The sequence below is a fragment of the Heterodontus francisci genome, chromosome 17 (assembly GCF_036365525.1).
Source record: "Heterodontus francisci isolate sHetFra1 chromosome 17, sHetFra1.hap1, whole genome shotgun sequence".
NCBI lineage: Eukaryota > Metazoa > Chordata > Chondrichthyes > Heterodontiformes > Heterodontidae > Heterodontus > Heterodontus francisci.
The window spans coordinates 14,157,436-14,445,793 of record NC_090387.1 but is presented as its reverse complement, the minus strand read 5'-3'; the positions used below and the strand labels follow the sequence as shown (position 1 = coordinate 14,445,793).

General features: G+C 43.6%; 1 protein-coding gene across 1 annotated transcript; it reads right to left on the bottom strand.

Moving 5' to 3' along the window:
* Nucleotides 1-71,272: 71,272 nt before the first annotated feature.
* On the bottom strand, nucleotides 71,273-252,927 carry vat1l (vesicle amine transport 1-like). Its single transcript, XM_068049865.1, has 9 exons — nucleotides 252,719-252,927; nucleotides 238,175-238,304; nucleotides 215,020-215,235; nucleotides 196,420-196,562; nucleotides 185,877-185,980; nucleotides 185,666-185,721; nucleotides 170,515-170,709; nucleotides 76,714-76,797; nucleotides 71,273-71,962 (listed from the first exon to the last, which is right to left on the bottom strand). Exons 1-9 carry the CDS (start codon nucleotides 252,925-252,927, stop codon nucleotides 71,864-71,866), a joined length of 1,236 nt encoding a protein of 411 aa, XP_067905966.1. The 3' UTR covers nucleotides 71,273-71,863.
* Nucleotides 252,928-288,358: the final 35,431 nt, after the last annotated feature.

The window sequence follows — 288,358 nt, the reverse complement described above, 5'->3', positions numbered from 1 at the left end:
TTGGACTCTGCCACAAGTGGAAACATTGACTCTATGTCTACCCCATCAAAGCTCTTCTAATCATGAAGAACTGAGTCAGTAATTGGTAGAATGTGGGTATGAATCCTTGAGTTCCCAATTTCCACCGTGCCACTATACACATAAGACTGAGAGTGCACAAGGAGGAATGCTGTGCATCTCATAGAATCCCAAGAAAGAAGATATCTAATCCCAAAAATATCTAGTACAACAACAACTTGTCTTTATATAGCACCTTTAACATAGTAAAATGTCACAAGGTGCTTCACAGAAATGCTATCAAACAATTATTAGGATGGTGACTTAAGGCTTGGTTTTAAGGAGCATCTTAAAGGAGGAAAGAGAGGTTTAGAGACGGAATGTTAGTTTCAGGCCCAGGCAGCTGAAGGCAAAGCTAAAATTGTGGAGTGATTAAAAATGGAGATGCACAAGAAATCATGTAAAAAGGCCAAATGATACAGCCTTCAAGTAGGCTCTCTGGTCACCCACTCAATTGTACCATCATCTACTCTAATTTATTTATAGAATCATAGAATTTTACAGCACAGGAGGAGGCCATTCGACCAGTCATGTCTGTGCTATCTTCTTTGAAAGAGCTACTCAATTTGCACTGCCCCACCCCCATCCCACTATAGTCCCGTTATCTTTTTTCCAGTACATTCCCGATCATAACAACTCGCTGCATTAAAAAGAAATTCTCACCTTTTTTTTGGTGTCTGGAACCATCCTACTTAAACCAGGACTTCAAAACACTCACATTTCTCACCTCTAATGATCCTTTCTTCTTCCTGCACTCTGCAGAGATGTTCAAATCCTAACTTGAAATGACCTCAATCACTATTTTCACATTTACCTCACCTTCTTTCCTACTTCTTCCAACTTTGGTGATATTCTGCACCCTGGCTTTCAGCCTTTTGCTGACATCCTTCCGTAAAGGACAAACGCACACCTCCAGATCCTGTTCCTTGTCACTGGGAGTCACTCCTCTATATGTTTATGACAGGTGCAGCTACACAGCACTGAATACAATTTTCCAACAGCAGTAGAAGTGTTGATTGCTCCACAAATATGGGAAAGTTCATTATTATGATAGGCAAAAAGCTTTATATGGATAAACAGAGTTTGACGGACACATGCTTGTTTTATCCCGGGAACGTGAGCTGCGTTCATGCATGAGACACCGCGATTCGTTGCCTCAACACAGATTTATGTAAAATTTCAGAAAAGCCTCCGAGGCTCGCAACAAACTACAGGAACGCCTCAGCAGGGAGAGAAACACTAATTGTCTTCCAACAGATGGAAAGTTCTTGAAAACTGCAAAGGGTCTGTGCTATTAATCACCTTAGTTACTCGTGTACATTATGAACTGCTAAAGATTTTGTTTATTATTCTGCTCACTGCCCGGGATTAATATATATCGGAGTGGTTGCCACACAGCAGTGGGAAGCTCAGAACTGTGAAGGAGCAGAGAATTTACAGAAATAACTAAATGCTACTGGACAGGTACAAAACTTTCTGAGGCATCAGGAAATTCTATTTCCCGCAACGAGTGGTTAGGATATGGAATAGACTGCCCGATAAGGTGGTGGATACAGATTCACTAGTAGCCTACAAAAGAGAACTGGATAAATAATTGAAGGAGAAAACATTGCAGAGACATGGGGAAAAAACAGGGGAGTGGGACGAACTGGATTACTGTTTGAAAGAATTGGCACAGACTCGATGTGTCAAATGGTGTCCATCTGTGCTGTACTATTCTAAGATTCTGTGATACTATAAAAGGCTAATGGAATGTTGGCCTTTATCTCAAGGGAGCTGGACTACAAAGAGGTGGAAGTTATGTTACAGTTATATAAAGTTCTTGTTAGACCCCAATGCATTAAGTTCTGAGCACCAGAATGATACCGGGGCTAACACTCAAGAAGCTCGACACCATCCAGGACAAAAGCAGCCCGCTTGATTGGCACCCCACCCACAAACATTCACTCCCTTCACCACCGACGCACAGTGGCAGCAGTGTGTACCATCTACAAGATGCACTGCAGCAATGCACCAAGGCTCCTTAGACAGCACCTTCCAAACTCGTGACCTCTACCACCTAGAAGGACAAGGGCAGCAAATGCATGGGAACACCACCACCTGCAAGTTCCCCTCCAAGTCACACACCATCCTGACTTGGAACTATATCACCATTCCTTCACTGTCACTGGGTCAAAATCCTGGAACTTCCTTCCTAACAGCACTGTGGGTATACCTACCCCACATGGACTGCAGTGGTTCAAGAAGGCAGCTCACCACCACCTTCTCAAGGGCAATTAGGGACGGGCAATAAAAGCTGGCCTAGCCAGCAATGCCCACGTCCCAGGAATGAATAAAAGAAGGGTTAAATTATAAGGATTGGTCACAGAGTAAGCTGTATTCCCTTGAGTATGGAAGATTAAGGGGCAATCTAATTGAGGTGTTTAAGATGATTATAGAATTGATAGCATAGATAGAGAGAAAGTGTTTTCTGTGGTGGGGGAATCCATAATCAGGGGCATAACCTTAAAATTAGAGCTCAGCCACTGAGGGTTAATGTCAGGAAGCACTTCTTCACACAAGGGATAGAGAAAATCTGGAATTCTCTTCCCCAAAAAGCTGTTGAGGCTGGGGGTCAATTAAAAATTTCAAAAGTGAGCTTGATAGTTTTTTGTTTGGTCGTGGTCTTAAGATAAATGTAACCAAGGCAGGTAAATGGAGTTCAGATGCAAATCAGCCATGATCTAAATGGCGGAACATGCTTGAGTGGCTGAATGGCCTCCTATCATTCCTATGTGCCACACTTCGAGAGATCATCTACTTCTAAATGAGGTGGTCAGAATGCTTTGTTTCAAGCACTTAGACAGAATTGACCTTCCTATTGTTTGAGATGAAGATCGAGAGTGAGTTTAAGGACTCTATTTTATACAAAATAATTCATTAATATTAAGTTTCCCTTTATATTAAGATCGCTAATTAAAAGCATAAAACTTATAGGCAATATCTCTGCATGTCAACAAATCTGAAAGGTAGTAACTATTGTCATAAAATAGACATAGATAGTTGTACATACTACGAACATACGAATTAGGAGCAGGAGTAGGGCCACTCAGCCCCTCGAGCCTGCTTCGCCATTCAACAAGATCATGGCTGATCTGATTATAACCTCAACTCCACATTCCCACCTACCCCTGATAACCTTCCACCCCCTTGCTTATCTACCTCTGCCTTAAAGGTATTCAAAGACTCTGCTTCAACTGCCTTTTGAGGAAGCGAGTTCCAAAGACTCATGACCCTCTGAGAGAAAAATTTCTCCTCGTCTCTGTCTTAAATGGGAGACCCCTTATTTTTAAACAGTGACCCCCACCCCCCCCCCACCCCCAGTTGTAATCTTCTCATGGATAAATATTTATTCATTTCTGTAGATGTAAAGAGATAGGGTAGTTTTGGTTATGTCAGTAAGTGTCAGCTGTGGCTCAGTGGGTAGCACTCTCACCTGAAACAGAAGGTTGTGGGTTCATGTCCCACACTAGAGACTTGAACATATAAATCTACACTGATGCTCCGGTGCAGTACTGAGTGAGTGCTACGTTTTTGGAGGTGCCATCTTTTGGATGACATGTTAAACCAAGATTCTCTAAGGTGGATGTATAAGATCTCATGACACTATTTCAAAGAAGAGCAGGGGAGTTATCTCTGGTCTCCTGATCAATATTTAATCCCTCAATCAATATCACAAAAAGCAGATTATGTGTTCATTGCTGTTTGTGGGAGCTTGCTGTGTGCATAAATTGGCTACATTTCCTCCGACATTTCAACAGTGATGACACTTCATAGCATTTCATTGTCTGTAAGCTGCTTTAAGATGCCGTGAGGCCATAGAAGGTGCTGTACAAATGCAAGTGTTTCTTTCTTTTCATGTTCTGAGTGAGCTGTGGAGCCTTTTTGCATCATTAGTATTTTGAGCTAATGATACCTAATGTAAAACAAAGAATGAAGCTCATGGAGGAAGTGATGAAATGGCCTATTAGCTGTGTGAAAATATTGTAAGAAAATTAGAAATTGAAGCAGAAGGAAAATTGGGCTCAACTGATTAATATTTCCCAAATTACCTCACAGCACTTCCGACATACTTCATTGACTGCTTGAGGTTGTGAAAGGCATTGAATTAATTTCTTTCTTCATTAATGCATGTTGGCCATGTGTATGCAATATCTAGTCCTTAATAACCTGCAAGTGTTAGACACCCAAGACTCAAATGTTGACCTCTGATACATTGACATAGGACAGCAGCCACAGGCTATATTACTGAAAAAATACATTTCTGATACTATTACCTGTGCACTTGTGGGCTTTTTTCAGGCACTCCGTGTTTTCTATGCTTTTTTAAATTTAGTTCTTTCAGAAGATTCTTTTGCTTCTTTGTTCGATCATTTTCTCTCCATTATTTGGTCTACACCTGGGCAGTTAAGAGGGTTAGTACATTCTCTGAGGCCGCCGTCGATGCCCACTGCAGTCAGCTACTACAAGGTACCAAGGACTGCCCAAGTGTGACTCATTCTCCAACTTCTTCTTCTTCCTATCAGGAACTGTCTTCATCCCCACTCCATGACACCGAGCATTAGGAGAACCATTTGTTCTGTACTTTTCAAGATTTAGTAAAGAAAATCTTGCATTTATATAGCAACTTTCATGTCCTCAGAAGGCCCATAATGCTCCATGCCAATGAATTATGGTCAAGTTGTAGTTGCTGTAGTGTTGTAGGAAAACATGATATCCAATCTGCAAGACAGCACGATCACACAAACCCCATTGAGTTGAATGATCAGTTAATATGTTTCGATGGTGTTGGCTGAAGCCTGAATGCTGGCCAAGCCACGAGAAGAATTGCTGCTTGACTTGGCTGCATTAAAAAAAAAGTGCCATGGGATCTTTGACATTCACCCAAACAGGCAGACAGAGTTTTATTTTATCAGCTCATCGGAAAGATGGAACGTCTGGTAATGTTGCACTCCCTCAGTCCTGGAGTCTCCAGAAATTAAAAGTTAATGCTGCAAGCAACTCAGGAGAAAAATAGTGAAGGTGGGAAATAGAGCTGTTTGATTGACAATAAATAGTCATCCAATCAGGTAATGAAGAGTCTGCACATTTTTCAATTGCTGTAGGAGGACAAGCCACAATGAGGATTTATGTGTTAGGCAACCGATGGTGGAAGTGTTGAGAGCCCGAGCAGTTGGATGCGTTGGTCATGTGATAAAACCTTCTCGAAGCATTCAACCAGTGTTGGCAACTCTACATTCTGACAATTAGTCAATTATTACTACAGCAACAAACGCTGCAATCTGTGACCATCAAAAAAAATGTTAACAGCAATAAGACTGCAAAAGATGGATCGGTTCAGGAGGGTGATGTAGCTGCTCGAACATCTTCTATAATGAGTCAGAAAGTAAAGCTGGAGAAAGATGCGAAAACAGCAGTGACTTCAATAAACTTTGCTGAGCTCTTGTTCAAATTTTTATGACTAAATGCAAGAGTTCATTAGTAATGGTAGCTCTGCCAAAGCTCCTGTGCTCCCCCTGGACTGAGCACAAACAAACAGGCAGCAGACTTTGTTTGCATTCATTGAGAGTTACTGGTGCTCATAAGACAACAAGCATCTTCAGTGAATCACTGCTGGAAATCAGAGTCTACCAAGATAGGCAAAGGAGGTCATTGACCTCCACAAGCTTATGAATTTAAGCCTTTGTATTAGCCAATTTAATTGATTGTTTGCAATACAAAGTCACATGTCTTTTATCTTGCAGGGAGGATGTAAATCAGGAATTCTTTCAATCAGATATTTACCAACAGGCAGTCCAGGCCAAATCAAAACCACACAGCAAATTCTCAGGACAGGTCTTTTCATTGTTTTGAACAGATCTGAATGGTTTCTAATAGATTTTCTTCAAATTTTCTACCATCTTCTCTCCTCTTCTGAAGACGCTAACTCATGTCAGTGTCCTATAGATTCCTCACACAAAGTGGTCATTCTTCACCCATGAACTTAAACAGTCAGCACCAATAAATTTAACCAGCCAACAGGAAAGCTCGAGGGCCTCAGAGAATGAGAAGAGTCCCCACAGGTCTTGAAGCAACCAAGATAAGGCAGGCAAGACTACACAGAGCAGCACCTTCAGGCATTTGGGCCCCACATCTTGGAGCTATTTCTCAGAACATCCCACTGCACTTCCTCTCACTTCACCTTCAAAAGTCTCTTCTTTGACCTTCAGATGCCTTCCCAACCCCTCTCTGCTCGATGGCTGTTTCTCATCTCAGTTTTCCTATTTTAAAGGCACTATATAAATGCAGGTTGGTGTTCCAGCGCCAATACACACCCCGTAGTTGGAAGAGATCTCAAGCATGAAAATAATTGAATAAACCCATCAGTTTGATCTGACAACCATAGAAGTTAAAGGTTGGACACAAAGTCTGGCGAATGGACAGGGCCAAAAATACTTCTATCTCTTCGGTGACATTTTTCATAGTGTCTTCTTCACTGATCACATTGTGATACTTATACCCTGTTGCCATTACTTATTCTGAATTCACCGTCGTTAATCCATTTCACAGCAACTTGTTGGCCACTAGTACCCTGTTTTCATTACATTTCTCAATGGAATGTTCAGTTGTACTAACAGATATAGCCTCAAGGGTCCATTCTCCAAAACCACTGATGACGGCAGGCGTTTTTCAAATACTGGGAAAGGTCTTAACTTTGTGCCGTAATGTAAATCAGGTGATAGTGAGTTGGCAGCCCACTTTATTACTCTCCTGATTTTCATTTCCAGTGAAGTCAGTGTGAGCAATGTAAAACGAGCTGCCTACTCGCTATCACCCTTTTTTCACCATCGCACAAAAGGTCACATCTGTCCCATTGAGCCTACCAACCTGAACAGACAAATAGTCTCTTTTGAAAAGTCCCATTGTCATGCTTGCTATTGCAATGTATGGGAGCAGTCAGTGCAACCACTGGAACTCAGTGACTTCCCTCTCCAGCCATTCTTGGCTGGGAAGGCTTTCCGGCCTGACCTTGAATCACCCACCTTTGGATATTACTGGGCACATCTCCACTCTCCTAGAGGACAGGACAGTCTGTGTAAAGCATAGTAGTTAACTACACTCAGACCAGAGATTCAACTAAACACTTCAACGGAATGAAGCATTTCTCATAGCAACAGTGACAGCAATGTTCACTATGTGTTTATAAATCACAGGGGGAGGCCTCAGTTAGAGTATTGTATTCAATTCTGGGCAAAGAGTTCTGCGGAAGAATGTCCGAGGCCTTGGAAAAGGATTAGAGGAGATTTACCAGAATGATACCAAGGATAAGGGACCTCAGTTACGTGGAGAGACTAGAGAAGCTGGGATTGTTCTTCTTTGAGTAGAGAAGGCTAATGGGAGATTTAATAGTTCAAAATTATGAAGGGCATTGATAGAATAAATAGGGAGAAACTGTTTCCACTGGCAGGTGGGTCAGTAACCAGAGGACACAGGTTTAACACAATTGGCAAAAGAACTAGATGAGGAGAAATCTTTGAACACAGTGAGTTCTGATAATCTGGAATGTGCTTCCTGAAAAGGTGGTGAAAGCAAATGCAATAGTAACTTTCAAAAGGGAATTGGATGTATAATTGAAAAGGAAAGCTTTGCAGGACTGTGAGGAAAGGGCAGGGGGCAGTGGCACAAATGGATAGCTCTTTCAAAGAGCTGTCATGTACGATGGGCCAAATGGCCTCCTTCTGTGCTGTAAGATTCTATGTACATCTACTTCTCCCCATTGTCATTGACAACAGTCACAGTTATAGCGCTGGTTCTGTCATAAAAACAAATGATTCCTCCGGTTTTTACATTGCAACTTTGGGGAATATTTAATGGAACGTCTAACATGGCTCGAACAGACAAAATACTAGGGATTAACATCCACAGTTTGGTTTTAGAATCAATTCAGCTCAGGCAAGTGAAATTTTAATCCACTGACTGCATTGTACCAGCCCTTTGGGGATGGGCTGGGAGACAGGAAGGCCAGCAACATGACACTGGGTAGGTGCTGATCGGGGTTCTTGACATCCTCCTGCTGCCATGCCATTTTGCTAGTGATTGGAAAAGTGGCAGATCAGTGCTCACCAGGAGCCCAACTGAGCAACTAAAGTGGCCAATGAAAGGCCTGCTGCCACAGAGGGAGACCCCCATCATCAGAACTGGCCAGACCTGAAACGTTAACTTTATGCTTCTGTCTCCACAGACTCTGCCAGATCTGCTGAGTATTTCCAGTACTTTTTGTTTTGTTTCATGCTATGATTGATGGCGGAAGTCTAAGTGTAATGCTCAATTTACATTAAACTTACAGCACAGAAACAAGCTATTTGGTCCAACAGGTCTATGTCAGTGTTTATGCCCCATATGAGCCTCTTCCCACTCCACTTCATCTTTGTCTGCATATCCTTCTATTCCTTTCTCCCTTGTGTACTGATCTAGCTTCCCCTTAAATGCTGTTCACCTCAACTACTCTTTGTGCTAGCGAGTTTCACATCAGCACTCGCTAGGTAAAGACGTTTCTCCTAGGTTCCATATTGGATTTACTAGTTACTATCTTATATTTATGACCCATACTTTTGGACTCCTCCACAAGTGGAAACATCTTCTCTCCAACTAATTTGCGTTCAATTGCTCTCAGTTATTTTGTTGATGTTTAGAAGGTGCTTTGATGGCTACGCATGTTGTGAAGGCAGCTTTGGAACATGAGTCGTGAGTTCATGAGTCGTGTGCATGAGCAGTTGGAACAAAAAACCAAATCAACTGTTATCAGTCTAGCCACAAACCTTCTCCAATGATGAAGAAGGTTCTTATAGAATGGCTACAGAGGCAGCTGCTCAGTCCTCTTGTGGTCAGAACCAGGATAGCGGGTCCTATGCTGTTGCTGGAAGCAGTGGCCATTAACTTTTACCAAGACTAGTACTCAGTCCTTGGAGGCATTTCCCCCTCCCTCCCCCCAACCCACCAGCTAAGGGTTTTGCAGCCCCTTTTCACACTGGCACAGAGTGATCTACAGATTCTCTCCCATCAATGTTCTTGCTGGTGGAGGCAAGAAAGTAGAAAAAAAGGCTTGCATTTCTATAGTGTCCTTCATGACCTCAGGACGTCCTCAAAACACTTTACAGCCAATCAAATGCTTTTGAAGTATAGTCACGGTTGTAATGTAGGAAACGCGGCAAGAATTTTTCCACAAACAGCAATGTGGTAAATGACCAGATACTTTGTTTTTAGAGATATTGGTTGAAGGCTAGATATTGGGAGAACTCCTCTGTTCTTCTTCAATATAGTGGCCGTGGGACCTTATACCTCCACCTGAGAGGGGCTGACGAGGCCCAGTTTAATGGACTGAAAGACGGTATCTCCGACAGTGCAGCACTCCTTCAGTACTCCACTGGGAGTGTTGGCCTGGATTACTTGATTAAGCCTCCACAGGCTTCCTCCCAGTGACATCACCATTGGAGGCAGCCTGGCAAAATAACTGGAACAGCAGTATCTCTGTTCATGTGGAAGTAATTGGGATGGGTGCGGGCACGGAGGGGAAGTTAACATCTGTTTGTCTGACAAACTCTCTCTCAAGACTACTGGGATCAAAACCATTTGGCAGGTAGTATTGGTTGAGTACAGTAATCAGCTCCAGATGAATGGATGCTTCATCCAGACAGTCCCTCAGCACTCCGTGTTTACTGTAACCTGTCCAAGTAACGCTCTGTACCTAGATTGCCTGATCCAAGCATAACAGTTTGACACTGAAGCTCCTCATTAAAGCGCAACAAATTTGTTCAATTATCATTACTTGTTTGTGTGTGTCCTGCTAAAGACAATGGGCATGTTGTCCAATGAGTCCGGTGGAAACAGCAGCACATTCAAATAAAAACAAATTGTTGCTTCGGTCGACTATTTTCCTTGGAGTTTCGTCAGCCTTCTGCTCAATTTGCGGAATTATTAAGCGTGCCACTGTGCACCAAAGAGTTGAGAGTTAGCTATTTTCACTTCTTTGCAGATTCCCGTTCCAATAACAACAGCCCTTAACAAACTAGGTCTCTGTTCCTCAGGATTTAACTGTCCCTTCCTGTCTCACAGGTGTTTTTATTTCAAATGGCCTGTTTATTAAAGCAATGGGGCGCAATAAGTTCCTTTTAAGTTCAAGACCAAACTGTCTACACTCAACAGGTTTTGCCATAGTGCTGATTCTGTGTAGCAACACAAATTCATGCTGGAATTCTTTTTCTTCCCCCTCCTGCAAGAATTGATCCTTGATGCTGAGACAACATTCAAGCTTGGGCTGATAAGTGGCAAGTAACATTCATACCACACAAGTGCCAGGCAATGACCATCTCCAACAAGAGAGAATCTAACCATCTCCTCTTGACGTTCAGTGGCATTACCATCACTGAATCCCCCACCATCAACACCCTGGGGGTTACCATTGACCAGAAACTGAACTGAACCAGCCACATAAATACGGTAACTAGAAGAGCAGGTCAGAGGCTGGGAATTCAGTGGTGAGTAACTCACCTCCTGACTCCCCAAAGCCTGTCCACCATCCACAAGGCACATTTCAGGAGTATGATGGAATACTCCCCATTTTCCTGGAAACTGTAGGCCAGTTAGACTAACATTTGTAGCGCACAAAATGCTAGAATCTATTATTAGGGACATGGTAATAGGGCACTTAGAAAATCATAATATGATTAAGCAGAGTCAACATGGATTTATGTAAAGGAAATCATGTTTGACAAATCTGTCAGAGATTTTTGAGGATGTAACTATTAGGATGGATAAGAGGGAACCAGTGGATGTAATACATTTGGATTTTTCAAAAAGCATTCAATAAGGTGCTACACAAGAGATTATTCCACAAAATTACGACTCTTCGGAATGGGGATAATATATTAGCATGGATTGAGGATAGGTTAATAGATAGAAAACAGAGTAGAAATAAACAGGACATTTTCCAGTTGGCAGGCAAGATTAGTACTGGGGCCTCAGCTATTTACAATCTATATTAATGACTTAGATGAGGAGACTGAGTGTAAGCTATCCAATTTTGCTGACGATACTAAATTAAGTGGGAAAGTAAGCGGCGAGGAGGGCACGAGGGATATAGAAAGGTTGGGTGAGTGGGCAAGAACATGGCAGATGGTATACAATGTGATGAAGTGTGAAGTTGGTGAGAGACTGGAAAATGTTTGCATTTAGAGGGACCTGGGTGTCCTTGTACATGAATCACAGGATGTTAACATGTAGGTGCAGAAAGCAAATAGGAAGGCAAATGGTATGTTAGCTTTTTTTTAAGAAAGGATTGGAATATAAGAGTAAAGCAAACTTACTAATATAGGGAATTGGAGAAGCCACATCTGGAGTACTGTGTACAATTTTGTTCTCCTTTCCAAAGGAAGGACATTCTTGCCCTCAAGGGAATGGAACAAAGGTTCCCTAGACTGGTTTCTGGGCTGAAGGGATTGTCCTATGGGAAAAGGTTGAGTATACTCAACCTATATTTCCTGGAGATAAGAAGAATGAGAGGTGATTTAATTGAAACAATTAAATTTCTTAGGGGGCTTGACAGGGTTGTTGCAGAGAAAACTTTTCCCCTGGCTGCAGAATCTATAACACAGGGTCACAGACTCTGAACAAGGGGTTGGCCATTTAGGACTGAGATGAGGAGACATTTCTTAAAGGGTTTTGAATCTTTGGAATTCTCTGCCCCAGCGAGCTGTGGATGCTTAGTTGTTGAATGTATTCAATAGCTTTTTGGGCACTAAGGGAATTAAGGGATATGGGGATAGTGCGGGACGGTGGAATTCAAATATAAGATCAGCCATGATCTTATTGAATAGCGGAGCAGGTTCAAAGGGCCAAATGGCCTACTCCAGCTCCAATTTCTTATGTCCTTATGTTATGCTCTTTGGGTAAAGAAGTTTCTTCTTAATTCCCTATTGGATTTCTTGATGACTATCTTACATTGATGAGCTCTAGTTATGCTGTTCCCCACAAGAGGAAGCATTCTCTCTGAATCCACTCCATCAAAACCTTTCATAATTTTAAAGACCACTATTAGGTCACCCCTCAGCCTTCTTTTTTCAAGAGAAAAGTGACCCAACTTATTCATCCTTTCCTCTTATGTATACCCACGCATTTCTGATAGCATCCTTGTTAATCCCATTCTACAGCTCAGATTGGGAACTATGTCTATGTCCATGAGTGCTGTGGGGTACTGAACATTGGCACACAATTACCCAGTGTCTCCATGCCACTCAGTTTCAGAAAAGGCACATCACAAAATAATCACGGATGACATGAACCATTTTGTTTAACAGTTCAGCCTGAACCAACTCCCTCTCACCTTCAATAGGACCAGCATCACCAAGTCCCCCACCATCAACATCCTGGGGGGAAAGGGACCATTGACCAGAAGATTAAATGGGCCTCTCAACACTGTGGATACAGGAGCAAGGCAGGGGCTGAATGTCCCGCAACAAGTGGCTCATCTCATGACCCTCCCAAAAGCCTCTCCATTCTCTACAAGGCTCAAGTCAGGAGTGTGATCGGCTGGGTGAAGCAACAAGTTTTCAGAAACTGCAGGCAGAGCAGTCAGATTGATCAGTGCTCCCCTGCCACTGGACTCCACCACCAGTGCAGTACGTCTGATTTAGAGCATACTCCAAGTTTATCTCAACATCTTTGGCAGTCAACCATGGTTCAGTGGATAGCATTCACATCTCTGAGTCAGACAACATGTTGTGGCTTTAAACCCCACTCCAGAGACTTGAGCTAGATTGACTCTGCATTGTAGTACTGAGGATGTGCTGCAATGCTGGAGATGGCATCTTCTGGGGTGAGACGTGAAACAGAGGCCCCATCTGCCCTCTCAAGTGGAAGTAAAAGAACCCAAGGCAGTAGTTAGAAGGATAGGGAATTCTCCCCAATGTCCTGGCCAATATTTAACTCTCAACTAACATCACTAAAACAGATTATCCGGTCATTATCACATTGCTGTATGTGGGGCCTTGCCGTGTTCAGATTAGCTGTTACATTATAACAGCGACTGCACTTCAAAAAAAAAATACTTGGTTGGCTGTAAATCACTTTGGGATGTCCTAAGGTTGTGAAAGGTGCTATATAAATGCAAGTTATTTCTTTCTCATTTCTATCTGTGATCCCAGAAATTTCTATTGTCAAGATGAAGGGTATGGCCATTTAAGAGGTACACCATCACCTCCAAGCACCCTTCAAGTCACATATCAGCCTGACCTGGATATTATTTCCCCATTCCTTCATCATCATTGGGCCAGAATTCTGAAACTCCCTACCTAACACCAGTTCTGGGAGCACCATCCTCACAAGGACTACAGCGGTTCGAGGAGAAAGCCCAGCATCAATCTATCAAGATAAGTAAGGATGGGCAATAAATGCCAGCCTTGCCATTGCTGCCCACCCCGAGAACAAATAACACAAACATTACAACTGGTCCCAGTTCCCCAGGGTTCTGAAGGGAACAAAAAAGTCAGCCAGGCTTCCCATCTCTGCTCGTGATCTAGTTATCCCAGCTGGAAAGTATCTTTGTGTGGATGTCATAGGAACAGAAGTAGGCCAGTTCTCCTGGCGAGCCTGCTCTTCCATTTTTGTTATCCGTAGCAGTCCTTGGCAACATCTAGGTCCCCTGTGATGCCTCCTATTGTCAAACTGCCCATTAATGCTCACTATAGGTTCACATCTGAGGAATGGTCACTGGAATGAAGATCCTGGCAGTTTGGTTCCATCCATGGAACTGTACCCCTGCAAATAAATTCAGCACATGCAGGAGAGGAGAAAAGGAGATCAAATGGAGAGGGAAAAGTATATCATGCTGCACATTTTTAACACAAGCTTAAAGTGTGCAAACATCACTGTGGAACAGTGCTCCTGCCAGTCTGAGAAACCAGCAACCAAAACTTCAAGCACCACTGGCGCTCTACCATATCCCACCACAAGTCTGCTTCTTAGATTTCAGATGGTTTCGAATGGTTTTCTTCATGTGATTAAGGGCCAGATTTTGCTATAAAAATCAAGGTGAGTCTATCAGCGCTTACTGTTACCAACATGGAAATTGGACAGGCGCTGTTAAATGCAGAAATCCACAAGATGTGATGCTGCTTCGTAAGCATCACAAACATCCAAATAAACTTTTTTTTTAATTCGTTCATGGGATATGGGCATCGCTGGCTAGGCCAGTATTTATTGCCCATCCCTAATTGCTCTTGCTAAGATGGTGGTGAGCTGCCTTCTTGAACCGCTGCAAACTCGACATCCAAGTAATGGCATGAGGTTCCTGTACTTATCTCATTGAAAGCAACAATATCACATAGGTCCTATATGGCCTGGAGATGGTGCTGTGCTGTTTAGATGGCTGCCTGACACCAACATGCAAAATCGCATAGAACATCTTGTGCATTTCTGCTCCTCAAAAGCAAACATTAGAGATTTTTGCAAAAAGGTCACTTAAATATGTTGAGGCTGTGAATGTGCTTCCAATGAAGGATTCCCCACTTCCAGAGGCACATAGAAAGGGCAATCCTTTTGGGCCTCCTTATCTCGAGAGACAATGGATACGCGTCTGGAGGTGGTCAGTGGTTTGTGAAGCAGCGCCTGGAGTGGCTATAAAGGCCAATTCTGGAGTGACAGGCTCTTCCACAGGTGCTGCAGAGAAATTTGTTTGTCAGGGCTGTTGCACAGTTGGCTCTCCCCTTGCGCCTCTGTCTTTTTTCCTGCCAACTACTAAAAAAAAAGAAAGGGCAATATTTTACATAAATTACAATAAGATGAGAAGCATTAGGAGTACAGTCATTAAGGCCATAATGCTCTGACTAAGGAAATGGTTGTAGCAGTCATTGCCAATATGAGGAAGTGAGGGAGGTCCCAGAGCATGCACAATATGAAGGCTCAACATTCACAGCACAACTCAGAGAGATACCTGTGTGTGGAAGAGGAGACTCAGGGAGATGCTGACTCGGGTGAGCCCCCTGCTCTGTGATAGCCAGAAAATACAGTTGTCATAAATTGTTGGCAATATCTCCCACTCCCATTACTTTCACTGCTTAGAAGAACGAGGGCAGTAGACACATGGGGGCACCACTACTTCCAGGATCCCGTTCAAGACACACATCATTTTGACTGGGAAGTATATCACCAATCCTTAATTATTGTTGGGTGAAACTCCTGGAACTTCCTACCTAACAGCACTGTGGTGTACCTACACCACACGGACTGCAGCAGTTAAGCAGCAACTCAAGAAGCAGGCTACCACCACCTTCTCAAGGACAAGTAAGAACGGGCAATAAATGACGGCCTTGGTAGCGACACACACATCCCGGGAATGAAGTATTCAAAATATTCTGCAGGACTAGTGCAGGTGAATTTTTAACCCACAGGGACCTTTCACAGGGGACAGCCTCCACAAAGAGGCTATAGAACAAAGATGGGTAGATGGAGTACGATACAGATCAGCTATGATCTATCTGAATAGTGTAACAGGTTCGAAGGGCTGAATGGCCTACATGTGTTCCAATGTTCCTAAAAACAAGTTCAGTTCACTAATCTCTGCCACATTTGAACGCCAGATTTCTTGAGATCACTTGTGTAGGAGATTCCACTAAAACAGTAACTTCAATTGTGGATCTGTGAAATGTTTAATAAAAACAAGCTTCACCAGGGGTTTTGAAAACTTCAACATGTTAGCCCCTAGGTGGCATGAGTTCCCTATTCACAGGAATAAGGGAGCTTTTCAAATTTAAATTAATCCCTTTAAAGTTCAAATTCCGTGGTATATTTGCTATATTTGGCCTGAATTTTGTTTTTTTTTGGTACCTTGTTCTATTCTCAATGTTTTCCCTCCTTTTAGAATGTTTGGTCTTGCACTGTAACATCTATACGGAGAGATAACCACAGCCTCTTGTTAAACAGGCCACAATTTCAAAAAGAGACTTTGCACTTTATCCTGTTAATGACAGAAGTTGACATTGTTCAGGGGAACCTATCTGTTTGGGAATATCTTACAATGTTTACTCTTCATACACCTTGCTGAAAGATGTTAATTACAGCAAACACAACCAGTAAAAAGAAAAGTCCATTTGAAATCCTTTTAAGGAGCAGAAACTCTGATGTGTTTCAAACATGTCATATCCACTTGGTATAAACATGGCACTATCTGATTTATATGGTCTGTTATTACCCTCAATGTTACTGCAGTGTTGGTTACATGATGCAGCATCGCTGCAGTGAGTCACATGATGCAATGCTGCAATCTGAATCACATGATCCATCGCTGCAGTGATGGTCACATGATGCATTACTGCAGTGAATCACATGCTCAATCACTGCAGTGTGAGTCACATGGTACAGCATCGCTGCAGCATTGGTCACATGGTGCAACATCGCAACAATGAGGTCACATGATGCATCACTGCAGTTTGAGTCACATAGCAAGATAGGATCCTCAAGATAGGATTCAGCCCCTCTAGCCTGTTCTGCCATTCAATTTGATCTTGGCTGATTTGTATCTTAATTTCATTTACCCACCTTCATTACTGTTAATATCCTTGCCTAACAAAAATTATCCATCACAGTTTTGACATTTTCAATTGACACCCAGCCTCAACAGTTTTTTTTGTGGGGGAAGCGTTCCAGATTTCCACTTCACAGATTTCACAGGTGTGAACAAGTGCCTCTAAACATCACCCCTGAGTGGCTTAGCTCTAACTTAAAGGTCGTGCCCCTTGTTCTGAATTCCCCCAGGAGAAGAAATGGTTCCTCGCTTACCTACCCTATCAAATCCTTTAACCATCTAAAACATCTCGATGAGATCACCCTTCATTCTGATACACTCAAGGGAATACAAGCCAATCTATGCAACCTGTCCTCATAATTTAACCCTTTCAGTCCTGGGATCATTCAAGTTAATCTGCGCTGCAGCCTCTCCAGAAGTTAACCACAGCTTTACATAAGTCATAGAGTCAGAATCATAGTCATCTATGGCATAGAAGGAGGCCATTTGGCTTATCAAGTCCATGCAGGATATTCTCGGAGCAATCTAGTCAGTCCCACTGCCTTGCTCAATCCGCGTATCCCCGCAAGTTTATTTCCTTCAAGTGCCCATCCAATTATTTTTTGAAAGCACTGATTGTTTCTGCTTCCACCACCCTCATAGGCAGCGATGATCCAGGTCATTACCACTCACGGTGTAAGAAAGTTCTGCCTCACATTCCCCCTGCATCACTTGCCCAAAACCTCCTATCTGTGTCACCTAGTCACTGTACCATTAGTTAATGGAAATAATTTTCCCTTGTTTACCTTATCTAAGCTTGTCATAATCTTGTTACACCTCTACTAAATCTCCCCTCAATCTCCTTTGCTCCAGGGAGAACAACCCCAGCTTTTCCAACCTAACCTTGTAAGTAAAATCCCCCATCCCTGGAACCATTCTGGTAAATCTCCTCTGTACCCTCTCAAGGACCCTCACATCCTTCCATAGTGTGGTGCCCAGAACTGGACTCTAACGTAACTTCCACTCTTTTGTATTGCAGCCCCCTTGAGATAAAGGCCAGCATCAATGCAATGCGAGTTTAACTCAGCACTCGATAAGGATTGAACCTGAGACACTCTTACTCTGTGCAGCTTAGTTGCTCAATGGATAAGTTTAATGATTCATTTGAAGGACTGACAGCATACAATTGGATTGGATCTGAGAATTCAGTATTCCAATGTTCCTTTATTAAAAGAGCATTCTGCAAACCACAAAATCAAATGAATATGTCTGGATATTGAGTACTGACAACACCTGAGCCCAGCCATCTAGACTCCCCTGGGAATGTACAATTTCCTGAGGGGTTGTTGTGCGGAGGAGAGGGGGTGTTTAAAGGACACTGCAGCTGTGGTCTTTCCCACATCATTTGGAGTGGGGAGCTGCGCAATTTCAAATCGTCGAGCCCCAACATGCAAGATGCAATGAACACAACTCCGAAATCTAAAACGATTCAATTTTATGTGAGTTCTGATGTGGAATTCACAAGCTGAAAGAGTAGTGGAAGCAGTTTCATTGGTAACTTTCAAAAGGAAATTGGATAAATACACAAAGGAAAATAAATCGCAGGGCGCTCAGGGGAAAGAGCGGAGAGCTGTGGTATTCAGCTACGCCTTTCAAAGAGCCAGCACAGGCATGATGGGCCAAATGGCCTTCTTCTGTGCTATAAGAGTCTATGATTCTAAGATGATGACTTAACGAGGGTGATGAAGGACAAGCCAAATCCAATTCCAAAGTCTCCCACTGACCAGCCTCCAGAGTTTCTGTCTGTTAATGACGAACTGAGGTTGTTGCCTCCAGTCAGATTTGTTTTTGCTCTGCAGGTAGTCACAATTTACGCATAATTCTCAAGAGTGCTGCCAGTCTATTTATCATGGGTGGTGTTGGGGGGTATAGGGGAATGAAAAATCATGGCCTGCTCCTGCCGTTACACAACACCCATGTGTTCATAGGAGTCACCAATAAGCAACGAGAAGTAGTAACCCAGGCTAAATTTTCCCCTCTGTATCACACATGACACACTGGCTGATTCAAATCTCTCTAACCCATGATCCCCACCATCTAGAAGGACAAGGAAGCAGGAACATGGGAACACCATCACTTCCCCTCTAAGTATTACACCACATCACCTTGGAAATGTATCACTGTTCTTTCATGTTCACTGGGTGAAAATCCTAGAACTCCCGACCAAACAGCACTGTGGGAGCACCATTACCATATGGCTTGCAGCAGTTTAAGAAGAAGGTTCACCTTCTCAAGGACATTTAGAGATGGGCAATAAATGTCATACCATATCCCAAGATCGAATGTATAAATAAAGCATCACTATTGCCATCCCCAGTGAGTTTCAGGTCTGAATAAGTGCACAAATCCTCCAAGTCATATCACAGACCTCAAATTTACATTTTGAAAAGTTTTTCTGTGGGTTAATTCTCAGTTGCTATCCTGAGACGTCCACTGAAAGCGTATGGACTTATATCAGGTACAAACAGAACTGGGCTCCATTTATGATGTCCCCATGATTGAATAGCACAGCACACAATTCACTGTCCAAATGAGCTCAGGAAGAACAATCAATTGGGCAATGTGCGGAGGACAACTGAAGCCCATGGAATTGAACTCCAGGGAATGTTGGCACTTTCACCAAGGATGGGGAGAAAAACTGGGGGAGGGGAAACTTGTATTTTTGTAGTACCTTTAACATAGTAATTGCATCCCAAGTTACTTCATAGGGGTATTAGCAAACCAAATATGACGCCAAACCACATGTTAGGACATTTGACCAAAAGCTTGGTGAAAGAGGAAGGTTTTAAGGATAAGGAGCGTCTTAACGGAGGAGAAAGAAGTAGAGAGGTAGAAAAGTTTAGAGAGGGTATTCCAGAGATTAGGGCCCAGGCAGCTGAAGACATGGCTGTTAATTGTGGACAAAATCAAGAATGTGCATGAGGTTCAGCATTGGAGAAACAGAGAGGTCTTGGAGATTGTAGCACAGGAGGTGTCACAAAGTGATAGCGAGGGATGAGACCATGAGGGAATTTGAACACAAGGATGAGAATTTTAAATTTGAGATGATGTTGGACTGGATCCAATGTAGGCCAGCGAGCACAGGGGGAGACGAGGGACAATGACTTGGTATGAGTTAGGGTACAGACAGCAGAGTGTTCGACGAGTTCAAGTTTACAAAGGGCGGATGACGGAAGGGTGGTCAGGAGAGTGTTTGAAGAGAACTGAAATTTTTATTTAGCGTGCGTGCACCCATGCTGTTTTTTTTGCCATGTTAGTTTGTCCAAAAAAGTTTTGCAAGCCCAGCTGTTAATCTAAAAAGAGTTAAACCAACAGCTTATTGTCTTTTGTTTAAATTAATGAAAAATAAAATATGACTAACCTGTGGGGAACCTACTAACTGTAAATTGTAATCCGCAGCTTACTTCAGAAAGCTGTTTCCGTGGTAACTGTTACCACTAGATATCTGTGAGACATGTGTTAAAGCTCATCCACAAAGGTCAATGACAACATTTCAACAAGTCCAAAAATTATCACCTGTGGATTTTTGAATAGGATTCAAAGCAGCGGAATTCGTGCATTTATTGCTTTATACATATTTTACTTACAGGATCGAAGTATTAAGCAAGCTTTATTCTTTTAATTAACAGATTTAGTTGCATAAAATACTAATGCTGCCACGTCACCCATGGTTCAGTGGGTGGCACTCTTGCCTCTGAGTCAGAAGGTTTTGGGTTCCAGTCCAGGCTGGCAATTCCAGTGCATTACTAAGGGGGTGCTGCACTGTCAGAGGTGCCCTCTTTCAGATGAGACATCAAATTAAGGCCTGCCTTCCCTCTCAGGTGGATGTGAATAATCCCATGGAACTATTTCGAAGAAAAGCAGGGGAATTATCTGTGGTGTCCTGGTCAATATCTATTGTTCAAACAATATCAAGAAAAACAGATAATCACATTGCTGTTTGTGGGAGCTTGCTGTACGCAAATTGCCAATCACGTTTCCAACTTTTCCAGGCTGGGGCCTCAACTATGTACAATCTACACCAATGACTCGGATGAAGGGACTAAATGTATGGTAGCTAAATTTGCAGATGACACAAAGATGGGTAGAAGAGTAAGTTGTCAAGAGGACATAACGGAGGAAATTTTATGCTCTCCCCCGCAGTGGGTTTGGAGGCAGGGAGAGCATGTAATAAGGAGGTATGGTGGCGGGGGTGGGGGGGGACCCCACCAACTTCCCGCCCTGACGAAATTAAGTCCAGGGCAGGAAAGCCTGTGAATGGCCTTCATTAAAAGGCATTCAGTGCCTGAGTGAGGAACCTGGCATTGGGAAGGGGTGGGGGGGAGGGGCAGCCACTGAGAGCCACCCCTCTGCCCTTGTTACAGACACCCCCCTTACATCCTCCTCCTCTGCAACCACCACCCCATGCAACCCCTCCCACCCTGACTGACCTGTGGGCTGGGTCCAGTGCCACTCCTCGGCCTCAGGTTGGGTGCTCCACCAACAGCAGCCACCGCCTCCACAGTGGCGCTGCTCAATTAAAGAGCAGCCAGCCTCTGATTGGCTGGCAGCTCTCAGAGGGCAGGACTTTCGTCGCCGGGGTCATTGATCCAGTGTAAGACCTGCTGCTGACCAGTTCAGTGCCTAATTGGCACTAAATTTGCCGAGCCTTCCACAGAAGGGGCAACTGGCGTTTTTGACGGAGGTCATGACCCCATCGCCCAAATAAAATCCAGGCCAAAGCATCTACAAAGTGGTATCGATAAGGTATGTGAGTGGGCAAAAATTTGTCAGATGAAGTGTAATGTGGGAAAATGTGAACTTGTCCACTTTGGCAGGAAAAATAGAAAAGCAGCATATTATTTAAATGGAGAGAGATTGCAGAACACTGCAGCACCGAAGGACCTGGGTGTCCTGGTACATGAATCACAAAAGGTTAGTATACAGGCACAGCAAGTGATTAGGAAGGCAAATGGAATGTTGTGATTTATTGCAAGAGGAATCAAGTATAAAAGTAGGGAAGTTTTGCTACATCTGTACAGAGCTTTAGTGAGACCACATCTGGAGTACTGTGTATGATTTTGGTCTCCTTATTTAAGAAAGGATAAAATTGTATTAGAAGCAGTTCAGAGAAGGTTCACTCAACTGATTCCTGGATGAAGGGGTTATCTTATGAGGGAAGGTTGACCAGATTGGGCCTATACCCATAGAGAGGTGATCTTAGTGAAACATGTAAGATCCTGAGGGGACTTGACAGGGTAAATGCTAATGGGTGAGACTAGAACTAGGGGACACAGTTTAAAAATAAGGATCTCCCATTTAAGATAGAGATGAGGAGAAATGTTTTTCTCTCAGAGGGTCGTTAGTCTGTGGAATTCTCTTCCCCAGACAGCAGTAGAGACTGGGTCATTGAACATATTCAAGGCTGAGTTAGATAGATTCTTGATAGACAAGGGAGTCAAGTGTTATGGGGGGGGAAGACAGGAAAGTGGAGTTGAGACCACATTCAAATCAGCCATGATCTTATTAAATGGTGGAGCGGGCTCGAGGGGCCGAGTGGCCTACTCCTGCTCCTAATTCGTATGTTCGAATTACAGTAGTGACTACACTTCAAAAGTTCTTCATTGGCTGGAATATTTATTGTAGCATTAGTTTTAGTATTTTGACAGTTTTTCAATAATGGTCAGTCAGTCTGACCGGGCACTAACTAAACAAACTTTTTCTCTCCCTCTCCTGAAAGATCCAGTTGGATCTTCCTGGGTCATTAACCTTAGCAAGTCCTGGCAGCTTTATATTAGGCTTGAATCCAACTATACAAGAGCTATGCCCTGAGGAGCCTTGCAGCAATATAGAAGCACCTATTAGGGTTTGAAAGCTGCTAAAGAAAGAAAGACTTGCATTTATATAGCGCCTCTTGCAATGTTAGGACTCCCGAAAGCTTTACAACCAGTGAAGTACTTTTGAGGGGTAGTCAGTGTTTTAATGTAGGGAACATGGCAGCCAATTTAGGCACAGCAAGCTCCCACTAACAGCCATGTGATAATGACCAGGTAGTCTGTTTTTTACACTGTTGAGGGATAGATAATGACCAACTCTTCACTGCTCTTCTTCCAATAGTGCAGTGGGATCATTTTCTTTGAAGTGAGAGAGCAGACGGGGCCTCAATTTAGCATCTCATCCAAAAGACGGAACCTCCAACAGTGCAGTACTCTCTCAGTACTGCATGGAGTCTCCAGCTAGAATTTGTGGCCTTGTCTTTGGAGTAGGGCTTGAACAAACAACGCACCTACTCGAGGCGACAGTGCTATTTATGAGAGCAGCTGACACAGGTTTGAGGGGGTTGGAAGTCTTAAGTCTCTTTCTATGGTGTCAGTGTGAGCACCAGTGGAAGACTGGGTTACCGCACTGTGGTTCCTATTCCGTTCCCTGTGCTTCCCTGACAATTTCTGCCCCATGCTGTACAGGATAGACTTCATTACTGCTGACTGTAACAACCTCTTTGCCTAGTGTTAGCATTTCCATCTGCAACTCACAAGGTGCAGGATTCAAATCATGTTTCAGACAGCCCTGTGAGATCGGAGTTCCGGCACTGATATTTGGGTTGACATACTTGGATTTGGTGGCTGTCAGAGACCGACCCTCATTGCATGAGCTTTAGGGACATAGAAACATAGAAAATAGGAGCAGGAGTAGGCCATTCGGCCTTTCGGGCCTGCTCCACCATTCAAAAAAAGATCATGGCAGATCGTCTAATTCAGTACCCTGTTCCCACTTTCTCCCCATATCCCTTGATCCCTTTAGCATTAAGAAATATATCTATCTCCTTCTTGAATTTATTTAATGACTTGGTCTCCACTGCCTTCTGTGGTAGAGAATTCCACAGGTTCACCACCCTCTGAGTGAAGAAATTTGTCCACATCTCGGTTCTAAATGGCCTACCCCGTATCCTGAGACTGTGACCCCTGCTTCTGGGCTCCCCAGCCATCGGGAACATCCTCCCTGCATCTAGCCTGTCTAATCCGAGGGACATAAGAAACCCTCCCACTGTAAAGAAGTAACTACCCTACCAGCTTTTTTTTAATTCATTCGTAGGATGTGGGCATCGCAGCCTAGGCCAGCATTTATTGCCCATCCTTAATTGCCCTGGAGAAGGTGGTGGTGAGCTGCCTTCTTGAACCGCTGCAGTCTTTGGGGTGTATGTACACCCACAGTGCTGTTAGGAAGGAAGTTCCAGGATTTTGACCCAGCGACAATATAGTTCCAAGTCAGGATGATGTGTGACTTGGAGAGAAACTTGTAGGTAGTGGTGTTCCCATGCATCTGCTGCCCCTGTCCTTCTAGATGGTAGATGTTGGGGGTTTGGAAGGTACTGTCGAAGGAGCCTTGGTGAGTTGCTGCAGTGCATCCTGTATGTGCTACACACTGCTGCCACTGTGTGTCGATAGTGGAGGTAGTGAATGTTTACATTGGTGGATGGGGTACCAAACAAGCAGGCTGCTTTGTTCTGGCTGGTGTCGAGCTTCTTGAGTGTTGTTGGAGCTGCACCCATCAGGGAAGTGAAGAGTATTCCAGCACACTCCTTACTTGTGCCTTGTAGATGGTGGATAGGCTTTGGGGAGACAGGAGGAGAGTTACTCACCACAGAATTCCCAGTCCCTGACCTACTCTCATAGCCACAGCATTTATGTGGCTGGTCCAATTCCGTTTCTGGTCGATGGTAACCGCCAGGATGTTGATAGTGGGGTTTCATGGATGGTAATGCCATTGAAGGGGAGATGGTTAGACTCTCTCTTGTTTGAGATGGTAGTTTCTTAGCACTTGTGTGGCACAAATGTTACTTGCCACTTATCAGCCCAAGTCTGGATGTTGTCCAGACTTTACTGCATTCGGACACGAGCTGCTACAGTATCTAAGGAGTCGCAAATGGTGCTGAACATTGTGCAATCATCAGTGAACATCCCCACTTCTGACCTTATGATGGATGAAGGTCATTGATGAAGCAGCTGGAGATGGTTGGGCCTAGGACACTACTCTGAGGAACTCCTGCAGTGATGTCCTAGGACTAAGATGATTGACCTCCGATAACCACAACCATTTTCCTTTATCCTGAGTAAGACTCCAACCAGTGGAGAGTTAACCCAATTCCCATTGACTCCAGTTATGCTCGGGCTTTTTGATGCCATACTCGGTCTACTGCTACCTTGATGTCAAGGGCAGTCACTCTCACCTCACCTCTGGAGTTCAGCTTTTTTGTCCCTGTTTGGAACAATCTGTAATGAGGTCAGGAGCTGAGTGGCCCTGGTGGAACCCAAACTGAGCATCACTGAGCAGGTTATTGCTGACCAAATGCCGCTTGATGGCACTGTCAATGACCCCTTCCATCACTTTGCTGATGTTCGAGAGTAGACAGATAGGGCGGTAATTGGCTGGAGAGGATATGTCCTGTTTTTTGTGCACAGGACATACCTGGGCAATTTTCCACATTGCCAGGTAAGTGCCAGTGTTGTAGCTGTACTGGAACAGCTTGGCTTGGGGCGCAACTAGTTCTGGAGCACAGGTCTTCAGGACTATTGCCGGAATGCTAGTTACATCCATGGAAGGAGCATTCACATCACAACCATTCAGCCTGCAAATCAAGCTGTCAATCCCTCCAGGTCTTAAGGGGAGGGATCATAGAGGTTTTCAAAATTATGAAGGGTTGTGATAGAGTACACCGGCAGGAGGGTTGATAACCAGATGATACAGATTTAAGATAATTGGTGAAAAAGCCAGGGGAGAGGCAAGGAATTGTTTTGTTAACTCAGCGAGTTGTTATGATCTGTAATGCACTGCGGGAAGGGTGGAAGCAGATTCAATAACAACCTGCAAAAGGTAATTGGATAACTAATTAAAAAGGTAAATTTTACAGGGCTATAAGGGAAAAGGCACGACAGTGAGACTAATTGGATAGGTCTTTCAGAGAGCGGGCTCAGGCATGATGGGCAGAATGGCCTCCTTCTGTGCTGTATCGTTCTACTCTTCAAGGGAAGAGTGCGAAAACAGAAACAACTACTACTTGTCCTTAGGATTGTCTGGGGATGAAGAATTGTAAACAGTCTCTCGGTATTTTGTACACTGAGGCCATGTTCCAGAGTCAAACTAAATGATCTGCAGCAAATAGACAAACATGCCGTTTCCCAATCACTCCAGGAACCTGTTCTGATGTTACGCTGGAGCCATACTTCAGGGGCTGTCAGTAACAAGTGGATCAGTTCCTGAACAAACACGAATCTTCACAAAAACTAAAACAAAATGTCAGAATTATTTACAATGAGAGATAATCGCAAGACCCCCACCCCAGGCTTTAATTCCTAGGTATTCCAGGAACGGCCATTCAAAGCAAAATTACTCTTTTATCTAACCTTGGGTGAAAAACATACTTTGGTTACAAGACTTTAACCTCAGGGTAACGTGAAATTTCTAACCACCAAACAAATATTTTAATGCGCTAATAATCCTTGTTGACCAATGAGAAAACTCAAAATGTGGCAAGTGGCCGATAATGGGGAAAATAGTCAGAGAGTTTCAACCTGCTATTTCCACCATATGTGTCATGTCCCTCAGTGTTGTATTCCCGATGGGCTGTGTAAGAATATAGAATTTACAGCATAGAAACAGGTCATTTAGCCTAACTGACCTGTGCCAGTGTTTATGCTCCACATGAGCCTCCTCCCACCTTACTTCATTTAACCCTACGAACATATCCTTCTACTCATTTCTCCTTCATGTGCTTACCTAGCTTCCCCTTAAATGCGTGTATGCTATTCAACTATTTCTTGCGATAGTGAATTCTATATTCTAACCACTCTCTGGGTAAAGACGTTTCTTTTGAATTCACTAGTGGATTTATTAGTAACTACCTTATATTCATGGCCCCTAGTATTTGACTTCCCCACAAGTGGAAACATCTTCTCTACATCTACCCTATCAAGACCTTCATAATTTTAAAGATTCTATTCAGTCATACCTCAGCCTTCTTTTTTTTTAAAGAGAAAAGAGCTCCAGCCTGTTCAATCTTTCCTCCTAATAATAATGCCTCAGTTCTGGTATCATCCTTGTAAATCTTTTTGCACCTTCTCAGTGCTTCTACATCCTTTTTAATTAGCAGGTTGGTCACGTACTCCGAAAGTGCAATTTGCAATTGGTTTTTGAATAAAGAGATTGAAGAACGCAGTTAGAAGGTGGTCAGATGCAGGTGATGTATCAAAAGGGATACGATGGTTGACTTTAATCAAAGGAGTCTAAACTACAATCTGTGGGCCCATGCATCCCTTTGGGCCCTCGGCCATCCAGTTCATCAGTTCAAATTCATGAGGGTCTGGACAGAGTAGATAAGGAGAAACTGTTCCCATTGGCGGATGGGTTGTGAACCAGAATATACAGGCTTAAGGCAAATGGCAAAAGAACTAAAGACGACATGAGAAAAATCTTTTTTATGCAGAATCTGGAATGCACTGCCTGTGAGTGTGATGGAGGCAGATTTAGTCGTGGCTTTCAAAAGGGAATTGGATAATTATCTGAAGGATGCATGTAAAAATCAGTCGAGTGGAACTAGCTGAGTTGCTCTTGCAGAGAGCTGGCACAGACACGATAGGTCAAATGGCCTCCTTCTGCGCTGTAACCATTCTATGATTCTATGAAGCCCAGGTAACATAAACATATTTTCACTTACATTTCTAAGTCATTGGGTCTGTCCTATTTGAATTTTGTTAGGCAATGAGGACTTTTCTGCAGTTTCCTCATTGATGGCCATATCTCAAATCACAATGCTGAGGCCGAGAATGTTCTCAAAGTAAATACCATCAATATTGAACCTTTAAAAAAGAATTGCACTTGCTGATGGCCTGCAGTGAGACTTACCCATCAGCCCCTGTGCTGGCCAACCTACATTGGCTCCCAGTGCAACATTGTTCAAATCCCTCATGGCCTCACTCCTCTCATCTCTGTAATCTCCTCCAGCCCTACAACTTGCCGAGAACTCTGCGCTCTTCCAATTCTGACATCTTGTGCACTCCGATTTTAGTTGCCTCAGACTTCGAGGCCAAGCCTTTAGCTGCTTAGGTCCTAAGCTCTGGAATTCCTTCCCCAAACCTGTCCTCCTTTCCCTCCTCCTTTAAAATACTCCTTAAAGCCTACTTCACCCATCCTAATACCTCCATATGTGACTTGGTGTCAATTTTTGTCTGATAATGCTTCTGTGAAAACACCTTGGGACAGTTTACTATGTTGAAGCCGCTATATAAATACAACTTGTTGAAGATGTAAGCTTTGCAGAACTTCTCAGTTGTGTTCCTGTTGGTGTTATCCTTAACATTAAACTTGTGCAAAATGGGTACGAGCAGCTGAAATACCAAGTCTCTTTGCTAAGGGGAAGATGATAGAGTGAGAAAGAGAGATATTCAGAATAAAAGCAGGGCAGAGAGAAAGTTCAGAAACCAGGCTGTATGAGAGATGGAAAGCATATGTAAGCTTGAAGAGAAAAGAGTAATTGGAAAGGGTTGTAGAAAGAGAGAGAGTTGGAGACAGAGGACATGACAGATAATGTATGAAAGTCAGCCAAAGTCAAATGGAAAGGCAGAGAAAAGGATTAGAATGAAGCAGATAAGCAGAGAGCTATTTACAAGACTCATTCTCTCTTAAGAGCTCAAAACTATAGGTGTTCTTACTTCCTTCAGCATTGACTTTCTCCTACAATCTACCACATAGATGTTCGAACGGTGTTTTCCAGACACCAAAGGACCCAAGAGGCAATTCTCCATGGTCAAATTTGATGACCTCAGTGACCAATGTTTACTCACAAGCACATTATTGTGTCCCTCTCATCTGCCCAGGAGAACAAATTAAGATTAAAACTGGTGGAAAGACAGTGTAAATCAGGCAGGGTGGGTGCGAGAAGTTAAAACAGCCTATTCCCTTTACCCACACTGATCCCACTGCCTTCCCTCAGGTTGTGATCTCAAGTTGCTCTCCTGTGCAGGAGAGAGGGACAGTGTCTGGCTGTCCAAGGCCCTTCTTTAAATATGCAGATCAGGCTACGATTACTACGTAAGGACCCGACTACAATTTTAATCAGACACCTGTACGGCAAGAGGAAGCAGGGCTGGAAGAGGCCCAGATAGGGTTGTCGATTTTATTTATTTTTACATTTTCCTAGGAGGGCACCAGGAGAAGCAGAAGAGGGCCCCCAAAAGGAAGTCTTGGTCCTTCCCTACTCCTTCCCTGACCATGAGGGCCTCCTGAACTCTGTTCCCAAAGACAAACCCATTAACCAGGGATTCAGTTCTCTGAGCCCCCTGTGCCAGCCTCCTGAAACCCAACAACCTGCTGCTGCCCACTGGCCAGCTGCTGATTCTCACCAGGGCCGGGCAGGAGCTAGATGGGGCTACATGGATGAGACCTGGGTGCCAGAATCACTCTGCGTAGGTCCGGGTAAATTTCCCTCCACCTCGTACCCATTCCCAGCTTGCCCATATGACTCCCATCCTCAGTTAAAATCAGCGCTACAATTTCCTTCAGCCTTTCAGTCTGGTCTGTATTTAAATACTGCATTTTCTGATGATATATATGGATTTCGTTCAGCTCGATACTGAGATCAACATTTAAACAATTCCAAGTGATAGACCCAAGACTTCCCCAACTCATGAAGCTATTTACATTCATAAAGGACATTCTGAATCTGCCACATAAATGACTTTTAATTTCTGGCCTTTCAGTTTGATGTTAATTTTCTATCTATATTTACTAGAAGGGGATCAATAAACATGTAATGTTGTGTTACAAAAGTAAGAATAATGTTTGTTACCATCAATAGTAAAGGAAGTTATGATGTTACAATTACCTGGAAAGATGTGGCAATAGTGGTGGGTAATAATTAAACATATTGCACAGACAGTGGCGTAGTGGTAATGTTGCTGGACTAGTAATCCAGAGCCCAGGCTAATGCTCTGGGGATTGTGGGTTCAAATCCCACTCATGGCAGATGGCGAAATTTGAATTCAATTAATAAATCTGGAATTTAAGACTAGTCCAATGGTAACCATGAAACCATTGTCAATTGTTGTAAAAACTCATCTGGTTCACTAATGTCCTTTAGGGAAGGAAATCTGCCATCCTTACCTGGTCTGGCCTACATGTGACTCCAAACCCACAGCAATTTGGGATGGGCAATAACTGCTGGCCTAGTCAGTGACACCCATATCCCACAAATGAATTTTAAAAAATTCCAGACACCATTGATTAATGTGGATCTGTGAAGGAGGAGCAGTCTTAAATCATTCAGTGCTGCTGCCTATTAGTGCCCCCATGTCCTATATGAGAGAAAGAATTTGCATTTATGTAACATTTTTCTGAACTGTAGGATGAACCAAGTGCCAATAAAGTACTTTTGAAGTGTAGGCCCTGATAGTTACTGGGCTGTGCTTTTCGAGCTGGGGGAAGGCGTTATGGACTGGAAAGTCCTGCAGTTTTAAAAATACTTCCTCAGATTTCCCACCCAACGGGCAGGCTGATTGGCAGGCCGGCTGCCAGTAAGGTGGGATAGTCTGAAGTGAAAGGATGTGCCAGAGCAGCAGGTATGGAAGCAGGGAGAGATGGCAGATGGATGTGGCGATGACAATGATGGTCAGGGGAGCCAGATGGTGGTCGGGGAGAGCAACTGGAGGGGGGGGGAGGTGGGTGGGGAGCGCGGGCAGTGGTGTGAAGATGATGCTTGTGGGGGTGGGGTCCAATTGCAGACAGATGACATGTTGCGGGGTGGGTTTACAAGTAAGCATGTTGGGTCTGGAGGGAACACTTCTGCTCCTCCTGGCCCACAAGCAGTGCTGTAAAGGCACTTGCCTGATGATCCAGCCCTTCTTGCCTCCTGTTACCTGCCAGACATCCCGAGGCCATGGAAATCCGACTGACTGTGGTTAAATATAAAAACACTGTTAAAATGGAGGCACTTTGGAGATGGGTGGGTCATTGAAAATTTTTCAGGAGGCTGACAGCAGATTGGCTGCCTGCCACTTGTCCTGATTCCATTCAAACCAAAGGTGGGCAGGTTCAAGGAGGGGTGGATAAGGGTAGCTGTAACTATTATATTCCCCAAGCAAAATTCATCACTACTGTACTGTTCTCATTCAATGCATGGTTGACATGTACTTTCTGTACAGTTCACATGCCTGATGGAGCCAATTTTCTAACCTCGAGTATAAAATATTTGCATTTACTACACAATGTAAATAAAAGATAGGCCTAATTATCAGAGAAGAGACAAATTATTGACTGCGGCTGGTTGAGCAGTAATGTTGCCTCAAGCATTCATTTCCTTTCCATGGCACAGAGGGATGTGTGATATGGTAATTTCTCTTGTGCAGTCTGAGTGTCACCATCCATTTGCCTCCTGATAACAGATGTCGTATTTCCAGTCTCTGTCTTCATTTGAATCAATCTTCTTGCTATTTAAGAAAGAACTTGCATTTAAATAAAGCCTTCCACAATCTCAGCACATTGAAAGCACTTTACAACCAATGTAGTATTTTGAAGTGTTGTCACCATTATAATGCAGGGAAATTCTTCTTTTTTCTTCTTTTGGGCCTCCTTATCTCGAGAGACAATGGATACGTGCCTGGAGGTGGTCAGTGGTTTGTGGAGCAGCGCCTGGAGTGGCTATAAAGGCCAATTCTAGAGTGACTGGCTCTTCCACAGGTGCCGCAGAGAAATTTGTTTGTCGGGGCTGTTGCACAGTTGGCTCTCCCCTTGCGCCTCTGTCTTTTTTCCTGCCAACTACTAAGTCTCTTCGACTCGCCACATTTTAGCCCTGTCTTTATGGCTGCCCGCCAGCTCTGGTGAACGCTGGCAACTGACTCCCACGACTTGTGATCAATGTCACAGGATTTCATGTCGCGTTTGCAGACGTCTTTAAAGCGGAGACGTGGACGGCTGGTGGGTCTGATACCAGTGGCGAGCTCGCTGTACAATGTGTCTTTGGGGATCCTGCCATCTTCCATGCGGCTCACATGGCCAAGCCATCTCAAGTGCCGCTGACTCACTCAGGGAATACAGGGAAATACAGCAGCCAATTTGTGCTCAGCAAGCTCCCACAAATATCAACAAGACAATGACCAGATTATCTATTCTTTTGGATGACGACATGCATTGCACTATACAGTTTGATGGCACCACTTCCAACAGTTTCGGAGTGAAGAATGGAGTGAAACAGGATTTTGTCCTAGCCCCCACTCTGTTTGGCATGTTCTTCTCCATGCTCCTGACCTTCGACCTCCCTGCATTTATGGAAGGTGTCTACTTGCACACTAGATCAGACGGCAAGTTCTACAATCTATCAAGGCTGAAAGCAAAGACAAAAACACATTACGTCCCGATCAGAGAACTCGCCTACACTGATGACGCTGCACTAGTTGATCACACAGAAACTCATCTACAAAGACTCATGGATTCGTTGGGCAGGTTTTGACTTTGTGCAATAATGTAAAACAGGTGATAATGGATCACATCTTTCAGTATAAATGGAAAGCCCTTTCACATCTCAGTATAAATGGAAAGTGAGCCTATATTCCAACTCTTGATCGCTGCACATGTGTTGGAAACTACACGTGTAGCTTTCGAGTGAGGTGAAGATGTCCCACACTTTGGAGCAGGCTGCCAATATTCAACAACTAGGCTCCCACATGAAGAATGCCACTTGGGTGCCAAATGCATAAGGAAACATATGCTGGCAGAAACCAAGGCTTCAGGAGACCAGGAGTCTTAAAACAGGAGAGAAAATTGGCACAGTAAAGCAACCGCACACACACAAACACACACACACACACACACACACACACACACACAAAATTGAAGTCCAGTCAACTGTTATAATGTAGGAATCAGTGACATAATGAGAAGAAAAGCTAATTTTTTTATTATTCGTTTGGGAGATGTGGGCATCACTGGCTAGGCTAGCATTTATTGCCCATCCCTAATTGTCCTTGACAAGATGGTGGTGAGCCACCCCCTTGAACTGCTGCTCTCCTTGGTGTGTAGGTACACGAACAGTGCTATTAGAAAGGGAGTTCCAGGATTTTGACCCAGTGATAGTGAAGGAATGGCAATATTGTTCCAAGTCAGAATGTTGGGCAGCTTGGAGGGAAACTTGCACATGGAGGTGTTATCATGCATCTGCTGCCCTTGTCCTTCGAGGTGGTAGAGGTCACAAGTTTGGAAGGTGCTGTCGAAGGAGCATGGTGTCATAGAGTCATAGAATTGTATAGCACAGAAACAGGCCCTTCGGCCCATCGTGTCTGTGCCAGCCGCAAAGCACCTAACTATTCTAAACCCATTTTCCAGCACTTGGCCCATAGCCTTGTATGCAATGGCGTTTCAAGTGCTCATCTAAATACTTCTTAAATGTTGTGAGGGTTCCTGCCTCTACTACCTCTTCAGGCAGTGCGTTCCAGATTACAACCACCCTCTGGGTGAAAAAATTTTCCTCAAATCCCCTCTAAACTTCCTGCCCCTTACCTTAAATCTATGCCCCCTGGTTATTGACCCTTCTGCTAAGGGAAAAAGCTTCTTCCTATCTAACCTAGCAATGCCCCTCATAATTTTGTATACCTCAATCATGTCCCCCCTCAGCCTTGTCTGCTCTAAGGAAAACAACCCTAGCCTTTTCAATCTCTCTTCATAGCTGAAATGCTCCAGCCCAGGCAACATCCTGGTGAATCTCCTCTGTACCCTCTGCAGTGCAATCACATCCTTCCTATAGTGTGGTGCCCAGAACTGTACACAGTACTCCAGCTGTGGCCTAACTAGCATTTTATACAGTTCCATCATAACCTCCCTGCTCTTATATTCTATTCTATGCCTCAGCTAATAAAGGCAAGTATCCCATAAGCCTTCCTAACCACCTTATCTACCTGTGCTGCTACCTTCAGTGATCTATGGACAAGTACACCAAGGTCCCGCTGACCCTCTGTACTTCCTAGGGTCCTACCATCTATTGTATATTCCCTTTCCTTGTTAGTCCTCCCAAAATGCATCACCTCACACATCTCAGGATTAAATTCCATTTGCTACAGCTCTGCCCATCTTACCAGCCCATCTATATCGTCCTGTAATCTAAGGCTTTCCTCTTCACTATTTACGATACCATCAATTTTCATGTCATCTGCGAACTTACTGATCATACCTCCAATATTCACGTCTAAATCATTAATGTACACTACAAACAGCAAGGGTCTCAGCACCGATCCCTGTGGTACACCACTGGTAACAGGCTTCCACTCGCAAAAACAACCCTCGACCATTACCCTCTGCCTCTTGCCACTAAGCCAATTTTGGATCCAATTTGCCAAATTGCCCTGGATCTCATGGGCTCTTACCTTCTTAACCAATCTCCCATGTGGGACCTTAGCAAAAGCCGTACTGAAGTCCATGTAGACTACATCAACTGCTTTACCCTCATCTACACATCTAGTCACCGCCTCGAAAAATTCAATCAAGTTAGTTAGACACGATCTCCCCCGACAAAGCCATGCTGACTATCCCTAATTAATCCCTGCCTCTCCAAGTGGAGGTTAATCCTATCCCTCAGAATGTTTTCCAATAGTTTCCCAACCACTGATGTTAGACTCACTGGCCTGTAATTACCTGGTTTATCCCTGCTACCCTTCTTGAATAATGGTACCACATTCGCTGTCCTCCAATCCTCTGGTACCTCTCCTGTGGCCAGAGAGCATTTGAAAATTTGTGTGAGAGCCCCTTCTATCTCTTCCCTTGCCTCACATAACAGCCTGGGATACATCTCATCTGGGCCTGGGGATTTATCCAATTTTAAGCCTGCTTAAACAGCTAATACCTCCTCCCTTTCAATGCTAATATGTTCAAGTATATCACAATCCCCCTCCCTGATCTCTACAACTACATCGTCCTTCTCCATAGTGAACACAGATGAAAAGTAATCATTTAAAACCTCACTTACGTCCTTCGACTCCACACTCAGATTGCCACTTAGGTCCCTAATGAGCCCTACTCTTTCCCTGGTTTTCCTCTTGCCCTTAATATACTTATAAAACGCCTTGGGATTTACCTTTATCTTGCCTGCCAGTGTTTTTCCATGTCCCTTCTTCGCTCTCCTAATTACTTTTTTAAGTACCTCCCTACACTTTCTATAGTCCTCCAGGGCCTCCGCTGTTTTCAGCCCTCTGAATCTGCCATAATCCTCCATTTCTTCCTGGTCCAATCCTCCACATCCCTTGACATCCAGGGTTCCCTGGATATGTTGGTCCTGCCCTTCACCTTAACAGATACATGTTGGTTCTGAACTCTCACTATTATCTCTTTGAATGACTTCCACTGGTCTGATGTAGACTTTCCTACAAGTAGCTGCTCCCAGTCCACTTTGGCCAAATCCTGTTTTATCATATTGAAATCGGCCTTCCCCCAATCCAGTACCTTTATTTCCGGTCCGTCTTTGTCCTTTTCCATAACTACCTTAAATCTTAGAGTTATGGTCACTATCTCGGAAATGCTCCTCCACTGGCACTTCTACCACTTGCCTGGCTTCATTCCCTAGGATTAGGTCCAGTACTGCCCCTTCTCTTGTAGGACTTTCTGCATACTGGCTCAAAAAGCTCTCCTGTATGCATTTTACGAATTCCGCCCCCTTTAAGCATTTTGCACTAAGACTATCCCAGTTGATATTGCGGAAGTTGAGATCCCCTACTATTATTAACCTATTATTTTTACACCTCTCTGAGATTTGCCTACATATCTGCTCCTCTATTTCTCCCTGACGTTTGAAGCCTGTAGTACTCTCCCAGCCAAGTGATTGCCCCCTTTTTGTTTTTAAGTTCTACCCATATGGCCTCATTAGAGGAACCTTCTAAGATATCATCCCTCCTTACTGCAGTAATTGACTCCTTGATCAATAGTGCAATGCCACCTCCTCTTTTACCCCCTCCCCTGTCATGCCTGAAGATTCTATACCCTGGAATATTGAGCTGCCAGTCCTGCCCCTCTCTCAACCATATCTCTGTGATAGCAATAATATCATAATTCCATGTGCTAATCAATGCCCTCAATTCATCTGCCTTACTATTAAAACACCTTGCATTAAAATAGATGCAATCCAACCTTGCATTTTTCACTTGTGCCTTAACAGGTCTATATTTGCTCTGCCTTCCAGACTGACTCAGTTTCTCTTCTATATTTAGCTGTGCCTCACCCCTTACTGTATCTCCACTCTGTATCCCATCCCACTGCTAAATTAGTTTAAACCCCGCCTCCCCACCCCCAACAGCACTAGCAAACCTCCCAGCAACGATGTTGGCCCCATTCTGGTTCAGGTGCAACCCGTCCAACTTGTACAGGTCCCAACTTTGCCAGAAATAGACCCAGTGATCCAGGAAACTAAAGCCCTCCCTCCTGCACCATCTCCTCAGCCACACATTCATCTGCTCTAGCCTCCTATTCCTATACTCACTAGCACGTGGCACCGGGAGTAATCCAGTGATTACAACCTTTGAGGTCCTGCTTATTAATATGCTACCTAGCTCCCTAAATTCTTGTTGCAGGACCTCATCCCTCTTTCTACCTATGTCATTGGTATCAATGTGTACCACGACCTCTGACTGTTCACCCTCCCCCTTCAGAATGTCCTGCAGCTGCTCCGTGACATCCTTGACCCTAGCACCAGGGAGGCAACATACCATCCTGGAGTCACGTTTGCAGCCACAGATATGCCTACCTATACCCCTTACAATAGAAACCTCTATCACTATAGCTCTTCCACACCATTTCCTCCCCTCCTGTGCAGCTGAGCCACCAGTGGTGCCACAGACTTGGCTCTTGCTGCATTCCCCTGAGAAGATATCTCCCCCAACAGTATCCAAAGTGGAAAATCTGTTAGATCGGGAGATGGGCCCAGGGAACTCCTGCACTATCTGCCTAGTTCTTCTACTCTGCCTGGCAGTTACCCATTCCCTTTCTGCCTGAGCAGTCTTTACCTGCAGTGTGACCACCTCCCTGCACGTGCTATCCACGATGATCTCAGCCTCGCGGATTTTTAGATTTAGAGATACAGCACTGAAACAGGCCCTTCGGCCCACCGAGTCTGTGCCGACCAGCAACCACCCATTTATACTAATCCTACACTAATCCCATATTCCTACCACATCCCCACCTGTCCCTATATTTCCCTACCACCTACCACTCGGGGCAATTTATAATGGCCAATTTACCTACCAACCTGCAAGTCTTTTGGCTTGTGGGAGGAAACCGGAGCACCCGGAGAAAACCCACGCAGACACAGGGAGAACTTGCAAACTCCACACAGGCAGTACCCAGAATTGAACCCGGGTTGCTGGAGCTGTGAGGCTGCGGTGCTAACCACTGCGCCACTGTGCCGCCCCGGTGGATGCTCCACAGTGTCTCCAGCAGCTGCTCCAGATCCAAAACGCGGTGTGTTGCTGCAGTGCATCTTGTAGATGGTACACATTGCTGCCACTGTGCGCCGGTGGTGAAAGGAGTGAATGCTTGTGGATGGGGTGCCAATCAAGCGGGCTGCTTTATCCTGGTTGGTGTCATGCACCAAGTGTTGTTGGAGCTGCACCCATCCAGGCAAGTGGAGAGTATTCCATCACAGTCCTGACTTGTGCCTTGTAGATGGTGGACAGGCTTTGGGGAGTCAGAAGGTGAGTTACTCACTGCAGGATTCCTAGCCTCTGACCTGCTCTTGTAGCTAAGGCATTTATGTGGCTGGTCAAGTTCATTTTCTGAACAATGGTAACCCCTAGTATATTGATAGTGGGGGATTCAGCAATGGTAATGCCATGAAAGTCAAAGGGATGGTTAGATTCTCTCTTGTTGGAGATGGTCATTGCCTGGCACTTGTGTGGTGCAAATGTTACTTGCTACTTACCAGCCCAAGCCTCCATGTCTTGCTGCAGCTGGACACAGACTGCTTCATTATCTGAGGAGTCACGAATGGTGCTGAACATTGTGCAATCATCAGCGAACATCCCACTTCTGACCATATGATTGAAGGAAGAACATTGATGAAGCAGCTGAAGATGGTTGGGCCTAGGACACTACCCTGAGGAACTCCTGCAGTGATGTCCTGGAGCTGGGATGATTGACCTCCAACAACCACAACCATCTTCCTTTGCGCTAGGTATGACTCCAACCAGTGTCAAGTTTTCCCCCTGATTCACATTAACTCCAGTTTTTCTAGGGCTCCTTAATGCTGTACTCGGTCAAATGCTATCTTGATGTCAAGGGCAGTCACTCTCATCTCACCTCTGGAGTTCAGCTCTTTTGTCTATGTATGGACCAAAGCTGTAAGATCAGGAGCTGAGTGACCCTGGCAGAACCATAACTGAGCTTCAGTGAGCAGGTAGTTGCTGAGCAACTGCTGTGATAGCACTGTCAACGACCCCTTCCATCACTTTGCTGATGATCGGGAGTAGACTAATAGGATGGCAATTGGTCTGGTTGGGTTTGTCCTGCTTTCTGTGCACAGGACATACCTGGTCAATTTTCCACATTGCCGGGTAGATACCAGTGTTGTAGCTATACTGGAACAGCTTGGCTCGGGACGCGACAAGTTCTGGAGCACTAGTCTTCAGTATTATAGCCAGAATGTTGTCAGGGCACGTAGCCTTTGCAGTATCCAGTGCCTTCAGCCATTTCTTGATATCACCTGGAGTGAATTGATTGGCTGAAGACTAGCATCTGTGATGGTGGAACCTCAGGAGGAGGCCGACATGGATCATCCACTCGGCACTGCTGGCTGATGATGGATGCAAATGCTTCAACCTTATCTTTTGCACTGATGTGCTGAACTCCTCCATCATTGAGGATGGGGATGTGGCAGGACTGCAGAGCTTAGATCTGATCCGTTGGTTGTAGTATCGCTTAGCCCTGTCTATTGCATGCTGCTTCCGCTGTTTGGCATGCAAGTAGTTCTGAGTTGCAGCTTCAGCAGGCTCACACCTCATTTTTAGGTACACCTGATGCTGCTCCTGGCATGCCCCCCCCTGCACTCTTTATTGGGCCAGGGTTGGTCCCCCGGCTTGATGGTAATGGTAGAGTCAGGGATATGCCGGGCCATTAGGTTACAGATTGTGGTTGAATATAATTTTGCTGCTGCTGATGGCCCACAGTGTCTCATGGATGCCCAGTTTTGACTGCTAGATCTGTTTGAAATCTATCCCATTTCGCACGGTGGTAGTGCCACACACTACAATGGAGGGTACCCTCAGTGTGCAGACAAGGTCACTCCTCCAATACTGTCATGTGTTATCTCCAGAAAGCTTGTTCTAGAAGGATAATGCTGGAGCCTTTATTTACTCAGTTTCACATTTATTGTGCAGAATAAAAGGATTACAAACACATAGCTCCTCACTCAAACTCCACAGTTCCAGTGAGTGTCGCCTTTTAAGTGCTCAACTAAAATCCCAATTAACTCCCTTCACCTGCATGTAATCACATAATTAACAGATTCCCTTCTTTCTTTTACAATACAACTTCGATTAACATGCTTAAACAACATTTCAAAATAAATTCCATATTATGCGCAAAGTATTAACATGCTCAAAGAATATTCAAAATAACTCAAAATTAAATTCCATATTGGGTACAGGGTTTTTACATTGTGAGAAGTCCCTCATCCAGCACCTTCAAAAATTTCTTTGCACTCGCATTTCTCTTTGTGAAAGAATCGGATAGCTGATGACTTGCATCTACCCATTTAAGTTTGGAGATTTATTTTCTGTCCAGCATTTGTTTCAATCCAGCGAGGTCAATACGTAGTCTTTTCTCACTCACACCTTTTATAGAGTGTACATTGTCCTACAAAGAACGATTATCCACATAACATTCAATGGGTATCATATCTTCAGGATGTCCCTGGTTCAGAATTTCACCCAAAATATTTGACAAATAGAACCCCATGTCCACTGCCTCCACAAGACCCAGTGTTTCTGCCGCTAACATGCATTTAACAATGCATTTTATTTTCTTAGCCTCCTAAGCTAAATGACAACATTTCCCATTTTCACCCATCAGAAATATTATGAAGCTAGCTGCACTTGAATACCTATCAGCAAGATTAGCATGTGAAGCATCACTAAAAAATATTAGCTTCATGTTCTTTGGGTCACCTAAAGATTTAGTTTTTTTAATGTTTTATTTGCACTTAAAACATTCTCGACTTTTATATGTTTCATCATCGTGCTTAACTCCAGCACGTCAAAACTAACATCAGGCCTAGTCTGAGAACCCAATCAGTTTAATGGACACACCAGGCTTCGCAATTGCTTAATCTCTGCTTTAGATAGGTCATCACAGAAAGATGATCTAACACGATGAACGGGATGGGAGTAACACTCTTGAAATAGGATTGTTGATTCAAACTTATTCCATACTTATTCTGCTTAATATCTAAACCAATATATTTAAAAGCCCCACAAGCCTGACTCCCAATCTTAAATTCTGCCTTAATCTTATTAATAACATATTTCTCAAAATCCGCAATACCATCCCATTAGAAATCATCAACATGCATCACGAAGATGCCTGAACGTTTCTCTTTAGGATACCAATAAAGAAAACATTGCAGGATCTGCTTTTAGTTGAACACAACCAATTTTCAACAAAACAGATCTCACTGAGAAATACCACACCCTGGAAGCATCATTAAATCCATAGAAGCATTTGTTCAGGTTCCATAATTTTCCTTTTGTATCTGTTGCCTCTTTGTGTGGTTTCAGATACACTTCTCTCTGAAAAGTATCACCTTGAAGAAATGCAGCTTTTATGTCAATGGGTCTACACTCCCAGGAATGTGTGGCCAAAAGAGCCAAAAAGATTTTCAAGATTACTTTTCCAGCTGTGAAAGAGTCCACTCTAACATCAGTATCCCCCAGTTGCTCTTCAAAACCCCTCGCAACTAACCTCACTTTAGCCTTATAAGTTCCATCGAGAAGGACTTTTTCAGTACAAATCCATCTATGTGACAAGGCCAGCTGTCCCCTATCTGGTACCTCAGAATAGACTCCAAACTCTCTCTCTTCCTTATGTTTTGCTTGTCTTATTAGTTTATCCTCAAGCTTATTAGCAGCCACGAAATCTTCACAATCATGAGGATTTTTGCTTCTAGTTCTATTCCAAGACTGCCCTCCAGGCTTCATTTCATTGTGGAATCTGTTCATACTCAGCCTCTATGAGCACTTTGATGTCTGTCGGAACTACTACTAGAAGATCTCCCTCGCACTTTATCAGAGGCTCTTTCTCCAGTACGTAATTGGTTTCTTATGCAAGAATCACTTGCTGACCCGCTATCAAAACTTGCACTGCGCTTTCTTACCCTCCACTCTTTCATCCCATTCTGCCAGTCCATGGCTCGGGAATCTTGGCCATCATCTTGAACATCTAACCAATATTTAAACTTGCCTGTAGATTTTCCTGCATTCCCCACAATTGTCGCATCCATCCATTTACCAGACCCCTCTGGAATATATGTCACCTGAATACCTACTCAGGGCAATTGGCTTTTGGATGCGATAGCTCTATCCTGAGCATCATGATCAGTTACATTACTATCCAACTCTTGATCTACATGTGCCTCAGGACCTTCATCACAAAGCACATTTGAGGTACAAGGTGCCTCTCCTCCCTCTATCAGCTGCTCTGATTCTGTAATCAATCCCGATCAATCGTGAGGAATGAACCTGAACAGCTTGATTTCCATGCTTGATAACTATTGTTTTACCATCCCGACCGATTACCTTACCAGGGCCCTTGCATTCCCTATGTCCCTGTCTTTTAAAATAGACCAAATCTCCTGAATTAAATTCCACCTCAGATGGCCTTATACGATGCCTCAGAGCTCTATGAATTTTCTCAGAGACATTAGCCTTGATGAAAGCCCGTCTCCCTGCATGTAAAGCATTCAAATTTGTAGAAAAAAATGGAACTAATTGTTGTACCTTATAGAGCAGGAGGACTGTTGCACAGTACAGAAGGCAATTTGGGATTCTGCCCATAGACCAACTGATAGGGACTATATCTTCCAATCATCTGAAGTGAATTCATCGCATGAACCACCCATGCCAGGGCAGTTGTCAACTTTCAGTTTGGCTGGTCAGCTAAGATTTTATGTAACATTTCATCAACCACTATGTGATTCCTTTCACAGAGCCCATTGCTGAAAGGACTTTCAGCTGCAGTATTCATGACCATAATGTTTACATTTTTACACATATCCGTGAACTCATCATTGGCTAATTCCCCTCCATTATCAGTCAGAAACTTAGCTGGTGCCCCAAGCCCAGTCCCTATCCATTTCTCCATAATTTTGTCTACAATCACCCATTTGTCCTTACTATTTATTATTGTAGAAAGACTAAATCTAGTTGCTAGGTCTCTAAAATGTAGAATGAAAATATTCTTGTCTTTGTCCCATACCTTTAAATCCATGGCAACTATCTTGATAAAGTCACTTGCCACTGGAAGGCTGACAATAAGACGTGATGGTGTCCTCTGATACATTTTACAAATCTCACACTTTTCACTAATCTCTTCTATTATCCTTGTATATTCTCCATCAATCACACCTGCATCTTTTAGTGGGGGTTTTAATCTCTGACAAGAAGGGTGAGCAAATTGTCTTTGTAACTTTAAGACAATTTGCCTTTTATCTCTCTGATTCATAACACCTGATGCCATCAACACTTCTCTAACACTGAATAGAAATATCAGGTTTTGTTAAGTGGATACAATAATGCCCTGCCTGGGTAAATTGCAAATTCACTGGCTTCCCAAAAACAATTGCCTTATCATGCTCCATATCAAGTTTCATTTGTGCCTTTTTCATTGAAGGCTTACTCAAGAGGTATCTCACTGAAGTCGACATCAGCACTGATAAAGTGGTTTGCCCCAGCTATTTTACATGGGATTAGTACTCTCTTCAGTGACTTCAATGTGTTGTCATCACCAAACCAAAAGCTGGTTGTACTTTTATACTCCTTAAACTTGCGTTGATCCTCACTGCTGAGTGAATCCAGATAACACTGTCAACGTACAAGCACTATCCAGTACAGCATGGTTGAACGAATCAACAACCAACACATTCATCACAGGACTGAAACTCCTTGTGACTAGTACAATTCGTTCAGATCCATCAGTATCTTCCTCTTCAGCCTCAGAATTCTTTGTGTCATGTGTTATTTCAAAGATTCTGCCCCTCTGCATAGGGCAGTTAATTGCATAATGATACTTTGAGTCATATGTGAAGCACCTATTAACTGTTCCTTGGGCATTCCTGGGATTCATTCGCCTTTGCTTGCTATTCCAACCCTGTCTTCCACTGTAATATTCAGACCTACTAAAGGTGCTTTCATCCTCATTCCTCCTGTCTTTAACTCTGCCATTGTACTTAGGCCTGCTTCCAGTACCTGGAACATTTCTAAATCTTGTAAACTTTAAGTCCTCCATTCTTTGTGTCACCGCAGAGTGTCCCACTTGTTCTGCCAGGACTGCGGGAAATGATTGTTTCCCCAGGAATTTTTTTTTAAGGCCGCGGACATTTGGTGCAACAGGGAGTCCTGTCCAAGAACCAAACCCCAGTTAGAACCAGGAGCCTGTCCATATGCGACACCCCAGCACAATCCAGCAATTTAAAAGCTAGAATAACAGATCTCCAAATTGAATTTCCTCAATCCTTTATACAGTCTGTTAAAGTCCATGATACATTCCTCCATTGAATAACCATCTGTTTTCTGAAATCTATCAAAGTCTGACCATGCCTCATGCACATTCAGTAAGTCACCTTTCTTGTAAATTTCATCCACGAATTCGAACAGAATCATAGAAAGTTTAAGGCACAGAAAGAGGCCACTTGGCCCATCATGTCTCTGCCAGCCGAAAAACAATTGACCCATTCTAATCCCACCTTCCAGCATTTGATCCGTAGCCCTGCAACTTATGACACTTGAGGTGCATATCCCGAATCCTTTTGAATGAGTTGAGGATCTCTGCCTCAACTATCCTTTCAGACAGTGAGTTCCAGACCATCAACACCCTCTGGGTGAAAAAGGTTTTCCTAATCTTCCCTCTAATTCTTCTACCAATCACTTTAAATCTATGTCCCTTCGTCACTGACCTCTCTGCTAAAGTGAATAGACCCTTCACCTCCACTCTATCCAGGCCCCTCAAAATTTTGTACATTTCAATCAGATCTCCCCTCAGCCTTCTCTGTTCCAAGGAGAACAACACCAGCCAATCCAATCTTTCCTCATTTTTCCAGTCCTCGCAACATCCTCGTAAATCTCCTCTGACCCTCTCTAGTGCAATTACCATCCTTTCTGTAATAAGGTGACCATAGAAACATAGAAAATAGGAGCAGGAGTAGGCATTCGGCATTTCTAGCCTGCTCTGCCATTCATTATGATCATGGCTGATCATCCAACTCAGTAGACTGTTCCCACTTTCACCCCATATCCTTTGATCCCTTTAGATCCAAGAGCTATATCTAACTCCTTCTTGAAAACATACAATGATTTGGCCTCAACTGCTTTCTGTGGCAGCAAGTTCCACAGGCTCACCACTCTCTGGGTGAAGAAATTTCTCCTCATCTCAGTTCTGAAAGGTTTACCCCTGATCTTTAGACTATGACCCCTGGTTCTGGACTCCCCCACCATCGGGAACATCCTTCCTGCATTTTTTTTAATTCATTCATGGGATGTAGGCGTCACTGGCCAGGCCAGCATTTATTGCACATCCCTAATTGCCCTTGAGAAGGTGGTGGTGAGCTGCCTTCTTGAACCGCTACAGTCCATGTGGGGTAGGTGCACCCACAGTGCTGTTAGGAAGGGAGTTCCAGGATTTTGACCCAGCGACAGTGAAGGAATGGCGATATAGTTCCAAGTCAGGGTGGTGTGTGACTTGGAGGGGAACTTGCAGGTGGTGGTGTTCCCATGTAGTTGCTGCTCTTGTCCTTCTAGTTGGTAGAGGTCGCGGGTTTGGAAGGTGCTGTCTAAGGAGCCTGGGTGCATTGCTGCAGTGCATCTTATAGATGGTATACTCTGCTGCGACTGTGCGTCGGTGGTGGAGGGAGTGAATGTTTGTAGATCGGGTGCCAATCAAGTGGGCTGCTTTGTCCTGGATGGCGTCGAACTTCTTGAGTGTTGTTGGAGCTGCACCCAAACAGGCAAGTGGAGAGTATTCCATCACACTCCTGACTTGTGCCATGTAGATGGTGGACAGGCTTTGGGGAGTCAGGAGGTGAGTTACTCGCCTCAGGATTCCTAGCCTCTGACATGCTCTTGTAACCATGGTATTTATATGGCTACTCCAGTTCAGTTTCTGGTCAATGGTAGCCCCTAGGATGTTGATAGTGGGGGATTCAGTGATGGTAATGCCGTTGAATGTCAAGGGGAGATGGTTAGATTCTCTCTTGTTGGAGATGGTCATTGCCTGGCACTTGTGTGGCGCGAATGTTACTTGCCACTTATCAGCCGAAGCCTGGATATTGTCCAGGTCTTGCTGCATTTCTACACGGACTGCTTCAGTATCTGAGGAGTCACGAATGGTGCTGAACATTGTGCAATCAGCGACCATCCCCACTTCTGACCTTATGACTGAAGGAAGGTCATTGATGAAGCAGCTGAAGATGGTTGGACCTAGGACACTACCCTGAGGAACTCCTGCAGCGATGTCCTGGAACTCAGATGATTGACCTCCAACAACCACAGCCATCTTCCTTTGTACTAGGTATTACTCCAACCAGAAGAGAGTTTTCCCTCTGACTCCCATTGACTTCAGTTTTGCGAGGGCTCCTTGATGCCCTACTCGGTCAAATGCTGCCGTGATGTCAAGGGCAGTCACTCTCACCTCACCTCTGGAGTTCAGCTCTTTTGTCCATGTTTGAACCAAGGCTGTAATGAGGTCAGGAGCTGAGTGACCCTGGCGGAAACCAAACTGAGCGTCACTGAGCAGGTTATTGCTGAGCAAGTGCCGCCTGATGGCACTGTTGATGACACCTTCCATCACTTTACTGATGATTGAGAATAGACTGATGGGGCGGTAATTGGCCGGGTTGGACTTGTCCCGCTTTTTGTGTACAGGACATACCTGGGCAATTGTCCACATTGCCGGGTAGATGCCAGTGTTGTAGCTGTACTGGAATAGCTTGGCTAGGGGCGCGGCAGGTTCTGGAGCACAGGTCTTCAATACTATTGCCGGAATATTGTCAGGGCCCATAGCTTTTGCAGTATCCAGTGACTTCAGTCGTTTCTTGATATCACGCGGAGTGAATCGAATTGGCTGAGGTCTGGCATCTGTGATGCTGGGGATTTCAGGAGGAGGCCAAGATGGATCATCAACTCGGCACTTCTGGCTGAAGATTGTTGCAAATGCTTCAGCCTTATCTTTCGCACTGATGTGCTGGGCTCCCCCATCATTGAGGATGGGGATATTTGTGGAGCCACCTCCTCCAGTTAGTTGTTTAATTGTCCACCACCATTCATGGCTGGATGTGGCAGGACTGCAGAGCTTAGATCTGATCCGTTGGTTATGGGATCGCTTAGCTCTGTCTATTGCATGCTGCTTAAGCAGTTTGGCATGCAAGTAGTCTTGGGTTGTAGCTTCACCAGGTTGACATCTCATTTTGAGGTATGCCTGGTGCTGCTCCTGGCATGCCCTCCTGCACTCTTCATTGAACCAGGGTTGGTCTCCTGGCTTGATGGTAATGGTGGAGTGGGGGATATGCCAGGCAATGAGGTTACAGATTGGGGTTGAGTACAATTCTGCTGCTGCTGATGGCCCACAGCGCCTCATGGATGCCCAGTTTTGCATTGCTAGATCTGTTCGAAATCTATCCCATTTAGCACGGTGATAGTGCCACACAACACGATGGATGGTATCCTCAAGGATAGTGCGGTGGTCACTCCAACCAATACTGTCATGGACAGAAGCACCTGCGGCAGGCAGATTGGTGAGGACGAGATCAAGTATGTTTTTCCCTCGTTTGCTTCCCCCGTCACCTGCCATAGACCCAGTCTATCAGCTATGTCCTTTAGGACTCGGTCAGCTCGGTCAGTAGTGGTGCTGCCAAGCCACTCTTGGTGATAGACATTGAAGTCCCCCACCCAGAGTACATTTGGTGCCCTTGCCACCCTCAGTGCTTCCCCAAAGTGGTGTTCAACATGGAGGAGTACTGAGTCATCAGCTGAGGGAGGGCGGTAAGTGGTAATCAGTAGGAGGTTACCTTGCCCATGTTTGACCTGCTGCCGTGAGACCTCATGGGGTCCGGAGTCGATGTTGAGGACTCCTTCCCTACTGTATACCACTGTGCCACCACCTCTGGTGGGTCTGTCCTGCCTGTGGGACAGGACATACCCGGGGATGATGATGGCAGTGACTGGGACATTGTCTGTAAGGTATGATTCCGTGAGTATGACTATGTCAGGCTGTTGCTTGACTAGTCTGTGGGACAGCTCTCCCAACTTTGGCACAAGCCCCCAGATGTTAGTAAGGAGGACTTTGCAGGGGCGACAGGGCTGGGTTTGCCGTTGTCGTTTCCATTGCCTCGGTCGATGCCGGATGGTCCGTCCGGTTTCATTCCTTTTTATTGACTTCATAGCGGTTAGGTACAACTGAATGGCTTGCTCGGCCATTTCAGAGGGCATGTAAGAGTTAACCAAATTGCTGTGGGTCTGGAGCCACACGTAGGCCAGACCAGGTAAGGACAGCAGATTTCCTTCCCGAAAGGTCATTAGTGAACCAGATGGGTTTTTACAACAAAAAACAATGGTTTCATGGCCATCATTAGACTAGCTTTTAATTCCAGATTTATTAATTAAATTCAAATTTCACCTTCTGCTGTGGTGGGATTCAAACCCATGTCCCCAGAGAAATACCCTGGGTCTCTGGGTTAGTAGTCCAGTGATAATACCACTACGCCACTGCATCTACCCTGTCAAATCCTGTTAGAATTTTATAAGTTTCTATGAGATCCCCCCTCACTCTTCTGAACTCCAGTGAATATAATCCTAACCGACATAATCTCTCCTCATAAGTCAGTCCCACCATCTGAGGAATCAGTCTGGTAAACCTTCGCTGCATTCCCTCTATAGCAAGAACATCCTTCCTCAGATAAGGAGACCAAAACGGCACACAATATTCCAGGTGTGGCCTCACCAAGGCCCTGTATAATTGCAGCAAGACATCCCTGCTCCTGTACTCGAATCTTCTCGCTATGAAGGCCAACATACCATTTGCCTTTTTTACCACTTGTTGCACCTGCATGCTTACCTTCAGCGACTGGTGTATGAGAACACCCAGGTCTCGCTGCATATTCCCCTCTCAGTTTATAGCCGTTCAGATAATAATCTGCCTTCCTGTTTTTGCTACCAAAGTGGATAACCTCACATTTATCCACATTATACTGCATCTGCCATGCATCAGCCCACTCACTCAACTTGTCCAAATCACCCTGAAGCCTCTCTGCATCCTCCTCACAACTCACCCTCCTACCCAGTTTTGTGTCATCTGCAAATTTGAAGATATTACATTTAGTTCCCCCATCTAAATCATTAATATATATTGTGAATAGCTGGGGCCCCAGCACCAATCCCTGCAGCTCCCCACTCGTCACTGCCTGCCATTCGGAAAAAGACCCATTTATCCCTACTCTTTGTTTCCTGTCCACCAACCAATTTTCTATCCATCGCAATACACTACCCCCAATCCCATGCGCTTTAATTTTACATGCTAATCTCTTATGTGGGACTTTGTCGAAAGCCTTCTAAAAGTCCAAATAAACTACATCCACTGGCTCCCCCTCATCAACTCTACGAGTTACATCCTCGAAGAATTCTAGTAGATTTGTCAAGCATGATTTCCCTTTTGTAAATCCGCGCTGACTCTGCCTGATTCTACCACTGTTCTCTAAGTGCTCTGCTATAAAATCTTTGATAATGGACTCTAGAATTTTCCCCACTACCCACATCAGGCTGACTGGTCTATAATTCCCTGCTTTCTCTCTATCTCCGTTTTTAAATAGTGGGGTTACATTAGCAACCCTCCAATCTGTAGGAATTGGTCCAGTGTCTATAGAATCTTGGAAGATGACCACCAATGCATCTACTATTTCTAGGGCCACTTCCTTAAGTACTCTGGGATGCATACCATCAGGCCCTGGGGATTTATCCCATCAATTTCCCCAACACCATTTCTCTCTCTCTCACTAAGCCCTGTGTTCCCCAACATTTCTGGTATGATATTTGTGTCCTCCTTTGTGAAGACAGAACCAAAGTATGCATTTAGTTGGTCAGCCATTTCTTTATTCCCCATAATAAATTCCCCTGTTTCTGACTGTAAGGGACCTACATTTGTCTTCACCAATCCTTTTCTCTTCACATACCTATAGAAACTTTTACAGTCAGCTTTTCCGTTCCCCGCAAGCTTGCTCTTGTACTCTATTTTCCCATGCTTAATCAATCCCTTGGTCCTTCTTTGCTGAATTCTAAACTGCTCCCAATCCTCAGGTCTGCTGTTTTTCCTGGCGAATTTGTATGCCTCTTCCTTGGATCTAATGCTATCTCTAATTCCCCTATAGGGACAGGTGGGGATGTTTGGTAGGAATATGGGATTAGTGTAGGATTAGTATAAATGGGTGGTTGATGTTCGGCACAGACTCGGTGGGCCGAAGGGCCTGTTTCAGTGCTGTATCTCTAATACTAAAAAATACTAAAATGCTCTCCCACTGCCACTCTTCATTTCCTAAAACTAAGTCTAAAACTGTGCCCTCGCTTGTTGGACTTGCTGCATACTGGGCAAAAAAGTTCTCCTGAATGCACCTCAAGAATTCTGCTCCCTCAATTCCTTTCACACTAAGACTATCCCCGTTAATATTGTGGTAATTAAAATCCCCAACTATCACTGCCCTATTGCTCTTGCACTTCTCAGAGATTTTCTCAGAAATTTCAGAGATCAGAAGATCCAACCCGTCTGTATTCAACTGACGAGCATCCAGTTCAAAAAACACTTTACTTCTGATTTTACTTTTGGTAGGAAATGACAACACCAAGGCAATACCTTGTTTCCTTTTTGGTAGACATATAACCCATGTCCACATATCCACTTCATTCGTCCACTGGTCATATGGTTCAGACTCCAAAAACACCAGAGGGTAATCATACCCTGACAATTTGCACTTGTTTACTGCCATATTTTTCACAATGGCCCTTGAGACTTTATTTTTCTATCCAAAAAGAAATTCCTATTTTCCAACCTTCAGCTTTAGGCAGCCATTCTCTGCTACCATGGACAAAAGAGCTGAACGCAAGAGGTGAGGTGAGAGTGACTGCCCATGACATCAAGGCATCATTTGACCGAGTATGGCATCAAGGAACCCTAGCAAAACAGCAGTCAATGGGAATTAGGGTGATAACTCTGCGCTGGTTGGAGTCATACCTAGCGCAAAGGAAGATGGTTGTGTTTGTTGGAGGTCAATTATCTCAGCTCCCGGATATCGCTGCAGGAGTTCCTCAGGGTAGTGTCCTCGGCCCAATCATCTTCAGCTGCTTCATCAATGACCTTCCTTCAATAATAAGGTCAGAGGTGGGGATGTTCGCTGATGATTGCACAATGTTCAGCACCATTCGTGACTCCTCAGATACTGAAGCAGTCCATGTAGAAATGCAGCAAGACATGGAATATCCAGGCTTGGGCTGATGAGTGGCAAGTAACATTCGCACCACACAAGTACCAGGCAATGACCATCTCCAACAAGAGAAAATCTAACCATCCCTCCTTGACATTCAATGGCATTACGATCGCTGAATCCCCCACTATCAACATCCTAGGGGTTACCATTGACCAGAAACTGAACTGGAGTAAATACCATGGCTACAAGAACAGGTCAGAGGCTAGGAATCTTGTGGCGAGTAACTCACCTCCTGACTCCCCAAAGCCTGTACACTATCTACAAGGTACAAGTCAGGAGTGTGATGGAATACTCTCCACTTGCCTGGATGGGTGCAGCTCCAACAACACTCAAGAAGCTCAACACCATTCAGAACAAAGCAGCCTGCTTGATTGCCACCTCAACTACAAACATTCACTCCCTACACCACAGACGCACAGTCGCAGCAAACCCGCGATCTCTACCAACTAGAAGGACAAGGGCAGCAAATGCATGGGAACAGCGCCACCTGCAAGTTCCCGTCCAAGTCACAGACCATCCTGACTTGGAACTATATCGCCGTTCCTTCACTGCCGCTGGGTCAAAATCCTGGAACTCCCTTCCTAACAGCACTGTGGGTATACCTGCTTCACACGGACTTCAGCGGTTCAAGAAAGCAACTCATCACCACCTTCTCAAGGGCAATTAGGGATGGGCAATAAATGGCCAGGGACGCCCACATCCCATGAATGAATAAAAAAAATCTCCAGAAAGCTTGTAGCTTGTTATGGAAGGATAAAACTGGAGCCTATATTTACTCAGTTTCACATTTATTGTGCAGAGTAAAAGGATTAAAAACATGTAACTCCTCACTCAAAAATCCTTCCCCAGTCCCAGTGAGTGTCTCCTTTTAAGTGCTCAACCAAAACCCCAATTAACTCCCTTCACCTGCATATAATCACACAATTAACATCATGGACTGATGCATCTGCAGCACGTAGATTGGTGAGGACGACTTCAAGTAGGTTTTTCCCTCTTGTTGGTTCCCTCACCACCTTCCGCAGACCCAGTCTAGCAGCTATGTCCTTCAGGGCTCGGCCAGCCTGGTTAGTAGTGGTGCTACCGAGCCACTCTTGGTGATGGACATTGAAGTCCCCCATCCAGAGTACATTTTGTGCCCTCGCTGCCCTCAGTGCTTCTTCCAATTGATGTTTAAACTGATGAAGCATTGATTCATCAGCTAGAAGAAGGTGGGGGGGGGGGGGGGGGGGTAGCAGGTGGTAATCAGCAGGAGGGTTCCTTGCCTACTTTTGACCTGATGCCATGAGTCTTCATGGGGTCTGGAGTAGATGTTGAGGACTCCCAGGGCAACTCCCTCCCCACTGTATAGCCACTTCTGCTGGGTCTAGCCTGCCGGTGGGACAAGACATACCCAGAGATGGTGATGGTGGTGTCTGGGACATTGTCTGCAAGGTAAGATTCCGTGAGTATGACTATGTCAAGTTGCTGCCTAACGAGTCTGTGGGACAGCTCTCCCAATTTTGGCAGAAGCCCCCAGATGTTAGTCAGGAGAACTTTGCAGGGTCGATAGGGCTGGGTTTGCCATTGTCGTTTCCAGTGTCTAGTTTGATGCCAGGTGGTCCGTCTAGTTTCATTCCTTTTCTTAGGCTTTATAGCAGTTTGATACAACTGAGTGGTTTGCTAGGCCATTTCAGAGAGCGTTTAATAGTCAACCATATTGCTGTGCGTCCAGAGTCACATGTAGGCCAGACCAGGTTCGGACAGCAGGTTTCCTTCCCTGAAGGACATGAGTGAACCAGATGGGTTTTTACAACAATTGACAATGGATTCATCATCACCACTAGCTTTTTAATTCCAGATTTATTAATTGAATACAAATTACAGCATCTGCCGTGATGGGATTCAAACCCATGTCTCCAGAGCATTAGCTTAATCTAGTCTAGTGACTAGTCTAGTGACATTACCACTACAGTATCACTACGCCACCACCTCCCCTGTTGGTTATGATAGTGTAGTGGCGATGGCAATGGACTCGCAACTCAGAGAGACTGCGTGAGTTTGTAATCCCATCATGGCAAGTTCTGATGCTCGCCCATAAATCTGCTATTAATGAGGTAGAACCATGGCAAATGATCAGAAATCATTAAAAAAATGAAACTGGTTCACTAATATACCTCAAGGAAGGGAAACCGCCACCAGACCTGGTCTGCACGATGAGTGATTCCAGGCACATAACATTTGGCTGGCTCAATGCTGTCTGAAGAGACCCAGGAAACCACTCAGCTGTTGTAGAATAAAAATCTCAACAGAACAGAGGACTACGACAATTCAAGAAGATGGCCCAGTTCCACCGGCTCAGCACAATTAGGGGTAGACAATAGGTTCAGCCTTGGCAGCAGCCCAATGTCTCGAGATTAATTCCAAAAGAAATGTTGGGTCAGCTTGAAAGAATCCGACTGCATGGACTGATTGTGTTCATGTCACCATGCAACAGAAAGTTTGCTTGGCAATTTTGAATAATTTATTTTCCACATCAGATTATATTTGAAATCTGAGAGGTTGAAAATCTCTTCCTCTTTTTCTCTTTCGTGGTTCTCCTCATGCATTTTCCCTTTCCTTTCTCTTTCTCCCCCTCATTCTCCCTCTCCCTCCCTCTGTCTTCTTTTCTTCCTCCTTCCTTTGTCCATGGGAAGAAGGAATAGCAAATAACAAACTCAAGGTTGGTTGACAGCATTTTCCATTAAACACCTCACAAACCAATAAAATGCCCACAGGACAGTAAGCCTAAGCTTCATGCTTTTACCCAAGACTCAATTTTTTGGTGCACATGGGTTTATGAAGGTAGGCAGTCCACTAGAGGAAAGGAGAAATTGATCACTACTGAGTCTAATGACAACCTTGGGCAATCCAATGCCAACAATGTTATAGAGATCAAAACCAGGTATAACTTGCTTATCCTGTCCTAAATACAGCTTAAAATCAATCACATGCACACACACAGGTGCATCAATGCAACATTTTCATTTGGCAGGCTGTTAATACTGGGGAAAGGGGAATTTCCATTTATGCTGTGAACTTGTCCTTAGTGGATGAGAGCCCTCCAGACTCATTTCACTTCAGAGCTTTAACGGCTTAGAGAGAGAGAGAGAGAGAGAAAAGGTCAGGGGAGAGAAAGTGAGGGAGAGGGATAAAAATTTAAAGAGGGAGGCAGAGAATGAGAGTAGGGGAAGTGGAGAAAGTGAAGAGAGGTAGAGGGAGGAGGTGGAAAAGAGGACAGAAACAGAGGGACGAGGGGCTGAATGAGGGGGTGAAAGGGAAAGGAAAGGGAAAATGCATGAATAGAACTATGAAAGAAAGAGGAAGAGATTTTCCACTTCTCCGATTTCAAATATAATCTGATATGGAAAGGAAATTATTCAAAATTGCCAAGCAAACCTTCTGTTATTTTCTTGTTTTTAAAATTTGGACTTCCTAAACTGGTAATACTGAGCAACAGACTGATGGAATCTGTCAGGTTTTCAGAATGAACCATCAATGTCTGTAACACAATGCATTTAGCATCTTTAAGGGAAACCGCTCAAAGTACTTCCAGCTTCAATATCTATTTACAAATAAGATATTTATCAATTTTTTTTAATCAGTCGTGAGCTCAAGACAGAACTAGAAGTACGTAGCAGGAGATCAGAAGGATATTTTCAGGCAAAGTGTATGGAATACTTTATCACAAGTGAATTCTGAAGCTGAGTATCATGACATTTTAGTGAGATTAGATAAATATTTGAAGGTAAAAGGTAGTAGAGAACAAGGGGAGAGAGCAAGGAAATGGATTGGAGCAGGTAACTTGCTGGGTAAGCTAGTGTTGGAGTGTGTCCAATGTGCTATTTAGTCTCAACCTGTGTCCAAGTTTCTATGACCACGGTGAAGGCCCATTATGTCACGTTTCCTTGCCTCCAGACCACTTTAGCGCTGACAGTAATGGAGGAGGACTTGCCCTATAGCCAATCCTGTACCATGGTCAAACATACTATTCTCTGGTTGTTACTGTACATTGTCTCCTGGATTTAGAAACCAGGGAACCCCTCCCTCCCACCCCCCCCCCTCCCCCCCACCCCCCACCCTCCAGCCCCCACTAAATTCATCTGGTCTTTGAGGATGTACAAATTATTTCTTCTTAATTTCTTCTTTTCCTGACTTGGTATCTTTATGCTATATTTGCATCTCTGTGAAGTTCCTAAGTGACAGTCTTCTACATTTAAAGATGCTAAATAAATAACCTATTAACCAAACAGAATATTGCCAGATCCATAACTAAAAGCTGCGGAGTCATGCTTCTGTCTTTGAAGTTTGTCATTTTTTCATATCTGATGTACACAGAAGTTAATGCATAAAAAGTAGCACCTTAAAATTATCCAATTATATACAGGCTGGCATTTTTTTGGCGATGGAAATCCTGCAGACCTCAGTTATACTGCAAGTTCAGCATCCTACTCTCTCAGTTAAACAGAGCTCTGTGGAGCAATGGTTGCTGCACTCAGTGGCTTCCAAATAGTGCTTAAGTTTTAAAACATCTAATGAGAGAGTGGACTAAGGGAGAACTACATCTATATTGGCGTAAATTTGTATCCATTGTCGAGTACAGGAAGTGAGTGTTCCCTCTGACCTGGAAGCATTTGTATGATTGATAGTTGTATGTTTTTTAACTGATACGACTGAGCCATAAAGAGCATGCTTGTAAACTTGAAGTCTTTTCTCACTTGTGACCTGCTGACTGTAATAACATTCACTTCAATTACTTCTTAACACAGCTTTCATACCCAATGCGTGGGCCTCACATAGTTGCCTGCAAACCAAAAATTAACTTGATGGTTGTCTGCTAGTGCCTAGATTTTCCCAGCCGTTGGCCTCAGGAAGTCGGACCAGCCTGTCTGAGCACCATGTGTCAGATGCTAACGCTTCTCTTTGGCCTCCCCTGTCTCGAGAGACAGTGGGTAAGCGCCTGGAGGTGGTCAGTAGTTTGTGGAGCAGCGCCTGGAGTGGCTATAAAGGCCAATTCTGGAGTGACAGATTCTTCCACAGGTGCTGCAGAAAAATTTGTTTGTCGGGGCTGTTACACAGTTGGCTCTCCTCTTGCGCTTCTGTCTTTTTCCCTGCCAACTGCTAAGTCTCTTCGACTCGCCACACTTTAGCCCCGCCTTTATGGCAACTGACTCCCACGACTTGTGATCAATGTCACAGGACTTCATGTTGCGTTTGCAGACGTCTTTAAAGCGGAGACATGGACGGCCGGTGGGTCTGATACCAGTGGCGAGCTCGCTGTACAATGTGTCTTTGGGGATCCTGCCATCTTCCATGCGGCTCACATGGCCAACTACAGCTGATACAAAGCTACAGTGGTGTAAGACAACCTCTGAGATCGCCGCAGCCCTTTGGCCTCAATCTGATTCAGGCAGTCTGATGCACTGCAGCAACTCGACAAGGCTTTTTCGACAGCACCTCCCAAACCCGTGACCTCTACCACCTACAAGGACAAGAGCAGCAGAAGCAAGGGAACACCACCAACATACCCTCTTTTTTTTTTGCAGTGCACAGAAGATTTGTTTAAGTGCGCTGCCCTTTTAAATTTCTTTGCGCGGTTGTGCACATGCGGTAACTTAAAGGGGCCAATTTTTGCGAGACCTGCGGATTTGCTCCGTGGCCACACAGCTTAGTGGGAACATTGATCACCAGCACCTAAAAGTCACACAGAATCCTGAATTGGACATATATCACCATTCCATGACTGATCATGGGTCAGCATTCTGGAACTCCCTATCTAACAGCACTGTGGGAATACCTGCATCACACGGACTGCAGCAGTTCAAGAAGGCAGCTCACCACCACCTTCTCAAGGAAAATTAGGGCTGGCCTTGCCAGCAATGCCCACATCCCATGAATTAATAAAAATTTCTCACACAAATTGACGCTACACCAGATTGTGTGGAATATGAAGCCAAAAGTGTTTTGCCAACCCAACATGTGGCATAGTTTGCTTGTAGAGGAGGTGCACCCCGATTGCTTCAAGTGTTGCCTTCTCTGAGATAAAGAAAGCACAATTCAAATAAAGTAACATTCTTGTCATTTCAATGATTCTGTTCAATGTTCTATCACCTTTTTAAGCTTGGGCTGTCCAAATGATCTCAAATAGTCAGCACAGTAGATGAACACAGAAGAGTGCTGACAACTATTGTAAATCTGACCATTTATGCCATCTTTGCCAATTAGACGTTAATTCTAGATCTAAAAATCAAGAATTAAACAATAAGAGATTCATTGTCGTTGAAAAACTGGCATTCACCAGCTCACTGCCAGCTTACAAACTCCATAGAGTCACAGAAATGTCAGTACAGGAGGGGGGCATTCAACCCATTGCACTTGTACTGACTGTTCAACTGTCTAATCTCATTCCACTTTCCTACTCCTTTCTCGTATTTTTTCACATTCTTCCTTTTCAAATATGTATCTGATTTCCTTTCAAATTGCATTAGTCTAATCTCAAGCTGAACTGTCATTCGTGGCAAGGCATTCCACATGTCCTAATAAATTTGTCAACCAAATTAATCAGCCTTAACTTTGCAGACTGCATCGAAATGAATGCCTTCATGTCCATGACCTTAATTGGCAGCTCCCATATCCTAGATCCCCTTGAGTATCTCTACTCATTACTAACTAATAATCTCCTCAGCTTGGCATATAAATAAATCTAGTTTGGAGGCACTGAAGACAGGACTACCAAGGATGATTGATTATTTCATAGCTGAATTTAAATTACTTTTTTTAATGCTTGTTTACAATAAAACAGAATCAAAAATTGCTGCTTCAGAATTTATAGATGCTAGACAAATCATTTTCTTATATGTGCTAAGGCGAAGATGACTTTTCATGGATGTTGTAATTTCCACAGAACCAGGGTGGCAGGAGCAATGGGCTCAAGGGCCTCATTCCACTGTTATGTCTATGATGCTTTGGAATCAGTGGCAACACTTACATTTTGTTTACTTGGGAAGCTTCCCAAAGCTTTATCTATAGTGTGAGGCTGACAGATATATAGGTCTTTTGTTATTACTGTATATTCAAGACTGAGAAACGAACAACAAATTAAACAATCAAACTCCAGTGTGCTGCAGGCTAAATCCATCAAACCTGCACTCCCAGTAGGGAGTCGCACTGGAAGTGAACACATTAACCCACGTAGCCTTTAGACCCAGCTTCCTGCTGAAACCATTTGATTGGTGACTTTACCCTTGCTGATTCTATCACTTTGATACAAGGTCCCTAAAATCACGATTAACAACTAGGTGAAGGAAATTTTTTGCCCAAGAATGAGACAGACAGACAAAGCCTGACAACATGCTTGTTTACAATAAAACAGAATCAAAAATCGCTGAAAGTATTTAAAGAGGAGGTAGCTAGATTCTTGAAATCTTGGGGAGTTGAGGGCTGTGAGGAGCTGGCACAGAAGAGGAGTTGCGGTCTGGGGCAGATCAGCCATGATCTTATTGGATGACGGGGCAGGCTTGAGGGGCTGAATGGCCTACTCCTGCTCCTATTTCTTGTGTTCTTATGTTAACATGCTGGCATAGCTGTCCTTAATCTAAAGAATAAAGTCCCTTTCTTTATCCCATGCTTTATCCCATGCTTATCTATTGGGGTTTGCCCTTTCTCTGTTTACTAAGAAAGTAAGAATGAGTCAAAACAGTGGAGTTATCAGAGTCAAAAACAACAAACAATTCTTTAGTGTTTAATGTTCATCTGGAGATTCCCAATCTTGTGTGAGAGAGAAAAAAGAAAGGCTTGCATTTATATAGTACCTTTCACAACCTCAGGATGCCCCATGTGCCTGACGGCCAAAGCAGTAGTTTTGAAGTGTAGCCACTGTTGTAGGAAAACACAGCATCCAATTTCTGCACAGCAAGCTCCCACAAACAGTAATGTGATAGTGATTAGATATTTTTTTTTAAGATTGATGGTAGGGAGGCCTAAGGTGACCTTTCTGCAGCCAGGAGGAGCACTCCCTCCCTAAGGAATTTCTAACGACTAAACTTACCCAAGCCTCCTGTGACCAACAGTCTAGTTGCCATCAGATGTTGTTGACAGTTGAAGACCCTATGGCCCTTAGTCAGGCCCGCAGTTAAAATGGCACGTGTGTCCTAATGCCATTGTCTAGATTTAGATTAAAATTAATCCTCTGCTCCTGTAAGGTGGTCAGTCATCCTATGGCTGATTTTAAAAATTGGGGAGAAGAAATGTTGTGGGAATGTCACAGGAACCCCTCACTATTTTAACCACCACCCCCCCCCCCTTCCTTCTGGGTGCTAGTAATGAGGTGGTGGTGGGGGGGGGGGGGGGGGGTTAAAATGCTAACTAATACCTGTAAATGAAGCAAGTAAGAGAGATGAGATGCTTTCATTAAGAATGAACAAAGCTAGACATAAGAGCGCAACTGAATGTCATATCTGACAGATAACATATGAGATTGCAGCCGTAATCTGAACTGCAAAAGATAAAGGTGAAAGAGATGGGATGCTCAGAATCAACAATAGCCAGAGAAAGGCAGGTGTGTAGCTGCTATGGTCAATTATGAGGACATCAAATACAACCTGTAATCTGCGGTAGTGCCAGAAGGCATTCGGTCATTGTCAGGCTGAGAGATATTCAATCTAGCGATCAATAGAAAGCTCAAAGTGGGTTATGGAACATTTACCCAGGAACAACAGGATCATGTTGAAGGATTGGACCTCCTGCCGGGAGAAAAAGCAACCTGAGCTCTTCCAGTAATCCACCCTAGCAGGAAAGAAAAATGAAAAATGGAACTTGATATGGATGATCCGCCATGATCTAATTGAATGGCAGAGCAGGCTCGATGGGCTGAATGGCCTACTTCTGCTCCTATGTTCCGATGTTCCTAGGATGTATATGAAAGAGGGAAGAAATTTACAGAGCTATGGAGAAGGGGCAGGGGGAGTGGTATTAATCGGATAGCTCGACCAAAGAGCTAGCATGAGCACAATGGGTCGAATGGTTTCTCTTTGTGCTATTATTCTATGATTCAATGGATGGAGATGAGAACGTAAGGTTGGGGCAATCAGGAAGTCAAATTCCTGGAGTAGGATAATCCACTCGTGAGATTAAACATCCCGAAAGTCTTAAAGGCACATTGATCGCTTAAATGTCTCAATGTGTCGATCGTTAATAGTTTCAGGAAGTAAACAGATTCCGGATAACAATATTAAGTCTATTTTCACCCAGACAGTTGTTGGGCTACGGAAGGCTTAACCTGAAAAGGTGGTGGAAGTTGATTACAGAAATAATTTTAATAGGGAGTTGAACAGGTAATTGAAGATGAGGAAATTGCAAGGTTACCATCAAAACTACAGATGTAGAACTAAGCATGTCTCCTATTTCAGAGCTAGCACAGGCATAACGGACTAAATGGCTTCTTTCTATGCTGTACACTTCTATGAATCTATGTATCAGAGCATCGTGGAAAATGGAAAGTACTAAGGGAATCACTTGGTGAGAAATAAATGATTTTTAAAAAAATTATTTCGCATACAATACCTGACAAATATATCAATTGGGTCACTGATTTGATTCATGCTGTTTTAACAGGGGTGTGAAGATGAAGGATTGTTAGAAAGGGTGCATTGTTCATTGCTGTTGTAGGTAGTATTTAAATAATGAGGCCCCTATTTCATTAACTATTGGAGCACAATGAACTCTAAAACAATTTCAAATATGAATTTAGAAACTGTATTAACACTTTGAGACCTGCATGAGTCAATTTTTCAGAAATTTGGAAAAGCTTGTCTTTAACATCACAAACTCTGTTTAACTGCTGAAAGGGTCCCATTGTTAAGCAATTATGTTAATCTGGAGTTGCTTCTGGAAAGCATCTGTTTGTAAGAAAATAGGAATCAATGAACTTTGTCTTTGAATGAGTATTTGGACAATCAGACAGTTTGCTTATCTGCTCATCAAATCAGTCTTGGCAGTGTTCAACCAGCCCTGTTTATATATTGCTACAGACTGACAGAACTATGGACAAAAGCAAGTTTTTGCTCTGTGGATAATTGTTCTGTAAGGACTATACTGCCTCCGAAGCCACCCCAACACACACTTCAATGAGTCCTTTCAAAAGTGTTTCCTTCCATCTGCGTTTTGATGGAGGTTTCTAATGGGGCTAGACAATAATGTAACACAGTGCCCTGCATAGTCCCTGAGGACAATTAAGGCCTTGCACAGATGTACAACTATATTACTGAAATGCCGAAAAATAATAGTTTACCCTCAAGGTTCAACCTGTGAGCCATTTGCTATTGAAAGATAGTCAGATGAAATAATAGAGGCTCGATATTGAGTAGGTTTTCTGAGGGAAGGACCCACACAGATCTATAGGAGAAATAGAGTAAAACTCCTGCTGTTTCAGATTGGAGAAAATGCAGCAGCTGTTCTTTATGTAAGTGCTTCTCATTAATCATCTACCTTGTCGAATGTCCTGTCTCTTCAGTGAAAAATGGTTGGAATACGCCATTATGCCTGAATGCACAATGACAAGCAGTTTTCTGTAAATGCTTTTGTTGAGATAATACATATGGAAGGAATGGGGTCCCTGTGTACAGGTGAGGTGAGCTAATTATTTGAATCCAACACTTCTCAAGAGCAAGACTTTTGGCTGTCAGAGATCATACGGTTGGGTTTCCTCTTACCTTCGTCAGCACTTTCCTGTCTTTTGGTAATGAGTGGCAAGTGATTGATTGGCCCTGCAGGTTTTATTAGACCAGATGACATGTTTCCCACCTAAACTGAGCTTCCTCCTCCTTCGCACATGGCTCATCACCCATGCCCAATTAGCTGTCTTTGTTCCTGTGGACAACAACAATAACAACAAAAACGAAATACTGCAGATGCTGGAAATCTGAAATATATGCCAAAATTAGAAGAGAGTAGCGACCTCAGTGGGTTGCAGGGCTGGAAGAGGTTACAGAAACAGTGGGGGGAGATGTTGTGATGCTGGAGGCCATGGAGGGATTTGTAAACAAAGATGAGACTTTTAAAATTGAGCCCTTGCTGAGGGGAAAGCCAGTGTAGGTCAGCGAGCACAGGGGAGTTAGCTGAACGGAAATTGATGCGAGTTAGGATATGGAAGCAGAGTTTTGAATGAATGCCACTGAGTTAGTACCTGCTGTCGTCACATGCTTCCTGTTTAGCCGACATTCCTGGTCTGCTTTATGGTGCTACACCTGGCAATGGCTGCTAAACCAGTTCGAGTCATAGGGCTGGATTTTGTGGAGGAGGCGGGGCTCACAACACCAGGCTGAAATGGCAGGGGGAGCCCCACCTCGGCATTTTCGTGCCCACGCCCTCCACCTCCCAAACCCGGAGCGATCCTCCGTTGTCTTTCTGGCTAAGTTTCCTGCACCAGGATCCCCATCCCTTTAAAGACAGGGATCCCGCCTCCAAGAGCTGCCGGCCAATCACAGGGCTTTTGGTGGCCACTGCCGGTACTGCAGAGGCCTTGGACCCAGGCCCAGCGCTGGAATTCCAGACCTCAGGTAAGTCAGATGGGGTCACCGGGGCCAGTCTGGTAGGCCCCAGCAAGTGGGGGGGGTTGGAGGGGTGGTTCAAAAGCCCAGGGGGAGGGGGTTCCTGGGAGGTGCATTGTTTCCTAGTGTGGCCTTCCGTGGGCCACAGTTTGCCCACGGAGGGACCCACCCTCCGCCCCTCCCCCAAGCCCACAGGGAGGGCGTTTTGTTTTACAAGGCACCCTCCCCATGTGGCAGAGGCACCCGCCGCCACTGGTTCGATCCCAGCGGCAGTGGGAAGAGTCCCTTAAATGGTCATTAATAGGACATTTAAGGGCCTCAATTAGCCTCTGGGCAGGAAGGCCACCGCTGGTCTATCCCGCCCCTGGCAAGATTGCTTGGTGACGGACCAGCGTCGGGCCCTCCGCCCCACCCCCACCCCCTCCCCACCCCCGGCCACACATCACAATTCTATAGGCCACCCTGCCTCTGATCTCTCCTCAGGGGTCCCATAAAAGCCATCCCATAGAGTCATACACTCATTTACAGCATAGAATGAGGCCATTCAGCCAATCGAGTACATGCTGGCTCTTCATAGAACAATCCAGTCAGTCCTACACCCCCGCTCAATTCCTGTAGCTCTACAAGTTTATTTCCTTCAAGTGTCCATCCAATTTCCTTTTGAGATCATTTATTGTCTCCACTTCCACCAACCTCATGGGAAGCAAGGTCCAGGTCATTACCACTTGCTGTGTAAAAAAGTTCTTCCTCAAATTCCCCCTGCATCTCTTTCCCAAAACCTTCAATCTGTGTCTCCTGGTCCTTGTATCATCAGATAATGGGAACAATTTTTCCATGTCTAAATTATCTAAGTCTCTCATAATCTTGTACACCTCAATCAAATCTCCCCTCAATCTCCTTTGCTCCAGGGAGAACAACCACAGTTTTTCCAACCTAACTTTGTAACTAAACTCCCCCATCCCTGGAACCATTCTGGTAAATCTTCTCTGCACCCTCTCAAGAACACACACATCTTTCCTAAAGTGTGGTGACGAGAACTGGACCAGAGCTTTATAAGGGTTTAGCATAACTTACCTGCTTTTGTACTGTATGTCTCTATTTATAAAGCCCAAGATCCCATATGTTTTGCTAACCTCTCCTTCAATATCCTGTCACTTTTCAAAGATCAATACGTATGCACTCCCAAGTCCTTATGTCCCTGCACACTCTTTAGAACTGTGCTATTAAGTCTATATTGCCTCTCCCTATCCCTTCTGCCAAAATGCAGCACGTCGCACTTGTATGTATTAAATTCCATCTGCTACTTGTTTGCCCATTCTGTTAGCCTATCTATATCCTGTTTCAGGTGTTCGCACATTTAACTCTCAAAACTTCCACTTCCTGTTATGGCTCAGTGTTAACATAACTCTGTCAGATGCTCTTTTGAGTTAGAAGATTGCTGGTTCAAGCCCCACCATGGACTTGTCATGCAAATCTAGGTTGACATATCAGTGCAGTGCTAAGGGAGAGTAGCATTGTCAGAGGCGTTGTGTTTCTGATCAGATTTTTTTTATTCATTCTTGGTATGTGAGCATTGCTGGGAAGGCCAACATTGATTGCCCATCACTAATTGCCCTTGAGAATGTTGTGGTGAGCCACCTTCTTAAACCACTGTACTCCATCTGGTATAGGTACACACACAGTGCCGTTAAAGAGGGAGTTCCAGGATTTTGACCCAGTGACGGTGAAGGACCAGCGATGTAGTTCCAAGTCAGCATGTATCAGTGACTTGGATGGAACTTGCAGGTGGTGGTGTTCCCATGCACCTGCTGCCGTTGTTCTACTAGGTGAAAGAGGTTGTGGGTTTGGAAGGTGCTGTTGAAGGAGCCTTGGCAAGTTGCTGCAGTGCATCTTGCAGATGTAGATGGTACACACTGCTGCCATTGTGCGCCGGTGGAAGAGGAAATGAAGGTTTCAGGTGGTGGATGATGTTCCAACCAAGAAGACTGCTTTTTCTTGATGGTGTCGAGCTTCTTGAGGTTTGATGAGTGTTCAACACACTGGGACAGAAGTAAAATATCCCATGGCTATGTTCAGAGAAGAGCAAGGATCTCCTCCAGTGTCCTGACCTACAGTTTTCTCTCTGCCAACAGCATCAAAGGAACTTTTCTTTTGATGGTAGGCACTAACTTAATAACTTTTTCCAGTTCTAATGAGTGGTCATTGTCCTGAAAGTTTAAATCTGTTTCTCTCTCCACAGATGCTGTCTGACCTGCTGAGAGTTTCCAGCATCTGCAGTATTTTGGTTTTGATCTTTTCATTCATTCATGTGCTGTATGTGGGATTTTGCTGCTCAATAATTAGCTGCTGTATTTGCTTACATCATAACACTTTTAAAAGTAACTTGTTGAAGGTGACGCACTTTAGGATGTCCTGAGGACAAAGATACAGAGCACTGCACAGGTTTCTTACTAAAATCTTTAATATGTCCAAAAGGAACTTTAGCCCTCATTTCTTATGAACTGCTTTACTTGGCAGCTTTTGCTCAGTTGGTCACATTCTCACCTCTCGTGTTCGAAGGTAATGGATTCAAGTCTCAATCCAGAGACTTGAACACAAAAACCTAATCTGACAGAGGCAACGCTACACTGTCAGAGGTGCTGTTTTTCGGCTGAGACATTAAACCAAAGCCCTGTCTGTCCTCTCAAGTGGTCGTAAAAGAGTCCATGGCACAATTTAAAGAGGTACAGTCTCCTGGTGGCCTGGCCAATATTTATCTCATAACCAACAGGTAACAGATTATCTGGTCATTATTATTCCTGTTTGTGGGACCTAGCTATAAAGCTACCACATTTCCGACATTACAACAGTGACTATTCTTCACTGGCTGCAAAGCGATTTGGAAGTTGAAAGACGCTATATAAATGCAAGGTCTTTCTCTCTGCCTTTTTCTCAAAGGCTGGGCAACAGTTAGCACTGTGTTAACTTTCACACAACTTCCACATTTCTTTTGCTTTCTCAGAACACATTTCAGATTTTTTGTCATTTGATTGTTTCTTAATCTTTTTCCTAGTGCTGCCTGAATGGTTCCATTTAACTTGATCTCTTATGGTTGACTACGCTCCTAATCTGTGCTGCTACCTTCAGACTCTCCTGTGGCAGCCTTTCTTTCAGAGATTATCTGATTTTTGCACAAATCATTCAATTCCTTGTTAGTTTACCAATTTCACATGTTACTGCAAGTACTTATTTCAGTAACATACTGATCAATGCTTTCTGCTCTTTTCTGCTCAATAGAGAAACAGAATTCACCCATTTCATTTAAAGGGGCAAAACTGCTGCCCATATCCTAACTCACACCAAGTTCTATTCACCATCACCCCTGTGCTTGCTGACCTACATTGGCTCTCAGTCCGGCAACACCTCAATTTTAAAGTTTTCATCCTTGTAAAGTTTTCATCCTTGTTTTCAAAATCCCCCTGTGGCCTTGCCCCCCCCTCCCTATTTCTGAAATCTCCTCCATCCCCACAACCCACTGAGATATCGGTGCTCATTCAATTTTAGCCTCTTCTGCAGCCCCAATTTTGGAATTCTGACAAACAGAGAAAGATAAAAGACAGAAAGAACATATCTCCAACACCAATTAAACTCTGAAGGAATGAGACTCCAAACTTGTAAAATTAAAGTTACATTTTCAGACTTGGAAAGGTTCTTTGGCAATAATTATGACTCATCACGCCAGTAAAAATTCACTAACGCCTGAATACAAACACCCTAACATTTTCTGCCATGTTTAGTGGATAACTAGCAGATGAGTACAGCAACTTCAAGCCCTTAGATGAATTTGAATGGCGAATCTGAAATTTTGCATTAAACTGTGCATGCGCAAATTCCAGAAGCTGACTGATTTGCAACATAACAGAGAGTGCTGACAGTCTCACCATTATACTCAATGCAAAACCCTGGTTGTATGCAAAAATTCTACGTAAGATGTGTTGCATAATTACAATTGTCATTATACATGTATGTTACAGTTAAATACACGGTACTGTAAGTTTTTTGTAATATTAGTGCTTCATTTGTTTGATTAATCTCAGAGGATACAGTTGAAGCTAAGTCAGCAGTGTACATGCCTGTAGTAATCATATGAGCAAATAACACAGATAAGGCTCCTGAACCAGGATCTTCACAGCTTATTCTCTTGGTTTCATTCTGCATAAAATGAAATGTCGCCACTTGATCCGTTTTGTTTGAATGAGTATAGATTTAAACTGTCTCAATAGTTCGGTGACCTGAGACCTATCATCCCCCTGGTAGTATTGCACTGAACCTTTCACATTGCCTTTATATCATTTCATAGTACAGTGATCAAAACTGCACTTGATACTCCAAACATGGCCTGAACATTACTTTGTATTGTGTCACAGTCAAGGCCTTGAACATTATTCTACAGTTCTACCCATGCGCCCAATGTACTATTACCTTTTCAATCTCCAATGTAACATGTGACAATGCCAGGATTGATGTAATTTTAACCCAGATCCTAGTGGACAACAATCCATGGTACAAAACTGCAAAGTGGTCATGCAAGCAGCAAGCAGTATTTGATTTCCCTGATCCCCAATATAAAGAGGTATACATAAAGAGAAGTGAATACAATAACAACCATTTACATTTATATAGCACCTTTAACATAATAAAAACGTCCCAAGGTGCTTTACAGGAGCAATTATCACACAGTATTTGCCATCGAGCCACTTAAGTAGACCTTAAGACAGGTGACCAAAAGCTTGCTCAAAGAGTTAGGTATCAAGGAACATCTTAAAAAAGAAGAGAGAGGTAGAGGTACCCATTCCCATCAGTTTCCTGACCGGTGGGTCCCATTTGGAAAAACTCATGGGAGACTAGACTGTGGTGCAGGAAGCAGCTTTTTCCAAGTATGATAGCAAGGAAATGCCCTTCCTCCTGTGTGTCAGTCCTATAATAGAACTCTCTGGTCTTGTTTATCCAGTTCCGATGTAGGGTTTTCATCCCAACATTAACCGAGTCCTCTTTTCCCTTTTCAGATGCTGGTGAACTTTTTGTGTGTTTTCAAAAGCCTACTGCTTTCAATAACAGCCCTCATCTTGGGAGAAGCAAATGTCACTGAAAAGAATGAAGCAGTCTTAATGATTTTGATGCTTAGCCAAGTATTGAGCCAACGCATGTTTCCTTCTGCACTTTATTAACTATACATCACTCACTTTGATTTCTGTTAAATACTGGCATTATGAGGTAAATGTTATTATTCCCAAGCATGGATTTCCAATAAAAATAGACAAAACTAGTTGACTAAATCTATAAATCTATTTTAGTAAAATACATCAAGCACAATTTTGCCTGGGAGGGCGAGCAACAAAATGATATTTCAACAATTAGTTTTGTGCAGAATTTTATTTCATTACTACATTATAAGTTTAATATATTTTCTACCTACAATATGTAAGCATGCACAATATTAAACCAATTTACTTCAACGATTGCCATCTTGAGTATAATAATTGCTTCCAAAAGTACTCCTTAAGACCTACCTTGTCACCTGTCCTTATGCGGCTCGGTGCCAAACTTTGTTTGAGAACGCTCCTGTGAAATGCCTTGGGATGTTTCACGATGTTGAAAGCACGATATAAATGCAGGCTGTTGTTGATATACAGCTCGTCTCCCTCCCCAAATAAACTTTCGACAAATATGTTTTGATGAATAAATGTCCCTTTAATGCATTACGATGGGGCAATGGTGGTGTACTGGCAATGTCCCTAGCCTGGTAATCTGTAGGTGCAGGCTAAGGCCCTGGAGACATGGGTTCAAATCCCACCACAGCAGCTGGTGGAATTTAAATTCAATTCCTTAATAAAATTCAATTAATTAAAAAAACATGGAATTGAAAGCCAGTGTAATGGTGCCATGAAACTATCATTATTAGAAAAACCCATCTGGTTCACTAATGTCCTTTAGGAAAGGAAATCTGCCATCCTTACCTGGTCTGGCCTACATGTAACTCTAAACTATAGCAATGTGGTTGACTCTTAACTGCCCTCTGAAATGGCCGAGCAAGCCACTCAGTTCAAGGGCACTTAGGGATGGATAACAAATGCTGGCCTTGCCAGCAATGCCCATATCCCATGAAAGAATTAAAAAAATGATTTATTTTAGATTTTTGCATCTTACCATTGCTCAAGTGCTTGGATTCCTCCACTGCCTTCAACCCTTGTCACAAAATCTGTACCCTCGCCACAGATTTCATCATCCTATCCAACCACCATTTTAGATTGAACCAGATTGCTTGCATCCTCAATGTCCTATTTGAACCCAACCCGAGCTTTCAAACTCAACTTTCCCATTACCTCTAACATAATCACCTCCAACCCTGCCTCACCCATCAGCTTCTGAAATTATTTGTCTGTGCATTTTGCCAGCTCCAGACATGACCATTTCAATGCTCTCCTGGCTGGCCTCCCACCTTTCATACTCTCTGCACTTCAGCTCATCCAAATCCCTGCTCCCTGTAATCCCAACTTAACCATCACTCATGTCCTTTCTGACCTATATTTCCCCCAATTTAAATTCCCATCTTTGTATTTAATTCCCTTTTGATCTCACCCCTCATTATTTCTGTGGGGAGGCACAGTGGCGCAGTGGTTAGCACCGCAGCCTCACAGCTCCAGCGACTCGGGTTCAATTCTGGGTACTGCCTATGTGGAGTTTGCAAGTTCTCCCTGTGTCTGCGTGGGTTTCCTCCGGGTGCTCCGGTTTCCTCCCACATGCCAAAAGACTTGCAGGTTGATAGGTTAATTGGCCGTTATGAATTGCCCCTAGTATAGGTAGGTGGTAGGGAAATATAGGGACAGGTGGGGATGTGGTAGGAATATGGAATTAGTGTAGGATTAGTATAAATGGGTGGTTGCTGGTCGGCACAGACTTGGTGGGCCGAAGGGCCTGTTTCAGTGCTGTATCTCTAAACTAAACTAAACTAACCTCCTCCAGCCTGTTCTTCTGACTCTGCTCTCATGTGCATCCTCACCACAACCATTGCTCCCCCCTCCCCCACCCCTCAACCTTTGGTGGCAGTACCCTCTGCCATCTAGGTCCCATGCTCTGGAATATTTCCCTCCCTAAACTCCACCCCCACCTCACTCTCCGCCTTTACGACCCTCCTCAAAACCACTCTCTTAGATCGAGCTTTTGGTCATCCCTCTTAAGATCTTTTTATTTGGCTCAAATAAAAACAGAAAATGCTGGAATTGCTCAGCAGGTCGGGCAGCATCTGTGGACAGAGAAACAGAGTTGGCGAGCTGGATTTTTAACCCTCACCAGGGCTGGGAAACAGAGGTGGGTGGGTGCTAAAAATAGCGCTGCCGGCCGGTGTGCTGGTTCCCTGCTCTATCCCGGCCCTGGACTCTTTCCCGGAGGTGGGACGGGGAGAATGCCACTTAAGGAGGCTGACTGGGATATTCCAGTCAGCCTCCAGGTTCCCAGAGGTGGCAGGGTACAGTTTAGCTGCCTGGAGGCGGCTTCCCGGAGGCAGACCAGGAGGGTCAGCACTCCAGGCAAGCTTATAGGCCCTCACTGGCTGCCTGGGTGCGGCAGCAGCCATAGGCTGCCCTGTAGAAGGGCTTCCTCCCCACGCAGTGGTGGCCTGGCTGCAAAGGCATATTCTATTTAAATTTTGAAAAGGTTGGAGAGCAGACACCTTCATTTTGAAGGGCCCTCTCCCTCACTTACCTGCCATTGCATCCTGCTGTTGCTTTCAAACTGGGAGGCCTCTGACTGGCCCTCCAGCTTCGAAAGTCCACCCGTCATCTTTAATTAGACGGCGAGCCCACCCTCTGTCCATTAATTGGTCACTCTGGGGAAAATCACATTGAGTGAGCGCTTCCCACACAGTGCAGGCTTCTGACCCCCATTTGAACCTGGGGCAGGGTGGTTCAGAAGTCGGCAGGGAAAATCCTGCCCAATGTTTCAGGTCAATAAAACTTTTTATCAGGACTGGAAAAAGTTAGAAATGCAACAGGTTTTAAGCAAGTGAAAGGGTGAAGGGTGGAAAAAGAACAAAGGGAAGGTTTTTGATAGGGTGGAAGACAGGAGAGACTAAATGACAAAAGGGATGGTGGTGCAAGGCCAAAGGGAGTGGTAATGGGCCAAGTAAAGAAACAAAAGATGAGTCTAGAGGAGGTGTGAGGTCTGAGAGACTGTAATCTCTGCCCCCACTTTGGTTCCTTTCTCTTTGCAGGTTTTGGTTTCAGTCTCGTTTATCCCATGTTTATGCTTTTGGACAGCAGCAATTCATCATTCTACCATTCACATCTCCTAGCAAGTATCCAATTTCCTTTTGAAAGCCATGATTGAATCTCCCTGCACCACACTGTCAGGCAATGCATTCCAGATCCCAAACAATTGCTGTGTGAAGAATATTTTCCTCATGTTGCCCTTGGTTCTTTTGCCAATCACCCTAAATCAGTGTCCTATGGTTCACAATCCCTCTGCCAATGGGAACAGTTTCTTCCTATCTACTCCGTCCAGATCCCTCATGATTTTGAGCACCTCTATCAAATCTCCTCTCGCCTTCTCTTTTCTAAGGAGAACAGCCTCAGCTTCTCCAATCTATCTAAGTAACTGAAGTCTCTCATCCCCGGAACCATTCTGGTAAATCTTTTCTGCATCTTCTCCAGTGCCTTCACATCCTTCCTAAAGTGTGTGCCTAGAATTGGACAAAATACTCCAGTTGAGGCTGAACCAGGGTGTTATAAAGGTTCACCATTTTCCTTGCTTTTGTACTCATGCCTCTATTTATAAAGCCCAGGATCAAATTTGCCTTATTAACCACTTTCTCACCCTGGCCTGCCACCTTCAATGATTGTGTACATATACCCCAGGTCTCGCTGCTTCTGCACCCACTGTATTTGCCTCTCCTCATCCTTCCTACCAAAATGCATCACTTCATACTCTGCATTAAATTTCATCTGCCACTTGCCCGCCCACCTGTCTACATCCTCTTGAGGGTTATCACTAACCTCCTCACAGTTCACAGTACTTCCAGGTTTTGTGGTATCATGGTATAAGGCAGGCTTAATGGACCAGCTACTCTGTTCCTACCCTTCAATTCTTGTGTGATTGTATTCTCCTTCTGAAAAATTAAACAAACGCTTGACGTGTAATCAATTGCTAATTATTTTTTTATTTTTTTAAATTGTTATGTAAACATTATTTGATAGGCACAAAATAACAAAAGCACTAATGCAACCAATGCAACAAGTAAACAAATTGAGATCTCCATTCACATTATTTAGGCTTTTGAGCTGATAAATAGGTCTACGCAATTTTCTTTTCCTCAGTAAGGCAAGTTCAGAAACAGTTCCTGTCACTTGTACTGGTAAAAGATGCATATCTTGAATATTTAATGTTGACTTATTGAATGGTCGCTGGTCAGTGATGTATATTGGAATAAATACAGGTACTAACAGGTTAACAGAACCATGCACAAGAAATCAATAGAGAGAAAAAAAATACTTGAATGGTGCATGGGGACGTACTGAAGATTGCAATAAATTCACTGAAGGACTGTGCCCACTTTAAAAAAAACAAGAAGCATAATACTATGAATCTCTTGTTCAAATGATATTAACACAGAGTGTTGGTCATAATACTGCACTGAAAAGGATATGGCACTTTAGTAGTTCCGATCACTAAGATTCAAACAGCTTGTAGCTTGGCTGACTGCAGACAGACACAAATACGCACAGTACGACAACATTTGTTCACTTGCGCACCAGGGAGATCTCCTCAAATCGTTCTTTGCTCCAGCGACTAAGAAAAAGAAAATTAAACATGTAGGTTTTTTTCTTTTCTCTCCCCTTGTTCTGGCAGCTATTGGATAAAGGGCATGCGCTCCTTGTTGCCATTATCTCCCTCGTGATCTTCCTCTTCCTCGCCTGCTTCACTGGTCTCTGTGCTATCATTCGCCATCTGAAAGCAATGAAAAGATTGATGACTCCAGGTGCAGTATAGTTTTGATGGGTTATAACTGAGAGCAATTACCATAATTATGGGTGTGTACATACATATTTACATATCTATCAAGGTGAGAGGTGACACTGCGAAGAAACGATGTGTGTCCCACTTTACTAATGTTACCCAGTGTAAAAGAGAGGTCAAATAGCCTGCAGTTTGAGGGCTGCCCATTGGAATTCCAACATTCCCGTTCACCAGCATGGATTCTCATTAACTATTGTGATTGGGACCCGCCCCGACCTCTGACCCTAGTTAGTAACCAAATATGGAGCTCCCCAGAATCTCTGTGTCACCACTGAGATACCAATAACCGAAGAATGTTCAATACTGAACTCAGCAAGTCAGACAGCATCTGACTGAGAGAAAGAGTTACCATTTCGGGTTGATGATCTTTCATCACATCACATACCTGGAAGAAGTTAGAGATTTAACAGTTTATAAGCAAAGTAGAGAGCGATGGAAAAGGGTAGAGAGAGAGGAGGAAAGAACAAAGGGTAAGGTCTGTGAAAGGGTGGGGGTTAGCAGTGAATAAATGACGAAAGGGATGATGGTCAAGACAAAGAGTGTGGTAAATGGAGAAGTAAAGAAACAAAAGATGGATCTAGAGGAGGTGTAAATGGTAACAGAAAATCTGGATATTGGTGAATTAGAACACTGCCTTTCATTGTTGGGAAACTGGGTCTGATTCCATGCCAGACTGATGGGATTCAAAAGGCTAATCTTCCACAGGGAAAACTCAACACGGAACAGCACTAAACTCACAATGCCTGATTTAACGTGCATTAATTTAATTGGATTTCAAAATCAGGCACCATGGGCCCATCATAGAATCGTGAAATCATACAGCACAGAAGGAGGCCATTTGGCCCATCATGCTTGTGCCAGCTTTTTATCCAATTAATCCCATTGCCCTGCCTTTTTACCAGAGCCTTGTAACTGTTTTTTCTTCTTCTGGAGAGGGAGGTCCAGTGTGTACATGTGGCAACACATGGCACCGAGTGTGGATCTCAGGATGCAGTGAGAGCAGCAGTCCGAGGAACATTGTATTTGTCGAAGATACCTGTAATTCTGGGTGAATTCAAAACATGAAGGATGAAACTTCAGTTTGAATCCAAGTGCAATAAGTCGGAGCCGGAGACAGGCACTGAGGAAGGAGATGTGGCTGTGAAAACGAGTTTTGATAGATGCCTTATCAAACACCAGGAGGGAAATAGAAAGCAATGAAGGTGAACGAGGTAAAAGAGACAAACGGAAATCCCGGAGAGAAGAGCAGAACTTCTTCAGGGGGGACATTTTATCCCTCTGCACATCTGTGCCTTCTTAAATGAAAATAAAGGAAAAACTCATTTTCATTGGCGCTGAGCACAGCTAGGCAAGTCCGCCTTTATACATATTAATATATTAATATGCCAACTGTGTAACAGACCCGTCAACCAATTTTATCTGCAGCACCTGTGGAAGAGCCTGTCACTCCAGAATTGGCCTTTATAGCCACTCCAGGCGCTGCTTCACAAACCACTGACCACCTCCAGGCGCTTACCCATTGTCTCTCGAGACAAGGAGGCCAAAGAAGATATTAATATAAAATATAAAATAGCCTCAGCACTGGTCATTTCAGGTTCGGCTGGAGTGCAAATATTATTACAAAAATAATATTTAAAAAATCTAAAATTAAGACAGCTAGGAAAGGAAATGAAAGTCTAATAAGCTGGTGCCTCCAGATAGGATTGCATGAAATGAGCCTCATGAGTGATAGGAGAAAGCGTTCGACAAAGATAGTCTCCATGCAGGATTAAGACGGAAAGGATTCATAATGAAACTTCTTCGTGTAGTGAGTGGTTAAGGTCTGGAATGCACTGCCTGAGAAGGTGGTGGAAGCAGGGTCAATTGAAGCATTCAGAAGGGAATTAGAGAGTTATATGAAAAGGAGGAATGTGCAGGGTTATGGGGAGAAGGCAAGGGAATGGAACTGAGAGAGCTGCTCTTTCAGAGAGCTGGTGCAGACACGATGGGCTGAATGGCCTCCTTCTGCACTGAATTAATTCTGTGATTCTGTTGTGAGCTAAGGATCTCACACTCTCACATCAGTTGAGAGTGTGTTCTGGAATTAAAAAGGCAAGTGCTGGAAACCTGAAATAAAACCAGGAAACGTTGGAAATACACAGCAGGTCAGTCAGCATCTGAAGAGAATAAGGATATGTTAAGATTTCAGATAGGGATCCCTCATCACTTCGCAAGAGAAGTGTTAATCTGTCTTTTCTCCACACCAAGCACACTAGATTGAATCATCAACTTTCACTGAAGATTATAGTTGAAAAAAAAATTACATTTTGGGTAATAAAAAAATGAGCCAAAGATATGCTTTGTCCATTTTTACTTAAACCTTTGCCATTGAGCAAGAGCACAAAGAGTATTTCATTGTTGTGAGCAATCTTATTGCTGCTGGAAAGCCATCCTTTTCCTTTTTGGACAAGTAACAGGTACTTCCTAGTAAGTATGTGACACAGTCAGAAAGAGAGTAAAGCTCCCTCTACTGTACATCAACAATGTACCTTGTCATCAGCCTCAAAAGGGCAGTCCGTACTGCGATGTAACGTTTTCCATTTCCCAAATCACACAATCTTAGGGCTTTTCTGCATAGGACCATCAAGTTGAATTGGTACCTTAAATGGTTGGGTGTCAAATTTTGTTTGATAATCCCTCCTGTGCCTTAGGACGCTTTACTATGATAAAGGTGCTTTATAAATGCAAGTGTTGTTGCATTAGAGTGTAGTAAGCTTGTGCCTATCAGGAGCTCTAACTCAGTATCAACAACTTGCGCCTTTAATGTAAGAAAACAGCCAAGGCTCTTCATAGGAGTGTGATCAGAGAGAAATTGACACTTAACCAAAACAGATATCAGGGCGAGTTGGTCAAAATGATAGGTGTTTTAAGGAGTGTCTTAAAGAGAGAGTTGGAGGTTTAAGTTAAAGAGAGAGGTGGAGGTTTAAGTTAAAGAGAGAGGTGGAGGTTTAAGAAGAGAATTCCTTTAACCTGAAATGGCTAAAATCATAACTGCCAATGCTCATTTCATTTTGAACCCTTAGAGGAGAGAGAGCAAAAGAGCAAGAAAAGAGAGAAAATTAGAAAAAAGATAAAGATAGAATAACAGCAAGATAGAGAGAGAGAAAGAAAGTGGGAAGAAAAGGGGATAGTCAATACTGAGCAGGATCGCAACAAATTACAAGAATACATTAACAAACTTGCAGAATGGGTATATGATTGGAAAATGAATTTTAACACAGATAAATTTGAGGTATTACATTTTGGTAAGAAAAATAAGGTCACTTATTATTTGGAAAATCAGAACTGAAGGATCTGGAAGCACAAATCACTAAAATTAGTGGCACAGGTTAAAAAGGCCATTAAGAAGCAAAACAAGCACGAGGGTTTATTTCTAGAGGGATAAAATTGAAAAGTCGAGAAGTAATGCCAAACTTGTATCGAACCTTGGTTAGATCATGCTTGGAGTACTGTGTACAATTCTGGTCACCATATTATAAAAGTAATAGAGAGACACGGAACACAAAAGTCCGAGTGTATCAAGCCTGTGTCCTCAGTACCTTGCTCTATGGCAGCGAGGCCTGGACAACGTATGTCAGCCAAGAGAGACGTCTCAATTCAATCCATCTTCACTGCCTCCGGAGAATACTTGGCATCAGGTGGCAGGACCGTATCTCCAACACAGAAGTCCTCGAAGCGGCCAACATCCCCAGCTTATACACACTACTGAGTCAGCGGCGCTTGAGATGGCTTGGCCATGTGAGCCGCATGGAAGATGGCAGGATCCCCAAAGACACATTGTACAGCAAGCTCGCCACTGGTATCAGACCCACCGGCCGTCCATGTCTCCGCTTTAAAGATGTCTGTAAACGCGACATGAAGTCCTGTGACATTGATCACAAGTCGTGGGAGTCAGTTGCCAGCGTTCGCCAGAGCTGGCGGGCAGCCATAAAGGCGGGGCTAAAGTGTGGCGAGTCGAAGAGACTTAGCAGTTGGCAGGAAAAAAGACAGAGGCGCAAGGGGAGAGCCAACTGTGTAACAGCCCCGACAAACAAATTTTTCTGCAGCACCTGTGGAAGAGCCTGTCACTCTAGAATTGGACATTATAGCCACTCGAGGCGCTGCCCCACACACCACTGACCACCTCCAGGCGCTTACCCATTGTCTCTCGAGATAAGGAGGCCAAAGAAGAGAGACACTAGAGAGTATGCAAAAGAGATTTACAAGAATGATATCAGAAATGCAAGGATATACCTATCAGGTAAGGATGAACAGACTGGGTCTCTTTTCTCTAACAGCAGTGTCCCAGAGATTAATCTTCAATTCCTGGAGACTCCAGAACAATCCTGGAGAGTTTAGCTGGATTCCAACTAAGATCCCAGAGGTGAACAGACTAATCCACAACACCATTCAAACTCCTGAATAGTCAGGGATCTTCATATTACTCTAAATATTACTGGCACACTTACATTTTTCCATAGACCTCATTACCTAATGAGTTTTCAAACTGAGACTCAATATTTTTTTTTCAAGAGTGGTGCTAATCATTTCTGTCCACAACTAGCGACTAACAAGATCCTGGAACATGCTTATTGATTTTCCTCCTGGGTATGATAACTTTTGTCATTTTTCCTTCAAAATTTCAAGGGCCAAGGATCACTTACCAGGGGAGTTGGGGATTTTTCAACATCCAGTATAAGCTTTCCTATGTTTCCTCTGTCATGGATTCTCTGCATGGCTTCCTTCACCTGCAAACAATAGACAGAGTCATGAGTTCCTTTAGGAGGAGAGCCTATATGCATCCTTTGGAACAACAGACCTACAGTGATTCTTTGATATACATTCCAGGTCAGCAACAGGCAAATCCTACTACCTGCTCAGTATTATAAATCGTCGGTGGGCATCTCCAGGCCATTAACATTTCACAATAACAGAGGTATTCTTGGTTTCCATGGAGGTCACATTGCTGCATTATCAGTTCAGAAAAATAAATCCTTGAAAGAAAGTACTTGCATTTATATAGCACCTTTCACTTCAGTGCAATACTGAGGGAGTCCAGCACTGTCAGAAGACGCAGCGTTTTATATGAGATGTTAAACCGAGGCCCCATTTGCTCTCTCAGGTGGATATAAAAGATCCCATGCCACTATTTTGAAGAAGAGTAGGGGAGTTCTCCCGAACGTCCTGGCCAATATTTGTCCCTCAATCAACATCACTTAAAAAAAAGATTATCTGGTTCTCATAATATTGCTGTTTGTGGGAGCTTGCTGTGTGGAAATTGGCTGCCAGGTTTCCTACATTACAACAGTGACCACGCTTCGAAAGTACTTCATTGGCTGTGAAGCACTTCAGGGCATCCTGAGGTTGTGAAAGGCTTGACATGAATGCAAGTCTTTCTTCTTTCACGACCTCAGGACATCCCAAATTTCTTTACCCCCAATAAAGTACTTTTGAAGTGTAACCACTGTTGTAATAGAGGAAACATAGCACGCAATTTGTGAACAGTAAATTTCCTCAAACAGCAATGTGATAGTGACCAGATGATCTGTTTTTGATGTTGGTAGAGGGATAAATATTGTCCAGAACACTGGGGAGAACTCCCCGACTCTTCTTCAAACCAATGTCATGGGATCTTTTACATCCAACTGAGAGGGTAGATGGGATGCTGTTCAACATCTCATCTGAAAGACAGCATCTCTGACAGTACAGCACTCCCTCAGTACCACACTGGAGTGTCAGCCTAGATTTTGTGTTTATGCCACTGGATTGGGAGTTGAAGCCATGACCTTTAACCTCAGCAGCCTGACAGCTACCACTGAGCCACAGTTGACACCAGATCCTGTTGGGATTTTATGGCAACCTGGCTTTTACTAGTACCCGGTCTTTTATTTCAGATTGTTTTAAAATACTGAATTCAAATTCTCAAATGGCCACGGCGGCATTTTGGGGGTGGGGGGGGGGGGAATTGCAGGGAGGGTGGTGTGGAATGACTACATCAGCTTTTCAAAGCTGTTGGTCAGATTTTGCTAGGTTGGTATGTACAGTACAGATTCCCATTGATCTGGTTCACTGACTAGATTTTGAAGCTGCATTGGTCAGTTTGTTGCCCGTTGTAAAAGCTGCCAATTCTCAGTTCCATTTTAGGTGGTTTCTATATGGAGAGGTCTGATCGACTACTCAGTTTCACAACTGAGGAACAAGGTCAAAACCTACCCCTTTATTTTTACCCCTTTGTATCAGCGCAGTCTGAGCTGTTATAACCATTCTCTTACTCCAGTCAATGTTTATCAGTTTGAGTAGGTAATTCAAAGACATTAACATTCAGTGTCTGACAAAGTATCAGTTTGGCAGCTGGTTAGATCAAGACTGAACCAGCCGACTGAACCAGCCTGGTCTGTACAAGATAGAGTTGGCACAGTATCAAGAGCTGCTTAATGGGGAGATGTTTTTAAAAGGTTATAAATCCAGTTGGGATTCATTTTTTATTCATGGTTGGGTTCAGAAGAAGAATGTGCTGCCATCCTCCCTTTTATTATCATTCACAAAGAGATCTTGCTTTCTCACACAATTCAGCTGGCATAACAGCAAGCAAGCAGTAAGGTTATGAATAACTTCTTTGTGTCAGGGACCCTGTATTGGCATACCCCAAGGGTACCCTGCAGCTACTGGCACACTCCCACAAACCCCTTCTGCTAACTTCTGAAGGACAGTGTTGTCTACCCAAAGGATAACAGTACTATCATTGCTTCTTCTCATAGAATATTATAGCACAGAAAGAGGCCATTCGGCCTATCATACCTGGATCGGCTCTCGGAAATTGCTAACCAATTAGTCCCATTGCCCTGCTCTTTCCAAATAGCTAGTCATGTATTTATCCAATTCCTATTCAATTACATGAAAGCAAAATACTGCAGGTGCTGGAAATCTGAAATAAAAACAGAAAGTGCAGGAAATACTCAGCAGGTCTGGCAGCATCTGTGGAGAGAGAAATGGAGTAAACATTTCGAGTCGGATATGACTCTTCAGAGTTCTGAGTATTTCCAGCACTTTCTGTTTTATTCCTATTCAATTACTATTGCATCTGCTTCCACCATCCTTTCAGGCAGTGTATTCCAGATCAAAACAATACCCTGTGTAAAATAAAATTCTCCTCATATTGTTCCTGGTACTTATGCCTTAAATTTTACTTTAAATCTGTGTCCTCTGGTTACCGAAGATTCTGCCAATGGAAACAGTTTCTCTGCTCCATCAAAACCCATCATGATTTTGAACACTTCGATCAAATCTCCTCTTAACCTTCTCTGCTCTAAGAAGAACATTCCCAGCTTCTTCATTTGTTCCACAAAACTGAAGTCCCTTCTTAGTATGCAGGAATAGAAGTAATGTGCTAGCAGGTCAACAAATAAAAGTACAGCAATCTGATGGCAGATGCACAAGGAATCTGGTGACCTCGGGAGTCCTAGCATCCCTTTGTAGAGACTTTAGGTTCCAGGGCTCCAGTTTGCAAAACTATGCTACATAATATGACGCTATAACTGCAAGGAATTGCCAAGAGATGTGCTTGCCACAAGGCGAGATGATGAGCGTACAGTTCACCCCAACAAACAGGACCACTCGTGAACACAACCTCTTTGTTTCCCCAACCTATTTGAAGTCTAGAGATCAATACACTTGAAAAGAAAGAAAAATTGCAGGGCTATAGTGAAAAGGGACTAAATGGACAGCTCTTTCAAAGCTGGTACAGCCACAATGGACCAAATGGCCTCCTTCTGTGCTGTATAATTTGATTCTATATTTGTCAGCTTTTATTGTGCAAATGACTTCTTGTCCCCCTCACCACAAGTCCACATAGTGAAGCTGGAAACTGAGGAAGCAGGAACAATGTGGATTTGGGTCAGTTTGAAACCCGATAAAAAGGAGCAATGGGGGCCGACGACAAGTGTTCTTCAAGAACCCAAGATCTTAAACTAGCAAATTCCCTTCAGAAGTCAGGCTTCATTATTCTGATCTTGACAACTAGATAATGGGCACATGTAATATAAGAATTACTGCATTTGCATACCAACGCCCTTTCTAAATATGTTTAGTTGTGCGCATCCTGATCATTTAAATGCGAGGTATCTTTAAATTGTTCTGCACGGCCGTGCATGCATGGTATCTTAAAGGGGACAACTTGTGAGCAGCCTGCACGGTACCTTCTGGGTTGCTGTGTGGTCGTGTGCGCAGCTTACAGGGAACTTGCTGTGGACTTGCTGCTTCATGGGGGGTAATTTTAACTAAACTCACTGGGTGGGATAGAGTGAATCTTCAGCTTTACACCTTGTCTGATATTACTCTCCACCGGGTGTAAAACCAGCGATGCACCTTGAAGGGGGAGAAAAAAGACTAGGACAAAGGAGAAAGCCTGATGAACCACAAGTTGTCAGAGTGACTGGAACCAGACAAGGGTCAAATATATTTCATGTGTACACCCCTTGGGGTGAACAAAGGAGAAGCCCTGATGAACCACAAGCTGTCATGAGTGACAAAAAACAGACAAGGGTCAAAGTGTATATTTTTGTGGGACCCTTGAGTCGTGTTTTGGTTGTGAACTATTTGAACTTGTGTGTGTTCCTTGGCATCGAGACAGGAGCACATTAGCATTGACACAGATTTTGATACTTTGAATTCATAACCCATTACAGGAATCAATTTTCTCAGTTGTTTGGAATTGACTGAGTGTGAAAAGTGATTGTTGAGTGTGTTCATTTCAATTTAAGATTGTGCACCCAGGAATGGGATAGAAAATTGAATTATATTTTAAGTTAAAGTTTTACTTTTATTTTAAAAGTCAGTTTTGCAACTGTAAAAAGGCAATGAACAATTTTCTAAGAGATAACCTTCAGCCTTGAAAGTCTGAAGATGTCTGGCAGAAATCCAATTTGAAGTTTAAAACACTGCTTTAATTGGACCAATGTTTAAAATCTGCTATTGCTTCATTTTGCAGTTTAAGCTTGAAGACATGTTTTACTGATTGTTTTTAAGTAGTAAATGTCAAAAATTGGATATTTTTTTAAGGGAGAGAAGGATCAGCAAAGAAGATATGGGAAAGATTAAAGTTTGTGTAAGAAGTTTGTGTTAAATCTTTTGTTATAAGAATGTTAAATAACTTTTTCTTTAGTTTTTGGTTTTATTACAGTCATTTGAAAAGATGCCTGAAGAAAGAACAAGAAAAAAGATGTAATTTACCTATCTTTTAAAAAAAGCACGTGCTATTCTGTTCTGTGTAGTTAATAAGTATTGTAAGTTAATAAGTCTGAATTAAGTTTATACTATTAAGGTTAACTAACCTGTTAAGTTGAGAAAAACTTTTAAATGTTTATTGCCGTGAACTGGAATTTGGAATCAGCTTGGTCGTATAAAAAAAATCCTTGGATTAGAAACCTCTTACAAAAGATGCTAAAAGTTTGGAAACAATGGGAGTTTAATCTAAACAACTGTCTTCTCTAATGGAGATGGTTTCCTTTGAAATTGATAATGTTACTAATGAATTTGTTGTTTTAAAATCCTAAGGATATCAAAAAAAAAAGTTTAAAATGGAGCTTAATTCTTTTCGATCAGGGAAAATAAAAAGGTTACGCAAAGTGACGCAGCTGAGAATGTTTTACTCCACCCCCTTGGAGACAAGCAACAAAATTAACCTTGCTGCAGCTATTGTTTTCCCATTTAATTTTTGCAATGCTGAAAGTAAAAGTAACCCATTGGGCTTTGGGACAGAGCTACAATGGATTCTGATGCCACAGCAAGAGAACCAGCAGCTTTAAAAATTTAAGAACATAACTGTAGACAACAAATGTCACTTTATCTTTATCAATGAAACAAAGTGCTTGAGAAGGAGAGACAGTTGCAAGCACTTCTGTCTTGAATGTAAAATGAAATGCAATACCGCCAAGTCTGGGCGTAAGAAATTGGAATCGATAAACAAAATTAAATTGATATGAGTGGTTATTTAAAGCACTCAAAGGGACCTTTATCTGCCATTTAACAGGACAATCAAAGTTTTAGAAAACAGAAAACATAAACAGTCTAGGTGGTTCCTAAGTATAAAAAACAAAGTTTCTTTTGGGGAGATATTAAATGGAACATTAATAAAACCTGTCACTCCAGCAACATTTGTTATTTGAATTTGGGATAATCTGAGATGTCGAAAATCCGGTGTAATTTAGCAAGCTACTTTTAAGAAATTAAAATGTCATCTAGGATAGAGAAAAAAAAACAAACAAAATATGGTAATGCCTGGAATCAAATGGGAATATTTGATTTCTGTTTTAAAGTATTATGACTGTACAGTTTCTCCAGAGCTCATGAATGAAATAGAATTATAATTAATGGGAATTGGCAATTAGAGCGGGTTGATGCAAGAGCTAATAAAGGAATTCTGGGGATAAAACAAGAATGAATAGGACTTTAAAGACCTCTATAGCTAAAGCAATACAAGAAACAGGGAATAGCTGGGCAACAGTTATACCCAGCATTCTGATATGCCTGCGGGCCACACCAAATAAGAATACTGGATTTACTCTATTTGAGCTAATGACAGGACGGGCAATGCAGTTACCGGAAGGAATAATGGTCGGATGGGCGGACGCAGGCCCACTCAAAGGCAGAATCCGAGAGTATGTCAGAGAATTGAGTAAACAGCTACACAAGCTCAGACAAGAGGTTAAGGACAGAAAGGCAGCTAAGGACATAGAATTGGATCAGCAGTTTGAAAAACAGAAGGTTCCGCAGGTAGGCGATAAGGTAATGGCCAGAATGGGTCAAGAACGCGGTGGACTTCAACCCCGATGGCATGGAACACATGAGGTAATTATGACAGGTGATACATGTGTGCGCATATATGAAAATGCCAAGTAAATGGAAACATGAAAATGAAACTGGATATAGAAACCGAGAAAACTAACGGCGACCCAGGCAATGGGAGCCAAATGTTAATATCGTTGTAGGTATCTCCTTATCCTGAGCAGATCAGTAGCGACGTGGGAGGCACCGACAGTACATGTGCACGACAACACCTCCCTGCATCCTGGACAATACACTCAGGTCCCCAGAGGGGGGATTGGGGAATGGGTAAAGAAGCTGAATACCTGGATTACGGATCAGGTCACCACCCAGACACACCAGACGTGAGTCTGAGAACCAAACCGTAAGTGTATCCGAAATAATGTGATTGGCTTGGGTAAATTGTATCATGGGTGTCGAACAAATAACGCAGACAGCACCATCCTTCATGAAGTAAACATCTGGATGGGCTGATCTGCACCCCCCCACCCCCCCCCCCCCCCGCCACTTCATTTGGGAACTCGGCCTTGATGGCCAGTATTGTCAGGAAGTGTGTAAATATGTAATAGATAGGCATGATTGTTATAATATACAACGTTATAATTTGAGTACTTGTGGCTATCAAAGGCCGACACGCTGTCCTAGGATGACAAACCCGCCCTCCAGATGGGATAGTTAGGGTAGGGGAGGCTAAACCCCTGTTGCATGACGTTACTATAGTATCCCTGGAAGTGACTTACAAAATCACGAACCTGGTGGCTATATTACAGGGACCATGTAGGGATCATCAGAGTTCATTCAGATGGGCTAGATATCAGTTAGGATAGCTCATTGGGGATTACAAAGCTCAAATTACCCCAGGAATCAGGAAGCAGGAAAGATGGACAAGGAGCTTGGTGGGAGACGGAGGGGGACTCCTTGGGAGCACGAATTCAGTAACAAACTCTGCTCAGATCTATGAAGTAAACAATTATGCGTCACGAGTAGCTGCCGAAACAGCCAAAGGACTACGGTATAATGCATACGGGACAGAGTACGCCCTGACTGTTATTGAGATACAAGGCGAAGGACTGGTGAGCCCTAAATATTACCAATCAAGGGCTAGTTGATACTGTCAACTCACAAAGCAGGGGAACGGCGTGCGAAATGTTAGCCCGAGATTTGATTGAGGGAATAAGCTCAGATATAGAAGACATCAGGTTTGGAACCGTCCCCGGACACATATTTGAACTGATATACCAATTGAATCTCATAAACCTACACCAGGAACGATGGGAGCTAATGGTCACTCGACCCCAGAGTGGAGGAGCAGACGGAGTTATTAAATTCCTAGTGACAATACCCCGAGAGTATCACCCGGGAAGCTCCTTTAAAAAGTTATCGCTTTGAGTCATTGGGAGTAGAAAGGGATGGTTGGGTATATCGAGCAGGATCGCATGGGTACCTCTCTTATGTTAACTCCACGATTTGAATGAGTACCAAGGAATGTTGTGCTGAATCAAAGCATTATATTGTATGTACTTGTCGTACCCTGGAGCCCCTGACCAACCACAGCAAAATCACGCTCGAAATGTCCCCCATCCAGGACGCATTCAAGGCAGTTCAGATGTCCCCAATGCAATGGTGTTTTATGACAAGTGAGGCTGAAATGATCTTTGGAGGATTAAGATGCTTAATTAACATCAGTTTTTGTGTGCAAGTGAATGACTCCCTTATATTAGTGGACTTCCACCTACCCAGGCAAACAACGGGATACGTATTTAGCTTCTGGTGGGAAGATACGGAGTTTACGGATGAAACCCCAGGCAGGGTAGTGTGATTGGCCATGCAGCAGGTCACAAAGATAGCAGATCAGTATACCCGGGCATCGAGAGAACAAATCACACGGGGGCGCATCCAAGTAGACCTGGCCACTAGATCAGCAACACAATTGGCCAGGTCAGCCTCAGCTTACTCTACCGTAGGGCGACTGACAAATTGGTGGAAAATCCTTCGCGTGGTAATGACCATTTTTAGCTTGACAGTATTGGTATGGACTAGTTGTCTTGGTCACTACCAGTGGCGAGCCCTAAAAGAATATAAAATGGCATGACTTTTTAATAAAATGTAAACCAGGTAGGAAAATACAGGGATAAATTTTCAACTTCAATTGTGCGGGTTCTATGACAGACAAACATTCCACTCTGCTAGGTTACTGCCTATGCCTCAAAGATGAGAATGTACCCCTCCATTTTTTGAGCAAGATTTCCTACGCCGTACCCCATTGCAGAGACTGGCCAGGCTTCACTTTACCTTCACCATGGGAACTCAAGTTTCTCTAAGCTCATTAGTTTGAAGTCTCACACTTGCATGCCACTTGATTTGTAGCAGGCATGGCCTCCTGCCTGATTTTACGATTAGTCACAGCCAGCTGAAATAATCTATAAAAGAGCTAGAACTTCACTTTGTAACACGACAGTATCCCCTCAAGCAATTAGGTCATTGCAACAGTTTCATTATCAAATGGAACAGGCACAATGGATCGGATGGCCTTCTTCAGTACTGAATCATTCACATGATAATTCATTGGGGTTAAGTCCATCAGCAACGATTTTAGATTTACTAATACAATGTGTGTTCTTCAAAGAGCTGCCCGACCATCCAGTTCTGTCAAGTAATAATATATATGAATGATCCCTCTGTTCCTGCACCCCCTTTAAAATTGTACCATTTAGATTATACTGCATCTCACCACTTTTCCTTCCAAAAGGAAGGGGCGGCACAGTGGCGCAGTGGTTAGCACCGCAGCCTCACAGCTCCAGCGACCCGGGTTCAATTCTGGGTACTGCCTGTGTGGAGTTTGCAAGTTCGCCCTGTGTCTGCGTGGGTTTCCTCCGGGTGCTCCGATTTCCTCCCACATGCCAAAGACTTGCTAGTTGATAGGTTAATTGGCCATTATAAATTGCCCCTAGTATAGGTAGGTGGTAGGGAAATATAGGGGGGACAGGTGGGGATGTGGTAGGAATATGGGATTAGTGTAGGATTAGTATAAATGGGTGGTTGATGGTCGGCACAGACTCGGTGGGCCGAAGGGCCTGTTTCAGTGCTGTATCTCTAAACTAAACTAAACCAAAATGCATTTCATACTTCTCTATGGTGAATTTAATCTTCCTTGGGTCTGTCCATGTCCTCAGTCTGTCTACATCCTCTTGACATCTGCTACTATTCTCCTCATTGTTTTCTACACTCCCAATCTCTCCGTCATCTGCAAATTTTGAACTTATGCCCCGATATTCAAGTCCTGGTAATTAGTATATATCAAAAAGAGCAGTGGTCCTAATACTGACTCCTGGGGACACCCAGAAGGACTACGAGGAATGCAAAGACAGAATTACAATGTATCTATGTAAACACACAAAGTGTGGCAAATATGGTTGGTGAGCTACAAGCACAAATAGCAGTATGGGAATGTATTGTGACAATAACAGAAACGTGGCTTTAAAATGGCGAGGACTGGGCGTTTAATACATAAGGATATAAAAGTGTTCAGAAAAGACAGAGAATGGAAAAAAGGAGGTGGGGTGGCAGTACTGATTAGGGCACACATTGCCGTGTTGGAAATGGAGGATGTCCTTGAAGGGGCAAGGACAGAAGCCATTGGTTAGAGTTGAGGAGTAAAAAGGGTATGATCATGCGACTAGGGTTAGCATGATCGCTCCCTTCCCCGGCCCGCTCACTCCCCTCCCCGGCCCACTTGCTCCCCTCCCCGGCCCACTCGCTGCCTCCCCGCCGACCATTGTGTGCTGCCATGTGTTTAGGTTGCCATCGTGTGATTATTTGAGCAGCGGCATCTTTAATCCTGGGAGCTGCCTAACGTCACAGACTGTGACATTTTAGTGGCACAGGCTGCATTTGCGCATGTGCCATTGCAGCGCCACCTAGTGGTGGTTTTGTCAGCAAACGCAGCCTGTAATTAATGAGTGCTTTGTATCAGTGTTCACTAAGGAAATGGAGGCTGACAAAATAAAGCAGAGTAGAGCCAATAGATAGGATAGAAATCGAGAGGGATGAAGTACTAAAAAGGCTGGCTATGGTTAGGGTAGATAAGTCACCTGGTCCGATGGTTTGCATCCCAGGTTGCTAAAGGAAGTGGGGAATGAGATAGCGGAAGGGCTTGCTATAATCTTACAATCTTCCCTGGATATGGGGGAGGTGCCAGAGGATTGGAAATGGCAAATGTGACATCCTTATTCAAAAAGGGGTGTAATGACAGACCTAGCATCTACATGCCAGTTAGTTTAACATCGGTGGTGGGTAAGGTTTCAGAAACAATAATCAGGGAAAATATCAATGACACTTAGAGAGGTTCAAGTTAATTAAGGATACCCAGCACGGATTTGTAAAAGGCAGATAATCCTTGACTAATTGTAGTTTTTGATGAAATAACTGAGAAGGTTGATGAAGGGAATGAAGTGAAAGTTGTTTATATGGATTTTAAGAAAGCCTTTGATAAGGTACCACATAAAAGACTGGTTAATAAAATTGAGGCTCATGGAACAGGAGGATCAGTGTCCAATTAGATTAAAAAATTGGCTTAAGGATAGAAAACTGTGAATCGTGGTAAATGTTTGCTTTTCAGACTGGACTCTATTGGTCTCTTTAGTTAAGGAAGGTAAATGCATTGGAAGCAGTTCAGAGAAGGTTTACTAGGCTTATACCTAAAATGGGTGGGATGTCTTATGAGGAATGGTTGGACAGACCATGCTTGTATCCTTTGGAGTTCAGGACAGTAAGAGGCGATTTGATTGAAATATACAAGATCCAGAGGGGTCTTGACAGGGTGGATGTGAAAGAATATTTCCCCTTAGGCGGAATCTAGAACTAGGGGTCACTACTTAAAAATAAGGGGTCGCCCATTTAAGACAGAGATGAGGAGAATTTTTTTCTCTCAGAGGATCGTGAGTCTTTGGAATTCTCTTCTACAAATGGCAGTGGAAGCAGAGTCTTTAAATATTATTAAGGCAGAGGTAGATAGATTCTTGATAAGAAAGGGGGTGAAAGGTTATCAAAGGTAGGCAGGAATGTGGAGTCGAGGTTACAATCAGATCAGCCATGGCCTTATTGAATGGCGAAGCAGTCTTGAGGGGCTAGTGGCCTACTCCTGCTCCTAATTCATATGTTCGTAGGATGGTAGACAGTGGTGTTCTCCAAGGGTCAGTGCCGGGACCACTGCTTTTTTTTGCTATAAATAAATGTCTTGGATCTTGGAATACAGAGTAGAATTTCAAAATCTGCTAAAGACACCAGACTTGGAACTGCAGCAAACAGTGAGGATTCTATGACCCGCCTGCAACAGGACATACAGGCTAGCAGAATGGACAGAGAGGTGACAGATGGAATTGAATACTTACAAGTGTGAGGTGATGCATTTTTGCAGAAGGAATTGGGAGAGGCAATATATGGTTAATGACGCAGTGTGCAGGAACAGAGGGACATAGAGGTGCATTTGCATCGATCATTGAAGGTGGCAGGACGTATTGAGAGAGTAATTAGTAAAGGGATCTTGGGCTGCATAAATAGAGGCATTGAGTACAAAAGCAGGAAAGTTATGCTGAACGTTTATAAAGCTGGAGTATTACATCCAGTTCTGGTCGCCACACTTCAGGAAGGATGTGAGGGTCCTTAACAGGGTACAGAGGAGATTTACCAGAATGGTTCCAGGGATGGAGGATTTTAGTTATAAGGTTAGGTTGGAAAAGCTGTGTTAGTTCTCTTTAGAACAAAGCAGATTGAGGGGAGATTTAATAGAAGTGTACAAGATTATGACAGGCTTAGATAAGTTAGACAAGGAACAATTATTCCCATTAACTAATGGTACAAGGACGAGGGGATACAGATTACTAGTTTTGGGCAAGAGACGGAGGGGAATATGAGGAAGACCTTTTTTTATGCAACGGGTGGTAATGACCTGGAACTCGCTGCCTACAAGGGTGGTGGAAGCAGAAATGATCAATGACTTCAAGAGGAAGTTGGATGGCCACCTGAGAGAAACAGACTTGCAGGGCTACAGGGATCGAGTCGGGGAGTGGGACTGACTGCATAGCTACATGGAGAGTCGGCATGGACACGATGGGCCAAATGGCCTCCTTCTGTGCCATAAATTACTCTATGACCTCTGTATACTTTTCCTCCAGTCTAAAAAACACAAAATTCACAACTAATAAGCAATTGTGCTATAACTGCAGTTGGATGTGAGGTTTCTAGTTTTTGTGATGATGAGTGCAGAAAACCTCAAGAGAAAATTCGAGGATCCCACTACTTGGAAACCATTAATATTGCAAAAAATTCATTATTTTGTTATTGGTATCTGTGTGCGCGCGCTTGCCAATAATGACCTACTTAATATTCAAGCAAACAGTTTAATTAGCGAGCAAGATGACTGCCTGTACAAGAATAAATGAAGTTGGGATGACCTTTGATGAATTCATTAATTATGAGGCTTTAATTCAGCATCTAATTATCTCAGCTCTAGACAGAACAGAAACACATTCAGATGTGTGGCTAAGGAAGCTGCTTATTTCACCGACAATTAAGTAAATTGTTGTGGTGCCCAGTGCGAGCTAAATACAAAAACAAGGCTCTATTAACCTGAACAATTGACCTACTGTTCCCAAGCCGCAATTAGGGAATTTTCTGGATGTGGTCGCCATAAGTTGCTAGACAAGTTGCAAGAAACAAGTTTGATCTGTAAATGAGGGAAGAGAGAGAAACAGTGATCTCCATTGGTAATTAATTCCCACGGGAGGGTGAAGCATTACTCAGTTCAGTTCTGTTGTGTTTTGCCAAGAAAGACCACTTTTACATCAGGAACCCTCCTCCTAAAAGAGACAGGCTTTTAAATGCTAAACTTGGCATTGCCTTTCTTTTTATACAGAGGAATGTTAGGACATGGAATGCCCCATCAGAAACAGTGGTGGAAGCACTGAAAAAGTTCAAGGAAAGAGTAGGAGAGTAGGACTGAGTTCTTTCATAGAGCCTGCAGAGATGCGACAGACCAAATGGCCTCCTTATGTACTGTAATTTTATTGGGCATGGAGCTGGGCACGTGGGCTAGACCAGGCTGGATGAATACTGGAAAATTTGGATTGGTTGGAGCACACACCTGGAAAGGGTTTCACCCGCTTTTCATCCATTAATCTAAACAGATGGAAAATGAACAGGTTCCTGTATATGTGTGTACTCCAAACCCACCCAATTTCCCAGTATTCGCTCCACCCAGCCCCTTGTGGGCAAACTGAGGAAAATCTACCCTAATGAGTATTGAGTGAAAAAATGTGGTGATGCTAAATAACCAAGTTGTCAATCTTTGCATCAGAGTCCATTTAAATCAATCAGACAGCAATTTAATCCACACAGGAACACGCAACAATTAACTTAATGGGACTGGATTTCTAAAATGTGCTAGATTGAGGGAAAGCCTGGTGGTGGATATTTAATGCTCTGAGGTCACGAGAATTAGCAATGGAGAAACTCTTTAAATTTAACAACTTTACATTTGTATCATGATCTCTTACGTAAGAGGATACTGGCAGGAAAGAAAATAGGTTGTAAAAGGTTAAATATAGATGTGCAGGAGGTTCAGTTCTGGGCACCACACCTCAGAAAGGCTGTACTGACTTTGAAGGGTGTGCAGTGCAGATTCATCAGTAAGATACTAGGGCTAAGATGGTTAAATTATGAGGACAGGCTAAATAGGCTAGGCTTGCATTGCCTTGAGTACAGCAGATTAAGGGGTAATTTAACTTGAGCTGTTAAAGAATTTGATAGTTTCTTTCTACCTACCCTATTTCTTCTGGTGGGGGAATCAAGGTCAAGAAGGCTTCACCTTAAAATTAGAGTGAGGTCATTCAGAGGTGATAACAGGAAGTACTTCTTCAAAGGGTAGTGGAAATCTCTCCCCCATAAAGCTCTTGAGGCTGGGGGTCAATTGAAAATTTCAAAACTGAGATTGATAGATTTTTGTTGTGCGAGGATATCAAAGGATTATGGAATCAACGTGGGTAAAAGGAGTTAAGATGCAGATCAGCCATAATCGAAGTGAATGGTGGAACAGGGTCAAGGGGCTGAATGGCCTACTCTTCTTCCTATGTAGGTCTCTGAATTATTTGGGGCTTGCATGTACACTGGTGGCTATGCCACTTTTTAAAAAAATATTGAGGAATGTAGGTAAGGGCTAAGACACTTAGTGACGGACACCACTGAGATTGAGAAATGTAGGGGAGAAGTGAAGATGAGGTAAGTGGATGATCCCAAGCTTGGGCTGTAGATTATCAGGAGGAAGTGAACACTGAGGAGGGAGATTGGAATTGCAAAGTTTTGAGGTTCTCCAAATGAATGTGTTAAGGTAAGAATCAGTGAGAAAATAGATGGGAAATAGAGCAGTAGCAGGTAGGAGGTAGAACTATGTCTTCAAAGCTCAGAAGAAACAAGAGAGGAAAATTCAGAGTAGTACCAGTAATAAGGACATAAGAAATAGGAGCAGGAATAGATCATACAGCCCCTCGAGCCTGCTCCACCATTCAATATGATCATGGCTGATCTTCGGCCTCAACTCCACTTTCTTGCCCAATCTCCGTATCCCTTAATTCCCTGAAACAGCAAAAATCTGTCTATCTCAGCCTTGAATATACTCAATGATGGAGCAACCACAACCCTCGGGGGTAAGGAATTCCAAAGATTCACAAACCTCTGAGTGAAGAAACTTCTCCTCATCTCAGTCCTAAGTGATCGGCCCCTTAACCTGAAACTGTGCCCCGTGTGTTCTAGATTCCCCAGTCAGAGGAAACAACCTCTCAGTGTATACCCTGTCAAACCCCTTCAGAATCTTGTATGCTTCAATGAGAGCACCTCATTCTTCTAAACTCCAGAGGATAGAGCCTCTCATCATAGGACAACCCTCTCATCTCTGCAAACATTGATTATACCGATTCTCCAGAGTTTCTGTGGATCGTCCGCCAAAGGTACAGCGAACAATCAGGGGAACTCCGGAGCAAATTCTCGCCTTTATGCGTTTGTCCCACTACCTTCAATCCCAATTTGTTTGGTTCTCTGCTGCACTTGAATCTTAAAAGCTTCTTAATGCTCGTCACCATTCTGCTGTCTGACTTCTCTACTAAGGAGCATTTTGTTCCCAAAGTAGGAAAGAAGGTGAGGTAAAATGGAGTATAAAAAGTAAAAGGGCTTATTGTCAATTGACAGCTTTAAGTGGGAGCTGGCTTCATTTGTGTTGAGAAAGACGATTGAAGGTTATAGAGGTGTAGTGAATACTGCTTGCTTTTCTTTTGATACGGAAGTCAATGTTCCTTAAAGGCAGGGAGATACACTCGCAACACAGCAACAAAATGGCTAGTGCATCCATATTTTGGTGGTATTTGTTGAGGGAGGAGCATTGAGCAGGAGCTTTTGTGTTCTTATTTGAGTAGCCCCCTGGGATCTTAACCTATAACTGAACTGGCAGACCGAACCATAAGTTAGCAGCACATCCAACAATTCAGCACTCCCTCAGTATTGCACTGGAGTACCAGCCAAGGAATTATGTTGGGTTTGCAACCACAACTTTCTGATTCAGTTCTACATATTGAGCTAAGCTGACATGTGATGGCCCACTAATGGTCTTTAGGCTGTATTCATGAGGATTATTGTGGGAACCAATGAATCATCACACAATTCCTTTTGCTTCTTGGAAAACAATATGAGAATTAGCTTGGCTGCATACTGCAGTGAATATTTCTCTTCTATTTAGAGGAACTCCTTCTCCACTCTGCTAATCCTGTAAACGATGCCAAACTTCTTGAATCCACTTTCCTTCATAGGTCGCATAGGCATCCCAATTCTGACTGTTGTGTTTTGCTTCAGGCAATTACAGATGAAAGAATCACTGGTAGAAATACGTTCAGCAAATTAAATTACTGTTGGCACAGCATTGAATGTCGGCTTTGCATTTTCGCTTGTTGTGTTGCTAAGGATCTCAGTGATAATTTGATGGATGTATTTTTGTGTTTGTCCAGATATGCCCAAAGAAAAAAATACAGATATTATCCCATTTTTCAAGAGCATATTTCAGTCATTTGCACTGAACAAATGTGGCTAACTGGGCTGTTATTTTATATGGTTTGCATCGATACAAATGCTTTCCACCTCATTTTCAGGCCAATTGTGTCATGAAATGTTGCTGTTAAATCACTCTCAGTGCATCCGGGGAAAGGAAAGACTTGCATTTCTATAGTGCCTTTCACAGCCTCAAGTTCCAAAGTACTTTTACAACCAATGGCATACTTTTTAAGTGACGTCACGGTTGTAGGAAATGTGGCAGCCAATTTGCGCAGCACGGCAAACTCCCACAAACAGCAATGAAATAATGATCAAATAATCAGTTTTTGTGTGATTTTGACTGAGGGATAAATATTGGATCGAACACCGGGGATAACTCCTCTGCTATTTTTACAAATAGTGCCATGGGATCTTTTATGTCTACCTCAGAGAGCAGGTAGAGTTTAACCCACGTCACGCTCACACAAGGAGAAATTATGAACTATAAAATGAACTGATGAATTGAACTCAAAACGGATGCCTTTTGCTGCAAAACAAGATAAAGTAAAAGGTCAGGTGACCTCTCCAGTATTGTGAATGCAGGCGGTAACTGCTGGAACCCTGAATCAATCATCATGTCTGGTCAAGTGTTGAAGAAAGCATTAAAAATGTAAATGGCCCATTCAGTGTTAATGGCTACCTCTCTTCAACAAGTTGGGCTCACAATGACTTCACAGACATGGAGACTCCAGACTCAAATGCAGGATAAACGGTGTGAAAAAACCACTTTATCAAGCTGGCATACAGATGAGCAATATCCAAACCGATTATCTAACAATGGCCACACCATCAAGCACCATTCATGAAACACAATGGCCGAAATTTAACGCCACCCTAGCGAGCCGGATGGTGCCGCGGGGGTGGGGGGGTGTGTATAATTGAGCAGGAGGCCTTCCCGACCTACTCCCACCTCCGCCCTACTTTACGTGGGCTATGGGGAGGCAAGAAACGGGCCGCCCGCCCCAGGCCAATCAAGACCCTTAAGTGGCCACTTAAAGGCCACTTAAGGGCCTTTGCCCGCCTCCACGGGTATTTTACCCGTGGCAAGTGGGCGTCCGGCAGACATGAAAGGCTGCCCAGTGATACCTGGCGGCCTCTCAGCGCACCGGGGTGAGAGTGGGGGGCCTGACAATCAGGCACAGGGTGCCTGATTAAGGGCTGCCCAGCTTCCCCAACCACCCCCACGACCCGAGATGCACCCCCCTTCCCCCCAAACAACCATCCTTGCCTCGCTGGTTTGCAACCGATTCCCCCGGTGAGACAAACCCAACTTGCCTTCAGTCCTGGCTTCACGTCCTCAGTTGGGCTGCAGTCCCAGCAGTGGCCACCGCTCCCGATAATTGGCCAGCAGCTCAATGAGGCAGGACCTCCTCCCTCAAGTGGGTGGAAATCCTGCCTCTGAACTATTAAAGCCCAGGGACCTGTAAAATGCAGGTCATATCCCCGGGCTGGGTGGATGCGGGTTTGCCACTGACTTTTACGTCGGTGGCCAGTTCCTGTCCGTCCGGCGTAAAATCCAGCCCAATGGGAGAGAAATTTTGGTCACCTGACAAAAAACAAATCTCTGATAAGGAATTTTAATAAGAGACCTTTTCCATGCGAGAAAGCTAGATGTAAGAGAGAGACCCATCCCAGCAAGAAGAACCCTCCCAGAATATCATCTTTAAACTACCTAGAGGCAGAGACATAAAGGTGACCTTTGAAACTCCATACCCAAGAAATTGTAACAGGATCTTCGCCATGGAACTGTGACTGAGATTTGACCAAAGTCTGCAACCAAAGCATCCATCCACCTGAAACTTTCCAAAGTTTGACGTCAGTGAACCAGAAAAAAAGAAACACAGGCCTGCATCATTTTTAACTCTTCTTCCCGGGGTAACAAACAAGGTTTCACAACAAACTATTTTTTATAAATTCACCAGACCGCTCACCACGCCTCAGGAATCTGCCTCACTGCAGACTGAAAGATGGAGGAATATCGCTCGGTGCAGTAGGTCAGTAAGTTCTCTGGGCAGTTCAGCTAAACCACGCATGAGGGCATTCTATTTTATCCCCCAGTAGGTCAATAATTTCTGCTTGCAGGTTTTGCACAGGTGAATATTTTTCAGTACAGGTAGAGCAAGCAATTATGAAGGCAAATGGTATGTTTGCCTTTATTGTAAGGAGGTTGGAGTATAAAAGTAAGGAAGTCTTGCTATAATTATATAGGACTTTGGAGAGATAACACCTGGAGTACTGAGTACAGTTATGTTTCCTAACCTAAAAAGGATATACCTGCCTTAGGGGGATGCAACAAAGGTTCCCTAGGTTGATTCCTGGGAGAAAAGAGATGTCCTATGAGGGGAGATTGAGTAGAATAGGCCTATACTTGCTGGAGTTTCGAAGAATAAGAGATGATTTCATTGAAACATATAAAATTGTTAGAGGGATTGACAAGATAGATGCTGAGAGGCTGTTTCCACTGGCTGGAGAGTCAACAACAAGGGGTCATAGTCTCAGGATAAGGGGTTGAGCATTTAGGACTCAGTTGAGGATTGTGAATCTTTGGAACTCTCTGCCCCAGAGGGCTGTGGATGCTCAGTCATTGAGGACATTCAAGGCTGAGATCAATAGATTTTTAAATGTTACATGGTAAAGTTGAGTTGAGGTTGAGGATCAGCCATAATCTTATTGAACGATGGAGCAGGTTTGAGGGGCCATATGATTTACTCCTGCTATTTCTTATGTTCTTATTAACACTGTTTATTTTATTGATCTGTGGTGCTGTGCTAGGAGCAGGAGGCAGCGTTGCTACCAGAACGTAACCAAGCCATTTTGGAGCAACAGACTCAATCAAAATATTCCTTAAAGGGACCAAGGTCTCACTCATAGGCAGCAAGCTAGGGAACTCTCTGATGTTCTCACCTAGCATTCACCTGCCTACCTTTGTACCAAACCCTAAATCCATTAGCCAGAGATGCTGCTGCCTCTAATGCTCGTTTCTGAGTCTCAAAGCCGCTGTCTCTCCTGTTCACATAGCAGAATGTTACGAACATCTAGTTCATGCTTGATATTAATATTTTAGAGGTGACTTTTAGTTTTGGGGAAATGAAATGTGTAGCTGTAAGATCATTGAAATTCCAGAATTTAAAAATGGTGCAGGACCAACCAAGAGATTCTATTTCAAAGATCTTTCCATGTTTGCTTACAAGGACAAAGTTAGAAAGGTGAGAGTCATAAAACAGCAGGTGGACTCGTTAAGTTGGGGAACTGTAGCCAGAAAGTCTGGAAGGAGCTGTCCTGTTATTGTTAGCAATATCAATTATTCATGTGGGTATCTGAAATCAAAGAGATGTTTTGTAGTTGGAGATAATTAGTTTAAACTACTATCTGGACCATCCCATATGTACCACATGCTATGGCATCAGATGGTGCAAGGAAACGTGCCCTTTGGTCATGTGCTTTATCTCTATGCTTGCTGACACAGACAGGCAGTTGGTTCAGAAAAGACAGTTGACTTTGAAAGCAGCTGACTGAGGTGCAGGAAGGTGTTTCTTGATTTGAGTAAGGCCCATGTTCAGGCTGGAAATCCAGATTCTTGAGGTGATGAAAGAGAGCTGAAGGGTAGTCTAGCTGAATGCGAGAGGGAGAATCTCCAGGAGATCTCATTCCTCAGAGGATAGCTGGGGAACTAAGGAAAATCAACGTGAATTCCTAAGAGCTGTGGTACATTTTGGATTGGTCCCAGAAGTAAACGAACTGCCACGATCCTGTAAAGTGCAAGGGAACTCTTGGAGTAGAAGTAAAAGTCAACCAGGTGTGTTCTGTTGAGACTTAGAGTTTAAAGTATACGTCTTCGTGCTCTATGTTAAATTTTACAGTTAACGTATAAATGATTTCAAATTGTCATGTTAGTATTGTTTTGCTTTGTTTGACCTTGATACAGTAAGTGCTTTTTGTTTAAAAGATGAAATCTTGTGGTGTAATTCTTTCAGTAATAACTGGGAGTTTGAATGTCTTTTTAAAAATATTGTTGGTCTCTAATGGGAACGTAACAAGAGAGGCACCAGCAAAAGGGGCGGGAAACAGGAGCCAGGTTTGTTTACGGGTCAAAAACCCACCTCCGGTGAGAAACTGAATAACTTTAAGATTTTTTTGGGGGGAGGCCCTTAATTAGTATGGAGATGGGTTTCCTGTCCACTTAAAGACAGTGAGAGCAGGAACAGAGGTGGGTCAGATGAAGTGTGGGACTCATTTATACTCCTGTGGCAGCCATCACTGAGGCTGCTGGTTGTTGTGAGGGTTTGTGCCAAAGTCTCCCACAGGACCAGAGGGAAGTGAAATGTAACAAGGGAGCCGGAGGCCTAGCATCCAAGGCAGGGCAGCTCCTTGCTTCATTGATGCAGGCCTTGATCTAATGCTGGACGCTGTGAGGGAGGTCCTCTTCCTGGAGGGTGGTAGGAGGAGAGCACCTCATTGTGCAGCAGGGGCGCTTGTCCATTCAGCATCATCTCCCTCTGCCTCCTTCTCTCACCTCCTGCTCCTGCACCTCCCCCAATGAGCTGTCTTCTTCCTAGGCCTCATTGTCCTCCAGGTCCACACCTCTCCGGAGGGTCATGTAATGCAGAGTGCAGTGGAACATCACAATATCACAGACCCTTGCAGTAGGCTACTGGAGGGCACCACCCAATTGGTCCAGGCACCAGAATCACATCTTCAGAAGCCCGATGGACTGCTTAATGGTTGGCCTGCTGAGCAGTTGGCATTGGTTGTATCACCTCTGGGTCTCTGTCTGGGGCTCCCATAGAGGGGTGAGCAACCATTTCTTCAAGGGATTTCCTTTGCCCCCTAGGATCCATTCACTCACTTTAGAAGAAGGAGTGAAGATCCGAGGCAGCCTGGACTGACAGAGGATGAAGGAGTCATGGCAGCTGCCAGGAAAGCAAGTGCACATATGGAGGAAGCTCTTGTTGTGGTCAGAGCACTTGGACGTTAAGGGCGTGGGAGCCTTTCCTGTTGATGGATCTCATTGGCCAGTCACTGAGTATCTTGATGGCCACATGAGTGCAATTGATGATGCCTTGCACCTGAGGGAATCCACAGAAATACAGGCTGCATCATAGAAGCGTGGTGGCCTGCAAGACAAATCCAGCGATTGGGCGAGTGTCAGTACCAACGGTTGGGGATCGGTTAAGAAGTTTATTGAAAGGCTGCAGTAATCTTCTGACAGCATTGTGCACAGAAAAAAAACAGGGAGGGAACCAAATCCTGTACTTAGGCTGAACATGAGGGTGAAGAGGGGGAAAACCCTGAGAAAGTATGGGAACAGCCAAAGAGCGGGAAACACTCGAAAAAGCGCGGGAACTGCTGAAAAGAGCAGGAAAATCCCAAAGAAGTGCGGGAACTCCCGAACAGGGTGCGGACACTTCCATTAAAGCAAGCAAGAATAAAAAGGAAAAAAAATTCTTAAAGAAAACACAGTAAAAAAAAATAAAGTCGAGCAAAGAATGGATTCGACACATATGATGCCTGAAAACTTCCAGAATTGGGAAGGACCCAATCAGATACAGAATTGGTCAATGTGGAAAAACAGATTTCTAAGATTTAGAATAGCTTCTCAGCTACACACTAAATCTACGGCTGAGCAAGTTAATACTTTTTTATACTCCATAAATACCATTGCTGCTGACATGATCATAAGGCAAGGCACAAATGAAGCTTCAGACAAATTTGAAGACGTATTCTAAGCATTCGACAAATATTTTAATTTGAGAAGTAATAGGATCCTGTAAAGAGCAAAATTTAATAAGAGAGTCCAGAAGATAGGCGAAGCTGTGGATGCTTTCATTTATGATTTGTAAAGATTGGCTGAGGGATGCGAGTACAGAGAACTGAAGTCTGAGTTGATCAGAGACACACAGCTGCATGGTCCAGGAGGGATCCAACTGAAGGTGAAGGGTAAGATTCAAGCAACTCTCCAATATAAAGGAGGACAGATTATGGAAACTCTGTACGTTTTGAAAAAACAAGAATTTTCTCTCTTCAGCAGAAAAGCGTGCTTAGACCTACATCTACTCAAAAAGGTAGATGAAGTCAAATCAAACAGCCTGGAATATTCAAAGACATAGTCCTGAACTGCCAAGTACGTGCAATACATAGACCAGAGCGGAAAGAACCTCTGATTACAACAATATTTCCAACTAGAACTTTGAGAACAGCGAGGGATGGATTTATTTATGTACATCAGAAAATCCTATATAATTGTGATTGATTATTTCTCATGATGAATTGAAGTGAAAAGGATGCACTCAACAACAATAGAATCTGTTATCCGAGCTTTGCAGGAGATTTTTGCGACGCCATGGTATCCCTGATGAAACCATGTCAGACAATGGACTACAGTTCGCAAATGAAAACTTCACACACTTTGCAAGAAAATGGGGATTTGAACATCTCATGAATTCACCACGATATCCTCAGTTGAACGGTGAAACCAATAGAGGAGTAAGAACCTTAAAGGTGTTGTTGAAGAAGAATGAAGATCTTCCAACCGCATTGATTGACTATCAATTTACTCCGTTGTTGTGTGGACTCGCACTTTCTGAGCTGTTGATGGGGAGGAAGATAAAAACCCACCTTCCCATTTTGCCTAGAAAACTACTTCCGGGGCCAGACGTCAAAGGCTACCGAAAAGTCCGTGATGGAGAGAAGTACCACAGGAACCAACAAGCTCACAACAACAATAAAAAAATTTGTCCCAGAAACTTACCTCACCTAAAAAAGGGTGAGAAGGTAGGGGTACAAGACCTAGAAGGGGAATGTGTTGTTATCCAAAAGATGAAAATTATCAGAGATTGTACCCAGTACTCATGGTAGAGAGTACTATACACCGAAATAGGAGAAACATTATCTCTATTCCACAAAAGCAGCAATCAATCATTTATCTGGATGAACCAGATGATGATCAAGAAAGCCAGCGTCAACAGGATACTACAAACATTGGTCAAGGCCATCCAAGTTGTTCAAAATGACATTCAAGCAAGACTACCGATCTTCCGAGCCTGATAAGAACACAATCAGGGAGAGTGAGGGACAGAGACTTGGGGAGAGATGGGGTAGTATGTAAAGTCAAAATGAATGAATGTATATATATCAAAAATAGATAGGGACAAAGACTTGGGGGGAGATGTAGTACAAGGGCCTGAAGCGATTCATGTTTGAGACAATAGGCTGCATTTTACATATCTGCCACATGCCGCAGAGCAGCCACGATATTAAATGCAGCAGCTCATTTCAATGGCCAGGGTGGACTGCCACCCCACCCCCCATGACGTAGACAGGGAGGGCGCAGGCGCCAATGCCATTTTTAAAGGGCTTCGAGCCCTTCCATTTAAGTTAAATATTTAACGAGATAGTCATTTAAAATTTATTGAAAAAAATTAAATAAATGTTCTGGTCCCTATCCCAGCACCCCCAATAACCATTGTCACGCAGTCCCCCAACAGCCAAGAATTAGGATATTAATTTTGACTTATGAACATTGATTTTAAACTGTTGCTGGAGTGAAGAAATTACTTGTTTGAAGATCACCAGACACTGGGCTGGAAGGACATTTGCATACTAAGAGACGCTGCTTGTGGAGACAAAAGACTATTCCCTGCTCCAATTAACCCAAATGGATTTTGATCATCAGACATTGAAGGTGTAAGGAAGCACATTCCAGGCCACGCTAAGATGATATAACCCACAAAGCCAGGACTAGTTAAACCAGCTGGTCACATGACTAACTGGTTGGTCCAGGTTTTTTGAACAAGCCACAGGACAGTTTGAACTCAGAAGGCAGTGTGCAACTGAAGCTGGAACCAGGGAAGCCTCTCTCTCTTTATATAATATAAAAGCAAAATACTGCAGATGCTGGAAATCTGAAATAAAAATAAGAAATGCTGGAAATACTCAGCAGGTCTGGCAGCATCTGTGGAGAGAGAAGCAGAGTTAACATTTCAGGTCAGTGACCCTTCATCAGAACTAGCCTCTCTCTCTCTCTCGCTTTCTCCCAAGCCACCGGACCCACGGAAGACACGTAAACCTCAAAAGAGAAAAGACTCCTACATCGGAACAAGTTGAAGAGTGAACTGGGCCCCAACAAATTGCAGGGCTTACCGGCAACCAAAGACTCCACATTGAACTCAAAGGACAGTAACTACCAGATATTGCCTCAAACATTTCCCCTTTATTCCTTCCACTTTTTCTGTCTCTATCTGCAAGTGTATTTATCGTGTACGTATGCTAACGTGATTTTGTCGCATATTCATAGTTGTTATCCGGACTAGAGTTTAAGATTAATAAACTTCTACCTTTCTTGTTTAAATCTAAGGAAACCTGTTTGATTTCTTTGGCTTCCTTTTGCAGCAGTGAACAAGGATTCACTGAGGGGGCATTAAAAAGTGTTTTAAAATTAAACCCTGTTACGGTTAAACCAGGCAAAAGCCGAGAGGGAACCGCGAGACCCCTTTTCACCTGGTCGTAACACCATACGTTTCATTCCTTGCCCTTTCTCCCCACAAAGTACTTACCTTGTGTACCTGGCCTTCCCCCCAACAAAGTTCATATACTTTTAACTTCACCCCTTCCCTCCATCCCCTCCACCAATCAGGTTAGTTTGACCCCGCTCCCCACCACCACCCCCCCCACCCCCATACTGAAATACTTACCTGCTCCCTCGCCACCAGTGTCCCGCATCGGATCCCCAAACGGGTATCCGAAAGCACAGCAGTGCCGGCCACCGGCAGCAATATCACTGCAGAACGGACGGCGGGAGAGGGTAAATAATTAATTCATTAATTTTAATAAATTAACATATCTAAATTTTGCTTCCATCACCGAGCGGCGGGTGGCCCATCAGTGACAATGATGTAATAGTCACATGGATATTCGGCGTGGAAGATGCTAGAAGCAGCACAAAGATTGCTGGCTAGACCGGCTTGTAGAGAGTGTAAATAATTATGTGTATATAATAAATGAGTTATTCTTTAGCCCTATAAAGTCTCCGATACTTCTGTGGACTACACTTGTTCTACGCTACAACAATACACAACAGGTTCGGTGTCAAATTTTGCTTTATAATGCTCCTGTGAAGCCCTTTGGAATGTTTTATTATGTTAACGGCACTACTTAAATACAAGTTGATATTGTTTAGGCTGTGAAGGGTGCTATAGAAATCGATATCTTTCTTTCTGATTCTGTCTGCTTCAAAACTAATTTAAACATACACAAACTACTTATTAATTCTGGCTTGTGGATTGATCACACTGCTCCTAGGCATAAACTGAATTAAGCTATTCTCTAATTTGCTGATCCATTTGCCCTTCTCTACATGAGAGCCTGTAATAACAATGGGTCTGCTTAGCATCTCCTCTCGACAACAAATGCCACTTAGCTTTATACAGAACCTGTAAAGAAAATCAGTCATGTTTAGTATAACCAGGTAACCGTTTGTTTGGGTCCAGAATCGGCTTTGTATGCTCAGTGTACCTCCCAACCTGGAGCCCGTGGCCAGGCTGAAATTTTGTCTCAGTTCTCCTTTCAGTGAGACAGAAGTGGTCCTCTGTTAAGTGCTGTGCAAGTGGAGTGGGGGAGGAAACCAGGAGAGGGGCTGATTGCGGCCATCAGGTGTGCTGTAGAACCAGGTGGAGCTGTTTTATATTTTCGGTGCTGGTGGACTAACTCGCATCCACATCTGGAAAATCTGAGCCGCCGGCCCAATTAGCATATGCAAGGTCCTAAGGCTTATTTAGGTAGCCACCCTAGGTAACTGATAAATGGCCTGACCCAATGTTGGATTGGATGTTTTTCAGGTGTCCGTGGGTGCAGAACAGCATGCAACAAGGTTCAATTTCCATGCCAAGTTATCGGCACCTCCAATTCAACTTTCCTTGCTATCGTGAGGGTCAACCTTTGTTTCTAACACTGGACTCTGTTCATATCTTCAAATCCACATGCCAAATCGTCACGACAGTTAAGGTTATGATCAAAGCTTGATTTCACCATAAGAAGCACATCTGAAAACAGCTATTCCATCAAAGAAACAAATCTTAATTTTTGCCTGAAGGAATATCGGAACCAGAACAATTTAACTTCATGCATAATGAGAAAGCCAAACAATGATGCATTTGAGTGAGATGTGTTATTGCCCCATACAGCGAGTCTCTTCCCCTGATGAGGAGTCTCACTGGACAAGAGCAAAGAGGGAGAATCAGAGCATTATAGCTTTACTTCTGACTCGTGCTCCCAGCTAATATTTTCTCCTGCTGTGTGCATTGCCAAATTAGGCCTTGTGGTGTATTTTGATGTAAACAGCAAAAAATTTGCCAAACTCTTTCTTTATGAAGATGATGCCCTATTGAGAGTAAAACTCTGGCGAGAGATACAATTACAGGGAGAAGTAACGAAAGGCTTGGATTGTTGTGACACTTCTATTTTAAAATTAAGTACATTTAAGTCCAAGGTATTTGGATGCCTGCTGTACAACAGCACAATCTGATGCAAATGAATTCAAAGAATTGATTTTGCTTTAAACAGCAGAGGTAATCTTCCCCAGTAACTTCAGCATTTTCATTTCACCTCAGGCACTTGACATCACAGCACTTGCAAAGTAGAACTCCTGCTACCCTGTTAGGGTGGCCATTTTGATTCTCTGCGGGCTGAGCGAGTGAAATCCTTGCATTCCTACACTTTTAATGGAACAGCCTACCTGGCCTGAAAGGGACACAAATTTTTTTTTTTTTTTTAATTCATTCATGGGATGTGGGCATCGCTGGCTCGGCCAGCATTTATTGCCCATCCTTAATTGCCCTTTAGAAGGTGGTGGTGAGCTGCCTTCTTGAACCGCTGCAGTCCATGTGGGGTAGGTATAGTTCCAAGTCAGGATGGTGTGTGACTTGGAGGGGAACTTGCAGATGGTGGTGTTCCCATGTATTTGCTGCCCTTGTCCTTCTAGTTGGTAGAGGTCGCGGGTTTGGAAGGTGCTGTCTGAGGAGCCTTGGTGCATTGCTGCAGTGCATCTTGTAGATGGTACACACTGCTGCCACTGTGTGTCGGTGGTGGAGGGAGTGAATGTTTGTAGATGGGGTGCCAATCAAGCGGGCTGCTTTGTCCTAGATGGTGTCAAGCTTCTTGAGTGTTGTTGGAGCTGCACCCATCCAGGCAAGTGGAGAGTATTCCATCACACTCCTGACTTGTGCCTTGTAGATGGTGGACAGGCTTTGGGGAGGCAGGAGGTGAGTTACTCGCCTCAGGATTCCTAGCCTCTGACCTGCTCTTGTAGCCACGGTATTTATATGGCTACTTCAGTTCAGTTTCTGGTCAATGGTAGCCCCTAGGATGTTGATAGTGTGGGATTCAGCGATGGTAATGCTGTTTAATGTCAGTGGGAGATGGTTAGATTCTCTCTTGTTGGAGATGGCCATTGCCTGGCACTTGTGTGGCGTGAATGTTACTTGCCACCTATCAGCCCAAGCCTGGATATTGTCCCGGTCTTGCTGCATTTCTACATGGACTGCTTCAGTATCTGAGGAGTCACGAATGGTGCTGAACATTGTGCAATCATCAGTGTACATCCCCACTTCTAACCTTATGATTGAAGGAAGGTCATTGATGAAGCAGCTGAAGATGGTTGGGCCTAGGACACTACCCTGAGGGACTCCTGCAATGATGTCCTGGAGCTCAGATGATTGACCTCCAACAACCACAACCATCTTCCTTTTTGCTAGGTATGCATCCAGCCAGCGAAGGGTTTTCCCCCTGATTCCCATTGACCTCAGTTTTGCTGGGGCTCCTTGATGCCATACTCAGTCAAATGCTGCCTTGATGTCAAGGGCAGTCACTCTCACCTCACCTCTTGAGTTCAGCTCTTTTGTCCATGTTTGAACCAAGGCTGTAATGAGGTCAGGAGCTGAGTGACCTTGGCGGAACCCAAACTGAGTGTCACTGAGCAGGTTATTGCTAAGCAAGTGCCGCTTGATGGCACTGTTGATGACACCTTCCATCACTTTACTGATGATTGAGAGTAGGCTGATGGGGCGGTAGTTGGCTGGGTTGGATTTGTCCTGCTTTTTGTGTACTTCAGGTGATAGAAGGTTACCACTGGGGTCCAGAAAGCACAATAATTGGCACTCAGCATGTAGTTCAGAGTGAAGACGGGTGATGGTCTGGGGAGGAGGATGCAAACCTGAAGGGCAAAGGAGGCTCAAAGTATCCTCATTATCCCAGAGGAACACTGACTGTAATGGGCTTATATTCTCTGGAGTTTCAAAGAATGAGAGGTAGTCTCATTGAAATGTATAAAATTCTTAAGAGGGCTGTTTCCCTTGACTGAAGAGAGTAGAAATCAGGGCCATAGTCTCAGGATAAGGGGTTGGCTATTCAACACCAAGATGAGGAGAAGTTTCTTCACACAGAGAGTTCTGAATCTTTGGAATTTTCTATCCCAGTGCACTGTGGATGCTCACTAACTATATTCAAGACATAAATCAACTGATTTTTGGATCCTCAGGAAATTAAGGGATATGGGAATAGGGCAGGGAAATAAAGATAAGCTCGAAGATCAGCCATGATCTTATGGAATGGTGGAGCAGGCTTAAGAGACATATAGCCTACTCCTGCTTCTATTACTTTTCTTATCTTATTCCCACTCCTCCTCGCCCGTGAAGAAACAATAAAAACATAAATGAAACTACGTTTCTGCAGATAGGTCGGGCTCCTTTAGTTGACAAGCTGGGCAGATGTGAAAACCACGACGGCCGCCTCAAGTAGGGCTTGGGTTGGAATTACAGTCGGATGACATAATCGGAGCCCGATCTGCATATCTAAAGAAGGACAACACTACCTACGGCTGGTATCCTGCTCAAAGCAAGTTAAAATGACAAGTCACAGCTAAGCAGAGAGATCGGAGAGGGTAAGCTGCTGCGGCCATTTTACCTGCCCACCCACCAGGGTGAGTCCGATCCCATGCTTTCAAACTCCCAGTGTCCTGGAGTCTTCATTGTCTTCTTTTGATTTCGGAGCCGCTTCCTTTTGCTATGTTTGATTTTAATTGGAGGCCTGTTTTTTTAAAAAATTGCTCCTGATCCTTGTTAAGTTTGTTAAGAGGAGAGATGAGCAAAACTTTGCTTTTTGCTTCTGAAAAGCACCTACAATCTGTATTGTATAACCCTTGAATATTCCTGATACTGCAATCCCTCTATTGGGTACCTGGAATGATGCTGGTTTGATCATTTTGTTTTCTTTGAATTGGGAGATGTGAATGGAAGGCCTGTGTTCCCTTGAGTACAGAAGATTAGATGGAGGTCAAACTTAGGTGCTGAAGATGATCAACGGAGTTGATAGGGTAGATCGAGGGAAACTATTTCCTCTGGAGGGAGAAGTCTTGAACAAAGAGACATACCTTAAAATTAGAGCCAGGTTGTCTGTTTGGCCGGGTTCCCTGGGCAGGAAACGGCCGCAATAAGTGAAAATGAGTCCTGCCATTAAGCTTGGCAGCAGCCTCTGCGTTCTAGGTTTTTGTGTTCTTTGGTCATTTTCAGCCTCACCCCTGAACAAAGGAGCCATTGTTTACACAGATTAGTTTATCCCCTTGCAACCCCCCCTCCCACCCCCACTGCACAACTTCATCAAGAACTTTTTTGGTTTTAGTCTTTTTTTAGTTCTGATGAAAGGTCACTGACCTGAAACATTCTCTCTCTACAGGTGCTGCCACACCTGCTGAGTATTTTCCAGCAATTTTTGTTTTTATTTCAGATTTCCAACATCTGCAGTATTTTGCTTTTATTGTATTCTCTGAAATTTAGAAGGTCAAGGGGTGACATTAAGGGGATCAGATAAGGTCAATAGAGAGGAACTATTTCTGTTGGTTGAGGAATCTAGGACTAGGGGGAATAACATTGAGCCAGATCTTTCAGGAGTAAAGTTAGGAAATACTTCAACACACAAAAGGGTGGTAGAAGTTTGGAACTCTCTTCTATAAATGGCAATTGATGCTAGAGCAATTATCAATTTTAAATGTGAGATTGATAGATTTTTTGTTAGCCAAAGGTAGTAAGAAATGTGGGGCAAAGGTGAGTATATGGAGTTAGGTCACAGATCAGCCATTGAATGGCGGAACAGGCTTGAGGGGCTGAATGGCCTCCTCCTCTTCCCATGAGCTTAAATAGCTTTCCATGGTTGACATTATCGAGTCTCTTTAGAATCCTGAAAACATATCAACTGTCAACCTTTTCTTTTCTACTGAGTACATGTGCAATTTATATAATTGCACAATGACATTAAATAGGACCGGCCTGAATTTCATTCCCTTGAAAGCAAATATAGGGGATATTTTCCTTGTTTTACGGCCTGGTGCTCTGGACACAAGAAATGTTGGAAAATCTTGTGGGTTGGAGTTCACACACAATGTTCTTTCCATTCATTTAAATGGAAAATAGGACAAATTCCTTTACCGCTTTCTTGGGCACAAATCCAAAAGAATGTCCCTTTAAATCCTATTCACATGATAGGTGAGTAGTGAGGGACCAGGTTACTGGTCCCGCTATGTGTGAAAGAATTGGAAGGGACATCAACAAATACAACTTGCATGTATTGTCTATATAGCACCTTTAACATAGTAAAACGTCCAAGGAGTGTTATCAAACAGAAACAAAAGCAGAAAATGCTGGTCAGGCAGCATCTGTGAAGCGAGAAAGAGTTAACGTTTCAGGACCTTTCATCACAACATCAAACAGAATTTGACACTGAGCCACATAAGGAGATATGAGGACAGGTGGTGAAAAACTTGGTCAAAGAGGTAGGTTTTAAGGACCATCTTGAAGGAGGAGAGAGAGGCTTGGGGAGTGAATTCCAGAACCTCGGGCCAAGGCAGCTGAAGGCACGGCAAAAGCTTGGGCATGTCATGCAAACATTCAAGAACAAAACTGTAATTAAAAGATTTTTTTTAATTAGAGGTAGGGTGAGATAAAGTAGGGTGGGAGGAGGCTCCTGTGCTGTCCTGTAGCATAAAGTAGGGTGGGAGGAGGCTCCTGTGCTGTCCTGTAGCATAAACACTGGTCAAGACTTGTTCGGCTGAGTGGCCTGTTTTTGTGCTGTAAACTTTATGTCATTCTTCACAAAATACTGCACAAACGTAGCGATACAGAGAAGCCCAGTGATCTTACAAGTGGTGACTAGAATTTACACTGGACCAATCAATATATCTGTGGCAGAAAGATACATAATGGCCACTTGCATCGATGTCAAAAAAAACCCAGGTGCCGTGGAAACAGTAGTCATGGAACCAATGTGATGTTATTGCATTGAGCTCAGCTAGTTACAAAACAAGACCATTAAAGTGAAGAGGTGGAGTTTTTAATAGGTCCGTAGATGAGATCTTTCACAATCACAAATAAAAACTTAATTAAAATAATTTTAAAGCTTTGGGGTTTGAATTTGATAAATTTCCAGAGCTTTGAAATTCTCTCCCTAATCCTCTCCATCTCTCAACCTGCTTTCCCTCCTTTAAGACCCTCCTTAAAACCTTTTCTTTGACTCAGCTTTTAATGACCCCTCCAAAAATCTCCCTCTTTGTGTTGATTTTTTTGTCTGGTTATGCTTTTGTTAAGCACCTTGGGACAATTTTCCAGTTAAAGGTGCTTTATAAATGCAAGTTGTTGTTGATGCTGATGTTGTTGTCGGAAACGAGAAATTAAACCGATTAAGTCAAAGGTGTTGGCATAAATGCCAAATATTTCCTGACATTTTCCTCCCCTCCTGTGTCGAAGGCACTGACTCTCTCTGGGATACAGTTCAACCACCCCTCACCCAACCCTCCAAGTATGGGATGTGGGGCAGGATTTTCCCTTCAGGCTTCTGAATCCCGCAGTCAGGCTCAAATGTGGGTCCTGCACTGTGTGGGAAACATTGTGATTTTCCCCCCTCGCCATCCAATTGAGGACAATGGGCGGGCTCTCGAAGCTGGAGAGCCAATCAGAGGCCTTCCAGCTCAAAAGCAGCAGCAGGATGCAATGGAAGGTAAGTGAGGGAGAGGGTGATTCAAAATGGTGGCACCCTCTCTCCAACCTTATTAAAAGTTTAAATGAAAAAATGGCTTTTGCAGCCAGGCCAGCACCTCTATAAGGCAGCCTGTGGCTCCTGTAGCACCGCTCGCCACCCAATTGAGGACAGGGAGGGCCTCTAAGTCTGCCTGGAGTGCTGGCTCCAAGGACTACCTTGGGGAGGCCGCCTCCAGGCAGTTAAACTGGCCCCTGCTGCCTGCAGGAACATGAAAGCCGATTAGAAAATCCCAGTATGCCTCCGTTAACAGGTCTTAATAGGCCCAGATTTGGTTTAAGCGGCTACTCACCTCATGCAGGAAGGTCGCCCTGCTGCCCCTTCCATCTAATCGCCACGAAAATAACATGGGGGCGGGATGGAACCGGCACGCAAGCTGGTGGCACCATTTTTAGCCCCTGCCTCCGTTCCGGCCCTGGCGGGGCCTAAAACGTCAGCCCCTTGGTGTCAGCTGTAGCTCAGTATGTAGCGTTCTCACCTCTGAGTCTGAAGATTGTGGGCTCAACCCCTACTCCAGAAACCTAAGCACAAAATCTAGGCTGACACTCTCATACAATACTGAGGGAGTGCTGCACTGACAGAGCTGCTGTCTTTCAAATGCGACATTAAACTAAGGCTTTGAGTGGACATAAGTAATCGCATGGCATTATTTCAATGAAAAGCAGAGGAGTTAATCCCAGAATCCTGGCCAATATTTATCCCTTAACCAGAATACCTAAAATAGATGGTCTGCTCATTATCATATTTCTGTTTGTGGGAGCTTGCTGTGTGCAAATTGGCTGCCATGTCTCCTACATTACAACAGCGACTACACTTCAAAATACTTCATTGGCTGTAAAGCACTTTGGGACATCCTGAGAGTGTAAAAGGTGCTATATAAATGCAAGTCTTTTTTTGTTCAGCAGTAAATGACACCTGACATCTTTACGCATAGACCTTCCAACAGGAGTTACCGATAGTGAACAGGAGCTGGTCACATTTTTTCTGAATCATTAGTCAACTGTAGCATCCCAATTTCTGGAGCAGGTGTGACCAGCCAATTTACCACAGACTAGGAAGTGAACCAAGAACCTTCTGGTGGGGATATTTTACCACGTGTAAACTTTAAATGGAGATGGAGGACAAAGTGTTTCATTATTAGTCTTGCCAAGGCCCAGAGAAAGCTAGGTTTTATGCTCCTGAGCACTGTACAGAAACAGGCAGATGAGGACTATGGTTCTTTTATGCCTAACACAGTTGAATAGCCTCTCTAGGCTCACACATAAAGAATAGCCAATTGAGTGAGTTGCAGAGGGTCACAAATGCCCATTAAACTTTACCCCATGATCAATCACCTCCTTTGGGAGAAGAAACATGTTATTCAACATGTTATGAAACAGAATAAAGACTGTTTTTCCTTTATTAGCCATTCCTGACTCCTTAAGGCAAGAAGAAAATGGACTGTAAAACTCACAGAGCCAGTGGACAGTCTTGAAAGTAACTTAACACCATACAATGTTGTCACATACACACTAAAGAACTCTCTGGACTGATAATGGCCACTTGCAAGTGAATGGCAAACATTCAAATTTGAAATATTCTTATTTTTTATTTGCTTTGCAACTGAAATGACTAAAAATTGAACCAGTGGCTGGAAATCGAGTTTTCTTTATTAAATATGAATTGCCGTCACGTGGCGCTTCCCTTCTAGCAATTGCGAGGGTGAGGAATGTGAGTTAAGTTTTGCCGTGATTGTAGTGTCACGGTGATGAAAGAGAATTGGAAGCAAAAGGCTAAAGTGATTAATGAGGTCTCAAAAACTCAACGTGCAGTTCCTGACCAAGCAGAAGGAACGTCTGCAGAAGGAAGACACAGGTTTCGGGTCGAACTGTGCAATCTGCAAACAGAGCACGTTATCCCTCTCTTGGAGCAGCAGAAACACCTCGTAACCTAGCAACCACAAACACTGTGCTGCTGACGTTACATCCAGCCAGTTACTCTGAAATTGTTAAGTGTCAGGATGTCATACTGTGTACGATTAAAAAGGAGGTGGGAAGTACAAGTAATTGCAAAATATTAAATATTTAATTAGAAATAAAAAAGCACACAAAAAAATAAGCTCTTTCCCTCCCTATGTCCTCATCTCCAAATAGGGTTGGAACCCTCCAGATTGTTCCTGAAGACTCCAGAAATCCAAGAATAACCTCCAGATCACTGCTGCGAGGAATCTAGGAGAAAAATTATTCGGGGCATTAAAAAAGATTGTGTATTTTTGCAGTTTTCCTTCGCAAACTTTTGTTTATTGGTCATAAAAGTACTTGAGATGGGGAAAGAAAGGGCTCTTTGACTGGGTGGCATAGTTGGGGGTCATGTGATGAAATCTCCAGGAATATGTTGAACTACAGTTGGCAACCCAATCAACTAAAGATGCTGGACTTTCACTCACACACAGTTCCATATAAAATAAAGGGGATGTAGGAGCAGATGGACCTGGGTGTATACGTGCACAAATCATTGAAGGTTTCAGGGCAGGTTGATAAAGCTGTTAACAAAGCACATGGAATCCTGGGCTTTATAAATAGGGCCACAGAGTACAAGAACAAGGAATTATGAGAAACCTGTATAAAACATTGGTTTGGCCTCTACTGGGTATTGTGTCCAGTTCAGGGCACCACACTTTCGGAAGGATGTGAAGGCATTAGAGAGGGTGCAGAAAAGATTCATGACATTGGTTCCAGGGTTGAGGAACTTCAGTTACGAATGTAGATTGGAGAAGCTGGGACTGTTCTCCTTGGAGAATAGAAGGATTTGATAGAGGTGTTCAAAATCATGAAGGATCTGGACAGAGTAGGGAGGGAAAAACTGTTCCCCTTGGCCGAAGGATCCAGACCAGAGGACACTGATTTAAAGCGACTGGCAAAAGAAGCAATAGAAACATGAGGAAAAACTATTTTACACAACTGAGCTTCACCTAATGCCCACACATATGGCTCTTCCAGCACTGAGTAATTAGGTGAATGCTCAGGATCGAAAAACAAGGGCTAATTTTGTGCTCCCCTTCCCTTACTAACTGAAGAACCCGATAGGTAATTGTAGTCACTTAACCTTGTCAGTCTGAGAAGGTGTAACTCTGCACGGATCAGGCATTGTGCGTCCAGGGCCACATGAGTCACCGGCAAGTCATCAGCATCCACCTTTGCTCCTTCAAGTTTGGAGTTACTTTCAATATAAATTCTTATTAAATTGACTGGCCATCACAGCTTTGATGAACAGCATGTTCCACATAATCTTCTCATTTATTGATCGTATGCCAGATGATTTAAGTCACAGCTGGTTCTGCACCAGATGACACTGCAAAGATTAAAGGATCTGTTTCTCTACTTTGTTGTTTTTAACTCTGAGCTTCATTACCTCAGTTGATGTACTCCTTAATTACAATAATGCCACTAAATACTTAAGTCATTGCTAGCCCTCCTTTCAGATGTGGCATTAAACCGAGGCCTAGTCTTGGGCCTATATTCTCTGGAGTTTAGAAGAATGAGAGGTGATCCCATTGAAACATACATGATTCTGAAAGAGCTTGACAGGGTAGCCATAGAGATTGTTTCCGCTTGTCGAGGAATCTAAAACTTGGGGCACAGCCTCAGGATAATGGGCTGATCATTTAGGACTGAGATAAGGAGAAATTATTTCACTCATAGGATTGTGAATCTTTGGCATTCTCTACTCCAGAGGGTTGTGGATGCTCCATTGTTGAATACATTTAAGGCTGGAATAGACCAATTTTTGGTCTCTCAGTGAATCAAGAGATATTAAGGGAAAGTGGAGTTGAAGCCTAAGATCAGTCATGATCATACTGAATGGTGGAGCAAGCTTGAAGGGCCATATGGTCTACTCCTGCTCCTATTTCTTGTGTTCTTGTCTGCCCTTTCATGTGAATGTAAGAGATCCCATGACACTATTTCGAAGAAGAGGAGGAGAGTTCTTTCCAGCATCCTGGCCAATATTTATCCATCAACCAACATCACTTAAAACAGATTATCTGGTCATTATGACGCTGCTGTTTATGGGAGTTTGCTGTGCACAAATTGGTTGCTGCATTTCCTTCATTACAACAGTGACGACATTTCAAAAGTACTTCATTGGCTGTAAAGCATTGCAGAACATCCTGAGGTTGTGAAATATATATAAATACAAGTTTATCCATCTGGTTTATCTAGCACTAATGAAAGTGCTTAAGAGAAAGACAAACAGTACTGCTGGGAGGAGGAAGAGTTCTTCCCGCAACAGGACTTCAGGATATTATCAGCAAGTCACTCCCACTTCCATTAACCTGCCATCCTGGTGGCCTCTTCAAGTGAGACTGACAATTCAGTGTTGTTATTCTGGAATTCCAAACAATTACTGTGCTATGATTGTGCATATGTCTCGGACCTCCTTGCCCATTGAATCAAAACCTTATTCTGTCTAGACCGTGTGGTAGCCGGTATGCAACGGTCACCCTATGTTAAAAGAATCTCATGTATAGGCATCTTCCAATCCTATGGTTCAGGACCTGGAACATCAGGATCCTCATTGACAATCCCAACAGTCACAGACCTGAAAGTCATCATTGCTCAGGAACTCAGATGCTATGACATTGATATTGCTGCCCTGAGTGAGACAGGAGGAGAAGGCCAACACAAGGAACAAGGTGGCGGGTACACCTTTTTCTGGAGGGCTATCCAGGAGAGAAACGATGGGGTGGGCTTCACCATCAGGAACAAGCCTGTCTGCCATCTCAGGTGAAGGTAACAGATCCCATGACACTGCGGGATGAGCAAGTGCCTCGTGATCCTCTGGCTCTCCATAACGCGGAATCGCCTTACGCTCCCATCCTAGATGCAACAGTTCAGCAAAAAGGAATTCTACTCCGATCTCGAGCAATCTCTAGCCCGAATTCCAGCGAGGACCAAGCTGATTCTCCTTGGTGACTTCAATGCCAAGTTGGAAAATACTCTGGAAGTGTGATTGGCAAGGAAGGAGTAGGGAAAGCAAAATGCAATGGAATCCTTCTCTTGATGAAATGCTTAGAATATGACCTCATCATAACCAACACCCTGCTTGTCACAGAGACAAGCTCAAGATCTCATGGCAACACCCATGATCCAAGCACTGGCACCAAGTTGACTACATCACCATCCGAACGAGAGATCGCAGGGATGTCTGTATTAATGATGCCACGACAGGTGCCAACAACTGCTGGACAGATCATCTAGCTGTAAAAAAAGGATCCCACAGAGGCAGTTCTCAGTCAGCACCTCACAAGCAACCTCTCGACTTCCAGCCAGCATGTGCTGCAATGTGTCCACAATGCCTGGTCCACTCTAATGTCCACCAAAATCAGCACCTGCCAGGGGGACTTCTCTACCACGGAGACTGGTTTGATGAGAATGACCAAGAGAGTCAAGAGCTAATCGAATGTAAATGCAAAGCATTCGTAGACTGGAAGCCACGTTTCAAAAGTAATACAGCTGGCCCATAGGCACCCGAAGGCAGCGGTACAACAAAAATCATGTGACAAAGAACAAATGATATTTGGAAAGAGTGCGGCAGATTCAACAGCTTGTAGGCAGCCATGCATGGATTCTTCAGCGCTGTCAAGTCTGTCTACAGCCCAAACACTCAAGTGCTCACCCCGCTGAAAGCCAAGAACGGAGGAGAGCTCTTCAAGGACAGGGAGGTAGTCAGTATTCGCTGGAGGGAGCATTTCGAAGAGCCCCTCAACTGATACTGCATCTTTGACCCAAGTGTCCTCAGTACACTACCCAGCTCAGCCTTGGCACTACCCTGAACCGGAATGAAGTTGAAAAAGCCGCCCACCAGCTGAAAAGCAACAAGGGCTCTGGAGCAGATGGAATTCCTACCGAAATCCTGAAACACAGTGGTGATACATTCTTAGCACGATTGCACCACCTCATATCCCTTATCTGGGAAGTGCAGGACATGCCAGGGATTTCAGGCACACCGTGAAGAAAGGAGACAAATCCAACTGTGATAATTACAGGGGAGTCTCCCTGCTGTCTGCCACAGGGAATATCATCGCAAGCATTCTCCTCAACCACCTCCTTCCGGTGGCTGAAGAACTCCTTTAAGAGTCGCAATGTGGATTTTGCCCACTCAGAGGCACTACAGATATGATTTTCACTGTGAGGCAAATTCAAGAAAAATGTAGGGAGCAGCATCAACCGCTGTATATGACCTTTTACTAACCTCATGAAAGCCTTTGACTCTGTCAATTGTGAGAGTTTACGGAGAGTCCTCCCCAAGTTTGGCTGCCCTCAGAAATTTGTCTTCCATCCCACTCCCAAGACATGTTGTATAATTGCCTTTAAGAGTGATGTCCCTTTAAGATCTTATATGTAAATGAGCTTAGTACCAGGACGTGATCAAGCCTGGGTCACTCTGCAACTGTAACACCCAGATGAAGGTTCTGTCAATAGTTTCCTCTGTACTGTTTAAAATAGTTTAGCTGTAATAAACCTGTTTGAGATCTTCAACATAACTGGACTCCACGCATCTCATTTATGTTGCATCAGACACTATAAAGAACTCACTACACACCATCATCCTTTCTTCAATCAGGATCCACGGTGAGATACAAGAAATCACGGTCCATTTTCCATATCTCGGGAGTCTCCTCTCAGCAAAGGCAAACATAAATGATGAAATCCACCACCTGTTTCATTGTGCCAGCTCTGTCTTCAACCGACAGAGGAAGAGAGTATTCGAGGAACAGAACCTCAAACCCAGGACTAAGGTCACGGTGTACCAGGCATGGTGATCCCTGCACTCCAATATGCTTCAGAGACTTGGAAAATCTAAAGCAGGCACCTCAAACCACTGGAGAAATACTACCATCGCTGTCTCCACAAAATCCTTCACATTCATTGGCAAGATAGGCAGTCTAATGTCAGCATCCTCTCCCAAGCCAACATTCTCAGCATCAAGGTGCTAATCACCCAAAACCAGCTTTGCTGGACAGGCCACGTCACTCGCATGTGCGACACCAGGCTCCTGAAGCAACAGCTTCGTCATGGCAAAAGACTCCCAGGAGGACTGAGGAAACGCTTTAGTGATGTTCGCAAGGCATCGCTGAAGAAATCCAACATACCCACTGACATATGGGATTCCCCATCCCTCGACTGTTCAAAGTGGAGAAGGTGCACTCAGGAAGGTACCGAGCACCTTGTGAGAGCTTGATGGGCGCACACGGAAGCCAAGTACAGGCAGCAGAAGGAGCGCATAGCCCCCCCAAGTAACTCACCTATCCAACTCTTCAAACACCACCTGCCCCACATGTGGTAGAGTCTGCAGTTCACGCATCGGACTCGTTCGCCATGTTGGAATGCATTGAACCAGAGTGGAAGCAAGTCATCCTCGATCCCGAGGGACTGCCTAAGAAGAAGACAATAGTGACCATACTTCAAAAGTACTTCATTGGCTGTAAAGCACTTCAGAACATCCTGAGATCTTGAAAGGCGCTTATATGAATGCAAGTTTATTCATCTGGTTTATCTAGCGCTACTGAAAGTACTTGAGAAAAAGACAAACTGTACAGCTGATACAGGAAGAGTTCTTCCCACAACAGTTTGCCTCACTCCCAACTTCAGGATATTACCAGGGAATCACTCCAACTTCCATTAAGCTGCCATCCTTAAGTGAGACTGGCAATTTGGTGTTGTTATTGCTGAATTCCAGACAATTATTATGCTATGGGCTACCTCCCTATTGAGAACCAAATTGACAGGCTGCCAAACCTATTTCTTTCTTTTTAGGACTCTTATTGGCAGCAGGGGAAAGCGATTAAGAGTGAGTGAGAATGAGTTTCCCCTCATCAACAGGTCTGACAGCATCTGTGGAGAGAGAAGCAGAGTCAACGTTTCAGGTCAGTGACCCTTCTTCAGAACTGGCAAATATTAGAAATGTGAAAGGTTTTAAGCAAGTAAAGCAGGGGGTGGGGCAAGAGATAACAAAGGAGAAGGTGTAGATAGGACAAGGTCACAGAGAATAACCGACCAGAAGGTCATGGAGCAAAGGCAAACAATATGTTAATGGTGTGTTGAAAGACAAAACGAGCAAGGTGGACAATGGGGACCCAGTGGATGTGGTGTACCTAGATTTCCAAAAGGCCTTCGACAAGGTGCCGCACAAGAGGCTGCTGCATAAGATAAGGATGCATGGCGTTAGGGGTAAAGTATTAGCATGGATAGAGGATTGGTTGACTAACAGGAAGCAGAGAGTGGGGATAAATGAGTGCTATTCTGGCTGGCAATCAGTCACTAGTGGTGAGCCTCAGGGATCGGTGTTGGGACCGCAATTATTTACAATTTATATAGATGATTTGGAGTTGGGGACCACGTGTAGGGTGTCAAAGTTTGCAGATGACACCAAGATGAGTGGCAGAGCAAAGTGTGCAGATGACTGTGAAACTTTGCAGAGGAACATAGATACATTGAGTGAGTGGGCAAAGGTCTGGCAGATGGAATACAATGTTAATAAATGTGAAGTCATTCATTTCGGTAGGAGTAACAGTAAAAAGGATTATTACTTGAATGGTAAAAAGTTGCAGCATGCTGCTATGCAGAGGGACCTGGGTGTCCTTGTGCATGAATCGCAGAAGGTTGGTCTGCAGGTACAGCAAGTAATTAGGAAGGTAAATGGAATTTTGTCCTTCATTTCTAAAGGGATTGAGTTTAAAAGCAGAGAGGTTATGTTGCAGCTGTATAGGGTACTGGTGAGGCCACACCTGGAGTACTGTGTGCAGTTTTGGTCTCCTTACTTGAGAAAGGATGTACGGGCACTGGAGGGGATGCAGAGGAGTTTCACTAGGTTGATTCCGGAGTTGAGGGAGTTGGCGTATGAGGAGAGACTGAGTAGATTGGGATTATATTCATTGGAATTCAGAAGAATGAGGGGGGATCTTATAGAAACATATAAAATTATGAAGGGAATAGATAAGATACAAGTAGATAGGATGTTTCCACTGGCAGGTGAAGCTAGGACAAGAGGGCATAGCCTCAAGATTAGAGGGAGCAGATTTAGGACTGAATTGAGAAGGAACTTCTTCACCCAGAGGGTTGTTAATCTATGGAATTCCTTGCCCAGTGAAGTAGTTGACGCTTCTTCAGTAAACGTATTTCAAGCTAAGGTAGATATCTTTTTGAACAATAAAGGAATTAAGGGATACGGTGAGAGAGCGGGTAAGTGGATCTGAGTCCACGAAAAGATCAGCCATGATCTTATTGAATGACGGAGCAGGCTCGAGGGGCCGGATGGCCTACTCCTGCTCCTAGTTCTTATGATCTTATGATCTTATTAGTACAGATAGGGTGTTAATGGACTGAAAACTGAACAGCCACAAGCACAAACATGAAAATAAAACAGTGGGTAGGCAAACTGAACAAACTAAGATAAAATAAAATAAACTAATATCTGCTAGTTCTGAAGAAGGGTCACTGACCTGAAACATTAACTCTGCTTCTCTCTCCACAGATGCTGCCAGACCTGCTGAGTACTTCCAGCATTTCTTGTTTTTATTTCAGATTTCCAGCATCTGCAGTATTTTGCTTTTATTTCCCCTCACCAATCTGGTTTGAATATGAACAAGTGAAATCAAAATGTTCCCAACTGTACCACTCAGTCTCTTGGTGGATTTGTCTTTGGTTTCCAGGTTTTTGTGAGGAAGAGAAAAAAACACCTTACTATGGACAATTGTGTTGACCTTCTATATTTCAAGGTGGCAGCCTGCTGTGAACCTACTGTGATGTTTTTGATACAGGTTTGGAGTTCCAACTGCAGGCTTGCATTTCTGCTCCATCTCCAACTGTTCCTTCACGGACGTAATTTGAACATTTGTGGACTGAATGCCACTGTATTTCCACTGTTTGACACACTGCTCTTTCGTTTTTGATGCCTGGATTTAAATACAGTTCCAGAACCAGGAGAGATGAAATCAATAGAGCAAATGCTGGAAGTAGGCATCAGGTCGATAACCAGATCGCGCAACCCAAAATTTTAATTTGTCTTTTCTCCTTTATCAGATATCTATTTTCAGCATTTTATGCCTTTATTTCAAAGTTACCCAAGGATTTGTAGTTTTCCTTTTATCTCTACTGGGAGGTGAAGGTCACACCTCAATGACAACTGCTAAACATTACAGAGAAATGAGGTCATGACGTCTCCATTTAGTTTCAGGATGAGACTGTGGCTCAGAATTCATTCTGCAGCCAACATTCTAAGCGGACCCTACAGTGGATTGTTATCAGCAATATGCACCCTCAAAAAAATTACGGTGCATTTAGGAACATTCCCCTCCTTGTAACTATAATGTTTCAGAAGCTGAAGTGTCATATATAATTGCAGCCCAAGACTTTTCATGGTGCAATCTGTGTGGAACACTGCAATTTCCAGATGATGAACATGTCAGTTTTTGAGTGGATTTGTGTTAACATATCTACACAGGTAAATATTGCCATCCTTTTTAAGGATTTTCAATTAACTATAATATCAGCTCTCCCTCATAAACCTGTCATGAGACATGACACTCTTCCCATATGGTTTCGTCATCCTTCTGTATTCCTAAGTAATAAAACTTTGTAATCTACAGTTAATTATTATGTCTCGATGATATTGGAATTAATTATTTTTCCACTATCATAGAAATGATGGATGTAGACTAAGCATATTCACACTTTAAATCACTGCACCTGAACCTTTGCTCTTCTGACATCAGATTACTTGATTCCCCACTAATTTTTAAAATTAATTCTCAGGATGTGCTCATCACTGGCAAAGCTGGCATTTATTGTCCATCCTTAGTTGCCCTGTATAACTGAGTGGTTTGCTCGACCACTTCAGAGGGCAGTTAAGAGTCAACCACGTTGGTGTGGGACTGCAGTCACATAGAGGGTCAGAGGGTAAGGACAGCAGGTCTCGTTCAGTAAATAGATATCAGTGACCCAGTTAGCTTGATATAACAATACAACAGCTTCATAGTTACATTTACTGATATCAGCTTTATATTTCCAGGTTTTAATTTAATTCAGTTTCTCAAACTGCCATGGTGTGATGTGGACTCAGGACCAGGCCTCTGGATTATTTCAGTTATGTAAACAAGAAAGACTTGCATTTATATAGCACCTTTCAAGACTTTGGGAGCTCCCAAAGTGTTTTAAAGCCAATTAAGTACTTTTGAAGTGTAGCCATTGTTGTAATGTAGGAAATGCAGCAGCCAATTTGCATTCAGCAAGATCCCACGAATAGCAATGTGATCATGACCAGGTAATATGTTTTTTGTGGTAAAATGAAGAGGGATAAACATTGGCCAGGGCACCAGGGTAATTCCCCTACTCCTCTTTGAAATAGTCCCACGGGATCTTTTACGATCAACTGAAAGGGTATGTGGGGCTTCAGTTTAGACTCGTCCAAAAGACCTCTGACAGTGGAGCACCCCCTCACTACTGCACTGGAATATCATTCTAGAACCCACAACTTTCCTGAATGGGAAGCATGAGTGCTGCCAACTGAGCCATGCCTGACACACTCCACTAACACATCCTCAGCTTCATTGGTTGAGACTGCTCCTTTAGTCACTGGAATCTTTCACCGATACACATGGCTACCGCCCTCCCAAACACCGTTCACATAGGCTGCTTCCTCTGGCTTGACCAACATTGCCAGAATTTCTCCCTCCCTTTTTGCTGCTTTCTGTACTTTTGGTCACCCTTGTCGAATACTATATTTTGTTTCTGTGGGTTAAGTTGTTGATTGTTCTCCTGACCAATCGCAGTAAACAGAATTCCAGTTGCATTCAGTCTATAAAACACCCCTTTGGTAAGTGTTTTGTACGAAGATTCATTGGCAATTTTCTCTCCAGCAATACGCATCATTTATTTATTTCAACATTTACTAAGTCATCTGAAATGTTTCAATATTTCAGGCTTTTCCCCCACCCAATCTTTTTACATTCGTTGGCTACAAGGGCATTGAACTTGATAAGTTCCTCATGAAGATTGGGAATCTATTTCAAAGAATCATAGACTGATACAGCACTGAAAGAGGCCAGACAGCCTATATTGTCTGTGATGGCTCTTTGGTAGGGCTATCCAATTAGTCTCACTCCCTTGTTCTTTCGCTACAGCCCTTTGTATGAAGGGGGTAAAGCATGAAGAGATCTCCAGCCACATTAAATTCAACTTCTGGGTTTAAACCATTTATCCATCCCATGTAAATTTTAATGAACATTAAGTGCATTGTTAAGAGGCTTGTCTAAACTCCTCTTTAATTTGAGTTAGATAAACCAAGGTAAAGACCTCAGCATCAAGGTTGGAATGAGTGGAAATAATACCATCAATCAAAGAGTAATTAAAGAATGAAATTCATTTAAGTGAAGTAGGACAGTGCCCACTTTTCTCTGTTAATGTAATTTTATTTGCAGAACAGTCACGTGTTTCCAAGATTTCATTACCGGGAAATTAATTACAGAGAAAAACAGTAATTCTTCTGTTACTTGTTAAATAAGGAAAGTTATGATTTTTTTTAAAACAAAAACTAAGATTGCAGGAGGAAGAGAGACTGAAAGGGGTACAGAATGCCAAACTTCAAGGTTCTGGGAAATAATAAGTTAAATGGGAGAAGTTACAATGGGTTTTGGTCTTAACACAGCGGTGATGCAGAGAAAAGAATGGAAAGTTGATAGCAGCATTGACTGTAGCAACATAAGGAAAGACTTACATTTATATAGCACCTTTCATGATCGTAGGATGTCCCAAAGTGCTTTACAACCAAATAAGTATTTTGAATTGTAGGAATCAGAGAAGCCAATTTGCACACAGCAAGGATCCCGAAACAACAGTGTGATAATGACTGGATAATCTAATTTTTAGATATTGGTTAAGGGATAAATTTTGGCCAGGAAACCAAGGATAACTCCCCTGATATTCTTCAAGATAGTGCCATGGGAAGGCAAACAGGGCCATGGTTTAATGGCATCTCCAACACTGCAGCACTTTTTCAGTACTGCCTTGGACTGTCAGTTTAGATTTTGTGCTTAAATCACTGGAATGGGATTGTGAGTCCACAATCAATTGACTCAGAGATGAGAGTGCTACCAACCATGCCACAGCTGACGTAGTGGTTGCTCATAAAATACAAAGAAAGGCTGTGATGTGAGAGTGAGATGACAGAATATTATCTATCAAATAACAAGCTTTTACTGTGTGAGTCAACACACTGAGTAATATTTAAAAAGCTGTTTTCTCATTTTATCCTCTTGTGCACAGCAGAAGATTGAAAACTCCCGTACCAGGATTGCGTCAGCATTTTATTCAGGATGATGTCAATTAGCAGGTGTTTGACAGTTATTGCCAAATTTCATCCTTCCCAGTTGTTGATGAAAATGTATTAATTCAATGGAATTTAGAAATGTTCTTAAAGAGAAACGTGGAACTTTTTTGTTAATCTTGCAAAGATCCAGAATGTCCTCTTTGCAGTTGAAAGCCTATTCATACATTTGTGGTAAAAATCTGTAGGGAATAAATGGGTAAAATTGAGCTGTGCAGTTTTAGTGGCATTAGAATTAGTATTAACATTAACATTAATATTAGCATTATGATTATTAGTAAGCACACTGAAACCACTTGAAAGTAGTGACTTTGAACAGTGTTTCTTCAAACATGACTTGTTTCATCCTAAAAAGGTGGTCATTTTGGTTAATCAGGAACTCTCCCATCAAGATCCTTTTTTTTCAGAATTAAATGACTGAAAATAGTTAAGGGAGTTACTGATGTCAGGACAACTGTACGTTACTACAAATGCCCTTAGATGGACAGGACAGAGAAAGAAAAAGGTGGTGGGGGGGGAGGAGTGAGGTGGGGGGGGGCGGGAATGAGCACAGGGTCCCGCTCCTAACTGTTCACCAGTGACCCCTGTTACAAAGTGAGTTTGTGTTTGTGTATTCGGATACGGTGTGAGAACAGGTCTATGATACCCTCCCCAAGACTGAATAGTTCACCAATGCTATCGACAAAAACAGCCACGGGGATGAGGAGCCGTCGTGTATTGGGCCCAGACCAGCCCGAGTCAACATTTACATTTTATGCCTTTTACCTATTTGGCCTGGAAGGGAGGTTGGTTTAATTTGTGTTATGATTTTTTTCTATAAAATTAGATCCGGTTTACAAAGGATTGATTTCAGGGACACATAAGCCAACTAGAGCAATGATTAGATAATTAATTGGAATGCCCAACAAAACAGCCATCAAAAACTCTCACCTATCCCATTGGAGACAATGGGAAGCCATTGATCACACCCCAAAGCTGTTCACATCCTTAACGTCAGACTGGCTTTTGTTCAACATGCTCAGCAGAGTGCTTAACTCACAAATTTGGCTATTGTGGGAATTTCAAGGGTTGATCTCTTTCTAAAATCTAGTCAAGTTTGCATTTAGTATTTATCTTAACTTTAGCATTAAATTGTAATCTCTTTCAGTCTTTATTTTATTTATTTATTTTATTTAGAGATACAGCACTGAAACAGGCCCTTCGGCCCACCGAGTCTGTGCCGACCAACAACCACCCATTTATACTAACCCTACAGTAATCCCATATGCCCTACCACCGACCTACACTAGGGGCAATTTATAACAGCCAATTTACCTATCACCTGCAAGTCTTTGGCAGTGGGAGGAAACTGGAGCACCCGAAGGAAACCCACGCAGACACAGGGAGAACTTGCAAACTCCATTAGTGGTAAACAACTTGCCTGCTAGTGTCAGCTGCAGCGTTAGTTAATTAGGTAGCTAGTCAGAAGTGGTTCCCTAGTCAGCAGGGCCTGACTCAGGTCTCTGGAAGCCTAGCTAACATAAATACAGGAGGTTTTGCTAATTCACAAAGTAAATAGCACAAAATCCTGCTTGACTGAGTGAATGCGATGCAAAGTGTTTAACTCAGGAATTTGGCAAGTGTGGGAATTCGGTGCAGTGAGGGAGGAGGTGCTATTCTGGTCTTTTACAGAACAAGTGGTGATCTGAGAGAGGGAACCGGAGACAGGGAGACATGCGAGCTGAAGCCCAGAGGCATCAATTAGGGAACAGGTAGGTGTTTGGTTGGTGAGTTTTAAGGTTTTTTTTTCTTTCTAAACTGGGGCAGGAGTTTAAACTGGTACTGGGGGGGGGGCGGGGGGGGGATACAAGTATTGTATTAAATTTGTAGTTTACTACTTAATGCAACTACAAATTATCAGTGATATTTCTAAACTTGAAATCTAATTAGTTAAATAAAACACAATAGCAGGGCAGGTGATGTGAAGCAGCTGTAGCATGTGGGAGCTGGTGGACACCAGTGTGATCCACTGCAACCATATCTGCAGTAAGTGTCTGCAGCTCGAGGAACTTCGGCTTAGAGTTGATAAGCTGGAATCCGAGATTCGTACACTGCAATGCATCAGGGAGGGGGAAGGTTACGTTTTCTTCCAGGAGGCAGTCACGCCCCTTAGGCTAGGTACTTCAGATTTGGCCCATTTTCAGGAACTGGAGGGTGTGACTATGCGTGAGGCAAGTATTGGGATCTAGAAGGTAGCAATGGAGGAGCCTCAGCTGTAGCACTTGTCCAACAGGTTTGAGGCTCTTGCAACTTGTGTGGATGAGAGCAGGGACTGCAGGGAGGATCAGCAAACTGACCACAGTTAGAGAGATAGATACTGTTCCCCGCAGCTGAGAGTGTGAGTCCTGAAGGCTGTGTTGCTGCCTAGTGCAAGGGTTAAGGACATCTCCTTGGGGTGGGAGGGGAAGGATATAGTTGACGTGGTCCATGTGAGTGCAAACAACATAAGTATGACTAAGAAAGAAGTTCTGTTGTGGGAATATGAACAGCTGGTGATTAAATTAAAAAGTAGAATCACAAAAGTAATAATCTCTGGATTACTACCTGAGTCATGAGCAGACTGGAGTTTTGAAGAGTAAGAGGCGATTTGATTGAAACATATAAATCCTGAGGGGTCTTGACTGGGTGGATGTGGAAAGGATGTTTCCCCTTGTGGGAGAATCTAGAACCAGGGGTCACTGTTTAAAAATAAGGGTTCACCCATTGAAGACAGAAATGAGGAGAAATCTTTTCTCTGAGAGTCATGAATCTTTGGAATTCTGTTCCGCAAAAGGCAGTGGAAGCGGAGTCTTTGAATATTTTTAAGGCAGAGGTAGATAGATTCTTGATAAGCAAGGGGGTGGAAGGTTATCGGGGGTAGGTGACAATGTGGAGTAATCAGTTCAGCCATGAACTTATTGAATGGCGGAGCAGGCTCGAAGGGCTGAATGGCCTACTCCTGCTGCTAATTTGTATGTTCATGTGTATCTGACGTAGAATAAATAAGAGTTGTGTGGGTGAAAGATTGTTTTGACTCAAGGGCTTTAAACTAAATAGTAGGGGGAGGGGTTAGGTGAGGGGAAATTTAGAAAGTTAACGAGAAAGGTCAAGGCAATAATGCAGGGTAGCAATATGGGTAATGATAACCAGAGTGTGACAGGAAGGGACAGAGCGTACAAACATAAGAGTGCACCAACAAATAAGATAGAGTAGGGAAAAATGGTAAAAAGAGAGAATTAAAGGCTCTTTATCTGAATGCACAAAACATTCATAACATTATGGATGAATTAATCGCACAACTAGAAATAAATGGGTATGACATGAAAGCCATTACAGAGACATGGTTGCAAGGAGACTAAGGCTGGAAACTACATTCAAGGGCATTTAACATTTTGGAAGGATCTTGGCATTTCTTCACGGACGATGATTTTGAGAAGGTTGTAGTCATCGGTTGCAGGCCCGCTGGTGGCTAGTCAGGCCTGTCCGTGACCAGCAGATTCTCCCACAGCGGGTACAAGTGAAGGTGTAGTCGCTGCTGGGGGCAATTGGATCTATCCTTCTCCTCCTTTTCTCTTTCATGCTGGTTCTTTGCTCAGTCTCAAAGGTGTCTATAGCTCTCCTGATATAGCATCTCCAGGCATCACAATCTATGGCCTGTGCTTTCCACTGGCGATGGTCGATGTGGCACACAGAGAGGGACTTCTTCAGGGAGTCCTTGAAATGTTTGCATGGGACCCCACTGTTCCTTTTACCTGTGGTCAGCTCTCCATACAACACAATCTTGGGCCAGTGACTGTCGTCAATCTGGGCAATGTGACCCGCCCAATGCAGTTGGCTTTGCAGGGGGATGGCCTCGATGCTGGTGATATTGGCTGTTTCCAGGACTCCAATGTTTGTGATGTGGTCCTGCCAGAGGATCTTGAGGATGCTGTGGAGGCAGTGCTGATGGAAGCGCTCCAGAAGCGGTATAGGACCCATGACTCGGCAGCATAGAGAAGGGTGGTGAGGAATATGGCTTTGTACACTTTGAGTTTGTTCTGTGCTCTGAGGGTGTGGTTGCTCAACACATGCTTGTACAGTCTGCTGAATGTTTTGGAAGGATTGGAAGAAGGAAAAGAAAGTGGGGTAGCTCTGTTAATAAAGGATGAGATCAGTACAGTAGTGAGAAATGATCTTGGCTCAAAAGAGAAAGATGTAGTATCAGTTTGGGTGGAGAAAAGAAATAGCAAATGAAAAGAGTCACCGGTGGGAGTAGTTTACAGCCCCCCTAACAGTAGCTACAATGTAGGACAGAATATAAATCAAGAAATAATGGGGGTTTGTAGGAAAGGAACTTCAATAAACGTGGGCGATTTTAATCTTCATATAGAATGGACTAATGCTCTGGAACCAACTTGGGAGCAGGTTATTTTAGACCTGATAATGTGTAATGAGACAAGATTAATAAATGACCCCTTAGTAAAGGGTCTTCTAGGTAGGAGTGATCATAACATGACAGAATTTCAGATTCAGGTTTGAAGGCGAGAAGCTCGGGTCTGAAACGAATGTCCTTAACGTAAATAAAGGCAATGACAAGGGTTTGACGACAAAGTTGGCTAAAGTGGCTGGGAAAATTAGTATGATATTAGAGAAGCAGTGGCAGCCATTTGAGGAGATATTTCATAACTCTCAACAAAGACATATTCCATTGGGAAGGAAAGACTCTATGTGAAGGATGCACCATCTATAGCTAACTAAGGAAGTTGAGGATGGTATCAAATTGAAAGAAATAGCGTACAATGCTGCAAAGATTAGTGGCAGGCCAGAAGGTTGGGAAAAGTTTAGAAACTGGCAGAGGATGATTTAAAAAAGGGAGAAATTAGAATATGAGAGAAAATGACTAAGAAATATAAAAACAGACTGTGAAAGCTTCTACAAATAGAAAAAAAGAGAGTAACTAAATAAGTATTGGTCCCTTAGAGAATGAGACTGGAGAATTAATAATGGGAAACAAGGAAATGACAGAGACATTGAACAAGTATTTTGTATCTGTCTTCACAGTAAAAGACAAAAAGCATCCTAGGAATAGCAGAAAATAAAGAGGCAAATGGATAGAGGGACTTAAAACAATCACTATCACTGGATAAAAAAGTACCAGGAAACATAATAAGACTAATGGCTGACAAATCTCCTGGACCTGATGGCCCGCATCTTAGGGTCTTAAAAGATCAGGGGTGGGGGAGGGGGGGGGGGGGGGTTGCAGGTGGGTGACAGAAAGCAGGAAACTCCAGGCCAATGGGTCACAGAAAGCAGGAAACTCCAGGCCAGTTAGCCTAACATCTGTCATTGGGAAAATGCTAGAATCAATTATTAAGGAAGCAGTAGCAGGACATCTAGGAAATCATAATTTAATCAGGCAGAGTCACAGGGTTTTATGAAAGGAAATTGTGTTTGACAATTTATTAGTGTTCTTTGAGGATGTAACAAGCAAGCTGGATAAAGGGGAACCAGGAGATGTAGTATATTTAGTCTTCCAAAAGGCATTCGAGAAGGTGCCACATTAAGATAAAGCAAAATACTGCAGATGCTGGAAATTTGAAATAAAAACAAAAAGCGCTGGAAATACTCACCAGGTCTGGCAGCATCTGTGGAGAGAGAAGCAGAGTTAACGTTTCAGGTCAGTGACCTTTCATCAGAAGAGCTCATGATGTTGGGGATAATTATATCAGCATGGATATAGAATTGGCTAACTAACAGGAAACAGAGTCGGGATCATTTTCAGGTTGGCAAACTGCAACTAGTGGAGTGCCATCGGGATCAGTGCTGGGGCCTCAACTATTTACAATCTATATTAATGACTTGGATGAAGGGATCAAGTGTATTGTAGCCACATTTGTGGACGATATGACTATAGGTAGGAAAGCAAGTTGTGAGGAGGACACAAAGTGTTTGCAAGGAGATAGATAAGTTAAGCGAGTGGGCAAAAATTTGGCAGTTGGAGTATAATGTGGGAAAATGTGGGATTGTCCACTTTGAGAGGAAGAATAGAAAAGCAGTATATTACTTACATGGAGGGAGACTGCAGAATGCTGTGCTGCAGAGGAGTGACCTTAGAGTCATAGAGTTACACAGCACAGAAACAGGCCCTTCGGCCCATCGTGTCTGTGCTGGCCATCGAGCACCTAACCATTCTAATCCCATTTTCCAGCACTTGGCCCGTAGCCTTGTATGCTATGGTGTTTCAAGTGCTCATCTAAATACTTCTTAAACGTACATGAATTACAAAGTTAGCATGCAGATCTAGCAAGTAATTAGGAAGGCAGATGGAATGTTGGCATTTATTGCAAGGGGGATGGAGTATCAAAGTAGGGAAGTCTTGCTACAAGGGTACAGAGTATTGGTGAGACCGCACTTAGGGTACTGTGTACAGTTTTGGCTTCCTTACTGAAGAGGGATAGACCTGCATTGGAGGCAGTTCAGAGAAGGTTAACCAGGCTGATTCCTGGGTTGAAGAGATTATCTTATGAGGAAAGGTTAAGCAGGTTAGGCCTATAGTCATTGCTATTTAGAAGAATGAGAGGTGATCTTATTGAAATATGAGTCTGAGGGGGCTTGACATGGTATATGCTGAGAGGATGTTTCCCCTCGTGGTGGTAGCTAGAACTAGGGGGCACAGTTTCAAAATAAGGGGTCCCTTTTAAGCCGGTTATGAGGAGGAATTTCTTCTCTCAGAGAGTCAGTAATCCTTCAAATTCTCTTCCCCAGACAGCAGTGGAGACTGGGTTATTGAATATATTCAAGGTTGAGTTAGACAGATTTTTGATCTACAAGGGAGTCGAGGGTTATGGGGAGCATGCAAGAAAGTGAAGTTAAGGCCTCAATCAGATCAGACATGATCTTATTGAATGGTGAAGCAGACTCGAGGGGCTGAATGGCCTATTCCTGCTCCTATTTCTTATGGTTCTTATTATCACAATGCTGTTTGTGGGAGCTTGCTGTGTGCAAATTGGCTGCTGCGTTTCCGAGAACAGTGACTGCACTTCAAAAGTAATCGTTGTAAAGTTTTTGGATGTCGTGAAATGTGCCATATAAATGCAAGACTTTCTTTTTACTTGAATCGGAAGGAAGTGATGAGTGGTACCCACAAGGATCTGTGCTGGGGCCTCAGCTATTCGCTACATTATTAATGACTTAGATACCACAAAATCCTATATCCAAGTTTGCCGATGACACCAAGATGGCATAATAAGATGGGTGAAACTATGGCAGATGGATTTCACCACAGGTGCATGTGAGGTCATCGCTTTTGGACTAAAAAAGAGTAGATTCAAGTATGATTTAAATGGTGAACAGTGGAGGTCCAAAGAGATGTAAGGGTTCATGTACACAGATCACTAAAATGTAGTAGTCAGGTACAAAAAAAAATTATAAAAGGGCTAATGGAATGTTAGCCTTTATAACTCGAGAGCTAGAATGTAAAGGGGACAAACTTTTTCTACAACTACCCAAAGCCCTGGTTAGACCGCATTTGGAGTGCAGTCTGGGCACCTGAGCACCGCACTTCAGAAATAATATATTGGCCTTGGAAGGAGTGCAGTGCAGATTCACCAGAATGTTAACAGGATTCCATGGGTTAGATTATGAGGAGAGATTACATATACTAGCCTGGATTTCCCTTGATTTTTTTTAAAATTATGCATTCATGGGATGTGGGCATTTCTGGAAAGGTCAGCATTTATTGTCCATCCCTAATTGTCCTTGAGAAGTTGTTGATGAGCGTCCTTCTTGAACCATTGCAGTCCATGTGGCATACGTACACCCACAGAGTTGTTAGGAGGGAGTTCCAGAATTTTGATCCAGTTACAGTGAAGGAATGCCAATTTAGTCCCAAGTCAGGATGTTGGGTGACTTGGAGGGAAACTTGCAGGTGGTGATGTTCCCATGCATCTGCTGCTTTTGTTCTTCTAGGTTCTGGAGGTTTGTCACAGGTTTGGAAGAGGCTGTCGAGGGAGCGTTGGCGAGTTGTAGATGGTATACACTGCTGCTACTGTGCAACAATGCTGAAGGGAGTGACTGTTTAAGGTAGTGGATGGGTGTCAATCAGATGGGCTTCTTCGTCGTGGATGGTGGTGTGCTTCCTGAGTTGTTGGAGCTGCACTCATGCAGGCAAGTATCACTCCTGATGGTGGACAGGCCTTGGGGAGTCAGGTGGTGAGTTACTCATCACAGAATTCCCAGCCTTTGACCTGCTCTCGTAGCCACAGTACTTATATGGCTGGTCCAGGTCAGTTTTTGGTCAATGGTGATCCCCAGGATGAATCCCCCTGGATTCAACGATGGTAATGCTGCTGAATGTCAAGGGGAGATGGTTATTATCCAACACTTGTGTGACGCAAATGTAACATGCCACTTATCAGCCCAAGCTTGAACGTGGTCCAGGTCTTGCTGCATGCGGGCACAGACTGCTTCAGTATCTGAGGAGTTGCGAATGGTACTGAACACTGTGCAATCATTCGTCAACTTTCCCACTTCTCATCTTATGATGGATGGAAGATCATTCATGAAGCAACTGAAGATGGTTGGGCCGAGGACACTACCCTGACAAACTCCTGCACTGATGTCCTGGGACTCCCCAGATCATTGGCCTCCAACAACCACAGCCATCTTCCTTTGTGCTCGGTATGACTCCAACCAGCGGAGAGTTTTCCCCTGATTCCTGTTGAGTTTAATTTTACTCCGGTTCTTTGTTGCCACACTCAGTCAAATGCTGCTTTGATATCTCGGGCAGGAATTTTCACCTCATGTCTGGAACTCAGCTCCTTTGTCCATGTTTGGACCAAGATTGCAATGAGGTCAGGAGGCGAGTGGTTCTAGCAGAACCCAAATTAAGCAGCGGTGAGCAGATTGTAGCTGAGTAGTTGCCGCATGAAAGCACTGTTGACGATGCATTCCATCTCTTGACTGAGGTTCGGAAGAAGACTGATAGGGCGGCAATTGGCTGGACTGGATTTGTCCTGCTTAAAGAAGGTTAAGGGTGATTTGATTGAGGGCTTTAGGATTTTGAAAGGAAGTGCTAGGGAAGATAGAAACTTTTTCCGCTGGTGGGAGAGTCTAAGACAAGGAGATAGCTTTAAAATTATAGCCAGGCTGTTCACAAGAGAAGTTAGGAAACACTTCTTCACATAAAGGGTGGTAAAAGTGTGGAACTCTCTCCCACAAAAAGTAACAGATGCTAGCTTAATTAATAATTTAAAATCTAAGATTGATAACTTTTGCTATTTAAGGGTATTAAGGAATATTGGACCCAGGTAAATATATGGAGGTAAGACACAGATCAGCCATGATCTTGAATGACGGAACAGACTCAAGGGGTTGAATGGCCTCCTCCTGTTCCTATATTCCAAATTGCTTGGAATTCTCTAAAACTGGGACCAAGGCGAGTAATAATTGTGCTAGGCCTTGACTCCTAGGCTATTTTATTTTGCCCTTGGACACAATATGGGAGTCCTGAATGGCTGCTTTGATGATCAAATAATCAATATGTTGCATTGATTTTAAAAGCTTCTCAAATAATAGCAACTGTCTGACAAGGTAGTAAATCAATGATTCTTCCATGGATAAAAAAACATAAAACTTATCTGTTTTTTTAAATTCCCGAAAGCATATTGGCACAGTTGTTGATTTTAATTGTTCTCATTGGATGCCAGTGGGCTGGAGAGTCAGGAAAATCTGCCTTTTACCCAGCTGAAGGGAAACAGTTAAAATTGAATTTTATTTCTGCACTCGCTTTTTGAAAAGCGACACCCAAAAGCTGGGTAGAAACAGCATTCTGACGTTATATTTTTCCTCCCAATGTTTTGCTTCTTGTTACAAATTTACGGATCTTCAGGAGCTATTGTCTGAGGCTCAACATCACCAGTCACTCCTGTCAGCTGACCTCGCGTTTCCTATAATTTGGACAGTGCCTTCACTCCCCAATGCCTAGATTAATAGTGTGATCCGGGGATCATGACAATAAAGCCTGTTATTGTGTACTGGATACTGTGATATTGCATCTCCTCCCTTTTTAGAATGGTGGACTGAATATACTCTAGTTACGTGAGGTCATCAACAACAACTGCTTGTGTGAGTGTGAGTATATATATGTGTATAGCATCTTTTGCTGTAAAACATCCCAAGGCATTTCACAGGAAGGTTATCAAACAAAATTTGACATCGAGCCACATAAGGAGATATTAGGGCAGATGACCAAAGCCTTAGGTTTTGCTTCGAGCACACCTGCAGTACTGCATGCAGTCTTGATCTCCATGTCTAAGGAAGGATATGCCTGTCTCGTAGCAAAGGTTCACTAGATTGGTTCCTGGGATGAGAGGGTTGTCCTTTGATGAAAGGCTGAGTAAACTAGGCATTTCCTCCCTGGTGTTCCGAAGAATGAGAGGTGATCTTATTGAAACATACAAGATTCTGAAGAGGCTGGACAGGTTAGACAATGAGTGGTTGTTTCCCCTGGCTGGCAAATTTAAAACATGGGGCACAGCCTCAGGATAAGAGGTCGGTCGTTTCGGACTAAATGAGAAGAAATTTCTTCACTCAAACATTTTTGAGTCTTTGGAGGGTTGCGGATGCTCCATCGTTGAATATATTCAAGGCTATGATAGACATATTTTTGATCTCAGGGAATCAAGGGATATTGGGAGCAGGTGGGAAAGTGGGGTTGAGGCAAAAGATCAGCCATGATCGTACTAAATGGCGGAGCAGGCTCAAGGGGGCACATAACCGACTCCTGCTCCTATTTCTTGTGTACTTACATCAGAGTTACACAACTGAGTGTATGATCCAGAACCAGAGGACACCAATTTAAGGTGACTGGCAAAAGAAGCAACAGTGACATGAGGAAAAATTTGATGCAACAAGTGGTTAGGATCTGGAATGCACTGTCTGAGAGTGTGGTGGAAGCCTTCAAAAGAGAACTGGATAATTAACTGAAGAGAAAAAAATTGCAGGACTATGGGGAAAAAGCACGGGAGTGGGACTAGGTTAGCTGCTCTTACGGAGAGCTGGCACTGACACGACGGGCCAAATGGCCTCCCTCCATACTGTAAGACTCTATGATTCTATGGATTAAGAATAGTCATATGGAAGAATATCAATGTTACCATCAACTCCATGATGGATTGCTGTCTCTGATTGCAGAATAAGGCTGAAGATTTAACTGTGAATCAAGAGGCTAATTCACATGTAGTAAACTGTAAGGGTGATTTTACGTGACTCACATGGAGGTTATCTGTAGGTACACAGCAATGATTCAATATAGATGAAAAAATCAGAGTTTTTCAAAACATGCTCCCTGAAACTGCCACTACTATCAGCTGTGGATCACCTCTGTTTCACAAGGTTGAGGGTTCAATCCCCACTCCAGAGATTTGAGGACAAAATCTAGACTAGCACTCCCTATGCAATAGTGAAGGAGTCTGCACTGCCAGAGGTGACACCTTTCGGATGAGACATTAAACCGAGGCCCCATCTGCCCTCTCAGGTGGACACATAAAAGATCTGAATTTGAAGAAGAGATGCCGAGATCTCCCCGGTGTCCTGATCCCCATTAATCCTCAATCGACACCGAAAACAGATGACAAAAGCAGAAAATGCTGGAAATACTCAGCAGGTCAGGCAGCATCTCTGGGGAGAAAAACAGAGTTAACATTTCAGATCTGTGACCTTTCATCAGAACAAACTACCTGGTCATTATCTCATTGTGGGAGCTTGCTGTGTGCAAATAGGCTGCCATGTTTCCTACAGTACAATAGTGACTAATTTTAAAATAATACTTCATTGGCTGTAAAGTGCATTGGGATGTCTTGAGGTTGTGAAAGGTGTTATTTAAATGCAAGTCTTACTTTCTTCCCCATTGCGTGAGTTAGATAACAGACCCTTCAGAATCGCTCTGCAGTACAGCCACCACCGTCTAATATTTAGCCGGCAAATCGCATCTGATGTAACATTAGAAATGCAAGCACTGAGCAACTGCTTCTGCTAATTGTTAACAGTTGCACCAGAATCTCATCACTGAGATAATTGCACTTTAATGAGGTGCAAACAGATATTTGCAGATGCTTGAAGACCCGAATTTTCCTGAAAGCAGCAGGGCCTTTTTAAATGTGTAAGTGAAGAGTAGATACTTATTGAAAACAGTCTTGTGCTTAATATGTTATAAGCGCCACCATTGTAATTGACTCCCGTGGTAAAGGTGCTTGGTTAGCGCCTTTGACCGACGCAGGGAGCTGCCCACAATAAACAGATTAAGTGGTGGGGAATTGTACATGCCAAATAAAAAGCCAATAATCCACTCACCTCTGGCACAGTGTCAAGTGCCAGCTGTGGTTCAGTGGGTAGCACTCTTACCTTTGAGTCAGAAGGTTGTGGCTTCAAGTCTCCAGGACTTAAGCACAAAAATCAAGGCGAGCACTCCAGGTCAGTATTGCACTGTCAGAGATGCCATCTTTTGGATGAGACGTTAAACTGACACCAAGATCCCATGACACTATTTCAAAGAAGAGTAGGGGAATTATCCCAATAAAAACAAAGTGCTGGAAATACTCAGCAGGTCTGGCAGCCTCTGTGGAGAGAGAAGCAGGGTTAACGTTTCAGGTCAGTGAACTTTCATCAGAATTATCCCTGTTGTCCTGGCCAATAGTTATCCCTCCAATCAACATCACAAAAAAAATTGCTGTGCACAAATTGGTTGTTGTGCTTCCTTCAGTACAACAGTGACTCCACTTCGTAAGTATTTCATTGGCTGTAAATTGCTTAGGGATATCCTGAGATCATGAAAGGTGCTATATAAATGCATGTTTTTTCTTTTTAATTGTGCCTCAGTCTTTTTTTTAAGAATGATCAATAATATTATGCAACAGGAGGGCTACATAAAAGCAGCATTTCGTTCCTTATTGTTATGCTCGGGACTGCTTCCATAACAAACAGCCAGTATGTAAGATCTACAGAACGCATCACAGCAATGTAAGAAGATTACTTCAACAGCACCTTCCAATCTCTACAGTGGAGAAGGAAAAATGCAGCAGGTGCATGGGACCAACATCACCCAAAATTTTCCTAAATCCACAGCATTCTGTCTAGAACAAGTGAACATAACCTTAAAATCAGAGCCAGGCCATTCAGGAAAGAAGTGAGGAAACACTTCTTCACACAAAGGAAGCGTGAACTCTCTCCCACTAAAACAGTAGATGCTAGCTCAATTCATCATCTCACACATGGGATCAATAGATTTTTGCTAGACAAGGCTATAAAAGGATATGGAGCCAAGGCAGGTGGATAGAATTAAGATACCAATCACCCATGATCTCACTGGATAGACAGCGTAGAGATGTGGAATGGCCTACTCCCATTTCTATGTTCCTACTTGGATATACACCACCATTGATTCATCATCACTTGGTTAAACCTACCTAACATCATGATGCATGGACAAGTGTTTGAAGAAGCTCTACCACCACATTCTCAGGGAATCTTAGAGATACCATAAATACATCGCACACATCCCATGAACAAAATGTTTTTAAAAGTGCAGCTGCATCACAGTTAATGAAAGTTGTCATTATTCCAAATTAATTCTCTGAAGCAGGTCTTTGCTGTCATTAAATTCTCTTACATGAAGATGCCATTCTTCATAGCTTTGGTGTAAAATTGAAAGTGAATTTGTGTACTTTAATTCTCAGGAGCCTAAGCATGGCATTTGGTATCAGTTTTCTTCAAATGAAATGACCTACTTGCTGCATGGTGCACTAGACCGGCCTAGAGCAGACAAGAAAAATCCAAGGCTAAATCCCTGACAGGTGCTAAAACTAGCTGACTTCAGCCAGGGAGTGAATAGCTGCATGGCACTGCACCTCAGCACCTCCCAGCAGGCAAGTAAGAAAAATGTAAACAAGCAATTTTACTTCTGTTCATGATTGACTGACCCCACTCCCCCACCCCGCCCAGCAACTGTGCAAAGACAGAATAAAGGTTCTCGTGATGCCTCACGTAGTTAAATAGCCCACCAAAGTTCACTTGGGTGACAGCGGCTAACAGTCGTGAAACCATATCCTGATGCGAGTCAGCAACTTCAATGCCTGAGGTTGGTGGGGGCGGGGTGTAAAATCTACACAAACAACAGCAGACAAACAACGCTTCAGACAAACTGAGAAACAGACAGCCCACCTGCTGTGAATGAAGTCACTGCTTTAACCATCCAGAGTAGATGCTTGGTGGTCAGACAAAAGTCCAAGGCAACCCTTTCATTATGTATTCCATGACAGCAGTTAGCATGAAACAATCTCCTGTCTTCTATGTATGGAACCATGGAATTGGTCATCTTTCCTGACAGTTTTTCAGTGAGACAGCATTAATTTCAGAGACGGCCTGTGCTGCACTATTTCACTGACATTCCCTGAATGTTCAGCTCCACTTTCCTGGAACTGAGTTCACAATTTGCCAACAGAAAGATGGCTCAGTTCACTCGAGCTTTTGAACTTTCATCGTAGTCTGTGACCATCTCACTTTATCTCTTGAACTTCACTAAGGTGAAGGGTTGAGTACTGGATTGCAGGCATTATTATCGTCGAGACGATATTATCTGCACACCGAGTGAAAAGCTCATGAGCAATTCCAAGGGAGATCCATTCATACTTGAAGCAAATACAGAACATAGGAGAATTAAAGCTTTTGATTTTTTTTTTTATTTATTCATGTATGAGAAGTGGGCATTGCTGGTAAGGGCAGTGTTTATTGCCCACCTCTAATTACTCTTGAGAAGGTGGTGGTGAGCTGTCTTATTGAACTGCTGCAGTTCGTGTGGAGAAGGTACACCCACAGTACATTTAGTTAGGGAGCTGCAGGATTTGACCAAGTGGCAATGATGGAACAGTAATATATTTCCAAGTCAAGATGGTCTGTCACTTGGCAGCAAACTTGAAGTGGGCAGTCAACCAATCAAAATTTATTTTTCTTAATTATTCCCACCTCCAAACTGAATAGGACGAGTCTGAAATAAAATGTGCAGGCCTTTGGCAAAAGCATGGGGAAATGGGACTAGTTGAATAACTTTCTCAATGAGATAACACAGGCATGATGGACCGAATGACCTCCTTCTGTGCTGTATCATTATTATTTTATATAAGACCCTGGACCCTGGAGCAAAGAAGAATAAATTTTCATTTACATAATGAACCCTCAGGATATTCCAAAGCAAAGCATGGATAAAGGGGAACAGGTGAATTTATTGTACTTAGATTTCCAGAAAGCATTTGATAAGGTGCCATATCAACGGTTATTGCGAAAAATAAAAGCTCATGGTGTAGGGGGTAGCATTTTGGCATGGATAGAAGATTGGCTAGCTAACAGGAAACAGACAGTAGGCATTAATTGGTCATTTTCTGGTTGGCAAGATGTAACGAGTGGTGTGTGTAGGTGGAAATGTGGAATAATCAGTTCAGCCATGAACTTATTGAATGGCGGAACAGGCTTGAGGGGCTGAGTGGCCTAATCCTTTTCACAACCTTCACAACCTACTTTTCTACCTATCTTAATGTCATCAGCAAATTTAGCAACCATACCTTCGATCCGTTCATCTAAGTCATTTATATAAATTGTAAAAAGTTGAGGCCCCAGCACAGATCCCTGTGGCACACCATTCATTACATCTTGACAACCAGAAAATGACCCATTTATGCCTACTCTCTGTTTCCTGTTAGCTAGCCAATCTTCTATCCATGCCAATATGTTACCTCCTACACCATGAGCTTTTATTTTCTGCAATAACTTTTGATGTGGCACCTTATCAAATGCCTTCTGGAAATCTAAGTACAATATATCCACCGGTTCCCCTTTATCCACAGCACTCCCTCAAAGAACTCCCATAAATTGGTTAAAGATGATTTCCCTTTCACAAAACTATGTTGACTCTGCCTAATTACCTTGAATTTTTCTAAATGCCCTGCTATAACGTCTTTAATAATAGCTTCTCACATTTTCCCTTAAGGCAACTGGCTTTAGCTTCCTGCTTTCTGTCTCCCTCCCTTTTTGAATAGAGGAGTTACATTCACTATTTTCCAATCTAATGGAACCTTCCTCGAATCTAGGGAATTTTGGAAAATTAAAACTAACGCATCAACTATCTCACTAGCCACATCTTTTAACACCCTAGGATGAAGTTCATCAGGACCCGGGGACTTGTCAGCCCGCAACTCCAACAATTTGTTCAGTAGCACTTCCCTGGTGATTGTAATTTTACGAACATACGAATTAGGAGCAGGAGTAGGCCGCTCAGCCCTTCGAGCCTGCTCCACCATTCAATAAGATCATGGCTGAACTGATTACTCCACATTTCCACCAACCCCCGCTAACCTTCCACCCCCTTGCTTGAGTTCCTCTCTCCCTTCCATTTCCTGACCTACAGCTAATACTGGGATGTTACTTGTATCCTCAATAGTGAAGGCCAAGGCAAAATATATGTTCAATTCATCTGCCATCTCCTCATTATCCATTATTAATTCCCCAGACTCACTTTCTATAGGACCAATGCTCACTTTGTTAACTCTTTTCTTTTTTATATATCTATAGAAACTCTTACTATCTGTCTTTGTATTTTTAGCTAGTTTTCTCTCATACTCTACTTTTACCTTCCTTATCAATCTTTTAGTCATTCTTTGCTGTTTTTATATCCTGTCCAATCTTCTGACCTGCCTCCCATTTTTGCACAATTATAGGCTTTTTCTTTAAGTTTGATACTATAGATTTTAGATTTAGATTTAAAGATACAGCACTGAAACAGGCCCTTCGGCCCACCGAGTCTGTGCCGACCATTAACCACCCATTTATATTAATCCTACACTAATCCCATATTCCTACCACATCCTCACCTGTCCCTATATTCCTCTACCACCTACCTATACTAGGGGCAATTTATAATGGCCAATTTACCTAACAACCTGCAATTTACCTATCAACCTGGCTGTGGGAGGAAACAGGACCACCCGGAGGAAACCCACGCAGACACAGGGAGAACTTGCAAACTCCACACAGGTACCCAGAATTGAACCCGGGTCGCTGGAGCTGTGAGGCTGCGGTACTAACCACTGCGCCACTGTGCCGCCCCTTTAACTGTTTTAGTTAACCACGGATGGCGGGTCCCACCCTTGGAATTTTTCTTTCTCGTTGAAATGTATCTATTCTGTATATTCTGAAATATCCCCTTAAATGTCTGCCACTGCATCTCTATTGACCTATCCCTTAACCTGATTTGCCAGTTCACTTTAGCTGGCTCTGCTTTCATGCCCTCATAATTGCCCTTATTTAAGTTTAAAATACTAGTCTTGGACCCACTCTTCTCTTCCTCAAACTGAATGTAAAATTCAATCATATTATGATCGCTTCTACCTAGGGGCACCTTAACTATGAAGTCATTAATCAATCCTATCTCGTTGCACAATACCAGGTCTAGTATAGCCTGCTCTCTGGTTTGCTCCAGAACGTATTGTTTCAAGAAATTATCCCGAAAACATTCTATGTACTCCTCATCTAGGCTACCTCTGCTCACCTGATTTTTCCAGTCTATATGTAGGTTAAAATTGCCCATAATTATCGCTGTACCTTTCTGACAAGCAGCCATTATTTCTTCCTTTATACCCCGTCCTACAGTGTGGTTAATGTTAGGTGGCCTGTACACCACTCCCAAAAGTGACTTCTTGCCTTTATGATTTCTCATCTCTACCCAAACTGCTTCTACATCCTGGTCTCCTGAATTTAGGTCATCCCTCTCTATTGTGCTAATACCGTCATTAATTAACAGAGCTACCCCTCCACATTTTCCTAGCTTCCTGTCCTTCCTAAATGCCATGTACCCTTCAATATTCAGGTCCCAATCTATGTCGTCCTGCAGCCATGTCTCTGTAATGGCTATCAGATCGTACTAATTTATTTCTATTTGCGCTCAATTCATCTGTTTTGTTTTGAATGCTACGTGCATTCAGATACCAGAGCCTTTAGTTTTATCCTTTTATTATTTTGTAATCTATAGCCTTATCTGTTGATTTACTCTTAGATTTGTATGCTCTGTCCCTTCCTGTCACAGTCTGTTTATCATTTCCCATATTAATACCTTTCTCTCTTGCCTTGTCTCTACTCCTTGATTTACCATATCTTCCCAAATTTGATCCCTTGCCCCCACTATTCTGTTTAAAACCCTCCCTACTTCCCTAGTTATGCAGCTCGCTAGAACATTGGCCCCAGAACGGTTCAGGTGTAGACCGTCCCAACGGTACAGCCACCACTTTCCCCAGTACTGGTGTAAGTGCCCCATGAACCGGAACCCACTTCTACCACACCAGTCTTTGAGCCATGCATTAATTTACCTAATCTTATTTGCCCTATGCCAATTTGCCAATAATCCAGAGATTATTACCTTTGGGGTTCTGTTTCTTAATTTGGCGCCTAGTTCCTCATACTGACTATGCAGAACCTCTTTCCTTGTCCTGCCTATGTCGTTGGTATCTATATGGACTACGATGACTGGATCCTCCCCTTCCCAGTGCAAGTTCCTCTCCAGCCCTCAGCAGATGTCCCGAACCCTGGCACCGGGCAGGCAACACAGCTGTCTGGACTCTCGCTCTTTGCTGCAGAGAACAGTGTGTCAATCCCTCCAACTATACTATCCTACTACCACTACATTCCTTTTTTCTCCCTCCACTTGAATGGCTTCCTGTACCATGGTGCCATGATGGTCAGGCTGCTCATCCACCCTGCAGAACCCACTCTCATCCAAACAAGCTGAAAGAACATCAAACCTGTTGGACAATCGCAAAGGCTGAGGCTCCTGCACTCCTGCCCTCTGGGTCCCCTTGCCTGCCTCAGCTGCAGCCACACTCTATTGTCCCTGACCACTAACCAAATCAGAACACCCTATCCTCAGGGGCGTGACTGCCTCCTGGTACAAAATTTCCCCCTCCCTGATGTGTCGCAGTGTCTGCAGCTCGGACTCCAGTTCAATGACTCTGAGCTGAAGCTCTTTGAGCTGCAAACACTTACTGCAGATGTGTTTGCCCTGGATCACACTGGCATCCAGGAGCTCCCACATACTGCAGCCGTGACAGATCACCTGTCCTGCCATCCTTAATGTGTTTTAATTAACTACTTAACTATTTTATTCAATTATTTGTTTTATTTTCCTTTTTTATATATTTTATTAAGCTTAGCACTCGTTCCTTTGCTATTTTAAATGTTAGGATTAGAATGGACCTTAATCACTTACCAGATACTCACCAAACAGGTAGCTTCTTCCCAAACTAATCACCTACCTGCTTGCCTGTGATGTTTGATGCTATGTTTGATTTTAATTAAATTAAATTAAAAGCTTACCTGTATACTTACCCCGGCAGCTCTTTGTTTCCCTGCTCTCTCTGTTGATTGTGACGTCACTCAGATGTCACTTTTCTATTTTTCCCTGCTCCACTCCTGCTGCTCCTGCCGTGCTCCTCTCTCTCTCTCACTCTGAATAAAAGTAATCCTCTTTATTTGAACCCACGAAAAGCGTGCTGCTCATTATTCAAACTGGCCATACGCTCAGGGGGTTAAGAAATACACACATCTTCCTTGTCAAAAACACACTGATTATGGACAGTAAAGGGAAAAGAACTGGGGTTTCAGTTTTCTCTCATTTTTTTTTGTAACACAAGACATTATAGCATAGTGTTTATGGTACTGGGTTTCAAGTCCCATAATGGAAAGCTATGAAACTGAATTCAATAAATATGATAATTTGTGGGTTGGCAGCATCGAATAACATTATCCTTAAAAACTGAACTGGTTTACTAGTGTTCTTCAGAGAAGGGAATCTGTCACTCCTTACCCAGTCTGGTCTGTATCTGACTCCAGTCCTGCACTACATGGCTGACTATTAATGCCCTTGGGTCAACTAGGAATAGGCAATCAACCTCGGCTTGAAAACAAATAAAAAATATACTGTTACTGAAGTAAATTCACATAAAACTGCTGGCCCAGCAATATAAAACCTTCCCTGCTGCTCTAAAGACTGGTGAAAGCCTGGCGTCTCACATAAAGCTATCATTTATCTCATTGCTCAAACCACATGGAATATAGTGCGTTTGCAGTGGTAACGCAACTGAGAGGTTGTGATTGCATCATAAACCATGGCAAAGCACAAGTGATTCACATGCTCAGTGGAAATCTGAAACTACAGATTTAGCTATAATGGAGTTCAAGTTATGATTGATTTTATATAATTACATATTTCAGAAGTGGTATATGGAAATAAACTACAGATCCCAGTCTGCTCTGTGCTGCCGTTTTCAAAAATCTGAGTGTCATTTATATTTTCACCATGCAGCACTGCTTGAAGATGGTGGCAATTTTCGGGATTATTCGTGTATGAGGGAGAAAGGAATGGAAGCATATGTTGATAGGATGAGGAGACTCTCATGGTGCATTAACAATAGGATAGATGAGATTGGGCTGAATGGCCTGTTTTTATGCTATAAATTCTATGTACTTCTACGTCATGACAGAAAAACCAGAATATTATAGTGCCATGGGAGACTTATTTTTTATTATGGCATGCAACTGGAAAAGGACATTCTTGTTGGGAAATAGTGTGATTAGTGTTATTTTCTGCAGTAGAAGTGAATAAGAAGTTAGTCTGGTTTAAAGTAAGAGAAATAAAGCTTCTTATTTCCCTCAGCTACAGAAAATTGTTATAAATTACAATCTGTTCTGATAGTGTAGCTGATCAGTGAATTGTTTTCTGAGTGTAAATGTTTTGTACAAGACTCATATTTGTGCCAAATTTTGGGAAGTACTTACATGTAAGGTTTTTGCCTGTGAATTAGTAACAAAAGGGCCTTTTCATAAATTACATTAAATCCTTTGGTAATAGTAAGGTTGGATAGCAGTGAGAGATTCTGGGAGTCTAGTGGCTCAAACTAATATCAAGTTAGATGCAGTCTACAAAGAGAAACGGACCATTCAACCCAACTTGTCTATGCTGACGCTGATGCTCCATACAAGCCTCCTTCCACACTACTGCATCTAAAACTTATCATACCCTTCTATTGCTTTCTCCCTCATGTATGTATCTAACTTCCCCTTAAATGCATCTGTGCGATTTGCCTCAACTAATCATTGTGGGTGCACATTCCATATCCTTACCATTCTGAAGCTGAGTCAGACCATTTGCAACCTTGGTGCAGTGTTTGACCTCAAGTTGAGCTTCCAACTGTTGTGGTGCACCTTTAAGTGGGTATGGTTATGTTTTCTTTATACATTACTAGAGGGGAAATGACAAAATGTATCATGTGACTCAGTCTCTGCTGTGAGGGAGCAACCAAATCAGACATGTGTACAAGTTCTCCTACTTTGCAATGCTGCTTCAACTCTTCAACTTCTTAATAAATGAACCTGTGTATTAGCGTATTATACATGGTTTGTGGCTTGATGTTTAGTTGTTAGTAAGCACAAAGAGAAGAAAAGACCAAACACCTATCCACTCCATGCCTATTTCCACCTCCCTAACATCGCCCGACTCTGACCCTGCCTCCGCTCACTGCTGCTGAAACTCGCATCCACTCCTTTGTTAATTCTAGATTTGTCTATTCCAATGCTCTTCTGGCTGGCCTCGCACCTTCCACCTGACATAAACTTAAGGTCATCCAAAATTCTGCTGCCCTTATCTTAACTCACTCCAAGTTACGTTCACCCAACATCCATTGGGTAAAGATGTTTCTCCTGAATTTCCTATTGGATTTGTTTGTGACTCTCTTAAATTTAAGACCTCCAAATTTGGTCTCACCCACAAGTGGAAACATATTTTCCACATATACCCTATAAAACTCTTCCATTATCTTAAAGACCTCTGACGAGGGCCACTCCACGACTATCAGACATGAATATCCTGCTGAATGTCAACCCTATATTGAGAGGTCAGAAACTCTGATTTCTGCGGTCTGGACTGGGGCTGAAACTCATTACTGTCTGACACAGAGACGAGAATGCTACCACCGAGCCAGGACTCACTCCTCCAAGCACTCTGGGTATAATATACAAATAGAATCAATTGACTTAAGTGTCTTACTCATCAAGAGTATTACACTGATTCTAAGTAAGGCTAGTTAAGGTTTTAGCTGGGTTTGTGTAATGGGCAGGTTGAGGGGAAACATGCTCACCTTTCTGCTTTGTCAAAAATTCAGAGTGGCCTTTGCTCAGACTCATAAGAAAAAAATTCCTGATCAATGTGAAGGAGAAGGGCATGTTCTCTACCAATGGTAGGACTTGGGTGGGCTTTAAAAGGATGTAATTGCTGTCTAGGCATTGTGGGGTGACTTTTGGAAAAGTGGGAACAGCCAAAAAGTCATAAATGCTGCTTGTCTTGCTAAAGTTATTCCAACTACACTTCCAATATAATTTGGTCCGTACGCTCCATGTTATTTGCGCTCTCAATGTTTTTTTGTCTGCACACTCTTAATGCTATTTTGACTTTGTCGAAAGGGTAAAAGATATGCACTGCTCAGCTCCTGTATTCATTTTCACTGACATGGGAGGTTGTCGAGACTGGAGTCCAAGAACATCCCTAAATTGGGCAAGGTGTGAGGAAACAGGAAGGGATTTACACAACATTCCAATCATAAACCACCTAGCAGCTAGCTCATCGGGGCATGGGAATTTGTCACCTCTTATTTTCACAGACCTTTTACAAGATGATATTTAAGTTAGAGTATGTCCAAATGAGCGCATGGGGTATAAATCTGTCTTCGGCGGTAGCGTTTAATAGGTGATAGCAAGTCAAGAGGCTACTTAACACCATGCCTGACAGCGAAGAAAATTGGGAAGAATGCGAAATGGGCTGCTGGTTCGCTATTGTCAGTTTTCTTACCACCCAAGACAAATTTACACTCCAATATTCCTCATTGCATCAATTTTGTTTTTGCTTGTCAAAGTAATATCTTCACTCCTCCAATAGCTTGGTAGGCACATGCATCAATAAAGGTAATACCGGGTTAGACAGGTTCCCTTGTTGGTCTACGCTGAGTTCTCAGTTCTCAGCCAGGGAAACAGTAAAGGGCTGTACACTTAGCCTGTGCGTCCCTGTGATAATGTGGGTAAAACACTGGCCAGCATTCTTGCTCATTGTAACTATCCAGTTATCCCTGCTAGTGATGTGTACGTGTGAGTAACAGGTGAGAACAAGACAAAGAATTTCATAAATTTACAGCACAGAAATAGGCCATTCGGCCCAACTGTTGCTGGTGTTTATGCTCCACACCCTCCATCCACCCTATTTCATCACTCTATCAGCATATCCATCTATTCCTTTCTCCCTCATGTGTTTATCTCGCTTAAATCTATCTATGGGATTCACTCTCAACCAGACCCCGTGGTAGTGAGTTCAGGTTCTCAGCACTCTGAGTGAAGAAGTTTCTCCTGAATTCCTTATTCATCTTAGGAGTAACTATTTTACATTTATGGTCACAAAAGGAAACACCTCCTCTACATCTACTCTATCAAACCCCTTCATAATTCTAAAGACCTCCATCATGTCACTTCTCAACTTTCGCTTTCATCGAGAAAAGAGCCCAAAGATGGAATCAAGCAGCTCTGCTTATGCTGACGGCATCCAAATGTTTTCTATTCATTGGCCATCAAGATGTATAACAAGGAGTCCCGATGCCAAAAATAAGACGAAAACTCAATTTAAGTTGAATGTAATTTGTGCTTAAAATTCCACAATCACTTGTGTAGGTTAATTTGATTTTGGGCAAAGTGCAGCAAAAAAGCTAGCACAACCGAGCACAAATTCTACCCCATAATGTGTAAGCCCATATGCCTATTAATTTTCATACATCTTAAGTTATTGGTACTAACAGATCCTGGTGGTCTGATTTAGGATTTCACCACCACTGAAGCAACCGCGCTAACAACAGCCCTTTTCAAATTTGCTGGCCCACAGGATTCCAACAATGAACCAGCAAATAAGAAGCATAAGTGCAAACAGCACTTTACTGTCATGGCTTCAACTGCTGAATTTCTTGAGCTTGGGGCTCGATGTGATCTACAGTCTGGACACTCGCAGTCTACACTCATACAGGGATGGTTAATTAGGAATATACTAGCATTCCATGAAACCACACTGTTACTACAGGGTTGCTAACTCTCAAGGATGGAACTGGAGTTTCCAGTAATTGAAGATTAATAGGCAGAACACTGTTTCAAGCAACCCTGGAGAAAAATCAGGGTTATTAAAAAAATCATCTGCTTTATTTCTCATTTTCCTTGAACACTTTCCTTGATTTGTTATAAAAATAGCCAAGAGTCATTCATTTGGGTGACAAAGCACCTACTCGCACTCTGGCGTGAGAAGGTGCAAAGCAGCATAGATAGGCATGGCTGGCAACCAATGATGCATGGGGGCAGGATGATTGGAGGCAGGAAGTCATGTGATGAAACCTCCAGGCTGATGTCCAACCAAAGCCGGTAGCCCGAACTGTAGCATGACTTACTGGAGAGAAAATATAGTGCCTTTCACCTTCCAAAGGATTTTATAGCTAATGGATTATGTTCTGAAGTGCAGTCACTGGAGTTTTTTGCGCACAAGGACCCATAAATATCAAAGGAATAATTGGCCCGCTATTCCCTTTTCTGGGGGTGTTCATAAAGGAAATACGTTGGCTAGGAATACTCCCTGCTCTTCTTTGAAATGGTAACATTGGATTTTGTGGCTCCAAATGGACAGGCCAGTAGGGCCTCGGCTAACATCTCACCTGAAAAATGGTGCTTCTGACAGTGCAGTGCTCCCTCAGTGCTGCACTGTTGTGTCAGCCTAGGCTATGTGCTCAGGACCACAGTGCAGCTTGAACCCACCACCTTCTGACTCAGAGATAAGGCTGCTACCAACTAATCCAAGCTGACAATTGCCCAGCATATGTAAATGTGATGGAAGTTATTCAGTAAACATTGTGGCAAAATGACAAAAATAATTAGTATTAAATGCAATCAGAAATGAGCATTTATTGTGAGAGAATCTGCATATGAGGAAAATGACAGAGTGTGAGAGTTCATTCCTTTGTGTATGATATATTAGGGGAATGCACAGATATTGCTCAAGTCCTTAAACGGATTCATATATTACAGTCCACTTACTACCAATGCAGACCTGTTCCCAGCATCATTTTTATCCATGTCTGGAAACTCATCAATCGAAATCTTTGAGGTCTCCTGAAACACAAGGCATTCCTCCTCCAGTACAGCACTTCAAATTCCCCCGATGTCTGTTATGCACTGGATACAATCGATTGACTCCTCTACCCACACCATGCACTGTCAGCAGCTTCTTGCAAACAAAATCTTTGTCTATTTTAATTAAGTCATTTCTGCTCATTTTTGTCATTTCAATAGGCTATAATTTTAAAAGCAATGCGCCAATCAACTGATTTTGTGCAGGGTTTGAAGAAACCTTGATTCCAGTACAATTCCAGTTCAAGCATAACAAGACTTGGCAAAATGCTTGATGCAGTAATGAGGAGACTGCATTGTTGATGCATTTGCTGTCAACTTCTAGTAGCCATTTTTTTGTCCTCCTATTAATTAAACGCAAGAAATGACTTGTTTTTCTATAGTGCCTTTCACAACCTCAAGATGCCAAAAGTGCTTTACGGGCATTGAAGTGTAGTCATTGTTGCAATGTAGGAAATGTGGCAGCTAAATTGAACACAGCAAAGCCCCACAAACAGTGACGAGATAACGACTAGTCAATCCGTTTTTTTTAGTGATGTTGGTTGAGGGATAAATATTGGCCAGGACACCAGGGATAATTACCCCTGCTCTTCTTTGAAATACTGGCCATGTGATATTTTACATCCATCAGCGAGGACAGATTAAACCTCAGTTTAACGTTTCATCCAAAAGATGAAATTTAGCCAAAGATTTGAGCATTTTCCATGAGTGAGCATTTTACTTTAATCAGTGAGGAAATGACTGTGATCAACATAGGTCGAAGACCTGACTAATCCTTAACTTCATCTAAAGAGAACTTTGCAATAAAGGCACAGCTTTCTGATGTCTTGTTGCTCAGCCAATCAGGTCAGACTGACGATGGAGTGATGCTAGAACATTCTCCTCTCCCAAATGGATTGTACTGCGGTGCTGCTGTTGGGAGAGGGCCTACTCACTGGATTTAGGTTTCCTCCTCATGACATGTTTGAGAGAGAAAGACAGACAGACAGACACTGAGAGAGGCCCCTATATTAATGGAGAAGCGGGGGAGGCGCGGCCAATTGTGGTAGCGCAGGGAAAACACAGCAAGGCAGGGAACGTGGAAACCCTCCAGATCTTAATGGCAGGGCCTCATTTATTTTAACTGCTCCCACCCGCCGCTAAGTCCAATTTTCCGTCAGGTGGGAGGGCGATTAAAATCAGGGCCAGAGATTCCCAGAATTACGAAAACGTTTGTGCTCACTCTTCATCAGAGACCATGTAGACTATAGGAAGGCTGGAACTGTAAAAGGTCTGCAGATTTCTTCCTTTAATTAAACTTCCAGTTGCAATCCTGTCAAAAATACCAGAGACCCCCTTTTCTTCTAGATTTTTTTTCATCAGATTCTGCCAAAAGCAAAATCCTCCAGTTTAGCAAAGAGGATTAAAGCGAGAATTTTAAGCTCGTTATTCATTATGCCTGCATGCTGATTAATGGCTGAGTACTGGTTTGACCAATCTAAAAATGAGGAAGTTAATGAGGGTGGCACAGTGGCGCAGTGGTTAGCACCGCAGCCTCACAGCTCCAGGGACCCGGGTTCAATTCTGGGTATTGTCTGTGCGGAGTTTGCAAGTTCTCCCTGTGACCGTGTGGGTTTTCGCCGGGTGCTCTGGTTTCCTCCCACAGCCAAAGACTGACAGGTGATAGGTAAATTGGCCGTTGTAAATTGCCCCTAGTGTAGGTAGGTGGTAGGGAATATGGGATTACTGTAGGATTAGTATAAATGGGTGGTTGTTGGTTGGCACAGACTCGGTGGGCCGAAAGGGCCTGATTCAGTGCTGTATCTCTAAATAAATAAAAATAAATTATTCTATCTTTGCTAAAAGGACAAAAATGAAGGTGGAACAAGAACTAACATTATTTCTAGAATTTCTGCAATGTTGTTTTGATAGGGTAGATAAGAAGAAACTGCTTCTACTGATAGGAAGGTTGGTAACCAGATAGATTTACGATAATAAGTTTTTTTTAAAAACAGCGGGGAGATGAGAATTCTTTTTACGCTGCTACGATTTGAAATACTCTGCCTGAAAGGGCGTTGGAAGCAGATTGAATGGTAACATTCAAAAGTGAATTGGATATATACCCAAAGAAAAATTGCTGGGCTATGGGGAAAGAGCAAGAGAGTGGGACCAACTGGATAGATCTTTCAAACAACCTGCTTCTGTCCTGTAAGATTCGATCATATCAACTGCAGTATGATGTGTAGCTGCGTCCAGGTACACATTCCATGGCTGGAACTCTACCCAGCAACAGAATTTTATCAGCAGTTTATACTGGCCCCATAGAACAATATCAAAACAAGCTATTATATTGAATTCTTCAAATTGTAAAATGTTATTTGCTGCAAGTTAACGCTTTAGGAAAGTTAAGGTGGTATTCCAGTGTGTTTGGGCACCAGCTGGTAGGTTTCAGGGCACCTTGAGATCCTTATCTCAGCCTTTCAGACACAAGTTGTTGAGGGTGGAAAGGGAGGAACAGAACCGATAAGTGAACGCCAGTAACCACCCTGCTTGTAGGAAAGGAAAAGTGTTTGCAGCATGAAAGGCATTGGCAGAGGTCTGGCAGCAGGTTCCAAGGTTGTCGACTGAGCTGGGGAAGATGATGAGACTCGGGTATGCCTAAAAGATCCCATGAGACTATTTCAAAGAAGTGCAGGGGAGTTGTTCCCAGTGTCCTAGCCAATATCCCTCAATCAACATCACTAAAGCAGATTATCTGGTCATTGTCACATTGCTGTTTGTGGCCGCTGCGATTTACAAATTTGCCACTATGTTTCCCACATTGCAATCGTAACTACAATTCAAAAAGTACTTCTTTGGCTGTAAAGAGCTTCGGGACATCCTAACATCATGAAAGATGCTATACTGAACCACAGAAAAATTACGGCTCAGAAGGAGGCTATCAGCCTGTCATGTCCGTGCTGGCCAAAAAACCAGCCGCCCAATCTAATCCCACCTTCCAGCAGCTGGTGCAAAGCCTTGCAGGTTACAGCACTTCAGGTGCATGTCCAGGTACCTTTTAAAAGAATTGAGGGTTTCTGCCTCCAGCACTGTTCCTGGCAGCGAATTCCAGACACCCACCACCATCTGGGTGAAAAAGCTTTTCCTCATGTCCCCTCTAATCCTTCTGCCGATCACCTTAAACCTTTGCCTCCTGGTAATTGAACTCTCTGCTGGGGGAAACAGGTCCTTCATGGCTACTCTATCTAGACCCCTCATAATTTTGTACACCTCAATTGAGTCACCCCTCAGCTTCCTCTGTTCTAAGGAAAACAACCCTAGCCTATCCAATACTATAAAAGCAAAATACTGCGGATGCTGGAAATCTGAAATAAAACCAAGAAATGCTCAGCAGGTCTGGCAGCATCTGTGGAGACAGAAGCAGAGTTAACGTTTCAGGTCAGTGACCCTTCTTCAGAACTAGCAAATATTAGCTATGTGAAAGGTTTTAAGCAAGTAAAGCAGGGGTGGGGCAACAGATAACAAAGGAGAAGGTGTAGAAAGGACAAGGTCACAGAGAATAACTGACCAGAAGGTCATGGAGCAAAGGCAAACAATATGTTAATGGTGTGTTGAAAGACAAAACATTAGTACAGATAGGGTGTTAATGGACTGAAATTTGAACAGCCGCAAGTACAAACATGAAAAAAAAAACAGTGGGTAAGCAAACTGAAAAAACTAAGATGAAATAAAATAAAATAAACACAAAAAAAAAAGAAAAAAGAATAACTAAAAATAAAAGTAAAATGGGGGAGCCCATCATGCTCTGAAATTATTGAATTCAATGTTCAGTCCAGCAGAATGTAGTGTGCCTAATCGGTAAATGACATGCTGTTCCTCGAGCCTGCGTTGATGTTCACTGGAACACTGCAGCAAGCCCAGGACAGAGATGTGAGCATGAGAGCAGGGGGGAGTGTTGAAATGGCAAGCAACCAGAAGCTCAAGGTCCTGCTTGCGGACTGAGCGGAGGTGTTCCGCAAAGCGATCACCCAGTCTGTGTTTGGTCTGCCCAATGTAGAGCAGACCACATTGTGAGCAGCGAATACCGTATACTACATTGAAAGAAATACAAGTAAATCGCTGCTTCACCTGTTTGGGGCCTGGGATAGTGAGGAGAGAGGAGGTAAATGGGCAGGTATTACTACACCTGCGATTGCAGGGGTAGGTGCCGTGGGAAGGGGACGAGGTGGTGGGGGTAATGGAGCATTGGACCAGGGTGCCGCGGAGGGAATGATCTCTTCGGAATGCTGACAGGGAAAGGGAGGGGAAGATGCGTTTGGTAGTGGCATCACGCTGGAGGTGGCAGGAATGGCGGAGGATGATCCTTTAGATAGGGAGGCTGATGGGGTGGAAAGTTAGGACAAAGGTTCTGGGTTCGCGGTTCTGGGAGGGAGGGGAAGGGGTGAGGGTAGAGGTGCGGGAAATGGTCCGGATACGGTTGAGGGCCTTGTCGACCACAGTGGGGGGGGAACCCTCGGTTGAGGAAAAAGGAAGACATATCAGAAGCGCTGTCATGGAAGGTAGCATCATCAGAGCAGATGTGTCGGAGACAGAGCAACTGGGAGAATGGAATGGAGTTCTTACGGGAGGTAGGGTGTGAAGAAGTGTAGTCGAGGTAGCTGTGGAAATCGGTGGGCTTATTATGGATATTAGTAGACAGCCTATCCCCAGAAATGGACAGAGAAGTTGAGGAAGGGAAGGGAAGTGTCGGAGATGGACCATGTAAAGGTGAGAGAAGGGTGGAAATTGGAAGCAAAGTTGATAAAGTTTTCCAGTTCGGGGCAGGAGCAGGAAACGGCACCGATACAATCATCAATGTACCGGAAAAAGAGTTGGGGGAGGGGTCTGAGTAAGACTGGAACAAAGAATGTTCGACATATCCCACAAAAAGACAGGCATAACTGGGACTCATGCGGGTACCCATAGCAACACCTTGTACTTGAAGGAAGTGAGTGGAGTTGAAGGAGAAGTTGTTCAATGTGAGAACAAGTTCAGCCAGGCGGAGGAGGGTGGTGGTGGATGGGGACTGGTTGGGCCTCTGTTCAAGGAAGAAGCAGAGAGCCCTTAAACCATCCTGGTGGGGGATGGAGGTGTAGAGCGATTGGACGTCCATAGTGAAGAGGAGGCGGTTGGGACCAGGAAACTGGAACTGGACCAACGGAGAAAAGATAGAGTCAAGATAGGAAGAAATAAGTTCAGTGGGGCAGCAGCAGGCTGACACAATGGGTCTGCCAGCACAGTCCTGTTTGTGGATTTTGGGAAGGAGGTAGAAGCGGGCTGTCTGGGGTTGCGGGAATATGAGATTGGAAGCTGCAGAGGGAAGATCTCCAGAGGAGATGAGGTCAGTGACAGTCCTGTAGACAGTAGCTTGATGTTTGGTGGTGGGGTCATGGTCCAGGGGGAGGTAGGAAGAAGTGTCTGAAAGTTGGCGTTGAGCCCCTACAAGATAGAGGTCGGTACGCCATACAACAGCACCACCCTTGTCTGCAGGTTTGATGACCATGTCGGGGTTAGACCTGAGAGAACGGAGTGCCTCAAGTTCAGAGGGGGACAGGTTAGAGTGAGTGAGGGGGGGCAGAGAAATTGAGATGACCAATGTCTTGCCGACAGTTTTCAATGAAAAGATCAAGCCTATCCAATCTTTCCTCATAGCTGCAACTTTCAAGCCCTGGGCAACATTCTTGTAAATCTCCTCTGCACTCTCTTCAGAACAATGATGTTCTTTCTATAAAGTGGTGAGCGGAACTGTACACAATTTATATATATATGCAAGTGTTTCTTCCTCTCTAACTAAATGTGATCTACATGACACGGTTGCATAATAATTTAAGCATCAGCGATGCTATACATCCGAATGGTCAAACAGACAGACCACTTGGAGTACCTTATTCAACAATTAAATGCAGCCTTGCCGCTTTAAAGAGATCCACATCTAAACTTAGTAGTTGGCAGGAAAAAAGACAGAGGCGCAAGGGGAGAGCCAACTGTGCAACAGCCCCAACAAACAAATTTCTCTGCAGCACCTGTGGAAGAGCCTGTCACTCCAGAATTGGCCTTTATAGCCACTCCAGGCGCTGCTTCACAAACCACTGACCACCTCCAGGCACGTATCCATTGTCTCTCGAGATAAGGAGGCCCAAAAGAAAGAAAAGAAACATCTAAACTGTAGATGCAGCCTCCTGTACCAGGGTGTCATGCTGTAAGGCTCCTGGCACAAAACAACTCACTATCTAACAACTTGCATTTATAACACTTTTAACACAGTAAAAATCCCAAGGCCCTTCACAGGAGTATAATCAGACAAAATTTAACAAAAGCTGACTACAAGCAGTGCCACAGGAGACTGGCTATCATTAAAAAAATGACAGAAAATGCGAGAATACGGAGAAAGAGAACTTCAGTCTAATTATAGTGCCTTTGGGAAATTCCTTTGTTCTCATGGTCTCTGCCACTGGTTTAATTTAGCTATGGCTGAATATTGATATCAGAGCTAAATATTCATGAATTGTGACCTGGCCTTTTGTGCTGTCTCAGCTTCCTTGTGTGCCCTTGTCTCACCACATTCCAATAAAGGACAGACATGAACTTTAAATGTTGAACTTTATAAGGACAAACTGTCTCCCCTCATCAGTGTCTGTCGGGCAGCTGCAATGGACTCGTGGGCACACGCAGCTCCTAATCCACTTGCATTAAAGTAGAGATTATTGCTGGTTGTTTCTACTAAAGGCTAGGTGCAACTAATAACATGTTTAAAATGTAGGTCTGAAAGCCTCTGTCAAAGGGGCAATTTCATTTAAAGACATGAATATGATTCTTAACAAAATATATTGGCATTTTTCATAGTTTTATTTTGTTTCGCTAATGCTGAGGGATGGATCTCTTCCGAGATGCAGTACTGCTGTCAATATCGAGCACTTCCAGGTCAGGTATGACACAGCTAGATGCAGAGTAAAGCTTCCTCAACTCTGCCTATTCTGCCCCAACCCTGCAGGAAACACCAATGTGATTTTGGGGTTGATTTTCCCTTCTGGCACAGTGCATGAAATGCGGGCAATCCGCCACTGATGGTGAAAATGTAGCCCATTGTGTCCTGTGCCCTCTCTCAGTCTGCGTGACACCGAGTGCCAAATCAGAGACCAGTTTGGTCAGTCTCTTTCACTGCAAACAGGGTTTCAGGTAGGACCCTTACAGCTAACAGGCAGAAGAGGTTTTCATGACCTCCCTTTTGCCTCGCACCATCATCCTTTTCGTCATTTAATCACACCAGCTTTCCACCTAATCACAGATCTTCCCTTTTCTGCTTTCCTCCCCTCCCCCCATCTCCCTGCCTCTGTTCCAGCTTAAAACCTCTTTAACTTTTTCCAGTTCTAATGAAAGGTCATCGGCCTTAAACGTTAACTATGTTTCTCTCCCCACAGATGCTGCCTGACCTGCCGAGTATTTCCAGCATTTTCTGCTTTGTTTCAGATTTTGATGTCTGGGGTTGAATTTGAAACAAAGCCTCGAAGACCAATGATTGATAACTATCCCTCTCCATATGAGTTTGCTCTGGCTTGAAGGGGCGTTCTTGGATAAAACTATATTGAAATGTTGTTCCATCACTTGTATATGATACAATGGCATGTAGCCTTCTGCTTCTTCTAGACGAGAAAAGGTTTGCCAAACAATATTTTAGACAATGCAACCTTTAAGTTGATGAATTTGGTTGAAAATTACCACTGAGATAAAGTTTATGTATTCCGAACAAAAATCTCATTCAAGTTTCATCGAAGCAGCACTGAGGGAGTTACAACTGGTCTAGGCTGCAGAGAGGCAAGATCATCCAGGGCTCATGTTGCTGACCACTAGCCAATGGCCATTTCAGGAAGTGGTTGTGTGCAAAGGTCAAGTGAGGTCACGGTCAGGTTCATGCTGTGATGTTTCCACAATCCAAGAGCCAACCAGCAGTCACTGCTGCAGGGTCACATGTGAAGGATGGCTGCCGGTGCTGGTGAACTAGTATCCTCGCAACTGTCACCATCCTAAGCCGGGGGTGGGGGGGGGGGGGGTGGGGGGAGGGTGCAGTGGTGGGGGAATGGGAAAGGAAAAAGCTGATGGGGCAGGAAGGGAAAAATAAAAGAGCAAAGAAAAGTTGTTCATTGAATCCAGCCTCTCCTGACATTCACACATCATGTTTCAGGACCAGATCTGATTAAAGTCCTTTATTTAGAGGGATCACATGAAGGAACCTCAAGTGAATTGTGAAGTTCTTACAGTAAACCTGCAAATGCACTAAGAAGGAACATTCATGGTAGCACTATTTATCGTTTTAATTCAAATTATTCTTTATTTCTCCTCACCTGAGCCTTTTCTCCTCCTTCCCACATCATTCATATCCCCTGTTCCTACATCCTCTTCCCGAAGGGAAAGGGAGAAGAGATGAAGTAGGAAGGAAGGACGGACTGACTTGCATTTAGACAACATCTTTCACAACATCAGGACGTCCCAAAGCGAACAAGCACTTGCTGAAGTGCAGTCACTTTTATAATTATTTAATGCTGCAGCTAATTTCTGTAAGGACAGAAATATGGTAAGGATCAAATAATCTGTTCTTAGTGATGTTGGTCGGGGGGAGATGGCCCCTTGCTCTTCTTTGAAATAGTGCCATGGGATCTTGTACACAGAAAATGGTCTTAAAGAGGTGAAGGAAAAGGCAGAGGAAGTAAGAATCACAATGTAAGCCAATCAACCATGGCGTGCAGTTGGTTGGAGTTGAGTGCTTGAACAGTGGTGCAGCAGATAAGTCTGCACCTCAGTGGAAGGAAAAATAGAGGTCTCAATTTTAACTTCCCCTTCCTCCCAACCCCACCTAGCTGAAACCAGATTGTGGGGGAAAGGGGGGTGCTATTAAACTTGAACGAGTATCTTTTCCACTCTTCTTTCACCCCGATCTGATCGACTGCAATTTTAACATAGAAACATAGAAAATAGGAGCAGGAGTAAGCCGTTTGGCCCTTCGAGCCTGCTCCGCCATTCATTATGATCATGGCTGATCATCCAACTCAGTAACCTTTTCCCGCTTTCCCCCCATATCCTTTGATCCCTTTCGCCCCAAGAGCTATATCTAACTTCTTCTTGAAAACATACAATGTTTTTGCCTCAACTGATTTCTGTGGTAGTGAAATCCACAGGCTCACCACTCTCTGGGTGAAGTAACTTCTCATCTCAGTCCTTAAAGGTTTACCCCGTATCCTTAGACTATGAACCCTGGTTCTGGACTCTCCCACCATCGGGAACATCCTTCCTGCATCTACCCTGTCAAGTCCTGTTAGAATTTTATAGGTTTGTATGAGATCCCCCCTCACTCTTCTGAATTCCAGCGAATATAATCCTAAACGACTCAATCTCTCCTTATACGTCAGTTCCGCCATCCCAGGAATCAGTCTGGTAAACCTTTGCTGCACTCCCTCTATAGCAAGGACATCCTTCCTCAGATAAGGAGACCAAAACTGCACACAATATTCCAGGTGTGGCCTCACCAAGGCCCTGTATAATTGCAGCAAGACATCCCTGCTCCTGTACTCGAATCCTCTCACTATGAAGGCTAACATACCATTTGCCTTTTTTACTGCCTGTTGCACCTGCATGCTTACCTTCAGAGACTGGTGTACGAGAACACCCAGGTCTCATTGCATATTCTTCTCTCTCAGTTTATAGCCGTCCTGATAATAATCAGCCTTCCTGTTTTTGCTATCAAAGTGGATAACCTCACATTTATCCACATTATACTGCATCTGCCAGGCATTTGCCCACTCACTCAACTTGTCCAAATCACCCTGAAGCCTCTCTTCATCCTCCTCACAACTCACCCTCCCACCCAGTTTTGTGTCATCTGCAAATTTGGAGATATTACATTTCGTTCCCTCATCTAAATAATTAATGTATATTGTGAATAGCTGGGGTCCTAGCACCGATCCCTGCGGTACCCCACTAGTCACTGCCTGCCATTTGGAAAAAGACCCATTTATCCCTACTCTTTGTTTCCTGTCTGCCAACCAATTTTCTATCCATCACAATACACTGTCCACAATTCCTTTAATTTTACATGCTAATCTCTTATGTGGGACTTTGTCGAAAGCCTTCTGAACGTCCAAATAAACCACATCCACTGGCTCCCCCTCATCAACTCTACCAGTTACATCCTTGAACAATTCTAGTAGATTTGTCAAGCATGATTTCCCTTTCGTAAATCCATGCTGACTCTGTCTGATTCTACCACTGTTCCCCAAGTGCTCTACTATAAAATCTTTGATAATGGACTCTAGAATTTTCCCCACTACCGACGTCAGGCTGACTGGACTATAATTCCCTGCATTCTCTCTACCTCCATTCTTAAATAGTGGGGTTACATTAGCTACCCTCCAATCTGTAGGAACTGTTCCAGAGTCTATAGAATCTTGGAAGATTCTTGGAAGCAATTTTAAATTGCTGGTAACAAGGCGACCCTCACCAAGCCAATGGGGTCCTTTGAAAATATGCAGATCGGGCTTCCGATGATGTCTCATGAATGGCAATCCCCATTCCTGCTCCCCCCAAACCCCGAGCTAGCTTCTGATCTATTCCCAGCCTCTGTTAAGCCCCCACCCAACCTGAGGGTCATTGTAACGTCAGTAGCATCCCAATTTCGGTTCACTCTTCATCAGCAGGCTCCTTCCGCCACACCAGCTGGATGTAAATGTTGCCTGAGACCCAATATCGAGGGTTTCCTCTGATTTCACCTTTCAGGTACTGGGATTGTACTCTGTGCACCTCCCCCTGCATCTCGCACCCAACAATGGATGCACCCCCCCCGAATGTCCAGGCCAATATCACACTTCATGTTACTGGGGAGTGAACACAAAAACTTCAGCATCTTAACCAAAATCTCAGCTCTACTTCTGATCATGACATATTAAACATTCATTACCTTAAGCAGCAGTGATAGGCAACAACCTGATCATTATAAATCCCTGAGTAATAGCACTAGATCTCTGCAAACACATTTAGAATGATTATCCGTGTTCTCACCAGAGCTTGCCTCAATGCACAGCCCTCTGTTATCGGAAAGAGACAATTACAAGTCACCTGTCAAGATCACTGATAAATATTATGAATGTCTAAAATCCCAGGACTGATCCTATCGGACTCCATTAGTCACTGTTGCCTGCAGCTCAAATATAAATCCCATTTATAACAACCACTGTCTCCTACTGCAACATCGATCCAAGTAATATGTTCACCCTTGGTCCCATTAGTCTTCATCTTTGTCTTAAGTCTTTTGTGAGGATCTTGTCAAAGGCTTTCTGAAAGCCAAAATATACAAATGAATTATATTTCTTCTTATCAATTATTGCATCCTCAATGCATTCCAATAAATATGGTAGCCATGAATTCTCTTTCATGAGCTCAAGTTTTCTCCCATTTATTGCCTTCAGTTTTGATGGAAGTTGTTAAATTGTTCCTTTTGTTTTTTTTAAAAAAAACATTGATTGATGTCACACTAACTGGGAAACAATTCTCAAGGTCATACCTCTGTCCTTTCTTCATGCTTAGAATTATATTACCAATAGTTGTTCTCCAGTGATTTGTTGGAAACATAGGAACGCTCAACGAAAAAGGACCCCGGTCCGTCTAGATTGCTTTCTATCATCTTGGTAGTCATGTCACATCGATAATGGAGTGGTTGACTAATCATATCCATCAATTTCTATCATTCAGTCTACAACAGACCCAGACATGATGCAAGGAAAACCCCATTGTTACTTCACTCTGGAAATATAGGTCAGTTTTGTGCTGGTCAAGATGACAGATGTCAAAGCCAGGATTGAAATGGTTTTTCACCAGTGTCTGTATCATACATGTAACTGATAAAATAATCGGAGGCAATTTTTTTTTTTTTACGCAGCGAGTTGTTGTGATCTGGAATGCACTGCCTGAAAGAGTGGTGGAAGCAGAATCAATAGTAACTTTCAATAGGAACTGGATGTATAGCTGAAGGGGAAAAATCTGCAGGACCGTGGGGTAAGAGCAGGGGGTGGGGTAGAACTAATTGAATAACACAAAAGGAGGCCATTCAGCCCATTGTGCCTGCAGTAGCTCTTTGAAAGAGCTACCCAGTTAGTCCATTCCTCTACCCTTTCTCCATACCATTTTAAATTGTCAAATACTTACCCATTTAATTTGTACAATCTTTTATGGATTCTATTTCTTTTCCTATCCTGGCAACACACTGTGCAATTTCTCCTAGCCTGTCCTTTTATTCATCTGGTACTGATTTTAAATTTATGCCCTCCAATTATGGGCTCACTGATCTGCTTTACCTAACATTTCCATTTCACAACCTGAGTCACCACATGGTAAAAATTCAATGAAATGCCAATAAGTAATGATTTATGAGTAATTATGTTCTCTTATTCCCACGAGGAAGTGGAGTTAGTTACAAAGTATTGCAAAGAAATAACTCACTTTATTTCTTCCAAATAGCTGTGGTTGTTTCTTCCTGTGTTCACTAAGATGCGGAGTGTTGGTGGTCAGGATATGAAACATTCATTCATTTTGGCACCAAGTTTCAGCACCAAACTCTCCCACATCATGGACTGACACAGGGCAACACTCCTGCTATGCTGCAGAGCCAGGCGAACACAATGGTTTGAATCGTTTCCATGTAAACCTCAATGGCTCTAACAAAGGGACCTTAAACCCACCCACCCCCAACCCCAACTGCAGTGAAGTACGGTTAGTGTGAATCAGTGCAATGCTTTTACTTCCCACATCACCCACTCTTGTGACCTCCCTGAACTGTGCTCAATTATGGAACATCCATCCTGCTTAGGGGCAGCCGAGCTGTCAGCAAGAGGCAGCTTCCGCTCCATCGGATTGGTTCAGGTTTGACCTTTATCCCACCTTGGCCCCAGAACTAAAAGAACTGCTGGCCTAGCTTGTGGAAGTGCCTTGTCTGTTAATCTCAATTCTCAGGCTAGTCTGTTAGATATTTCAGCAAAGGATTTTTCTTTGAGCTCGAATATTACTACCAATGTTCCCTCTAAGATCATGCACACACAGCTGAGCACCAATGTGGAATTTACCACCTGTTGAAATAAACAGACCGCTGACAACTTCATTGGTTGGTAACTGTGTTAGCGTTATTGCCTAAAATACCATGCCCAGGCAAAAGGCAGGAGCCCAGGCACTAACAGGATCACCAAAAACATGCTTACTTTAATGCCACATTTAAGTAAGGTCACTCTTTTTAGCATGCTATACTGTAAAGTATTTTCAACTTATTTGGATAATCATAACAGCCCAGCAGTTCAATGACTTCCAAAATGTAAACTGCCCATGGACGAAAAATAGTGCTCAGTGGAGTCTGTAGCTCGCTCAGAAAATCTGGAGAGAATTTTTTTCTTTGGCCTCCTTATCTCGAGAGACAATGGCTAAGCGCCTGGAGGTGGTCAGTGCTGGGTGGAGCAGCACCTGGAGTGGCTATAAAGGCCAATTCTAGAGTGACAGGCTCTTCCACAGGTGCTGCAGAAAAATTTGTTTGTCGGGGCTGTTACACAGTTGGCTCTCCCCTTGCGCCTCTGTCTTTTTTCCTGCCAACTGCTAAGTCTCTTCGACTCGCCACACTTTAGCCCCGCCTTTATGGCTGCCCGCCAGCTCTGGCGAACGCTGGCAACTGACTCCCACGACTTGTGATCAATGTCACAGGACTTCATGTCGCGTTTGCAGATGTCTTTAAAGAGGAGACATGGACGGCCGGTGGGTCTGATACCAGTGGCGAGCTCGCTGTACAATGTGTCTTTGGGGATCCTGTCATCTTCCATGCGGCTCACATGGCCAAGCCATCTCAAGCGCCGCTGACTCAGTAGTGTGTATAAGCTGGGGATGTTGGCCGCCTCGAGGACTTCTGTGTTGGAGATACGGTTCTGCCACCTGATGCCAAGTATTCTCCGGAAGCAGCGAAGATGGAATGAATTGAGACGTCGCTCTTGGCTGACATACGTTGTCCAGGCCTCGCTGCCATAGAGCAAGGTACTGAGGGCACAGGCTTGATACACTCGGACTTTTGTGTTTCAAGTCAGTGCGCCATTTTCCCACACTCTCTTGGCCAGTCTGGACATAGCAGTGGAAGCCTTTCCCATGCGCTTGTTGATTTAGTTTAGTTTAGTTTAGTTTAGAGATACAGCACTGAAACAGGCCCTTCGGCCCACCGAGTCTGTGCCGACCATCAACCACCCATTTATACTAATCCTACACTAATTCCATATTCCTGCCTCATCCCCGCCTGTCCCTATATTTCCCTACCACCTACCTATACTGGGGGCAATTGCTAATGGCCAATTTACCTATCAACCTGCAAGTCTTTGGCATGTGGGAGGAAACCGGAGCACCCGGAGGAAACCCACGCAGACACAGGGAGAACCTGCAAACTCCACACAGGCAGTACCCAGAATTGAAACTGGGTCGCTGGAGCTGTGAGGCTGCGGTGCTAACCACTGCGCCACTGTGCTGCATCTAGAGACAGGTTACTGGTGATAGTTGAGCCTAGGTAGGTGAACTCTTGAACCACTTCCAGAGCGTGGTCGCCAATATTGTTGGATGGAGCATTTCTGACGTCCTGCCCAATGATGTTCGTTTTCTTGAGGCTGATGGTTAAGCCAAATTCATTGCAGGCAGCCACAAACCTGTCGATGAGACTCTGCAGGCACTCTTCAGTGTGAGATGTTAAAGCAGCATCGTCAGCAAAGAGGAGTTCCCTGATGAGGACTTTCCGTACTTTGGACTTCGCTCTTAGACGGGCAAGATTGAGCAACCTGCCCCCTGATCTTGTGTGGAGGAAAATTCCTTCTTCAGAGGACTTGAACGCATGTGAAAGCAGCAGGGAGAAGAAAATCCCAAAAAGTGTGGGTGCGAGAACACAGCCCTGTTTCACACCACTCAGGATAGGAAAGGGGTCTGATGAGGAGCCACCATGTTGAATTGTGCCTTTCATATTGTCATGGAATGAGGTGATGATACTTAGTAGCTTTGGTGGACATCCAATCTTTTCTAGTAGTCTGAAGAGACCATGTCTGCTGACGAGGTCAAAGGCTTTGGTGAGATCAATGAAAGCAATGTAGAGGGGCATCTGTTGCTCGCGGCATTTCTCCTGTAGCTGGCGAAGGGAGAACAGCATGTCAACGGTCGATCTCTCTGCACGAAAGCCACATTGTGCCTCAGGGTAGACGCGCTCGGCCAGCTTCTGGAGCCTGTTCAGAGCGACTCGAGCAAAGACTTTCCCCACTATGCTGAGCAGGGAGACTATTATTACCCAAAATCACACCTCTGCCCTTACTTTCAAATAAGTAGTTCCATAGGTTACGAGTCGAAGCAATGGGATCGGGATGGGCAATAAATGCTGGTCTAGGCAGAGACGCCCACATCCTATGAACGAATAAAGGATGGGTGCCATTATTTCTCAGATTTATTGGTGATTCTCTTCACTTCCACATTGTAGTTGGGATAGTCCCAAAGATGTTGTGAAGAGCCCTTTTGTTAGACTAACCAGATGTCATACCACCACCCACAGTAACAACTCACGCTCAAGTACCTTTGTCAGGGACTTTCATCGGTGAGTTCTTTAACGGGAGTTCGATGGAAACACGCCAATTGTCTGCCAAAATTATAGCAGCTGATTGAAGTTATCTCTCCTCTGCCCGAGGAAATTCCCAGCATTTGAGTCTTATTCCAGAGGCAAAGCAATGGCTGAAAGGAGGATAGAGAGATGGAGAGGCAAAGTGGGTTGAAGAGGGAATTCCAATGCAAGACAAGTTTATGGAAACTGTCTTCACAGCCAGCATAACTATACAAAGGGTCAAACTGGAGTAGATACAATTGGTTTCAAATGGTCACTGGTCCTTCTGGTCCCCTCCTGATAGAGCCAATTGTACATAATATTTACATCAATGCACTGGGGGAACCACTTTGGAATGCCACTCAAATTGTATGTAGATAAATGATACAAGGCCACCTCAATGAGGTAGACTTGTATATTTGGCTTTGCACTGGCTGCAGTATAATTGTGACTGGTGTGAAGCAAACTTTGAAACATCACAGGCTACTCACTGACCAAATTAGGAACTTCTTAAACGTCTTCCTAATGTTAGCTGAGAGCCCACTGTGCCATTAGATTAAAGGCACTATCAAAATGCAAGTTGTTGTTGTTGCAAACATCAACTTTTAACTTTTTTTGCATATTGGCATGTCGAGCTCCATTGCAAACACTCATGCAGAAGGTTCCATTTCATTGACCAGACAGCAGAGCACTGTTGACAATATAATTATGTCTGCCTGCCCCGCCACACTTAAAGTCGCACCAACCTCAAATTGTTATCCAATATATATTAGGTATAAAGAGCACTCATTCTAAATACTATCCTGGGGAGACAGGCTGTTATAGATTTAATTTATTAATTTCTGGCAGAAATATAGTCCGTTTTTTTTAAATTAGGCTCCACAAGCAACCTCCAGATTGCTTGCCATTATAATTACAGTTTCAAACAGTGGGCTGTTAATCTCAGTAAATAAACTTGCACCTCTCCATTCATCCTTGCTATGGAGACAACTGTGGTTCAATTTTAAATCCCTAGCAAGAATGTGGCAAGCAAGCAGCCATCCCACCCTGGGAGCGGTACAAAACAGAGAGGCACAACCGAAATTTAATGGGCAGGCCTCGTTAGCATGCTGACTTCCTGACCAAAATGATCAAGCAAGTTGGCGGGAAGCAGCTGACTGGCTATTAAATAGGGCGGAAAGGCGGTCAGTGCTGGGAAACCAGAAGAATGGCTCACGATACAAGATACACGCTGTGGGTAAGGAACTTCCTCTCATGGTAAGATGAGAAGCCCGGGCAGATGAAGATCCAGGGATAAAAGCTCCTCCTGTCCCACAAGGAAATTATGACTTTGTTTAAACTTACCTCTGGCCTAGGCTCCTGCTCAGTGTAGGTTTGGCCTGATGGGGAAAGCTTTCTCTACCTTCCTCTGTTGAGAACTCAGGTTAAAATAGCCGTTCAGGCCCCAATTACATTATTCTAGGCAAAGTCAGAGGCTTATAAGGTTGAAGAAGTAAATTCATTACTGTAATTTTTCTATTATAGTATTTCATTCCCTGAGCCAGCACATTTAGATCATGAAATGGTTATCATATGTGAAAATCTTGCACAGAGACTGCATATCTAGATTAACATTTTTAATCTATTTCATCTGAATTGAAAGACACCATGACCTATGAGGACCTAAATAAGCAAGAATGGATTGACTGGGCTAAATAAATAAGCAATTGCAGATGAAATATAAGTCTTGTTACTAGCCTAATTGTTTCCAATAAAGGAGAAGAAGGATTTCACTGAAGCGAAGATTCTATTTGTGGGATGTTCTTAATTCATCACCACAAATTGTTCTCAGCACTACTATCACCAGAGATTTCTGTAAACAACAGTACATCAATCTGAATTCAAAATATCCAACCAGACACAACTCACAGTTGGAGGAACAAAGTATTTCAAGAAAAAGAAAAGAAACAAAGAGTTCCACTTATATAGCAGATTGTAGGTGTCAGCTGTGGTTTTAGTGGGTGGCCCTCTCACCTGTGAGTCAGAAGGTTGTGGGTTCAAGTCCCACTCCAGAGGTTTGAGTACAAAATCTATCCTGACATTCCAGTGGAATACTAAGGGTGTGCTACACTGTTGGGGATGCCAACTTTCTAATGAGGTATTAAACTGAGGTCCTTTCTGCCCTCTCTGGTGGGCTTAAAATATCCCATGACGTTATCTTGAAGAAGAGCAGGAGAGTTCTCGCCAGTGTCCTGGGCAATATTTATCCCTCAACCAACACTATAAAAACAGATAATCTCATCATTATCACATCAATGTTTGCGGGAGCTTGCTGTTCACATATTGGCTCCTACATTACAATAGTGTCTACACTTCATTGGCTGTAAGGTGCTTTGGGGTATTCTGGTTCATGAAAGGTGTTATATAAATGCAAGTTACAGATGTTTCAAAGCTGCTTGCATGAAATGAATCATTTTCAAGTGTGGTGACTGTTGTTGCATTGGAAAATATGCAACAAGATTCCAACAACATCAAATAAGATGAATGCCCTGCAAACTTCTTTTTAGTGGTATTGTTGGAAGAACATCTTTCTTTGAATACTGGCATGGGACGTGCTTCATTCAGGCAGAAAAGTCCTAAGTGCCGCATCTGAAAGATAGAACCATTAATGATGCATCAGTCCCTGAGCGGTGCGTCAGCCTAGTTCATGCTCTTGAATCTCAGAGCAGGTTTTGACTCCAAAACCTTTTAATCCTGTGTAAGAGTGAAGGTTAAAACCATTGTACTGTTGTTTTTCACAGTTCAGATGACCATCCATATGTTATTAAAAATCTTATGCAGGGCTCACAATTCCTGTTCACTGAGATCTTACATCTTAGTGTCATGATTTTTCATTTCTGTTAACTTTTAGCAGGTAAATTGGTGGATCGACACTTCCTATTCAGTTTTTCTCAAAACTCGAGTAAATTTATCCGACCTGCAGTCACTTAAATAATGTCACTAAATGTGTCAAACTTCAACCAATAATTTAGCATTCCAAATTGCTATACTTTAGATATTCCTTGACTACAATGAGTTCATAGTGTCAGCCTAGACTATAAATATGATTACAAGCTTTCCATTCTACAAAAGGCATCATAGTAATGAAGCTTAAGTTTGTATTGTACTCTGTACAGATGTGTTGTCCTCCTCACTCAGTAGAACAGTCTAGCCCACAGGAACCTCTAATCAATGATATTCTTTGGTAGACACACCAGGGTATAAATTCACCTTGGCCCGATTGAAGACAATGGGGGGTATTTTATGCTCTCCTCCGCAGCAGGTTTGGAGGTGGGGAGAACATATAATTGGGTGGGATGGTAGCAGCAGTGGACCCCACCACTTCTGTGAACGGCTTTCCTGCCCTGCTGCCAAATGAGGCCCTTAGGTGGGCAATTAATACCCTATTAAGGGCCTCATCCTGCTGCTGCCATGATTAGCCAATGGGTGGGTGGTCCTGCATGGGAAGCACAGCAAGAAAAACCATGTGGGTTGCTTGCCGGCTGCGGGGCAGACAGCTCCCTCGTTAAAGGGCACCTAGTGCCTCAACAAGGGACCCAGCATCAGAAAGGTGCTGTGGGCGGGGGAGGGGGGGGGGGAGTGTCAAAGAAAGCCACCCCTCCACCTTTGCTGCCGAGCCCCCTACACCCCACTTCCCTGCAACCCCCACCCTGCGAGACCCCTCCTGCCCTGACCTACCTGAGGGTTGGGTCCAGTGCTGCTCCTAGGTTTTGGGTGGATGCTCCAACATCAGCAGCTACTGCCTCCATGGTGGCACTGCTCAATTAGAGAGCTGTTGGCTTCTGATTGGCCGGCAGCAGAGGGCAGAACGTCCGTCACCTGGGTTCTTTATCCTGTGGAAGGCCCACCGCTGTCCAGTTAAGTGCCTAATTAGCGCTTGATTCAGCAGGCCTCCCAGCAATGAAAAAGAAAATCGGGTGGAGTGTAAATTGGGCTGTCGGTTCTTTATTGCCTGTATTGCACAACCACCAATTTATACCCCAGTGCATTTGAGCTTGGGTCAGAATTAGGAATGGATATGGGGGAGAGAATCTCACTGCAGTTTCCTGGTCAGATTTACCATCCTCCCACTCATGCTGAGATTTAACCAAAGTTTTCGCCGTCCTTTTCCAGAGTTAGCTGAGCCTGAGACTCAAACAGAGTTGTAAATTTAAACGTCCAATGGTATAGCTACCAGGTCATCCCGAAGGCAATACATGGAAAAACATAAAAGCCATCAACTTCCCTGATAATTTTCTCAAAACAAAAGTGAACACCAAGTGGGAACTGCCACTCCATACTCACTCTGTTTTGCTAAAACTGTCAACTGAAAGAGTTATCCTCTCCTCATAATAACTTCCTACCACTATTTAAATACAGGTGTGAGAATCAAAATCTTCCCATTTTCCTGTCTTGATGCCCTTAATGAACATAAATATTAATCCCCCACGGTAGGCACAAAGACTATGATGAAACCAAGTTAAGGAGAACAACCCCAGCAACTTCAGTCTATCCACGTAACTGAAATCACTTTCCCTGGAACCATTCTAGTAAATCTCTTTTGTACCCTCTCCAAAGCCTTCACCTCCATCCAAAAGTGTGGTGCCCAGAATTGAACACAATACTCTAGCTGGGGTCGCACTAGTGTTTTATGTAGGTTTAGCATTACCTCCTGGCTTTTGTACACTATTGGGGGTGCACTGTAACTTTTTGACCCATCAGCCTAAAATGTTAACTCTGTTTCTCTCTCCACAGATGCTGCCAGACCTGCTGAGTATTTGCTACATTTTTTGCTTTATTCAATTCTGAAGGCTCATGGGTAGATCTGGCAGGTGTCATCAGATCTTTGATTACCTGATGTAAGTGGGCATTGTCCACACCAGAGGCTGACAATGAGTGCTTAGTAAAACTCTGCTGCCTGATTCCTAATGCGCACAGAGTCCAATTCAGCCATTACCCCTGTACTCGCTGACCTACATTGGCTCCTGATCCAGCAAGTCCTCGATTTTTAAAATTCTCATCCTTGTTTTCAAATCAATCCATGGCCTTGCCCCTCCCTCTGTTACCTCCTGCAGCCTGACAACCCTCCGAGATCTCTGAACTCTCAATTCGGGCCTCTTGCGCATTTCAGATTTTCATTGCTCCACCATTGGAGGCCATGCCTTCAGCTGCCTCGACCCTAAGCTCTGGAATTCCCTCCCTAAACCTCTCTGCCTCTCTTTTAAGACACTCCTCAAAACCTACCTCTTTGGCCAAGCTTTTGGTCACCTGCCCTAATATCACCTTATGTGGCTCAGTGTCAAATTTTGTTTGATAATGCCCCTGTGAAGCAGCTTGAGATGTGTTACTATTTTAAAAGGTGCTATATAAATACAACTTGATTGTGTTATGGCCTTCGATCATGAAGGGCTCCGTGATCAACGCAGATACCATCTCACCCATTGCCTGCTCACTCATTAGAATTCCAACTCTGGTTTGAAAAATTCCTGGAGATTTGATCAGATTGATCACTTGCTATTCAATCATGTGACACCACCATGTGATGCTTAATAACATGATTTGATCATGCAACATTTGCCCACTGTTTGCAAATGTTATTTCATTTACCTTAGTTGAGTATCATGAGTTCACCAAACCCTGAATAAAACAGTTGACTTTTTGTTTTGTCGTGAGGTGAATAGCATCATGCATAGATCAAAGAAGCACAAAAGAATAGAACGATTTAAGGATCAGTAATGTTTAAACGAGAATGATTCCTGTGATGTTTCCACAATGCCGACTACAATGAGAAACATCAAATAAATTCCACTGATTCAACAAAAACATCATCAATATAAGTAACACCTAACTAAAGTTGTTGTACATTTTTATAAATCTTACAATACACAAGATAAAAACAGTACATAAAACAAAAATCAAGCCTTAATTCAATTCACACATACCCACAGCTCACCACTGAAACCCAGCCTCAGGGAGGTGAGGCTTAATCCTTAGGGAAAAGCACCAAAGCTGCCTGACTCCCAGAATAAAACACATTATACAACAATGCGCACCACAGACCAACATGAACTTCATCCCCACAGTCTGTTTGTTTCTCCTTGAATTAAAAAATATTGCTTGATGTCATTAAGACTGATAATATGGTACAGTGTGAATAGTTCAGCTGAAAGTGGGCTTATCACAAAAGCATTTTTAATAAGAGTGTCTTGTCCACCATCTGTGAATAACCCGATTTTAAAACACTGAAAGTAACTTTTTTTTAAAAACTAGGCTGAACCATTTATTGGTTTCATTGGTGTGCACTTAATAAATTAAACATGCTTAATACGTAAAAACTTTTCAAACATGCTGCAGTGCCCTTGTGCCAAAAAGAGCTTAATTTGAAGAGTTGCCTCAAACAGGTGAACTTGGTAGAAACTTGCCATCCTCGCCATTATGATCTGTGGGGGGCACGGCCAGATTTGTGGCCAGGTTCGGCTTTCAGCATCATTTTTTTTTAAATCAGTGTTAAAGATCGCGGAAAGTTGACTTGCACTCAACATAAGTTGCACTTGAAATGTTGCCATCTTTTATGCTGCTACAGCCGATATCAGATAAATTGAGCTAGCCAGTGGAAACTCTGGGCCATGGTGCTGTTGTCAATGTAAGATATTGAGCTCACTATCAGTTAATATGGTTTGAGAGATCCATACTCAGAGCTGGTCTTGTAGTGCCCCACACTAACTCGTGACGTGGTATATCTAAAACAATGGGCGGCACAGTGGCGCAGTGGTTAGCACTGCAGCCTCACAGCTCCAGGGACCCGGGTTCGATTCTGGGTACTGCCTGTGCGGAGTTTGCAAGTTCTCCCTGTGTCTGCGTGGGTTTCCTCCGGGTGCTCCGGTTTCCTCCCACATGCCAAAGACTTGCAGGTTGATAGGTTAATTGGCCATCATAAATTGCCCCTAGTATAGGTAGGTGGTAGGGAAATATATAGGGACAGGTGGGGATGTGATTGGAATACGGGATTAGTGTAGGATTAGTATAAATGGGTGGTTGATGGTCGGCACAGAGTCGGTGGGCCGAAGGGCCTGTTAAAGTGCTGTATCTCTAAACTAAACTAAACTAAATATGACGTCCTTACCTCTTCCAGAGCCCATAATGAATCTACCAAGGGTTTGATCTTCTTCTGGCTGTACAGCGATATGAGCTTATCCATCACTGTTTTCACCTGGGCACCCCGGCCTTGTTTGAAGAGGAGGTTAAGCAGCGAAAATCCAGCAATGACTTTGTTCTCTTCGTAGAGTTTTATGGGGTTCACCTTCTCAACTTGCCACCACTATAAAAACAAAAAGGTGTTCACTTTCATTAAACTGATTTTGAAACCATCCTTCTACTCATACTTGAATCTCTTGAGTTACAGCTACGACATGTTCTATGATTTAATGATTACAGATACAACATGGCTGTGATCTAATGAGTTAAAAGCACAGCAGAGCTTTGATTTAATGATTTACAGGTACAACGTGAGCTATGATTTAATGAATCCAGCTTATTAGGCTAAATAAAAGAAGAAGCAACGGATTTTTTTTTAATGGTATTGTATTTATTTTGAAGATGAGCTTCAACTCTTAGTCAGATTTGAAAATTTGTGTTCAGTGAATTAGGCAACAAAAAAGTATGGGTTTATCCTGGGGTGCAGTATGTCAGGGTATATTTGTTGCATGAAACGAATTTAACCTTGAATCTAGTATTCTCAAACAACGGGTTACATAGAATGTATAGAACGGAAACAGGTCATTTGGCTGAACAGCACCGTGCCAATATTTATGCCCCACACAAGCCTTCTCCCACCTATTTCATTTCACCCTATCAACATAACCTTCCATTCATTTCTCTCTTATGTTCTTATCTATCGTCACCTTAAATGTATCTATGCTATTTGCCTCAAATAGATAATTACCCTGATGATCGTATCTCAATATATTTAATATATAGTCCACATCCATTTCCTGTATACAAAACCTCACAGGCTGTTGCCAGATTTTTGGCAACTTTTTTCCAATTTATTATGGAAACCACATGCTGTACTTCCCTCCTCCACAAATTGTTTCACGTTTTCCTACTTAACAGTGTTACGACCAAGGCAGAAGGAGTGCACTGTCTTTATGAGTTCCACTTCTCCACAGGTCACAACATAGATGTAAATGTTTACCCAGTTACCGATTTGGTCAATCATACACTCCACTTTTTATCCCAGAATAAAATATACCAATCAGGTTTTCTTAATAAACAACAAAATTATCAGTTTATTATAAAACAAGACTTATCCAGTAATGAAGCAAAGCATTAACACACAGGTTGAAATATGAAAGTTCCCTCTTTAAATTCCCACACCCCACCCTCCCCCACACACACATTGGTTAAAGAAAAATAAAGAAATTTTCTCTGCAGAGCTCCATTACAAAAAAAAAAGACAAATAAAATACTTTGGCAAAATGCTTGCTAGTTCTTGAAGAAAAAAAGAGAAGATATGTAAGGATGTCAGTTGTCCCTTTTGGTCTGGCGTCTGGGTACATGGAGACGGGTCTCTGGGATCTTTTCAGAAGCAGTTCATTCTGGAGATATCAGGAATTAGTCTGGTAGGCTTTCCAGGAAAAATATGACATAAGTGGTTTCAGTTGTCACACTCTGGATTCGCAGGGTTTTTTCAAAGAGGCAGAAAAAGAGGAGCTGACACTTTGGATTTCTTCGTGTCTCTTAGAAAGGTGCAGGAAAGATGAGCTGGGGGTTTCTTTTCAGCAGGCTACAAAACCAACTGCTTTTCAACACTGTCCACACTAAAGGCCTGCTCAGGTCTGCAAAAAAAAAACCCAACCCAAGCCCAAAAAAACCACATCCAACCCAAGCCCGACCCAGCGCAAGTCCTTCCATTTCTTCCCGTGTCCGACCCAACCATCAGTTAACTTACCTTCCATTTTTCACTGTTGCTGATCTGCACAAGCTTAAAATAGCTGTAACAAAACCACCTTTCTAGTCCAAAAATTAAATTAACATTGGAGCCACTTACCGTGATAGAGCATGTCTGACCCGGCCCGACCCCGAATGCCGGACCCAGAAGTGCAACCCTACCCAACCTGAACCCGACACATGTCGTCGGGTCCCGTCAGGTTCGGGTCGGGTAGCAGGCCTTTAGTCCGCACCCCAAATGAACCAAAACAATATCTCAGAAGCAAAACTAATTTCTGACCCTCATAAATCTTGACATGTCACTTCTCGATAAACATCTTACCCAAGAAACCAAGGTTTCTGTTGTTTATTGCGCTTAAGGCATGTGATAGCCAGTAAAAGTTTGTTTTCAAACAAGACCTCGCAGTGTCCTTTCAGTGAACTTTCAACAGAAAACAAAGTCCAGCATCTATGAAATCTTCAGCCTTGCAAATGAATCCATTTCCACAATTTAAATATGTGTCCTCAAAAAATATTTAACAAAAAATGGAGGGACTTTCACAACACCGCCATCCTTGGAGGAATGAAATGCCATCTTTAAATGCATTTCATTACAAAGTATGGAAAAACAGAAGATGAAAATAAATGAAAACACATTTACACATTCATTCTCATTCACTTTTTATCTGTAGCTAATATAGTTCTGCTTTGTACCATCTTTGCACTCAGATAACTCAAAGCAAAGTTAAATCCTGGACAAAGCATCCACAATTACATTATGTTGCCGCACAATGTGGATAATCCTTAAGTGATAAGGTTGCAATAGTAAACTCCATCAGAATAGTCTGGCATTCTGGTTTTTGAATTTTTCCACAAAGGCCAGAGGGTTATGATCAGTATATACCAGTGTCTTTCTGTAGTTGTGGTGGACATATTTTTCAAAATGCTTAAGAACTAGTCGTAAGTCCAGGGTTTCTTTTCCCACTGTAGAGTATCTCTTTTGGCGTCGATTTAGCTTTTTGGAAAAGTATCCTTTCTATGCCTGATTCATCATATTGTAACAGGACTGCACCGACCCCCAGGTCACTAGCATCAATTGCTACCTTGAAGGGCTTAGTGAAATTTGGAGCAGCCAACACTGGTTCATTAATAAAAATGGTTTTCAGCCTCTCACAAGATGTTTGGCACTCCCTTGGCCACACAACCTTGGTTTTAGCAAATCCGTCAGTGGAGCTGCTATAGTACTAAAATTTGATACAAACTGGCAGCAGAAACCACACATCCCCCAAAACTTCATGATTTCTTGCTTAGTCAGGGGTAGGGAACTCGACCAATGCTTACAGGTTTGGTGTTCTTGGCAAAACTTGTTCTTGCCCTACTATATGCCCGAGGTAGGTTACCCTCGCATTTGCAAATTCACTTTTGGCAAGGTTTATCACTAAATCAGCTGATTGTAATTTTTTAAACAGAGCTTCTAGTTATTCCAAGTGGTCCTTACAAGTCTCACTGTCTACCAGCTCATCATCAAGGTAAACCACGCAGATAGGAACACTGGCTACCACTTGGTTTATTGGTCTCTGAAAAGTGTCTGCGGCATTTTTTAGCCCAAATGGCATCACTTGGCATTAGAAAAGACCATCTGGTGTGTTAAAGGAACCTGCCAGTATCCCTTTAACAAATCTATTTTTGTAAGGAACTTGGCACTGCCCACCCTGTCAATGCAGTCTTCCAAGTGAGGAACTGGGTAGGAGCCTGCCTTTGTTACTGCACTAACCTTCTGCAGTCTTTGCAGAATCTAGTTAAACCATCAGGTTTCGGCACTAATGCCACTGGGGAACCTCGAGCTGCTTTGACTGGGTTCAATTAGGTGGTTTTCCAGCATGCATTGGATTTCTGCTTTCACCTGGGCCTGTTTCTCTGGACTTAAGTGATAAGGATGCTGTTTTATAGAAAAGGATTCCCCTACATCTACATCGTGTGTGGTTAAGGTTGTACATCCTGGTTTGTCCCTACAGACTCCTTTAAATGCTATGAGTAGCCTTGTTAGGTCTTTCTCGTTGTTCTGCATCTAAATATGAAAGCATAGTGTCCAATCTCCTAACAATTCTGTGTTAGCTAATCGGATAGTAGGGGGATCAATTTGAGAATTGTCGAGGCCTCCTTCTGCCTCATCTTCAATACCCCTTTCATCCTTCACTGTCCTTCATACCTGACATATCTGTGCTGGCTTATCCTATTAGAACATTAGAACATTAGAACATTACAGCGCAGTACAGGCCCTTCGGCCCTCGATGTTGCGCCGACCTGCGAAACCATCTGACCTACACTATTCCATTTTCATCCATATGTCTATCCAATGACCACTTAAATGCCCTTAAAGTTGGCGAGTCTACTACTGTTGCAGGCAGGGCGTTCCACGCCCCTACTACTCTCTGAGTAAAGAAACTACCTCTAACATCTGTCCTATATCTATCACCCCTCAACTTAAAGCTATGTCCCCTCGTGTTTGCCATCACCATCCGAGGAAAAAGACTCACTATCCACCCTATCTAACCCTCTGATTATCTTATATGTCTCTATTAAGTCACCTCTCCTCCTCCTTCTCTCCAACGAAAACAACCTCAAGTCCCTCAGCCTTTCCTCGTAAGACCTTCCCTCCATACCAGGCAACATCCTAGTAAACCTCCTCTGCACCCTTTCCAAAGCTTCCACATCCTTCCTATAATGCGGTGACCAGAACTGCACGCAATACTCCAGGTGCGATCTCACCAGAGTTTTGTACAGCTGCAGCATGACCTCGTGGCTCCGAAACTCGATCCCCCTACTAATAAAAGCTAACACACCATATGCCTTCTTAACAGCCCTATTGACCTGGGTGGCAACTTTCAGGGATTTATGTGCCTGGACACCAAGATCTCTCTGCTCATCTACACTACCAAGAATCTTCCCATTAGCCCAGTACTCTGCATTCCTGTTACTCCTTCCAAAGTGAATCACCTCACACTTTTCCGCATTAAACTCCATTTGCCATCTCTCATCCCAGCTCTGCAGCCTATCTATGTCCCTCTGTACCCTACAACATCCTTCGGCACTATCCACAACTCCACCAACCTTAGTGTCATCCGTAAATTTACTAACCCACCCTTCTACACCCTCTTCCAGGTCATTTATAAAAATGACAAACAGCAGTGGCCCCAAAACAGATCCTTGCGGTACACCACTAGTAACTAAACTCCAGGATGAACATTTGCCATCAACCACCACCCTCTGTCTTCTTTCAGCTAGCCAATTTCTGATCCAAAGCTCTAAATCACCTTCAACCCCATACTTCCGTATTTTCTGCAATAGCCTACCGTGGGGAACCTTATCAAACGCCTTACTGAAATCCATATACACCACATCCACTGCTTTACCCTCATCCACCTGTTTGGTCACCTTCTCGAAAAACTCAATAAGGTTTGTGAGGCACGACCTACCCTTCACAAAACCGTGCTGACTATCGCTAATGAACTTATTCTTTTCAAGATGATTATAAATCCTGTCTCTTATAACCTTTTCCAACATTTTACCCACAACCGAAGTAAGGCTCACAGGTCTATAATTACCAGGGCTGTCACTACTCCCCTTCTTGAACAAGGGGACAACATTTGCTATCCTCCAGTCTTCCGGCACTATTCCTGTCGACAATGACGACATAAAGATCAAGGACAAAGGCTCTGCAATCTCCTCCCTAGTTTCCCAGAGAATCCTAGGATAAATCCCATCTGGCCCAGGGGACTTATCTATTTTCACACTTTCCAAAATTGCTAACACCTCCTCCTTGTGAACCTCAATCCCATCTAGCCTCGTAGTCTGAATCTCAGTATTCTCCTCGACAACATTTTCTTTCTCTACTGTAAATACTGACGAAAAATATTCATTTAACGCTTCCCCTATCTACTGATTCCGCACACAACTTCCGACTACTATCCTTGATTGGCCCTAATCTAACTCTAGTCATTCTTTTATTCCTGATATACCTATCGAAAGCCTTAGGGTTTTCCCTGATCCTATCCGCCAATGACTTCTCGTGTCCTCTCCTTGCTCTTCTTAGCTCTCCCTTTAGATCCTTCCTGGCTAGCTTGTAACTCTCAAGCGCCCTAACTGAGCCTTCACGTCTCATCCTAACATAAGCCTTCTTCTTCCTTTTGACAAGCACTTCAACTTCTTTAGTAAACCACGGCTCCCTCGCTCGACAACTTCCTCCCTGCCTGACAGGTACATACTTATCAAGGACACGCAGTAGCTGCTCCTTGAATAAGCTCCACATTTCGATTGTTCCCATCCCCTGCAGTTTCCTTCCCCATCCTACGCATCCTAAATCTTGCCTAATCGCATCATAATTTCCTTTCCCCCAGCTATAATTCTTGCCCTGCAGTATATACCTGTCCCTGCCCATCGCTAAGGTAAACCTAACCGAATTGTGATCACTATCCTGTCCTGGTGATGATATTATTTCAACATATTGATGTGACACAGCCGATTATTTTTCCAATCTGGGCTGTCAATCAAATAATTTACTTTACCAATTCTTTTGACCACTTTATATGGACCACTGAACTATGCTTTCAGCGGTTCACACTGTAAAGGCAGTAACACTAACACATCATCCTCTGGTTGAAATGTTTGGGTCTTGGCATGCTTGTCTGCCTATTTCTTCATGGTTATTTGGGAAGCTTTAAGGTGTTCCTGAGCCACTTTGCAAGCACTCGTGAGCCATTCCCAGAACACGGATACATAATCTAACACAGAAGATTCATCCCTCTGTTCTAAAAACTTTTCTTTGGCAAGTTTTAGAGGACTTCTTATCTCATATCCATAAGAATTAAAACTGGTAGACAGATTAGGCGAATCCCTAGTGGCAAACAAAAGAAATTCTAGCCCTTTATCCCAATCATGGGGTTATTCATGACAATATGCCCTAATCATCGTTTTGAGGTCTGATGGTACGGTTTTTTCTGTGGCTGAGGACTTTAACTGTGTTATACCCTAATTATTCATAACTTACTGGAAAATTTTAGACATAAAATTGGAACCTTGATTCGACTGAATCTTAATTGGTAATCCATATCTAGTGAAGAACTGGGCTAACTTCTCTACCACTACCTTAGCAGAAATTGTTCTCAAGGGAATGGCCTCTGGGAACAGAGTAGCCATATCCATGATAGTGAGTATATATTGGTCTCCTGCTTTTGTTTTCAGTAAAGCTGTCTACCAACACCCTACTAAATGGTTCCCCAAAAACTGGTATGGGAATAAGAGGTGCCTGTTTTATGGCAGTTGCAGTTTTCCCACAATCCGGCACGCATGGCATGTTTTACAAAACTGCGCCAGGTCCTTGGAAAGACCTGGCCAGTAAAAATGTCGATCTACAGTGATTTGGTCTTCCGGATCCCCTCATGTCCCACTATAGGAATTTCATGGACTATACTTAACATTTCCCAGTGATACTTGGGCGGTACCACTGTCTGGAGAACAACCATCCATTCTTCATCCACAAGTCTGTGAGGAGGTCTCCACTTCCTCATCAGAATCCCTTTTTAAAAATAGTAGCCTTCTGGAACTCTCTTTGATTCGGCTTCAGTTAGAGCCACTCGTGCCACTTTATTTAACTCTGGATCGGTTTGCTGAGCCTTGATCAGAGAAGATTTACTGATCATTTCCTTCGGATTATCCAAATCCCCTTCAGATATTCGGCTACCTGCAGCCTATCTGACCTCTGCCAACGGAACTTGTTTAGCCATTGTTCAGGTCACTACACATGCAGGAGAAATTCCTCGAACTTTTTCCTGCAACTGTTCTCTCTTTGTCTTCACTTGGTCTTTCCGTGACTACTGGAGAAGCTACTATTTACACTCCAGTCAAATCATTCCCCAGGAGTAGATCAACTCCATCAACAGGCAAACTATGGACAACTCCGACAGTCACTGTTCCAGACATTAGGTCACACTCCAGGTGCACCCGATACAAAAGTACAGGTCAGCGCGCTCTCTGGTAGCAAAGTGATGCCTTTCCCCAGCAAAAGAGTTTGGGTGGCTCCTGTATCCCTAAGTATAACTATAGCTTTACCTGTCTCACTTCAGGGATAAGGAGTTACATTTCCCTTTGACAAGAATTCCCTATAACTCTCAGGCATCTTATTCACGACCCTGCACTCACAGCAGTTTTTGTACTTGGCCTTACAGCTGCAGTCAGTGCAGCTGATCTGTCATACTCTCAGTCAGGGCCCCTTTCTCTGCATTGGCCTTGTGTAACCCAATAAGTCCCATAGGTTTACCCCGCAACTTCCAGCATTCTGCATGAAGGTGTCCCACCTTATGGCAATGGTAACACTTAGGCTTGAGGACCTCACTTCCATCCTCAACATCTTCCTTTCCAGCCTGAGGAGGAGATCCCAGGGCATTCCCAGCTATCTCTTCTTGCCCCCGGCTACTTGCCTTCCTTTCACCCTCCCACCTTCTATCCTTCTTGGGTTTGTGGGGGTAATGGACAACAGGTTTCGGCTTGTAAACAAGCTTGTAAGCATCAGAAATCTCAGCTGCCAGTCTGGCTGTTGAAACCTTCTGATTCTTACTAATGAAGGGAGTGAATTTTTTAATTCTTCCAGGAGAATTATTTCCCTAAGGTTCTCATACATGGCCTCCACCTTTAGTGCCTGCATCCAATGATCAAAATTAATTTGCTTTACCCTCTCAAATTCTATCTAAGTATGCCTAGGCTGTCTCCGGAGATTCAGAAATTTCTGCCTATAAGCTTCACTAACTCATAAGCAGCGAGAATAGCCTTTTTTGCTACCTCATAATCTGCAGAAGTCTCCTCAGAAAGCATAGCATAAACTTCATGAGCTCTGCCCATCAACCTGCTTTGCATAAGCAGTGTCTAGCTTTCCTTCGGCCACTTCATCTGTCTGGCTATCTTTTCAAAACAATTGAAAAATGCCTCTACGTCCCTTTCCTCAAACTTCGGGATGGCTTGTACAAATTTAAACAGCTCTCCACTGGGTCCTGGGCTGGGGTCAGTTCTTTCCTCACCAAAATTTTCACTAGAGTCAAGGCCACACCTTTGTCTTAGTTCCAGCTTTTTAAATTCAAATTCCTTTCCTTCTCTTTCCCTTTCGTTTGCCCTTTCCTCTCTTTCAAGTTCAAATTTCTTCATTGTCAATTCTCTTTTCTGTTCAAGCTCAAGTTTTTTTCATCTCTTTTTCCTGTTCAAGCTCAAACTGCTTCATCTGTAACTGAATCCTAGCTAATTCAATTGAATTACCATCTGGATTGCCTTCTTCTTCTTCCAATTGCAAATGTTGTGCTATTACTTCAATTATGTCTGCTTTCTTAGTTCCTGGTTTTAACTCTAACCCCAATTTTGCTGCCAATGCTATTAGCCCAACCTTGGTTAAGCTTCTCAAATCACTCAGGGATAAGTCCTCCTCCTACAGAAAGGTAGTAGCAACTGATAAATTCACTCTGGTAATGTAAACGTTACTCTAATGCACAAGAAATCTGTTTTTTCCTTTTCCTCTTTTCAATTATTATTATTCTCCTTACAATTGCACGTCGTTGGCTTTGAGTTATCCCACTCAGAGCCCCCAATTATATGTTATGACCAAGGCGGCAGGAGTGCACTGTCTTTACTAGTTCCACTTCTCCACAGGTCGCAACATATATTTCCATGTTTACCCAGTTACCGATATGATCAAGCATATACTCTACTCTTTATCCCAGAATAAAATACACCAACCAGGTTTCTTTAATAAACAAAAAAATTATCAGTTTATTATAAAACAAGATTGATACAGTAACGAAGCAAAGCATTAACACACAGATTTCAATATGAAAGTTCCCTTTTTAAATACCCCCCCCCCCCCAACACCCACTCACACTGGTTACAGGAAAGTAAAGAAATCTTCTCTGCAGACTGTTTTGCAAAAAAAAAGAATACTTTGGCCAAATACTTGCTAATTCTTGAACGAAAAAGAGAAGATTCGTAAGGATGTCAGTTGTCCCTTTTGGTCTGGCATCCGGGTAGACAGAGTCAGGACTCTGGGATCTTTTCAGAAGCAGTTAATTATGGCGATGTTGAGAATTAGTCTGGTAGGCTTTCCAGGAGAAATGTGGTATCAGGCGTTTCAGTTATCACACTCTGGATTCGCAGAGTTTTTTCAAAGAAGTAGAAAAAGAGCAGTTGACACTCTGGATTTCTCAGGGTCTCTTCGAGAGGTGCAGGAAAGATAAGCTGGAGATTTCTTCTCAGCAGGTTACAAAACCAACTGCTTTTCAACACTGTCCACACCCCAAATGAACCAAAACAATATCTCAGAAGCAAAACCATTTCCTGACCCTCATAAATCTTGACATATCACTTCTCTGTAAACACATTCCCCAAGACACCAAGGTTTCTGTTGTTCATTGAGCTGAAGGCATGTGATATTCAGTAAAGGCTTGTTTTCAAACAAGACCTCTCAGTGTCCTTTCAGTGAACTGAGATCCAACAGAACTTTCAACAAAAAACAAAGTCCAGCATCTATGAAATCTTCAGCCTTCCAAATGAATCCATTTCCACAATTTAAGTATGAATGCTCAAAAAATATTTAGCAAAAAATGGAAGCACTTTCAAACAGATCATGTTGACTATGGAAAAACATGACAGGTTTAAAATGGAGATTAAATTATGCCTGCCCATCCTAGTTCAATTATGCCCAGCCTCTCACTCTCCATCTTTCCTGGAGACGACACTTGACCACAACTAGTGAACATATACAAATAAATATTTTCCTTTCAACTGTCTCCTCACCTCCTCTGAAGTCACTCACATATACCAAGGCAGAATTCCATGGGCAATTGCAGCCTTTCAGCACCTCACACTACAGGCCATTTGTAGGATTTTAGATAACAAGTATTGACTAGTTACTCAACCATGAGTGGCATCACAGCCAAGCAGCTATCTTCCCCACACATGTTTCAGAAGGATGGCCAGAGAGTGAGTAGGAGCAGAAACAATGACTGGCTACACCCGACTTCACGAGAGATTTTAACTTACTCAAAATGCATTCACTTGCATAGAGTTAAAACTGGGCTTTCCTTTTTTAGACAAGGGCAAATTGTACTGTTCAAGTTGTGATTGGCGAATTCAGCACAGATTCCTGGAACTTTCTGATCTGTGCAGGTTACACAAGGTGTCAGGGTGTAGGAAGCATTTGTGTGCCTGTACTTGTTTTTTTTAACTTGCTTTCAGTTTCTGACTGTAAATCTCTTGATATCTCTCGCCTCTGAGTCAGAAGGGTGTGGGTTCAACTCTCACTCCAGAGGCTTGAGTGCAATATCTAAGATGACACTTCAGTGCAGTACTGGGGGAGTGCTGCACTGACACTGTACTATCTTTTGAATGAAACATTAAACCAAGGCCCCATCCACTCTCTCAGGTGACATAGTTCATATGACATTATTTCAAAGAACAGCAAGGGAGTTATCCCCAGTGTCCTGACCAATATTTATCCCTCAACCAGCATCACTAAAACAGATTATCTATTCATTGTTATTTTCCTCTTTGTGGGACTTTGCTGTGCACAAATTGGATGCCACATTTCCTACATTACAACAGTGACTATACTTCAGTCAAGTACTTCACTGGCTGTAAAATGCTTTAGTACATCCTGAGGTGGTAAAAGGCACTATATAAATGCAAGTTCTTTCTTTCCCTTCTTATCAGCACAACTGAGGCAGAACTATTAGCTCCAAAGGCTGAATGGAACCACACGGATATTCAGAGGGCTGATAAAGGGAGCTTCTAGAGAACCACAATACTTATTCATCCTTCTCTATAATCTACCAGTCAATGCCTAGTTCCACAAATTCACTGACCAGGAATCTTCACAATGTCACGCTAATATGTGTGATCTCTTATATGACCTTCTCTTTCTTTCTTCTTCTTCCTTAAACTGCAATGAAATGACTTGCAGCCTATAAGCAGAGGTCAAGCTTGCGTTCTTCTTTCAATTTAGTATACTGTATTCGCTGCTCACAATGCGGTCACCTCTGCATTGGGGAGACCAAACACAGATTGGATTACCGCTTTGCAGAACACCTCCGTTCAGTTCACATGACCCCGAGCTTCCGGTTGCTTCCTATTTCAATTCACCACCCTGCTCCTATTCCCACATTGCTGTCCTTGGCCTACTGTAGTGTTCCAGTGAACATCAATGCAAGCTCAAGGAACAGCACCCCATTTTCCGATTAGGCAATCTACAGCCTACTGGACTGAACATTGTGTTCAATAATATCAGAGCATGACTGGCCCTTTTTATTTTGTTTTATCATTTTTTTACCATATGTGCCTGCCTTAAACTGGGTTTTTCATGTTTGTGCTTTTGGACAGAGCTGTTCATTATTCTGTCATTACCACTCTCTCTGCACTAATGCTTTGTCTTTCACGACACCTCTAGTACACTCTCTTTGCCTTTGCCCCATGACCTTGGGTGGCACAGTGGTGCAGTGGTTAGCACCGCAGCCTCACAGCTGCAGCGACCCAGGTTTGGTTCTGGGTACTGCCTGTGTGTAGTTTGCAAGTTCTCCCTGTGATCGCATGGGTTTCCGCTGGGTTCTCTGGTTTCCTCCCACAGCTTGTAGGTTGATAGGTAAATTGGCCATTGTAAATTGCCCCCAGTGTAGGTAGGTGGTAGGAGAATGGTGGGGATGTGGTAGGGAATATGGGATTAATGTAGGATTAGTATAAATGGGTGGTTGTTGGTCAGCACAAACTCGGTGGGCCAAAGGGCCTGTTTCAGTGCTGTATCACTCTATGACCTCCATGTCAGTTAATCTCTCCTGCCCTCTGCATTATCACACACCTTCACTTTTGTTCTCTTTCCCCCACCCCCGCTTCACTTGCTTAAAACCAACGACAATTTCTAACCTTTGCCAGTTCTGATGAAAGGTCACAGACCTGAAACGTTAACTCTGCTTCTCTCTCCACAGTTGCTGCCAGACCTGCTGAGTATTTCCAGCACTTCCTGTTTTTATTTCAGAATTCCAGCATCCGCAGTAGTTTGCTTTTTATGTTAGAAGTTTGTGGTGTCTGTGCGACCCAGTAACATTTTGGGCAGTGAAATTAGGAATTGAGCTGTTTGGGGAGCTGAAACAGGATTTTTACTTGCTCCGATACTTCCCCACACAAATGTTCTGAACTCTTTTATACTGTGAATGTAATAATAGAATCCAATAAATAACATTTTGCTATTCCGCTGCACTTGAGCAAGACCAGCTAAAGAACACTTACTTTGTGGTTGAAGTGTGTCGCCTTAAGTACTTTCAGCTTTTCCCTGGCCAAATGAATGTGACTCCTTAAGACAATCGAACACCTCGAACTTACGGTGGCTGAATTTACAAGTGAGCTGGAACAGCCATACATCGCTTCAGGGTTTTAATCCTTTTTACACGTCAAAGATTGACTTGGTCACTCTCATGTGTCAACTAGGGTGTCGGGCATGTCAAGGGTGAAGATCTAGGGCTAATCTAAGCTATTAAAGGGTACAATCATCAGGAAAGACTCAACAAACTGGGGTTCCCATCTCCAGAAAAGCGAAGGCAAAATTGCGACCTGATAAATATCTTTAAAATTAATGAACGGGTTTGACAGGGTAGACGTAGAGAAAATGTGTCCAATTGTGGAAGAGATCAAAACTAGGGGCCATAAATATGAGCTAGTCACTAATAAAAGAAAAAAAGGCTTGCATTTATATAGCACCTTTCACAACCACTGGACATCTCAAAGCACTTTACAGCCAATGAAGTACTTTTGAAATGTAGTCACTTTTGTAATGCAGGAAACGCAGCAGCCAATTTGTGCACAGCAAGCTCCCAAAAAACAGCAATGCGGTAGTGGCCAGATATCTGCGATTGAGGAATAAATATTGGCTAGGACACCAGGGAGAACCCCCATGCTCTTCTTCGAAATAGTGCCGTGGGATCTTTTATTGCCATTCGAGAGGGTAGACAGGGCCTCAGTTTAACGTCTCATCTGACAAATCTAATAAGGAGTTCAGGAGCAACTTCTTCACCTAGAGAGTGGTGAGAATGTGGAACTCACCACCACATGGAGTGGTTGACGTGAATAGCACAGATCTATTTAATGGGAAACTAGATAAGTACATGAGGACGAAAGAAATAGAAAAATATGAGGAGACTCGCATGGAACATAAACACAGTGGCACAGTGGCTAGCACCGCAGACTCACAGCTCCAGCGACCCGGGTTCGGTTCTAGGTACTGTCTGTGCGGAGTTTGCAAGTTCTCCCTGTGACAGCGTAGATTTCCTCTGGGTGCTCCGGTTTCCTCCCACATGCCAAAGACTTGTGGGTTGATAGGTAAATAGGCCATTGTAAAAATTGCCCCTACTGTAGGTAGGTGTTAGGAGAATTGAGGGAAGATGGGGATGTGAGAGGGGAAAAATGGGATTAACGTAGGATTAGTATTAATGGGTGGTTGATGGTCGGTACGGACTCGGTGGGCCGAAGGGCCTGTTTCGGTGCTGTATCTCTCTATGACCAGAATAGACCTGTTGGGCTGAATGGCCTGTTTCTGTGCTGTAAAATTCTATGTAATCTTCAGAATATAACTTTTTGACTGCCTTTCCAGTCAGTTTTTGGCCAGTCAAATGCCATTTTATAAGGAACTTATTCCCACCACCAAAATGGACAGGAGACAAAAGAAGACAAGAAGCAAATGAAAGGGAAAACACATAACAGTAAGTAGAATGTTATTAATTAGAAGGGAAAAAAAACAATAAATGTAAAATAAAAAAGACAGGGTAAGGAAGAAAGATTTGGAAAATATGGAGGGAGTACAAATAAAATATTTTATTATTAAAACAAATTATAATTGTATTTATTTTTGTTGTTCGGGTTAATATTACAAAAATACAAGGCATTCTTGATGCTTTGATTGATTTTCTTACTGTAACATTAGTGATGTTTTCAGGGTCACTTTGTGTAATTTGATAACTGGTGAACACCAGTCGTCCCAGGGAGATAGGAGCTTCCCGATATCTGCTGGAATCTTAAGGATTAAAGTTAGGAGCTTCTTTAGGGCTTTTGGTACGGGCAACAATCTTTGGTTTAAGCAGATTATCTGCTGGAAGCTAAATGTCACGTTTCACAGCACAATGGAATAAGAAAATGTTAAAGGGGTGAGTTAGAAATTTGTTGCTCTATTGCTGAAAAAAATGCAATGGCACAAAATATAACAGGGACATACACGCATGATCCACAGCAAGCTAATATACAACTTACTAATTATTAATTTATTTTTTACTTACTGATTTGGCAAAGCTGAAGAAGCTTTTTGTTTCTCCGGTAACCATATTTGATGAGCCTAGAAGTTGGTGAATACATGGTTGTAATGCTTGCAAGACATGAATGTTCTTTCATATTTATGTAACAACACAAACCATTTATTATTTAACTTTTGTGCTTCTCAAACATGCTCAGAGTCTTTTAGTACTCGCTGGACGTGAAACCAGTACTTACCGTATAGAATGTAAGTTCCCAGCGGTTTCAAGAGGCTGAGGCCTTTACCGGTGTTTTCACCACACAGGCAATCCAGGACAATGTCTACTCCATCAGGGGAGATTCTATAATGGAACCAATATGGACATTACTCCGGAATCTCTATCCATATACATAAACTTACACAGTAACAGGCCATTCGTACCAACTGTTCCATGCTGGTGTTTATCCTCCTACTCTACATCATCTAACCCTATCATTCTATCCTTTATTCATTTCTCTCTCATGTTGTTAGCAATTTAACCCTTAACTGCAACTACGCTTTTCGCTTCAACTGCTCCATGGGGTAGCAAGTCCCACACGCCCACCATTCTCTGGATAAGCACATTTCTCCTGAATTCCTTAGCGGATTTATTAGTGACTACCTTATAATTATGACCCCTAGTTTTGGACTCACAAGTGGAAACATCTTCTCCATGTGTAACCTATCAAACCCCTTCAAACCCTTCAAGGTCTTGAACAGGGGACCCCTACTCTTTTCTACAGATAAGAGTCCTAGCCTGTTCAGTCTTTCCTGTTACTTATAACCACTCAGTCCATTCATGCTGAATATAGTTATTACCTGGCCAGTTTTTGACTTAGCTGTTTGGAAATCTGCATGGTTAAACCAGACAGTAAAAGCACGAATGTTTTTGCCCCTCCCCAACTCTACTTCTGCATCTCAGGAGGTGTGGCTTTATTGAGGCCTATCTGCTTGCCCCACTCCCTCTTTGGGCATGGCTACATAAGCAATTTTGATACTTTCAAAAGCAAACTGGATATATTCATGCAAAAGAAAAAAAACTTGCGTGGATATGGGGAAAGAGCAGGTCATTGGAAGTAATTGAAAAGTTCTTTCAAAGAGCTGACACATGCATGATGGGATGAATGGCCTCCTTCTGTGCTGCAGGATTCTATGATATAGATGCTGAGGCTGTTTTCCCTTGCTAGAGAGTCCAGAGCCAGCTAGTCCCAAGGCAAGGGGTTGGCTATTTAGGATTGAGAAGGAATGAGAATCTTTGCAATTCTCTAGCCCAGAGGGCTGTGGATGCTCAGTCGATGAATATAGTCAAACCTGAGATCAATAGATTTTTGGGAATCATGGAATAAGGGGATAGGGCAGGAAAATGGAGTTGAGGTAGAAGACCAACCACTGAACAGCACAGCAGGCTCGAAGGGTCAAATCACCTACTCCTGCTCCTATTTCTTATGTCCTTATGAGAAGTGGCTGGATAGTAAATTAATATGAACAGTTGAACGTGTTGTTATGGAAACAATTTTTTTTCCAGATTCTGGATTCTCCCACTGAGGTAGAAAAGGGGTCAGCTGCTCTGGTAAGGATTATCACCTATATAAATACAGCAAATAGGCTGAGCTGTTTCAGTGCAGGAAGGGAAAATGTGCTATTGGGCATTATAAAAATGTCAGGTTCTTTCTAAAATAAGCAGTTGGATCTCTGTGTCAGAGAAAACCACCTTACTTTATCCCATGAGGAATTTCTGAGTGAAATGTGGCTGTCACACACTCGTTCAGCACCAGATAAGCTACTGGAAGGTCATTCCCTTTTTATGGGATCAGGATGAGGCCATTCAGCCCTTGAGCCTGTTCTGCCATTCAATTAGATCATGGCCGATCTGTATCTAACTCCATTTACCTTGGTTCTGCATCCCTTACAACCATACCTAATTCATCCCCAGCCTCAACGGCTTTTTGGGGGAGAGAATTCCCGATTTCCACTATCTTGTGAAGGAGTGCCTCCTGACATCACAATTTTAATGTTACGCTTCCTTGTTCTGGACTCCCCCAACAGAGAAAATAGTTTCTCCCTATCTGCCATATCAAAACTTTCATAATTTTAAATACCTTAATTATATCGTTGAAAAAGTTTCTATATTAAAGAGAATATTAATCTAGTCTATGCAACATGTCCTCATAATTTAACTATTTTAACCCCATTATCATTCTCTGCTGGTACTTAGTTCCTTCAATTCATTTCTTTTCCTGCTGACTTAAAGCAAGTGCTATCCACTCCATGGTGTGTGAGATACTTGCAGCCTCCACCTCAGTCCCATTTGCTTTACTCTCTGATTTATCCTGTCCGAATTTTGTGGGTTTGCAAGTTTGGAAAGATCTGTTCTTTGCAATGTTCCTTCACTGACAATTAAACCCTAAATGAGAAGACCAAGATCTATCAATATGAGCAACTTGTGATATAAAAAGAAAGCATCTGCATTTATATAGCACCTTTCATGACCTCAGGACATCCCGAAGCTCATAACAGCCAAGTGTTATCACTGTTGTAACGTGGCTGCCAATTTATGCACAGCAAGCTCCCACAAACATAAAAATGATCATGACTATGTTTTTAGTGCATTTGCTTAAGGGATAAATATTGACCAGGGAGAACACACCTGCTCTTCACTGAAGCAGTGCAATGGAATCTTTTACATCCACCTTAAAAGGCAGACAGGGCCTCAGTTTAACATCGCATCTGAAAGTCAGCACATCAAACAGTGAAGTACTTGTTTGGTAATACACTGGGTGTGCCAGCCTCGATTATGAGTTTAAGTCGTTGATGTGGGACTTGAACCTATAAATATCTGACTCAGAGATAGGAATACTACCATTGAGTCACAGCTGACACTGACAGCAAGCTTGGGCATAGAAACAGAAAATGGTGGAAATACTGAGCAGGTCCGGCAGCATTGGTGGAGAGAGAAACAAAGTTCACTGACCTGAAACGTTAACTCGGCTTCTCTCTCCACTGATGCTGCCAGACCTCCTGAGTATTTCCACCATTTTCTGTTTTTATTTCAGATTTCCAGCATCCGCAGTATTTTGCTTTTGTCAAATTAGTCTACAACAAACCCAGATATAACATGAGGGGCTGGATTTTATGGGCCTCCCTGAGTGGGTTTGGAGGCAGGGGGCCCTGTAGAATCGTGACAGGAGGTGAGGGGCAGAGAACCCGTTGCCACCCTGTCACCGAACGATTTTCCCAGGGGCGGGACAGGCCAACAACGGCCTTCCCGCCCAGAGGCCAATTGAGGCCCTTAAGTGCCCTATTCACAGCTACTTATGGGCCTTTCTCCCCAGGACTCTGGGATCTAACCAGCAGCGGGGGGGCCTCTGCCACGCCGGATGGGTGCCCTCCCTGCAGGCTTCGGGGTGTGACGTCCATCCACTGCGGGTAATCTAGGACCCATGGAAGACCCCTGCCAGCAATAAAACACACCTCCATGGACACCCTTCCCACAGGACGTCACGCTCACCCTTCCATTAACCCCTCACTGGGGCCTTCCGGACTGTCCCCGGCGACCCCACCTCATTTATCTGCGGTCTGGGGTTCCAACACCAAGGCCTCTGCAGTACCGGGAGTGGCCAGCCCTCCCGGTGGTGCTGCTGATACTACTGAGCTATTGGCCCTGTGATCGGCCTGCAGCTTTTGCAGGCGGGATCCCTGTTTTTAAAGGGTCGGAGATCCCAGCGTTGGAAACTTCGCCTCCGGAACAACAGAGGATCATGCTGGGGTGGTGGGGGTGGGGTGGGGTGGGGCTCAGAAACGCCAAGGCGTGGTTCCCCATGCCTTTTTGGGCCCTGTGCCGGGAGCCCCACCAGCTGCACAAAATCCAGCCTGAGGAAAACCCCAATGGTGGAGACCCTATCCCAAAATGTTATTTTCTGGAAGAAATCTATCTAATTTGAATGAGTCGATACTAAGTGATTCCACAGTCTCCCGACTGAAATAATGTTCTTGCAGATTAGTATTGCATTTACTCCCCTTTAAATGCGGGCCCTGTTCTCTGGTTCTACTGTGCTGGACACAGCTTGTTATTGTCTGGATTATCCAGTCTGTTTCATCTGGCCTGGACAATACATTTTCACTGCCCCTGGTTCTCAGTTGATAAATGAACTGCTCATTTCAGGACTGGGCGAAACAGACAAGGAAGGTCTAGCTTTTATGTTTAGGTTGTGCTACGTTGACCTCAGTTGAGCAATAGCTAAGGGTGTTTTGATTGGCCTCAGCTGTTAGGATCAGAAGAGAATAAATCAGCTGAAGCCCCCACTCTTAAGTATTACTTTGGACATGTGAATGACAGTCAATCAGACAAGATAGTTTGGTTTAACAGACCGAATAATGGAGCGGGACCTTTTTCAGAGGAGCCTGCAAAGTGGAGCCATGATTGAAGAAGAGTTTAGAAAAGGGTGGTCAGGTTCTTTGCGCAAGCTGAGACACCTCAATATTGTTACTTTATAATGAGCAATACGACTATTCTGTTCGATGGCGTCATGAGTCACCACAAAGCAGCTCACTTGATCAGCACCCCATCCATCACCTTAAACATTCACTCCCTCCACCACCGATGCACAGTGGCAGCAGTGTGTATCATCTACAAGATGCACTGCAGTAACTTGCCAAGACTCCTTTAACAGCACTTTCCAAATCCGCGATCTCATTTTCATGCTAATGTATTTCTATCAATATTACTTACCTCTGATTGAGTCATCTGTGTTTGGTCTCCACGTAGATGGTACTGTTTCCAAGTTACCTCTTCTCAAGGAACACAAGGAACAGGATTAGGCCATTCCACCCCTCAAACCTGTTACACCATTCAATGAGATCATGGCTGATCTGCATCCCACTTTGGCTCCATATCCATTAACACAATGGATAAGAGGTGAAGGAAGCAGTAGGGGGTCAACTGGGAAGTAACGACTGAGGGGGAAAGCCAAAGGGGATGGAGTAAGGGGAGGATACAGGATACAAAGGAGATACACGGAGGATGGAGAGGATAGGGAGGTGAAGAATGGGGGAAAGAACTTTGAGGGGACGCCATGGAAGGATAGCAGGACAGAAGGGGTCATAAGGCTGAGGAGAGAAGAGGTTGGAGATGATATGGGAGGGAGGGGATAGTTGGTGGAGCCAAATGGAAAGGGGGTGAGGAAAGGAGGTAGGATGGGGACTTGGGTGAGTGGAGGGAAGAACATGGGTAAATGGCTGGTTGGAAAAGATGACATGGGCAAACAGAGATGGGGTGAGGTGTTGGAGGAGGGGGAAAGTAGGAGCGGAATGAAGATAACTTCGCTGTGGGAGAAAGAGAGGAACATGGAAAACGCAGATTGAGGTAGGAATTTTCATCATATGTCAAACACAGGCATTACTTCCAAATTGCTGTGTATTTGTGCTTAGAAAGCCAAGCAATGACGAATCAATCAGAGCTTCATTAACTGTCATGTAAAGCTCTGGTCTACCGGCTAACGTGATGTTTATCTTCTATCAGTAAGAACACTAGGTGACTGGGGCTGGGGGGAGACGGTGGTGTGATGGTCATGTCACTGAACCAGTAATCCAGAGGCCCAGGCTAGTGCCCAGGGGACATCGGTTTAAATTCCACCACAGCAGCTAGTGGAATTTAAATTCAATTAATTAAAACAAATCTGGAAATAAAAGCTAGTCTCAGTAATGGTGGCCATGAAACTATTATCAATTGTTGTAAAAACTCATCTGGTTCACTAATGTTCTTATAGGAAGGAAATCTGCTGTCCTTACCTGGTCTGGCCTACATGTGACTCCAGACCCACAGCAATGTGATTGACTCTGAACTGCCCTATAAAATGGCCAAGCAAGCCACTCAATTGTCAAGGGCAATTAGGGGGGCAACAAATGCTGGTCTTGTCACAATGCCCACATCCCATAAAAAAGAATATAAAAAAACTAAGAGGGGGAGCAAGGCAGGAAAACAGGAACAGTAGAGAAGGCAAGAAGAAGGGAAGGAGGTCAAAGATATACAAAGGAAAAAAGGGGGAAGGGAACTGGAAGGAAGGAATGAAAGAAATGGATGAAAAGATTTTACACTTGCTATGATCAGGTGGGCAAGGGGTCTAGGGATCCCTATCAGCCTTCACCTGGTCTTACTGTAACAGGGTTTAATTTTTAAAACACTGCGTTTTTAGCTCCCCCTTGATGAATCCTTGTTCACCGCTTTCCAATTATAAGGCAAAGAAACCAGCACAAACAGGTTTTCTTAGGTTTAAAGAAGAAAGATTGAAATTTATTAAACTTAAACTCTAATTCGGTTGACGCCTACGGATACACGACAATAGCATGCATACGCGATATGCACATGCAAATAGAGACAGAAAAGAACAGAAGAAAAATAAAGTGGAAAAGTTTGAGGCAATATCTGAAGAGTTTTTGTTACGGTTCTTTGAGCTCACTGTAGAGTCCTTGATTGTAGGTAGATCTTGCTTTTTGTTGGAGCCAAGTATTCTTCTTAAACCTTTTTCACTGTAGGAGACTTTTCTCTCTTGGGGTTCATGTGTCTCCAGAGTGAATTCAGAGGCTTGTGAGGAAGAGATGGGAGAAGACAGGAGTAGTCTTATTACTCCAGGAGCAAACAGACACTCTCTGAGTTCAAACTGTTTGAACAATTCAGAAATATCCAGCTTGACAAGCAGGTTAGTCATATGACTAACTGGTCTGACCACGTCTTGGATTGTATCACCTTTGCAGTCTCTGGAATGCTCCTCTTACACACAATAACTGGTGATCAAGGTCCATTGCGGGTTGACTGTGTCAGGGAATGGTTGCTTGTCCTTCTAAGCACCATCTGCTCATATGCAAATGTCTTTCCACCCATGGTTGATCTGTTTAACAAGTCCTTTCTTCACTCCAGTAACAGTTTAAAATCAATGTTTGTGACAAAATTAATGTGCCTCATTCTTGGCAGGTGGGGGGCTGCATGGCACACTCTTTTGGTTTCCTATCTTATCCTTATTAAACCAGTCACAACACAACTCAATTGCAGTTTGAATGATTTCAGCAAACTTAATTAGTAGAAAATGCTGATGTCTTCCAGTTACTGTTTGGTACCCACAGATAGCCTGAGGTATTTCCATGATGATTATGATGTGAATCAATGATCCAGTGTTTCTTCTTCATGTATTATCAGGCCAGAATAATGCTTACAATGTAAGATTCCTGAATGAACACAAGTTAATGTCCAATCTGAGACCAGTTTTATGCTGTGAGTTGAGAACTGTTTTGAAATTGCTTTAATTTGTTCCAGCAAAGAATCTTAAAAGACATCAGAGGAGATTATCCTATCTGTCTTCCCTGGAGTTAAAGCCAACATCCCTGAGGTGTAAGAATATTATAGCACATGGCAACGCAACATCTGCTTCCCTGATTGCTGCTGAGTGAATTGGATTTATCTTTGTTCTTTCACATCAGTCCTAAGAAAACACGCAGCATTCTTAAAGCAACATCCTGCAATCAGTTTGCCTGATATTTGAAGGTTTGCATATGCACCCGAACTGTTCAAGGAGATGCTTTATTTTTTGGCCATGATTTGGCTATTGAAATTTGGGTAGGGATTCTCCTTTCCAGGGTGAAGTTAGACGCCTTTCAGCACGTCTGAATCCACCCCAACTCTGACCCAACTCTCTGAGGTGGGACTTATCAGAAAGCTCAGGCTCTCAGCAGTATTCCAGCAAGGGTTATCTTGACGGTGATCTATAGATACTACTGCAGTATCAGAAGAGCTGGTGTGGGGCACTAACAGGGCAGAAGCACCCTAAAGATCAGAAGAGATGTCCCACTGAAGGCCTTGTCTGAGACCACAAGTCTTTGGTAGTTAGGTGTTGAGGGTCAGACTGATGGGACAGCAAGTTGTTACCAAGTCCTCTCTCTAATGCCTCATTCTGGAGCTCACCAGCACCTGTTGGCCAGGAAATGGCAGTAACTCGGGAGCAGCCACCTTCACCCGATTCCCATTTACATGCAGTAGGTGGAGAAGGAAAGGTCAGTGAATTTCCCAGTGTGGGTGGAAGAAGGGAACTGCAGGTCAGGCAGTGAGGCACCCATTGGTCTCATCATCTCACATTTTCCTTGAATCCTCCAGCATGATCCCACCCTATTTTACATTGCTAGATTCACCTGAAGGGTGATCTGATAGAAGTTTTTAAGATTATAAAAGGATTGGATAGAGTATACATAGAGATGTTTCTACTTAGTCACTAATAAATCCAGTAGGGAATTCAGGAGGAACTTCTTTACCCAGAGAGTAGTGAGAATGTGGGACTCGCTACCATAAGAAGTAGTTGATGCAAATAGCATTTAAGAGGAAGCTAGATAACTACGAGAGAAAGGTATAGAAGTATGTGTTGATGTGGTTAGATGAAGAAGGGTGGGAGGAGGTGTGCACGGAACATGGACCCGGTGAGCTGAATGGCCTGTTTCTGAGCTGTACGTACTTTCTAATACTGCTCCGTTCAGTGTTACTAGGTAAGTAAAACTGCACAACTACGCCTCAATGCTGCAACCAAACATCCCGATCAAGGATTAACTGTTACCTTCCTGGGTAACTGTGCATTTATTTGTGCACTGATTCCACCCCCTCCCCAGCCTGTGCGTTAGGTTGAATCAGGCTGTTCACAGCCTTGACACCAAGCTGAGCTTCCAAACCCATACTCTCTCTATCACAAAGACCACCTACGTTCACCTCCCGAGTCAACCAACTCAACCCTGCCTCAATCCATCTGCTGCTAAAAAATTCATTCATGCCTTTGTCACCACCAGACTAAATGATTCCAATGATCTCCCGGCCGTTCCCCCATCCTCAATCATTAGGCATTTAGCTCATCCATACCTCTGCTGCCAGTATAATAACCCAAAGCACCCTGCTCATCCATCACCCCATGTGGTCTCTGACCTACACTGGTTCCCTGTCCACCAATGTCTCAAATTTTAAATTCTCATCCTCTAACTCTACTTCTTATGAATATACACAAATACATTGTGTATCCCCGAGGACTTCTAAGAGTATCAGAATCCCACATGGAATTTCTGGCATTTTACAGTATCACCTTAAAGGCTTTCACAGACGTTCTCAGTTCAAAACAGTGCAAAAAATAATTGAGTGCAGAACATGACACGGACACAAATAAGCTGAGCAATTGGACAATGTCATTGCTGAGGTGTATAGGCTGATGCAAGTGGGGAATGACCCAGGAAAACAATTTGTTGCAATGTTTGGAATGAGAGCTTGCTTTGATATGTCTTCCTTTAATCATTTAAATTGATTTTTTCCCCCACTCTTAGCATTGCTTTTTCATCAAAATAGTTACAATGTTAGAGTGAACCCATCAGGATTTTATTTTACTTTTGGTCCTTAAAGGTGGCTTTCTTGTGACTGAAACAACAATGGAAGTCCTGTTATTTTACTGAAAGTTTTTGGGCTAGAGATTGCAATAAGAATAATAGTGAGGCTGACAGCGCTGACCGTTATAGAGGGTTAAATCGAACAGCAGCTTCACGTGTCTGCAGAAATCCAGAAGTTGCTGTCAGAGATACTCTGTTGCTTCACAGGATATGCTGTTGCAGTCATTGCTGATGGGCTCGGCATTGAAATAAAATTGACCTCGACTTACTGTCCTTACCCACTCGTTCTGCACTAAAAATGGCTGAAAAAGTTAGAGGTTTTTTTTTTAGCGGTAAGGAAAATCAGTCGGGATGTATAGGTGGACGCTTATCCACAACTGTCAGCTTTCCACCACCAGTGAAAATCTGCTCCTGAATTTCTAAAGTGGACGATGTGTCTCCACTCTCTCACAAGTGCCATCCTTCACCTCGATAAGCACAGAAGCCCATCCCAAAAATAATACGCAAAAAGAATTTCAAAGTCAGAATTAAAAGCCTCACACTCTTCATCAACTCCCATTAAATGGGTGAGTTAAAATTCAAGTGTTTTGACTGACTAATTCATAGAATTACAAAGAAAACACAGCACAGGTACAGGCTGTTCAGTCTAACCAGTCCATGCTGGTGTTTATGCTCCACTCAAGCCTCCTCCCATCCTTCCTCATCTATCAGCATAACTCACTATCCTTTCTCCCTTATATGCTTATCTTGCCTCCCCTTTCATGCTCAATCACACTTTGTGTTTATTGATATAAGAAGTTAAGCCCAGACTAAGAACCATTGAGACCAAAGGGGACTCTCCAACTTGATTTTCCCTTTGTCCCTCTCGTTACCTGCAGGGTCTAAATGAGCACAGTTCACCAGGTGACAGCAAGCTTGGAGCTCCTCAACCAGGCTGACCATTTCCTCACATTTGAGGCTGAGTATTGAGTGTTTGTAGGCCATTTGAATGTGGAAGGCATCGCGGCCCAGCTCATCCCAACATCTGCATGCACACCCTTTGCAGCCAGTGGGGGAAAGGAGGTGGTGAGTGGGGGTGGGGGCTCTCCCTGCGTAGTGATCTGGAATAGAAAGTCCAATTAATAGTTTCCCTCTCTTGGCTAAAGGAAGCAAAGCACCTTGATGCAGCCCCAGGTGCCATCCCAAAAGAGTCTACCACACTGAGCTTTAGCCAAGGATCGAACCTGTAACATTCCTAGTCTTTATATGCTTCAGTGCCACACCATTTACCCACAAAGCCTATTAGTGGAGCTCTCCTTGATAGTACCAGTCTTGAGAATTCAGTGCCAGTCTTTTTCAGCTCCTCATCTTGATCTGTCTTACCTTTTCACATCCTGCACATAATCAGCATTCCTGTCAATGAGGTGAGTGATGGAATCCTTGATCGCTTCATGCTTAAAAGAGGAAGCTGTTCCAAACACAGTCACATCTGGAATGGTGGAGCACAGCTGGGCAACAGCTTGACCCTGTAGCAATCACATTCAAAACAAACTTTAGTTTGGACACCTGACAGTGGCTTGGCAAACACATGTGCAGACTTTCCTGAAAACATACTTTTACTCTTGGAAAGGAGCTAAATAATTAGTTGCTGCACACATGTCCCACAAGATTAGCACCGAAGGTAGATTTAGTTTAAACTATGCCCAGTTGCTGCACCTCAGCTGCCGTCTTACACTTTGCCTGGGCCAATAATAAAATTACCCCTGAGTTCCTCATTAGGATCTCTATCCAGTGACTTTTGCTGGGAAGTGTGTTTATGTCCCAATCCAGTAACTTGAGTGCAAAATCTAGGCTGACACTCCCAGTGCAGTACTGTCAAAGGTGCTGTCTTTCAGATGAAATATTAAACAGAAACCCTCTTGGGTGAACGTAGAGGGTCTCACGGCCATTATTTTGATGAAGAGCAGGGAAGTTCACCCCGGTGTTCTGGCCAATGGTTATCCCTCAATCAATGCCTAAAAACAGATTATTTGGTCATTATCACATTTCGGTTTGTGGAATCTTGCTGTGTACAAGCTGGCTGCCACATTCCCATACATGACAACAGTGACTACACTTCGAAGGTGACTTCACTTACTGCACTACCATGCCACCTTCACCCACCAAATGGTAATGTGGCTGCTGTCAGTGCAGAAAGCAGCCTCGTGCTTTTTCAAGAGGGATGTTTTCTATCGATTGTTTCAGGTCTCATAAGAGATGACAAGTTCTGATCCTCGTACAAAACATTAGCCCATTTTTGTTCTTTCAGATGTTGCTGATCTGTCAAGCATTTGCAACTTTTTTTTTTCTATTTTTACTTCTTGATTCCAGCATTCATGCTTCTTTGGTTTATCCTGAATATTCTTTGTTGTTCTGATCCAACCAGAGCTAATTACTTTCGAGCACAGAAAATGTTCAATTACTTGAAAAGGTCAATCTCTCTATATCCTCAGAGCTGAATATAAACATCAAAGACAAATCAAATCAAAGATATTCCACTTCGTAGAAAGAAATATTAAGTAACAAGGTAAGTTAATTTTTTTTTTCAGCATCATTAAGACCTATCATTGCACGGAGGTACATCCAGTCTTCAGCACAGAAACAGGCCATTTGGCCCAACTGATCTATGTTATGCTTCATATGAGCCTCCTCCCCACCCCCCCTCCCCCACACCCCATCATCTAATTCTATCAGATCACATCAACTGCTCCAATAGCTGGTTCCCTTCTTCCCTGGCATTCTTCCCTTCCCTTTACAATCTACAAATAATTCCTAAACAAAGTTTGGCATTGCTTAGCTTTACTGCTTGATTGGTCTTATCCTCTTGCCCACTCAGTATTCTGTGCAATGGGCAGCAATTCTTCAATTTGGTTTCTCAAACAATGGTAACTGATTAGTGTGGTATGCTCAGTCTGTGATGTTCTGCAGATACTGCACAAGAATTTGCCACTGTAAATACCTCACCTTTATTTATGCACAAATGGTACAGCAACATCAGGCAAGGGGCAGATGCACAGCTAAAAGCAGATTGCTGTCTGTGATGCTTTGCAAAAACAGCATCTCGCTGCCTGTCTCACCATTGACATTCATTGAATGGCCTGAAGTTGCTGTATTTGCATGGAAGGAACTAAAGCTGTAGCAGATATATAGGGCTGGTAATTAGTAGCACAAGTACCCTTTTAACAACATGGCAAGTGTTAGTTAAAGCCACTAAAACGTAACTGTTGAAGTATGGAGTCTCATTCTTCCAGATTTAAATTGGTGTTGAAGATTCAAAAAATGCAACATTTAAAATTTAAAAGAAATTGTTTGCCATTTCTTTTCTGTCTTTTTTCTCTCTCTCTCATCCAATCTTTCTTTCCCTTGCTTTATTTCTCTTTCTGCACCTGATTTGACACTGAATTCACCCACTCTATATCACCGTTCTTTCACTGTCACTGGGTCAAAATCCTGGAACTCCCTTCCTAACAGCACTGTGGGTGCACCGACATACACCCCAAGGACTTCAGTGGTTCAAGAAGGCAGCTCACCACCACCTTCTCAAGGTTAATTAGGGATGGGCAATAAATGCTCGCCCAGCCAGTGACACCCACATCCCACGAACGAATAAACAAACACTCGAGTTTACACTTCCTTCTCAGTGCTTGCAGTGATTTTTTCTCAATCCTTCAATCTGATTGGTTACAGTTGCTCGTCCTGTTCATTCATTTCCAGATGTCTTGTTACCCTGGTTGTGACCTTATCAGCTCCCACTTTCAGCAATTTGCAGCACAAAATATCACGATGATAAAACAGGCAAGGGTAAGTCTAACGGATAGTGGGCACTGTTTATTGCCATACTAAAAGCAATTCAGGACACATTCAGTTACAATTATGAGGGGTTCTGACAGAGTAGATAGGGAGAAGCTGTTTCCACTTGCAGGAGGGCCAGTAACCAGAGAACACTGATTTTAAATAATTGGCAATAAATCCAGGAGCCAAACAAGTTAATTTTTTTGACGCAGCTGATTATAGTGATCTGGAATGCATGGCCCAAAAGGGTGGTGGAAGCAAATTCAGCAGTAACTTTCAAAAGGCAACTGGATGTATACTTGAAGGAGAAAAACTTCCTGGGTTATGGAGAAAGAGCAGGGAGTGGGACTAATTGCATAGCTCTTTCAAAGAGCCAGCACAGGCACGGTGGGCCGAATGGCATCCTTCTGTGATGTAACATTCTATGATTACATGAATTCAGCATTCGAGTGAGACTTGGAATTATTTCATTTGTTTGGCCCCAATGTTTAAAAGGTTCCATTGCTGTGATGGGTTATCCCCCAAAGAGTAAGTGATGCTTCGAAAGAATGGGAGTGTTATTATTATTATTCATTATTCATATTTATGGTCTTTTTTTTATTCCCATATGTCCAGATCAACAAACTGTAAAAACCTAAATGAATCTAATGCTCTGTTGGGTCAGGCAAGTAACCTTGGCATAAAGCACAGTGGAAAAAAAAGTGCAGGGTAAAAACTGCACATTTTTGAAAAACTTGAATAAAGCATCTAGCCTCTTGGCAGGTTCCATCACCTTTTCTCTTGAGGTTATGCACAAGCACACATGTGTTTGATTCCCTCTCACTTTCTTGATGCCACCTGTTAATATGTCTGTGTAAATCCTTATCTCTGCTATTTTTTAAATATTCATTCACAGGACATGAGCATCGTTGGCAAGGCCAGCATTTATTGCCCATCCATTATTGCCCTTGAGTATTTTGCTAGGCCATTTCAGAGGGCAGTTAAGAGTCAAGCATATTGCTGTGAGGTCCGGAAGCACATTTAGGCCAGACCAGGTATGGATGGCTGATTTCCTTCCCTGAAAGATATTGTTATGAGTGCTTCCATTTCTGGGTTAAATTTTGAAGGTTTGTGTTTTAAAACTGAAAAGGAGCTAATGTGTTTTTTTTTTTACAAGGCTCACTGAGAGGTCTGGACTGTAAACAATTGTTGGAAGCCTTCAAATAATTACCCCTCAGGGTTGTTTTTGACTTGGGGAAGATGTTTACAGAGAGGTGATAGGTCAAGGTTTATAGGGGGCAGGAGGCTTGACTCCGGACAGTGTTTATTTATTTATTTATTTAAAGATACAGCACTGAAACAGGCCCCACAAGTCCGTGCTGACCAACAACCACCCACCTATACTAACCCTGCAGTAATCCCATATTCCCTATCACCTACCTACACTAGGGGCAATTTACAATGACCAATTTACCTATCAACCTGCAAGTCTTTGGCTGTGGGAGGAAACCAGAGCACCCGGCGAAAACCCACACGGTCACAGGGAGAACTTGCAAACTCCACACAGGCAGTACCCAGAATTGAACCCGGGTCAATTTCTATGTTTTGCTTTGAACAGTGAGTTGAGATATGGACAATGATTTGAAAAGATATTGGAGAAAACTTGCCAAGAGACCAAAACCGCATCTCAGTCTGTCCCAGCTCTTTGAAAATGCCTACTGGTTATCCATCTCTTGAGAAGCTGAGTAGCAAGTGTAAGAAACTGCCTGAAACCCCTGATACTGCATTTTCCTTATAAAGCCTGCCCAAACTGATCTTCAATGTCGCCAGACAAGAACTGTTCTCCGAAGCCGTCTAAATGTATTTGAGATTCCAAAGCAAAAAGGACTTCTGACATCTTTTCATATCTTCCCTTTTTCCTTCTAGAATTAGCAAGTATTTTGGCCAATGCATTTTTTTTTGTACTAGATCTCTGAGGAGTAAATCTCTATTTTTTTGGTTAACCAGTGTATGTGTGTGTGTGTGTGTGTGTGTGTGTGTGGTGGGGGGGCGAAGATAAAAAGGGAACTTTTATATTTCAATCTGTGTGTTTATGCTTTGCTACATTTCTGGTTAAGATTTGGTTTATAATAAACTGATAATTCTGTTGTTTATTAAAGAAACCTGGTTGGTTTGTTTTATTTGAGGAATAAAAAGAGTCTATGATTAACCATATCTGTAAGTGGGAAAAAAATTAAATATATGTTGTGACCTGAGAAGCAGTGGAACTCGAATAAACAGTGCACTCCTCCCACATCGGTCAAAACAATATTAGTGAACCAGATGAGTTTTTATAACAAAGTGGTAGCTTCATGGTGATCAACACTGACAGCAGCTTGTTACTCCAGATTTATTTAATTAATTGAATTTAAATTCCCCAGCTGCTGTGGGGGAATTTGAACTCATGTCTCTAGATCACTAGTCCAGTAACATAACCACAAGGCTACCATGCCCTCTATGCAAATTGCATTTTAGATATTGTAGCATAGCCTCCAACCTGTTTAGCATCTGTCTTGAAGTATAGCAGACAGGAATCTATGCAAACACTTTAACAGGTGGCCTAAATATAGGCCACAGGGGGAAATTAAACCCAACGTTTCATCACTAAGCTTCAGGTCCTGATGCCCCCTGCTGCTCACTGTAACCAATGCGACGACACTGGATCAACCTCAACTGGAGTGAAGACAGCAACTATTTTTGCATTAGAAGATCAGGATTAAGCTTCTGGTTCAGTTTTACTGCAACTGTCAGTTTTACACCAGTTTAAATTTGACGGGGACAGTAAGTGCCCAACAATAAGTTACACTGCAATGAGTTATACTGCCACATGCATCAGTCAGGGGAAGGCAGTAACACCAGATGCACACTTCTGTAGCATATCTATAGCTATGATGCCCAGCTCTTGAATTCCACTGAAATCTTTAATGGAGGTTTTGACATGACCATCTAGTTATCTCTTTATAAGCTACTGCTAACACAAAGACTTTACGGGAGTCTAAATCATAATTCAGGCACTTTTTATACTGTTGAATTTGCACTTATACTCACTAATGTGGAGCCAAATGGTTTGAGGTAATCGGCATGAGAATATCCCATCCAGATGAACTAGCACCAGGATCATTGCTGGGTTAAAATCTTGGAAATCCCTCCCTAACACCACTCGGACTGCAGTGGTTCATGAAGAAGGCTCACCACCTATTTCTCAAGGGGCAACTAAGTGATGGCCAATAAATGCCAGCGACGCCCACATCCCGAGAATTAGCGAATAAAAGCAAAGGGATGATCGCAAAACAATACACAATGTGCAGTATCTGCACAATGCCCTATTCTGACTTGGGCCAGAGAAGAATGGAAAAGCAGGAGAAAAATGTAAGAAACAGGCTACAGGAAAAACAGAAGCTAAGATTGATGATGGTGAGCAAACCTGGCAGGTTTAAATTAATAATTTGTGAAGTTGTTCAGTTTGTGCATTCCAGACAAAATGAAGATATTTGGTTCCCGTGTGCAAGTAGAATTGACAGCAAAAGTTGCAGAGGTTCAACTGGCTGAAAATGAAACTAATGAAAGAAGAAATGGATCAAATCCTCAAACATGGGATTAATTGTTTTAGCAATTTTGCTTTTATTAAAAAAAAGCTTCTAGCAGGAAATCTGGCTTAGGAGCAGGCAATGAACATAGGAACATAAGACTTAGAAGGAGGAGTAGGCCATCCGGCCCTTTAATATTATACACACTATGGTATAATTTAATTGATTCTATCATTGTCTTGATGAAATCCCATCACAGTTTTTCAGAGCTAGGATGATCCAGACTATTTAGCCATAAGCCCCAAGCTACTCAGCCCACAAGGGCACAGTAACAGTTTCTAGATCGGCTTATATTTCAGACTCACTAATATCTTTCCAGGAAAGGAACCTGCTACCATTGCCCAGCCTGTCTCTCTTTCAGCACATCACCTGTCCTGTGTTTCTCATCTCAACCCCTGGCCTCTCATGCGGCTCATCTCTAGCCCTTCTCTTTCCTTAACCTCGTCATTTGGTCTCTCTCTCTTTCCATGCTCATCCACTGCCCCTCTCTGAATACATCATCTGTCCTCCCTCTCTCTCTCCCCCTCAGTCTCATCTTGCCTTTCTCTCTACCTCATCTCTTGTCCCTCACTCCCAGTTCATTTCCTGATCCCCTCTTTCTATATGACCTTTTACCTTACCTCTGTGTCACTGTTTGCCCTCTTCTGTCTCAATTCTTCTCTTACCCACCCCCCCAACTCTATTCTTCCCCTGCTCCCGATCAGCTCACTCCCACCCTTCCTCTCTTTCTCTCTCTGAGCTCATTCATTCTCTCTCTTGGCCAGGAGAGTTTCCAAAATCAATCCCCAGTCTATGTTGCATTAGCTGCTTTCAGCCAAGGAAGAAGTTGGTATATTGCAACTGGCCTCAGAACTTTGATGATTGGGTTTGGAAGATGCAGCCAGAATTCCTTCTCCTCATCTCTATCCTCCTGGAAATGCATGTGCGGGTTTATCAGACAAGGATTGAACCCGGTTCTCATGACCCGTCACAGCTGAAAGTCAACTGACACTTACTGTTTGAGCTCAAACACAAAGACTGACCCCGAGGCAAGGTGTCCGAGGGCAGCCAGCATTCTACAATGGCCTCTTACACTGTTCTAATGAAGCTCAGAGTAAGCTCAAGGAACAGCATCTCATCACTTGTTTTGGCACTTTACAGCCTTTAGGACTCAATACGGAGTTCAACAATTTCAGATTGTAAGCTCGTCTCGCATTTTTTCAGACAGCAGTTTGTGGTAATGATTCTGCTATTGCCATTTACACCTACTCTAGACCCTTTTTTTGTTTCTTCACTTCTCCCATCACCACCCCGTTTTGCCTCACACCATCATCTATTCTGAGGAATGGTCATCGACCTGAAACGTTAACTTTGTTTATCTCTCCACAGATGCTGCCTGACCCGCTGAGAATTTATAGCATTCTCTGGTTTTATTTCAACATCATTAGAACTGTATCTCAGCACAGAGAAGAGGATGCAAGAGGAGAAAACTGGTTAAAGAAAAGGGAATTACCTAGCTCAGCAAAACCAAATTATATTGAAAATTTAAATTCAATGGCTCTTAAGGCATTAAAGGATCTCTCTCTCTAGATGACTATTTAAACATGTTATGAGTAATGAAAGGTTAGATTTGCTGTCACTAGACGAAAGCTTCCAAGCTTTAGGGACTGAAATTTAATGAAGTTATTAGGTCCAGTCTCCTCTTTAAGTTATAAAGCATTTGGAGATGCTGGGTTTTAATATGGATTATTACATTCTTTAAGGAATTAAAATTCACCCTTGATTCTAAATACCTTTACTGCAAATTAATCTCTATGAGTGAGCCAATCAGAACCTTAGATGGAGCTGTCAAAGGGTCATGACCAGATTTTAACACTTTGAGTTTTGAATGGGTTAAAATCAGGCCCATTAACTCTGTTTTTACCTCCACAGATGCTCCCTGACCTGCTGAGTATTTCCAGCACTTTCTGTTTTTAATTTCAGTTTGCTTTTGTCTTAGATATATCTCTGTAGCCTCCATCAGCCCTATAATCCTCTGACATCCCCAATTCCCACACAAATGCACTCATCATCTCGTAACACAAGTCAAAAAACAACAATGCACATTCATCTAGCGCCTTCAATGTAGTAAAACATCACAGGAGTGATTAACAGATAAATTTCACACTGAGCCATCTAAAGAGCTATTAAGGCAGGAGGCTAAAAGCTTGGTCAAAGAGGTTGGTTTTAAGCAGTGAAAAGAGAGAGGCAGAAACCTGAAAGCTACAAACCCCTTTGCTTGTTAGCATATGTGCTCTTTGAGGTTCGCCTGGCCTATCTTAATATAGCATGGCTGCATTGAAATTACTGGATTATAACTATTCTCTTTAGGTTCCATGCAAGAGCCTTCAATCGGAAATACCCATTAAAGTGTCATCATGACTTCAGACCATTGCAGGATGTGTACAGGGGTGGATGCTCTGTATGAGAGACGGAAAGCAACACTGGTATTCTCGGTTAATCAAGAAACTGCGGTGCATGTAGAATAGAATCACAGAATTATCGAATGGGTTACGGCACAGAAGGAGACAAATCAGCCCATCATGTCCACACCAGCTCTCTGCAACAGCAACGCACTTAGTCCCACTCCCCAACCCTTTCTCCGTTGCCCTGCAAATGTTGTTGATGCAGATTAATATCCAATTCCCTTTAGAAAGCCATGATTGAATCTGCCTCCACCACACTCTCAAGCAATGCATTCCAGATCCGAACCTCACGCAACGTAAAAAAAAATTCCCTCATGTCGCCTTTGATTCTGTTGGCAATCACCTTAAACCAGTGCCCTCTGGTTCTCGACCCTTCTGCCAATGGGAACAGTTTCTCTGTATCTACTCTGTTCAGACCCCTCATGATTTTGAACACCTCTATCAAATCTCCTCTTAGTCTTCTCTTCTCTAAGGGGAATAGCCCCAGCTTCTCCAATATATCCACGTAACTGAAGTCCCTCATCTCTGGAACCATTCTGGTAAATCTTTTCTACACCCTCTTTAATACCTTCACATCCTTCCTAAAGTGTGGGGCCCAGAATTGGACACAATACTGCAGCTGAGGCCAAACCGGTGCTTTATAAAGGTTCACCATAGCCTCCTTGCTGCAATCCCTGGAAAACACAGTAACAGTGCGGCTTACAGAGGGGGAAACTGAACTCGTGGCCGCATGAGAATAAAAGAGACAAGGTGCAGTCAAGTGCACTCAAGCCTAGCTATAATTAAAAGTACAACACAAAGTGGCAAAGACAAGGAGGGCAAACAATAAAAAAGGGAAACAGTTGGTTTTGTCAGACTATATCAAAGGTGAAGTGAAAACAAAGACACCAACAGAACAAGGACCCATCTTGTATGTTAAGGAAGCAGTAAACATAATAGATTGATTGCACAAAGCATCTGATAACGAGATGCTCAGCACCATTGCAGCTTTGAAATCAGTTGTCTGCATTGTAGAGCATTGAAGCCTGAGTTCTAGCTGTCAACCTGTGCACTGTAATACATATATTATGTGTATATGAAACCTTGCCCCACTCACCAACAAAGCACCTGTGATGTTCAGAGTTTGTGCAGATACTTAGCACTGGGCTCATGATTGTCCTTTATTTGATTCAAATTAGCGGATCGCCACATAATGTGCTTGGAGCATCTCGACTGGGGCCCATGCAGCCAAAGCCTATGAAATGCCCACTGCATAACAGTATGCAAAGGAGGCCATTTCGTCCACCATACCTGTACTAGCCCCTTAACGGGAGCTACTCATTCTAATTGTATTTCCTGCACTTTCTTCCTATCCTTTACAATTCTTCCATTTCAAATACCTTTCAATTCCCTTTCAAATGACACTATTATCTCTGCTTAGAAATATAAGGCAGTTACTAATAATTCTAATAGGAAATTCAGGAGAAACTTCTCCAACCAAAGTGCTAAGAACATGGAAAGCGCTTGCACAAGGAGTAGATAAGGCATATAAAGAAAGACTTGCATTTATATAGCACATTTCATGACCTCCAAACCTCTCAAAGCAATTTACAGCCAATGAAGTGCTTTTGAAGTGTAGTTACTGTTCTAATTTAGGAAACACAGCAGCCAATTTGCACACAGCAAGTTCTCATAATCAGCAATGTAATAGCGACCAGCTAATATATTTTAAAAATGTTGATTGAGAGATAAATATTGGCCAGGATACCAGGGACAACTCACCAGCACTTCTTTGAAATAGTGCCATGGAATTTTTACATCCACCTGAGACAGCAGACAGGGCCTCAGCTTAATACTCAACCAAAATACAGCACCTCTGACAGAGCAGCGCTTCCTCAGTACTGCACAGGAGCATCAGTCTTGATTCTTGTGTTCAGGTCTCTAGAGTGGGACTCAAACCCAGAACGTTCTGACTTCAAAAAGAGAGTGCTACCAACTGAGCCATGGCTGATACAGAAGTAGCATAGATGCATTAGAGAGGATACTAAATAATCACATTAGAGAGAAACGAATGTTAGATTAGCTGATAGGGGGTTGGGAGGAGGCTTGTGTGGGCATGCTGGCATAGACCAGTTGGGCCAAATGACCTGTATCTGTGTAGGCTTGGTGTAACTTGATGACACTTCAATATTCATTTTTGATAAAAGTAATCCTTATCTTAATGACCCTCTGTATAAAAACAAAAAATAATGTCCTTTTTAATTTTCCTAGTAATAATCCTCTGTCTTTTATCTTATTCGTTCATGGGATGTGGGCATCACTGGCAAGGCCAGCATTTATTGCCCATCCCTAATTGCCCTTGAGAAGGTGGTGGTGAGCTGCTTTCTTGAACCGCTGCAGTGCTTGGAGTGTAGGTACACCCACAGTGCTGTTAGAGAGGGAGTTCCAGAATTCTGACCCAGCGACTGTGAAGAAATGGCGATGTAGTTCCAAGTCAGGATGGTGTGTGGCTTGAAGGGGCACTTGTAGATGATGGCGTTCCCATGCATCTGCTGCCCTTGTCCTTCTAGGTGGTAGAGGTCATGGGTTTGGAAGGTGCTGTCGAAGGAGCCTTGGTGAGTTGCTGCAGTGAATCTTGCAGATGGTACATACTGCTGCCACTGCAGTCAGTTTTGGTCTCCTTATTTGAGGAAGGATGCTCTTGCCATGGAGGGAGTGCAAAGAAGATTTACTAGGCTGATTCCTGGGATGGCAGGATTGACGTATGAGGAGAGATTGGGTCGACTAGGCCTATATTCACTAGAGTTTAGAAGAATGAGAGGGGATCTCAAAGAAACCTACAAAATTCTAACAGGACTAGACAGGCTAGATGCAGGGAGGATGTTCCTGATGGCAGGGGAGTCCAGAAGCAGGGGTCACAGTCTCAGGATACGGGGTATGCCATTTAGAACCGAGATGAGGAGAAATTTCTTCACTCAGAGGGTGGTGAACCTGTGGAATTCTCTACCGCAGAAAGCAGTGGAGGCCAAGTCATTAAATATATTCAAGAAGGAGATAGATATATTTCTTAATGCCAAAGGGATCAAGGGAAATGGGGAGAAAGCAGGAACAGGGTACTGAATTAGACGATCAGCCACGATCTTTTTTGAATGGCACAGCAGGGCCGAATGGCCTACTCCTGCTCCTATGTTTCTATGTTTCAATGTCAGTGGTGAAGGGAGTGAATGTTGAAGATGGTGGATTGGGTGCCAATCAAATGGGCTGCTTTGTCCTGGATGGTGTCAAGCGTCTTGAGTGTTGTTGGAGCTGCACTCATCCAGGCAAGTGGAGAGTATTCATCACACTCATGACTATGCCTCCTTGTTATCGATTCACTATGGGAAAGCACATTCCAATAGGCTAAATCTTTCTGCTTTGTCTCTTTGTAGTTCTTACTGTGGTTCCCTGGTCTCAAAGGAACATTGGAACAGGAGTAGGCCATTTAGCCTCGCAAGCCTGTTCCACCATAGATTCACAAGCATTGTAATAATTCAACTTACAGGTAGCTTCTTGACCTTCCCTCTATTTGCCTCTGCACCTTCCTAAGCCTTTTGAAATGAGGATGCTGTTCGCCTACAAGAATGACCAACAGCCTTCCTCAAGTACTCAAGGCTTGTATTCTGCATTAATAATAAGTGAGTTACTGTTATGCAAGAGTAAATCTGACAGTAACTTCCGGAATCTGCACACACGCAGTTAAACGTAGAAATCAGGAAGCTGCTGTCTGAGTTGCCCTGCTCCTCCACAAGCCTCATCTCACTGGTACCTCACCGAGAGACTCAGCATTAAAACACATGAAGGGGATGAAGTTGCAGTACTTAACCCACTAGATTCCCACTAAACACACCAGAAAAAGTTAGGGTTGGTGCATTGTCTTGATGACTCTTAATTATTGCCAAACAACCTCTTTGGTCCTGAAAAATTAATTTTACAAGTGTGGAGTCTCATTCACTCAGCTTTTAATTATTGTGTGAGAATTTAAACAAAACAAAATTAATGTTTTTTTTACTTCTTTTACTTTTCCTTCCTATCTCTTTAATCATGCTCTCTTAATCCCATTTTTCTTTCCTGCTCTTTATTTTGCTCTCTGTACATGATTTTACAATTAATTATATTCTAATTTATTCTATTATTCTAATATTCTAATTTATATTTCCTAGACTCGGTGAGGATTCTTCAATCTGATTGGTTGATGAGCCACGCTGTTGCTTGCCCTGCTCACACATGCCACAGAACCCCTGTGGAGGGCACCGCACTAATACAGATTTCTGAAAACTCTTGTTATCATGCAAAAGCCCACGAAAAGTCTGTGGGCAGCTCTAAGCATAATGAGCAGCGAGCGCCGTCCCTTCACCGCTGACTACAATGCCCAAGCCAATAGTTTGCTACTTAATTCTGGGGCACTCTTAGCACCTCATATAGTAAGGATATTCAATCCTTATTTAAAGGCTCAAGGTCAGCTTCATGCCTCAGAGGAGCATACAACACCTGAGAGACACCCCCCCCACCCCAGTTAGAAGCATGTGGTAGCCTTGTCATAGTGCAGGAATAGTAACTCACGAGTTCAAATCCCAACATGGCAAGTTGTGAAACTGACTTCAGTATGTCTGGAAGCACCAGAAAAATGACTATGAAAAGCTACAGATTGTCATAAAAGCCCAGCTGGTTCACTAACATCCTTCAGGGAAGAGACCCTGCCCAGTCTGGCCTACATGTGACTCCAGTCTCACGTGATGTGATTGACTCTTAATGGCCTCATGGCAACTCAGCATGGACAAGAATTACAAATGAGGAACAAATATCACAAAGCTAGTTCATTTGATTACTTAATTGTAAACTACCTGGTGACAACAATGTAGTTCACTGTAATCTGTGCAGAGTTGTTGATGGGTACTGAGAGTTTGCCATAGAATCTGTCCTTGATCATATTAATCCTGGTGCATGCACACACACACACACACACACACACACACACACACACACACACACACACACACACACACACACACACAGACTTGATTGTGATCTATTTCTGTCTCAAATGGTGCAACCAGTTTTTAAAAAGTTCTTGTGGACTATATCCTAATGATCTTACATTGTCGAGAGGACTGAGACACTCAACTGAGGGAAATCAATAATGTCATGTAATCAAGCCTCAAGGAATACGTCCAACTAGAGTTGGCAGCCCAAGTAGACATTGTCAAGTAGTTCAGAGGAGATAGTCATCCTTGGCAATTTTCCTCTTTATAGCCCAAGAGCATCAAGGTCAACTGAAGCACAATTACTGCTGCCTTAGCTGAGAGTAATTAAAGGGAAAGTGTAATAGAGTAAATGTCACAGAAAGTGTAACACTAACAAGAACTATAATTTTTTTTTGTTCATTCATGGGGTGTGGGCATCACTGGCAAGGCAAGTATTTATTGCCCATCTGTAACTGTCCTTGAGAAGGTGGTGCTGCGCTGCCTTTTTGACCTGCTGCTATCCTTGTAGTGCAGTTTCAGCAGCAGATGAGCTGAGGCAGGGACGGAGTCAGGTGGTGTTACGGGGATGTAAGTAGGAAGTCTTGGTGATGGAGTGGCTATGTGGTCAGACACACAGCTTGGTGTCAAATGCTGCAAACAGTCTGGTTCAGCCTCAGACAGACAGTTGCCAGGAAGAGGGATGGAGTTGGTGGCTGGAAAACAGTTTGTGGCCGACACTGAAGACAATGGCCTCGGTCTTTCCAATATTTAGGAAGGATTATTGACCTACTTATTTTACATATGCGCATCCCTGATTAGAACAAAGGACAAAGGAATTTGACACAAACATGTTAACCGTTTGTACAATAATACTGTAAAGTTTAATTTTTAGCCTACTGGGACCTTTTTCCTTTCTTGAATGTTTTTGGATTTATCAAGAGTTGAATAGGTACTGTTATGTCCTTTGCTTCCTTTTAACTTTTTTTTTATTTTGAGATACAGCACTGAAACAGGCCCTTCGGCCCACCAAGTCTGTGCCAACCATCAACCACCCATTTATACTAATCCTACACTAACCCCATATTCCCACCACCTCCCCACCTGTTCCTATATTCCCCTTCCACCTACCTACACTAGGGGCAATTTATAATGGCCAATTTACCTATAAACCTGCAAGTCTTTGGCTGTGGGAGGAAACTGGAGCACCCGGCGAAAACCCACACAGACACAGGGAGAACTTGCAAACTCCACACAGGCAGTACCCAGAATTGAACGCAGGTCGCTGGAGCTGTGAGGCTGCGGTGCTAACCACTGCGCCACTGTGCCACCCATCAGACTTCAGACATATTTTTGGATTCTGGGATTCAGGCTATTCTTGCAGGTGAGTTTTCACTCCCAACATTTTCAACTGTGTTTACATTTGCCATGATATCCAGGTAAGTTTGTCAGTGTGTTCAGGGCAATAAGCAGAAAACCTTTTTATCTAATTTTAGCTACTGGTACTGGCCCATGGATCTGCAGGTACATCTGCGTCTTCGAGAAGTGGCAGAGTGGCATTATGTTAGACTTTCTTTTAGGCTTTACTTGTCAAAATAACTCATTATAGAGCCAATAAGTGGCATTATTATAATATATATAATTACAGTGATAGACAGACTACATCATATCCTCATACAAGGAAAATAAATGACTCACAATCTCTCTGCTGAACTATATTATAATTAACTTTTATATATTCTTTTCATTCTTACCAACTATAGGAGTATCTGGCTAGCTAACAGTTTCTAAACTTTGGACCAATTTACTCTCAAGATTGTTGAAAGCCTCTTGACTGTATGGAAGTCCTAGACCAACTCAAAGGTTTTTAAAGGAGAAAACTGATACTCGTGATAGGAACCAAGCTATGGGTCTGGAACAGTCCATTCACTTCAAAAAAGCTGCCAATCTGTGGGCTGCACAGTGGCGCAGTGGTTAGCACCGCAGCCTCACAGCTCCAGAGACCCCGGTTCAGTTCTGGGTACTACCTGTGCAGAGTTTGCAAGCTCTCCCTGTGCCCGCTCCAGTTTCCTCCCACAGCCAAAGACTTGCAGGGTGATAGGTAAATTGGCCATTGTAAATTGCCCCTAGTGTAGGTAGGTGGTAGGAGAATTGAGGGAAGGTGGGGCTAATGTAGGATTAGTATAAATGGGTGGTTGTTGGTCGGCACAGACTCGGTGGGCCGAAGGGCCCGTTTCAGTGCTGTATTTCTTAAAAATAATAATATACTGACTGAATAGTTCCATGGAGAGCTGGCAAGGACTCAATAGGCCAAATGGCCTCCTTCTGTGCCGTAAATGACTGTCATATCTGAACAAATCACACAGCAGGTTTTAATTGTGTTTTTTGACTCCTCCCTCATACTACCTGTCAACAACCAATAAATCACCACAGCACTGCATCAAATTAAGCTGAAACATTGGGCAGGGTTTTCCCACAGGCTTCGGGACCAGGAGGCCTGAACCAAATGGGGGTCCTGAGCCCTCACTTGCTGGGAGCCAGACTGGGTAGAGATATTTTCCCAGAAGCAGCCTCCTAATTGGCTGCCTCTGCGTCGCCATCCTATTAAGGACGGCAGGTGTGCTCCCAATGCTGTCAGCCCAATCACAGGGCCAGCTGTTCTACAACCTCAGCTGCCCAACTGGGAGGTGGGCAGTGCTGAAGCAGTTTTAAGAATGTAAGGGTGCCTCAAAATGGAGGTGCCCTCAGAGGAGTAAAAGTAATTTAATATTTTAGAGGGGGAATGTGGCAAGCCTCTCGGAATGGAGGTAAAGCACTCCGGGGAATAGTTGGAGCTGGTGGGGGGGGGGGGGGCGGGGGCGGGGGCGGCTTTTCCTTTCAATGGCCCCATCAATGGTGCATGGAGCCTCTAGCGCTGATTCCCCACCAGCCTGCAGCATGAAGGTTGCCTCAATTGAGCTGGCAACCTCCTCATGCAGGGTGGGGGCGTGGGGCCACTCTGCCGAGCCTGAAAAATCGGCCCTATTTGTGGCCTTATTTAAGGTGGTGCAGGCAGCCAATCTGCACCCTGGCCCATGCCTTGGAAGCCTTTCCGGCAGCGGGAGTGCATTGGGTAATTTCTCAGCGTGGCCGCCCCTATTTTCCCAAAACCCACCTCCAACCCCATCTCCATGGAGCCGGGGAAATTCTGCCCATTATTTCTTTGAGAATGAAGTATAGGAGCCAATGCCAAGCCACGTCTAGACAAAAAATTTCTCATTTTCTGACACGTCTTTTCTTTAAAAATGATTATTCATTGTTGAGATGTGGTTGTTGCTGGCAAGGCCAGCATCTACTGCCTATCGCTAACTGCCCGTGAGTGGTTTGTTGGGATATTTCATAGAGCAGCTAAGTGTCCACATGTTTGTGTGGGACTGAAGTCATTTCTAGACCAAACTGGGCAAACATTAGTGAATCAGATGGGATTTAACTGATTATGTAGAACAACTCAGAAACTAAATTGGTGATCACAAATAGAAACTCAATGGTAGAGCTAAATCCCTACCCATTCAGAGTTCATGATCAAGAGAAAAATCCACCTCCAAAAGTACCAAATGGAATAGAAGGGGCTTATATTCATGCACAGAGATTGTTTACTTAGTTATTAACGAACAACTTTTTATGCTTATCAAGAACTATCAATGCTGGGAAATAGAATCTCCATGCACATCAACCACCCGATGTCGACATCACACACTCCCAGCTCATATGCAGCACCATGCAGAATAAAACTCCCTTTATTATGCCCTCATTAACATGTGTCAATCACAATAGCAGAAAACTTCAGTGGTTGTGAGTGATGTTTCCACTTCCTTTATCAGTCATCTTCTCTGAGTCAGATTATCAATTTACTCCCAATTTATGAACAGCTTTGTGGATGGCACCCTGTTAGAAGCTAATATAATGCTAGCCACGGTTCGATTTACTTTGAAGCTTCGTAGCCAGCCAAGAAAAAAGAAAATGATATCTCATTAGTCTGGTCTAGTTGGAACCTGAGGCCCAGTGGTGAATCGATGGCACGTTAGCTAAGTGCAAACTCAGACTTTCCATACTGAATATATTTAAATGCAAAGTCCAAAGGTTAAATCATAGACTCTTTCAGAACAGAAGGAGGCCATTTGGCCATTGTGTCTGTGCTGGCTCTCTCAAATAGCTATCCAATTAGTCCCACTCCCCCTGCTCATTTCCCATAACCCTGCCAATTTTTCCTGTTCAATTATTTATCCAATTCCCATTTGAAAGTTACTTCCACCACCCTTTCAGGCAAAGAATTACAGATCACAGCATCTTGCTGCATAGAAAATCTCATCTCTCCTCTTCTTCTTTGTCAATTATTTTAAATCTGTGTCCTCTAGTTAACTAACTTAACCTGCCAGTGGAAACAGTTTCTCCCTACTTTATGAAAAATTGCCATAATTTTGAATGCCTCTGTTAAATTCCCCCTTAACCTTCTCTGCTCCAAAGAGAACAATTCCACTTTCCCTAGTCTCTCCACATAACTGAAATCCCGCATCCCTGGAGTGAGATGGTTGGGTAAATCTTTATAAGTGTCCCAGTGAAGAGCTTCACACGTTGAGTACACTGGTCAGCATTTCAAGCCCTTTAACTGCTTCATTGCATGCACAATTTTCTATCCATTAAAGCTAACACTGATAAACGTAGATGTCACAATTCCAGGATGTGCTTGAATTCCTGAAGCATATTCCCAGCTTGCAAATTTATACCTTGCAAGCGCCATCAATGAAAATTTATTATTGTGCGTGCATTGATTTTAGGGGTTCTAGAGTCAAGGTGTGAGGATATTCTTGGCTGCGTTGAGGTATTCCCCCAATCTCTTCTGAATCGTGGGGGTAATTTTGACTTTGGCCAATTGTGTCAAATATGTGGTATTTATTCAGCTCCTGTTATATATAACTCCTGATGTTCAGTATACTGACTTCAGTGGAATGAAAATGGGGAGAGTTGGCTGAATTAATTATGCCTGTTTTACACTCCCACCAAAGGCAAAACTATAGCCGTTGTGTGATTGAATAGTATCAGTAAGCCAGAAGAGAGCACAGCAAAGTAATGATCCTGGACTATAATTACCACTCCTCCTCCAGCTGAATGAAGGAGCACCGACATTCCTTCTCGAAGGTTTGCCACTTCGAACAGCATCATGTAGGCAGTCACAAAGTTCATGGGGAAAGCTGCCGCCTCTGCAAACCCCATCTCATCTGGGATCTTGTACACAAACTCCATTGGAGTGCAGACCACTTCGCCCCAGGCGCTGTAATTGACAAACGCCATGACTCTGTCTCCAATCTGAAACAGCAGAACAGAAATAAAACAACAAGCAGAACAGAGCAACAATGTAAAATTAATGTGAAACTAATATTAAATAGGGAGATAAAAGCAAAATACTGCGGATGCTGGAAATCTGAAATAAAAACAAGAAATGCTGGAACCATTCAGCAGGTCTGGCAGCATCTGTGGAAAGAGAAGCAGAGTTAACGTTTCGGGTCAGTGACCCTTCATCGGAACTGACAAATATTAGAAATGTCAAAGGTTATAAGCAAGTAAGGTGGGGGTGGGGCAAGAGATAACAAAGGAGAAGGTGTAGGTTGGACAAGGCCACATAGCTGACCAAAAGGTCATGGAGCAAAGGCAAACAATATGTTAATGGTGTGTTGAAAGACAAAGCATTAGAACAGATAAGGTGTTAACGGACTGAATATTGAACAGCAGCAAGTGCAAACATGAAAAAAAACAGTGGGTAAGCAAACTGAACAAACTAAGACGAAATGAAATAAATGCGAAAAAAAGATTGTAAAAAATGTAAAAAAGAAAAAAAGAAAAAATGACTAAAAATGAAAGTAAAATGGGGGGCTGTCATGCTCTGAAATTATTGAACTCAATGTTCAGTCCGGCAGGCTGTAGTGTGCCTAATCGGTGGATGAGATGCTGTTCCTCGAGCTTGCGTTGATGTTCACTGGAACACTGCAGCAATCCCAGGACAGAGATGTGAGCATGAGAGCAGGGGGGAGTGTTGAAATGGCAAGCAACCAGAAGCTCAGGGTCCTGCTTGCAGACTAAGCGGAGGTGTTCCACAAAGTGGTCACCCAGTCTGCGCTTGGTCTCCCAATGTAGAGGAGACCACATTGTGAGCAGCGAATACAGTATACTACACTGAAAGAAGTACAAGTAAATCACTGCTTCACCTGAAAGGAGTGCTTGGGGCCTGGGATAGTGAGGAGAGAGGAGGTAAATGGGCAGGTATTACACCTCCTGCGATGGCAGGGGAAGGTGCCATGGGACGGGGACGAGGTGGTAGGGGTAATGGAGGAATGGACCAGGGTGTTATGGAGGGAACGATCCCTTCGGAATGCTGACAGGGGAAGGGAGGGGAAGATGTATTTGGTAGTGGCATCACGCTGGAGGTGGTGGAAATGGCGGAGGATGATCCTTTGGATATGGAGGCTGATGGGGTGGAAAGTGAAGACAAGGGGAACCCTGTCACGGTCCTGGGAGGGAGGGGAAGGGTTGAGGGTAGAGGTGCGGGAAATGGGCAAGACACGGTTGAGGGCCCTGTCAACAACAGTGGGGGGAATCCTCAGTTGAGGAAAAAGGTCATATCAGAAGCACCATTATGGAAGGTAGCATCATCAGAGCAGATGCGTCGGAGACGGAGAAACTGGGAGAATGGAATGGAGTCCTTACAGGAGGTAGGGTGTGAAGAAGTGTAGTCGAGGAAGCTGTGGGAGTTGGTGGGCTTATAATGGATATTAGTAGACAACCTATCCCCAGAGATGGAGACAGAGAAGTCGAGGAAGGGAAGGGAAGTGTCAGAGATGGACCATGTAAAGGTGAGAGAAGGGCGGAAATTGGAAGCAAAGTTGATAGAGTTTTCCAGTTCGGGGCGGGAGCAGGAAACAGCACCGATACAGTCATCAATGTACCGGAAAAAGAGTTGGGGGAGGGGTCTGAGTAGGACTGGAACAAAGAATGCTCAACATATCCCACAAAAAGACAGGCATAACTAGGACCCATGCGGGTACCCACAGCGACACCTTTTACTTGAAGGAAGTGCGTGGAGTTGAAGGAGAAGTTGTTCAATGTGAGAACAAGTTCAGCCAGGCGGAGGAGGGTGGTGGTAGAAGGGGACTGGTTGGGCCTCTGTTCCAGGAAGAAGCGGAGAGCCCTCAAACCGTCCTGGTGGGGGATGGAGGTGTAGAGCGATTGGATGTCCATAGTGAAGAGGAGGCAGTTGGGACCAGGAAACTGGAAATTGTCAAAATGACGTAGGACGTCAGAAGAGTCATGGATGTAGGTGGGAAGAGACTGGACCAGCGGAGAAAAGATGGAGTCAAGATAGGAAGAAATAAGTTCAGTGGGGCAGGAGCAGGCTGACACAATGGGTCTGCTGGGACAGTCCCGTTTGTGGATTTTGGGAAGGAGGGAGAAGCGGGCTGTCCGGGGTTGCGGGACTATGAGGTTGGAAGCTGTAGAGGGAAGATCTCCAGAGGAGATGAGGTCAGTGACAGTCCTTTGGACGGTGGCTTGATGTTCGGTGGTGGGGTCATGGTCCAGAGGGAGGTAGGAAGAAGTGTCTGGGAGTTGGCGTTGAGCTTCTGCAAGGTAGAGTTCGGTATGCCATACAACAACAGCACCACCCTTGTCTGCAGGTTTGATGACCATGTCGGTATAAGACCTGAGAGAACGGAGTGCCTCAAGTTCAGAGGGGGACAGGTTAGAGTGAGTGAGGGGGGCAGAGAAATTGAGATGACCAATGTCTCGCTGACAGTTTTCAATGAAGAGATCAAGAGCGGGTAAGAGGCCAGGGGGAGGGGTCCAGGTAGAGGGAGAATGCTGGAGGCGGGTGAATGGGTCCGCTGGTCGGGGGGAGGACTCCTGGTCAAAGAAGTGAGCCCGGAGGCGGAGGCAACGGAAGAAGAGCTCAACGTCATGCCGAGCGCGAAATTCATTGAGGTGGGGGCGTAAGGGGATAAAACTGAGACCTTTGCTGAGTACAGAACGTTCAGCATCAGAGAGGGGGAGGTCAGAGGGTATAGTGAATACATGGATTAAATAGGGAGACACTAATATTGAATAAGGGACAGGGACTCACAATAATTAACGTAAGCAAATTTTGTTTTTATTCACTCGTGGGATGTGGGCCTTGATGGCTAGGCCAGCATTTATTGCCCATCCCTAATTACCCTTGAGATGGTGGTGGTGAGCTGCTTTCTTGAACCATTGCAATTCTTGAGGTGTAGGTACACCCACAGTGCTGTTAGGAAGGGAGTTCACAGAATCACAGAATAATACAGTGCAGAAGAGGCCCTTCGGCCTATCGAGTCTGCACCGATGCATTAAAACACCTGACCTGTCTACCTAATCCCATTTGCCAGCACTTGGCCCATAGCCTTGAATGTTATGATGTGCCAAGTGCTCATCCAGGTACTTTTTAAAGGATGTGAGGCAACCTGCCTCTACCACCCTCCCAGGCAGGGCATTCCAGACCGTCATCACCCTCTGGGTAAAAAAGTTCTTCGTCAAATCCCCCTTAAATCTCCCGCCCCTCACCTTAAACTTGTGACCCCTCGTAACTGATCCTTCAACTAAGGGGAACAGCTGCTCCCTATCCACTCTGTCCATGCCCCTCATAATCTTGTACACCTCCATCAGGTCATCCCTCAGTCTTCTCTGCTCCAGCGAAAACAACCCAAGCCGATCCAACCTCTCTTCATAGCTTAAATGTTCCATCCCAGGCAACATTCTGATGAATCGCCTCTGCACCCCCTCCAATGCAATCACATCCTTCCTATAATGTGGTGACCAGAATTGTACACAGTACTTCAGCTGTGGCCTTACCAAATTTCTGTACAACTCCAACATGACCTCCCTGCTTTTGTAATCTATGCCTCGATTGATAAAGGCAAGTGTCCCATATGCCTTTTTCACCACCCTATTAACCTGCCCTTCTGCCTTCAGAGATCTATGGACAAGCACACCAAGGTCCCTTTGTTCGTCAGAACATCCCAGTGTCAGGCCATTCATTGAATACTTCCGTGTCACATTACTCCTTCCAAAGTGTAATACCTCACACTCTTCAGCGTTAAGTTCCATCTGCCACTTTTCTGTCCATTTGACCATCCCGTCTATATCTTCCTGTAACCTAAGACACTCCACGTCACTGTTAACCACTCGGCCAATCTTTGTGTCATCCGCGAACTTACTGATCCTACTTACATAGTCATCTATGTCGTTTATATAAATGACAAACAATAGGGGACCCAGCACAGATCCCTGTGGTACGCCACTGGACACTGGCTTCCAGTCACTATAACAGCCGTCTGTCATCACTCTCTGTCTCCTACAGCTGAGCCAATTTTGAATCCACCTTATCAAGTTACCTTGTATTCCATGTGCATTTGCTTTCTTGATAAGTCTCCGATGTGGGAGCTTGTCAAAGGCTTTGCTGAAATCCATGTAAACTACATCAACTGCACTACCCTCATCTCAACACCTGGTCACATGCTCAAAAAATTCAATCAAATTTGTTAGGCATGACCTCCCTCTGACAAAGCCATGCTGACTATTCCTAATCAAATTTTGCCTCTCCAAGTGAAGATAGATTCTCTCCTTCAGAATTTTCTCCAATAGTTTCCCTACCACTGACGTGAGACTCACTGGTCTGTAGTTCCCTGGCTTATCTCTACAACCTTTCTTAAATATTGGGACCACATTAGCTGTTCTCCAGTCCTCTGGCACCTCCCCCGTGGCCAGAGAGGAATTAAAAATTAGGGTCAGTGCCCCTGCAATCTCCACCCTTGCCTCCCACAGCATCCTGGGACACAAATCGTCCTGACCTGGAGATTTGTCCACTTTTAAGCCTTCCAAAACCTCCAATACCTTGTCACTCCCTATGACAATTTGCCCAAGAACCTCACAGTCTCTCTCTCTAAATTCCATATCCACATCCTCATTCTCTTGGGTGAAGACAGATGTGAAGTATTCATTCAACACCCTACCAATGTCCTCTGGCTCCACCCACAAATTTCCCCCTTGGTCCCTAATGGGTCCTACTCTTTCCCTGGTTATCCTCTTCCATTGATATACTTATAGAATATCTTGGGATTTTCCCTACTTTTACCAGCCAGAGCTTTCTCATATCCCCCTTTGCTCTTCTAATTGCTTTCTTCAGCTCCATCCTACACTTTCTGTACTCCACTAATGCTTCCATTGATTTGCTCTCCTTGTATTTGCTAAAAGCCTCTTTTCCTTCTCATTGTACCCTGAATGTTTCTGGTCATCCATGGTTCTCTGAGCTTGTTGCTCCTACCTATTACCCTAGAGGGAACATGTTGGGCCTGTACCCTCCCCATTTCCTTTTTGAATGTCCCCCACTGCTCTTCTGTAGATTTCCCGACAAGTAACTCTTTCCAGTTTACCTTGGCCAGATCCTGCCTTATTTTACTAAAATTCACTCTTCCCCAATCCAAAACCTTTTTTTGCAACTTGTCTATTTCTTGCTCCATAACAAGCTTAAATTGTATCATGTTATGGTCGCTATCACCAAAATGCTCCCCCACCAACACATCAACCACCTGTCCGGCTTCATTCCCCAGAATTAGGTCCAGCACTGCACCCTCCCTTGTTGGATCCTCTACATACTGAGCTAAAAAGTTCTCCTGTATACATTTTAAGAACTCCACTCCATCTAAGCCCTTAACACGATGACTATCCCAATTAATGTTGGGAAAGTTGAAATCACCTAATATAATTACCCTAATATTTTTACACATCTCTGCAAATTGCGCACATATTTGCTCTTCAATTTCCCGCTAACTATCTGGGGGTCTATAATAAACACCTAGCAATGTGGCTGTCACTTTTTTATTCCTAAACTCTACCCACAAAGTTTCATTTGATGCCCCTCCTTACTGCAGTAACTGACTCCTTAACTAATATTGCAATGCCCCCTCCTCTTTTACCCCCTCCTCTGTCTCGCCTGAAGATTCTATGTCCCGGGATATTGAGCTGCCAATCCTGCCCCTCCCTCAACCATGTCTCCGTGATGGCTACTATATCACAATTCCACGTGTCAATCATTGCCCTTAACTCATACTCCTGGCATTAAAGTAGAGGCCTTCCATCCTGGTCTTACTCTCTTGAAACTTACTTCCACTGTATTCCCTCTCACTTGTTTGCTTTCCTTTGCTTAGCTGTTTCCCTATTCTGCTAGGAGTCTGCGTCCTCTCCCCCTGCCAAATTAGTTTAAACTCCTCCCAACAGCACTAGCAAACCCGCCAGCAAGGATGTTAGTCCTCCTCTGGTTCAGATGTAGACCGTCCCACTTGTACAGGTTCCACCTTCCCCAGAAACGGTCCCAGTGGTCCAGGAATCTAAAACCCTCCCTCCTGCACCAACTCTTAAGCCACGCATTCATCTGTGCTATTCTTCTATTTCTATACTCGCTAGCACGTGGCACTGGGAGTAATCCAGAGATTACAACCCAAGAGGTCCTGCTTTTTAGTTTGCTGCCTAACTCCCTGAATTCTTGATGCAAGACCTCATCCCTCTTTCTACCTATGTCATTGGTACCAACATGTACCATGACCTCTGCCTTATCACCCTCCCCCTTCAGGATGCCTTGCAGCCGTTCAGTGACATCCTGGACCCTGGCACCAGGGAGGCAACACACCATCCTGGAGTCACGTTGACGGCCACAGTAGCACCTATCTGTTCCCCTGACTATAGAATCCCCTATTACTATTGCTCTTCCTCTCTTTCCCCCTTCCTGTGCAGACAGGCTGCTTGCGGTGCCAGAAGCGTGGCTCTGTCTGCACTCCCTGGAGGAACCAGCCTCATCAGCCTCCTAAATGGGATACTGATTTGCAAGCGGGACCCCAGGGGACTCCTGAACTACCTGCCTGTTTCTCTTGGACTGCCTGGTGGTCAGCCATTCCCTTCCTTCCTCAAGTCCCTTCAGCTGCGGTGTGACCACCTCTCTATACGTGCTATCCACAATGCCCTCAGACTCGCGGATGCTTCACAGTGTTTCCAGCCGCCGTTCCAGCTTTGAAACCCGAGCTTCCAGGAGCTGCAGCTGGACACACTTCCTGCACACATGCTGGTCCCGGGGACTGGAACTGTTCCCGGATTCCCACATGCAGCAAGAGGAGCAAACCACGGCTTCAAGCTCTCCTGCCATGACTAAAGCCTTTAAATTTAAAACTATAGATGATTATAATTGAATAAACAATTAAGTCTTGCTAAAACAATGACTTACAATTCAATCCACTATGAAAAATACCCACCAAGGCTTACTCACCAGTCAGCTGTGTTCTTTGGAAGCTCTCGGCTCCCCTCACTCTGAGGACAGGGAGGAAATGAAAGGAGCTCCTCGCTCCCTCCTCACCGAACTTCCTCAGTCACCAAACTTCCACTATAGCATTCTAATACAACCCAAGTCAGCACTCTAGTCCAAACAAAGTCAGCACTGTAAGATGGCCCACTTTTATACTGATAGACTCTAGCCCCTGAAAACTGGTTTAAGCCAGTTCTCTAATTAACAAGGTGCAGCTGCAAGCAGAGTCTGAGTGAACCCTGTTTAAAGCTGGTCTAAAACTCACCTTCTCCAACCCAAACAGCAACTGTTAAGTTAATCTGCTAAATAAAAAGACAGATTAGATTTAAGATAAAATTAACCCTTAATTATCCTCAGTCATCAAACTTCCACTATAGCACTCTAATACAACCCAAGTCAGCACTCCAGTTCCAGGATTGTGACCCAGCGACACTGAAGGAATGGCAATATAGTTATAAGTCAGGATGGTGCGTGGCTTGGAGAGGAACTTGCAGGTGGTGGTGCGGTAATGAAGAAAATAATGGCACTAAAAAGTGGCAAATCCCCAAGATGAAATGGTATTCATCACAAGGTTTAAAGGATGTAGGTGAGAATATTGCAGATGCCCTGACTATAATCTTCTCAATTTGGGAATCATTCCTTTAGGTTGGAAAGTTGCACATTTCACTCTATTTAAGAAAGGTGACAGAGGTAAACCAGAGAATTACAGACCAGTTAGCTTGAAATCTGTTGACAAGAAATTGCTAGAGTCTATTATTTGGGATTGGATGGCTGAACATGTTGAAAATGTTCAGCTGATCAAAGAAAGCCAGCATGGATTTGTAAAAGGTAGGTCATGCCTGACGAATCTGATTGAACTTTTTAAAGAGGTGACCAAAGTGGACAGGGCAATGTCTATGTGTGTTATTTCTATGGACTTCCAGAGAACATGAGATAAATTGCCACATTAGAGACTGCTAGCTAAAGTTGAAGCTCGTGAAATTGAAGGTAAATTATTGAACTGGTTAGTAAACTGACTGAGCAGCAGGAGACATAGAGTAGGGATAATGGGCAGGTACTCTAATTGGCAGGATGTGACTAGTGGTATCCCGAAAGGATCTGTGTTGGAGCCTCAACTATTCACCATATTTATTAATGACTTAGGTGATGGGATAGAAAGCTACATATCCAGATTTGACATTGACACAAAGATAGGCGGCATTGTAAGAAATGCAGATGGATGCTAGATAGGTGGTTAGACTTTGTGGCCGGTGCAGACACAATGGGCTGAATGTCCTCCTTCTGTGCCATAATTGTTCTATGGTTCTATGGTCTGAAGCATAAGATTACAAAGAGATATTAATAGATAAAGTGAATGGGCAAAACTGTGGCAAGTGAATTTCAATGCAGGCAAATGTGAGGTCATCTACTCTAGACCTAAATAGGATAGAACAGGGTATTTTCTAAATGGTGAAAAGCTAGCAATAGTGGAGGTCCAAAGAGACTTGGATAAATAGATCATTAAAATGTCATGAACAGAAAATAACAAAAAGTAAAGGTGAATGGAATGTTGACCTTTATATCTAGTGGACTGGAAACAAGGAGGCAGCAGTCTTGCTTCGGCTATACAAATCCCTGGTTAGTCCACACCTTTAGTACTGTGAGCAGTTCTGGGCACTACACCTTAGAAAGACTATACTGGCCTTGGAGGGAGTGTAGTGTAGAGTTACCAGAATGATACCTGGACTCAAAGTGCTAAATTATGAGGGGAGATTACAAAATGATGGTTGTATACCCTGGAATTTAAAAAGTCAAGTGGTGATTTGATCAAAAGTATTTGAGATAATAAGGAGAACAGATAGAGAGAAGCTATTTCTGCTGATTGGGGAGTCCAGGATTACTGGGCACAGTATAAAAATTAGAGCCAGACCTTTAAGGAGTGAAATTAGGAAATACTCTATTGCGCCAATGTGTTTTGTTGAGTGCTAATTTTCTTTGGCCCACTGACTGGAGATCTGAATTTATATTTTTTGAAGACATTTTAAAATGGGATAACAGCTGGCAGCTTAAGATGATTACATTGTCTGCAACATTGTAACCTACATTGCAAAGGACTGTGAGGAGGGAGATGAAATGTCTGTGCATATCCCAGCAAGAACCAAGAACAAAGGAGTTTAAAGGAACAACCTGTTCTTTTCAGCAAGCAGAGAAATATTGCTCACGGCTATATTTGAATCACTGAGTGACTGTCATGTGACAAGCCCCTCCCCATCTGTGGTTTTAAACTGGTATTTTTCTCTGCAGCAGAGCAGAAGCAACTGGACTCTGACATGAACAGACTCTGTCTCTCTCTCTCTCTCTCTCTCTCCATTCCAGTTTGAAAGCTTCAAATCCTGCTTGTTGACTGACCACCTTTGCTTACTCTGGCTACAATCAGAAACTCCATTGGAAGAAATCATCCATATTGCTATCTCCAAGAGACCCACCAAACCAGTCATCTACCTCTTCAAACTAAAAGCCTCGTGACCACTGAATTCAGCTATAAGCCAGGCGAATCACCGAACTCCACAGAGTGTATTCATTTTTATTTTTATGAAATAAAAACTCTTAACTCAACCAATCTACCTCTCCCCACTCTGTAACCTATTTGTGTGTGTGTAAACCTCTAGATGTGTATGTGCGAGTGAAAGTTGGTGCATTTTTTATTATTTTTATAGTTTGGTTTAGGTACAATAAACATAACCTCCTCCTTTGTTAAACTCAAGAAAACCTGTCTGATTGGTTCTTGTTATGATTATAGCAAGTAAGTAACCAAACATCTACTGAATTGGCCAGTTACATCCACTTTAAGAAAGAATTAAACCTGTTGTGGTCAAACATGGAAATACAAAAGAGGGAAGCCCTTCAACCCCTCCTCACTTGACCATAACACACTCCTACATGCAACGGGTGGTGGAAGTTTGGAGCTTTCTTTTACAAACGGCAACTGATGCAAGATCAATTGTTAATTTAAAAACTGAGATTGATAGATTTTTGTTGGCCAAAGGTATTAAGGGATATGGGCCAAAGACAAGTATATAGAGATAGATCATAGATCAGCCATGATACTAAATGACAGAACAGGCTCAAGAGGCTAAATGGCCTCTTCCTGTTCCTATGTAGACCCTTCATTACCCTCTGAGGTAACCAGAAACCATACAGGGAAATATCTGCAGTACTCTTCTTTACCCACGCCCCCATCACCAAAACATTTGTCCTTCGTTCCTAAGGGCACTGACACACTGCCACAAACATGAAAGAACAGGCAACTGTAATAAAGAAAAACAAAAAACTTGCATTTATGTAGCACCTTTCATGCTTTCAGAACGCCAAAAGGCATTCTCCAGCTAATTAAGTACCTGACCAATCATCCTCTAATGCTCCCCCCTGCCCTAGCCCTGAACTCGCATCTTTCTCTAGTTTCACTCCTACCTGCCCTCATGCCGTCTCTGAGCTCATCTTGTCTATTAGACCTACCTCCTGCTTTCTCGATCCTGTTCCCATTAAACTGCTGACCACCTAATTTCCTCTCCTGATCCCCATGTTAGCCGATATTGTTAATGATTCTCTCTCTTCAGATGCTGTCCCTCTATCCTTTAAATATGCTGTCATCACCCCTCTCCTCAAAAAAAACAACCCTCGACCCACCATCCTTGTAAATTATCACCCCAACTCCAACCTCCCTTTCCTCTCCAAAGTCCTTGGATGTGTTGTCACCTCCCAAATCCATGCCCATCTTTCCCAGACCTCCATGTTTGAACCCCTCCGATCAGATTTCTTCCCCTGCCATAGTACCGGAACAGCTCTTATCGAAGTCACAAAAGACATCCTGTGTGACTCTGACAAAGGTAACATTTCCCTCCTCATCCTTCTCAACCTGTCTGCAACCTTTGACACAGTTGATCACACCATTCTCCTCCAACGCCTCTCCACTGTCATCCAGCTGGTTGGGACTGCACTTGCCTGGTCCAATCTTGTCTAATCATAGCCAGAGTATCACGCAATGGATTCTCTTCCTGCTCCTGCACTGTTACCTCTGGTGTTCCCCAAGGATCTATCCTTGACCGCTTCCTATTTCTCATCTGCATGCTGCCCCTCAGTGACATCATCTGAAAGCACAGCATGAGATTTCACATGTATGCTAAAGACACCCAGTTCTACCTCACCACCACCTCTCTCGACTCCTACACTGTTGCTAAATTATCAGACTGCTTATCTAACATCCAGTACTGAATGAGTAGAAATTTCTTCCAATTAAATATTGGGAGACTGAAGCCATTGTTTTCAGTCCCTGCTCCAGACTCTGTTCCCTAGCTATTGACTCCAACCCTCTCCCTGACAACAGTCTGAGACTAAATCAGTCTGATCGCAACCTTGGTGTCATATTTGACCCCGAGATGAGCTTCCAACCCCATATTTGCACCAACAAGAGGACTGCCTATTTCCACCTACGGAACATCGCCCAACTTCGCCCCAGGTCAGCTCATCTGCTACTGAAATCCTCATTCATGCCTTGTTACATCTAGACTTAACTAATCCAATGCACTTCTGGCTGGTCTCCCACATTCTACCCTCCACAAACTCAAGATCATCCAAAGCTCTTCGACCATGTCTTAACTCACACCAAGTCCTGTTTCCCTATCACCCCGATGCTCGCTGACCTACATTGGCTCCCAATCAAGCAACGTCTTGATTTTAAAATTCTCATCCTTGTTTTCAAATCCCTCCATGGCCTCGCCCCTCCCTATCTCTGTAATTTCCTCCCGTCCTACAACCCTTCAAAGTATCTGTGCTCATCTAGTTCTGGCCTCTTGTGCATCCCCAATTTTAATTGCTCCACCAATGGCGGCCGTGCCTTTAGTTGCCTCAGTCCTAAGCTCTGGAATTACCTCCCTATACCTCTCCACCTCACTTTTCTCTTTTAAGACACTCCTTAAAACTTACCTCTTTGACCAAGCTTTTGGTCATCTGACCTGGCTCCCTGTCACATTTTGTTTTATAATGGTCCTGTGAAGCACCTTGGGACATTTTATTATGTTAAAAGTGCGATATAAATAAAAGTAGTTGCTGATAAAGTGTAGTCAGGTTGTAATGCAGGAAATGCAGCAGCCAAATTGCACACAGCAAGGCCTCACAATCAGCAGTGTGATAATGAACAGATAGTCCATTTTAGTGATGTTGGTTGAGGAATAAATAATAGCTAGACAACTGTGAAGAGCTCCCCTGCTCTTCTTCAAATGGTGTCTTTTCCGTCCACCTGAGAGGAGAGACATTGAACACCCATCTGAAAGATGGCACCTCTGACAATGCAGCACTCCCTCAGTACTGCACTAGAATTTTTTTTTTTATTCGTTCATGGGATGTGGGCGTTGTTGGCTAGGACAGCATTTATTGTCCATCTCTAATTGCCCTTGAGAAAGTGGTGGTGAGCCGACTTCTTGAACCGTTGCAGTCCTTGGGATGTAGGTACACCCACAGTGCTGTTAGGAAGGGGGTTCCAGGATATTGACTCAGTGACAGTGAAGGAACGGAGATATAGTTCCATGTCAGGATGGTGCGTGGCTGGGAGGGGAACTTGGTGGTGTTCCCATGCATCTGCTGCCCTTGTCCTACTAAGTCACGGGTTTGGAAGGTGCTGTCTAAGGAGCCTTGGTGCGTTGCTGCAGTGTATCTTGTCGATCATACACACTGCTGCCACTGTGTGTCAGTGGTGGAGGGAGTGAATGTTTAAGTTGGTGGATGGGCAGCCAATCAAGCGGGTTGTTTTGGCCTGGGTGGTGTCGAGCTTCTTGAGAGTTGTTGCAACTGCACTCACCCAGGCAAGTGGTGAGTATTCCATCACACTCCTGGCTTGTGCCTTATAGATGGTGCTTTGGGGAGTCAGGAGGTGAGTTACTCGCTGCAGGATTCCTAGCCTCTGTAGCCATGGTATTTATATGACTACTCCAGTTCAGTTTCAGGTCAACGGTCACCCCCATGATTCTGAGAGTGGATTCAGCGATCGTAATGTCATTGAACGTCAGGGGAGATGGTTAGATTCTCTTTTGTTTGAGATAGTCATTGTCTGGCACTTATGTGGTGCGAATCATAAATGCTACTTCCCACTTATCAGCCCAAGCCTGGATATTGTCCAGGTCTTGCTGCATTTCTATATGAACTGCTTCAGTTTCTGAGGAGTTGTAAATGGTGCTGAACATTGTGAACATTCCCACTTCTGACCTTATGATTGAAGGAAGGTCATTGATGAAGCAGCTGAAGATAGTTGGGCCTAGGACACTACCCTGAGGAACTCCTGCAGTGATGTCCTGGAGCTCAGATGATTGACCTCCAACAACCATATCCATCTTCCTTTGCGCTAGGTACAACTCCAACCAGCAGAGAGTTTCCCCCCTGATTCCCATTGACTCCAGTTTTCCTAGGGCTCCTTGATGCCATACTCGGTCAAATGCTGCCTTGATGTCAAGGGCAGTCACTAGCACCTCACCTCTTGAGTTCAGCTCTTTTGTCCCTGTTTGAACCAAGGTTGTAATGAAGTCAGGAGCTGACTGGCCCTGGCAGAACCCAAACTGAGCATCACTGAGCAGGCTATTGCTAAGCAAGTGCCACTTGATAGCACTGTCGACGACACCTTCCATCACTTTACTGATGATCGACAGTAGACTGATGGGGTGGTAATTCATCGGGTTGGATTTATCCTGCTTTGTGTGTACAGGACATACCTGGGCAAATTTCCACATTGCCAGGTAGATGCCAGTGTTGTAGCTGTACTTGAACAGCTTAGCTAGGGGAGCGGCAAGTTCTGGTGCACAGGTCTTCGATGTCAGTTTAGATTTTGTGTTTAAGTCTCTGCAGTGGGACTTGAATAACCTTCTAACGCAGAGTTAACAGTGCTACCATGAACCGCAGCTAGCACAATTTAGTTGAATAATACAGCACATTATCATGTCCTCAGGGCATCTCAAAGCACTTCAGAGCAGCTGAATTACTTCGGCACAGTTGCTGTGACGTAGGTCATAAAGAGCAATAAGCCAAATGACCAGATAGTCTGTTTTGGTGGTGTCAGTTCAAGGACAAATGTCAGTAAGAAGACTGTCCTTCTTCAAATATTACCCGAGAATCCTTTGCATCCACACTGTACCTCATCACATTCTTCATTTGCAATGGTAGATGTTGAGCTTTGGCAAGCTTATTCCACCAGTGAGGGTATCACAGGCAAGCTTAGTCCTGTTCTCATCTGATTTCCACATACATACATCTTCCTGAAGAGATCAGTGGACAATGTGATCAGGAGTGGCTGATACTTTTCTCTTTCATGGTGACTAGCCTAGGGATGATGAGGCTACACTAACTGAGATTAATAAATGCAACACGGACTAGGGACCTTCCTTAATATAAGTCGTTCAAATCTTTTCCTGCTTTTCTTCAAATGATCTCTTTTACATCCACTTGAGAGAGGAGACCTTTAACATCCATCTGAAAGATGGCACCTCAGACAGAGCTGCACTTCCTCAGTACTGCACGAGAGTGTCAGTTTAGATTTTGAGTTTAAGCCTCTGCAGTGGGAATTGAACAACCTTTTGACTCAGAGATGGCAGAACTCCCATGAACCACAGCTAACACCTATTAACTTGAAGGTGACCGCGGTGATGGCAACAACTACCGTGGAATCTCCCTGCTCAGCATAGTGGGGAAAGTCTTCGCTCGAGTCACTTTAAACAGGCTCCAGAAGCTGGCTGAGTGTGTCTACCCTGAGGCACAGTGTGGCTTTCGAGCAGAGAGATCGACCGTTGACATGCTGTTCTCACTTCGTCAGCTACAGGAAAAATGCCGCGAACAACAGATACCCCTCTACGTTGCTTTCATTGATTGCACCAAAGCCTTTGGCCTCGTCAGCAGACGTGGTCTCTTCAGACTACTAGAAAAGATCAGATGTCCACCAAAGCTACTAAGTATCATCACCTCATTCCATGACAATATGAAAGGCACAATTCAGCATAGCGGCGCCTCATCAGACCCCTTTCCTATCCTGAGTGGTGTGAAACAGGGCTGTGTTCTCGCACCTACACTGTTTGGGATCTTCTTCTCCCTGCTGCTCTCACACGCATTCAAGTCTTCAGAAGAAGGGCGGCACAGTGGCGCAGTGGTTAGCACCGCAGCCTCACAGCTCCAGCGACCTGCGTTCAATTCTGGGTACTGCCTGTGTGGAGTTTGCAAGTTCTCCCTGTGTCTGCGTGGGTTTCCTCCGGGTGCTCCGGTTTCCTCCCACAGCCAAAAGACTTGCAGGTTGATAGGTAAATTGGCCATTATAAATTGCCCCTAGTATAGGTAGGTGGTAGGGGAATATAGGGACAGGTGGGGATGTGGTAGGAATATGGGATTAGGGTAAGATTAGTATAAATGGGTGGTTAATGGTCGGCACAGACTCGGTGGGCCGAAGGGCCTGTTTCAGTGCTGTATCTCTAAATCTAAAAGAAGGAATTTTCCTCCACACAAGATCAGGTGGCAAGTTGTTCAACCTTGCCCGCCTAAGAGCGAAGACCAAAGTACGGAAAGTCCTCATCAGGGAACTCCTCTTTGATGACGATGCCGCATTAACTTCCCACGCTGAAGAGTATCTGCAGAGTCTCATCGACAGGTTTGTGGCTGCCTGCAACGAATTTGGCCTAACCATCAGCCTCAAGAAAACGAACATCATGGGACAGGACGTCAGAAATGCTCCATTCATCAATATCGGCGACCACGCTCTGGAAGTGCTTCAAGAGTTCACCTACCTAGGCTCAACTATCACCAGTAACCTGTCTCTCGATGCAGAAATCAAAAAGAGCATGGGAAATGCTTCCACTGCTATGTCCAGACTGGCCGAGAGAGTGTGGGAAAATGGCGCACTGACACGGAACACAAAAGTCCAAGTGTATCAAGCCTGTGTCCTCAGTACCTTGCTCTATGGCAGAGAGGCCTGGACAACGTGTGTCAGCCAAGAGCAACGTCTCAATTCATTCCATCTTCGCTGCCTCCGGAGAATACTTGGCATCAGGTGGCAGGACCGCATCTCCAACACAGTAGTCCTCGAGGCGGCCAACATCCCCAGCTTATACACACTACTGAGTCAGCGGCGCTTGAGATGGCTTGGCCATGTGAGCCGCATGGAAGATGACAGGATCCCCAAGGACACATTGTACAGCGAGCTCGCCACTGGTATCAGACCCACCGGCCGTCCATGTCTCCGCTTTAAAGTTGTCTGCAAAAGTGACATGAAGTCCTGTAACATTGATCACAAGTCGTGGGAGTCAGTTGCCAGCGATCGCCAGAGCTGGCGGGCAGCCATTAAGGCGGGGCAAAAGTGTGGCGAGTCGAAGAGACTTAGCAGTTGGCAGGAAAAAAGACAGAAGCGCAAGGGGAGAGCCAACTGTGTGACAGCCCTGAGAACCAATTTTTTCTGCAGCACCTGTGGAAGAGTCTGTCACTCTGGAATTGGCCTTTATAGCCACTCCAGGTGCTGCTTCACAAACCACTGACCACCTCCAGGTGCTTACCCATTGTCTCCCGAGACAAGGAGGCCAAAGAAGAAGAAGATAGCACCTTATCATGTGCAACTCTGCTCTTCCCAAATTCACTCAGACCCCAGGGCCAGGGAACTAACGCTAGCATGAGCTGTGTAGATTTGTTGTCAGGAGTCCTGACTGCCACTATGTGAAATGTCCTTTGATATCCAATTATTTGGGAGGGTGTGAGAGAAAAGCTAATTTTGGCTGCAAACCTGTAAACTGAGAGTAGGGATTAAAGGAAGTTACACAAGGATCAGTGCTGGGACCACTTATATAAATATTTTGGACTTGGGATTCAGAAGTGCAATTGGGGGTGAGGGGGGGTGGCAATGGTGGAGTTAATACAGAGGAGGACTGCGACAAAGTGCAAGACATTAATAAACTCTCAGAATGTAATTGGAACTTCAACTCAGACAAGTGTAAGGCAGTACATTTTGGTGGGAAGAATAAGGATAATATACTCCTTGGAAATTAAGTGTTAGAAAGGATGGAGAAACAGAGATATCTGGGGTACAAATATACAAATCACTAAAAGTAGCAACACAAGTAAATAAAGGAATAATTAAAAGCAAATTAAGCACTGGGGTCATGTCTAGAGGGATCGAATTGAAAAGCAGAGAAGTTGAACTTGTTGAACTTGTATAGAAATTTGGTTAGAGCTCATTTGGAGTACTGTGAACAGTATGGTTTCCATATTATAAAAAAGACATAGAGGCACAGGAGGGGGTGTAAAAAGGTTTACTAAAATGATACTAGAAACTGAGAGGTTACTCCAATCAGAAAAGATTGAACAAGTTGGGCTCTCTTCTCCAGAAAAAGACTGAGGTGTGACATACATACAAACATACGAATTAGGAGCAGGAGTAGGCCACTCGGCCCTTTGAGCCTGTTCCGCCTTTCAATAAGTTCATGGCTGAACTGATTGCTCCACATTTCCTACCCTCGATAACCTTTCACTCCCTTGCTTATCAAGAATCTATCTACCTCTGCCTTAAAAATATTCAAAGACTCTGCTTCCACCATCTTTTGAGGAAGAGAATTCCAAAGACTCACGACCCTCTGAGAGAAAAAAATTATCCTTATCTCTGTCTTAAATGGGCGACCCCTTATTTTTAAACAGTGACCCCTGGTTCCAGATTCTCCCACAAGGGGAAACATCCTTTCCACATCCACCCAGTCAAGACCCCTCAGGATCTTATATGTTTCAACCAAGTCGCCTCTTACTCTTCTGAAATAGCTTGATGGGGTAGATGTAGAGAAGATGTTTTCACTTGCAGGTGAGACCATAAGTAGGGACCATAAAGAAATTATAGTCACTAATAAATCCAATAGGAAATTCAGGAGAAATTTCTTTCCCCAGCGAGTGGCTGAATACTATAAGGAGCAGTTGAGGTGAATAGCATAGATGCATTTAAGATGAATCTAAATAAGCACATGAGGAACAAAGGAATAGAAGAATATGCTTATAGGGTTAGATGAAGAAGAGTGGGAGGAGGCTTGTATGGAGCATAAACACTAGCATGGATCTGTTGGGCTGAATGGCCTGATTCTGTGCTGTAAGCAATTTGTCATAGTGGGTTCCAATTAGAGGTCTTGGTTCCTATTTTAAAACACATTACTATTTTTATTTTTATACTCAGTTGGGAGGTAGGGAGAGAATTTGCCTTGAGCTGATCTAGGCCCTTCCTTTTAAGACACTGCTTAAAAGCCTTGTAAACTTTTAGTCTGCTGTCATAATGTCTCATTTTTTGGCTCAGTGTCAATTTGTTTTTTCTGATTGCACTCTTGTGAACGGGCTTGCGATGTGTTACTACATTAAAGGCGCTGGATAAGTGCAAGTTGTTGTCCTTAATTTGCTCCCCAAACACTGAGTTGCTTGTTAGGCTACATTTTTCATACAAATATACAGCTGCCATATTGATGTGTGCAGCTGTGTTTTCATAAAACATGACAGTCTGAGGAGAATTAGAAAATGATTTGTCAATATTCCTGTACATGTATTACTTGTCTGAGCGCAGTTACATTTTATTTTTAACGACACTAGTTGATCTTCTGTGGTACTGCACAGGGCTGGTCAACGCTAATTGCTACCTTCAGGTCAAGCAGGCTAAGAAAGTAAGGAAATCTGTGCTCAGGTGAAACAGGAGGAGGTAGAAAAGTACCTGATGAAGTGGCCCTGAGTGGCAGAACCAAGTGTCTCAGCAGGGTCAGGAGTACCTATGTGGCTTAGTGGGGGCAGGTTGGAAAAATGTGCCTTAGTGGGGGGATGAATTTAAAGACTGATTTTTTTCACCAATTTGGAAGGATCTGATTTATTCCTAAAGTACAGCTGCCCAATTTAAAAAAAAAATGAAGGCCCCCAGTTTTACAATCGCTGAATACAATCGGACTAAAGACCCTGATGGGGCCATTTTTTCCCGAAATATTACTGATCTCTGATTTTAGGAAAATTACAGATTTTGACTACTGTACTTTTCAGAGTTCCCAAACTATCAGGTACTAAGAAAATCCCAATTGCTAAACTGCAGATTGGACCCAATTTCTCAACAACATTAAGGTTGACATTTATTAAAACACATAACAGTGGACATCTGAGGACAAAGATAGGAAGACAAATGGCATGTTGCCCTTTATAGCAAGAGAATTGCAGTATAAGAATAAGAGAAGTCTTGCTGCAATTGGAAAGACCTATAGTTTTGGTCTCCTTATCTAAGGAAGGATACACTTGCCTTACAGGGTGTGCAGTGAAGGTTCACTAGATTAATTCCTGTGATGAGTGGGACGAGGACAGATTAAGTAATATTCCCTGGAGTTTAGAAGAATGAAAAGTGATCTCATTGAAATGGATAAAATTCTTAGAGGACTACACAGGGTAGATGTGGAGAGGCTGCTTTTCCTGGCTGGCAAGTCTAGAGCCCAGGCGTCATAGTCTCAGGATAAAGGGTCAGGCATTTAGGACTGAGATGAGGAGAAAGTTTTCACTCAGAAGGTTGAGGATCTTTGGAATTCTCTACCCAGAGGGCTATGGATGCTCAATCATTGGTTACAGTCAAAGCTAGGTCAATAGATTATTGGGCATTAAGGAAATCAATGAATGTGGGGATAGTGTGAGAAAGTGGGGTTATGTAAAAGATCAGCCGTGATCTTACTGAACAGCAGATCAGGCTCGATGGGTCATATCGCCTACTTCTGCTCCTAGTTCTTATTCCTTAAGTCCAAATTTTATAAGCAGTTTAAGTGGTAACAATTCCTCTGAGCTGTGTACCTTTCATGACTTCCGTTATTCATTTTCCATTAAGCACTCAGCATATCATTACAGCCTTGGTTCAAACTTGGACAAAAGAGCTGAACTCAAGAGGTGAAAGAGAGTGACTGCTCTTGACATCAAGGCAGCATTTGACCGAGTGGCAACAAGGAGCCCTAGAAAAACTGGAGTCAATGGGAATCAGGGGAAAATGCTCCGCTGGTTGGAATCCTACCTAGCATAAAGGAAGATGGTTGTGATTGTTGGCGGTCAATCATCTCAGCTCCAGGACAACACTGCAGGAGTTCCTCAGGATAGTGTCCTAGGCTCAACCATCTTCAGCTGCTTCATCAATGACTTTCCATCAATCATAAAGTCAGAAGTGGGGATGTTCATTGATGATTGCACAAAGTTCAGCACCATTTGTGACTCCTCAGATGCTGAAGCAGTCCGTGCAGAAATGCAGCAAGAACTGGACAATATCCAGGCTTGGGCTGTAAGTGGCAAGTAATATTCGTGCCACACAAGTGCCAGGCAATGACTATCACAAACAAGAGAGAATCTAACCATCTCCCTTGACATTCAATGGCATTACATAAGAACATAAGAAATAGGAGCAGGAGTAGGCCATTCAGCCCCTCAAGCCCGCCCCGCCATTCAATAAGATCATGGCTGATCTGTCCCAGGCCTCAACTCCTCTTTCGGGCATGCTCCGCATAACCCTCAACTCCCTGAGATTTCAAAAATCCATCTACTGCCTCCTTAAATATATTTAGTGACCTAGACGCCACAACTCTCTGGGGTAGAGAATTCCAGAGATTCACCACCATCTGAGAGAAGAAATTCCTTCATATCTCAGTGTGCCCCCTTATTCTGTAAGTATGTAACCATGATCACTGAATTCCCCACTATCAACATCCTAGGGGTTACCATTGACCAGAAATTGAACTGGAGTAGCCATATAAATACCATGGCTACAAGAGCAGGTCAGAGGCTAGGAATCCTGCAGCGGGTAACTCATCTCCTGGCTCCCCAAAGCCTGTCCACCATCTACAAGGTATAGTCAGGAATGTGATAGAATACTCTCCACTTGTCTGGATGGTGCAGCTCCAACAACACTCAACAAGCTCAACACCATCCAGGACAAAGCAGCCCGCTTGATTTGCAACTCATCAACGCGACAGTCACTCCCTCCACCACCGACACACAGTGTGTACCATCTACAAGATGCACTGCAGCAATGCGCCAAGGCTCCTTAGAAAGCACCTTCCAAACCCGCGACCTCTACCACCTAGAAGGACAAGGGCAGCAAATGCATGGGAACACTACCACCTGCAAGTTCCCCTCCAAGCCACACACCATCCTGACTTGGAACTATCTCACCATTCCTTCATTGCCGCTGGGTCAAAATCCTGGAACTCCCTTCCTAACAGCACTGTGGGTGTACCTACCCAACATGGACTGCAGCAGTTCAAGAAGGTGGTCCACCACCACCTTCTCAAGGGCAATTAGGGATGGGCAATAAATGTTAGCCTAGCCAGTGACACCTACATCCCATGAACGAATAAAAAATATATAGTAGCTAGGAATGCGCATAACATTATTTGTCCACCTTCATTGATACAGCCACATAACATTACACATAAAGTTACCTCACAGCACTATTTAAAAGTGCAGTTCACTAAAAGCACTGTCACATTAAGTCCTCATCCACCAATATCGACAATAATTTCTAGATTCAGTGACTGAATGGAAAAATGTAACATGTAGCTAAACTACCAGTGAAAATTGAATTCCACACAAAATGTCTTTAGCTTGATCAGCATAAAAATGCCTGTGACACTTGGGTAGACCTTCTCCTTTTGTATTTGGGAGTAAATAGTCACCTGGGCGCAGCATATAGAGGACATTCAGGTGGGGAGGGCCCGCACACCCATGGCAGAGCCTACCTGTTTTTCTTGGCCCAGGCAATTACTTACACCCTAATGCAAAAGAGGCAAAATCTTCACCCATAGGTTTCAGTATAATCTTTACAGGAAATTCTGCCTTGGTTATAATATAATCAAAGACTATACAGCAAGTGGTCCTTTTTGGTAGGAGAACACTTTCTACTCCATATCAGGGCCTCATTTTCAGCACTGCACATATAATGTCAGCTGTGGCTCAGTTGGTAGCACTCTTGTCTCTGAGTTATAATGTTCCAGATTCAAGTCCCACTCCTCTGCTTGTGTGCAAAAAAATCAAGGCTGACACCTCTGTGCAGTACTGAGGGAGTGCTGCACTGTTGGTGATGCCCTCTTTCACATGAGAGGTTAATTTGAGGCCCCATCTACCTGCTCAGATGGTTGTAAAAGATCCGATGGTGCTATCTTGAAGAAGGGCTCATCTGGTCATTATCGCATTGCTGTTTGTGGGAGCTTGCTGTGTGCTTTCTGGCTGATGAAGTTTCCTACTTTACAACAGTGAGTACACTTCAAAAAGTACTTTATTGGCTGTATAAAGTGATTTGAGATGTCTGGTGGTTGTAAAAGGTGCGATATGAATGCAAGTCTTTCTTTTAGGATGCTTTCAGAAGTTCTAGGAGAAGAACAGAGGGGAAGAGCTAAGCCACAAAATTTTTGATTACAATGCAGCTTTTGGAAATCCAAATTTCGCCTAAAGACAAAAATTTGCATGGCCACAGTCTTTGTAACTCTTCCTCAACATCCGATTTCTTGTTTGTCACAACATTATTATTACAGTCTGCATTTGAGCAGATCACCAAACATTGTTGCACTGAGAAATCAAGATGAAGGTTCAGGGCCCACATTGCAGGATAACACCAAATTTGGAAAGAATGGAGGAGCAGATGAGATCAATCAACAACAAGTAGTTGGGTGACGTCAGGTTTGAGATTTAAATCTTGCAAGGGAAAGGAATTCCTCAGTTTTAAGATCCCGGGAAACAGTAAGAAATGGTGTGATAAATTTTGATAAAGTGAGGAAACATGGAGAAGGAAGAGCACAGGGGAATTTAGGAGAAAGAGAGGCAAATGCAGAAGACCAATAATAGCAATATTGATGAAGGAGAGAAGTCAAGACCTACCTCAAAGCCTTTTGCATTATCTCCCAGGCCTTCCACAATCCCAGAGCACTCAAAGCCAGGAACCAGTGGTGTCTTTGGTGGGTTCTCTATGTTGCCTTGTCGAACCATCAAGTCTATGAAATTCAAGCCACTGTAAAAAAGAAATGATCAAGTCAGAAGAGCATCAATTGACCAAATACGAATTTTCTGTAGACTATGAAGGAATAGAAAGCTGTAAACGTAAGTTTACTGACGAGATTAAGTTAGGTGGCACAGTAAATAATATTGATGTGACAAGAAACTTGCAATAGAACATTAGATTAAGTGACTGGTCAAAACTGTGAAAGATGAATTTCACTGTGCAAAAGTGCAAGGACATCCCTAAGAAAGATATATCAGAGTATTTTCTAAATGATGAGAAGCTTGGAACTGTGAATGAGCAGAGAGATTTGGGGATGAAAATACAGAAATCACTAAAAGCTAGTGGACAGGTACAAACAATAATTTATAAGGCCCCATTAGAGTACTGTATTAGTTCTGGACAACAAACCTCAGGTAGGATATATTAGCCTTGTAGGGGATAGGGCAGATTCACCAGACTGATACCAGAGCTAAAAGGGTTAAAATTATGAGACTAGGCTTTATTCCTTTAAATATTCAATATTAAGGGGTGATATAATTGAGGTGTTTAAAATGATCAAAGGAGCTGATAGGGTAGATAGAGAAAAACCATGCCCACTGGTGGGCAAGTCCAGAATAAAGGGGCGTAACCATAAAATTATAACTAGGCTGTTCAGCGGTGGAAGCCAGAAAACACTTCTTCACGCAAGACTACCTCTTCCCCAAAGAAGCTGTTAATGCTGAGGGGGACAATTAAGAATTTCAAAATTGAGATTTACAGATTTTTGTTAGGCAAGGGTATTAAGCATTGCACAACCAAGGTGGCTAGATGAAGTTAAGATACACATCCGCTATCATCTAATTGAATGGTGGAACAGGTTCAAGAGTGACAATGGCCTCTTCTGTCCCTATGTTCCTATGTATGTGCTGCAGAGGCTGCTTTAGGAACATAGGAATTGCTGGATGAATAAATCTCAAGGTCTATCTAGTTCACTTTCCACCATTCTGGCACTTTGATGATACAACGATAATAGAGTTGTTGACTAATCATAGCAATCAATCTCTATCTATTAGTCTACAACAAATCCAGACATGACACAAGGAAAACCCCAGGGCTGGAAAACCTAGGAAACCATAGGTCCAAAATCACCTTTTTTCCTCCCAAGCACACCACAACTACCACATGTCACATCACAAAAAATATATCCCAAAATGCTACTTTGAAACAAATCCAAAGACAAGTTCCTGACAGAATTGCGACTGGAGCATAAATTGTCTCTCATATACTCTGTGTGCACCTACTGAACATTTATTGCTGTTCAAAGCCATTGTTTTGATTATTTTAAATGGGAGCACTTTTAAAAAACGTATAAATCTGCAATAAATTAAAAATGTTGCATTTGCATGCATTTCCTGTCAAATATTTCGAACCAAATTTGTCCACAAGCAATTTGTCAGATTAGAATGACACCCTTTCACAAGTGGAGGTGCTGCAGCATCATCATTGGTGGGAGGGTGTAATTACAGTATAATGAGTTTACATAGGCACTTTCCATTATAAATGTGGGCATAGAATTCATGCATTCCAAAATGAAGACAGAATGTACAACTTTAAAATGGGGGCTGAATTATGCCTGTATGTCCTGATCCAATTATCCTGCCAGCCTCTAAATCCACTCCAAGAGAGGGAGTCCTGCTGATTCTCCCCCTCCCCCCTCTCTACCCCAAGCACACTGCATCAAAAGATCCCTGTCTGAGACGTGCTAACTCAACATAGGGTGGGGATTAAACCTGGGAATCTCTTGTGGTGTATCCATACCATGGGATGCATTTATCCATTGAGCCATTGAGTGAGCACAAAAAAAGATATCCTGATGTATATTCTAGCGGGGGAGGGAAACATTTTACTGCACATGGTAGCCGGTTTATCAGAAAATCAAGAATACACAGCTAGCAATTCTCCATTAAGCTACTGGCTGGTGGAAGGCCCTACAGGTGGCAGGGGAGATCTTGGAAAACTTCACCCAATATATAACATGAGGTAGGTTTTCCTGTTTCTGCGCCTGGGGCTATTGGAATACAGCAATTAGGGGCAAATCAGAAGAGTTCCCTTAGAGGTGTACACTCTTCCCAGCCTGATTTTCCTCCATTTGCTCTACCCAAAACAAAACTAATGGACCCAGGAACAGGAACAAGAAAATGAAACTGAAGTTGAGGCAATAGTTTGGAGAATTCTTTTCAGCAATGTGACTCATTCTTGTGTGATTGACACAAGTGGAGAAATTAGCCTCTGCCAATGATTAATAGGCTCAAAGCAAATTCTCCTCACTTTAATGAAATTATCAACTCTCTCCTTTATAATTACAAGACAGGGACATTGAGTACAAGTACATTAAACCTTTAATATCACTGATAGTAATTTCTCTTCACAATTTCAGGTAAGCCCTTTCAATTAGATCCCTTCCTGTATAAATCGGTTGGAGATAGTCATTATCCTCTGTGTGCTTGCGTTGTAGTCTAAATATACTATCTCATAAATAATAAAATGCATTAACAGTACCAAAGGAAATAGAATACAAGTTTCTGAGTGTTTGTTTCTAGTCGTTAGATGTCACCGGTACATCAGAGAGCAGGCAGATAGCCTATTTTTAATGCAGACAAGGACGTGGTCTCATCTTCAACAGTGATGATGTAATTAAGATTGCCTTCCTGCTGCAGCAGTCAATTCCCACCCACTGCTTTGCCTGACTGTCCATTATCACTGCAGGAAGCACTTACAATAGGAAATTCTTCTCCATAATTACACACAATATGAGTTAAACAAACAACAAATTTGCTTGAGGTTTTTCAAAGTTCTTTCCTAACCTAGTAATGGAAGCAACATCTTTAAGATAGGGAGTGTCCTGAGGCAGAAGAGCAACGACCAATACGTATTAGCAGGTGGCGTAGTGGTATTGTCGCTGGACTAATGACCCAGGGTATTCCTCTGAGGACATGGGTTTGAATCCCACCATAGCAGAAGGTGGAATTTGAATTCAATTCATTAAAAAAAAATCTGGAATTAAAAAGCTAGTCTAATGATAGCCATGAAACCATTGTCGTTTGCCGCAAAAATCCATCTACTTCAGGAAAGGGAAATTGTCTGGTCTACATGTGATTCCAAACCCAACCATCTTCAGCTGCTTCATCAAAGACCTTCCGACAATCATAAGGTCAGAAGTGGAGATATTTGCTGATGATTGAACAATGTTCAGCACTATTTGCGACTTTTCAGATACTGAAGCACTTCGTGTCGAAATGCAGCAAGACCTGGGCTGATAAATGGCAAGTAACATAAGTGCCAGGCAATGACCATCTCCAACAAGAGAGTATCTAACCATCTCCCCTTGACATTCAAGGGCATTACAATGGCTGAATCCCCCACTATCAACATCCATTAATCAGAAACTGAACTGGAGTAGCCATATAAATGCTGTGGCTACAAGAGCAGGTCAGTGGCTAGGAATCCTGCAGTGAGTAACTCACCTCCTGACTCCCCAAAGCCTGTCCACCATCTACAAGTCAGGAGTGTGATGGAATACTCTCCACTTGCTTGGATGGGTGCACCTCCAACAACACTCAAGAAGCTCGACACCATCCAGGACAAAACAACTGACTTGATTGGCACCCCATCTACAAACATTCACTCTCTCCACCACCGACGCACAGTGGCAGCAGTGTGTACCATCTACAAGATGCAATGCACCAAAGTTACTCAGGCAGCACCTTCCAAACCCATGATCTCTACCACCTAGAAGGACAAGTGCAGCAGATGCATGGGAACATCACCATCTGCAAGTTCCACTCCAAGCCACACACCATCCTGACTTTCAACTATATTGCCATTCCTTCACTGTGGCTGGGTCAAAATCCTGGAACTCCCTTTCTAGCAGCACTGTGGGTGTACCTACCCCACATGGACTGCAGCAGTTCAAGAAGGCAGCTCACCACCACCTTCTCAAGGGCTATTAGGGATGGGCAATAAATGCTGGCCTGGCCAGTGATGTCCACATCCCATGAAACAAATTTTTTTTAAAATTTGGCGGGGCATCTCTAATAGTCAAAGAGGTAGGTCTTGCGGTAGCTTGTGAAAATGGATCGATAGATAAAGGGTTTTGATAGGGAAGCTACTGAGAAACCATTTCCTCTGGTGGGGGAATCCAGAACAAGGGTCGGCAACATTTCCATACACAGACACCAGTGTCCGTGGTAAATGATTTTGGTGTCCATGACTATTAATTTCAGGGATGCGAAATTTCCCGTTGACTTCTTCCAAACCAATCTGACTTTTTTTAAAAATTGCAGCTGTCACTTTCACAGAGAGAGGGGGAGATGACACAGAGGGGGAGGACCACAGAGAAGGGGATCACAGAGAGGGAGGGGGAGAGAGAGAGAGAGAGAGAGAGGAAGAGAGACAGAGAGAGAGAGAAAGCAGGACGGAGAGAGAGTGATCAAGATCACACCTGGTAGATGGACATCTCTCCGGAATACTCTGCATCGCTACAAAAAGTGTGCGGGCAAACAGTGACTACTTATGCAGGCAAAAAACTGCCAGGTATCTCACTAGATCAGTGTCCAACATAGTGAACAGAATGTAAGTAAATAAATTAGTCTCCTCATTTCAAGCTTCTTGACAAAAATGCATATTTGTTGCAGTTTTGATTAACATTAAGATAATTTTGAATGTCTTTATCGCTCTGAAATTGTCTCACCAGCCCCCTATGTAAGACAAAAATTGTAATGTGGCCCACACGCAAAAAGGTTGGACATCCCTTCTTCAAACCTTTAACCTTGTGTTTTAAAATAACTTAGCAGCTGCCTCGTAGCTAAGTATGTCAAAGATCAATAACTGTGATGCGCATCATTTACTATCCAGTTTGAGGGCAGGTAACCTGAGTGGCCAATGTTATTTGAAAGTTGTCTGTATCATATAATTACACTATGTTAAAAGTGCACCTTTGCTAACAAGTAATAGATTTAGCTTGGACATAAATTGGTTAGTCTGGAGTACAATCTTACAGATAGTGACTAAACATTTTGTAACTGTATAATACATGCAGTAACAACTGCTCAACTTTTTGCAGAAAAGCTTTTTATTATCTTGTCAGAGCTGAATCGGAATCAACAGTGATAGACCGAGATATAGACAAGTGAATTTAAGAGAATCTCTTTATTGGAGGAATTGAAGGACACTTTTTATTTGTGGTTGTGTTTATCTAATTTTGTCACTAGCTTTGGTGATCAATTTACATTTTATCCATGAGAGATTCTGTTATTTATGTATTTTAGAATCCAAACCTGGTTTCACAGCCTGTCAAGATGAATAAACTAGTCTTGGCTACCCTCCCTGTCCCTGTCCCACTCTGTTTTTCTGTTTTACATGACTCTTCTGTAGGACTATCTGCTTCAGCCTATAAAACTCTCCTGATTTGGAGATCACTGCCGTTTTGTTGGCTGCCCTATCTTCAGATACATATTACAAGAAAGTGGAGCAGTTGCACAAACAGAGACCATCATGAGTTAATTTTTCTTGTGACAACAGCAGTGTGAGAAATGGTCTGTCTTCCTATTGCTGATTTTTCTACTGGATCACCTCACTGACCACAACAACAATCCTCTCTTTGAATTTCGTGGTTTATTGGATGCATTTGTTTGCAGTCCTGACACAGTGTGAATCCACAGAGGTCATTCAATAAGGTCCATCTACCACCATGACATGATGTAGTGAGCTCTATTTTGTTGATAAAAGTAATTTACATTGGCATTGCATACTATTTTGCTTGTGAGCTAGCTAATACAGTTGTGCTGCTCTCCATTGATGTTTGTATGCTTGGCTACTTTATTTATAGGGAGAAATTTATTTTTACAGCATCAGATTGGCTATATACTTTACATACAGCTTAATTACCCCCATGTCTGTGGCTGAGTCAATAGTTTTGTCGAATGTCTGTGGTGCAACATGTCGGTGCCAATCCCTAATTCAGAACAAGGGGGCATAATCTTAAAATTAAAATTAGATTTAGGAGTGAAATAAGGAAACACTTGTTCACACACAGGATCATAGAAATCTGGAACTCTCTCACTCAAAAATCTATAAATGCTATCAATTTAAATTTTCAAGATTGAGCTCAATAGATTTTTCTCAGGTAAGGGTATCAAAGCATATGGAGAAAAGGCAGGTAAATGGAGGTCAGGTGCAGAACAGTCATGATCTGATTGAATGGTGGAACAGGTTTGAGGGGCCAAAATGACCCACTCCTGTTCCTAATGTTCCTGCAACAAGGCATTGGGATTTGGGGAGAGAATTACATTTAATAGACAACGAAAGGCTAAAGGTACTGCCACTAATGATGGAGTGAAGGGAGCAGGAGATGTAAAGAAGGTCATAGTCAGAGCACAGAGAGGTGATAGGGGAGAAAGGACAGAATACAGATGTAGGTGTTACCAGACAATGTACTAGAATGCTATGCTGTAAGACTCTAAGCTCAGCCACACTTATATCATGGAACTGCTTTCACTGGGATTAGATTCCACAAAAAGACTGGATCCTCACATTCTAAATTCACTCCTTTTTATACTGTGGAATAGATTTGGAGGTCAGTGGTAACACCAGAACAATTATGCATGTATATGAGCTGAGAAATCGGCCATCCCACTAGCAGAGAATTGCAGCCCCAATTCCTAGTCTCCTACTTGCTGATGTCCATTTACTTTTTGCTGGTTCTTTGCCCAGGAGCCAAGACAATAAACCAGCTTGAGTGGTAACATGTCCATCTCCTGCGAAAGAACCATCAAAGGAATGGGATCAGAATGAAATGCTGCAAAGAGAAATGAAATCTAAGGATCATTCAAGACCAGGTTGGCAGTAGGTCTCCATAAAACAGTCCAGAATTAAGCAATAATTGGGCACTATCAGCCAGAGACACTGGTGAGGGAATTGGTAACGAGGACAAGGTTGGCGTCTATTGCTGGAATGGTTTAAAAAGACTTGAAGTCATATGTTCTACACCATGCTTCTAATTTTTCCTTTGGTTAGGTGCCATATGCAGAAATCCATCATCATATTTAAACTTGTGCAAAAGAAATGACTGAGAACCCCATATAAGTAGGGCTTTTGTGTGCCTGGCATGGAGTGCACTCTCTCTCTGCAGGAACATGCTCTACTTTCTGAAAGTGCAAAGCAATTATGTACAGGCTTTAACAACAGCCAAGGCCTAATTACCCCAATTGTGTGTAGTTATATTGCTAGAACAAGCTGGCAAAAAAACTGCAGAGCAATCAGTATGGAGCAATGGTAAACTCCCCAATGTTTTGTGCAGCTAACACCATCCTATATTGACACACAGGGTGCTATTGTGATAATTTTTTTTTAGATTTGTTCATGGGAAATATCCTTATCTTCAATGACAAGTCTAACTTTCCAGGTCCCATCCATGGGCCAGACTGTCATCCTAGAGTACTGTCAATTGCCTGGCTCAGATATCAGATTACCAAATCTTTGACAGAGGATCAACCTGGTTTCCAGCTCCCATTATCAAAGTACGTCATCTTGAGCCCAACTCAACCCCAAAGTGATTCCACCCACACTATGTTTCTAATGAGAATCTGTTGCTTTCATTAGACACAACGAAGGAAATAAGTTTTATATCTAGAGGGTAAGGATGCAAGGGGGTAAAAGTTATGCTACAGCTATATAAAGCCCTGGTTAGACCACACCTGGAATACTGTGAACAGTTCAGGGCACCATAACTTAGGAAGGATATAATGGCCTTGGAGCAAGTGCAGCATAGATTTACCCAGACTCCAAGGATTGTTAGAGGAGAGATCACACAAATTAGGTTTATATTCTCTGGAAGTTAGCAGACTAAGGAATGATTTGATCAACGTTTTCAAGATATTAACTACAAACTATTTCTGCTGGTTGGGACTAGGGGGCATAGCCTAAAGATTAGAGTCAGGCCTTTCAGGAGTGAAAGTAGGAAACATTTCTACATGCAAAGGGTGGTAGAAGTACAGAACTCTTTTCTGCAAATAGCAATTGATGCTAGGCCAAGTGTTAATTTTAAATTTGAGATTGATAGATTTCTGTTGACCAAAGATATTAAAGGGAGTAGAGCAAGGGTGGACATATGGAGTTAGGTTTCAAATCTGCCATGACTCAATGGTTGACGGAACAGGCCTCCATTCAATGGAGAGACCATCCTAGTGCATTTTCAAATTGGCTCCCCTTTGAAAACTTAAAAGTTAGTCTTTTTGTTTCCAAATTACAATTAGCAAAACTGTGATGGATTGCCATCTTGTCTGAAAGCTCAGCAAGTTGCAATACTTTCTGTAGATCATAGAATCATAGAAATTTACAGCACGGAAGGAGGCCTTTCAGCCCATCATGGTCAGGCGGTTACAAGGAGCCATCCAGCCTAATCCCACTTTCCATTTCTGGGTCCGTAGCCTTGTAAGTTATGGCACATCAAGTGCATATCCAGATCCTGTAAAACTTGTTTCCATTACGAAACTGAAATTGTGTCAGGTGATAGTATCTATTTAGTGTAACAAACAAAATGCACTAGGGTTAACAGTGAAAAGAATCTAATTTGTAAAGTGGTGGATTGAATCACGAATAGTTATTGCCACTTAATTCTCAACACATGCATTTTTTAATGTATCAATCCGGCTTGGCTCTGGTCAGCAGGGTAGAAATCATTAAAATAGAGCTTCCAATGCTAACATCTGGAGCCAAACTACTTATTAATGTATGAATTAAATTGCCGAATGCTAGAAATACACAGCAGGCCCTGTAGCAGCTGTTATAAAGAAAGGTTACCATCTTAAGTGTAAGCCTCTTGTCAAAATTAGGACTCAGCAGAAAACAGGAGGTCTGTCAGCAACTATAAAGAGAACAACTTGAAACTTTACCTTGTTTTTAATGTAACAAAGTGTCCCTAAGTGATTCACTGAGGAGGAATATAAAAAAAAGACAGACATCAAGTTGTGGTAGGAGAATGGTTACGAGATGACTGAAGGCAAGGACAAAACAATAGGTTTTAATGAGGCTTTTGAAGGGGGGGAGGGTTGAAGTGGGGGGGGGGAGGGTTGAAGTGGGGGAGGGCAAGGTAACAAGGGGATGGGTTTCGGAAGGTTGTTTCAGATGTGAGACCTAAATGGTGGCCGGCGCTTCCACCAAACGTGTAATCGAGGAAGGTGGGGTTGCAAAGCAGGTGTGGGTTAGAAGAGAAGTGCATGTTCAAGCTGGATAACACCAACATGTTCAATAGCCTTCGAGGATACCAGCATGTCCAAGGAGGCTCAAGATGGAGCTTCAGTCAGAGAGGATGAGATAATCAAAGTTGAGTTATTAGAATGAAGAGAGACATGATGGAAACAAGGTGGGGGAACAGAGCCTGAAGAGATGATGTCATTGATGATGTCAGCAAACATTGTGTCTAGGAGGGTATCAATGCGTGGTGAAGACATGGGTTGGTAGATGATTAAATAGGTAAAAAATGGTTCTGATGGAAGTGATGAGGGTAGCTGAAGCCTGAATTCTGTTCCCCAAATAGCGATGGATACTGAGTCAATCTAAAATGTCAAAACTGAGATTTATTTTTATTAGGTAAGGGTATTAAGGGATAGGGAACGAAAGCAGGTCAATGAATTAAGATGCAGATCAGCCATGATCCAACTCAAAGACAGCACAGACTCAAGGGGCTGAATGGCCTACTCCTGTTCCTATGATGAGCTGGGAGGAGATAGCAGAAAATCTGCTAAAAGATATGAAATCAGGGCTTAATTGTGGGAAGCGCTGAGGGAGTCTGGGGTAGTAAAGGTTGAGGGGTAAAAGAGGCGGAGGAAGCTGAGCAGATGGTCTTGATCTCTGAGTGAAGAAATCTATAACCTTCATAAGAAAAGAAAGATTAATGTTATGGGTATAGACTGCACATTAACTTGCCCTGTCTCTTTTCCAATGTTGAATGATCCACTGCATATTTCCAGCATATTATGTTATTATTGCAGAATTTCAGCATTTGCAGCTTTTTAAAAAAATTTATTTTGAGTTATTTATGTTTTTCTTCCACTTTCTGTTTTTAGGTGAGCCCCCTCAGTGTCATGCACCATTCTCTATGTGTAAAGTCAGGTCGATAACATGCTCCTAGGTAAGGGTACTTACAGGACTCTGTTAGTACAAGATGAGAGTGAACTTTCCCCCTTGCTCCCTATAATGCAATGCTTGCCAGAGACTGGCACTAGAACTGGTAGGCATGTATGGAGCCCCCTTATTCTGCCATTTCATGGCATCAGAGCTCCAATGGCATGAGAAATTCAACATTTTCTCCCTTCCCTTTTACTTCATACAGTGCTCCACAATGTTTGTCAGTGCCTTCAGCTGCCTGGGCCTTACAGCTGGAATTCCCTTCCTAAGCCTCTCCACCTCGCTCGTCTCCTTTAAAATACTCCTAAAACCTACCTCTTTGGGCAAGCTTTTGGTCATCTGCCCCAATATCTCCTTAACATGGCTCGGTGTCAAATTTTGTTTGATAACGCTCCCATGAAGCCCCGGGATGCTTTACTGCACTGAAGACGCTCTATGAAGGCAAGGTGTTGTTGCCATTGTGCAACTATCCAGCTTAAAGATGGGTACAAAGAGTAATGGAAATCTGGAATGTTCTCCCTCTAAAAGCTGTTGAGTCTAGGAGTCAACTGAAAATGCCAAAACTGAGATTTTTGTTAGGTAAGGGTATTAAGGGATATGGAACTCAGGGAGGTAAATGAAGTTGAGATACAGATCAGTCATAATCTAATTGAATAACAGAACAGGCTTGAGGAGCTGAATGGCCTCCTCCTGTTCCTACGTTCCTGTAGGAGATGCTGTAGCTCTGTATCCCAATGTTACTGCAGCCAGCCCTAACTGCAATAATATAGTCACAAATAGAACAGACTCTTTGCTACACCTGCCATTACAGGCAAAACCTTATCTCAATGCATTTGTCAAACTGAGTGCAGCATTGTTTAAAATGTAATAATATTACTCTTTTAAAGACAAAATATGGTCCTTAGAACAGTGTGGTTTGTAATTGTGCAACAGTCCATCATCTAAGCTTCAGAAATGCTGTTCCCTATCTTCTGCCCACAGGCCAATCTATTACAGGAAGGATTTAAAAACAATGGAAAAAACACAGGGTAGATTTAATAGGAAGTGTTATCAGGTTACAGTTATAAAGGGAGATGAGAATTTTTTTATTGGAGTTGAGAAGGCTAAGGGCTAACCTGATAGAGGTCTTCAAGGTTATCATAGGGTAGATTGCAATAGATTAATTCCATTAGTCTGGATAATGGTACAGAGAAGGCACAGATTTAAGATAACCACAAGAAGAATTAAAGGCGAGGTTGGAAAAACTTCTTTGCCCAGAGGATGGTTAAAATGTGCAATTCTCTGCCACAAGCTGGTGCTGAAGGAGCACCCATAAATTAATTTTAAAGAGAATTAGATGGTTGCCTGCAAGAGTGCAATGTTAAAGGCCATGGGGACTGAGCAGGAGAGTTGGATTAGATGAGATGGTTCATGTAGAGAAAAATGTTAGCCAGACTTGATGGGTCAAATGGTTCTAATCCCAATCCAAAGTCCCAATCCAGAATCCCAGGGTTATCAGATGTATTTTAATGAAATTAGTTCCTTAATGCTGCTGAAACTCTCATCTATATCTTTGTTTCCTCTATATTTAGCAATCCCAATGCTCTCCTGGCTGGCCTCCCATCTTCCACCTTACATTAACTTAAGTTCACCTGAAACTCTGCTGCCTATATCCTAGCTCGCACCCTTACCGTTCACTCATCATGCCTGTGCTACATTGGCTCCATAGAAACATAGAAAAATAGGAGCAGGAGTAGGCCATTCGGCCCATCGAGCCTGCTCCACCATTCAATACGATCATGGCTGATCATCCAAACACAGCACCCTGTTCCCGTTTTCTCCCCATATCCCTTGATCCCTTTAGCCCTAAGAACTATATCTAACTCTTTCTTGAATATATTTAATGATTTGGCCTCAACTTCTTTCTGCGGTAGAGAATTCCACAGGTTCACCACTCTCTGGGTGAAGAAATCTCTCCTCATTTCAGTCCTAAATGGCTTACCCTTTATTCTTAGACTGTGACCCCTGGTCCTGGACTACCCCGCCATCGGGAACATCCTTCCTGTATCTAGTCTGTCCAGTTCCATTAGAATTTTGTAGGTTTCTATGAGATCCCCTCTCATTCTTCTAAACTCTAGCAAATGCAAGCCTAATCGACCCAATCTCTCTTCATACGTCAGTCCTGCCATCCCAGGAAGCAGTCTGGTGAACCTCCAGGTCTGGTAATGCCTTGATTTTCAAATCCCTCCATGGCTTCGCCCACTCCCTACCTCCGTGGCCTCCTCCAATCCTCCAAGACATCTCCACTCCTCCAATTCTGGCCTCTTGGGCATCCCCGATTTTAATCACTCCACCATTGGTGGCCATGTCTTTAGCTGCTCTAGAATTCCCTCCTTACACCTCTCTGTCTCTCTACAAGACCCTCCTTAAAACTTGCCTCTTTGACTAAGTTTTTGGTCACCTATTCTAATTATTTCCGTTTGTGGTTCAGTCTTTTTCTCTCTCCATTTGATGCTGCAGTTGTGTCACCTGTAATTTCTGTTTTTGTCCGATTTTCAGCATCTGCAGTATTTTCCCTTTGTCCAAAAGTTATTTCCCCTGCATTGATTAAATTACTTAATTGATTGGCAGCAGGTTCAGATGCATTTTTAATGAGCTACTGCATCAATGGCTGGCTAGGAGAGCCGTCTCTGCTGTCAGTCCCACATACGTGATCAAGGGATCTCTGCATGTTGCAAACTAACCCACGCCCATCTCTCCTTTACACCCCAATACTTCACAGGGCGGGGGATGACATTACACACAGTTACACCAGGTACTGACCTGTACCTGTCACTACAACTAGCTAGAAGATAGCTTGCATTTCCCCATACAGGCACATTCTTGCGGCTTTCAACTATTCCCCTGTCCCTATTACATTACTGGTTCCGAAACGATCTCAACAGGTCACCTTAAGCTTAAAAAAACGAATCAATGCAGGCGGATTTCGATCAAGTTAACCTGCAACGTTGAAAAAAAAAATCAAACCTTGCACGCCCGAATCGAATATTAACACAATTTTGCACCGTAAAGCCACCAAATGTATTTGCACCGATAATTTCCTGACAGATTTCCTTCTTTCTCCCCCAGTGTGAATATTTGCCTCCCGATCAGAGCTGAATGAATTGATTGTGCAGATCTGGAGGATGCTGATGCTACTGGCGCAGGGTTTAATACGGGAGCAGCGGATCGATCGGATCTGAATTGATAACTCCATTAGTTAGCAAAGGCGTATTACAGAAAACACAGCATGAGATTGAAACACTTCAAGTCATTAGAAAAAGGCAGCGGCAAATGAGATGATTAGAAGCTAAAGAGTCTTTTATATTAACCCATATATTTTTATGTATGTGAATAAAATGCCTTCTACAGAATATTGTATCTTCTAAAAGTATATCTGCTCTGTAAAGTGTTTTATTATAATTTATATGTGGACACCTAATCCTCATATGTGCAGTGAATGTACATGTTTATGATATACATCTTTTAGTAACATTTCGTTAATTCGCTTAGAAGGGTAGATGTGTAAATTGCACTGGCAGGTGTTCAGCTGCAGGTGTTGGACGCATACATAGTATAGAGATGGTGAACGTACAGAATTGTGGTTGTCCTTAAGCAAACCCACAGAATGTAGATAGCCAATGTATAGGATACTGGCTGCCCTTCTGTAAGTGCACACATAGTATATAGATGGTAAATGTAGAGCATGCTGCCTGTCTATAAGCACTTAGTATTTAGATGGTCAACGTATAGGATATTGGTTTTCTATAAGCACACCGTATGCAGATGGTCAATGTACAGGATGTCTATAAGCAAACACACAGTGTATAGGTGGTAAATGTATAGGATGCTAGCCTTCTATAAGAAGTCACAGTATATAGATGTATAAGTCAATGTATGAGTTACTGGTTGCCTATAAGCAGATACACAATGTCAATGTACAGGATACTGACTGTCTATTAGCACACGGTGGACAGTTAGTAAATGTATAGGATTTTGGCTGCCTATAAGCGCTCGCGCAGTCTATAGATGGTAAATGTATAGGATGTTTGCTGTCTATAAGCACTCACAGTATATAGATGGTGAATGTATAGGATACTGCCTATAAGCACACACAATATATAGATGGTGAACGTACAAGATACTGTCTATAAGCACACAGTATATGAATGGTGACTGTATAGGATGCGGACTGTCTATAAAATGAAGTGCAGTTATTAGTGTGAAAGCTGCTACTTAACCAGGCCTTGACTCGGATTTTCACCTCTCCCTCCTGGGGTTCGGGCATCGCTTTCTTCGCCACCCTCAGTTTGTTTAAACCCCCAAATGCGGAGAGGATGACGGCTCGGATCTCCTTGGTGTCCCCCAGCGCATTGCCGCGCTCCCTGGCCGCATCCTTCTCGATCATATGCTCTGTCTCCTCGCTTTTATCTACCCCGTCGTTAGCCATGGGGCAAGTGTTGGAGGCTGCCTGGAAAAGGGGTGGTGGGGTAGGGTAGGGACTGGGAGGGATGCTCAGTTGAAATGTTTCACTGTCTCTCCTGCAGACAGTACCACTCCGCTTGCTGACTTGAGCTGCAAATGAACCGAAGCGACAGCGCTGGCGCAGACAGACAGACTGGTCGTATTGCAGCGTGTATAACACGCGGTGGGGAGGGTTTTTGTTGCAAAGTTAGAACTGATGAAGCACAGGTGCACAGCAGGAAAGTATGTTTAACATCTTCCAGGTGCTCCATTACAAAAAAAAAATGGGGAATCTTAAATTAAAATTGAAACGGATGTGGTCAGTGGGGAGCAATCTCCCTTCTGAATGATAAAGCTGTGGGCTCAAGTCCCAGTCCAGGGAGTGAACACACAAATCTAGGCTGACACTCACAGTAGTGAGAGAGTGCAGCATTATCAGAGGTGCTGTATTTCGCATGTGATGTTAAACCGAGATCCTGTCTACCCTCTTGGTGAATGTAAAAGATCCGATGGCACTATTTTAAAGAGTAGGGGAGTTTTCCCTGGTGGCCTGGCCAATATATATCCTTCAACCAACATTGCTAAAACAGATGATCTAGTCAATAACACAGTGCTATTTGTGGCCCCTTACTGTATACAGATTGGCTGGCACGTACTCTACATTACCCCAGTGTCAACAGTTCAAAAGTACTTCATTGATTGTAAAGCTTTAGGATGTCCTGAGGTTGTGAAGGACACTATCTAAAAGCAAGTCTAATCCCCATTCTATAAACAGATGCAAAATATTTATCAAGATGATACCATGATACTAGAACTGACAGGTTAAATTGATAAGGAGATGAAAAACTAATTGGGGAGACAATGGCATAGTGGTAATGTCACTGGGCTAGTAATCAAGAGGCCCAGACTAATACCCTGGGGCTACAGGTTCAAATCCTAACATTGCAGCTGGTGGAATTTAAATTTCATTCATTAATAAAAAAATTCTGGAATTAAAAGCTCATCTGGTTCCATGAAATGATCATCGATTGCCATAAAAACCCACCTGGTTCACTCTTCAGGGAAGAAAATCCACCATCTTTACCTGGTCTGGCCTACATGTGACTCCAGACCCACAGCAATGTGGTTGACTCTTAAATAGCCTAGCAAGCCACTCAGTTGTTAAGGGCAATTAAGAATGGGCAACAAATGCTAGCCTTGCCAGCAATGCCCACATCCCACGAAACAATGAAGAAAACGGGAAGACTGAACACGCTGGGACTCTCTTCCCTTGGAAAGACAGGGGTAACCTGAAAGATATCTTTAAGATAATGAAAGGATATAATAGGGTGGATGTAGAGATGTTTCAACTGTGGCAGAAACCAAAACCAGGGGCCATAAATATACGATAATCACTAATATAACCAATAGGGAATTCAGGAGAAACTTTTTTACCTAAAGTGTGGTTAGAATGTGGAACTTGCTATCACATGGAGTAGCTGAGGTGCATTTGAGAGAAAGCTAGATAAACACATGGGGGATATAGGAATAGAAGGATGTGCTGATAGGATTAGATAAAGAGGGGTAGGAGGAGGCTCAAGTGGAGTATGAACCAGTTGGGCTGAGTACCATGTCTCTGTGCTATTCATCCTATCAGTCTATCTTCTTCTTCTTCTTTGGCCTCCTTGTCTCGAGAGACAATGGGTAAGCGCATAGAGGTGGTCAGTGATTTGTGAAGCAATGCCTGGAGTAGCTATAAAGGCCAATACTAGAGTGACAAACTCTTCCACAGGTGCTGCAGATAAAATTGGTTGTTGGGGCTGTTACACAGTTGGCTCTCCCCTTGCGCTTCTGTCTTTTTTCCTGCCAACTGCTAAGTCTCTTCGACTCGCCACACTTTAGCCCCGTCTTTATATCTGCTCGCCAGCTCTGGCGATCACTGGCAACTGACTCCCACAACTTGTGATCAATGTCACAGAACTTCATGTCGCGTTTGCAGACGTCTTTAAAGCGGAGACATGGACGGCTGGTAGGTCTGATACCAGTGACGAGCTCGCTGTACAATGTGTCTTTGGGGATCCTGTCATCTTCCATGCGGCTCACATGGCCAAGCCATCTCAAGCGCCGCTGGCTCAGCAGGGTGTATATGCTGAGGATGTTGGCCGCCTCGAGGACTTCTGTGTTGGAGATACGGTCCTGCCACCTGATGCCAAGGATTCTCCGGAGGGAGCGAAGATGGAATGAATTGAGACGTCAGTCTTGGCTGACATACATTGTCCAGGCCTCACTGCCGCAGAACAAGGTACTGAGGACACAGACGTGATACACTCGGACTTTTGTGTTCCGTGTCAGTGCGCAATTTTCCCACACTCTCTCGGCCAGTCTGGACATAGCAGTGGAAGCCTTTCCCATGTGCTTGTTTAATTCTGCATTGAGAGACAGGTTACTGGTGATAGTTGAGCCTAGGTAGGTGAACTCTTGAACCACTTCCAGAGCGTGGTTGCCGATATTGATAGATGGAGCATTTCTGACGTCCTGTCCCATGGTGTTCGTTTTCTTGAGGCTGATGGTTAGGCCAAATTCGTTGCAGGCAGCCGCACTCCTGTCAATGGGTCTCTGCAGACACTCTTCTGTGTGAGATGTTAATGCAGCATCGTCAGCAAAGAGGAGTTCCCTGATGAGGACTTTCCGTACTTTGGACTTCGCTCTTAGACGGGCAAGGTTGAACAACCTGCCACCTGATCTTGTGTGGAGGAAAATTCCTTCTTCAGAAGACTTGAACGCATGTGAGAGCAGCAGGGAGAAGAAGATCCCAAACAGTGTGGGTGCGAGAACACAGCCCTGTTTCACGCCACTCAAGATAGGAAAAGGGTCTGATGAGGTGCCGCTGTGCTGAATTGTGCCTTTCATATTGTCATAGAATGAGGTGATGATACTTAGTAGCTTTGGCGAACATCCAATCTTTTCTAGTAGTCTGAAGAGACCACGTCTGCTGACGAGGCTAAAGGCTTTGGTGAGATCAATGAAAGCACCGTAGAGGGGCATCTGTTGTTCGCGGCATTTCTCCTGTAGCTGGCGAAGTGAGAACAGCATGTCAATGGTCGATCTCTCTGCTCGAAAGCCACACTGTGCCTTAGGGTAGACACACTCAGCCAGCTTCTGGAGCCTGTTTAAAGCGACTCGAGCGAAGACTTTCCCCACTATGCTGAGTAGGGAGATTCCACGGTAGTTGTTGCAGTCACCGTGGTCACCCTTGATGATATTGGCATCGCGCATGTCCTGTGGTACTACTGCCTCGTCCCAGCACAGGCAAAGCAGTTCGTAGAGTGCTGAAAGTATAGCAGGCTTGGCACTCTTGACTATTTCAGGGGTAATGCCGTCCTCCCAGGGGCTTTTCCGCTTGCTATAGAATCAATGGCATCACTGAGTTCCGATTTTGTTGGCTGTACGTCCAGCTCATCCATGACTGGTAGAGACTGGGCTGCATTGAGGGCAGTCTCAGTGACAACATTTTCCCTGGAGTACAGTTCTAGGTAGTGCTCCACCCAGCGGTCCATTTGCTTGCGTTGGTCAGTGATTGTGATTTGAGGGGGGCGATCTTCTTGCTGGTTGGCCCAAAAGCTCTCTTAATGCCATCATACATTCCTCTGATGTTTCCGGTGTCGGAGGCCAGTTGAATATGACTGCATAGGTGTTGCCAGTAGTCATTTGCGCAGCGCCTGGCCGTTCTTTGTGCAGCGCGTCTGGCTGCTTTAAGTGCAATGGATGTTAACTCGCTGGGGACTTTCTTGTAGTTCAGCAGTGCAATGCGCTTAGCAGCTATGACAGGTTCCAGCTCTTCAAAGTGAGATTGAAACCAGTCTGCATTCTGCTTCACACGTTTGCATAGGTGGTCATAGCTGAGTCATAGATGGCATCTCTGATGTGGGCCCACTTGGTCTCTGCATCCCCTGTAGGAGTATTTTGAAGGGCTTTTTCAAGTGAATTTAGAAACTTTATCAGTCTATCAGTCTATGTAATTTTATGTGAATCTTTCTATCATTATAACTCCTTTGACATTGTAAAAGATAAGGCTCACATACAATGAATAGCATTTCCCAAATAAATCAATGGTTAGCCTCTTTGAGTGTAACACGTTTGTTCTTCAGTTGATACATCTGTGATAACTGGAGCAGAACACATTATTCATCCACCTATCACAGATATTTCACAACAGATATGACACAATATTCCATATTCAATTAACACTAGCAAATTAGATCCACCCTCTTGTCTGACAAAAACCACAACCCAGATGCATACTAATTGACCACCACTGAATCAAACAAAAACATGTATTCCTATGCTTGGCAGAAGCCATAATTAACCCTATGTGCACCAGTTCTATTACTAAAGAATTCAGATGAATCAGTTAATTCGCTGTAGTGGCATTATTTTGAATGTTATTTTATGTGTTGTTTTTCTCGAAAAGTGTCCCACTTCATCATAACTTTTCTTGCCTTTCTGTTTACCAATACTATTATGGTCAATGCTCCTTTGACCTCTTTTTTATTCCTTCTTGGGATATGGATGTTGCTGGCAAGGCCAGCATTAATGCCCATCCCTAATTGCCTTGAGAAGGTGATAGTGAACTGTCTTCTTGAACCGCTGCAGGCTGTGTGGTGTAGCGACATCCACAATGCTGTAAGGGAGGGAGTTCCAGGTTTCTGACCCAGTGATAGTGAAGGAACGGCAATATAGTTTCAAGCCAGGATGGTGTATGACTTGGAGGGGAACTTGCAGGTGGTGGTGTTTCCATGTGTCTGCTGCCCTTTCACCTCCTTCACTTTCAAGCTTCAAATATGTCACCCTACACATTCTTCTTCTACTCTCCATCTTGACCACATATCCATATCATCACTAAGACTGCCTATTTCCACCCCCGTAACATCACCCAACTTCATTCCTGCCTCAGCTCATCTGCTGCTGAACTCTTTGTTACCTCCAGATTTGACTTTTCTGAAGCTCTCCTGGCTGGCCTCCCACCTTCCAAATACTTGATCTCACCCAAAACTCTGCTGCCCTTTTCCCTGTGCTTGCGAATCTACATTGGCTCCTAGTTAAGCAATGCCTCGATTATAAAATTCTCATCCTTGTTTCCAAATCCCTCCATGGCCCTTATCCCTATCAATTTCTGTAACCTCCTCAGCCCTACAACCCTCAGATATCTGCGCGCCTCCAATTCTTGTACGTCCCAATTTTAATTGATGCACCATTGATGGCTGTGCCTTCAGCTGCTGAGACTCATAGCTCTGGAATTCCCTCCCTAAACATCTCTGCCTCTCTATCTGTTTCCTCCTTTAAGACGCTCCTTGAAACCTACCCCTTTGACCAACATATTGGCCATCTGTCCTAATATCCCCTTATGTGGCTCACTGCCAAATTTTGTTTGATAATGCCCCTTTGAAGGGATGTTTTACTACATTAAAGGTACATATAAATACAATTTGCTGTTGTTGTAATCAAGTCTCTGTTTTCCATTTCCTACTTTATTCCTTCCTCTGAATCTCAACCTCTGGAAATCCCTACTTCTCTCAGTCTCCCTCTTCTCTTATAGGCTATAAGCTTTTAAACCTGAGCTTGTTTCACCTAAACACAGCTTCTTGATGCCCCTCCCTTTCTCTGTAACCTTCTCAAGCCCTACAACCCTCTGAGAACTCTGCATTACTTCAATTCTGGCTTCATGTGCCTCCCCAACTTATTTCGGTCCTCTGTTGACAAATGTGCCATCAGCTGCCTAGGCCTTAAGCTCTGTATTTCGCTCCCTAAACCTCTCCACCTAACCAATGCTTTCTTTAAGACTCTCCTCAAAACCTACCTCCTTGACAAAACTTTGAGACATCTGTCCTAATGTTTCCTCCTTTGGCTCAGTGTCAGTTGTTTGTGCTTGTGTGAAGTGCCTTGGGATATTTTACTATGTTAGAGGTGCTATATAAATGCAAATTGGTGTTAATTTTCCCACTTATCTCTGTGTTGGATGAGGACAGGAACAAACTCTGTTTTGACGCCCCCCATAGCCAAGCAGCCTGTTGACACCAACTGTCTAAACACACACATGGCCTCTTGGGTGAAGTATTAGAGAATGGACAGTACCACACTCCAGAGTTAGTGCCTTTGAGAAGAGAGGAGAGAAACTGGGAACCTAAGCTTACCCTTAACATTGCCCTGTACCCATTTATTGGACTTTAGGGTTGTATATTAAAATAATTTTTTTTTTAGAGATACAACACTGAAACAGGCCCTTCGGCCCACCGAGTCTGTGCCGACCATCAACCACCCATTTATACTAATCCTATACTAATCCCATATTCCTATCACATCTCCACCTATCCCTATATTCTCCTACCACCTACCTATACTAGGGGTAATTTATAATGGCCAATTTACCTATCAACCTGCAAGTCTTTTGGTTTATGAATTTACAGAAAGCTATTTTGCTCAGTCAAGGCCATTATATGTTTAGATCAGATTACTTCAATTGAAATTCTTCGCACTTTATTTCTCTACATTGGGTTGTATGACCATTTTAATTATTTAACCTTATTTTCTTACCCTTAATGCTTGCTGTCATGTCACTTCAACTGTGTTCAGCATAAAATGTGACATGAAGTATGCTTAGGCAGTAAAATGCTACAAGAACATAATTTTTTGAATAAATATTTATAGGCTGCCACAACCGAGGTTTATGTGTGGTTATTATTGATTAATATACCACTACAGAAGGCAACTGTAAGATACAGCACAAGTATTCTATACATAGCTCCTGGCAATTCCCCAAAAGGGAAGAATGAATGAATAACCTTAATACAGAAATAAAAACTTGCATTTGTATAATGTCTTTAACATAGTAGGGCATGCCAAGGTGTTTCACAGGAACGTTATCAGATATTTGGGGGTGGAACAATTTTAACCAACCCTGTCTTGTGCTGGGCACACAGTTTAAATAGCTGCCTGCTTCTTGCCTGCTCAATTCTCACCCACTACTATCTTATCTGGACCCCTATTTTAGGCGTCCGAGGTGCCCACCTGACTCAAGCAAGAGCCCAATAATACTTACAAGTCCAGGTCCTGTGATGTCATTAGGACCCCAATAACACTTTAAGGGCCTACTAAGTGGGGTGTCCATTGCAGGTGCCCGTTCAGTAGAACTTAGCAGGGAAGAAGAGGTCCTTTAAAGTGAGTAAGACACTTTCCTTAGTGGGCCCAAGAAGAGCACAAAAATTTGTGGGTCTCTGCTGCCTCAGGCTGTCCAACCCTTCAGTAAAGGGGCCCTTTAACACACACCCCCGCACTCCCACCCATGACTTATCTTGGTTTGACCTACCCCAAAACTGGCCAGCGACCTATTTCTGATTGCTTTGGGCAGGCAGCTGGATGGCAGGATGAAAATGAGCTAAAATAGACCCTCAGGCCTCAAGCCAGATAATATTTGATGAGTTTGATGCTCGCTCCCTCCCCCACTGGAAACCTGCACCCATTTGAAAACTTCTATTGTGTGAGAAAAGATTAAAAAATTGGGCATTATTCTTTGAAATAGTACAATTGAAAAGTAGGACTTGAAAAGATTGTCACGCCATGAATGCTCACCAGATCAGGGGTATCCAAACCCAGGCCCAAGGCTCTGAGGTCGCACAGCCTGCCTCTCAAAGCCTAGGCAACTCAATCCATTTTGTGTTTATATTCCTTATTTACTTTGGTTGAATTTTGTTCGGTCTGCAGGTTTGGAAAGGACAGTCCTTATCGTTAAAATAAAAGCAAAATACTGCAGATGCTGGAAATCTGAAACACAAACAAGAAATGCTGGAAATACTTAGCAGGTCTGGCAGCATCTCTGGAAAGAGAAGCAGAGTTAACGTTTCAGGTCAGTGACCCTGAGTATTTCCAGCATTTCTTGTTTGTGCTCCAGTCCTTATCATTGTTGCCTCATTGGTGGATAAATCCTCAATCTGAATATTAATCCTGATAGCCTCAACAACTTGAGATTTTTGCAAATTATTGGGAACATGGACTTAAATTGTACACGTGGTCACTGAGAATCCATGGCATGAGGCTCATGAAACTAGAAATCTTAGACACTCCAACACCAGGGTCAGGTGAAGAAGGGCGGGATGAGGCGTGTGTAGAGTATAAACACAGACATGGATCTACTGGGTTCAATGGCTTACTTCTGTACTGTAAATACTTTGTAATGCTGAGTAATGCTGGGCCTCGTGCTTCACCCTCAGAGCCAGGCTTACTTTTGACAATGATTAAAGCACATAAGAAAGGAATCTGTGGCCAGTTTTAGACAAAATATCTGGGAAATTCTTCCCCAGCTTGAGACAATCAAGCAAGTCTGACAAGACCATGGATACACGTGGTACCTGGTCAGATGGATAGATTGGCCCCAAATCCTGTTATGCCTCAATCCAAGCAGTGATTTCACGTTAAGAAATGTTACAGGAGTATGAAGATGCTCCTTGAAGTTTACTTGATTTACAGACCATTAGCATTAACTAATGCAAGGATTGTTCATTTTTACCTGTAATGAATGTGTGTCTAACTTTAATATATTTAACTTCCATAATTTTCAAAACTCTAAACCGATTTCTGCATAATATGAGAATATAAAAATGCTTTGAAATCAGTGAAGGTTATTTCGGAAAATAGTCAGTCTTTAAATAAAAACAGAAATGATGATTTAAAATAAGGAAGTAAGGCTACGTATTTGTCAATTTAATGTATATTCATTTGCAATACCTACTAACGGTCTCTGTAACCTGATGTTTTTATGCTGCTACGTCTGTGTTTCCATAGCACCCTGGAGCTGTGGGTCAGTTATCAAACAAACTAAAGAAAAACATTCATACGACTTGCAATTATTGGAATCAAGGTTATTTATTATGTTTGATTGTTTTTACAGGACAGGTAAGTGATTTTATCCTTCTTATGTTTGCCCTCAAGTATTTGAAATCCAGAAGCAAACATGAGAAATATTTATCCGTCAAATGGCTTGCCGGTTTAAATGATGATATTTTTTCTCAGCTGATAATGCACAAATGAATGTGCCGAGATAGCAATGCCTGGATTATTTTCCAGCTGGTGTCATTTAGAAAATGAGATATCTTAAATTCTTTAAATAATAAAGAAATTATGGGTAAACACCACAGGTGATAAAGTCATGGAAACAATCTTTTATTTTTAAAAAATGATAATTGCTTAGCATTGGAAATGACATTTTTGTGGGCATTTTCACTTCTGTGGCATCTAGCCGCATGCAGTTTTAAGACTGTGATTTTATAGGTGACTTGTGATGCTAAATTACTTTGTAAATAAGACCTCCTTTTACAATGAACTGCTGATTTTCTTTTCCCCTGTCTTTGGTGGTTCAGAGACTGTAAGCCCAGATGCCAGTCTCCTAGTGACCAACTTGCAGGAGTCTGGCAAATCAAATCATTTCTTGGTTTTTTGTTGCCAATCAGTTTGTGAAAGCATCAAGCGAGCAATACAGAGAACTCTCAGACCATATCACTTTTTATATAGAGAGACAACAGCCAGATGAAAATAAAAGGGAAGCTAAGTAGACAGATAGAAAAAAAAGAGAGACAAACAGACAGGTGAATATGGATAGAAAATAGGTGATAGATAGACAGACAGACAAACAGACAGCTTGTTAGATGGGCAGATAGACAGACGATAGATACAGCTAGGTAGTTAGATAGATAGCGCAGAAATTATGGGCGTTAAATTGATATCCTGTAAAATTGAGAATCTCACTTAGTTTTCTATACCATTACCTTCAATATGAAGAAATTCAGACGTGGTATACAAGAGGCTGCTATTCACTATCACCCCATTTTTGCGATTTCACCTTGGACCAATTTCACCCCCGTATTATTTTTCAATTATTTGCATTGAATCCTTTTTCTTTGTCTGACTGCTGACTGGAGCAGGCATCGTTTAGAGGAGTTATTCATCTTCAGTCTTACTCTCTCTCGAAGATGCCAATGGTGATTGATTTAGGCGCATGGCTAAGACTGTTGTCATGCCTACAACTTCACCTAAATATTATTGTGCGAATCTAAGGCTCCAGTAACTCTGAATTTAAACATCTAAAACCGCTCTACCGTATAAAACCCAAAGAACGCCCTCTAAAGTGTCCCTAAATAAAAGTATATATTAAGCAATAAAACAGTCTAAATCTAACAATATGACAAAGCTGACTGTTATTATGAAACCTCTTGATGTAGTCAAACTCACTTGGAACTGCATTCTGCATACAAGCAGCAAGAAAATATAGTATTGCATAATTCTTCCAACAAAAAACTCAGATTTCCGATTTGATTGATAAAACGACACACTGAGGAGTTAGACCTTGACTGAGTGCCACAGTGTAAGATAAGTGATAGTGAAATGGCAGCCTGTTCACATCCCTCACGATTCTTATTCCCATTGATGGAGATGGAAGTCGTGAGAGCTGTAAAGTGGGCTGCTGACTTGTTACAAATCATTTTACACTATCGCACACAGTCAAGATCTACCCCTCTGAGTGCTGGGAGTCTAAAATGGGAACAGGAAATGCTTTGGTTCAGGCAGTGCCTAAAAGACATAACTAAGTTAATGGGTCATTGCCAGGACCTCACATGCAGCAGGTGGCTTATGCAAAAATCATGGGTACAAAGCCTGTGATTTTTGGTTCATTGGCTTCAATGGGCAGAAGATCTCGGGCAGTTGACCTGCCATCTTTCAACAAGTTACTGTGGTATAATGTGTTATATTGGACATTGGGTTGTTAATGGGTTAATTCTAATTGTTTAATACGCTAATCATACTGTGTACATCGTCACATGAAGTGATGCAACATCATACGATTTGGTGCCTCGTACAGCCTTGTGGAAGATGTAAGCCAGAGCAGTAAAATGTGTTCCAATAAAGCTCCTGTTTCATATACATCTGCAGGCTCATTAAGTATTCCGTATACTCTAACAATACCAAGAATATTGCGTGAGGCTCCACTGGCAGCCCAGTGTCTGTTAGCTGTCCGTTATGATAATGATTCCTGTGTATCATTAACCCTCCCTCCAACCTTTGTCTTTTTTGAGATTCTGACAGCTCTCTATGTATTTCCACTATTTTGTGTTCTAGATAAGAACATAAGAAATAGGAGCAGGAGGAGGCTATACAGCCTCCTTGAGTCTGCTCCACTGGTCAACAGTATCATGGCCAATCTTCTACCTCATCTCTACTTTCCCTCTCTATCCCCATATCCCTTGATTCCCGTAGCATCCAAATTCTTTTCATCTCTGGCTTGAATATACTCAATGAGTGAGCATCCAGAGCCCTCTGAGGTAGAGAACTCCATAGATTCACAACCCCTGAGTGAAGACATTTCTCCTCCGATCAGTCCTAAATGTCTGACCCCTTGTCCTGAGATTATGCCCCCTGGTTCTAGACTCATCGGGCTGAATTTTGCCACAGAGGCAGAGGCGGTTTCAGAGGCAGCGGGGAGGGGCCAGGGAAATTCAGATATGTGCACTTTGGGTCGGCTTCCCAACACTGTCCTGCCTCCAGCCGAGTTTTCCAGACCCCGGCTGCCACAGGAATCGGCAGCCCTCTCCACGGAGGTGGGCAACCATTTAGGCCAATTAAGGGGTCATTTTCAGAACACGGCAGCATTTTCCTGGTGTCCAACTTTTCTGCTGAGTCCGGAGGCCAGCAGCAACTTGGAGTGGGCCTCCGAGCAGCAGGCTGAGGGGGGCCATTGGTGCTCCCTCTCACCGGTCCTATGAATGAATCGCAAGCATGAAAAGGCTGCAACCATGGTCAAAACAATTCTGGTGGAGGGGTTTCCCCTCAACTCTGATGGCCCTAACAACTGTGAGGTTTCTTTAATTTTAAATTTTCAGCAGGCTTCTGAGCATGCCTGAATCTTGAGGCACCCTCCACCCTGGCACATACCTATCTGCCTCTCCTGGTGGAGCTGCCAGTCAACCAGTGCAGCAGGACCTCTCATTGGGCCTCCCACCTCAGGAACCCGTACTGTATTCTTAATTGGATGTTGAAAGTGGAGGCAGCCAATTGTGCCGGTAGACGTCTTGTTGACAAGAGCAGGTATGAGACCACATATAGTCCTGACATTGGGTTCCTGATACCCACGGGAAAATTCAGCCAATGAGTTTCCATTTTATTGATAATCAATGCTTCCATAGTCACAGGATACTAATGGCATTGGTTTTTAATATTCATTCTTAGGATGTGGGCGACACTCACAAGACCAGCATTTATTGCCCATACCCAGTTGCCCTTGAGAAGTTGGTGGTGAGTTGCCTTCTTGAACTGCTGCAGTCCATATGTTGAAAGTGCTCCCAAAGTGATCTTAGGTAGCGAGTTCTAGGATTTTGACCCAGTGACCATGAAGAAACAGTAATTTAAGTCCAAAATCATGAAGGGTTTTGATAGAGTGAATAAAGAGAAACTGTTTCCAATGGCTGAAAGGTCAATAACCAGAGGACATAGATTTAAGGTGATTGGCAAAAAAAAAACGATGCGGCATAGAGTCATAGAGTCGTACAGCATAGAAACAGGCCCTTCGGCCCACCGTGTCCATGCCAACCATAATGCCTATCTATGCTAATCCCACCTGCCTGCATTAATTCCATATCCCTCGAAGCCTTGCTCATTCAAGTACCTGTCCAGATGCCTCTTAAATGTTGCTACTGTTCCTGCCTCCACCACCTCCTCTGGCAGCTCAGTCCAGATACCCACTATTCTTTGTGTGAAAAATTTATCCCTTTGATCCCCTTTAAACCTCCTCCCTCTCACCTTAAATCTATGCCCTCCAGTTTTAGTCACCCCTACCATGGGAAACAGACTCTGGCTATCTACCCTATCTATGCCTCTCATAATTTTATATACCTCTATCATGTCCCCTCTCAGCCTCTTTCGCTCCAGGGAAAACAGACCCAGCCTATCCAATCTATCTTTATAACTCAAGCCCTCCAAACCAGGCAACATCCTTGTGAATCTTTTTTGCACCCTCTCCAGCTTAACCACATCTTTCCTGTAGTGCGGTGACCAGAACTGCACACACTATTCCAAATGCAGCCTAACCAACATTATATACAACTGTAACATGACGTCCCAACTCTTGTACTCAATGCCTCGGCCGATGAAGGCAAGCATGCCATACGCCTTCTTCACCCCCCTGTCTACCTGTGTTGCCACTTTCAGGGAACTATGTACTTGCACCCCAAGGTCTCTCTGCTCAACAACACTCCCTAGAGCCCTGCCATTCACTGTATATGTCCTGCCCTGGTTTAACTTCCCAAAATGCATCACTTCACACTTGTCTACGTTAAATTTCATTTGCCAATCCATTGCCCACTTTCCCACTTGATCCATATCATCTGCGAACTTACTTATCATGCGTCCTATATTCACGTCTAAATCATTGATGTACACTACAACAGCAAGTGTCCCAGCACTGATCCCTGTGGTACACCACTGGTCACAGACTTCCACTTGCAAAAACAATCCTCAACCGTCACCCTCCGCCTCCTGTCACTAAGCCAATTTTGGATCCACTTTGCTAAATTACCCTAGATGCCATGGGCTCTTACCTTCTTAACCAATCTCCCATGCGGGACCTTATCAAAAGCCTTACTGAAGTCCATGTAGACTACATCAACTGCTTTACCCTCATCTACACATCTAGCCACCTCCTCGAAAAATTCAATCAATGAGGAAAAACTTTCTTACACAATGAGTGCTTAGGATTTGGAATGCACTGTCATAGAGTGATAGATTCAGATTCAGTAGTAGCTTTCAAAAGGAAATTGTATAAAGACTTGAAGGAGAAAAAAAATGTAGAGATATGGAGAAAGAGTGGGGGAGTGGGACTCACTGGATTGCTCTTTGAAAGAGCCAGCACAGCCTCAATGGACTGAATGCCCTCCTTCTTTGCTGTATCATTCCATGTTTCTGTGAAGTCAGGATTGTGCATGACTCAGAGGGCAAGCTGGAGCTGATAGTTCTCCCATTGTCACGCTCATGCAAGGAACAGTTATGAATTAAAGTGAACTGGAGCAATTATGAACTGTAAAAAGGAACTGATGAACTAAACTCCAAAAATTGGACACACTTTTGCTGCAGACAAGGTGGAGTAAGAGGTCAAGTGACCCGTCCTGTACTGCAAATATACATCGTGGCTGTTGGAGGCTAAACCCATCATCACGTCTGGACTAGTCCTGGGAAGGCACATTAAAATGCTGAACAGTGCATACAATGCTAAATGGCTCCTATCTTCAAGAATTGGGTTGACAAATGCCTTCACATTTCAAGATAATAGGTGGGACATAATACCACTTTATCAAGATAAACCATGTTCAAACCCCATTGTGTAATAATGGCCACACGTTCAAAGACATTGCATGAACACAACACCTGACCGAAACCAAGCCTACTAAGATTTTTTTTTTTAAAAAGAGCTCTCTAAAAGACAGAATCCGAAAGACAGCCAGCCAGGAAGCTGAGAAAACCATTCCAGCCAAGAAGAACACAACAAATAGGAGCAGGAGTAAACCATATGGCCCTCGAGCCTGTTCCGCCATTCAAAACGATCATGGCTGATCTTAGGATTGGACTCCAGTTTCCCTTGATTCCCTGAGAGATCAAAAATCTGTCTCTCCCAGCCTTAAACGATGGAGCATCCACAACCGTCTGGGGTAAAGAATTCCAAAGATTCACAACCCTTTGAGTGAAGTAATTTCTCCTCATCTCAGTCCTAAATGATCGGCCCCTTATCCTGAAACTGTGCCCCCATGTTTTAGATTCCCTGACCAGTGGAAATAATCTCTCAGTGCCCACCCTATCCAGCCCCTTTAGAATCTTATATGTTTCAGTGAGATCACCTCTCATTCTTCTAAACTCCAGAGGATATAGGCCCAATTTACTTAGCCTCTCGTCATAGGTCAACCCCCTCAACCCAGGGACCAACCTAGTTCCCAGCCTGTAACATCTTTAAATCACAGAGGCAGAGACTGCAAGGTGACCTTGAAAACTCCCCACCTGAGAAATCATAACAGGAATTCTCACTACTGACTTTCACTGAATCTTAACCAGAGATGTCTTCAGCACATCAGTCAACCAAGAAAGGGAACACCAGGCCTGTTTTAAACAATCCCTCCTGGAAAGCCAAAAAGGTTTCAAAATGAAGTCATTTTACAACAATTGGACTTAAATGCATGCTATACTCTTCTGGTATGTGTGCATGTGTGAGTGGGTGAGGTTGCAAATATTTTTGGGTATTGTTTAATAAATAATTCTTTTAATCCTACGAGAAAATCTATCATTTGTCTGTTTAATTGACCTCTAAAACACTCAGGGACTAAAACTTTTAAAAGAAACACTGGGCTGGATTTTGTGTGACCCCCTGAGGTAGGGTCAGAGGTGGGGGAGCACGGAGTATTGCAAGGGAGCTGGGGGGCAGTGGGGCAGGGGGCTGGAGGGCCTGCCGCCTCCCCATTGCCAAGTGATCATCCCGAGGGTGGGATAGGCTGGTGGCAGCCTTCCTGCCCAGAGGCCAATTGAGGCCCTTAAGTGGCTTATTAATAGCCAATTAGGGCCCTCTTCCCGCCGTCGCTGGGATTTAACCAGTGGCGGGGGTGCCTTCGCCGCACAGGGAGGACGCCTTGCAACACAAAGTGACCTCCCTGCGGGCTTGGGGTGGTGGGGGGGGGTGGTGGGATCCCTCCTTCATGGGAAATTTGTGGCCCATAGAGGACCCTCACTGGGAACAACTTTAACCCTGGACTGCATGACCACCGCCCCCCCCCCCCACCCCCACTCGCCAGGGCCTTCCAGGCTGGCCCTGGCAACCCCGCCTCACCTCCCTCTGTTCCGGGATTCCACTGCTGAGCCTGGGTCCAAGGCTTTTGCGGTACCAGCAGTGGCCACCGCTCACATTGGCGCTGCTAATACTGCTGAGCTGCCAGTCCTCTGGTTGGCTGGCGGTTCTTGGAGGCAGGATCCCTATCTTTAAAGGGACGGGTTCCCAGCTCCTGAAACATTGATTTAAGAATACCGGAGGATCGCTCCTGGGGGGCACGAAAAGGCAGAGGTTGGCATCCCTCCGCCTTCATGGCCTGTTGCCGGGAGACCCGGCTCCTGCACAAATTCCAGCCCACTGTCTACGGACAATTGAGAGGTGAAAAGTGGAAGTCTCCGACACCATCTCCCCTCTGTTCAAAACATTGTGTACTTGCTGCCCTTGTCCTCTTAGTTGGTAGAGGTCAAGGATTTAAAGGGTGCTGTCAAAGAAGCCTTGGCAAGTCACTGCAGTCATGAGATCTTGTTCACCTCCTCTCTTCCCCCATTTTCAAATTGTCTGCAAAAAGATTTATCAATGTAATACTCTTGTAGCGTATAATCCTGTGGATGCTAAACAGCAAGTAAGAAATCAGATTGTTATTTCTCTCAAGGTTTGGATGACATGACATAAGCTTCAAGAGGTTTGCATGAGCACTTTATGGCTGTGATTTGAATCCAGAGATTAAATGACAGTCTTCAACTGGCTCCTTATCCATTTTTTGTCATAAAACTGCAGCCTCAATAAAAGCTAAATGGAACATTGTGTGACTGTGCAGTAGAAAGCTACTGAAAACTGAAAGATACTAAGGGACGATTCCTCTATGCATGAGTTCTGAAATTGTACACTTGTTTTAATAGACTTGTTTCAATTTTCCCGAAAGCAGCCAGTTGATGAATTACTCTTGTTGATTCTCAGCTTAATGTTCTCCATTTTGCTCCTGATGTTTTTGACCTAAGTTGGAGAACAGACAGCAGCAGTCCTCTTAATCCAAGCTCCTATTCTTCTGGTGTGCGGCTAGAGTGCCCACTAATGCTCGAATCAGGAAGGACATTGAATCTGAGTCCAGTTCTGGCCAACACAATTCCCAGCAGGAGTCAACAGATAAAATCAGGAATGCAAATCCTGGCTGATGTCTTCAACCATCCGAGCCAAAGGCAGTGAACCCAATTGGAGTGATGCAAACTGCTACCTGGGAAATACCATGATGACCAGGAACACCATTCCCAATGATTTGGTCCTCTTCCTTCTTGAACTGTCTGCAGCCTTTGAAACAGTTGATCACAGCATCCTCCTCCAACGTCTCTCCACCATCATCCAGATGGGTGGGATTGCACTCGCCTGGTTCCATTCTTGTTTATCAAATCGTAGCCAGAGAATGGCCATCAATGGCTCCTTTTCCCATTCCCGCAGAGTTACTTCTGGTGCCCCCAAGGATTTATCCTTAGACCCCTCCTATATGCCATCTACGTGCTATCCCTCGGCGACGTTATCTGAAAATAGAATATCAGTTTCCACATGTATGCTGATGACAATCTACCTCACCATCACCTCTCTCTCGACCCTTCCACTCTCTCTGAATTGTCAGACTGCTTATCTGACATCTAGTACTGGATGAGCAGAAATTTCCTTCAATTAAATATTGGGAAGACAGAAGCCATTATCTTTGGTCCCTTCCACAAACTCCACTCCCTAGCCATGGACTCCACTCCTCTCTCTGGCAAATGTCTGAGGATAAACCAGACTTTTCGCAACCTTGGTTTCATTTTTGACCACAACATGAGCTTCAATCACATATCCGTTCCGTCACAAACACCGCTTACTTCCACCTCCATATTATTGCCTGTCTCTGTTGCTGCCTCAGCTCTTCTGCTGCTTTAACCTTCATCCATGCCTTTAATACCATCAGACTTAACTATTTTAATACACTCCTGGCTGGTCTCCCACATTTTCCCTCTGTAAACTTGAGATACTACAAAACTCTGCTGCCCTTGTCCTCACACCAAGTCACATTCACCCATCACTCCTGTTCTCACTGACCTACACTAGCTTCCAGTTGAACAATGACTTGATTTTAAAATTCTTATCCTTGTTTTCAAAACCCTCCATGACCTGACCCCTCCCTATCTCCATAATATCCTCCAGCCCTACAACCCTCCGAGATATCTGCACTCCTCTAGGGTTGTAATCTCGGGATTACTCCCTATGCCACGTGACAGTGAGGCTAGAAATAGGAAGATAGTGCAGCTAAACACGTGGATGAACAGCTGGTGTAGAAGGGAGGGTTTCAGATATCTGGACCATTGGGATCTCTTCAGGGACAGATGGGACCTGTACAAGAAGGACGGGTTGCATCTAAACTGGAGGGGCACAAATATCCTGGCTGCGAGGTTTGCCAGCGTCACTCGGGAGGGTTTAAACTAGTGTGGCAGGGGGGTGGGAACCATAGCAGTAGGACAGCAAGTGAAATAAATGAGGGGGAACTAGTAAATAAGGCCAGTAAGACTAAGAGAAAGAGCAGGCAGGGAGATGTTGAGGAGCACAGCGGGACTGGTGGTCTGAAGTGCAGTTGTTTCAATGCGAGTATAACAGGTAAGGCAGATGAACTTAGAGCTTGGATTAGTACTTGAAACTATGATGTTGTTGCTATTACAGAGACTTGGTTGAGGGAAGGACAGGATTGGCAGCTAAATGTTCCAGGATTTAGAAGCTTCAGGCGGGTGGGGGAGTTGCATTGCTGATTAAGGAGAATATCACAGCTGTACTGCGGGAGGACACCTCGGAGGTGTCATGCAGGGAGGCAATATGGGTGGAGCTCAGGAATAGGAAGGGTGCAGTCATGATTTAGATTTAGATTAGAGATACAGCACTGAAACAGGCCCTTCGGCCCACCGAGTCTGCGCCGAACATCAACCACCCATTTATACTAATCCTACACTGATCTCATATTCCCACCAAACATCCCCACCTGTCCCTATGTTTCCCTACCACCTACCTATACTGGTGACAATTTATAATGGCCAATTTACCTACCAACCTGCAAGTCTTTGGCATGTGGGAGGAAACCGGAGCACCCGGTGAAAACCCACGCAGACACAGGGAGAACTTGCAAACTCCATACAGGCAGTACCCGGAATCGAACCCGGGTCCCTGGAGCTGTGAGGCTGCGGTGCTAACCACTGCGCCACTGTGCCGCCCACAGATGTTGGGGGTTTACTACAGGCCTCCCAACAGCCAGCGGGAGGTAGAGGAGCAGATATGTAGACAGATTTTGGAAAGATGTAAAGGTAACAGGGTTGTAGTGGTGGGTGATTTTAACTTCCCCTATATTGACTGGGACTCACTTAGCGCTAGGGGCTTGTATGGGGCAGAATTTGTAAGGAGCATCCAGGAGGGCTTCTTGAAACAATATGTAGATAGTCCAACTAGGGATGGGGCCGTACTGGACCTGGCATTCGGGAATGAGCCCGGCCAGGTGGTCGAAGTTTCAGTAGGGGAGCATTTCGGGAACAGTGACCATAATTCCATAAGTTTTAAGGTACTTGTGGATAAGGATAAGAGTAGTCCTCAGGTGAAGGTGCTAAATTGGGGGAAGGCTAATTATAACAATATTAGGTAGGAACTGAAGAATTTAGATTGGGGGCAGCTGTTTGAGGGTAAATCAACATCTGACGTGTGGGTGTCTTTCAAACGTCAGTTGATTCGAATCCAGGACCAGCATGTTCCTGTGAGGATGAAGGATAAGTTTGGCAAGTTTCGGGAACCTTGGGTAACACGAGATATTGTGAGCCTAGACAAAAAGAAAAAGGAAGCATTCGTAAGGGCTGGAAGGCTAGGAACAGACGAATCCCTTGAGGAATATAAAGACAGTAAGAAGGAACTTAAGCAAGAAGTCAGGAGGGCTAAAAGGGGTCATGAAAAGTCATTGGTAAACAGGATTAAGGAAAATCCCAAGGCTTTTTATACGTATATAAAGAACAAGAGGGTAACTAGAGAAAGGGTTGGCCCACTCAAGGGCAGAGAAGGGAATCTATGTGTGGAGCCAGAGGAAATGGGCGAGGTACTAAATGAGTACTTTGCATCAGTATTCACCAAAGAGAAGGACTTGGTGGATGATGAGCCTAGGGAAGGGAGTGTAGATAGTCTCAGTCATCTCATTATCAAAAAGGAGGAGGTGTTGGATGTCTTGCAAAGCATTAAGGTAGATAAGTCCCCTGGGCCTGATGGGATCTACCCCAGAATACTGAGGGAGGCAAGGGAGGAAATTGCTGGGGCCTTGACAGAAATCTTTGCATCCTCATTGGCTACAGGTGAGATCCCAGAGGACTGGAGAATAGCCAATGTTGTTCCTTTGTTTAAGAAGGGTAGCAAGGATAATCCAGGAAATTATAGGCCGGTGAGCGTTACGTCAGTGGTAGGGAAATTATTAGAGAGGATTCTTCGGGACAGGATTTACTCCCATTTGGAAACAAACTAACTTATTAGCGAGAGGCAGCATGGTTTTGTGAAGGGGAGGTCGTGTCTCACTAATTTGATTGAGTTTTTTGAGGAAGTGATGAAGATGATTGATGAAGGAAGGGCAGTAGATGTTATCTATATGGACTTCAGTAAAGCCTTTAACAAAGTCCCTCATGGCAGACTGGTACAAAAGGTGAAGTCACACGGGATCAGAGGTGAGCTGGCAAGATGGATACAGAACTGGCTCGGTCATAGAAGGCAGAGGGTAGCAGTGGAAGGGTGCTTTTTTGAATCGAGGGATGTGACTAGTGGTGTTCTGCAGGGATCAGTGCTGGGACCTTTGCTGTTTGTAGTATACATAAATGATTTGGAGGAAAATGTAGCTGGTCTGATTTGTAAGTTTGTGTACGACACAAAGGTTGGTGGAGTTGCGGATAGCGATGAGGATTGTCAGAGGATACAGCAGGATATAGATCGGTTGGAGACTTGGGCGGAGAAATGGCAGATGGAGTTTAATCCGGACAAATGTGAGGTAATGCATTTTGGAAGGTCTAATGTAGGTGGGAAGTGTACAGTAAATGGCAGAACCCTTAGGAGTATTGACAGGCAGAGAGATCTGGGCGTACAGGTCCACAGGTCACTGAAAGTGGCAACGCAGGTGGATAAGGTAGTCAAGAAGGCATACGGCATGCTTGCCTTCATCGGTCGGGGCATAGAGTATAAAAATTGGCAAGTCATGCTGCAGCTGTACAGAACGTTAGTTAGACCACACTTAGAATATTGCGTGCAATTCTGGTCGCCACACTACCAGAAGGACGTGGAGGCTTTGGAAGGGTACAGAAGAGGTTTACCAGGATGTTGCCTGGTCTGGAGGGCATTAGCTATGAGGAGAGGTTGGATAAACTCGGATTGTTTTCACTGGAACGTCGGAGGTGGAGGGGTGACATGATAGAGGTTTACAAAGTTATGAGCGGCATGGACAGAGTGGATAGTCAGAAGCTTTTTCCCAGGGTGGAAGAGTCAGTTACTAGGGGACATCGATTTAAGGTGAGAGGGGCAAAGTTTAGAGGGGATGTGCGAGGCAAGTTCTTTACACAGAGGGTGGTGAGTGCCTGGAACTTGCTGCCGCGGAAGGTGGTGGAAGCAGGTACGATAGCGACATTTAAGAGGCATCTTGACAAATACATGAATAGGATGGGAATAGAAGGATACGGTCCCCGGAAGTGCAGAGGTTTTAGTTTAGGCAGGCATCAAGATCAGCGCAGGTTTGGAGGGCCGAATGGCCTGTTCCTGTGCTGTACTGTTCTTTGTTCTTTGTTCCTCTAAATCCTGCCTCTTGAACGTTCCCGATTTTAATTGCTCCAACATTGGTGACTGTGCCTTCAGCTGCCTAGACCCTAATCTCTGAAATTCCCTCCCTAAAATTCTCTGCCTCTCTACCTCACTTTCTTCCTTTAAGACGCTCATTGAACGTACCTCTTTGACCAAGGTTCTGGTCATCTGCCCTGACACTTCCTTATGTGGCATGATGCCATATTTTGTTTTATAATGCCTGTGAAGTGCTTTGGGACTTTTATGCACTGAACGTGTTATATAAATACAACTTGCTGTTTTCATTGAACATCTCCTTGTTGACCCTACTTTGAGTTGGAAGAAAGCTTAGAAACGTGGCAACAAAAATGCTCTTGCAGAAGAGGCTCCTCTTAAGGGAGTGAAGAATAGTCAATTGGGTAAAGTGTGGTTCCCAAACTCTTTTGGTTGAACTCTTTGGTGACACCAACATCCCAAGAATAATTTAAAAATATAGTCCAAACTGTATCCCCAGCTGGGGAAACTAGAACACTGGATCACAGTTTCAGAATACGAGGTCGGCCATTTAGGACTGAGATGAGGAGAAATTCCTACGCTCAAAGAGTTGTAAATCTTTGGAATTCTCTATCCCAGAGAGCTGTGGATGCTCAGTTGTTTATTATAGACAGAGGTCGATAGATTTTTGGGCACCAAGGAAATCAAGGGATAGAGGAACATCGAGAGAGTGCAAGAAGGTGGCACAGTGGTGCAGTGGTTAGCACCGCAGCCTCACAGCTCCAGCAACCCAGGTTCAGTTCTAGGCACTGCCTGTGTAGAGTTTGTAAGTTCTGCCTGTGACTGCGTAGGTTTCCAACAGGTGCTCTGGTTTCCTCCTACAGCCAAAGACTTGCAAGTTGATAGGTAAATTGCCCCTAGTGTAGGTAGGGGAATGTAGGATTAGTATAAATGGGTGGTTGTTGGTCGGCACAGACTCAGTGGGCCAAAGGGCCTGTTTCAGTGCTGTATCTCTAAATAAATAAAATTTAAAAAGATGGAATTAAGGTAGAGATCAGCCATAATTTTAATGAATGGATGAGCAGGGCCAAATGGTCCCCTCCAGCTCCTATTTCTTATGCTCATAGCCAAGATTATCAGACACAAAACTAGATTGCCTTATATCCATCTTACATTACTCACATCAGAGTCTGGCTTTTTTCCGCCAAATATCTTACCTTCAGACTTCCCAAAGCCTCTCTACCATCTACAAGGCACAAGTCAAGATGTCTAATGATGGAATATTCTCCACATGTCTGGATGGGTGCAGCTAAAACAACAATCAAGAGATTCAATGCCATCCAGGCCAAAGCAGTCCACTTGATCGGCAGCCCATCCACCACCTTAAAGATCCACTTCCTCCACCACTGGTTCACCGTGGCTGCAATGCATATTATTTACAGGATTCACTGCAGCAACTTGCCAAAGTTTCCTCGGCAGCATCTCCCAAACGTGCGACCTCAACCACCTAGAAGGACAATGACAACAGGATCCCCTCCAAGTCACACACCATCCTGACTTCGACACAAATCACCGTTACTACGTTGAGACAAAATCCTGGAACTCCCCACCTAACGGTAGTGTAGGAGTATCTTCATCATGCAGACTGCAGCGGTTTCGGAAGAAGGCTCACCATTACCTTTTCAAGGACAACTGGCGATGGACAATAAATGCTAGCTTGCTGGCGACACCCACATCCCAAGAATAATTTTTAAAAATATATTCCAAATTGTATTACTAGATGCAGAAGCTTGAGCCAATTGCTTGTGTACTCCTCCAATGCAGGTATCAGAAATAAAGTCAGTCACTAACACTATCACACTTAAACAGTATCTATTGTAACACAGCTGATACCATCATTAGGTTAAGCATTGAGAATTACAATAATTATTGTTTCTTAAGAGTACTGCAGTACCTCAGAAGTAATATTACACACTAAGAATATAAATACTTATTGCAATTCAAAATTAATCAATTATAGTATCAAGACAGGCGTGTGTGAGAAGAGGTAGAATTAGGCTCTTGACATCTCAGTACAAATCTGGATAGTTCCAATGAATATTCAGTATTGTGTTTCAACCTTTGTAAACCTCCTTCCTTTGATTTTCCATCTCTGTCTCTGTCTCTGTCTGTCTCTCTCTCAGTACTTCAGTTGGCATAGAGCCTGCCCTGTGTGATTAAGAACAACTTTGATCTGTTGCTCAAATGATTTTGTCAAGTTGATCTCAGTACAAAAAATTGAGCAAGCTGACTCATGGAAAACTGGCATTTTCTCAGCAAGTCAAAAGGCATATTATAATAATCCACCTTGAAATAATTTCCATAGATCCTACATGAGGCACAAAATATAATGTTCTGAATAGAATTAATATTGGACCGGATTTTGTTGTAAGTGAGGCTGGCAATGCTCACTGTTATTAAAGAGTAAATGGGACAGCAACTTTGAGCATCCACTCAAGCACAGATAAATGTCGAAAGCAGGAAGTTGTTATGTGGTTTGCCCTGCTCCTCCACAAGCCTCATTACCTTGCCGAGAGGCTCGGCATTATAACACATGAAAGGCATGAAATTGCCGCATTTACCAACTAGATATCCATAAAACTCACCATAAAATGTTGGGGCTTTCAATTCCAGTATATGTAGATTTTTAACTACGTGATAAATCTTAAATTACTGCCAAACAACCTCTCTTGCCCTGAAAATTCATTTTTACAAGTGGATTTTACAAGTCTCATTCATTAAGATTTTCCTTATTAATGAAGATTTTTAAAAATTTTAAATGTATTTTTTTTATCCCTTCTTTATATTTTATCTCTTTCTTAGTGTCATCTTTTCCTCTCTTTATTTCTCTTCTGTACATAATTTTGCATTGAATACTCTGTGTGGATTATTTTAACCACAAAAGATGGGTGGATTGGGGTTTGGTGGTTTGTTAAAATTCCAAAAATCTCAAACCTAACCCCAATCTACCTCCAGCCTGCCCACTTCCAGGTTTAATGGTGGTGGGCTGGGGGTTGTGGGCAGCCAACCTGCATCCAGGAAGTAAGTTGTGCATTTAAATGTTATACTGAGGCCAGGAGCCTTACTTTTAGCCCGACTTGTAGACTTAACCTTGACTGGTCGGGTTTCCAGGCCTCGGGAAACTCAGCATATAATAGGAGGCAAGGATTGCTTCATGGAAAAGTTAAGTGTTTGTGGGCCAGAAAGAGGAGGAGTGCTTTATTTTTTAATTCCTTCATGGGATGTGAGCATCAATGGCAAGGTCAGCATTTATTTTCGATCCCAAGTTGCCCTTGAGAAGGTGATAATAAGCTGGATCCTTAAGCCACTGTAATCCGTGTCATGTTAGGAAGGGAGTTCCAGGATTTTGATCCAGTGACAGTGAATGAATGGTAATATAATTCCAAGTCAGGATGGTAAGTGACTTGGAAGGGGACTTGCAAATGGTGGTTTTCCCATGCATCTGCTGCCCTTCTCCTTCTAGTTGGTAGAGGTCATGGGTTTGGAAGATGCTGTTGAAGGAGCCTTGATAAGTTATTGCAGTGCATCTTGTAGATGGTACACACTTTTGCAACTGTATGTCGGTGGTGAGGGAGTGAATGTTTGAGGTGGTGGATGCAGTGCCAATCATGCAAGCTACTTTGTCCTGGCTGGTGTTGAGCTTTTTGAGTGTTGTTGGAGCTGCACTCATCCAGGCAAGTTTTCTTTATTCGTTTCATGGGATGTGGGCATTGCTGGCAAGACCAGCATTTGTTGCTCATCCTTAGTTCTCCTTGAGAAGGTGATGGTGAACCGCCTTCTTGAACTGCTGCAGTCCATCTGGTGCGGGTACACCACATTGCTGTTAGGAAGGGAGTTCCAGGATTTTGATCCAGCAACAGTGAAGGAACAGTGATATATTTTCAAGTCAAGATTTGTGTGGCTTGGAGGGGAACTTGCCGGTGGTGGTGTTTCCATGCGTCTGCTGCCCTTGTCCTTCTGGGTGGAAGAGGCCGCATGTTTGGAAGGTGCTGTTGAAGGAGGCATGGTGAGTTTTTGCAGTGTATCATGTATATGGTACACACTTCTACTGCTGCACGTCAGTGGTGGAATGAGTGAATATTTAAGGCAGTGGACAGGGTGCCATTCAAGTGGGCTGCTTTGTCCTGGATGGTGTCGAGCTTCCTGAGTGTTGTTGGAGCTGCACTCTTCCAGGCAAGTGGAGAATATTCCATCACACTCCTGACTTGTGCCTTGTAGATGATGGACCAGCTCTGGGAAGTCAGGAGGTGGGTTACTCATAGAGTCATAGAGTTACACAGCACAGAAACAGGCCCTTCGGCCCATTGTGTCTGTGCTGGCCATCAAGCACCTAACTATTCTAGTCCCATTTTCCAGCACTTGGCCCGTAGCCTTGTATGTTATGGCGTTTCAAGTGCTCATCTAAATACTTCTTAAATGTTGTGAGGGTTCCTGTCTCTACCACCATTTCAGGCAGTGCGTTCCAGATTCCAACCACCCTCTGGGTGAAAACATTTTTCCTAAAATCCCCTCTAAATCTCCGGCCCCTTATCTTAAATTTATGCCCCCTGGTTATTGACCCCTCCGCTAAGGGAAAAAGTCTCTTCCTTTCTAACCTATCAATGCCCCTCATAATTTTGTATACCTCAATCGTGTACTCGCCCATCCCTAATTGCCCTTGACAACTGAGTGGTTTGCTAGGTCATTTCAGAGGACAGTTAAAGAGTCAAACACATTGCTGTGGATCTGATGTCACATGTAGGCCAGATCAGAGTGAACCAGATGGGCTTTTACGACAATTGATGATAGCTTCATGGCACCATTACTGAGACTAGCTTTCAATTCCAGATTTTTTTTTATTAATTATTAATTTTATTAATTGAGTTTATTAATTAATTGGATTTAAATTCCACCAGCTGCAATGGTAGGATTTGAACCCTAGTCCCCAGGGCATTAGCTTCAGCCTCTGGATTACTAGTCCAGTGATATTACCAGTGCGCCACTGCCTCCCCACAATGCAGCTGCAGGCTCCTCACCTGCTCCTGGGTCTGCAACTTCTTTCAGAGCGTTCCCTGCTCAACAGGGAGCTAAGCCAGTCACGTAGACTGGCTTTCAGGCAGGGAACTTGCTGGGGGGGGTGCGGGGGGGGGGGGGAATGACGCATACTGTGAAGTTAAAACCCTACACTGCAAGGAGATGGAACTCCTCCTCACCCAGCTCACAAAACTTGCCCCAGTATATATGGCGGGCTGTGTGTCTCAGAAAGCATTCGTCAATCTGATTGGTTAAGGAGACACGTTGTTGCTTGCCCTGTTCACACAGGTCCCAGATGCCCTGCAAAGTGCCCTGTGCTGCTTTGCTCGGCAATAACCACAAATCACAATCTAAAAGCACACAGAGTGTAAGGTTAATGAACAGTCAGCACCTGTGGTCCACTGCTGATCGCAATTGTATTTCACTCAAACAAGAGTGAGCAAAGTCAGCTTATCGACAACAGCAGACTGACCCATCAAGCAAGAGGGGACCGTTGACACTGAAAATCAACAACCCATTACTCAAAAAAATATTAAATTAACTGAGCTTTTCTTCTTCACCAACACTTCTGCATCAAGAATCACTATTGGTAAATAATTACTGTTTATGCATCATGTCTAAATGCAGGACCTCTTACACAGAGCCCCCACTTTACTTGATTGGTAGTACAGTCCTTCCAGGAGCACTTGCCTCAAAGTTAACCCTTTCTCTGCTTTTCTTGTTGTGTTTTCTCAAAGATGTGCATTGATATATGCAAATAAGATTCAAACACCACAGTCACTCAGAATGCATTACAAAATCAGCAAAAAATGCAATATTTCAAATGTAAAGTTTCACCTTCCGCTCAAACGTAAAAATTCAATTACAAACTGTGATCTCCACCCTCACTGTGTGTCTGCTGTGATCTCCACCCTCACTGTGTGTCTGCTGTGATCTTCACCCTCACTGTGTGCCTGCTGTGACCTCCACTCTCACTGTGTGTCTGCTGTGTTCTCCACCCTCACTGTGTGTCTGCTGTGATCTTCACCCTCACTGTGTGTCTGCTGTGATCTCCACCCTCACTGTGTGTATGCTGTGATCTCCACCCTCACTGTGTGTCTGCTGTGATCTCCACCCTCACTGTGTGTCTGCTGTGATCTCCACCCTTACTGTGTGTCTGCTGTGTTCTCCACCCTCACTGTGTGTCAGCTCTGATCTCCTCCCTCACTGTGTGTCTGCTCTGATCTCCTCCCTCACTGTGTGTCTGCTGTGATCTCCACCCTCACTGTGTGCCTGCTGTGACCTCCACCCTCACTGTGTGTCTGCTGTGATCTCCACCCTCACTGTGTGTCTGCTGTGATCTTCACCCTCACTGTGTGCCTGCTGTGATCTCCACCCTCACTGTGTGTCTGCTGTGTTCTCCACCCTCACTGTGTGTCTGCTGTGTTCTCCACCCTAACTGTGTGTCTGCTGTGATCTCCACCCTTACTGTGTGTCTGCTGTGTTCTCCACCCTCACTGTGTGTCAGCTCTGATCTCCTCCCTCACTGTGTGTCTGCTGTAATCTCCACCCTCACTGTGTGTCTGCTGTGATCTCCACCCTCACTGTGTGTCTGCTGTGATCTTCACCTCACTGTGTGTCTGTTGTGATCTCCACCCTCACTGTGTGTCTGCTGTGATCTCCACCCTTACTGTGTGCTGTGTTCTCCACCCTCACTGTGTGTCAGCTCTGATCTCCTCCCTCACTGTGTGTCTGCTGTAATCTCCACCCTCACTGTGTGTCTGCTGTGATCTCCACCCTCACTGTGTGTCTGCTGTGATCTTCACCTCACTGTGTGTCTGTTGTGATCTCCACCCTCACTGTGTGTCTGCTGTGATCTCCACCCTTACTGTGTGTCTGCTGTGTTCTCCACCCTCACTGTGTGTCAGCTCTGATCTTCACCCTCACTGTGTGCCTGCTGTGACCTCCACCCTCACTGTGTGTCTGCTGTGATCTCCACCCTCACTGTGTGTCTGCTGTGATCTTCACCCTCACTGTGATTTCCACCCTCACTGTGTGTCAGCTGTGATCTCCACCCTCACTATGTGTCTGCTGTGTTCTCCACCCTCACTGTGTGTCTGCTGTGATCTCCACCCTCACTGTGTGTCTGCTGTGATCTCCACCCTCACTGTATGTTGCTCTGATCTCCACCCTCACTGTGTGTCTGCTGTGATCTCCACCCTCACTGTGTGTCTGCTGTGATCTCCACCCTCACTGTATGTTGCTGTGATCTCCACCCTCACTGTGTGTCTGCTGTGATCTCCACCCTCACTGTATGTTGCTGTGATCTCCATCTCTCTGTGTGTCTGCTTTGATCTACAACCTCACTGTGTGTCTGCTGTGATCTCCACCCTCACTGTGTGTCTGCTTAGATCTACAACCTCACTGTGTGTCTGCTGTGATCTCCACCCTCACTGTGTGTCTGCTGTGATCTCCACCCTCACTGTGTGTCTGCTGTGATCTCCACCCTCACTGTATGTTGCTGTGATCTCCACCCTCACTGTGTGTCTGCTGTGATCTCCACCCTCACTGTATGTTGCTGTGATCTCTACCCTCTCTGTGTGTCTGCTTTGATCTACAACCTCACTGTGTGTCTGCTGTGATCTCCACCCTCACTGTGTGTCTGCTTAGATCTACAACCTCACTGTGTGTCTGCTCTGATCTCCACCCTCACTGTGTGTCTGCTGTGATCTCCACCCTCTCTGTGTGTCTGCTTTGATCTACAACCTCACTGTGTGTCTGCTATGATCTCCACCCTCACTGTGTGTCTGCTTAGATCTACAACCTCACTGTGTGTCTGCTCTGATCTCCACCCTCACTGTGTCTGCTCTGATCTCCACCCTCACTGTATGTTGATGTGATCTCCACCCTCACTGTGTGTCTGCTGTGATCTCCAACCTCTCTCTGTGTCTGCTGTAACTCCACCTTCACTGTGTGTCTGCTGTGATCTCCACCCTCTCTGTGTGTCTGCTTCGATATACAACCTCACTATGTGTTTGCTGTGATCTCCAAACTCTCTGTGTGTCTGCTCTGATCTCCACCCTCACTGTGTGTCTGCTGTGATCTCCAACCTCTCTGTGTGTCTGCTCTGATCTCCACTCTCACTGTGTGTCTGCTGTGATCTCCACCCTCACTGTATATTGCTGTGATCTCCACCTTCACTGTACGTCTGCTGTGATCTCCACCCTCACTGTATGTTGCTGTGATCTCCACCCTCACTATATGTCTGCTCTGAACTTCACCCTCACTGTATGTTGCTGTGATCTGCACCCTCACTATATGTCTGCTCGGATCTTCACCCTCACTGTATGTTGCTGTGATCTCCACCCTCACTGTGTGTTGCTGTGATCTCCACCTTCACTGTGCGTCTGCTGTGATCTCCACCCTCACTGTATGTTGCTGTGATCTCCACCCTCACTGTGTGTCTGCTCTGATCTCCACCCTCACTGTTTGTTGCTGTGATCTCCACCCTCACGGCATGTCTGCTGTGATCTCCACCCTCACTGTTTGTTGCTGTGATCTCCACCCTCACTGTGTGTCTGCTGTGATCTCCAACCTCTTTCTGTGTCTGCTGTAACTCCACCCTCACTGTGTGTCTGCTGTGATCTCCACCCTCACTGTATGTTGCTGTGATCTCCACCCTTACTGTGTGTCTGCTCTGATCTCCACCCTCACTGTATGTTGCTGTGATCTCCACCCTCACTGTGTGTCTGCTGTGATCTCCACCCTCACTGTATGTTGCTATGATCTCCACCCTCACTATATGTCTGCTCTGAACTTCACCCTCACTGTATGTTGCTGTGATCTCCATCCTCTCTGTGTGTCTGCTTTGATCTCCACCCTCACTGTGTGTCTGCTGTGATCTCCAAACTCTCTGTGTGTCTGCTCTGATCTCCACCCTCACTGTGTGTCTGCTGTGATCTCCAACCTCTCTGTGTGTCTGCTGTGATCTCCACCCTCACTGTATGTTGCTATGATCTCCACCCTCACTATATGTCTGCTCTGAACTTCACCCTCACTGTATGTTGCTGTGATCTCCACCCTCACTGTGTGTCTGCTCTGATCTCCACCCTCACTGTATGTTGCTGTGATCTCCAACCTCACTGTGTGTCTGCTCTGATCTCCACCCTCACTGTGTGTTGCTGTGATCTCCACCCTCACTGTGTGTCTGCTGTGATCTCCACCCTCACTGTATGTTGCTGTGATCTCCAACCTCACTGTGTGTCTGCTCTGATCTCCACCCTCACTGTGTGTTGCTGTGATCTCCACCCTCACTGTGTGTCTGCTGTGATCTCCACCCTCACTGTATGTTGCTGTGATCTCCACCCTCACTGTGTGTCTGCTTTGATCTACAACCTCACTGTGTGTTGCTGTGATCTCCACCTCTCTGTGTGTCTGCTCTGATCTCCACCCTCACTGTGTGTCTGCTTTGATCTACAACCTCACTGTGTGTTGCTGTGATCGCCACCTCTCTGTGTGTCTGCTCTGATCTCCACCCTCACTGTGTGTCTGCTGTGATCTCCACCCTCACTGTGTGTCTGCTGTGATCTCCATCCTCTCTGTGTGTCTGTTGTGATTTCCACCCTGACTGTGTGTCTGCTGTGATCTCCACCCTCACTGTGTGTCTGTTGTGATTTCCACCCTCTCTGTGTATGCTGTGATCTCCAACCTCTCTGTGTGTCTGCTCTGATCTCCACCCTCACTGTGTGTCTGTTGTGATTTCCACCCTCACTGTGTGTCTGCTGTGATCTCCAACCTCTCTGTGTGTCTGCTCTGATCGCTACCCTCACTGTGTGTCTGTTGTGATTTCCACCCTCTCTGTGTATGCTGTGATCTCCAACCTCTCTGTGTGTCTGCTGTGATCTCCAACCTCTGTGTGTGTCTGCTTTGATCTCTACCCTCACTGTGTGTCTGTTGTGATTTCCACCCTCACTGTGTGTCTGCTGTGATCTCCACCCTCACTGTGTGTCTGCTGTGATCTCCAACCTCTCTCTGTGTCTGCTGTAACTCCACCTTCACTGTGTGTCTGCTGTGATCTCCACCCTCTCTGTGTGTCTGCTTCGATATACAACCTCACTATGTGTTTGCTGTGATCTCCAAACTCTCTGTGTGTCTGCTCTGATCTCCACCCTCACTGTGTGTCTGCTGTGATCTCCAACCTCTCTGTGTGTCTGCTCTGATCTCCACTCTCACTGTGTGTCTGCTGTGATCTCCACCCTCACTGTATATTGCTGTGATCTCCACCTTCACTGTACGTCTGCTGTGATCTCCACCCTCACTGTATGTTGCTGTGATCTCCACCCTCACTATATGTCTGCTCTGAACTTCACCCTCACTGTATGTTGCTGTGATCTGCACCCTCACTATATGTCTGCTCGGATCTTCACCCTCACTGTATGTTGCTGTGATCTCCACCCTCACTGTGTGTTGCTGTGATCTCCACCTTCACTGTGCGTCTGCTGTGATCTCCACCCTCACTGTATGTTGCTGTGATCTCCACCCTCACTGTGTGTCTGCTCTGATCTCCACCCTCACTGTTTGTTGCTGTGATCTCCACCCTCACGGCATGTCTGCTGTGATCTCCACCCTCACTGTTTGTTGCTGTGATCTCCACCCTCACTGTGTGTCTGCTGTGATCTCCAACCTCTTTCTGTGTCTGCTGTAACTCCACCCTCACTGTGTGTCTGCTGTGATCTCCACCCTCACTGTATGTTGCTGTGATCTCCACCCTTACTGTGTGTCTGCTCTGATCTCCACCCTCACTGTATGTTGCTGTGATCTCCACCCTCACTGTGTGTCTGCTGTGATCTCCACCCTCACTGTATGTTGCTGTGATCTCCATCCTCTCTGTGTGTCTGCTTTGATCTCCACCCTCACTGTGTGTCTGCTGTGATCTCCAAACTCTCTGTGTGTCTGCTCTGATCTCCACCCTCACTGTGTGTCTGCTGTGATCTCCAACCTCTCTGTGTGTCTGCTGTGATCTCCACCCTCACTGTATGTTGCTATGATCTCCACCCTCACTATATGTCTGCTCTGAACTTCACCCTCACTGTATGTTGCTGTGATCTCCACCCTCACTGTGTGTCTGCTCTGATCTCCACCCTCACTGTATGTTGCTGTGATCTCCAACCTCACTGTGTGTCTGCTCTGATCTCCACCCTCACTGTGTGTTGCTGTGATCTCCACCCTCACTGTGTGTCTGCTGTGATCTCCACCCTCACTGTATGTTGCTGTGATCTCCAACCTCACTGTGTGTCTGCTCTGATCTCCACCCTCACTGTGTGTTGCTGTGATCTCCACCCTCACTGTGTGTCTGCTGTGATCTCCACCCTCACTGTATGTTGCTGTGATCTCCACCCTCACTGTGTGTCTGCTTTGATCTACAACCTCACTGTGTGTTGCTGTGATCTCCACCTCTCTGTGTGTCTGCTCTGATCTCCACCCTCACTGTGTGTCTGCTTTGATCTACAACCTCACTGTGTGTTGCTGTGATCGCCACCTCTCTGTGTGTCTGCTCTGATCTCCACCCTCACTGTGTGTCTGCTGTGATCTCCACCCTCACTGTGTGTCTGCTGTGATCTCCATCCTCTCTGTGTGTCTGTTGTGATTTCCACCCTGACTGTGTGTCTGCTGTGATCTCCACCCTCACTGTGTGTCTGTTGTGATTTCCACCCTCTCTGTGTATGCTGTGATCTCCAACCTCTCTGTGTGTCTGCTCTGATCTCCACCCTCACTGTGTGTCTGTTGTGATTTCCACCCTCACTGTGTGTCTGCTGTGATCTCCAACCTCTCTGTGTGTCTGCTCTGATCGCTACCCTCACTGTGTGTCTGTTGTGATTTCCACCCTCTCTGTGTATGCTGTGATCTCCAACCTCTCTGTGTGTCTGCTGTGATCTCCAACCTCTGTGTGTGTCTGCTTTGATCTCTACCCTCACTGTGTGTCTGTTGTGATTTCCACCCTCACTGTGTGTCTGCTGTGATCTCCATCCTCTCTGTGTGTCTGCTGTGATCTCCAACCTCTCTGTGTGTCTGCTCTGATCTCTACCCTCACTGTGTGTCTGTTGTGATTTCCACCCTCTCTGTGTATGCTGTGATCTCCATCCTCTCTGTGTGTCTGCTGTGATCTCCAACCTCTCTGTGTGTCTGCTCTGATCTCTACCCTCACTGTGTGTCTGTTGTGATTTCCACCCTCTCTGTGTATGCTGTGATCTCCACCCTCACTGTGTGTCTGCTGTGATCTCCATCCTCTCTGTGTGTCTGCTGTGATCTCCAACCTCTCTGTGTGTCTGCTCTGATCTCTACCCTCACTGTGTGTCTGTTGTGATTTCCACCCTCTCTGTGTATGCTGTGATCTCCAACCTCTCTGTGTGTCTGCTCTGATCTCCACCCTCACTGTGTGTCTGTTGTGATTTCCACCCTCACTGTGTGTCTGCTCTGATCTCTACCCTCACTGTGTGTTTGCTGTAATCTCCATTCTCTCTGTGTGTCTGCTCTGATCTCCACCCTCTCTGTGTGTCTGCTCTGATCTCCACTCTCACTGTGTGTTTGTTGTGATCTCCACCCTCACTGTGTGTCTGCTGTGACTCCACCTTCACTGTGTGTTTGCTGTCATCTCCACCGTCACTGGAATGGTCCATCCACATAATAGAAATATTATTAAAAGTGAAAGCCAAGGATTAAAAGGGCAGTGGCAATGTGGATGCAAATTTGGCTAATGGACTGGAGTTACAAACAATTCAAAGGATACAGCAATACCACACAAAGCAAAACAGAAGCTCAAAGTCCAAGAATAGAGGGTAAATAGTGGCAAGGGGTAGACTAACATATTCCCATTCATCATTTATCACAATTGATCTATACAGTGGTGTGCCCCAGGGTTCGGAATTGACACTACTACTATTTTTGATATACATTAATGACCTGAACTTGGGTATACAGAGCATAATTTCAGAGTTTGCTGATGTCACGAAACTTGGAAATATAGCAAACAATGAGGAGGATATTAATAGAACCTAAGAGGACCTAGGCCTGTGAAATGGGTGGGCACCTGGCAGATGAAATGATACAATGGAGAGAAGTGTGAAATGATACAATTTGGTAGAAAGAATGAGGAACACCAATATAAACTAAATGGTGCTATTTTAAAATGGGTGCCAGAGCAGAGAGACTTGGGGATGTATGTACACAAACATTTGAAGGTGGCAGGAGAAGTTGCAAAGCATATGGGATCCTTGGCTTTATTAAAAGAGGATTAGAGTACAAAAGCAAGGATGTTCTGCTAAACCTTATAAAATATGCTTAGGCCCAGCTTGAGTATTGTGTTCAGTTCTGGGTATCACACTTTAGGAAGGATGTCAAGGTCTTGGAGAGGATGAAAAGCAGATTTCCTAGAATGGTACCAGGGATGAAAGACTTCAGTTACATGGGGAGATTACTGGGGTTGTTTCTTCTTGGAGCTGAGAAGTTTGGTGGGAGATTTTAGAGCAATGTTCAAAATGTGAAGGAGTTTGATAGAGTAACTAAGGAGAAACTGTTTCCAGTGGCATAAGGAGCAGTAACCAAAGGACACAGAGGGGAGATGAGGAAATATTGTTTATGCAGCGAGTTGTTCTGATCTGGAATTGAAAACCTGAAATGGGTGATGGAAACAGATTCAATTGTAACTTTCAAAATAGAATTGGATACTTCCTTGAAGGGGAAA

Excerpts from the sequence above, each read along its gene's own strand:
- vat1l (XM_068049865.1), bottom strand. The coding sequence starts at position 252,927 with ATGGCTAACGACGGGGTAGATAAAAGCGAGGAGACAGAGCATATGATC. Across the intron at positions 185,981-196,419 it reads TATGTGCAGGATGTGAAAAG|AATCTCCCCTGATGGAGTAG; the intron begins GTAAGACAGATC and ends GTTCCATTATAG. Across the intron at positions 170,710-185,665 it reads TCTTCAGCTTTGCCAAATCA|TGGTGGCAAGTTGAGAAGGT; the intron begins GTAAGTAAAAAA and ends TTGTTTTTATAG.